This window comes from Coturnix japonica, chromosome Z (assembly GCF_054131305.1).
Source record: "Coturnix japonica strain WE chromosome Z, WE-NBRP24, whole genome shotgun sequence".
NCBI lineage: Eukaryota > Metazoa > Chordata > Aves > Galliformes > Phasianidae > Coturnix > Coturnix japonica.
Window position 1 is genome coordinate 54,782,585 of NC_140702.1, and position 278,676 is coordinate 55,061,260.

The window sequence follows — 278,676 nt, forward strand, 5'->3', positions numbered from 1 at the left end:
ACTTTTTGCAGTGAAGGAAACTTTTTACAGCAAGGTGGCCAAGAAAAGGTCATCCATGTTTTGTAAAACTCTCTCACATAGTCATAGTAAAGCTGTATATACCATCCTTTCAAGATAAATTCAGAGCAGGCAATTAGCTGCACAGAGCTCTGTTAATTCTGTCATCATCTCTCAACCTCCAGGACTAGAACAGGTGTGAACTTGGCATGCCTGTACAGATCATCCAATACCAAACGCTGAGGTTGTATTAAAACATTTCCTGATTTTGTCCAGCATGGAGCCTCCTTAAACAGCCTAATCTACAAAAAGTGCTGTTGTCATGTGTGGGAGAGTCAGTCCATGGTCAGTGCTATAGAAGGAACCTACACTCACAGTTCAAAACTTTGTTATTCTTTGCTCTCCTATTTCTCTTAATGCAGTACTGTTCATAGTAAATGTGGTCCTCTTACAACTAGAATGCAAACTTTGGGTATAATTCAAATCATATTTTCTTCCTATACTATTTTTGCTGGATCCACTGAAAAATAAGTGATCTAGAAACTGAAGCTAAACGCAGCTATCAGGTGTCAGGAGATGCAATTGGATTGTCTTGAGATGCAATTGGATTGTCTTGAGATGCAATTGGATTGTCTTCTGCACACAAAAGAGGCTGGAAGGTAGGGATGAGATGGGGGCAGACATCTAGACAGGGAGAGCCGCCTCATTCTTAATAAAAAATCTTGTGAAATTAAGTCACACTAACAATTCCTCATTGCATGAAGTAAGTTTGGTGAAATCAGAATTCTAATTTCTGAAGTACATGCTCATAATTATCAAATAAAACACCTCAATTCTGAAGAATTTTCAGAGATATCTAGCAGGCAACTGTGAGAATTCACAGAGCTACAGTCTTCCTTAACACTTTTCTTTTGCTCACCATGCACTTCCAAATGTAGGGTAAGGGGCTCTAAATCCTTTGCTTTGTGCAAACAAATTGAGGAATTATGGCAAAGTCACAGGAAGATATATTTATAAAAACAAAACTACATTTCATTAAAATTCTTCTTTGATACATTTGAGATTATAGTGTCTAATTTTATCCACAAGAATTCTGAAACTGAACATCTACCTGTTAGTATTAATGATAGCAAAATGTCTTATTTTCTCTTAGAGCCTATTAAGGAGAATTACACTGCTACAACTTAAGCAAACAGATTTGAGAGCCTCTTGTTTTCTCCTTGGACAATACAAATAAAACTTGAGCTACTCATCCGAAAAATGTACCAGACATGCATACATGATTTCTCAATCTCAAACATACTCTGAGACTGATTTAAGGTCTGATTGGAAATGATATTGCAGAGATTGGCTGTTCATCCTCATAATTAATTTCATGGCTTGAAATACATATATATTAAGGCATCAGTATCTTTAAATTTATGAATCAAAATACTCAGACATCTACTCACAGGTATGTACAGAGTCACATAGGTAAAACCCATATTGCCTTTGCAGAGCCCAGAAAAATACTACATATCTTAATAGTTATAGGTGTAATTTTGGTATTGATAATCTATTTTAAAACTTTAGTGTGAATTTCAGCCTATCAGTAATGAAGAAGGCATAAAATAGAAGCATCTATTCTTTCAAGTGACAGGGGAATTCTGAGTCCCCATGCACACAAACTCAGAAACCTACAAACTCACTGCAAAGTACTTCCAAAATTATTTCCTCTTAACAAGTGAGTACAAGCCTTTGACTTGATCATCTCAGAAATCCATATGTGCTAATGGAGAAAAAAAGACTGGGATTTAACTAGGGAAGTGAGAGAGATAGCCAAGAAAGCACAGCTGTATGAAATATGCAATAAGGAGTCCTGGCCTCTTCTGGAAACCACAGAATCAGTGCTTGTTTCTTTCTGCTTTCAGACCAGTCATCTGGGAGAGCTGCCCAAACGGTAAACAGTAGGATAACAGTAAAGCCGATTGGAAAGGAGGAAGACAGTTAAGTAAAAAGGATTTCTGTCTGTGAAGCATGGAACGTGCTGGAATATTCATTAAAAGAATTTTGGGGAACCAACAGCACCTCTCCTTCCAGATGGAAGCAGGGGAAAGGATCTCATTTCCTCCTCAATAAACAATGACCAGAATTGTTGATTTTCAGGGCTCTGTCCTGGAACAAGGATTTGGAAAAAAAATAAAAAATAAAAAAAAAAAAATCAGAGAGGAAAAGCTTGGGATGTGTTTGGAATGAAGAGGTAAACCTCTGCACTGAAAAGGAGGTCATGGAGACTGGCTGTTGATGATTCAGTGCTCAAAGAGACAGTAGCTCCAAAGACAGACAGGACAAAATCTAAATTAACTACCATAAGACAAGTGATTATTTTCAGAAGAATGGAGAGAGTCAGGACTCAGCAGGATGAAGGGCTAATTGCCCCAAGCAAATCAAATAAGATACAAAAATTAAGACTAGTGAAACTTGCTAAAAGATTCCCACAGCATCTACAGTATTTCTCTTCCCAAACATGAGAGTGGGAAGGAACTTACTACAATTCCACACTAAGCAGTGTTATCTGCACTCTGTTCAGGAATCAGCATTTGGCCAAAAACTGAACAGTGAAGTAACAACAGAAAATAAGTGCTGTTAAGCAGTCATACTGTTATGTCGTTAAGGACATTATTAGATTCTAGAAGGCAATTTAGAACACATGCAGAATGTTAACTTATTTTTTATGTTTTCCACGCATAGAGGGAGAACATCTTTTTATTCATAATTTTATTTAATTCCATGCTACGAAGCCGAGAGCTGAATCACTGTTCTTTGACAAATTTTGCAGCATTGTAAGACTGGATCTACAAACTCTATTCCAGACGTACTCAGTATATATATATATTTTTTATTTTCCTCTGAAACAAAAACGACATTTTATGCTTCATTTACAAAAGTTATATATAAATAAATTCTACCAGGCAGTATGTTTAAAAAAATAAATAAATAAAATTGATTATTTTCACTAATAATTTTAAAATAATCACACCTTACATGAATAAAAAATAATTTCAATTTCAAATAAATAGAATATTCAATGAAATGAATAGCTATTCATTGCTAATAGCTATTTTTAATAAAATAAAAATTCAGAGCCAAATTCAAACTCAGATATTTGTCCTGCAATTTGGATGTCTCTGGGCAGCACATGGTGATGCAGGTAGTAGTACCATAATGACAACAGCAAACAAAGCTGAACTACCTGCATAGAGACAGAAGAGCAGTGTGGAATGGACGTACAGGTGACCTTGAAGACAGAGGCTGTGGTCAGCCAAGCACTTCTAACTACCACTCTTTAATAAGAAACTTCTCTAAAAGCACAAGACTCTCTGTTTTTAGTGTTTGTCAGCAGAAAGTCTGAACATGTTTTTAGCTTCTGCACTGGCTACATTCTTCATTTTAAAGTTTTACTTTACCTTAAAACTAAAAACTTAGTTTCAACAATCCAATATTACACTAATTTCATGTCTCATTTATTTCCAAATGTATAATAACCAGCAGTGCTCTTATCTTTACTTAATTAGCTTCAATTTCTAATGTTAAATTCCTCAGATTAAAAAGGCCATGTTAAGCCACATGCTGTCTGTAAATAAGAAGTGTCTGTTGTGAAAGGTTCATATTCAAATGCACACTGCTGATGACTAGGAAAGCTACGGGTAATCAAGGCTGTAAATCTGTCACTATGACATATAAGTAGTGCTTAGCACCCCAGATAGTATAAGGGCAAATCTGAAGATGAGTAATGTGAAGAAAACAACAAATAACTTCAAATATTAGTTAAAGAGCTATTGTTAGTTTAGGAGTATTAAACTCTGTACCTAGATTACAATCTTATATTCACTACAGATGCTGAAAAAATAAATTATTCTGTAATCAACCATTTCTCTGCCGAGAATTACTGTCAAAATTGATACTACTAGATAATTATCTCATCAGAATGAGCAAGCATCTCAGTCAGACAGGTTGGACAGATACTGAAAGCTATCTTGTATCTGAAAATCTTTGCAAATGAAAGGAGAAAATTTGATATGATGACATTCATAAGTCTTTTTTTACTTTTGACATGCACACCTGGGCTGGAAGCATTTTGTTCTTTTCTCTATTTTCGTGTTTGAGATAAGTGCGATCTTGTTCTGCCAATGTTGCAAGTTTTTAAAGATCTGGATAAGTAAGCATGTCCCAGATTGCTCAACAGACTGGTGTGACTTCTAAGAGTTTCTGTACTATAGAGTGGAGTTAACCGCTAAAGCCAGCCCAGGCCACGTATATTCCACATAAACACAATTATACATTTATAATTTGAAGTTGTGTTCAGTGGCTGAATGAATCACACAGTGTATTCTCCATTAAAGAAAACTTCTACAAAGTAAAAATCTGTTGTTCTCTAGCATGCTGCTGTATTTTATTACATGCCTTCCACAGGAGAGATTATGATTCTATACAGTATTACAGCAGTGAAAATCCTAATAATACCCACTGAACCAAGCAGTTAAAGCTGAAGTGTTATGATACCACAAGGAAAAATGCAGCAAGGTAAACTGCTGAGAAAGGAAGAATTACTGGGACATAATAAAAGCTTAAAGTCAACACACCTCTGAATACCACGTCCTTATAGGGGTATTCTCCAGTCTTAATTTACTTTCCAGTATTTTTCTGTAGTTACTTCTCAAATTCCCAGTGAGTTATTTTCTACCCATCCAGATGCATTGCAGAGTGTCGAATCAAGATAATGTAAAGTGTCACCAAAATAATGAGCAAAAAAATTAATTAGAAGAAAAAAAAAATTCTACTTATCACAGATTTATAAAAAGGAATGATCATTGAGTAAATGCTGAAATGGCCAAGACGATGAATGCATCTCTATCAAATGTATAGATCTCAGTGTGATGGTATCATTACCTGCCTTTTTTTTCTTTTGTTTTCTCATATACTCAGCTTTACTGCTAACTTGGCTGACAGTCTTCTCATACTGTTCTTTGTTCCAAATCTGTGTTCCCTTCATAACTCTGTGGGCAAAAGAGAAGGAAACTATGACTCATTCTGCATTTGCACTTCTGTAGACTGAAAATAGAGATGTCCACCAAGCCTTCTTTATCTAGCTTTGATTTACTCAAGAAAAGACATGGAAATGTCTGGGCTTTTTACAAAAAATGCCAACATATTTTGAAGACTACAAGCCACCCATACAATTCTCTAAAGTTGTAGCATTGATATTCACATTGAGAGTGCACAGGAAGATTTGCCATTGGAGTATTGTAAAGAAGTATTTCTGCAGTGACTCACTTTTGACAGTCTCTGGTGATTCGATATGTTAATAAACACGGAGAGAACATCAAATAGGTCAAAGTCAAAGCAGGTCTCTTCTCAGAACAGATTTTAAAAAGTGAATTAAAAAAGCATGAATTTCTTCATACCTAGTGAGTCCATGAAATTTCCACTTCATGATCAAATAAGCTAATGAAATTATAATTCTTCTGCCTATTTCTAAAGACTGTGGTATTGTAGTTGGAGTTCTTGAGAAGTTCATACTGAAATTAATCTCTTAACTGAATTCTTAATCAAAGTCTTCCTGTCTTTGCAAACTGGTTTCAGTAAGGTGCTTTATTATCACCAAATGTTATCTTGGGCAGTCCTGAGATTCTGTTTGTACTTAAGTGATACTGGTGTTTACAATGTAGTTGCATCCCTAAGACAGCTGCAAGCGAGTGACATGACAGATCAAAGCTCTGTGGAAGTTCTTCAGGTAATGTTTCTAATCACAGCCTATTAAAAGAAACAAAATCCTGTCTGACTCATGGAGCAAGTGACCTGTAAATGATGCTGCCTCATGAACTCTATGGACAGTTCCCTGTTTGCCACACACCTTTTTGCTTCAGAAAATTTAGGTCAAATAGCTTTTCAATTTTTTTTTCTAGCAGATTAAATTGGGTCATGTTCCCAGAGAAGTGGGTCATTTTTCCCTATAAATAAACAGTTTCATGCCTGCACATCTTTAGTTCAAAGGCTCTATTGTTTGTACTCAAAACTGCACAATTCTTTTGCTTAGCCAAGAGGCAGTGATTTTATTTTCTTTTCCAAAGGGCAGTCTTTAGCCTGACCCAGTAAGACACACAATGTTTTTCAGTACATGACAGTGAAGTGTCCCTTTTCTGTCTTCCCATCAAAACACTGACTGGCGACAAAACCCTTAGCCAGTATTGATTGATTTGCTCCACTGCCTTCAGCTGAGCTGTTCTGACTTGTATCGTGTGGGAATCCATGCTAAAAAACATCAGTGTCCAGTGCATAAACATAGAAAAGTTTGTGCCAATTTTCTAACACAGTATAAAAGATTTTTCCCACATCTATTCAAGTGAAAATAAGGACCTCCAGGAGGAGAATGAGATGCAAGTCTCTCGCTAGGCATTTTACTTGTAAAAATTCAATCCAAAATAATTCTTCACCAGGCAACATTGACCTTGATCTGTAAAGGATGATTCAGTTAATTGCTCAGATAAAACAAAATTGGAAAATAATACAATACTTTTTCCAGGTTTTCTGCTCAATATTTAAATTATCAACATCATTATTATTTACATTGCCATGTATGAATGTTGCCATGAAGTCTCATATAATTTGTTCCAGAACTGTACATTTGTCTGATGCCCACAGATACAGCCAGACTTTTCGTATTCATATTTGTGAATATTAAGGGAAGTCATTCTTATGTTAATGTTCCCCATTTTTTTTGTCTTTTTCTTTTCCTTCTTGTGTTTGTAACTTTCTTATGAAGTCTACAATTATTATTTTTTTTCTCTTTGTTAATATTCACACAGTAAAACCAAAAACTTAAACATTATTTTTAGATTTATAATAAACCCCAGAAATCTACTGCCTTTTCAATTTAAGTTCCTCTTCAATATTATTTCTTCATTATTCAAAAAGGAATGACTTCACGTTAAGTAGAAGTAAATCCAAGTTCCTTATAAACTCAATTTGTTTTTTTAATCAAAGAAATAATGCTCGTTATTTTTTATCTTGTGGAAGAAATAGTCCAACAGCGTTCCTAATGTAATTTATTTCTTTATCTTCTGTACTACTTTACATGCTTCAGGAAAGACTGCATGATATATTTTCAGTGTAATAGAATCAGATGTAAATGTTATTCTTACTGTACAGTCATAAATTTTGTCTAAATTTTATTTTAATGTTGGATGCAATTTCTTCACTCATTGTAGTGCCACATACAAGTGATATTGTCAGATCCTATATTCTGTTGTTATTTTGGAAGCAAAATTTTCAGAAAAGAACTACTAACACCTGTTGATTTGGAAAAAATAAAAATTAATGCATTCTAGAACTTCCTAGTTTCAGAGACATAAATAAATACCTTGGTGGTTTTGGACAGAGGAAAAAGATAAAACCTCTACTATTGGCAATAATTTCTAAATTAATTTGAAAAAAACTTCCAGCTATTACACTTTGTTTCTTGACTGATTTTCTTCCTAAAGCTCTTTCTTAGCTACTATAACTGAAAAGAATTACTAATATCAGTGAACATCTGCCTCTGACGTGCTTCTGGAGATAAACAAAACCAAAGTAAGTTTTATTTTATGTCAAAAGAAGACTGGAGAGTAAAAATAATATCTGGTTTAACTTTAAATGATTAAGTAATTCCTTTTCAGATTCATTTTATTATACTGATAATTTATTCTAGTGGGTTTTATTCCATTTATTTATGTCAAAGAAGAATTTATCTCAGGTTTTATTTATTTTATTATTTGTTATTATTTATTATTATTATTATTATTATTATTTTATTACTTTTTATTTATTTTATTTTAAATCCGGCAACATTTATTCAGAAATGTACTTTGTATGGATTAGATTCAAGGGGAATCATTCTTTAGGAGAAGCACAACAGATATTCTGCACATACTGGCATGGTGAGGATTCACATGGTCATCCACAAATGCAGACTGCAGCTGATGAAGTACTTGACAAGTGTTTTCCCTATCATATTTACCACTTTATATTTTGAAAACATCATTCTGTATTGCTGTAGAATGAACTTATTTCCTAATATCATTGGACATTCTCATACTGTCATTAGATTACATGGTAGATTTGGTATAAACTAAACCAACCAAAGAAACTAGAGTTCATTCCAAAAGTGAATTTCTATTTTTATCTTAAAAATTCTGTATATTATATGAGTCTGTTGGAAATAAATATAGCAATAAATATATGGTCAGTGCTATTACCAGAAAAATATAGAAAAATATGTGCACAAAAGCAATGGAAAAGGAAGATGCATAGTCCTAAAAGCTAGAAGTAGGTGACTTTCCAAAATCAGCATTTACATTCTTGTGTTCTCATAACCAAAATCTAACAGCTTAAAAGGGTACTGATATGAAGATACCAGTGGATGCAGTGAAAAAGAATGTAAATAACAGAAGAAGATACAAAGTATTGAGAATCAAGAAAAAAATCATACAGTGATTTATCAGAAAGAGGAAAATAAGTGCAGACCATCATTCTATGATTCCAGGTCACATAATTTATTATTCATTCTATGATCTATGTGAATGATCTATAAATCTATGATCTACTCTAAGATTCTAGAATCATAATATGATTCTATGAAATGCAGATTCTTGGCAAAAGAGAAGTAGCTGTAAACAAAAACAAAACAAAACAAACAAACAAACAAAAAACAAACAAAAAAAAACCAAACAGTATAGTAGTGAAAGAGTAAAAAGCTAAAATGAAGGAACACACCTGACAAATATATAAAACTTTACAGAGAAGGTCTACGGATTGTTGTGAATTGCAAGCAATGTGTATGGGATTACATATGCAAAAGGCAAATCATGACTTTCTTTTCCCTTGTTCTTTTGAAACTAGAACAAGAAAGATAATACGCAGTGTACTATTAAGGTAAGACAAAAGTAAAAGGACTGAAAAATTAGAAATTTTTATAAAAAGAACAAAAAGCAATAAGAAACAGAGATATCAAAAGAGGAGACTGGGACGAACACCTGACTGTGAAACAAAAATTTCAAAAATTATTTTTTTAAGACAAGGAAACTGACAAGAAATTGAAGAGAAGTTGTAGGAGTAATTTGAGAACTATGTGACTAGAAAGTGCTCTAGACCTATTCACCAGTCCTGTAAGTATCTGTGGGGCTTGTTCCCTCATCAAAATTATACTGACCAGAGTTGACCAAGGTTGCTAATAACAAAAATTGTTATGAAAATAATACTAAATCTCTATTTAACGTCCTGTCATAAAATTCATTTTAACAGTAGTTTTAGTCAACAGTCTTATCATGCTTTTACCAGCAGTGTGATCAATATAAGCATTATATCTAGCTTACAATTTCACCCACCACTTCAAAAGCTTCATAAATCATCAACTTTTATAACTTCTTGATTACCTCCTAATGTTCATACAAAACAAAGATAAAAACAAAAATCACCCTCTGATGAAAGCATGCTGAGCACTTGAAAAACTTTTATTAAATGATATACAGTTAGCAACACCCTGTTGGGCCATCACTGTGTAGTGATGATTATGGAGTGCTCTTTCGCATAAACTGAATAAATCTCATAAATTGTTGATGGAGGTGCTTTAAAATATTAGCTATTGACCAACTTTACCCCAGCAACAGAAGAGAATTGATTTAGTTTGCCTCTCTTCTAAGAAATTTTATCCCTAGCCTGAGGCTTGGGGATTTTACAGCAAACAGATCAATCCCACGTACTTTTAAGGGCTGGAAAAAACTGTTCACTCCACATCCAGGTTTCCTGAAAGGTCTGCATCTCTCTGCTTGATTTAGTGATGCTTGCCCACAATTTGACAGGATAGAGAAATAAAAGGAACCCATCTTCAATATCAAGGAAAGTTCAGATAAGGATCATTAAAACTAAAATTGTCAGGCCAGTTTTTATGACGAGGTTTGACTCTGTATTACTCTGAATGAAATCCAGTGCCACTCTAGCCCCGAGTATATCTCTTCCTTCCTTCTCTATCTAGGCTTTTCCAGGGACCATGCTCAGATGACAGTCCATGCTGCACCTGACACAGATGTCAAATCCCTATGCATAACATTTTCCTGGGCGGTGCACTAAGAGTAAACTCTTTGAAAGGGCTGACAATAGCAGGACTAGAGGAAATGGATCCGAGTTGAAGGAGGGAAGATTTAGGTTGGATGTTAGGAGGAAGTTCTTTACTAGGAGAGTGGTTAGGCCCTAGAACAGGCTGCCCATGGAGGTTGTGGATGCCCCATCCTTGGAGGTGTTCAAGTCCAGGTTGGACAGGGCCCTGGGCAACCTGATCTAGTAAATGTGTATGTTTGGTGGCCCTGCTAGGCAGGGGGGTTGGAACTACATGATCCTTGAGGTCCCTTCCAACCCGTGTCATTCTGTGATTCTGTGATTCTGTGTGCACTACAGCCAGGTTGCAAAGTCCAGACAGTCGAAACAAAAGAAAAAGCATTGCAAAGGAAATGTTTAGATCATAAATGCACTGGATTGCTGTTCCACCTCTACAAGATTAGCTCTATGAATTTGTTCCACAACACTTTTGGAGCTTGCACGAGGTATGGGAATTATTTTTGTTTTCTCAAAGCCCTCAGTGAATTAAATATGTTAAAGGTATTTTATACCAGTATACTGCAGTTCCTGAAAGGTCTCTGAGGAAAATTATTTTTCCACATTTAGATCACTGTTGCATATGAGAAACTGAAATGCCTCTGGAAATTTTATTGTAATATTTTCTCTTTTTCACCCATATGTGACACTGCTTTGTTAATATATTCTGTCACTGTTCCGAAAAGAAATCCACAGACAAATGCTGAAATTCAAATAAAGCAACTAAATAAGAGTAGATAAACTCAACTGCTAGAGGGATTTGTACAATTCTTCAAAGTAATCTCTAAAAAACAACTTTCACCTGAATAAGGTCTAAGGAAAGAGCACAGAAAAGCATTCCAGACACGAGTTTTAAAAGTACAAAAGCTGCTTCAAAAATAACGTTCATGATTTTATTGTGTTGGCCCAAAGGGTCAGGGTGGATGTTGTTGGCATGGCAGCTGGTTCCTGCCAGCCTTCCACTAGGTTTTGGTGCACTGTATCAGATAGCGGCAGAGGGGCAGCCTGACAGAATGGTGTCTGACTTGACAGTGTGTTCACTGAAAAGGTGAGCCACTGAACTCCTCCACACAGAAAACATGGCCCCGACTGCTTCCTGAACATTTGTGATAACAAAGCACTGGATGTGAACACAGTGAAGTGGTGGGTGGTGCATTTCAGCACTGGCAAGAACAGCTGTGGGTCATCTCAGCTAGTGCAAACTGTTACAAGTACAGTATACAGGTTCTTGTTCATCACTGGTGAAAACACACAGCTAATGGTATTGACTATGTTGAAAAATGATGCTTTGTAGCTGAGAATTTGCTCTATTAAATAGTGTTCTTATGCTTTTGATGTCTACTGTAGTTCCATGGAAATAAATAGGAGGAGGCACCTAAGTACACGCGACAAGAGCCATTGATTTGCTTGGGGCCTAGCCATGAAGCTAAATCGCTTCATGAGTGTCCCTCTGAGGAGGATGATTATGGACCTCTAAAAAATGCTTGTTCAGAATTGTTTCCCTTCTAATACAATCCACAAAAGCAAACTTATCCAGTATAATATCTCCTACAAGAGAGTGGGAAACACCTAAATAGATCTTCAAATGACTGAGATGTGCACTGGAGCTTCTCATGGCTGTTTATTGATCCAGACATTGGCGTGCATTGAGACTTGGGATTCTTCCCTTTTCATCCAGCTTGTGACTGTCTTTTAGCTCTCATGTTATCACTGAGGATGATAATAGACTTCAGGTCAGCATTTCAGGGCATACACAAGCGTGATTTTCATGATTACCTTCAGATTCACTATAGGTGAAGATCCTTAAAACCACTCAGACTGTCACAGAAGTAACAGAGTCTGATATTACAAAGTGGTTCTTTCAATCAGGTAACATTAAAAAGGCAAAAAATATTGCATTTCTTGATTAATTATTTCCACAATTGCAACAAAGGAATTCCCATTTTATGAAAACAGTTTAACAGTGGCAAAGTTCATTGGCTGCCCTCCTATCAGCTTAACATTCAGAAAAATATGTCAGGAAAGAAAAACAAACCAACTCTAATTTTCATCAGGAGTTCCCTCCCATGGGAAGTAACCCGTAATACAATTAGTTTAAAACTGTCTGCACTCTTCGAGCTACATATGCCTCCCACTGGGGAGTTAATCCTTATTCTCCTCATAAAAATAGATAGATAGATGATAGATAGATGCACGGATAGATAGACAGACAGATGATGGATGATAGATGGAAGGAAGGAAGGAAGGAAGGAAGGAAGGAAGGAAGGAAGGAAGGAAGGAAGGAAGGAAGGAAGGAAGGAAGGAAGGAAGGAAGGAAGGAAGGAAGGAAGGAAGGAAGGAAGGAAGGAAGGAAGGAAGGAAGGAAGGAAGGAAGGAAGGAAGGAAGGAAGGAAGGAAGGAAGGAAGGAAGGAAGGAAGGAAGGAAGGAAGGAAGGAAGGAAGGAAGGAAGGAAGGAAGGAAGGAAGGAAGGAAGGAAGGAAGGAAGGAAGGAAGGAAGGAAGGAAGGAAGGAAGGAAGGAAGGAAGGAAGGAAGGAAGGAAGGAAGGAAGGAAGGAAGGAAGGAAGGAAGGAAGGAAGGAAGGAAGGAAGGAAGGAAGGAAGGAAGGAAGGAAGGAAGGAAGGAAGGAAGGAAGGAAGGAAGGAAGGAAGGAAGGAAGGAAGGAAGGAAGGAAGGAAGGAAGGAAGGAAGGAAGGAAGGAAGGAAGGAAGGAAGGAAGGAAGGAAGGAATGCAGCAGGTGGCTTAGGAGGGCCTTAAGAAGGCGTGAAAGGCCATACTGCATAATAGCTGCAGTGTTACATTCAGGAGGCTCTGAGTACTCTCTCAGGAAACTAATTGTCTCTGGGCTCTTCCATCAAAAACTACCTTAAAGAGGTGCATGAAGCTCTAAAGGATTAAATACTCTGCAAGTAAAATGTTCTGAATGGACACTGAGATAAAAATTCTTATGTAGCTGTATAATTATACTGTTAACAGAAAAAGAAAACCAAACAAACTGTTTTGCTGACTGTAAGAGCTGATCATGAACATACTGAAAAAATAAGGACATGGTACAAAAAGAAATCAGCCATTTCTCATCTTCAATCTGCACTTAGGGAGAAAACAAAAAGGTAGTGAACAGAAGCAGAAAGTATCTTTTTTCCAGGCTTATTTCTGCCAAACGAATAGCAAGATATTTTCCATGAGAATTCTTCATTTTCTGTTAGTGAGATTTCTGTTTGTTCCTGTAAACGTAGCACTTTACCAAAGGCCATATTTCCTTAGCCATTTTTATGCATCTATGACTAGTCTCTTTACCCTTGGAGAGGACATAGCATCAAATTCCTAGCAAAGACCACAGTAAGAGGAGAAAATGTTTCAGGTTCAACGGGAGATGTGAGCACATAGGGAGAGCACAAATATATTTCCAGCAGCTTTATTACTGTTTGCCCCAAGACAACCCAGCCTTTCTCTTCTGGAAGGAAAAAAACTTTCCTTTTCAGCAGGTCTGAGACAGACAAGCAAGAAGACTCAGGTTTTTATTTCATTCAAAAGCAGCCAAAATTTGGCTAAACTATTACAACTAGCTATAGTTAATAAGCCTGGAAAAAATGGGAAAATGAAAAATGCAATGGCTAATCCTTTTTTTTTTTTTTTTTTTTTTTTCCTACTACATCTACCTTCAATAAGTTATTTAAACATAGGAATAGTTTTAAGAGCTTGTCACGGAAAGAACAAAATAGAACAAATTTTTAGCATTTTAAATTAAAACAAACAAACAAAAAAAAACCAACAGTGAACATTGTAGTTCAACTTAAAGTTTCTCAATGGCAAGTACTCGAGCTCTGAAAGAATGTGCTTTTTTCCTTCTTTTTTCTTCCTCCCTATCAAAGAGGAGACAAATGCTATGAAAAATGTACTAGAATACTACCTATCAAAAGCATTAATCAACTCCTGCTTATAAAATTAATCTCATGAGTCAAGTTATAAATTACATGTTACCTGAGTAGTCTTGCTTTAATACTTGCATACAGTGCATAAAAGTTCAGTTGTTCCCTCTCTTCTTTGAATAAACTGAACAAACAACAAGGGCAGTTTAGGTGATGCTGTGTTTCAGACATAAGGGTGTTATAATTCACATAGCTTGTAGGACTATAAAGGTCTCCCTAAAGTTATAAATGCTTTGACCACAGGTCAAAGAGGTTCTTATACAAACTTCATTAGTGTTGAGAAATTTTCGGATTGCTAGTTTGGGAGTGGTCCATTTTCTTCTCATGCCTACACAGGCAACATTTCACTATGCATCACATGACAAATAGGACAAGATCTCGCCTTTCAGAAATCATTCAGAAGTGGAAAGAGTTGCTTTCCAGTTCCCCATGTAGTAAAATTTACAGATAAATCAGTTTATTAACACCTCCTAAATATGAGTCCTCGTTTCAAAAATTACTCAGAGTTGGTCATTTTTTAGCAAGAAAGCTGTTCTAAATCAAAGGGATGAGGGTGCTAAGGGCAAACCATTATCTCAGAATGTGTCAGGTCAGTGCAGAACAGAAAAAGAACTGCTCTGGAGCTTTGTATCAGAGAAATGTGATGCTTAGTCATAAGAAATTCTTTTAATGTTAGCATGACATTTGCCCCTTGGATTCATATTGTGATAGAGGCTGACTAACATTTTCCAGAAACTCATTTAATTCATTGCACAGAACTTGTTCAGAAGGGAACAAAACATTTTCTTCAAGTCTTTCTGTGGCACGGAACAAGGGAAAAAAATGGAAAAGAAAAAAAAAAAAGAAAAAGAAAGAAAGAAAGAAAGAAAGAAAGAAAGAAAGAAAGAAAGAAAGAAAGAAAGAAAGAAAGAAAGAAAGAAAGAAAGAAAGAAAGAAAGAAAGAAAGAAAGAAAGAAAGAAAGAAAGAAAGAAAGAAAGAAAGAAAGAAAGAAAGAAAGAAAGAAAGAAAGAAAGAAAGAAAGAAAGAAAGAAAGAAAGAAAGAAGAAAAAAAAAGGAAAAAAAAAATAGAAGAACCTCAAAGGTCAATACTCCCATCTTGTGGCTGATGTAGAAAATGCACATAGATAAGTAAGATTTTTTTATGTAGATGAATTCTAAGCGAAAACTGACACAGATGTAATTTTTCTTCTATATCATAATTAAACTTCGATCTCATAGCTCCCAAGGTTTTAGAGAAGGAAACAGGTTTTTTTCATGCCACAAGACAAAGAGTTTCTGTAGCAATTTCCTAATGGCAGAAAGGTGGATGTCAAAATTGAATTCAGTGACTACTGGATGAAGGAAGAAATACACTGAAAGTCCAAAGACCAGTTGGCAATAGCTCATGCTGGGAGTAGATGGTAGAGAACAAAATAGAATTTCATACACTGCATCTGGATATAACTGCCATAAGTCTGATTTCTACTATTCTACAAACCTCAGAAGCAGGGGGGGGAAAGATCTATTTTTCTACGTCTTCCAAATGGATTATTGTATAAATATTTTTAGATATCTTCATAAGGCTGAAATGGTGAGGATGTGGTTTATGTTCCTCATTAAAAGATCCATCCCATAAGGTACCAAGAATCCTAATCATTTACAAAAATAATTGCTGAATAAACTTATTTCCTCCATCATTTCAGGAGCTGATCCTAACACAGAATGTATCTTGATCCTAGATTATCAGTACCAAATAAAAACAACAATAATAATGAAGCCACTACCAATGCATGAGTGTTCCTGTCCCTCAGAACTGATAGCTGCTTGGAATACAGTGGCACTGTCATTCAGAATGGTTTCAGTAACAGCTATTTGCCTTAATTTTTGGACATAGTCAATTCCCAGGAAATGCCAAGCATATAATTTCAGAAGTGGAAGCACAGCTGGAAGCATGGTTATAAGGTTAGAGTGGATGATAACATGATTATAGAGATGATGAATCAGGCACTATCATCTTAATGAGAAGAATCAAATATGGAAAGAAAAAACCTTCTAAAGGAATCTTGGGTGTCATTTAAATATGCTAGGACACAGTATACAAGGAAATTGGAATATTTAAGAAAGAACCTACATGCACCATGTTTTTTTCTCACCTAAATTCCCATGTGATTGAAAAGAGACCAAGGCCCAATCTACTAACTTCAGACTGGGACTACTTGAAAATATATTAAACAAGCTCAGAGGTCAACAGACATGGTAGATCATAAAATCATAGAACTTCAGAATTAGAAAATTGTAGGGGCTATAAGGGACATCTGAAGACCGTCTAGTCTACTATAGCAGGTTCTTCCATTCAGATGTTCCTGTGTTCCAGCTTGTGCCCATTGCTCCTCATTCTGTCACTGGGCACTACCAAAATAATCCTGACCCCATTCACTTAACACTTCTCCTTTAGATATTTATAAGCACTGATAAGATCCACCCTGAGTCTTCTCCAGGTTGAAATGTCCCAAGACTCTCAGCCTTTTCTCATAAGAGAGGGAGTTACTTGAGGCCCCTGATTGTCTTTGCAGTCCTTTTCTGGACTCTCCCCAGTACTTCTCAATCTTTCTTGAACAGAGGAGCTCAGACCTGGACACATTACTCCCGATGTGGCCTCACCAAGACAGATTAGAGGGGTGAGTATAACCCCCCTCAGCTTGCTGGCCACACTCCTTTTAACGCATTCCAGGATACTACTGGCCTTCCTGGCCACCAGGGCACACTGCTGGCTCATGGTCAACATGTAGTCCATCAGGACACCTATTTCCTTCTCCCCAGAGCTTCCTTCCAGTGAGTCACCCCTTAGCCTGTTGTGATTCATGAGTTTACTACTCCTCAGGTGCAGGAATCTAGACTTCCCCTTGTTGAACCCCACCAGATTCTTCTCCATTAAGCTCTTCAATCTGTCCAGGTTTAACAAGAGGGTAGGAAAGGTGTGCTATCTACTCCTCCCAGCTTTGTGTCCTCAGCACATTTGCTGAGGTTGCACTCTATTCATGCAGGTCACTGGTGAATGTAGACAACACTAGATGCAGTAGCAGAAACCTCTGGAGTGTGGCACTAGCAGCAGGCCTCCAGTACTGTTGATCACAACCATCTGAGCTCTGCCAGAGCTCAGAGCTTCAAAGCAGAAGATTCATTAAGTGTGTTTTCAAAGACAGCCAATATCATTCAGAAGGGGTTTGACAGTTCCCTAACAAGTCTGCTGGAAAAAATGTTTCAACAGAAATGTTCCTCTAAGACTCTTAACCCAAGAATTATAATTAGTCACGAGAATGGAGCTTTCTATCTGCAGTTTTGCTTATAAACCAGACCCCCAAAGTAGTGTAAAGTTATGAGAGAATTGAAGAATAAGGCTAGGGCATGCCAGTATCTGATGAATGAAATGTAGCATTCATTGACTGTAAAAGGGGAGGTAGATACAAGAACATCAGCAATAATAACAATGTCTTCAACTCTTGTACACTACTTTGCAAACACATGGGTCAAAATATCCTGAAGAGATTAACAACTTCTGTGTTTCAGTTGGTGGGTATATTTTAGATTAAGTAGACAAAAGGGGGTTTAACTTTGAGGTATAAATTCTTTACTTTATGAAAACTGGGTTCAATAACAAACTCAGCATGAGGAATGTTGGGGGTTGGACTCGATGATCTCTGGAGGTCCCTTCCAACCCCTACAATTCTGTGATTCTGTGAATGTTTGCCATTTTCAAACAAATGAGGAGTGTATCCTTGCAGTATGAGGATAGGACATTTGCTGGCCTCTATCGTTCCCTCTGAGCGGAAAATGGAGGCACAAATAATGCAAAATCCCCTGGGGTATGTAGCTTCTGGGACAATACCAGGAACTGGCAATACATGATGTTATGATGTGGAATACCTATAACCAAAAATCATAATACCGTGACAACCTCCCTCAAAACATACTGAAAAGAACAAGACACTGTGTCTCAGTCTTTGTCATCTATCATATCTTTGGTGATAACCCTATTCCAGAATGATATATGGCACAAGTAAACTGAGATTTATTTGCTAACTACAACACTAAGAATAGTAACTTAACAATTCAAAAGCTGTTTTTGTAGTCAGTGGAACTTGGGAAGTATTATTTCAAAAGAATATGCATTCTTTGCTCTCTCATATCATTCAGTAAACATCCTTCATATCCTCAGTAAGTGGAATATGCGGCTGGTCTGAAGGACCTAGCTGGCAGCCATCTGCTGCTAAACTAAATTTGTTGCAGCTGAGTTTTGTCTCCTCTTTTCTGGGGACACAGTGATCTATGTTCCATTCAGCATCTGGGATCCAGCTGTTGTAAAACTTACTGAGACAGAGTTATTGCTGAGACTTCTTTCCTCCTTTAAAAGTGATTGAAACTAGCTAGTAATTTCAAATCCTGAGTGTAGAACCAAACAGTTGACAGCACAAGCTTTGTTTTCATGGAATCACAGAATCACGAAGGCTGGAAAAGAGCTCCAAGATCATCCAGTCCAAACTGCCCACCTACCACCAATATTTTCCCATGAAAGTGTGCTCCCTGAAATCACATTAAGCATTCCTTGAACACCTCAAGGGATGGTGACTCAACCACCTCTCTGGGTATTCCATTCAAGCACCTGAACATTCTTTTGGAGAAGAAATTTTCCTAAAGTCCAACCTGAACCTGGTGCAATTTGACTCCCAGGCCTATTATTAATTATGAGGGAGAAGAGGCCAACTCTCACTTTGCCATAACCTCCTTTTGGGTAGTTGTGGAGAGCAATAAAGTCTTCCCTGAGCCTCCTCTTCTCCAGATTACACAATCCCATTTCCTTCAGCTGCTTCTCTTAAGACTTGTGTTCCAGACCCCTCATCAGCTTTATTGCCTTTCTCTGGACACTCTCCATGGCCTCAATGTTTTTTTCTATAGTTTCAATATGAATATTATATTGATCTTAATTCTAGCATTTGTAAAAGAACAGGTAAAAGACAGCTTGTTAGTAATCCTGACCATTAACTTTTTACTATCAGAAATCAAAACACAAAACCATTATGCTATGAAACAGAAAATTTCCAACTGTTTCTCTGGGTCAGGCAAGCTGTATTTGTAGCCTGAGATATATTTCAACTAACAAGTAATTAGAACTGATGAACATTTCCCTTTCACATAGTTAAGAAACGTTGAAAGAAGACCAGGAAAAGCCAGAATGTTGTTATTATCTCCTCGCATTTTTTAAAGTTTTTGTCAGATAAATGTAGAAAACACAAGTTTTGTGATACTTTCAAAAGAAAGACTTTCCATCAGAAAAATATTGTCCAGCTGTACTATGTAGCAGATTAATAGATCTTTTAGGATGTAACTGTTATTTTTAGGGTTAGTAAGTTTTCTGTTATCTGTAACAATGCAATGGTCTTCAGCCCCAAGGAGCTCATGAGGTCATATCTTCAAAATTTATGTACAAGTATTTCTATTCTTTCTCTTGTTAAAATATAGATGCCAAGTGGGAGTGTAAATAAACAGTGAATTAAGACACAATGCCATCCTACAAGTACAGAAAACCAAAAGGCTTTCAGTTTGCTGAGTTATGCTATTAAAGTGTTATACTGTGAAAGAAATATAATTTAATTGCTAAGTAAATCCAACAAATTTCAAATATGTGAGAGCAACATAAACTCTGCAGTGCTAAAAAGGATTGCTGAGACTGATATTTTAGTTTTTTGTTGTTTTTTTTTTCTTGCTGATTCATGAATAATAAAAGTATCTTTTCATCTTTGTGGCATTATATTTTATATAACAAGTGTGACTAATGTCATCTAACTTCAGAATTCTATAATATAGATCTTACATTTGAGCCCGTCCTTCTAAGCTACAAATATAGTTGATGGGGAGCATCAGCCACTTATAAGAAATTATTCACCTGACCATTTGTAGACATCTAGCTTAGAACAATATTAACCACCACATTCTTCTGTGGTCATTTCACAGAGCATAGAGTAGCTTGGATGCAAATATCTATCATCTGTTCCCAGATGAACCCTTCACATTGTGGAAACTTTAGTTAATAATTTCCATTGTCCAAGTGAATGTCATATTAATCTTGTACTAAGTAATTTTGTATTATGCAATGTGGCAATTGTGCTATAATTATTAAATACTAAAAGTTTGCTTCTCTTCCTGCCTGAGCCTTTCAACTGAAAAAATGACAGTATGCACTGTCCTAATCTTGTGTGATGTGTGAACAATCATATTAAGTTCTGCATGATTATTAATTCTATTTACAGCAATAGGAAAAAGAGGAGGACAATCCGTACATCACCTCCACACAAACATTGCAAGTGAAAAACTGGAAACAAATCAATCAATAAATAAAAGCTATATTCACTATAACACTGCACACTCCGTATGTACTTCTCAGTTTGGTGGTTAGATACAGAAAGGATAACCTAAACAAAGAAAGGTGAAATTACATTAAACAATTGAGAAGAGAAAAAAGGTATGAAGGAACTGGATTGTGTAGCTGATCTCCTTAATGCAAAAATTCAGAACTAGTTAGAACTCTAGAAAACATTGATAAGACCTGTTCAGGTCTGTTTAACCTATGATTGCAACTGCTTTGCCAGCTTCAGTCTCTAGTTAGCTCCTGCTTCCTGCTTCTTTCCCACCTCTTATCTGAGAGCATTGTCTGGGTTCTAATTTACAAAAGATTTCCAGGATTATCTAGAAAAACCAGTCCCTTGAGCGTGAGATATTCCAAACCGGTGGTCTTCATTTCATATTCTTTGTCCCAGACTCAGTTATTCCAGCTGTCGCTTGGACATATTACTTTCAGAGTGCATTACATAATGACCAAGACTCTAATATTAGTGACAGTCCTACATCCAACAGAAATATATATATATATATATATGTTATCTGGCTGAAAAGAAATTGGTCTGTTTTTGATAAATGATGGTACCAGGGCAAAGGAAGAAATCCCCATCCTGCTTAATGAGAGCAAAAAAAAATTTACTTTTTAATGAGCAAAATAATAATTCAACTCGTTATAATGACACTGCATGAATATGAATGAATGAGAAAAATATGTATGAATGAGAATAATATGCATTATTCTCACAGAAATTAGATGCTTATATATAAAAAAACTATATAAAATAAAAGTTTGCATCTATAATGGTCACAGAATTTTGCACTACCACAGACTTCTAAGAAATCCCTCCAGTTATTACATTTTTTCCATTGCCTATCCTCTATAGGCAAAGAAACAGAACTCAGTAACATTTTTCATGAAAGTAAGCCCTTCTGAAGAACATGGGAGTTTTCAGTAGCAGTTGTGTTTTTCCCCTGCTGAGGAATGAGAGTTAATTTGATAAGAAAATCATGATCTATATAAAAGAGAGTTACAGGTCTGAACGCACTTGTTCAGTTATTTAAAACAAGATGCATATGAAAATCTGAATGAGATTTTCTTTGTCTCCCATTTTAGTGGCTTATGTATCAAAACAGAGAAGTCTGAGCTGCCATTCAGTGAGATCTGGACAGGCTGGAGTGCTGGGCAGAGAGGAACCCTGTGAGGTTCAAGAAGGACAAGTGTACAGTTATAGAATCACAGAATCGTAGAATGATTAAGTTTGGAAATAACCTCTAAAGTCATTAACCCCAACCATCAGCCCATCACCACTATGCCTCCTAAGCCATATCCCTAAGCACTACATCCACCCTTTTCTTGAAAATCTCCAGGACTGCTTCCCTGCACAGACTGTTCCAGTACCTTATCATTCTTTCTGAGAAGAAATTTCTCTAATAACCAGTCTAGACATCCCCTAACACAACTTTTAAAGCCATAAGCTCTCATCCTTTCACTACTCAGAAAAAGAGGCTGACTCTCATCTTGCCACAACTCACTTTCAAGTAGTTGAAGAGAGCAATAAGGTCTCCTCTGAGCCTCCTCTTTTCCAGACAAAACAAGACCCATTCCCTCAGCTGCTCCTCATAAGACTTGTGCTCCCCAGCCTTTACCAGCTTTGTTGCCTTTCTCTGGACACAGTCTAGTACATTCATGTCTTTTTTGCTACTGAGCAGCCCAAAACTGAACACAACACTAGAGGTGCAACCTTATCAGTGCTGAACACAGAGCTACAATCATTTCCTTAATTTTGCTGACTATGTGTCACAGGTTAAGAGAAAATTTACCTGTGCCCATGACAGGGGTGTAGCTGGCCTGCAGGGCCGCTAGCCAAAAAGGAAAGGGAAAAAAGGAAATTAGCAAAGAAAACAGCGGCAACAATCTAAGGAGGCACACTTATTTACTAAATACTATATCGAAATACAGGATAACACAATATAATACAATATAATTGAAATTAAGGCTAACGAATCAAGCAAAATAAGAGAGTGAGTCCCAAAACCAAGAGGCCTACTGTAGCTCTAGGCAAAATGGATGGAAGGCTCCCACACGCTCCCCCCTGGCTGCTAGGATTCAAGAGAGATCAGTCCAGCCTGGGAGTGAGATTATATAGTGTCCTGGTCCCATGACTTATCCCTGACCGTGATGTTCTTTGGGATATGTAGTCTTCTTTTGTGAGCTGCACATTCAGTAAAATTATCCATGCTTTACATGATGTTATGATGTGAAATACTGATAGCAAAATTACAAAACCATGACACTATGGTATTTCTGATACAAGCCAAGATGTAAGTGGTCTTCATGACCACCCGGGTACACTGGTGGCTCATGTTCAGCCACTTACTGATTAACATCGCCAGATTCTTTTTCATTGTTCATCTTCCCAGCCATTCCGCCCAATGCCTGTAGTACTGTATGGGGATGTTGTGACAAAAGTGCAGGACCCAGCTCTTGACCTTGCCAAAGCTTAATTGGCAAATTAATTGGCCTCAGCCAAAAAAATCCAGCCTGTCTAAATCCCTCTGTAGGGTCTTCCCATGCTCAGACAGATCAACACTTCCACACAACTTGATGTCATCTGCAAACTTACCAAGTGTACACTCAATGACCTCATCCAGATTACCAGTAAACATTGAACAGGACATACCCCAGTTCTGACCTCTGGGGAACACCACTCATGGCTTGTCACCAGCTGGATTTAACTCCACTCATGACCATTCTCAGGGTCCCGACATCCAGTCAATTTTTTACCCAGTCAAAAATTCACTGGTCAAAGCCACACACTGCCAGCTCATCCAGAAGAATACTGTCACAGACATAGTCCAAGGCTTTACTGAGGTCCATGTAGTCTACAGCCCTTCTTTTATCCACTGCGTGATTCACCTTGTCACATGTGGAGACTAGGTCAGTCAAGCAGGATCTATCTTTCATAAAGCCATGATATCTTAGATGACCCCCACACACTACGTGATTACATAAAAAAAATCTCCTCCATGATCTTCCTAAATACCAAAGTCAGGCTGACAGACCTTTAGCTGTCTTAATTCTTCTTCAGACCCTTCTCACAGATAGGCATCATTATGATAATTCCCACACCTGGGAAGGAACAACTGCATGCATGCATGCCCAGAGCATCTTAATTGTGTGGAAAGGCTGAGATACCTGTCACTTGAGAGGTGGGTCCATGCAAACCTCATGAAATTGAACAAGGTCAAGTATATACAACAAATTGGGAACTTTACAAATGTTAAACATTTTTGAAGTCACTAATCAATTAAATTCTAAAAATACGTGTAAAAATTGATTGTATTTCAGAGTTCCCCAAACCGGAATTCAGTAAAATCACCACCTGCACTTCAAGAACACCACAATGTCCCGCTATCCAATAATTTGCTCAAGGCCAAGCAAAGAATTTCCCACACTGGAAACGATTTTTGATATTGTGAAATTTCATTCAGTGGGAAATAATTATACATAGGTTATTTCACAGAGCAATTTAGTGATTTTTTTCTAGCTACTGTCAAGAATGCTGTTCACAGTCTATGACACAACTTTGTCACAATTAGGGCAGTTTTGAAAAACCAAAATAGTCTATGTACTCTCATTCAGGTCTCCACAAAGGACTACAAGAAGGTAAGGGGCTATAAAACCCTACCTGGACAAGCTGTGGTGATGGCTGAAATATAATGGGGTGAAAAAAGTACCAAGTAGCATCCTGGAACACTACACAACAGCTCTCAGCACAAGTCAGCATAGGAGGAGCAAAGCAGTGTAATGTGAAGAACATAGAGCCCTGTACATAACAGGGCAGGTGCTATGAAGGAGAAAACTATGTATAATGTGTGTAGTAAGACTGTTGCTCCTGAAACATAAATTGACAGTGACATACGCTGTCTCCATTGGAAGCTTCTCCAGACACTTCAGAAAACAAATTTCTTTCTGTGCTAGATGTGCTTCTGTCTACAGTCAGTGGTACTTTTTCCTTCTGTTTTAAAAGGAAACAGTTATTCGGTGCTTGAAGTTCAACATAGTGAAACAATGAAATTAGTATCTGGGGCTCCAGTGGTATTTTGAATTGATAACTCACTAATAAAGGTGTTTTTATTTCTCTGATATGAATCCAAGAACTTCTAAAGCTCTCTTTTTATCTAGCAAAACACCTGATATCTGTTAATACAAGAAAAACATTTTCAGAAAAAAATACTGTTGAGAAGTTTAGTTAATGTGCTTTTATAAAAAATAATAATGAAGCCAGTTCACTCAGAAAATCTGATTTAGTTTAACACAGTTAAAGGTTGTGAAGAAATGGCCTCTCTGTGTAGTTGACATAGTAATTCATTATAATTAATTATGGCCACCATACAAACTAATTATTGCTCTAGAATATGACCTGAAAGTTGATGTTATTAAGAAGATATTCTGACACTATGTATACCATTTTGAGCCATTCAAGAAAAACGGGAAGAGATTAAAAAATGGGTATCCAATGTGGTAAATCTAATGCTAGCTAATACTAATGTAGATAAGATTGTTACCCTGAAGACATGAAGTTTCTGAGTATTCTGAGCACCAATGATGTCATTTTTTATTTATTTTTTTTTTCAGTTTTCTGGATTCTATCCAACATCCTTCATTGTCCATGGACCACTATCACAAATGTATACCATTTTATCAGGCATGTGAACAGCAGCAGGGCAGATTTTTCTTCCATGTTCTGTTTCTATGATTTTAAAGCAAGACAGAAGCAGGATGAGGGTAAAGGAGGAATTCATCATCTCTGCAGCCTAATCCCTGTAACACTGAGTTCTCCCTTCCACTGGGAAGAGGTCTAAAACTAAACACAGTATCCTAGATGCAACTTTACATGTACCAAGTAGAATAAATAACATGATAAATAATAGACAGTTTATAAATTAAACCAGTAAGGAGATGGTATTTCAAGCTACAGCCACAAGGTAGCAGAGTAACTTTAATTTGAACCATGTACACAGTGTAACACATCTGCAAAAAGACAAGAAAAGCATACATACATTTATATAAAGATAGTTGCCTCCCTTCAGTCTTAACAAACTGCCCCCAGACATTCCTTAATGACGTAAATGGTAACATTCAGCTATGCCTGGGAGTTCAATGATGGGAAAATCTGAATAGTGTGCAACACAATCTCATTAAGGGAAAGGACTTACAATTTATATTTCACAGCCTGTGAACTACGTTTCCTTATCTTTCTTCAGACTCCTAAGAGGAACTGAGAAACATTATAATTATCAATATAATCAAGTTCTAAAGAATATTAACTGCCTTACTACTTATACTGCACAGTGAAAAAGACATTTTTTCTTTTTTATCTTGTATTTTATTTCACATCACTGAACTTAAAGGAACTTAACTGCCAAAATAAATTAAGGCCCAATATAACTAGGTTCTAAGATGAGAGGATTTATCTTACACAGGTATTGAGATGGATTTCAGACTCCACACAAAACAATTTAAAATTCTTCACTTTCATTGGCCAAATACAGTTCAGCAACAGATCCATTAAGATTATAACAACTGATTGTGAGCTTTACTTGTAAATTTGTTCATTTACTTTCCATACTTCAATAACTGCTTGGAATCTTCCTTCATTCCCATGATCTGGAAATGAATAAGCAATTAGCTTCAGTATGGTATAAATCTGCATAAGGGCACATGAGTCACCTGTAGGAGGTAAAAGTTGCTGGGATTTTTTGCTGATTGTTTATGATCTGCAACTTCTGGCTATAGCTGATATTTTCCATGAAGATATTTTATATTTATTGTATACAACATAGAAATCTATTTTGGCATTATGGCAAACAAAGACAAGGTATGAAAATAAGGGTGACAGAATTTTTTAATGAATCTTACATGGATAATAGATCAAATAATGTAAAAGAATTCTTTTTCTAGTACTATAGAAACTTGCCGGCATATTTTCATGAAAGAGATCACTTAAAAATACACTTGTTTTAATACAACTTATGTCAGATGCCTGATAAAAGATAGGTACAAACCAACAAAATGTCATTTTCACATTGTGATTGCCTACAATGAAGGCCAGTGATTTTGCAGCTATGAGCCTTACATGGCTAAAGAGGATTCTTCTCTTGGAAAAAAAAAAAAAAAAAAAAAAAGTTTAAAATTTCTTTCAACTTTATACAATTAAATAATTGTTTCTGGATGTGCTTTGTCTTGGTTATAAAAATCACTTCTGATTAACAGTTTACATGGAATAGTTAATTAAGTTTCTTTTTAGGGGAGAGGGAAATTCTTTAATGCAAACTTATGAACCCGGGTATAGGGAACAATGCCTCTAATGTGCAAGAAAACAAACAAAAAGAAAACAAAGAAAAACAAATTTTTTCTTTACATCTCTACCTATAGTAAGCTGAAGTTATATGTAATTACGCTGAGATTTTAACTCCATTCTCTGCTGCTGAGAGACTCCTGCTAATGTAGACTTTCAGTGCAAAACATTCAGAAGAGCCTTGACAATATTTATCTAGTCATACATTTTCCACAAGTTAGCACTTATTTACTTACAAAAATCAGATATTTAAGTTTTATCAAGGCTAGCCAAAACAAGAGGAGAAAGTTAGAAATCTTTCTTTTATTGCCTGGTTGGCAGGGAAGAGAGATGAAGTGGTGAAGTGTTACAATAAGCAGTCTAGGAAATGGGGAAATAACTTCTGATTAAATGCAGATGCTGAACTAAAAGTGGCTGCTAATCACACCCTCTGGATCCTGCTGTAAAGAGGAAAAGAGTAAAGATATGACCTCCTTCCACTCATCATTTACTTTATTGCCACATAATTCTTCATGCAAAAATACTACAGTGAAATAACTTCAGTCTTCTACAAATGTTTCTACACTTGAGCATGGTATTACAAGGATTAAAAAAAAAAAAAAAAAAAAAAAAAAAAAAAAGAATAACTATTTGTAAGAAAAGAATAAATCATAAATAGAGGAATTAGGGTCATGAAGGAGGAGAGCCCTAATAGAAATTAGAAATGAATATCTGAAAAGAGAATCAAAAAGAATCCATTTTAACATGCAAAATAAACAGTAAGATAAAATACAGTTTAAAAGAGATCAACATAATCTGATTGTACAGCATTGAATATGAGGTTTTGTGATAATATAACCTCTTTATTTTATGGTGACAAAAAGGCTAATACAGAACCAATACAAATCAAATTAAGCTTTCTATTGATTTAAAGGAATTGTGGACCACAATTCAGTACTAATAAACATATTCTGTTTATTTTCCCTGATGTTTAAAATAATAAAATTATATTTTGTAATGTGACAGAATAAAATAATAATTATTATTATAATTATATAATATATTATATAGTAGAATATTTTAATATATAATATTATAATAATATATATTATTATATATATAATCGTTATATTATTAATATTATTATATATTATAATAATATAATATTATATCATATTATAATATTATATTAAATAATATAATTATTATAGTATGATATATAATAATAATAATAAACAATTGAGCTTTCCTAGAATCTCTTCTTGCATATGCCAAATGAATATGTATACTCTGCTGCTCTGAAATGCTTATAAATCAAGGAGTTCTCACCCCATAATGTGTGGCACTGTTTAACATATCAAGGCAGACTGCTAACAGGGTTATGGGATGCTATCAAAAAGGCATCCAAAATGATGAATTGCTGAACACATGTTTTGTGTTTGGAAAGCGTTCAGATGGAGGTGGAGGGATTTCATTTGTTCATATTTAGAATCCAGTCCCATTTCTAAAGACCTTCAATCTAAATTTTCCTGCTAATTAAACTATGGTTGCCAGGAAGATTAGCAAGGTATATTGAGGTTGTTATTCTTTACCTTCTCTCCTTCCTTCCATCATTCCTTTTGCATCCATAGTTGACAGAATTATCAAAACTGAATTGGTAATAGCATAACTGCAGCACAGGATCTTACTATACATGTCAGCTAAGTTTTAAATGGCCTCTTCTCTAAGAGACCAAGATAGAAACCAAGATAGATAAACTTTATGCCAATGTAAATATATGAACATTGCAATTGTTCCTAAAACTGGCTTTTTTTTAAATCCACGAGTACACAATAACCTATAAAGAATACGGTGAAGAAATTATGTATCCCTTTTGTCAGGAAAACTTCTGATTCCCTCTCCAAATATATATACATATTAAAATTAATAAATAAATAAATAAAAATGCTATTTCTGAGTACATAATACATTATACAAAAGCTCAACAATACTGTGGATTATCTTACTCCTCCACCTCAGTCATTCACAGGAACAGCACCGTACAAAACAGAAGCTGGAAAGTCATTAATTAATGTTAGTGTTGCCTCCTGTGGTCTAGTGGGAAAATCTCCAAATCAAAAACTCTAGTTTGATATACTGCTTGCTGCAGAGGCTGGAGACTTCAAACACTACCACACTGAGTCAATGTGTGCCAGCCAGATATCTATGACCATTTTATTTCTTTGTTTCCCCATAAATTTATGTTGCTGTTTGCAAGAATTTTACAGAATTGCTGCACAACAAATACTTGCATCAGGGCAATTTCAGCTTCATAATATGTTGGCTATATATCATAGTATTATAGTCTCGTGCGGGTTGCAAGGGACCTTAGAGATCATCGAGTCCAACCCCCCGGGATTTGAGCCTCCTGTGCAGCAGAGCGGCACTTCTACCACTTGTGCCACAGGGGGGATTCGAACCCAGGGCCTCCGGTGTTGCAACGCAGCATTCCTAATACTTGTGCCACTGGGGCACAATATAATTTTCCTTGTGTTCAGAAATATGCTCCACTGTTTTGAAGGCCAGAAAATGAAGGCATTTTTTATTCCAGAAAACAGCATGAGGGTTCATGTGGGAAAAGAACAGAATTATAAAGAAGAACTGAGGTGGAAGGCACAGGAAGGAAGCAGCTTTTAACACCTCATCAGTGAAACCATCTTCACTGTTTGATCATAATAAAAGTCTCCACCTAGAATATGAAAAAACAATATTTAAGTCTGTGGAAGTGATTTGGATTAGAGCAAGACTGAGGATACTTTCCTTTTGCATAGATACTATTCAATTCAGGGCACTTGAACCTTACTAATTGTCATGGTTTTGGTGCTGTTGCTGTCAATATTCTACATCATAACATCACATGCAATATGAATCATTAATTGAGGGTATAAATAGTGGAATCATATGGAAAAGATGTTGATTGCAATACTTAACTTCTTTTAGAAGCAAATGCTGGGATTCTCCAAAGTGCATGAAATTATGATAGACCATTCCTCATTAATGGGAGATTTCCATTCTTCCTAAGAAGTAACATCAAGTTGTAAATAATGTACTAGCAGCAATTAGAATTAATTGCAATAAATAACAATATCTCAACTTCTATATGGATAAACTGATGCATGAATGATTTTCCAGTACATAACAATAACTTCTTGTTATAACCCTAAGATAAATTAACACCAAGTGTGCTATTAATCTTGGTCAGTGCTGCCTTCCAGCTGTACAACCTGCTGACTTAATTTCAGAGGTTGGCTGTCATCTTAATCTTCACTGAATACCTTCTAAAATATTAAGTAAAACTAGTGGTTTGTTCCCCGTCTCTTTCACAATGTCTTTTTCCTATTATGTATCTGCTAAAACATTTCTTATCTCTCTTGCAGATTTCTTGGGAGTTCTGGAATGGATCTGTCTGTCCTGACATTTGCACAGGCTTCAGACATTCTAATTTTTTTATCAGCTCCATTGGCAAGTTCTTATTATTCTTCAGTATCCCATATTCTTCCCTTGGGAAATGGCTGTTTTTACTGTCTGTCCCCATATTCTTTCAGGAGTCAAGAGTTAATTCATTTGATAAGTCTAGTTAGGTATACCTCTTTCTATCAGTAAATTGCATCCTAGGTTCTGTTATCTCTTTTAACTAATCACTGTTCCTAGTGCCATTATGAGTTTTCCACAACTTTTTTTCCACAACTCTTTGGGCAACCTGTTCCAGTGCATCACCACCCTCTGAGTGAAAAACTTCCTCCTAATATCTAAGCCAAACATCCTCCATCTCAGTTTAAAATCATTCCCCCTTGTCCTATCACTGTCCACCCTCATAAATAGCTGTTCCCCCTCCTGTTCGTATTCTCCCTTCAAATACCAAAAGACCTCAATGAGGCCCCACTGGAGCCTTCTCTTTTCTAAGCCAAACAATCACAGTTCCCTCAACTTTTCTTCATAGGAGAGGTGCTCCATCCCTCTGATCATCTTAGTGGCCCTCCTCTGGACCCACTGCAAAAGCTCCATGTTCTTCCTGGGCTGAAGACCTCAGACCTGGGTGCAGTACTCCAGGTCACAAGAGCTGAGCAGACGGGGACAAAGTTAAATTATCTGAAAACTGTCTACTCAGTGATTGGTTGTGGCACAACATAAAATTATAAATAAATAAATAAAATCTACAACCTAATGAAACAGAAACACAATTAGGAAAGTAACTGAGAATAAAGGAGCATTACTATGCCAGTAAAATAATCCATATCATTACACCCATATAGAGAAATTATTACTCTTTACTTGTTCTACACTTCTTGAACTGAATGGATTTATGGCTGAACAGAGAGTGCTAGGCAGAATATCAACACTGTTTTTTTATCATCCTCCTTCTTTTATATCAATATCCTTTCACAGAAATGCTAGATCAAATCTCAATTACATTCTTTCAAAGGAGGGTGCTTGAATATTGTGTATTAATGCATGTGTTCCATGAAATCAAATATGGTACTGAAAGACATTTCTCTGAGTAACACATTTCATACTTGTTCAATGTGCTTCAGATACCATCAATATTTTTTGTTTTGTACAACTTTTACATTTAGCAATAAAGAACTAAACGTTTTTAAAGTTTTTCTCCTTTTCTTTATTTGCAATCCCCTTTGTCTTTCTTTTTTAATAATATCTTGTTATCCTGATTTTTTTTTTCCTTTAATTGATTACCAGTGTACTCCATGTCCAATTCATTCAATGTCAGTGTTTTCTATTGAAAGACAGACATCTTAAGCATTTTTAAAGATTGACTTTATTTGCTGCCTAACAGGCTGTACTTCCTGATTTTGTTTCCTACATAGCTCCTCTCTTTCCTTTTTTGTTTTCAGAGAGCTGTCTTTTTCATTACTTAATACAACTTCCTTTCTGTCAAACATTTGCATACTTTAGACAGTTTTCCTTTCCTCTGTACATACCTTGTTTATAATACACCTTTTTATCTTCATTTCCTTTCTCACTCATTAATTAGTAACTGAATTGATTCCAGCTATCATTCTAATAATTACAATAAACACAGTTTCCATTTAGCTTTTTCTCTCAAAATAATGCAAGCAATTCCTAAACAGCATGTCTGTGATGTGAATTTGGCTATAAAAGCTTTCAGCACAGCTACTTTAATATACCCACATCAGTCATACCATTCATTTTATTTAAGGAAAGAATAAAGAAAATATTGGGGAAAATATTTACTGTCTTCTCAATTAAATGTCTAGTCATCCAACAACAGTAGTTCTGCCACATGCAGTATTTTGTTCTCATGTGGAGCTGCTGCTGTTTGCTAGAGCTCCAAAGAGCCCTGACTATGGGGCCAAAATTCTTCAGCTCTACAACACAGACAAACAGAAGAAAATTATGATCCTACCTGGAAAAGCCTTGTAGTCTACAAGAATCAACTTATAACCTTTTCTTTTTGAAGAATATATTCCATTTCCCTAAATGTCTAAAAGTCATTCAATTTCATCCTGCTTGATACACATCAAATCATGATTGGTTATGAACATTATGAGTACCATTCCTTTTCAGTAAATAAACAGTGAAATATCTTCAGTGCACAGGCATCATGTGAATCTGAAGTTGTAACAGGTCTTCAGAATCCACACAATTCTCCAGGTCTTAAGATTAAAGATCCAGAAACTGAATTTTGTCTTGGTGTATAACAGTTATTTTGCTAAAATGTATGCCTGCAATGCTAAAGCTGCTCTATTTATAGTGAAACATTACTATAATAAAATATATGCTTTCTTGATGAAGTAATACAATTTGTTAAGTTTAGCAGTGTCATACAATCTAACCTCACTAATCATCTTCCTTTGCCAGGTGCAGTTTGGAAAGAATCTTCTCATGGAAATGAAAGCTGCTTTCACTGGTATCCTGATTATTAAGATGTGCCTGCAGTTTCCTCCAGTAACATGAAGTATGCGCAGCACAGTGACATCTCTACTGAGAAAATAGTTGAGCCAGTTGGAGGCATGTCCTCACTTGCAAAGGTCAGCCAATGTGAAGTGTAACAGCTATTATTTTGGGCTTTCAAAGACTGGGAAGCCTGTACACTGTTTTTTCCCTTCTCTCCCTGGAGAAAGGATAAATACCAAATGGCCCAGCTGAGATTTGTAAACTTAACAGCTAGAGATGGGGAATAAACTATGTCAGATCAGCAGTCACAACAGATTTTTGCTTGAAGACTAATTTCAGGGCATATCTTCATATGGGCTTTTATTTCCCACTTTCTCCTCAGGAATAATTGTGTGAATAAATTTGTCCTCTTGCATTTAATATCCTCTTCCTTTCAGTATTCTTATATATATATATCAGGGAAGCAGGTTTAAATTCCTTTTGTGCCTCAACTGAAGCCTTTCTTGTATAGATTTTCTAGCTGAAACACTGACATAACACTTCTCTCACCCTATTCAACCTGAAAACCTAGTCTCAGTCATAATCTGTGATAGCTATGGCTGCTCTCAAGCTCTACCTTGTATGCACTTCAGGACATAAGATGTGTCTTCTATTCACACTTTAATTAATCCCCAGATCCTCTGAGCCTTCAAAAGCTCCTCTCATTATACAATTCTTAAAGCGTGTAGTTGAGGCTGAGCTTCTGTCTGCTTGCCTTTTAAGTAGAATGCTACAGTGAATGGTCTTGAGTCATCATTATGGCATGCTTTGATGCCGATACTCTCATAATGCTTGCAGCTGTAGTTTAGTATGGAGACATTATTTTATCTGTATATTTGCTTGTAAATTCAGTTAAATGACTGTTATGTTGAATCCAATTTGCAGGCTGAGTGGAGAGTTTCTGTGTTGAATTGAGTGTGCAGTCCAAACACAGAGCACTATTTTTAAGGCATTATTTTATTTTGACACACCTTTCAATGAACTGAGTAAGGATTTAAAATATAACACTGTGAACTATAGCTCCTAGGTCCAACAAAATACTGGGCAGAAATATTCATATTATTACATGTATGTACTCATTACATATTTATTCTGAGAGAATTAACACATTACAGTGTTTAGGCTGCACCCAGTATTGCTATTCAGCTGCTTCCATGTGTTTACAAATTGGAGACTGACATGCAGCACGACTTTGATTTATTCAGTATTTTTGTAAGTATTGAAATAAAGGATATTCTTAAGGGATGAACTTCCAGTTTTCTCTGTCCCACTAATGAGATGGATCCAAGAAAAATATGTTTCAGGGAAATATTTCGACAAGAAAGAGAAAACTCATTTTTCAGATTACAGAGGAATGGATGTTACTTATTCATTAGTTTCAAAGTATGATTTTTATTCTACCCTTCAGCATTCTGCCTGTACTGTGCCACATACTTGAGACTCCCAAACAGAAAAGTATTGTATGATGGGAAGAGTATTGTTGACAAAGGAGAATTAACATTAATCCTATGAGCCAGTGCTATGTTGGATGGTGACCATAATCTCTTAGCTCCTGAAGAGGACCTTTCAAACAGAAGAACACAATGATAGAGGTAAGCTGGAGTTGAACATATCACACTGGTATCTTATTCCATGTCTTCAGGCCACTCAGTGACTCTTTTCTATGAAGCCATTGCATAAAATATATTTCTTCTGGGAATGTCATCATATGAAGGAAGAAGAGGTTATTGCTCTCAGTAGTGATATCTTACAAAGGAACAAGAAAAGACAGCTGTGATTTCCAGATCGATCACATCTGTCCCTGTAACTGTTTGACATGTTGAGAGAAATGGCATGCACTTTTCAAAAGAACAGTTAGTCTTGTACTGGAGAAGCAGAAAATTTCTCTCTCTACCTAAAGTACATAAGTAGTCATTATTAAGCTAAATACTCAAAATAGCTTCATAAAATAATTACACTACGTTATTGCTACCAAGTGAGTTCAAGGATTTCAACAAAGAAAAATGAAAAACCTCACTCAGATGCAAGCTCAATCATTTTTTTATTACAAAAAGCACCCTCAGGAAGAACGCAATTTATATTCATACGTATTTTTTACTTGTCATTCCTTTGGCTTGATGGGTGTCAGAGCATGACATTTTTAGTAGACTTGCAATTTCTCAAGAATTTAAATACACCCTGTGATTATATGCTGCAGGACCAACAACTGAAATGCCAAATAGCCATTGCAATGCTCCTGGCAAAACTGTTCTCCCTTTGTGGAAAAAATTCAGGTGCTTGTCTGCAGCTGCAATTATTGTCTGATGTTTGGAATAGGCTTTGGCTGCTCTCTTTCCCTCCTCTCTCCTTCTTTCTCTCTCTTCTAAGGCTTATTCATGCAGTCAGAACACTGCATAAATTATCATTTCAGCCAGGATAGAAAGCAGGTTTACTACTATATCATTTGATGCTACGTAATTGCTGATCCATTTTCTGTTAGAAAAGTGCATGACAAAGTTTCTAAAGTAATAATCTTCTAAAGATAAAGCTAATAATAAAGTACTGTCAATGAGTACGCAAAATAGTGAAATTAATATTCAGTTCACTAGCAGAGCACCATTATATTTATATCAGTAATCGTATAAAATAAAATTTTTCAGAATTTTATAGACCAGATTGGATATATATTATAGACCAAGTAAAAATGGCAACTTTTGTAAATTATCACATAGAAAAAGCATAGAATAATAATTAATGAATAAATAATGAATTTGTTCATAAGTAACAAGAGAACCAGTGAGTGACAAAATGATTTGTACTGTCTATGTACTTCTTTTTGGAAATATTATACGGATACTTGTATCTAAATAAACCATCTTCATTTGATTTTCAGCTTCATTGAGTGACCAGAAATATCAACTTCAGTTTTGCGATGTAGAGATATACATACCAAGTACTTGTATGTGAACTCATAGGCTGTTCAAACAGATGCCATCTGGATAGATCCCCTCAATGACCCCTGGGGGACACCATTCGTCACTGATCTACATTCAAATGCTAAGTCGTTGACTATCACTCTCTCAGTAGTATAGCTTTGGACATAAAGCAAAGACTAGTGAAGTTAACACTGAAGGAGTTTTGAGGTCCAGGCATATACTAATAGTCAAGAAGATGTGTACAGTCTTCATCAGCAGTCTTCTGGAGTTTTTATTACTCTGAACTAGGTGGTTACAGATGTTAGTATCATGGTTTAAGTGAAGCACTGGTCTGATGGAGCGTGATGGTTCCCACAAATTTATTTTATTTTATATTTTATTTTATTTTATTTTATTTTATTTTATTTTATTTTATTTTATTTTATTTTATTTTATTTTATTTTATTTTATTTTATTTTATTTTATTTATTCTATTTTATTTTGTTTTGTTTTGTTTTGTTTTGTTCTGTTTTATTTTGTTTTATTTATGTATTGGCTTACGGGAAGGCCAAGAGTAAAAATACGTAGAAGCTTCCAAGGATTCTATGTAAAAATAGACACAATGACATATAACAAGACAAATCAGGAATGCTTATAATATTTACAAAATATTTTTATTAGTATCATTTTTCCCACATAATGTGATTCATGTATAGAATACAGGAATTAAATGGAATCTATGAAAAATTGGAATTCTTTCTGAGAAATGAAAAACAAAACAAAAACCATAAAAAAGAGTAACAACAGAGGTCTAACATTGGCACTGAATCTTCAAGGGATGGTTCCGGTTAAATTCTAAAATCTTCATCCAAACAAATCCTTGTTTAAACTCATGCCAGTGTGGAAAAGGACTACTTCAAGGTCCTTAGTTCTGCTATATTAAGCCTTTTAGATATACACTGTACTTTAGTATGAAACCTAGACATATTCAGTAGTTGTCCTAAGTATTTTCATAGTCAAGATTTTTTTTAGTCTGTTCCCTATTCAAAGTAGACAGCTAGCAGCTAGACAACCATGCAAAGCTGAAAGACCAATGAGTAATTGAGACACATCTGTCATTTCCTGGGTTGATATTTCCAGGAAGGAATGATGAGTATGATCACTGTGAACAAATATATATATATATATATATATATATATATATAATTTTAAATATATATATATATATATATAATATATTATTTAAAGGGAAAATAACAAACAAACAAATAAAACCACTTTAACAGTAAGTAAAAATTCTCTATCAATCTGATTTATGAACTTTCCAGTCTGAAAACCTGCTGTTCCTTACAGTTCGCATCAACACCTTGGTGTGTAACAACAGGTACAGGAAGTAGGAAAGGGAAATATCTGTGCCACATGGTTGTAGGGAAACACAAAACACTCACAGCCAGTGAGGATCTCCTTATACTACTGAACATATATCAATATAAAGGCATTTAAATATGAGAGGAGAATCTTTCTGATTTCTAGGTAGTGTGTAGATAGATAATAGAATCTCTCTCTTTCATATCTCTATGAAAATAGAGATATTTTCATAGTCTCAGGAAATGAAACTTGAATTCATTTCTAAGTACTTGACTTGCAAATTGAGTACTGAATTTATTTGAAAACAAGGGCAGAATACTAAGATAGCAGGTCTGATATGTACAGACTTAAATATACACACAGTTTTAGTTTTGGGAGAGACCCCAGTTTCCTTAGTGCCATTCCAGGGTGATGCAACACCACTGAAGTGTTATTCTGCTGTCTGATTTTATTTGGTTTTGTTTTTAAATCTATAACCCTGAAGATCTCCTGCAACAGGTAGAGAAGAGGAAGCACAAACTATTCTAGCTGCAACCAGTTTCTGTGCTATAAAGCATGGAAAAAAAGCAGATTAAAATTAGTGTACTCCTGAATATTCTTTTCTACTATTGATTGTAGGGGAACTGGCATGAAAAGTACTAACTGGGTCTGACTATTTATAAAATCATTAAGATTGGAAAAGATAACTAAGATCATCAGTTCCAACTCATCTCCCCAGTGCCCACTCACTATGTTCCCCAGCACCATATCTACACATTTCTTGTATGCCTCCAGGGATGGTGACTCAATGCAGTCTAAACGCCCCACTATTCAGGAGGAAACAGTCAGAGACCCACTACTCCAACTGGACTGACACAAGTCCATGGGGCTGGATGAGATTCACCTGAGAGTGCTGAGGGAACTGGTGGAGGTGATAGCCGAGCCACTTTCCATCATCTATCATCTCTCCTTGTTGACTGGTGAGATCCCAGAAGACTGGAGGCTTGCCTGTATGACTCCTATATACACAAAGGGTTTTAAGGATGACCCAGGGAACTACATGCCTATTAGCCTTACATTGGTGCCAGGGAAAATTATGGAGCAGATGATCTTGAGAAAAATCATGCAGCATGTGTGGGACAACCAGGGCATCGGGCCCAGCCAGCACTGGTTCATGAAAGGCAGGTCTGCTTGACCAACCTGATCTCCATCTATGATCTAGTGATCCGTCTGGTGGACAAGGGAAAGGCTGTTGATGTAATCTACCTAGACTTCAGCAAAGCCTTTGTCACTATCTCCTACTGAGCCCTGGGGTACACCACTCTTGACCATCCACCAACTGGATTTAATTCCATTGACCACAATTCTTTTGGCCCAGCCATCCAGCCAGTGTTTCACCCAGCAGAGCATACACACATCCAAACCATGGCCATCCAGCTTCTCCATGAGGATGTTGTGGGGGACAGTGTCAAAGGCCTTACTGAAGTCCAGGTAGACCACATCAACAGCCTTACTTTCATCCACTAAACAGGTCACCCTGTCATAGAATGATATCAGGTTTGTCAAACAAGGTCTACCATTCGTGACCCATGCTGACTGTGCCTGAAGGCTTGGTTGACATTTAACTGGTCCATGATGGCCCCTGAGTATCTGTTTCATAACCTTCCCCAGCACCAAGGTGAGACTGATAGGTCTGTAGCTACCAGGATTATCCTTCTCTCCCTTTTTGAAGATGGGCATCACACATGGCCAGTCTCTAGTCTGCTGGGACATACATCACCAGTTAGCCAGGACTGCCAAGGGATGATGGAGAGTGGCTTGGCAACCACATTTGCCAACTCCCTCAGCACTCTAGGGTGCAGTCCATCTGGCCCCATGGACTTGTGAGCATCCAGCATGTCCAAAACCATCTCATCATGGATCATGCAGGGTTTATTCTGTTTCCCATCCCTGTCTACCAGCACAGGAGGCTGTGTTCCCAGGAAGTAACAGATCCTAGTATTAAAGACTAAGGCAAAGAAGGCATTAAGTACCTCAGCCTTATTCAAGTAGCCCTCAGCATCCAACAAGGGATAAATTCTTCCTAGCCCTTCTCTTGCTGTCAATGTATTTATAGAAATATTTATTGTTGCCCTTTACCTTAGTGGCCAAGTTCAGTTCTACCTGGGCTTTGGCTTTTCTAATTTTCTCCCTGTACAGCTCCACTGTGTAACTGTAATCATCATAAGTAGCTTGCCCACCTTTCCAGAGACCATAAACTTTCCTTTTGTTCTTTAGTTCCAGCCAAAGGTCTTTGTTCAGCCTCTGAGCATAGTCTCTAATTTCTAATTTGTGAGCAAGAAACACCGAGTTACTGTCTGTAGCTAACTTTTCTGTCTTTATGTCATAATTCTTTAATATTCATAAAAAGTAGTAGAGGCTATTTGAACTAAATGTCTGTTTTTTCTATACTAATGATTCATGAGGCAAGGTCTATATATTATATTATAGCATAGTATAGTATAGTTTAGCATATTATATTATATGCCTCCCTGTAAGAAAAGTATTTTATTTTAGGAGTTGGAGATTTATTTATTTATTTACTTACTTACTTATTTATAGTGGTAGATCTAAACTGTGGGGTTTGTTTATTTTCCTGTTTGTTTTTGTTTAAAGTACTGTCAGAGAATTACCTGCAATATAATTTGTATCATTAAAAAAACGTCAAGAAAAGTCACTATGACACATGCCATGTTGCTGACCAAACTGAAGAAAAAATGTTAGAGGCCATTAATCTAATTTTTTGTTGAATAGGAACAAAGATTATAGCCTCAATATCAACTTGAAAAAAGGAAATTTCAAAAAGGCTAGTGCTAGTAAGATTTGTTGTCAGCCCTTTTCAACTACCTTTGGATCCTCTGCAATAGCATACAATAATACTTTCCCAGATTATGATACAGCCAGATATGACAGGGTGAGATTTGGCCATGAGGAATAAGATAGTAAAGAAGAAACATACTGAAGGGCTCTCTCCTTTCCCATTTGTCACTCACTTTGTATTTCACAGAATCACAGAATCACAGAATTATGAAGTTTGGAAAAGACCTAGAAGATCATCTAGTCCAACCATTACCAATACTTCCCAGCTAAATCATATTCCTCAACACAACATCCAAACGTTTCTTAACACTCCCATGTTTGGTGCTTTGTCTCCTTCAGTGTTTTGTTCTAACACACCTAATTCAAATGACATTTGTGCACTCCCAGTCAAGTGTACCAAGTACAGTTGTGTCCCATCCCTGCATTACGTTTCTAAGATATTCAGACAAAAGATATGAGACCAAATTTGAGCTGTTTCTGCTGCATAAGAAGAATCAAACACGCAGTTTCCTTTTTCTGAAGAATGCTCTCTTGCTGAATCCTTTAATGATCTGATAGCTTGTTGGTTGTAGGAAGGGTTGCCCCACAGAATCCATTTTAAAATGATCTCATTTTTTTTCTGGAAGAAACTGTGGAGAATGTTTTCTTTCTTGAAGATAACATTCTTTCTAACTTACATAAAAGCACTGAAAGCTACATGCTGCTTTTTGTACAAACAAACTCAAAATACAAAGTCAGCAATTCTAAGGGAGCTACTAACTGTTTCTTAAAGAAGGAAGATGGTTTGCAGTTGGCAAGTGCAGGTTAAAAGGGTAAAGGCTTAGTTGACAGCAGTAAGGGACAGTTTCAAGCAGCTTGAGAGATATTCCTAAGAGTAACAATAAACATTGCTTTGAACCTTCTTCCAGATTCTTCTTAATCGTCAGTGTTGTATATTTAAGAGAAAACAAATAATCTGTTGAAAACAGTATCTGAAACACAAGTTAACGTGGGATAAGAATATAAAAACAACCTTTTTTCATTAACTCGAGTGATTTGAACAGTCTGTTCATTCTTTACCTTCACTTTGAATGGCAGTTGGAAAATTGTCCAACTGTGAGATAAACAGGTTAATGCTATGCTGGATGATGAAGTGTCTTAATAATAAACCTGTAATTGTATCAGTGTAGGGCTACACCTGTGATATATCATCAGGAAAGCTATATTAGAAAATAGACAGAAAAACTCTTCTATTCACATCACACACTAAGACATTTAGATATGGAGTAAGGACATCAGTGGACAAGAGGGATTTACATAGATCGGAGCATTAGAATATCACTCATGTTGGCATAAAGTTCAACCAAAAAAAAAAAAATAAAAAAATGCTGTGTGCTGCACTGGGACAGAATAATGATGATGATGACAGGGATGAAAATCAGGTGCTGTGAGAAGAGGCTAAGGAAACTTGAGTGTCCCAGTCCAGAGAAGAAGAGGCTGAGACGTGATCTCTCATTACTCTCTGCAGCTCTCTGAGAAGGGGAAACAGAGGGAGCTGACAGGTTCTACTTCTGAGAAGTTATGGTAGGATGGGAAAAGCATAATGCTGCCAGGGGAGGTTTACATCAGGCACTGGGGAATATTTATTTACAGTGCGAATGGTCTAACACTGGAACAGGCTTCCTGGAGAGGTAGTTGATGCCCCATGCCCATCAGGGTTCAAGAGGCTTTTCGATAATGTTCTCAGTAATATGCTTTAACTTCTGGTTGTCCCTGAAGTGATACAGAGATAGAATCGAGAAAGCAAAGGCACAGAACAAACTGAATCATCATCATGATGCATCAGAAACAGTGTTGCCAGAAGGAGCAGAGATGTGATTTGTCCCACTGTACTCAGCACTGGTGAAGCCACGCTTTGAGTACTGTGTCCAGTTTTGGGCCCCTCGCTGCAAGAAAGACATCAGGGCCATGGAATGTGTTCAAAGAAGAGCAGCAAAGCTGGTGAGGGGTCTGGAGCACAGGCCTTATGAGGAGATGCTGAAGAAGGAACTGGGAATCAAAGAATCTCAGAATTGTAGGGGTTGGAAGGGAGCTGCAGAGATCATCGAGTCCAACCCCCCTGCCAAAGCAGGCTCCCTACACCAAGTCGCACAGCTCAGCGTCCAGGCAGGTCTTAAATATCTCCAGAGAAGGAGACTCCACCACCTCCCTGGGCAGCCTGTTCCAGTGCTCCATCACCCTCACTGTAAAGAAGTTCTTCCGCACATTTGTGCGGAACTTCTTATGCTGTACTTTCATCCCATTACCCCTAGTCCTGTCCCCACACACTACTGAAAAGAGACCAGCCTCACCACTATGGCTCCCACACCTCAGGTATTTATAAACCTGGATCAAGTCCCCTCTCAGCCTTCTTTTTTCAAGGCTAAACAGACCCAGTTCCCTGAGTCTCTCGTCACAGGGGAGATGCTCCAGGCCCTTCACCATCTTAGTGGCCCTCCACTGGACTCTTTCCAAGAGATCCCTGTCATTTTTGTACTGGGGAACCCAGAACTGGACACAATATTCCAGATGAGGCCTCACCAGGGCAGAGCAGAGGGGGAGGATCACCTCCTTCGACCTGCTGGACACGCTCTTTTTAATGCACCCTAGTATGCCATTGGCTTTTTGGGCTACAAGGGCACACTGCTGGCTCATGGCCAACCTGTCATCCACCAGGACGCCCAGGTCCCTCTCAGCAGAGCTCCTCTCCAGCAGGTCTTCCCCCAGCCTGTACTGGTGTATGCAATTATTTCTACCCAGGTGCAAGACTCTACACTTGCTTTTGTTAAACCTCATCTGGTTTCTTACTGCCCAGCTCTCCAGCCTGTCCAGGTCTCGCTGAATGGCAGCACAGCCTTCAGGCGTGTCAACCAATCCTCCCATGTTCAGCCTGGAGAAGAGGAGGCTCAGTGGGGACCATATTGCTCTCTATAACTTCCTGAAGGGAGACTAGTGAACTGGGGTACAGCCTCTTCTCTTGTGTCATTAGTGATAGGACTAGAGGGAATGGTTTCAAGCTGTGGCAGGGGAGATTCAGGCTGGACATTTGGAAAAATTACTTCTCAGAAAAGGTGGTCTGGCACTGGAATGGGCTGCCCAGGGAGGTGTTGCAGACAATGACACTGGGAGTGTTCAGAGAATGACTGGATGTTCTGTTGAGGAACATGGTTTAGTGAGAGCTATTGGTAATGGGTGAACAGTTGAACTGGATGATCTTTTAGGTCTTTTCCAAGCTTGGGGATTCTATGATTTTATGATTCTATGATTCTATGAATTTGTCAAGAGATGTGAAAAATAACAAGAAGGAATTCTACAGCTGATTGGAAGAGAAAGGCAAAGGAGAGTGTTACTCCTTAATGAGAGAACTGGCAACAACAGACATGAAGAAGGATGAGGTACTCAACAAGTTTTTTAGCTCAGTCTTCATTAGGAGTTAGGCTTCCCAAGTTTCTCATGTTCCTTAAACTCTAGGAAGGAGTTGGGGAACAAAATTCCTCCCACTGCAAGAGAAAAGTAAGTTTGAGAACACCCGATGTCATCCTCTGCTCTGCCCTTGTAAGGCCCAATCAGTAAGTACTGCATCCAAGACTGGGGCCCTCAGCATAAGAAGGACGTGGAACAGTTGGAGTGGTTCAGAAGATGGCCATGAAGATTATCAAAGGGCTTGAATATCTCTCTTATGTAGAGAGATATCCCAGCTGTGGGATCTGGAAATGATTACCTTGTAGAAGAGAAGGTCCACCCTGGGGAGATTTCACTGTGGCTTTATATAACTGTCTTGTCAGTTCACAGTAAACATACACAGTGAAGTTCTTCTTCATATTTCTGCTTCAAAACATCAGGTAGAAACTCATGTCACTTTTTAAGCTGTGACAATACTCTAGGCTAAAGGACAAAGGAAAAAATCACATATCTGATCTGTAGAAAAGTCAGAGGGAGGACACAGACTTCCAAACATCTCTAATTGGAAGTACAGCTTTAGTTCTTCTCATGAAACCAAAGGCAGGGAACTTGGCTTCCTCCACTGCTGGCACAATGTGACTTCTCAGGCTTGGAACCTGCATTGTTTCTTATGGGAGAGAAAATACTCTCTACTCCATTCAGAGTGGTATTTTCTTGACATATTCTCAGTCATATCTGTCAAAGGACAGAGACAGAATAGCTTTACATTATTATTTTATTTTAAATCTAGTTAAATTAGAACCAGCCTGTTTGTTCTTTAGTTCTCAGTGTGCTTCCTTGGAAACTAAATCCTAGATTTATGACATCTTCTGATTAAAACAGACCTCAATTTTTCAATGGCAATATTTAACTTTTTTTTGAGTTTTACAGTGCTGTGAGAAATGGACTAGGGAAGACAGGAAGTAATATTTCAAATTTATGCACAGCATTAATGAATGAATACTACACTTTTTTGTTTGTTTGTTACACCTTTTTTTTTCCAATATGATTCTGTCTGTCCTTGCAGTTCACTTCAGAATCATTTTAATTAAATACTCCACCATTCCAGCTGATGCTGTGTTATTTCTGCCAGTGTCTACCCAGAAATAAAATTGCATGTAAAAGTAACAAATATCAATACCAATGAAGCAAACTACTCTCTGTCTCTCTCTCTCAAGAACACACACACACATACACACACAAACTCTCAGAATAAAGACTGCACAGCTAGCAAAAGCAATCAGTTGGATTGCTTAGAGGAGTTGCCATTCCTGCTGCTGTCCTGCTGACTCCTTGTTGACAGTGCCTGCAGAAAGCAGCAGAGTTGGAAGTTCAGCACTGAACAGATCCCAAAGAAAATATTCATTTCCATTACTTCAGCCCTGACTGCCTAACTTTGCAGTGTATCTACATCAGGAGTACATCACTGCTTAGTTTTTGCACCTACAAGCACACCAATGGCATGGTCTTGGTGAAACTGGTGGCTATTCTTATTCCATGCTTCTACACTGCTTCTGGACCACCCGTGTCTAACATAGGATTTTCTATAGGTCTTATCTGCTCTTTCATGACTTCTTCAGGTTCTAGGATAGTGGAAGCAGATATAACATTTTGGAAGTCTATGTATGCAGAGAGTCTGGAAAGAGGATGACAAGTCTGACCATCCTCAAGGTTCTGTCTACCCTTCATATGCTCATTGTTTCCCATAGCAGTAATTGCTAAACCTAAAAGCAAACCTAAACAGAGAGTAGAGGCTACAGAAGGAAAGAGCACAATAGAAGGAAAAACTGGGAGAGAGAAGTCCCTAAACTGCCTCCATGAAGGGGCATGAAATCAATAAATCATTCTGTCAATGAACATTACAAGCACATTCTACCCCCTCACTCCTACCCTCCCCCCAAACAAAAAAACAAAACAAAACAAAAATGTCAAGAAAAAGCAGCAAAAAGAACCAGTTAAATAAAGAAATAAGAAGAAAAGGGGGAAGGGAATAACATGTCTATAGCAGTGTTTTTATGTTTTGTGATATTCAGATTACTGAATGGATTTCAGGCAACACTTCTTTAGAGAAAGTTCTTCTGTCTCTTCCCAAGATCTCACGCATTCTGACACTTTTCCTACAGACTTCTCATCCTACTTTTCATCAGTTCTCTCAGCAAAATGAAACTAGTCTCAGACCAAGATCATCCTACTTCTTCTGCACAGAAGCTCTAGTCAATTGTGTTCTCTTTCCCTAGTGTATACGATTGTTATGACAGAAGGTTTCACTTTTGACTCTAGGATACTTTTTTATTGCCTTTAGTTTTCTTCCCAGTGCAGTGTCTGTATTGATTCATATCTCTAACTACACAATTCATGTTAGAACAAAAAATAACAGACTTCTCAAGTTGCTTTTCCATCCAGGCACTTCTCTCCATACTAAATTATATTTCGTAGTTCCCCCTAAATCCAGCTAAGATCATTACAGGCATTTGGGGAATACAGTTTCCTACCATGCACTGCCACAGAACTCAGACTTCAAACAAGGAACAAATTACCTCTGTCACCACTGTTGATGTTTTAATGGGTTCGAGGTGGAGAATAGCAAGAATCAAAGTTAAAGAAAGTCCATCCATATGCACATCCTGACAAAGAAGTACAATAAAAGTAGTCCAAACAGAAGTGGTGGTTTGAGGTAATATATTAAATAAACTGTGACAAGGTGAGGATAAGTCCAGCTTTCATATGCATTCAAGTCAGATATGAGTCTGAGAAAAAAACTATAACACTCTAAAAAGAGATTCATCACAGTATTTGGTTAAAGCTTTGCTACTTCTTCCTCCATAAGCTTCTCTGTTGAAATCACAATCAATGAAATTAATCTCTGTGATAATAGCTAAGCACCATACAAATCTAAATTTCACCCAGGGCAGGAAAATTTCACTGTAGCCTATGTAGCCACCTAAATAAAGAATTAAGATTTATCATGTTGCATTAATATTGCCCTCTGCCTTAAATATGGACATAACCTCATGAAGTTAATGGGAATCAAGTTAAATTGTAAATTGTTTCATTTCTTTTGGATGAAAATGATGGTACAGGAAAGCCTTTGTAGTAAGCATACAAAATATCAAAATAAAAAAGGAAAAAAATTGTTTTAAATTTCAGAAATTTTAAAATGTTGTGTTGCTTCAATAATTGTAAGCAAATGCTTGTTTTATATCTTGTATAGACCCAAAATAAGAAATAAAGTATTGTAAATTTTAAGAACAGGTTTGTAGTCTTTGATTACTGAAACAAATTGAATTCATGTGAATAAATCCAGTTAGTCTGAAAGAACTGCTTGTATAGGTTAGAAGTAATTATTCCAAGTATATGTGCTCTGAAAAGAAACAAATAAAATAATTAGACAGTAAGCATGCTTGAAATGCAAATGGTCTTTTTTCACACTAGCGTTGCAAAAATTTGTTATGAACTTTTCATCTAAAGGGAAACTAGAGGTCATTACTTGAGTCAGCAGAAAGGATTATTATGCTGGAGTCAGCAAAACCGTTTCATTTAAAGCCCATATACAATTTCATATTATTATTCTTGCAGAATCTATTTATTTTCAGTGTTGTAGAAAACAATTCGTGGTCCAATTAGTTAAGGTTCAGATCAGCAGTGATACTGGCAGGAATGGCAAAATGAATTCTTGAAGTGCATTTGCAGTTGTTATCTTTTTGTTTGTTTGATTGATTGTTGTTGTTTGTTTGATTGACTTCCCACCAAACTGAATGTATTTGTCCTTGAGAAAATTCTATTCCACCGCAGACAATCAAAAAGTAAATATTTCCAATATTTAGTATGGCAGCGGTCCTTACAACCATTGGAATTTCCTATCAAGTCCCAGAATAAATCACCAGGTAACCGTCATTCAAAATGTAGCAAATTCATATGCTTTTCACCCTACTTTTATAAGGTATTCCACCTGAAACTGTGACAGCCAATATGGGCTACTGAAGTAAAGCACAAAGGATGATCTTATCTGAAGTAATACCACTATAGACACAGACACAACTTGGTTGTTAGAGTGGAAGCAAATTGTAAATTTAAAAAAGTTACCTGTTATTCCAGTCTTAAAGCCCTACTTCAGAACAGAATGGAATGGAACAGAACAGAATAGAATAGTTCAATTGCAAGGGATGTTCAAAGATCATCTAGTCTGACTGCCTGACAACAACAGAAGATAAAGCTTATTAATGAAGGCATTATCCAAATGTCTCTAGAACACTTACAGGCATGGAGAATCAACCACCTCCTCAGGAAGTCTGTTCCACTGTTTGAACATCCTCATGATAAAGGCATTTTTCCAAATGTCCAGTCTGGACCTCCTCTATCACAGCTCAGTGCCATTCCTACCCTACTATTCTGAGTGTAGTGCCTGCCAGTTTCCCCTCCTTAGAGAGCTGAATAGAGCAATGAGGTTGCCTCTGACTTCTCCAGACTGAACAACCCAGGTCTCCTCAGCCTCTCCTCAAAGGACATGCCTTCCAGCCCCGTCATCATCTTTGTTACCCTCTTCTGGATGCTTTCAAGCACTTAAACATCCTTTCTGTGTTGTGAAGCCTAGAACTGCATGTAGTATTCAGGTAAGACCATACCAATGTTACATTTTTGCTGTCTGATTCTGCTATTTTAACACTATTTTAACACCTCAAAATGCAGTTTGCCCCTTGGTTGCCCAGGCACACTGCTCTGCTGGGTCATACTGGACCTGCTGTCCTGCGCTGCTCCCAGTCCCTAGGCTTCCAGCATTGCTCTGTCCCAGAAGATGGAAAATCCCATCTAGAATTTGAATATTTTTCTTTGAAGATGGAAGTATTCAGGAACCATTGTTTTCTCCTCTATTGCATGAGAACACTCACAGATAGGTATTACATCTCTGAAATTTGCCTTTTGTGTAGTCATGCGCAATGATTTCAGAAGATGTGGCAGAGACAGGAATGGCCTGAATGGTAGCCATGAATCTTCAGAGTCCAGACTGATGTGATAATCATGTTCTACACACACTTCAGAGAGAGAGCTTTTATAGGGGCACTCATAACATGGATTTTAAGATGGGAGGAATCAGTTCCTGAATAAACTTCCTCCTTAATAAGCATAAATAATCAGTTTTCATCTCATTCTCAGATGTCAAAAATTGGATGTCATTAATCCATATTTATAGCAAAATGCAGATGAAATCCTGGAGTCAATTTGAGGATGAACAAACTTCAGGTTGAAGGAATGTAGTATTTTACCATATCAATATCAGATGTTGACGGACATCAAAAACAGACACTGTTTTTGCAATATTTTACAATACTGTAATTTTTTTACATTTAAATGAGGAGATTCTTCTAATTCCACTAAGGGTCTCTAGTGCAGCTGCTTGAAAATCTCTTTGTCTTTTCTACAGTACATTATTTTAGGGCATTCCAACTTCTAAACAACCAATTACAGTTGCAGTCAAAACTTCAGTACATATACTGCATATTTCATTTTATCTTCACTCTGTTTGCCTGGGAAGAAGAAATATGACAGTAAATACAAGCTCTGCTTTCATTTTATAAATTACTGCTGCTCTCCTGCTGGAAGACAAGAAATTGAATGTATTTTTGCATCACAGTGTTGAAGCACCTGGGAAAAGGTGTGAACATTTTCATGCTGAATGAATAGGCGTGCAGTTACTCACACAGGGCTTTTTCAAAGGTTAAGGGAATGTGTTATATCATTTCAGTAAGTTGTTATATTGTTTATTTTGGATACAGTGTTCACTCTATGTTAAAATTATGTGAGTTTATTCAAGGTCATGTATTGTTTTCTTATTTTCACTTCCAATTTAATTATCTTGCAAAGAAAAACACACCCAAAATTATGAACAATTTCCGAGAAAACATTAATCAAGATTTGAAATTGAACAAAGGATTTGAATAGCAGAAGAAAGGTATTCCAGAGCTACAGATTTAGAAGAAGAGGAAACAGGAAATAAACAATAATGCCTATATATATCAAATTATGATCTAGTTGATACTAGCAGATATTTTCCTAATAATAACAGACAATATTTCCGTATTATATATTGACCAATTAAAATTGCACTTTACTTCCCCTAACTTTAATAACTGAACATTACACTCAAAGATGGCAAGTATGCTCCTTCTAGAGTTGATGGAGAAAAGAAAGTAAAAGAGAACTCTATAGTTGTTATGAGAAGATAGAGTCATTCTGGCTATGGGGAACTTTCTTCATTTAACTGACAGTAAAACAAGTCCTGATGAATGGCTTTGGTTAGACAGACACAATTTAATTTCATAAGGCATATCTTACCACAAAACATAGTCAGGTAACTTACTAAGGAATTCACTTTAATATTGAACTTCAGAGTCAGAAATATAGAAAATTTACAAAAATTATTACCAAAAACATCCTATTTAGAATTAGTTGATACATCAGTTTTTATCCAAGCCTCTCTTGCATCTGTCTTTCAGTTTTTATGCCGCTTTTCCAGCCTTCAAAAGATAATTTTTTATTTCATCTTGTTATGTATGCCAGTTCTATTTTTTGTCAAAGAATTTCACCTTGTCAAATAAAAAAATAATCCAGACTAGTCTTGATAACAATCAAACTGTGCACAGTTTGTAGATAATATATTCCTAAAAGGTAAAAATTTGTTTAACCTTTTAAAAGAATGTTAAAATATCATTTTGGGGAAGTATGACTTAAAAAATGTTATCTGACTAAGTAAAAAAATAAAAAACAAAGCCAAGGAAATTTCAGTTCACTGATTCTATTTCTCATGAGAGATATTGTATGAACTTAATTTAAGAAACTGGTGGTTTTTTACTTTAGTCAGGGTGTAAACTTGAACTACATGAGGAGCATGCAATGTTAAAATGATTGCTCAGTGATTTGTTTAAGAAAACAAATACCACCAAACTTCAATAAGCTCTCTGTAATTGTCTAATCATGTTTTTTAAAATCAACCCATCTTTCAAATAAATCTCCTCAGCAATTTTTGTATATTTAAAAAAAGACTAAACCTTGACCCTCCATTTGTTTAAGATAACTCCTTCTAAGTGTTAGACCTGGGATAAAGAAGTTTAGATACCATACAATGCATTGTCAGGAAAAGGCGTGGATAGCCTGCATACGACATTTCCTGCAGGCTATGTTTACAGGGAATTTGCTTTGTTATAGTTCTTAAATCCATTCTGTTTATTACTAAACACAGTTCTTTCAGGAATATTCATTGACCAATGTTTCTGCTTCCTAAAAGCTATAGTATACAGTTTTCCCACAGATGTTTCTGTTCTAGATTCAACTTATTTTTGTATAAAAATCTGCTCTGCCTTTCATAGAACATCATCCATTAATTATTATAGCATCTGTTTTTATACTGACCTCTGTAGCAGGAAATAGACCACAAATGATCCAATAAGGCTGGTGATAAAAAGTATAAATAACATCTTTGCTTTCTTGCTATTGTGTAGACTTTTCTTCAGTCCTGGTCAGTATGTGAGAGAGATTTAGTAGCACATTATACCCCTAAGGAGATATCTGGTGTTTATTGGCAAACCTTTCTCAAATAGAAAATGCAATTATTTCAAAATAAAAATCACGTTGTTTAAAACTTTATTTATTTATTCTTTATTTCCACATTCTCTCTGGTAGTGTATTAATTCTGTTTCACAAGGAAAAAAATATATAGTTATGGCTGAATGAGCTTGTTAATAGCATGAAATCTGGTGATCTTGTCTGTGTATTACTTGCAGTAATCTTATGCAAATAGAAGCTGCATATGAAGAGGAATGCATCATTCCCAGTTGTATCTTTGAGCATAGATTTTCTCTCATAAATTCTGATGCTGTTCTTCTGAAGAGTTAAAAAAAAAAAAAAAAAAAAAAAAAAAAAAAAAAAGCAAGCTTAGACTTTATGATAATCTTAGATAAATGCTGCTGGTAATGTTCACCACAAGGATTTGGCAAACAGGTATAAATGATTTTTCAAGCCTATTTGAAAATTCTCAGCTATTCTGGAGAAGACAACAGGCAGTGTGTTGAATAAATCTATAAATAAAAGAAATGAAATTTGTCTATTAAACAGGCATTATTTTATTTTCTCTAGTACTACAGAAATGCATTTTTATTTACAAAAACAGTATATTAAAACAAAATTATGTGTTCCTGTAGGTCAGACCAAACAAACATAACAATTCCCTTGGCCTTCAAATCTGTTTAGCCTGAAAAAAACTTTGGCCAACTTGACAGGTTTTCTTAAGCATTCTGCAGGCCTAACATTTTGAAGACATTCAATATAATGTCTTGAAACACATGCAATAAATTTACTTATGTAACATAAATTAACAGCATCTCACAACCGCAAAGACAAGTGGCATGTGAAATATCAGCTTAAACTGATTGAAAATTATAAGTATTATTTGGTTTTGATACCTTAAGAAAAGCACAAAAATGATCATTTGTCTGAATTATAACCTTCTTTTCCATCAAAAATAGTCTCTAAGGACCAAGTAGAACTTAAAGTGTAAGAGAGTAACAAAAATAATGTACTATGAAGACTTAAATCAAATATATGATTCTATGATTCTAAATTATATTCAATCAGTTTTATAATATAATGTTATCATCGTAGTAATTGTATCACTAAATAACATATTATTTTAGTACTTATTTTAACTTCTCTGAATGAATGAATTTACGATCAGTCTAGCTCATGAAACAATACTTAACAATTTCCCCAACATTATGCAGATAAATTTTGGAAAAGTTGGTAACAGTAAAAAAAAACCAAACATAAGCAAGTACAGAATGTTCTTGATGTTCATTCCCATTGTTTTATTGGTTCACTGACCATGTGCAATGAGAAAATTATGTTTCAGTAATTAGAAAGTTCTTAATTTCTTAATTAATTGTTTATTTAGAAGATCTTACACAGTACCTATGCTGCTACTATGTGCCTAACTGCCCAATTTTTTTGATGCTGTCCATGTGGCTATATGGCTAATAACAGCATAAAAAAATTGGTCTCTAATTACAGTTTACCTTTCAGTTTGGATTAATTGATCTTTATGATTAACAAGTCTGTGAATTTTCAAGGCTCTCTTCTCTGCAGCTTTGCTCTTTCCCATATAAAGCACACAACGCTGATTCAGCATCGTAATCACCACTATGAATCTTGTTGCCATACCTACAGCTAAGCTGGCTGGCTTACTTTAAACTAAGTATTATGTCTATAAGGTACAGCACTTTTAAACTTCTCTTTCTTCAGCCCTTCATTGTTCTACTGAGCAGAATCTACATGCTGCTCTAAGTAACTAGCTGGCTATATGGCACGAACAAACCAGTGTAGCTATATACAACTAATAAAACAATGAAAACATGAGGTATGGGAATGGCTATAGCACAGTGTTTGCTCAGATTGACTGCTCAGTTTTTATCCTCCTTTACAAAACAAGGCAGTCTATTTACACAAACAAGCTCATCTCACAATACTCTGACAGACTTGACTTCAGAATCATAGAATGATAGAACATCCTAGCAGGCTACTATGAATCTGTACACATCACTATCCATGTCACATAAAAAATGGTAAACATGGAAGCTGGGATTATTATCTCTCTCTATCCCTGAATCTACAAATAGCATCTCCTTGAGCTTTTTAATGCAAATGTCAGGTGGACAAGCTGGTGAGATTTTAGCTTTGGATCATCCCTGGAAGAAGTAACACTTCAATATCATTTTGAAATTGCAGCAGAGATCTACCAGAAACATTTTTCTTCTGAGCTATTTTTCAATCAGCTTTACTGCACTCCAAATGGTTTAGCTGAAAATTGAGGCAATAGCTTCCTAGAAGAAATGGAGTTATCATATCTGTGTGATATGTACTCCTCACTGGCTAGGTAAAATATTTTCAGAAAAGGTCATAAGCCTCTGAATAGGAATGGGAATGTGAACAAATGTAATGGGTAAAATCACCCTATTTTAACACTGGCATTTGTGAAAATAAACTTGCTTTTCTTCTAGCAGACACAATTAAACTGTGTCCTGGAGACACAAGACCTTACATGAGAGTCTGGAAGGTTTCAAAAAAAAAGCTGAAGATTTCAGGCAGAGAATTGCCTGTTAGGTGCACAAATATTTGATAATGGTGCCAGACTGAGTTAATGAAGAAGCTGCAACCTGTTCTGGACAAGGTCAAAAAGGTTGCAGAGCGCAGGGGGCAATGTTCTCCTGAATTGCTCCACGAGAATTTACTAGGATTGCTGAGACAGCTTTAAAGGTTCTGCAACTGCAAAGGGTGCTGACCTGAACCAGAATCTTGGCTTTGAGCCCATCGCCATTCAAGAAACAAGAGTGCTATAGAAGTAAGCACAAATTAATCCAGGCATAACACTCATATCTACTGACTTACCAATGAACACACTCTTATTAATGAAATTAATTCTGGTTCTAGCACACATACTAATTATTTTAACCCTATTGTTGTCACTCAGCTCTTTGACTCAGCTTTATTTTAATAAACCATCTTTGAGGAAGGTGACACAAGTTATTCCTAAAGAACATGATATTGTCTAGAGAAACAGACATGATTGTCCATGCTTACTATACTGGGGAATATCTTGAGAATGAAAGGAAATAATTGACTTCAGCCTGACAAATGTGTAGAAAATACCTCTTTTAACTTTCACGTATTTACAAAAAAGGAGACTTTGGAACTTCTTCTATTAATGGTGTATCACCTGAGTCAGTATTACCCTGTAATAGAACAAGCATGCATCTGTCCATAAAGTTACTGCTTCTTGACAGTAGTAACCACCAGTTTGGAGAACTTCCTTCTCCTTGCTTCTTAAGTTTCAAATAAGCTCTGGTCACTAAAACCTGTAAGAATTTCCTGCTAGCTGAAGGAAGTACTTGCTCTCTTCTCTTTTTTTAAGATTGTACTTTTAAAAACAATCAAAAAATACTTAAAGAAATCACACATATGTAGCATAACTTCTGTTAATTTCTAGCTCTGTGGCTGGTAAACTGGAAAGGAGAATAATGCAGTAGGTTCAACCTTACTTTGTTTCTCAGGGGATGAGTTTAGAGACTAATGAACAGCTACTGATCTCAATCTCCTATTGTCAGAGCAGAACTTCCTCTTTCATTGTGACTATATACTTTAAACAATTTCTAGGAAGTACTGAAGTTACATTTGCTACACCCAAGGCTTATTTTACAGTAATGAAACACAGCTGCTTACTTTTTGCATCAGGAAAGATTGCTGCTATAAAATTAAAATACTGTGAGAAATTTATCTTGTTAAGACAGAAGCTCTGTTTGCCCAATAATCTAGACCACGGGTGTCCAACCTTTCAGCTTGCCTGGGCTGCACTGACTGAAGAGAAATTGCCTCGGGGTGCATATAAAATATATAATAAATTTAATGTATACAGGAAACAATAATTATGAAATAATAATAAAAAAAATTGCATTAAAACATAAAAAGGAGAGCAACACAGATGTAAAACTAGCAGGATATTTGACCTTGTTTTTGTGAAATAATGCATCAGTCTGGTTTGATGGAAGCAATGGCAGTTCCTAGAGATTTGTCAAAGTGTTCATCACAGGTTTCTTATCTAATTTTACTCTTCCTTTCTTCTCAGAAAGAGTGGTGATGAATTAGGCTGTTCAGGAAAGTGGAGGAGTCACCATCCCTGGAGGTTTTCAATAAAAGGGCACTGAGGGATGTGGTTTAGTGGACATGGTGGTGACTGGTTGATGGCTGGAATAGATTACCTTCTTGGTCTTTTCCAACTTCAATAATTCTATGATTCATGATGTGCAGTGCACTTAGGTTACCCCAAAAGTAATGCCTCCTAGCTATTGCAATGGAAACTACAGGAGATACAAAGAGCACAATAGAACTATTTAATAGAGCGAAGTCCTAGCTACAAAACATGATTTTTCAATAGTTGCAAACACCACCTATGCATTTTCACCAGCCACAAACAAAAACCTGCATGTAGCACTTGAATAAAACTGCACCAGTAAAGGTGTCCATCACCACTCTCACTGTTGCCACAGCTATAAAGCACCACACGCTGCCTCACTGTGCTCACATCCACTGTTTGGACCCCAAAAACGTTAGGCAAATATCAATGAATGTCAGTGGTTACCACTTCTTCTGCATGGAGGAATTCAATGACACACCTTTGCTTTATATGCACTTCCATGTCAGATGCCAGTTTGTTAGACTGCTTCTCTGCTGCCATCTGTCATACAGCAACAACTGTAGTATTGGTGGGAAGGTTCAGTCTCTACTGCCATATCAATCAACCTGCACCTCTGGCACTGTAGACAAACATCACAGAATCACAGAATTGTAGGGGCTGGAAGGGACCTCAAGAGATCATGGAGTCTAAACCCTTGCTAAAGCAGGTAACATACAATAGGTTGCACAGGTAGGCATCCAAATGGGTCTTGAACATCTCCATGGAAAGGGACTATACAGCCTCTCTGGTCAACATATTCCAGTGCTCCATCACTCTTACTGTAAAGAATTTCTTCTGCATGTCTGTTTGGAACTTCCCATGTTCAAGTTTTAAACCTCTTCTCTTTGTCCTATTGCTATACACCACCAAGAGGAGCCTGGCCTTACCCATTTGCCTCCCACCTTCCTTTAGATATTTATGAAAATTAATCAAATCCCCCCTGTCTTCTTTTCCCCAGGCTGAACAGACCCAGGTTACTCAGCCTTTCCTCATGAGGGAGATGCTCCATCTTTGTGGCCCTCTGCTGGACTCTTTCTAGGAGACCCCTTTATTTTTTGAACTGGGGAGCTCAGAACTGGACACAGTGTCCTAAATGTGGCCTCACCAGGGCAAAGTAGAGGGGGAGGATTGCCCCTCTCGGCTCACTGGCCATACCCTTTTTAATGCATTCCAGGATACCGCTGGTCTTGGCCATAAGGGCACACTGCTGGCTCATGGCCAACATTTGTTCTACTTGAACACCTAGGTTCCTCTTCTTCTCTAATAAAATAGGAGGCATTACTTCCTTACAGTTTGTAGTTAAGACTAGATGATCTTTGAAGATCCCTGCCAGTTGAACATCTGTTTTATACTCTTATTCTAAACCTTTCTGGCCTGAAGAAGTCATAATCCTTAAGTACAATCATTAGTTTCAACAGAATCCTGAAGAAATCCTGGTATAAGCCTGCCAGTTTTGATGTAACTCTGGAGACTGGAGATGTGGTTTAAAAAATCTTTCTACCTGAAAAAGAACACCAAGTTATAACTCTAAATTTGAAAGTGGGTGTCTCATTAATTTCTAACAAAATAATGTATATTATCTTCTCTGTCAACAGCCCACTGTTTCTACATAATTCATGTTCATAAGGTTTCAGACACTGGCCTGAAGGTAGCTAGAGATGCCTATCTATCTATGTCATGCACTAAAATACATAGGTTTCAAAAATAAGTGAGATTTCAGACTTGCCCATGTGTTTGATATTGCCTTACTTCTGTAAAACCCAACAATGGACAGTAAAACTCAGTACAGTCCTCTTTATGAATGCCAGGACTATGCCTTACCAGAGTGACCCAACCATGAAGATAAAACCATCACAGGGTTTCAGACCACAAAAACAAATTATTCACATGAAAGTGCAAGTGGAGTGCTGTGATTTAGATTATGGGCCTCAGTAGTACTTTTGAAACAAAGAGTTACAGTTATCTACAGAAAACGGAATCCCTGCAGGCATCTGGTTTGCAACATCCATTAAAAAGCTAGCAATGTGTTGCTCGTTAGAGAGGATTGCTGAAAACTCATAATTTGTCTTAAAATCACACAGTTAAAAAATAAAAAAGCAGTAATTACAAGAGTTGAAGTTCCTGCACTACTGAAATATTTTTCTCATTGGTCGTTTGTTTGTTTTTTAACTCTGTGCAATAAAGCATACAATGGCATCATGACCAGGCTCACATTCCCATAAAAGCAAATTTCTTTTCCAGATCATGAAGATTAAATGAAAACCTGGACAGTGTTCTGTATTTAAATGTTGTTTTTGAACTAACTTAACAAAATAAAAGAAATGTAAGTGGAGTGTGTGTATGCATCATGAAAAGAGGGGAGAAACAAAAATTTATGGTAAAGTACATAATTTGTTACAGAGCTCAAAGATACGTTGTTGGCATAATAAGTAAGTAAATAAGCAAGCAGAAAATCAAAATCACATTGCAAGAGAAAACTCAGAATCAGGATTTAAATGTATTTTCTTTGTAGGAAGCTGAATCAAAGGAAGTTGAAGTAGCACAGGAAGTGATGGAAAAAGGAGAGGTTAATGGAAAATAAATAAATAAAGTGAAACATACCAGATAAATTTACTTTTTCTTGTTCTAAAATCTTCACATGTGCAAACTATTCGCATTTGAGATGCCTGTATTACTATGATGCAGCAGCTTTGATGAAGACAATCTCTACAAACTTAGGATGAATATTGGAAAAAAAAAATGCCCTGAGAAAATGCAGAAAAGAAAAGCAGTGTGACTGAGGATATCAGATACTTTAAATCTGCTAAGTAGGAAAAGAAGATTATTTTGATAAGAATATAGATCGCGTACTAATTTTGTTCGAGGATGTTGACAGATACTGCAAGATAAATTAAGAAAACGTAAAATGTTCTGGAGAGAAGAAATTTAGAACAGAACATAAAAGGCTTTTTCCACAGTGTTTCCTACCAACATTAATTAAACTAGCACAAGCTGCAAAACAAAAATTTTATGAAGATCCTTTTGTACAGTAGAAAAGGATTCCTGGCACATTTGTTACCTTTAGTTAATACAGATGGAGCAGAAACATGGGCATTCTCCAAGAATATCAAGTATCTGCTAAAAGCTGAGCTGTAAAACATGAAAAGATTTATGCACAGAGTATTGCTGGAACGATACCAAATCCTACAACATCTTAGTTCTGGTACTTGAAAAAGGAGCCCTTGAATATATCAGACATAATAAAAACAAGACTATAGTCCCAGAAGTTTTGCCAAGTAAATTCTGACATGGTCGTAGAATCAGATTGGAAAAAATGGAGACTATGAAAATGAACAACAGAGTAATCAAGGTGAAAGACATCTTGGAAACTGTGAATAAGCAAGTGTAAGAAAAAAGTTTAAATGTAAATATCACTAATCCACAGTACAGTGTATACTATCACAGATGATAATAAGAGCTTTCAATGATAAATCTTCACTTATGAGTTATATGCACAAGCTCTGCACCATTTTCCAAGCAGTGCATAATATCCTGTAAAAACAACAGTGAACACTGCAGAAACACATTACATCTCTCTTACATTCACCGATTCTGTCATACTATTCCTTTAATGGAAGTTAAGCATACTTTTGGCTATATGAAGTCAAAAGTCATTGCTCTCTTGTGCTACAGATTACTGTCTTTCACCTAAAAATCAAAACAAAGGAAAATGGTGGAACAGTTTCAACAGAAAATCAATTCTGTGTATATTAGAGTTGCATCACTTAGAGAAGAGTCTACCACTAAAACCATTTCTAAAGCTTTGGTTCCCATTCCTTCATCTCTCACCTTTGGAACAGAAAGCATTTTTACTGTTTTTCACAGAAATGACACCCCTTAGAAGTATGTCTTCCTGACTTTTTTTCCCCCCCTGTTTTTTCATAGTCAAATTCTTCAAAGCCTTTAAATTAATCTTAATCTATTAATTAAATTAAATATTTCTGTCAAATTCAATGGAACTGCTACTGCACTCAGTTATGCATTAACATATTTATCAGTGACATAGGCAGCGTGACCAAGCGCACCTTCATCAGCTTTACAGACAACACCAAGCTAAGTGGCGCAGCTGATTTAATAGAAGGAAGGGGTGATATCCACAGGGACCTGTACAGGCTCACATAATGAGATTCAGTAAAGCCAAGTGCAAGTTGGAGCCATCCCAGATGAGTGTACAGACTGGAAGAAGAACCTGAGAGCAGTACTGCCAGAGAAGGACTTGGCAGTCCAGGTGAATAAAGGTTGGATATGAGCCAGCAGTGTGCATTTGCAGCCTGGAAGGTCAACAGTATCCCAAGCTATATCAAGAGGGGTGGCTAGCAGGGCAAGGAAAGTGGTTGCCCCCTCTACTCTGTCCCTCTAAGGCCATATCTGGAGTATGGCGTCCAGGCCTGAGGTCCCCAGCACAAGATGGAAGTGGAGCTGTTGGAGTGGGTCCAAAGGACCACGGAGAGGCTAGAGAACCTCTTCTATGAAAACAGGTTGTGAAAAGCCGAGCTTGTTCAGTCTGGAGGAGAGTTCAGGGTAGACTTCATTACAGTCTCCCAGTACTTAAAGGAAGCTTATAATCAGGAAGGATACCAACATTGTGCAAGGTCTGACAAGGGGAAATGGTTTTAAACTAAAAGAGGGGAAAATCATATTGGATTTTACACAGAAAATTTTCACTCAAAAGTGTGGTGAGGCACTGGAACAGGCTGCCTAGAAGAGCAACCCTTTTATAAAACTTAGAACTCAGAGTATCTACAAAATGCACTCAACAAATGCACTCAAGTAAAAAAATATATAATCTGAACAGTGGCAGTAGCTATTTTACAAGCAATAAGAGTTTGTTTCATTCTGAATTAGTTGGTATTGAAAAATATAATGACCTATAATGAAATTTACTTTTCTGAATATGTTCCAGGTAGTAAGAAATTCTACCTCACTCCAACAGTTCATCTCTTCTATTGCCTTCCTTTTTGACATTGTCTAATGCAAGATGTATATGAGAAAATGAAATACAAAAACTGAAAAAGAATTTAGAAGGATTTACATGCATTCTAACATCAGGAATGTTTGCTTTTAATCTCAAGAAGTCTTACCCTCCACCATTCTTTATATATGTACATTCCCTACATATGTACCAACTGTCATTTACAGGTAGTTCAAACAGGATTGAACTGAATATTTTAATCCATGGTGCAAGCACTTAGGATCCCTGTTTGTCCACTGGAGTAGCTGACAGCATTGCTGGCAGAAATCCTTCACAGTAATTTGAAGCAAGCTCAACTTCTCCACATGCATTTAGTTGACGTATAGTGATACAGAGGGAATACAAATATTTGTTTTTAAAATTACAATGCAATATATTACTTCTTGAAACTAGTCTAAAACTAGAAGTAGTAATATAACTCAATTTTTTTAAAAAATTGAAATTACAGGTTTTTTTCCATTTTGTTTGAATTCCACTTTGGTTTCCTTTTGTTTTAGGCCTAAAAACTTCAACTAGAAAAACATGTTTACTTCCTTAAATTGAGGCCAACAGATATAACGTCTTCATTCAGCAAAAGTTACACAGGTGCTTAATTTCATTGACTCTGAGTAGTCCCACTGTGGAAACTAGATATATGATTTGTAAAGGCAAGCATATGCATAAATTGTTCCAGAACTGAGACCCTAGCTCTTAAATCCAGCTTTGAAACTGTGCAGTTTTTTCTAAAATCTGCATTTCCACAGACTACAAACAAAAGTGCACTCAGTGTGTTCTCATAAAACGTAAGACAGAAGTTGGAAGACATATTTAACTATTGTAATGATTATGAACAGCTGTAGTTTATGAGTCTCAGAGGAACTTAGAAAAATTCCGCAACCTTCCACTTATTCACCAAACTCTTTGTTCTCTGATATTTCTAGTAGCATCAAGCTCCCCAGGTCCTCAGAGTATTTTGACTTCTCTTTCACTTGATTGAGGGACCTTGGCTCCTCTTGTTCTATGAGCAATTAAGTCAATTTTGAGTAGGTCCAATGTAAGAACTCACACAGCGAATAAGGGATGTCAATTCAACTGAGCATAATTTGGTAAATATGAAAATAAAGTTCTACTAAATACCTACTAAAAGTTGTATTTTACTGAGTGATTATTGAACCCTGAAAACTCACAGGCTGAAACCTGGCTGATTATGATCTTTATAATTTTTTAGTGAAGTCATTCAAGTAGCAGAGAAGGGAGGAGAATTGGACACAGCACTCTAAGTGAGTTCCCACGAGAACAGAGGATATAGAAGGGCAGAATCACCTCCCTCAATCTGCTGATCATATTTCTCCTGATACAACCCAGGATATGGTTGGCCTTCTGAGCTACAAACACACACTGCTGGCTCATGTTTAGTCTTCCACCTGCCAACACTCCCAAATTCTTCTCCTCAGAGCTGCTCTCAAGCCACTCTCTGTCCAGCATGTATCTATGTTTGGCATTGCCCCAACTTAGGTGCAGGACCTTGCACTTGGCCTTGTTTCAACTTTATGAGGTTGATATGGGCCCACATCTCAAGCCTGTCCAGCTTAGCTTAGTGTCATCTATGAACTTGCTGAGGGTGCACTCAATTCCACATTCCATGTCACCTACAAAGATGACAAATAACACCACTTTAAACTCTGATCTTTGAGGTACGCCACTTGTCACCAGTCTCCATTTGGACACTGAGCCGCTGACAACAACTCTCTGAGTGACACCATCCAGCCAATTCCTTATCCAGTGAGTGGTACATTCCTCAAATCCATTTTTCTCCAGTTTGGAGACAAGGATGTTATGTAGGGCAGTGTCAAATGTTTTGCATGAGCCCATGTAGAAAACATCACTTGCTGTTCCATTACCCACTGATGACGTAACTCCATCAAAAAGGGTCACCAGCTTTCTCAATCATGACTTGACCTTGGTGAAGCCATGCTGGATATCACCAATCATCTCATCTTTATTTTCCATGTACCTTAGCATGGCCTTCAGGAGGATCTGCTCCATGATCTCATCAGGCACAGAGATGAGGCTGACTGGCCTGTAGTTCCCTGGATTTTCTTTTTTTCTTCTTGAAAATGGGGGTTATGTTTCCTCTCTTCCAATCAGTTAGAACTTCACCAGAGTGTCACGACTCTCCAAATGTGGATTGCGGCTTGGCAACTTCAGCTGCCAGTTTCCTCAGAACCTGTGGATGGACCTTTTTGGGTCCCATGGACTTGTGCACCTTCAGATTCTTTAAATGGTCTCAAACCTGATCTTTACATAGAGTGGGTAGATATTCCTTCACATTCTTAACATTGCTTTCTGCAACTTGGGTGATGTGGCTAGAGTCTTTACTACTGAAGTCTGATGCAATGCAATGCCATTCAAAAGTCCAGTAGACAAGGGCAAAGGCAGCTGCCTGGTATTTCCCTGCTGCATAGTATAGAGAGGAATAAAGATTTGGGAAAACAGTCCTCGGAAGAGTTATTGCATATCCAGAGCTGTAGAGAATGGGGAGGGGGTGGTTGGCTTCCTCTTGTACTCAAAAAGCCAAACCTAAGGGGCATTTTTAAGGAGGGCTGTAAGAAAAATTAAACTTGACCAGTTGAACACAACCTGTACATCAACAGTGCTTTTCTTCTGCTGAGCAGGGGTAGAGAGGTGACAGTGAAGCACGCCCAGGTCTCTCCTGCCCTACTGAGAGTGGGTTGGCTATTGGGAGGCATTATTAATTAATTACAAGCTGGCAGATGCCCCTTTAAGGTCTGCTCTGCTCTCCAGCGGCTGTAGCTGGAGGCTTAGAAGGGATAGGGTTGGCTTTATTTGTACATCTTAGCGCTGGGTTAAGCGAAGGGGGGTGGTTTCCAACGCCCAGAGGTCTTTGGTGGCTTAGGTGGGAGGAAAGTTGTGCGTAGCGCTGGTGGGGGGAGAAGTAAAATTCCTCTTGATGTGAAGGAAAAAAAAAAAACAAAAACTTAAAGACTGAATAACAAACAGGAAATGCCTAACTCGGCTGCGAGGCGGACGGGAGGCGCAGAGCGCTGAACTCCACTCGCAGCACAGCCACTGCCGGGCGTGCCGGTTGCAAGATCGCTCCCGTCGATCGCTCCTACCACGGCCCCGGGCTCCCGGCCCCAGGCTCGCAGGAGCCCAGGCATGGCTGCCTCCTACTGGATGCTGACAGGTGAGAAAAGCCCCTCTATTACTTTGAAAACCCTGGTCCGGACAGTAGTCCTCCTTTCTTCGGGAGGGGGAAGAAAATATGGGGTTTTGGCACTCCAGAGATCGAGCTCCCCCTGCTCCCCGTCCTTCGGTTTTTCCCTGCCTTCCTACCCCGGGAATGCTCTGCTTCATCCAGCCCTCCTGCAGGACTTCGTGAGGTACTACTTCGGGCTTTTTCTCTGGGAACTTTGATTCCTAAAACAATCATGCAGACATGTGGGGAAAAGTGCTGCTAGATGAAGATGAATGGGTGTGAAGAAATAGTGTAATTGGCACTGCCTTGGTAAAAGAAATGCACCCTGAAACTTGTTCTATTTTATTTTATTTTGTTATTTTTTTGAGTAGCTTTTCTGTTTTCCTCCGATTAAATTCAAAGATATCATGTGTGGTAAAGGGGAAGGAGAGGAAACAGTTAACTGTCCAGTTAACTTGAGGAAAAATGAGTTCATCCGGAACTGAAATATGTAATATCGCCTTTTAGGGTTTCATTTATTGTTAAGGATTTACTTTCTTTTTTAGTAAAACAAGTATGACAAGAAAGGATTCTTCCCCTCCTCCCCACCCCCCAGTAATTATGTCTGTAGTAATGCTTTGGAACTGAAATCAGGGAAATCAAAGGAGTGGGAAACAGTCTAAGGCAATACTGGGACTCATGTGCATACAAACTTTGACACAGAACTCCCCAGCAGCTCTTGAGCTAGCAACTAGAACACAGTGAACCTGAGTCAGTACAGAGGAAGAAATCCATTTCATAAGAATAATCAAAATGCAGGCAGCAGCAAGTGGGGAAAAGGCAAGACAAGGTTTTTTTCCTCTTTACTGTGCTTATTGTGCAAGAAATAACTGGTATGTGAACATGTGGGAAACTGAATGTCGTTCTGCACTGTGCGATATTTAGCTCTCGTTCATAGATGTCATTACTAGTACTACAAAACAATATTCACCAAAGTATGTTTGTCATTCTTTAAAGAGGTCTGCTTTATTCACTAGCAACAATTTAGTGTGCCACTTCTTTTTCAGATTTTCAAAGTTGCCTCTGGTAGTACCAATAGATAATTTACAAGTAAAGATTAAAAAAAAAAGAGGTGCATTGTCAGATGGGAGTTCAACTCAAGGATGGGTCCTGTCCAAAGCTGTTAGAAGCTGTTGTGAAAGGGAATACACTTATAAAAAAGGAGAAGGCATTACAGGTATGAGGAACAGGATTCAAAGTGTCTCAGGTAAATAAGAGAGAACATCATATATAAATGAAACAATGTCAGAGAAATGTGGACAAGGAGATTATAGTAGAATAATAAGAAATACAAATTAATTACATGTTATTTCTTAGAAGGGGAAAAATAAAGCAAATGATATCATAGAATCATTGAATGATCTGACTTGGAAGGAACATTTAAGATTACCTAGTACCAACTGCCTGCTATAGGCAGGGACACCTCCCACTACACCAGGTTGCTCAAAGCCCCATCCAGCCTGGCCTTGAATGCTTTCAGGGAGGGGGCATCCACAGCCTTGCCTGTTTCTGTGTCTCACCACCTTCACAATAAAGAATTTCTTCCTAATATCTACCCTCTTACAGTTTAAAGCCATTTTTCCGTCCTGTTACTACCTACCCTTTTAAATGGCCCTCCCCAGCTTTCCTGTGGGCCCTTTCCTGGTACTTGAAAGCCACTATAAGGTCTCCTTGGAGCCTTCTCTTTTCTAGGCTGAAGAGTCCAGCTCTCTAAGCCTGTCCTCACAGGGGAGGTGCGCCAGGCTGCTGATCATCATTCCTATGGTCTTCCTATGGACCTGTTCCAATAACTTGAGGTCTTGCTTGTGCTGGGGGCTCCAGAGCTGGACACAGCGCTCTAAGTGAGGTCCCACGAGAACAGAGGATATAGAAGGGCAGAATCACCTCCCTCAATCTGCTGATCATATTTCTCCTGATACAATCCAGGGTATGGTTGGCTTTCTGAGTTACAAGCACACACTGCTGGCTTATGTTTAGTCTTTCATCAGCCAACACCCCAAATCCTTCTCCTCAGAGCTGCTCTCAAGCCATTCTCTGTCCAACCTGTACCTGTGTTTGGCATTGCCCCAACTTAGGTGCAGGACCTTGCACTTGGCCTTGTTTCAGCTTCATGAGTTTGGTATGGGCCCACATCTAAAGCCTGTCGAGATCCCTCTGGATGGCACTCTTTCCCTCATGTGTGTGAACTGCACCACTCAGCTCGGTGTTGTCTACAAACTTGTTGAGGGTGCACCCAATTCCACTGTCCATGTCACCTACAAAGATGACAAATAACACAACTTTGAACTTCGATCCTTGAGGTACGTCACTCGTCACAGGTCTCCACTTGGGCACTAAGCCATTGACAACAATTCACTGAAAGCCAACATCCAAGCCAATTCCTTTTGCATCCACTAGTAGCCAAAACCATGCTAGAATAAAGGAAAAGTATAAAAGTGTATGTTTGTGTATTCATACTGACTTTGTTGTTAGTTAACTCAGTATTGCCCAGTGCTCTAAAAAACCAGAGGAAAAGGAAGTCAGAGAAATGAAAATAAACAGGCACAAGCCTGACCTGGATGAGAAGAAAGACAGAAACCTCAGCAAGTATGATGATGATGTGGAGCTAGGAGGAGTGGCTAACACACCAGAAGGTTATGTTGCCATTCAGCAAGAGCTGGACAGGCTAGAAAGTTGGGTGGAGATGAACTTTACAAGGTTCAACAAGGGGAAGTTCTCTACCTGGGGTGGCATAATGGTGCGTATCTGAACAAGTTTCAGGACAACCTGCTGGAAAGGAACTCTATAGAGAAGGACTTGGGAATCCTGGTAGACAACAGCTTGACCATGAGCTAGCAATGCGTCCTTGTGGCCAATAAGGCCAATGGCATCCCTAGGGTATTTAAAAGAGCATGGTCAGCATGGTGAGGTAGTTTTCCACCCCGTCCCACCTCCCCCTACTCTGCCCTTATGATGCTACATGTGGAATACTGTGTCTAGATCTGAGCTTCAAAAAAGACAAAAAACTTACAGAAAGAGTCAAATGAAGGGCCGCAAAAATGATCAGGGGCCTGGAGTAACTCCACCCTTACATGGATAGGATGTGAAACCTGGGACTGTTGAGAGTGGAAAAGACTGATGGGAAATGTGATTAATCCTTATAGAGTAGAGAGTGAGTGTCAAGCAGGTAGTGCCAGGCTCTTTCCAGTGGTGCTCAGTGGCAGGACCTGGGGCAGTGGGCACAAACTGGAACACAGGAAGTTCCATACAAACATGAGGAAAAACTTGTTTATTTTGGTCATTATACTTGGTCATTAAAACACTGGAACCGGCTGCCCAGAGAGACTGTGACATCTCTTTCTCTGAAGATATTCAAAACCCACCTGGGCTCTTTCCTACGTACAGAATCTGCTTTAGCATGGAACTGGAGTAAGTGATCACCAGAGGTCCCTTCCAGTCCCTATAGTTCTGTGATAAGAATTGAGGAAATGCAATCAATGAAGAAAGACTGAACAAATTAGGCTCATTTATGCAGGAGAGAGAAAAGGACAAGCTGCTGAGTGTTTCAAATCTATGTTTTTTGTAGAGTACTACTATATAAGAATATTTTTCCAAATGTCAGTGTTTCTTTTCTTTTGTGAGAGCAGTCACTCTATAAACCAACATATCCAATATATAAAAACTAATATAAAGCTTTTATGCAGTTGGTTTTCTATGTCCAACATACAACAAGGTAACCTATTGGGTTAAAAAACCAATTAATTAATTTATTAAAAAATAAATAAATAAGGGAACATTCAGAAGAATTTTAGCACTCATCAGGTATTGACAGAATTGCTAAAGTAGGCTACTTAAAAAACACCTCCATAATCTCCTTCACTGCAAGTACTGTTGAAGTTGGACTAACACTTGTCAGGGTTGATTAAGGTTTTTTTCACCGGGCTTCAGTGTATGTGGTTTCAGTAGGGAACTGCTGCAATTTCCATGAGCTCTGATCAAAAGAAGATGAAGGAAGAAGCCTAGCCAAAGGAGTTCCATTACTTTTGATACTTCTTCAGTTATGCTTATCTTGCTATCTGCTCACTGGTGATAATCATGTTGTTGGTATTAAGTAAGAGGACTATGCTTGCCTTTCTTATTCAAAAGACCAGTACACAACTGTAGAACTTCATTTCCACAGAAAAGGAAGGAGTCCTAAAACTGCATAAGCAGGACATTGTATGAGGGAAAAGAACGAAAACTGATTTTTACCAGTTTTACTCTCTACATTCATCTTCATTTGCTCTTACAGTAGCATCCATAAATCCCTCAGCAGAGTTTCCCCTGAACTGGATAACCTTTGTCACTTTTTCTTTTTGTCCTTTTGACTTTAATGTTTTTGCATGATTCTGCCTATAATGAAAAGTGGTGGGGGCAGGTGGTAAATTGGGCTGGGTGGCATAGGAACATTGTGTGTCATTGACTAAAATACTTCTTCATAAGGTAGATGATCAAAACTTGAAGATACAGGACTGTGTGTCTCAAATGTTTTCAGTGCCTTATAATACCTGTAAAAGTATTTGCTTGCCACCATTCTTGTTTCGCATTGCACTCAGAAAGGCAGTTAAAATGGATGACAAATTGCTGCAATTACTAGTATGCGTTATTGCTTTTTTAAAGTGATAAACAGAAAGAACTCGGACATGACATCAAGACTTAGCTTTTTACCAAGACTGGAAAAACACCATAAAATTTAAAACTTGACTCCAGGGAGGTTAACTTCATAGCTCTCTGTAATATGAACAAGATTAGTATGCACTTTAAAACCTAGTTATATGTTATTAAACTTTTGGAGATGTTGTTTTTCTTCTGCTGCTTTTTCTCTAGTACTCAAACAAATAACAGTATTCAGTAATTACTTTTCACCAGAGTAGGCAAAGCATATTCATTTAATAAATGTTTTCCTTTCTGAGTGACAATGGGCTTGCTCATTTTGGAGAGCACCATTTAAGTTTATAGTTGCTACTAAATACTTGTGGAACATTGTTTCCAACTGTATAAAATCACATCATTTGTTTGAGAAGGTAGTTCAGCTCATCTCAAAATGCCTCTACAGCAAAAAATCAATATGCTGAGAGGTAACTTTATTGTCTGTTTATTGGTTTGGTTGTTACTTTTATGCAGCATTTGTGCTTGACAATAAGTCACCTGCTACCATGATCTGAACACTTACTTTTTATAGGTACTAAGTTCCAACTTACAAACTCTGAAATGTGTGGCATTTCTAAGGATGTAAGGATGCTAGAGAAAATTAAATGAGAACCAACAAGTGGAAAAAAGTTTGTAAAAACAAGGCGGCAAAGGAAGAAAAATAAATACCAATGTGGAATGCTAGTATACATTATAGATATTTTTACTGAAAGAATTGCATGAGGTCTACCCTTGCTTTTTCCTAACTACAAAGAATGTAAATAAAACTCACCATAAGTATAGCATTTACAGAGACAAATGAAATGAATTCCTGAGGAGAAGCTAAATGCAGTCTCCACCTAAGCCACAAAATGTTAATACAAATTATGTGTATGCACAAGCCCAAATTAAACAAATAGTTATGTGTGTGCTTATGTTTTATTCCCTTGGGTGGTCCAGTTTCCTTCTGTGAAAGTACTCATGCTAACAGTTCGGCATGTGTACTCATAGGAAGAGAGTCTGAGGTCTCATAAATAAATCCTGTTATGTAATATCTGATAAAGTTGTTTTTACATCAGCATCAAGATTAGAAACACTGAATACATGTCACCGGGCCAGATATGAGTTCAGTGTCCTGTTCTAATTAGTGACCAGTGCCAGACACTTTAGGGAAATTCATATTATTCACATGAATTTCACCACAATAGGAGATATCACTTGCTAACACAAATCTTGTATTTCATTAAATCCTTCAGTCAAATTATTTTCCTTGTTAGAAACATTTTCTTAAGAAACTACAGGAAACCATAAAGTTCTTCTTAACCAAGGGGAAGGCAGCAAGTTTAAAACTGTCAAGAGGATATTTCTTGCTTTTCAGTTATGGCTGAGGTATATCAAAACTCACTTTATTTGCTCCAGTTGCCCTGATAAACTTAGAAAGCAAAGTAACTTCTCTCTTTTATGAAGTATTTTCACTTTCCAATCTCTTTGTCATACAAACACATCCTTTTAGTCTCCATCCTTCTCAGTTTCCCCTCATTTTTAACAAATCTGCAACATTCCTTCTGAAAACAGCATTCAGCATCACGACACTATTTCAAAATTGTCAGAATTCCAAAATTGTCAGAATTTGCACGACTGTATCACCAGTTTTTATATTATTTCTGGTTTGTTAAATTCATCCAAGATGCAAACTGAGTTGTCAACATCAGAACACGGAGCTTTTTATACTGCATGTCTGATGGTTCTCAGAGCTGTCTCATTCTGACCACAAACAGGAGATTCAGGAAGGAGCTCAAGTTTTTGGGTGTGTTTGAGTACAACTGAAGGTAGGCTGTATTAAAAAAATATTAGTAACAGTTTAACCAAAACCTTTAAGCTGTTTTTAAGAGTAAAGTCAAACTAACAGTCACGGCTTAGTGTTACTTTGGACTCGTTTTCATTGTGGTCTGTAAATACCATCTCTCTAGTCACCTCTTTCATGCCCTAGCACGTTAGATATCATAGCCTGTTCGATGTGATTCTGAAGTATCACAGAATTCACTTATCTCAGCAAGGAAATCTGCTATTTAGCTGTACTTTTCTCATCTCCTTTATCTGTATCCATGACTTTCCATACCTACATGCGTGTGGAACTTAGTGCAACTACCCCCACTCTCGCTTCAGCTTTTCCACCACAGAACAGAGGCTCCGCCGTACGCATGCGCCAGCTCCTAATGGCTGAGTTGGCGGCGTGTGGAGGGCGTTGCGCATGCGTGCCGTGCGGAAGGGCTGCCGGCCGCTGCTGGCTCCCCGTCGGACGGGTTCGGTGCATGCGCCTGGGGAGGAGGCTGTGAGGCGGAGGGGCGGCTGAGCGGCCTACAGGAGCCTACAGGAGCCTACAGGAGTCGGGTTCCCGGAGCTCTGGTTTCGCGGCCGGGCCGCGTCTCGTCCGCGGTCGGGGATCGGCCCCTGGCTGATCGGCCGGCAGTACGTTCCGCTTGGCCCCGCCGCCACCAGGGCTCACGGGGTGAGTAGACAGGCTGGGCCGCTGCTGAAGAGAAGGTGGGGACGGCGCCGGCAGGATGAAGCTGGTCAGGAAGGACCTGGAGAAGGATAATGCGGGACAGGTGACGCTGATCCCCGAGGAGCCCGAGGACATGTGGCACACCTACAACCTGCTGCAGGTGGGTGACAGCCTGCGGGCCTCCACCATTCGCAAAGTGCAGACCGAGTCGTCCACGGGCAGCGTGGGCAGCAACCGCATCCGCACCACCCTTACCCTCTGCGTGGAGGCCATCGATTTCGACACGCAGGCCTGCCAGCTGCGGGTCAAAGGCACCAACATCCAGGAGAATGAGTACGTCAAGATGGGGGCCTACCACACCATCGAGCTGGAGCCCAACCGGCAGTTCACGCTGGCAAAGAAACAGTGGGACAGTGTGGTGCTGGAGCGCATCGAGCAAGCCTGTGACCCGGCATGGAGCGCTGATGTGGCAGCCGTGGTCATGCAGGAGGGGTTGGCTCATGTCTGCCTGGTTACCCCCAGCATGACACTCACTCGTGCCAAGGTGGAAGTGAATATCCCTCGCAAACGGAAAGGAAACTGCAGCCAGCATGACCGGGCCCTAGAGAGGTTTTATGAACAGGTGGTGCAGGCCATACAGCGGCACATCAACTTTGAGGTGGTGAAGTGTGTACTGGTGGCCAGCCCAGGCTTTGTTCGAGAGCAGTTCTGTGATTACATGTTCCAGCAGGCAGTTAAAACTGACAACAAGCTTTTACTGGAGAACAGATCCAAGTTTTTACAGGTAAGGGGATACATTGTTTTTTACAAAGTTTAAAAAGTGGATTAAGAGGTGCCTTCCATGTTAATAGAAAAGAAATACAAGGAGGATGGGGAAATAATACCATTACTGGAGAAATTAACTTTCTACTACAGCTTCATAGGGGATGCTGTAATAGAAAGGCATATTCTCATGCCTCTCAAGTTATAAAGTAGTTAGGCAACACTCGGGGATTTTTCTTTCCTTGGATAATTTGGCATGAAGTAGAGAAAATATTGGCTTTAAATAACTATTTAATGTACTATTAAAAGTGAAATATTAATTGAAAAGCAGTTCAATTGTAGTGTTAAACAGCCATGCTATATAATATGTACGTTTAGTAGCAGCTTTCTGAAGGTTTTAATAGAGGAAGGGAAGTGGTATAGTTTAGTTAATGTTGCTGCTAGTTATAGATTGTGTAGACCATAACAGTTCTTCTTATTCTTGATTCTAATAATTGGTTGGGGTTTTTTATTGTTTATGTTTGTCTGTTCATTTTTGCCTTCCATTGAAATAGGCAAAGACAAATTGAAAAGTAAGTTTTCCTTTTCATAAGGATGCTTTTGTCACTTTAGAATTGTTGCAGGCCTAATCTGTGCTTTCAGAATGGAGACGGTCCAATTCTTAGTGGTCATAAAATTTGGTAGTCTTAAATTACACTAAGAAGCCTGCTCTTGCATATACAGGAAAATGATAATGTGTGAAAGCAAGCATAGAAATATGCAGTTAGACTAGACTTAATGCTTTTGTGCTGTATGACTTCAATCATAAAGGGTCATATTCTTCTTGTATGTTGTAAAATAAAGAGGGTTAAGTTTTCTTAAGTTTTCTTAGTAGCTTGAGATGCTTCTGCCTTTGGTGCTGTTAATAACAGCTTGTTTTTTTAGGGTTGTTTCTAAAGAAAATAATTTTTTTAATAAGCTTAAAATATAGTTTGTAGATTTAGGTTGAGGTTTGTATTGTAGGAGAAGTTAAGGAGGAAGAGTTAAGAAAAGACTTGAAGGAAGAGATAAATTGATTATTATCAAGGTAAATATGTATTGTGGAAGCTATTTGTGATTGGCTAATCAAGACAATTGTACTTTGTATTAAAGAAGGAATCTCTGATTTTGTTTACTCCAGGTACATTCATCATCAGGACATAAGTACGCACTGAAGGAGGCACTTTGTGACCCAGCTGTAACTAGCCGTCTCTCTGACACTAAGGCTGCTGGTGAGGTCAAAGCCTTAGATGACTTCTACAAAATGTTGCAGCATGAGCCTGACCGAGCTTTTTATGGCCTAAAACATGTGGAAAAGGCCAATGAAGCCATGGCCATTGATACTTTGTTGATCAGTGATGAGCTTTTCCGGCACCAAGATGTGGCTACACGTGCCCGATACGTTAAATTGGTAGATAGTGTACGGGAGAACATGGGCACAGTGCGCATTTTCTCCAGCCTTCATGTATCTGGTGAGCAGCTTGGCCAGCTGACAGGGGTAGCAGCCATCCTGCGCTTCCCTGTTGCTGAGCTCTCCGACCAGGAGGATGAATCTAGCTCTGAAGAAGATTGACAACAGTGGCTTCATTTCACAGTATCCCTTCCAAGTGACATCAAAATGACATGAATGGAATGCTGAGATTTAGAGCTGACTGGTTTTGCAAGTTACACCCTGGACCTCCAGCAGTACCAGAAACAGTTCTCAGTCCCTGAAGCTGCTTATTCTTTATGCTTATTCTATATGCTAAGGCAGATTGTCAGCTTAATGTTCTGTAATGTGTACAAAAAGCTAATAAAATAAGCAGAAAACTATGTCAGACTCTTTATTTTTGCTCAAATGTTTGAAAACAGTATTACAGATAGAAAATCCTCCATGCAAGACAGCCAAACTATACTTGGTCTTCTTAGGTACTCATTTACTATGCCTTAAAAAGAAGGGTTGAGAAATGGGGTCATCTATTAGAGGCTTTCTGTGAAATGTTTGAAACAATCTTTCAGAAACTTGACTCCTTAGAGTAACAGTTTTCTCTCTAATGTGACAGTAGATGCCTGACAGATTGTGAAGCTTAGTGCGTCTGTTTCAGTTGTCTTTCCAAATGCTCTTTGGGAAATTGTGGATTTGGGGGGTGGGGGAAAGAAGATGGGATGGGTGACAAGGTATGTGTCTTGCCAATGACTGTTCTGATGAATTAGCATGGAAACTATTTCAGTTCTTAGGAGCCATATGAATATATGAGTAAGGTTTATAAAACAAAGTGCCTAGTTTTCATTTGAATTTTTTTGACAACAAACAATAGAAGTGATTCAATAATCTGGTGTCTGTTACCTGTTTAAGAACATGCATTACAATATGGAGATAAAAGTTACAGACATAAATAGAATTTTAAGACAGTGACCACAGTAAAAGTAAAACCACTTCTCCCATTATTTGATTTGTTCAATGAAAGCCACGTTTTTATTTTTTCACATGAACAATGGGATATTGGGCTATTTTTAGCTACTGCTATCCATGTTATTAACTTTCTAAAAGACTTAGTTGTCCAAAGTATGGAAGGGTGGGATTTCTTGTTTTATAAGCATTTTTATAGTAAAATAAATATACATGCACTCTGTAGACAACTGCATCCTGTTTCAGGAAACAGTCTAATGGCTTAGTTTTGAAAGTAGGCTATATTCAGTAGTGCAGATGCTTAACCTGGCACAGTTCCAGAGATGTTAGTATCTTTTAAAATTAAAAGTATTTTAAATAGCTGGAAGGTCTATATTGACAAAGATTTTTGTTTAACAAACACTTTAAGGTCTGCGTCTAGATAACACTTAGTAGATGCATGTTATCTGCAGATATTATTTTCCTGCTCTTTTAGCACTTACTCAAGTCTTTTCTTTTGAACTAAATATGCACGAAAACCAGCCCACAATGTGTAAATTATTGTTGTTTTTTAACACCGTAATTTATTAATTTCAGCACTATCCCAGGTTGATTTTATATTGTGTTGAGACATAAATTTTTGAGCTAGTAGCTTGCTTTATCTTCCAGTTTTTTGATTTTCAAAATAGGTGATTACACATTGCAGAACTTTTAATACTGTGTTTGCTGGTAAGAAGACTTTAAAGTATATCATGAAATTGTCTTGATAATGAACATATTTATTTACTTCATAGAGTATTTTTTAGAAACTAGCTGGGATCAGGCCCCAATTTATTAATTTTGTAACCTTTGGCATTTTTGTCCAGTTATACCAATTTTGGGCATTGCTTGTTGGATAAAGTCTGTTAGTCCTAGTTATTAAGTTAAATAAAAGATAAATGTTTTTAAAAATTACACCCCACTTAATAGTATTTGGCCCAGGGAGCTCTCATGCATTCACCACTGCACACTCTTTGAGCTGAGAACTGGATACACATGAGCTTGTGACTATTTTCTTATTGTCCTAATCATAACAGCCAGGTAGTGCTTCAGCTCAATATGTGATGTAACTTCATTAAAGCTTTAATGTACATGTAATAATCTGAGGTAACTTTCATCATTTTATATTATTTTTGCAAATATTAAGTACCCCCGAATGTAAAAAAACTTTCCCTTTCAAAATTTCTTAATTTATCTTCTCAGCTGCGGACACTTCTTTGCATTTATCTATGAAAGTGTATTATAGCCACTTTCTCTGACTTATGTATAAGTTAAGCTTCTTTAATTGATGTATGGGTGCTGTGTCATCCATCCAGAAAATGTGCTGTTTTATAAAGATAAGGTGGGATCGTGGTGGAATTTTGTGTGTTTGATTTTTTTTTATAGGGTTTTGGTTGTTTTTGTTTTGTCTTGGCAGATCACATTTCTTATTTTACAGAACAAAAGATGTTCCGAAGATGTTCACTGTTGTTCTATCTGAAGCCATATCTGTCCAATGTGTGGTCTATTTCTTCTACAGATCATCAAAGAAAGCAGTTTTAGTGACATGAAACAACAATTAGAGGGTCAGCAAATAGGAATCTTTGTTATAACTCAGAATTTGATTTCCTTCATGTTGTATCATAAAGAAAGGAAGGAATTTCTTCAGAAATCTACTTTCTTTTTAAATACAGCAAAACTTCAGACTTGATATTTTTTCTTGATCTCTGATGTTTTTATGTTTCCCTTTTTCAAGATACAGTTAAAATTTTTATTTTGGAATGGCGGTATTAATGCTGAGCTAGGTGCTGTTGAGGTGGCTCGGATGGATGACTATTAACATTTCTTCTGCCATAAATTGTGCTAATGTGGAGAATGGCAGAGCTGTGGGTGTTCTGTTCCATCTCAGTTCCTGTAAAATGCCTGCAAGTTATTAAAAAGCTAAATGTTAGGATAAGTGCTTCAGTGCTGTTGGGATTTAGGATTTTTCTGTTTGCTTTAAGATGATAGGTATAAAAGAGAAATGAAGTTGTTGCAGTAGTTGATTATGCTGTGTCTTTGGTATTCTTTTAACAGCCACATTTAGAGGATTTAGAAACCACTGTGTTAAAGTTTATTCTAGGAGAATATTTTACAAGCTTATTATACTCCTAGTTTAGAGTTAAGAAAATGCCTACCCTTTTAGATCTTGTGGTTTTTGTTACAGTTCTTAATTCAGACTCTGACATGGGTCAAGCCTGGGCTTTTTCAGCAGAGGAAAGAGTAAACATTGGCTGTGTAGCTTCTTGTGACAGTTGCCCTAAGAATTGCTTAATAAGCATAATACTTAGTCTTACCGCATTTTTTATACTTGACTAATGCAGGGCATTGACTTTGATTTGTGAATAACTGCTGTGATCCAGAATACAAAGTTTAGAGTATATTCTCTGTAAGCTTATGAACTTGGAATTAGAAATGCAGAATAGTTTTTGTCAAAAGTTGTCATGTTTTAACCAAAAATGGAGCGTGAGGAAAAGTTCTCTGAAACGATACTTGATTGTTTTCTGAAAATAATCAGTGTCTTCTGGGAAATGCAACATGAAGCAGGACTTTTAAATGCTGCCAGCTTTTGTCAGGCTTTGCTGCAGCAGTCTCTAATTTATTGCCTTCTGTTTGTGAAATGCTGTATTCATAGCTAATGTAATTACTTTCATATTGCTTTATTAGTTACTCAGAGTCAAATTAGAGATGAACAGGAATTCTCTGGCAAAGTAGCTTTTCCATTAGAGAATATTAATTGTTTGAAGCCAGTCCTTTTTTTCAGGAATGAGCATACCAGACTTTATGGAAGCTTTTTTTCCCCTGGTCCTAAATGCAATTCCTAATCAAAGACAAGCCTAGAATAGTGAGGAAAGAGTCTAAGGGTTAAGGAGTAATACAGAACCGAAGGTATGAACTTAAGATTCTTTTCTGATAAGTTGTTGGTCTAGGCTAAAAGTGCTTCCTCTTTTGTAAACATCTCTGGGAAGCTCTGTTCCATATGTTGAAGCAGTGTTACACACTTACTCAGGTGCTGAATCTCTTGGCATGTAGGGGATGATAGGAAGGAAAACTGATTTAAAGCTGGGACTGTAGCTGCATAACATGCTACAACCAGAGTCTCTGTGATTCAGAAAATAGTCCTGAATAAAGTTTGTTTTTCCAATAAAAGAAAAAAAAATAAATAAAAAAAATTTAGCTATCTCACGGCAGTCAAACAAATCTTGCTTTTGAAGACAATTCCTCATAAAGCTTTGTAACAAATCCTTAGTTTTCTAAGCACAAGTGATTGAAGTTGTCTTTTTACTTATAAGACTTCAAAAGAAGGATTGAAACACTGGCAGTGTATGAAGGCAGGTAGCTGTATGTGTGAAAATGTGGTATCCTCAAAGAATGTACTATCTTGATGATCTTTGAGGTCCCTTCCAACCCAAGCCATTCTGTGAGTCTATCTCCATGACAAAGATAATGTCTTAGCTTATAGTTGTGTTTTGTAGCTAATACTGACTTAACCACAAAGGCTTGAACCTTATCTTCAGATCTCAAAATTACAGTTACAGTTGCTAGGTAACAAGTGCTGCATTTAAGATGTCTGATGGTTGTTTATCAACTGCTCACAAACTTTTCCTTTACAATCTTCTGAAGTTCTGAAACTTGCAACAGGTTCTGCTGAAGATAATTACCTTTTTTGTTGACCTGAGCATTCAGCCTGGTGACTTCAAGTATTTAATGCTGGTATAAGTGTTCAGATTTGTGTGTATGAAAAATTGATTATTGTTTGTCATTTGTCTTACTCAAATAGCTGCTGTGAAACCACTTCTGTCCCTTCTGTAAAGATGAGTATTTTATCCATGTATAATTTTTTCCTCTCCTGAATCAAAATTGCTGTACTGCTATGGGGTAGGTAAGAGGCGAAGAGCTTATGCAGATATATATCTATTTACTGTTACTAGGAGAACAACTGCTATCTGACAGAAATGCCAGACCTGGGGGCAGCAGCAGCTGTCTTTGCTCTCAGCTGGTACTTCAGGGCAGTGGTAGTAAAAGGCAGAAAAGGAGCAGCTGCATGATGAGGGAGTATTCCCAAATACCAGCGCAGTGAGAAGAATGAAAAGTTACAGTATAACAGAAGTGTGAGATGCTGTGTTGGGTAAGGTTCTTCATCCTTGAGAACAGCAGCAGTGGATGTTAGAAACATCTGTATTTTCTTCCAACTGAATTATTCTATTCTAAGACTAAGTTAATATGGTCAATCTTGTATCCAAGGGAGAAGAGCCTTGAGCCTGGGACTAGGAATTGTGATACTGAGAGCTCAAGAGAACTTGTTCATCCTTTCATTATCTACTCAGTACAATTTCTGATGGGATGGCTGGAGAAATGTCACATATGGAGTGACAAGTACAAAAGCAGTATTTCTTGTTTTGTGAAAGACAAAGGCATTCAGCATGGTCTGTAGTCAAAAGTCAGAAAAGTTACTATATTGAAAGGTGTTTTTATTGAGTATTTCTACTTATGCTTCAATGGAAACATTGTGTTTTATTAACCAGACCATTACATTATGTCGACTAAATTGCAAGACTTTGTGCTTTTTCACTTATATCTCAGACATTAGTTATTACAAATATAATAATATGCAATCACTTATTTGCCTAGTCAAGTGTAAAAACCTCTCGATTAAGAGATTTATGGTTGCTTAAGCAATTGCAAGCTGTCTACATGTTTCATGCAAATCTATTTGCGTGATCCTGTATTATTTCTATTTTGACACAAAAATCCCATTAAGAGTTCAGAAATGACAAAATAAATGTTGATTAGTGTATACTGGCAACTATAAGTCCAACCTTTCCTAACTGTAAAGATATGCTGTAGACCAAATAGGTTGTAAAGAAAGCTCTCTCTTACTGCGATTTTTAGCTGCAGTTCGTTCTACTCCCGCTAGGGTCTAGCTTTAATGTTTTTTTGAAGGGACACAAACCTTCCTCTTAAAATCTCTGAATGGCTAATTCCAAATTTTCTTGATTTATTTCTTGACCAGTAAAAAAAGAACATTTGCAGTAAAAAGAGCTAGCATTAATTCTGTGACGCTTTCAGCTGGCTTGCTAATGAAATCCCTACACCAGTAACACAGCAAAATGTACTGCATTCTACAGACTGTATTAATCTTTAAAAATAGCAGAAATTATTTATGAGACACTTATTATGCATCAAGTATTCACAATGTTGATACTCAATTTTATAAATCCATGGCAGTTTTTGTGGCCATTTCTTCACTGGAAAGTAATTTATGATCATGGGTGGTTGGACTTAAGTACTACTGTGGGTCATTTGCTTGGATTTCTCAGTTAAAATTAAAAATCTATGGTAACATTGGTTTATATTCTTAAAACTACTCAGTGCAAGGGAAGATTTCTTACTTAGCTAGGATAAGTAAACATACTGGCTTTGGTTTATCTTCCCTTTCACCAATGAGCAGTAGTAAGGTTTGAACCAAAAAAATCTTGACTAGGATATTTAACTTAGTAAAAGTGTTTTCTTCATTGGGCTGTCATAGCATCAACCTGTGCAGGTTGAATGGAGTTTAGAGTTATAAAAATTGTCTTGTTTTTCATTTTGCTACTGCAACTCATAGTTAGCTGCCCTTGATACAGCAACATTGTCTGAAAAAAATGATGTGAAAGTCCTTTTGCTAAGGACTCTTAAGAGTTTTCAGTTCTCTGCTGAAGTAAATATTTTGAACAGGGTAAAATGGAATTATTATCTTTAAGCAGTCATAATATAGGAAACTGGAGCAACATAGTAGTTCCCTCTGCTAGAAAATGATGCAAGTGAAGAAAATGAGTGTGCTAGGTATTCCAGTGAAAATTATCACAGGTGGCTTATTATCAGAAATATAAGAAAGGTGTTCTCTACCACTTCACAGTAGTTTGCAAGTACTTTTCTTTTAATAGTACACATCTGAAATTTACTCTGAAGTATTTCCCCACCTGGATGGTGGATTCATAAGAAACTTATAAATACAGATAATTACATTTGTCATTTACATTTGAATACTAACAGTTAGTAATTTACTCCAACTTTATGTTGTTGACCAGTAAATCATACTCACTGCTTTGTCTTTCCTTGATCCTATAGTAAACTGTATATTAGTATGATGAATTATGAAAGATAATGAGCATGTTGCAGTTAAGTCATCACTCTATCAAAATGAACCATTTTTGGGTGGAGAATAGACATAATGCTAGCAGTTGAACACACATGAACATCTCTGCCTCAGAATTTCTGGTATGTATCTAAGGTCTTTCATGTGAGCTTCAGCTCTGATGTGTTGTAAAGCAATTCTCTGGTTCAAAAATGTATGCTGATAATTGACCATAACCATAACCATTTCTTGAAGCAGTTGTTGTACAGTCTGGCTATATCTTCAGATTGAGTCATAAGTACAATGTTGTAAGCATAATCTGTTACTTGAAGTGATTTTTGTGATATCATAAGTTATAAAAGATATTGGAGCTCCTTGTTTGAGTTGAAAAATTGAGTTTGCTTCCTCCTGCCAAACATGTTATAAATGTTAATATTGTTAGAAATCTGGAAAGAATATTTAGAAATATTTAGAAAATATTTAGCATGATAATAGTAATAAGGCTCTGGGTACTCAAAAGCTCTATACTTGTATGAAAGAAAGTGAAATATTCTTACTGAATCTACTTGGGTTTTTAATTAGCATAACAGAAAAAAAAAGAAGTCTGGAAATAAGCCTATTAGAAGTTCAGTTAACAATATGAAGACAGGTGAAAAATCACTCAGGATTTTACTTTTGCTAAAGATTTTAGCATGTGTTTCCTGGATCAACAGCTGTACCTGACTTCTCGTGCTGGTCTCTGTAAGGCTACACAGCTTTCTTATACGAAGCAGGACATCAGCTGGCAAAACTAAGGTCTAGCATAAATAGATATATAGGAAAGTCAAAGAAAATCAATTGAAACATCACATTTGATCCTTCCTATCAATCTAGAGAAATTTTGCACTGAAGAAAATGTGCAGATTCTGAGTAGTTTTAGAGAGTGTTGTGCAGAACATGTTCTTGTGTTTTTTTGGTTGGTTTTTTTTTTTTAGTATAAGAAATCCTTGTTTATTCAGTTATATTTTTTGCACAAAATTAATATTTTGCTTGTGTTTAAACTTCTGATTTTCATTCCAGAAAATAACATGCATGACCTTTTAACCGTGCTTTTGTCTGAAATTTGAACTGCTTGCAAATGACTATAAATAGCATTAATCTTAAAAGTTCAGTAGATAGGTAGTTGGAAGTTAAGAAGCAGATGTGGTGGGAAGAAATGGTCTTTGACAACAAAAAAGAATGTGGCTAGAGGCAGACACACGAACTTTAGTTTCTTGAACACTGTTAAGTATTATTGGAAGATGAATATCCAAAAGCCTGTATACTAGTAGCTGACCTCACATTTTTTTTGTAAGTGACTGCATATTTCTAAGACTTTTTCTCCCTTCTGTGAGAAACTGTAAAATGCTAAGAAATGTTCCAGTGAGAGGCATGATTTTAAAGGTTCCACGCTTTGGACAAAATGGTTTTATTCTGATGGCTGCTGAGCGGAGCAGATATTCTTGGTTTCTACTGTTGTATGCACTCAAGTTTTAACTGTTGCATTGAGTTACTCATCTGGGATCACGTTACAAAGCTTCGATTCATTACATTTTCAGGCTTGACACCACAATTTAAAGCTATTTTCCAGTACAAGTTATTCGGTATGAAAGCTGGCAGAGGAAGCTTTATTTAATGAGTTTGAAATTTGGCTTTGAAAAGCTCATGGCTACTGAACCTGGAACCATTTATGAACATGCATTTCTTTGTCTTTTCTTTTTTTTTTTATATTTATCTACATTTAATGATAAGTCCTTTTTTAATAATATGGGCTTACTCCAGAAAGTAAGTCCTTTGCTTTTCAAAGGTTAAAGATTAAAGAAAAGGCCGGAGGCAAAATTAAACAAAGGTTTCTTTGTAGCCTTGAAAAATAAAAAGCTCTGTTTAAGCTCCACTGAAAAATTTCCAGAAGTTAAACTTTTCTCCATTCTATTCTTCTTAATCTACAGCTTTATTTGAAATACAATGATAGTTAGTCAGCCAGAACTGAATGCAGTACAGGCTTCTGCCACAGCCTCTGTAGCCTTCAGCATTAAGGCCAAAGCACTTTGGCCTTCCAGATCACAGATGATGATTGTACCACATAGACTTTTATTCCACTTGGGATGTCAGTGACTGAATCCCTATTTCATAAGTTGTATATAGTGCTGCAGTGACATTATTACACATAAAGTAAAATGTAAAATGTGAGGATTCTCCTCCAGTGCACCTGCATATAATCTGCTTTTGTATACTAGAGCCATCATATTGCAAACGTGTGTGTATATTTATTTATTTATTTATATTTGCTAACAAATGCATGTTTAATCCTCTCTTTCTAACAGTCAGGAGTAGTCTAATTGTGAAGAATTATATTATTTTCAATTGTTTTCATATTACGTTTTCATGGGAGGCCAAGGCAATTCCCAGTCCTGCTTCCCTGGCTAATTGGCATGCATCCCAGCAACTTCCATCTAGGCTGCTCTCTCCATATGCTTTATCAGAGTACTGTAGAGACAGGTAGACTTGTGAACTATTAGCATAAAATACTGTAATGGGGCAGTCAGTTGTTGCCTTATAAGTTTGGTCATCCTTCCTATTGTCACCTAGGTTTCATAACAGTTTTATCAAACATATTGCTCCACATTGCAGTCTTATATTGCTTGTAGATCTTTAAAATACCATTCTGATATCATTACAAGACACCAAAGCAGTATTTTCCTTTTTTCTGCTGTTGTTGTTGTTGTTGTATGTTTTTGTAAGAGAAGTCCATAAGATATTTCAGTGTTATTTTAATTTTCGTCTTAAACTTCTCATTTATTGAAGGGTGGATGCAGACTGCTCCTCTCTTACAGACTTTCCTTTTTTGGACTTTCCCACTATCTTCCAGTTGTGCATCTTTCCCATGATATTTCTACTTTTTCTTCCATGGCTGCATTCAGACTTGCTTTATTTAAAGCTCTCCTAGAAAATTACAGAGGAATGAACAAGGGCATTTGAAATGCTATAGCAGGAAATGCTTGACTACCTGAGTGACTCTGGCCACATTCTGATGTAGAGAAGTGGTGTGCAACCAACATGGTAAGCCCTGTTGACTGTAGTGTACAAGCTTGTCCTTTCCAAGAAAAACCTCTGATTATAGATGGTGCAATTTTTATTAGCTGCAGACAATACAAAGTCAAAATGCCCAAACTGAAGCTGGTCTCTTCTCTTGGGTTGGTTAGTTTCCATGGCGTCATCTAGTGTGGATGATTTGTGGTAATGTGTTTTTTTTAGCAGTCAAGAGCCAGGTGTTAAGGTTTGCACTGCCATTCTGGTTATGTTTACTTTCATCTATTCTGAGAAAATATGGGTGCCTATTCTGCAGTCGTCTGCAGATGTTAGAGGTCCAGGCAGTAGACAAACAGACGAGTGCCGGGAAAATCTATTTTAAGCATTTTTGTCTAGTTTAACAGAACAACCAGGCAGACAGCATGAAAGTCTGGTTAAAACTTCTGTTAAGTAAAACAGAAGGAAGGAAAAAACTTATTAGTGGCTACTGGACAAGTATGAGCTACTACTCTAGGTTTGCAGTACTTTATTACAATAATATTTGGCTTGTTGTCTTGGTGACTGTGTGTTAACCTTTCGTGCATAGGTACAGACTGTACTCAACTATGAATACCATGTGCTCTAGCAAGTGTACGTACTCTGTTCAAATTAGCAGTGAGATGGTCCCTGTCTCGGTTCTTCTGCAGTGCCTCATTTGTTATAAAATGAGAACATAAAGCTTAAACTTCAGTTTTATCCTTTGATAAACATTTATGTTGCGCGTTTGTGGTCTGTACTTTGACCTGCCATTTAGTCATTCTATTAACACGTCACAGAATCGTTCAGAATCTTAATTTGCGTACACTGATTATGACTATGTATGTAGCCAAGTACGATATGTCTCAAAAACATGCAGGTTTGGTTTTGTTGTTTTGTTTGGTTTTTTTTTCTCCTTCCATGTAGCTTTCAAGACTCTCTCCAACTTCACTGTAGTTTTGTTTTTCCACTGCTTCTGCCAGTACTCTTTTCACTTTTACAACACCAATTTTCTTGAATCAGGTGAGAGTGCATAAAACCTAGAGGGAAATTACAAACCTGGAAGAATACACGCTAAATATTGTTATATGAGTATTTGCATTATGTAATACTTATAAAGCATCATTTTCACAGTCTCAATTTCAGTTTTGTAGAGCTGTGAATTGCCAGTTTCTTACAACATTATACTAAAAAATGAAAAAAACCTTGAAAACCATTGAAATGAAGTTGTTCTTAGTTGGCAGTGTAACACCGATCACTTCAAACTCTACCCTTCAGTTTGCCATCTGTGCACTTTCACTATTATTCAATACACTCGTGATATATTATGATGAACATGAAAGCCACAGGAGGTTGCGTAGTGTGTTTGTATAGGAAGATAGCCCACACAATACATGCACAAAATCAAACTTCAGAACATCTGATTTCTAGCTAAACTGAAGTTGGAAGTTGAGGAAAATGGTAGCCTTACTGGGTCAAATCAGGTCTTTAGGGTAGCATTTTATCTTCAAGTGTAAATGCAAGTTGATACACAGAAAGAAAAGATAGCTGTTCCTCCTTTGTGTTCTTCCAGCCTTTTAATATTTCTACAGTTTTTGAACCAGATGCACTTCCTATATGGTTTGTGAATTATAGTTTGATCTTCCATTAACCTAGTTATCCACTGAATATATACCGTTTAGCATACAAAACACAGTTTGTCATTGAGGTCTACAGGCCGGTTCCCTACTCATTGGAGTTTTCTCCTTTTTATTTCTGACCAGTCTGACCCCTCCTAGCTACTTTTAATTTTTCTAACTCTACATCTTATATATTCTACATATTATTAGTATTTCTAGTTCTCAATTGACCTCTCTGAGAATTAGGAGACTTTGGGGAATGAGTAGCAAATAGTTGACGTTTTCTTCTTGTCTTCTACTTTGTTTAGCATTTCACATTTTCAGTCCTTGTTATATTGGAATATAGAAAAAGGAATATATGCTCTTTAAAATTAAAAATGTTGAGCGGACCACATCTCAGACTCAGAAAACTTCAGGGACCGTATGTATATCGAATACATTGCAAAAGTCACGGTAGTTTTCTGAGTTGTATAGTTGTGAAGAAACTCCTCTGTCAGCAGAATGAAGGGAAGGTATGTGAAGGGATAAAAAGTGATTCTATTTATTCTCAAAACACTATTAAAAATATTTAATAATTCACTATTTTTTAAAGGGATATTTTATTGATTTAGTTACATTTTGATTACCAAGAGAGAGGGAGGAAAATTTCCCTTGCACATAAGGAGAAACAGCAGCATTTTTTTAACTATACTTTAATGGTTAGAGAAGACAGAAGATGTGTGAGTTACTTTTCTTGCAATTTTTTTTTCCCATTAGACTGTCAGCCATTAATTTTTTTCTTAATGCTTATAATTAATCTTTTCATAAGAATAAAAGTAAGATTTGTTTTAGTGTGTTCCCTGTTTTGTATTTCCTGGCTCTAAGTGAAGGAAATAAAACTGAAATAACACAGAATAAACTTTTCCTTTTTTTGCTGTCCAGTGAAACCGGAAATACCTACTAAGTGATAAATAGTCTTTTGTGATATTTTACTGCATTAAGCAGGAAATAAAATGCTGAGAGAGACAGATTAGTATTCACCATTTGGGAACTTAATTATAGTAACAAGCATTCTGTGAGAACATCATCATCTCAGTAATGAGTAACAGAAGTATTTCAGTAACTGGACATTATTAGGATGGTTTGACATGCAGAAAGCATTATGGAGTTTGATATTTTTAATTAACTATTAAATTTCAGCAGATGATTGTGACATGCCTATTTCAGATGAAATCTCTGTATAACTGTGTTCAACTAATCTTAATGCTCTATAAATCTAAGTTTTGATTCTTCTGTAATAAAGGCGTCACTGCAGATGAATTAATGATTTGAAATTGACTTCAGCATAACAAGGATGGAAGAAATCACTGCTAGAATTTAAGAATATAGAAAAGTGAAAAAGCCTTATTTTTATGTACATGTGGGAATGTTGACTAGTAATTCAGTAATTTTGACTTTCCAAAATAATATATAGGTTTTGGCTGCAGAAGTCTGTCTCTAAATATATATCTCTGTATGTATGTGTGAGAAAGTACATTCTAAGTCTCTTAGTAGCTATGGTAAACATGCTTAAAATGCCATTTTCAACCCTCAGTAACCAAACCCTGTTATCTTAAAGTCTTGGTTTTCATGCATATAGCTACTTTTATTTTATTTTATTTTATTTTTTTTTCCCTTAAGCTCTCTTTCACCTCATCAGCGCATCCAATGTTGATGTGAAAAATGCAATGACCTTCAGTGGGTCTCTTGAAGACATGTTTGGATACACTGTTCAACAGTATGAAAATGAGGAAGGAAAATGGTAAGCTGCTTTTCTTAAGTTTAAACCTCAAATTATCAGATATTGAGTGACTCAAGTTTTATAGTCTGGTTTCTCGTTAAGCCCAGTATTTAATCAGGATCTCTTTCTGTCAGTCTTAGATTTCTTAATGTGATGAACCATCATAAAGAAGCATTCAGAGTTTCTGATAGGACTGGAGAGAAAGCTTATCTGTCAAAATGTTTAGCTATACAATTCTTAGCTTCTCTTGGGATGCCTAATTGTGTCTCTCAGTTGGTAATATATTGTCATTTGGGACATCTTCACCTACCATTTCCTTATCATAACTCTCCCAAATTATAAATTTGATTTTGGTGTGCTTATTGTTATTATTACTTGTCAGTCTTTTGATAAGCAGCTTATGCTCTTCCCTCATAAGAACTAACATTACAAGAAAATCATGGGATTGGAGGACTGAAATAGCAATTGAATGGTGAAAGGTTTGGGAACCCTGAGGTCTGCATTGTTGTTAGCTGATATCTCTGTTTTTCCACAAGCTTTGCCAGCAATCTGACATTCTTGATAAACCCCAGGGACTCCTGCTGGCAGCTTGGGACGAAGGACATGTGGCTGTTTGACAGCCAGGCCACTCTGATCCACAGTGCCTCTGTGGTTCCTTTCTTCAGGCATCAGGCCTGCTTGGTTCTTAGAGTCTGCCCAGCATGGGAAGTGCTCACTAAAACGGAATCACAAAGCCTACTTTTGAAAGTGCTAGTTCTGCACTGTCTTTGTTGCAGAATGTTTAAATACCCATCTGTATTCAGAAAATGAAATATAAATAGCAACCTTTTTTTGAGCTAATTTAGACCTTTAGGAAATGGTGTTCATTCTGGGAGCAGGTATTTTATGCAGTAAGTAATATTGCTATAGACTGTCCTGAAACCCTGTACATGCAAAAGCTATGTGAACCAGAAGTTACTACTATCCCCTTGGCTGAAGGAGGACCACAGTATAAGCCAGTGAGTGTCCGCACCTCTGAAAATTAAACTCCCAAGTTGTTGCTAAATTTTCAAGCTTTCAGCTTCCTGCTGTGTAACAACATGCTAAGCAAGAAAGCTGCAGGCTGGTATTTTAAATATACAAAGCTTTTGTGGTGCATTGTCAACTGCTGTAACACTACCTAGATACCACAGGTAGAATTTTTCAACAGAAACAGATGTTCTTAAAACCTGATTGCACTTGTTTCTCAAAGAAAAAGTAGAGTCCACTGGGCCAACAGATAAAGTGGCTTTTCAAACCACTTACCTCAGTTCACAGGGCTCCTCTTTGTTTTCTGAAAAAAACACTATGTGTGGGCATAGTTCTACTGAGATTGATCACCTCTTGTGCAATGTCAAGAACACTCAGCTTTTCTGCAGTTAAATGGAAGTCAAAGGTGCACAAGAGATTGTTGTGCATGCTTCTAAGTTTTGGCGTATGCTGTAATGTGCTTTTTACTGCTTTAAAGATCAGTCAGATATTGTATGTGCTCAGACCATTTAATTTGCTTTTCAATATTAAGAGATATTGCTGGATCACAATGAGATGTTTCAGTACATTTGGAAGCTGGATTGTGTACTGGGTTTAAATTCTCCTTTCAGCTTCTTTTTAAAATCCTTTGATGACATCTCACCTGTATTTGGAAATTGGTTCAGATATCTTCTGCCTGAAATCATTAATTTATGTTTAAGGGCAAAACTAGTTCTGACAGTAGTTATTCATAATCACCTAAGTGTCCAGGAACAAATCTTACGTAATTGTTACTCTTAATGTCATGGTTTCTGTTTCCATCATGTGCTATGAATTCCATTTTAACTTGACATCTTCCTTTTACTTAATGGAGTTAGACATTCACTGGGTAGTGTGGCTGATAAAGATGTGAGAATAAAAACAGTGTCCATCTATAAAAAGTATTTCCTGTTGAAAAAATGAAGTGAACGTTAACTTTTAGTGCCTACAAAATACTATAAAAGAGATTTTTGATCGTATAATCTTTTTTTTTTCAATTACATAAAAAGCCATCTGCGATATATTTTGAGCTGCTGACTCACATTCTGCTTGGTGCTTGTGAGCCTCTCTTTTTGAATTTGATCCCTGCTCAGTAATGAATTTTTACTCTAAAATACATTAACAATCAAGAATGAGACAAATAAAACATATCTTCCCTTCCATACTGTTCACAAGGTGTTTTGTCCACCCACTGATACTATTTATTTATGCATTTGGTATGTAAGAATATTTCCTTTCCATGTCCCTTTGTACAGAGGAGACAGAATAGTGTCTGAATGAGGAATATTAGTTACTTCTCTTATTTTCAATCCTATACTCTTTGTGAAGAGCTTGCTGCAGGTGTGTTATGTACATACATTTTATTTAACAATTTTCTTGCTTTTAGTGGAAGATGAAATTTCATATAACATATTTCATTTGCAGGGTACTTATTGGTTCTCCATTAGTTGGCCAACCTGAGAAAAGAACAGGAGATGTCTACAAATGCCCTGTAGGAAGGGACAGCCAATCCCCCTGCATAAAGCTGAACTTACCAGGTATGAAAGCAAATGAAGCTGATATGTGGAGGTTCAAATCTTAAAAGATTTTTATTTAAGAAGTAAATGTAATTTTTATAGAGAAAATTTACTTTTGACTCCAGAAGTAAATGCAAAGGAAGTTCTGTTTGCAACATCAAAAACATTTTTATTTTAAAGCTTCTTGTTGGCCTTTGGAAAACATACAGATACTTTTAAAATGGGAACCGGCTGTGTTATCCAAATATTGTTATGGCTGGCACTGATTGACTGTGGTTTCGCAGTTCTGGCAGAAAGACTGAGGAGCATTGATTCGTGGGCCACCCTTTCCAAAGCTCTCTGGAGCCAATGAGAGCCTTCCTATTGCCTAGTCAGTAGGATTTTGATAATCACGTTAACTAGCAAGAGCCATACTGAAGTACATAAACAAGGTGAAGAAATATTCATCTGTTTCTTTGTCTTGTGTCATGAGATACTCATTGCAGATTGAAAGAGATTTCCCCTTGGTAAGAATTCTCCTAAATATGCCTGTCACCTTGGGTTTTTGTTTTTTGTTTTTTTTTTTAATTCTTTTCCATTGAAAATTTTGATGTCAGTAATAAAAAAAAATAATTAAAAAAAGAATTAAAACGTTGCAAACATAAAAGCTATAATTCATTTATAGCAAGACAACATTAAAAAAAAATGTTTGTGTTCTATTTGACAAAACTGTGTGAACAATAATATTTTGCTTTCATAGCGTTGTTATTTTTACTTTATTATTTTTGTAGTTAAAGAAAACTATTTGAGACAGTAACACAGACAAATTTTCTGGGATAAAGGCCAGTCTCAGAATTTTTTTCTTGTTCATTGCAACTGAAAAAGGAGGATGAAGGGGTGCTAAAATGCTTCATGGAATCAGTGTCAGTCTGTTTTATTTTAGAAGCTGGAAGCCCTATGGTAGCAGATATATACTTTAACATTTTGTTTTCACATTCTCAAATACTTAACATTTTAATCTATTTATAGACTCTACTTCAGTGCCTAACGTCATGGAAGTAAAAGAAAACATGACTCTTGGAACAACCTTAGTCACTAACCCGAAAGGAGGCTTTCTGGTAAGAAAGAACTTTTTGCCAATTTCAAAAGAAGTCTGTGTTTTTCTTAGGTACTGTACCAAATATTTCACTTTTTTTCATCTTTTAAAGGCATGTGGACCGCTCTATGCTTATAAATGTGGGCGTTTGCATTACACAACTGGAGTCTGCTCCAATGTCAGCTCCACTTTTGAAACTGTGAGAGCAATTGCTCCATCTGTACAAGGTATGCATGCCACAGGAATTCTCTTGTGTGTCTGAAAATACAAAGTGCCAAACAAGATGAATGTATACACACTGGCATACCACAAACTCCTTTCCTTAGCTAGTAGCATTACCAAGTTAAGTAAATGTTTTCACTGTCAGTATATAACCTAAATTCTTGCTAATTTTGGAGTTTATCTTCGTATAAACAATTATTAAAGGGCTACGTAACATCCAAACACAATTACTAAAAATAGTTGCTTGTGTTTTTTACTTAAGGCCAAAAAACTCTTGTTAAACAATGACAGCATGTTGTTAAGACTTAATACAATCCCAGTTTAGTAATATAAAAATCTTAAAGGCCTGGTCCCTTGACATATCAGAAAGGAAATGGCATTTAATAAGGAAGGCTCACCAGTAAATATTCCAGTTATGTGATCTTCTGATCCCATTCCTAAACATCAGTTTGCAAGACAGTGCTTTGCTATTCAAAGGAATACCAAACCACATGAACTACCATGGAAAAGTTGTTGAGTTACAGCTTGCATCAAGCATGTCAGACTGACTATAGAGGGATATATGTTTATTAGTATACCATAAAAATAATTATAGCTGCAATTATATATTTTCACCTTATTTAAGTCAATTGTTATGTGGCTATCTGTGTTGCAGAATGTAAAACCCAGTTGGACATAGTCATAGTCCTTGATGGGTCCAATAGCATTTATCCATGGGAGAGTGTCACAGCCTTCCTTAACAGTCTCCTGAGAAACATGGATATAGGACCTCAGCAAACACAGGTAAAATAATAGGCATTTTATTGTTATTTAACTTGCAGGACAAAGTAAAGAATTCACAGGAAATAAGAGCATCGTCTATGGAATCCTCTGTAATTATAACACCATACTCTAATGAAGTGCAAGAAGAAAGCAGCTGAAAAGAGCAACTAAGTCTGTCTCTGCTGCTAAGTAGTGATGTCAGGGAGGCTATCTCTTCCTTCACTATTTTCAGGCTGCCTCAGTTTTCTAATTGAGTGACAAGAAGTTACATGTTTTAAGTGAGGCAGTTTGAGATTTGTCCTTTCCTACTTCCTTCCTTTTCACAGTCACTTCTTTATAGCACAAAGGACATTTCTGCTTCTCTAAGACAGGCCTTCTTAGTTCAGACCGTTGGTTGTAAGATTTCTGGAGCAGTGTTCAAAATTTTGTGCTATGGAGCACCAAGAGTATACGTTTGAAATCCACATAACAGATGGCTTTAAAGCTGCGTGTTATTAATGGCAGAAGTTTCATCACTTCCTAAACAGACCCTAATTCCCTGCTGCAGTAAATCAGAACATTTTCATCAGAATTCATGAAGCTAAAACCAATACCACAGTTGAGGACATGATGTGTTTCACAGTCTTTTCAACAGCGTATGCAAACAGCAGTTTGACCATACCACAAGGAAGGGGCAAACATATTTTAACACAGAAAGTTTGATTGACAAGAATCTCCTGTCACTTGACACACTCCCTCCTCCCAGTGTGAAGGAGTTTTTAGTATCCTTTATGGTATTTGACATGCTGTAGAACAAAAATCAGACTTTTTACTACTTCTGATCAGCTCCTGCAGATGTCAAGGATACAACTGTCCATAGAGAGTATCTCTGTCATTTTCCAAGTTAACAGGATTAACATCCAGGTTCCCCGTTGGCTGGGCTGAATGCTAGCTGGTAAATTGTTGTGTATAAACTGTCACCTTTACATTTGTGTCCTGTTATCTTATATGTGCTATTTTCCCAGATAGTGTGAGGAAGAGGGAAAAACACTTTTAGATTTAACAGAAGGGGAAAAAAAATGTTCGTGGTCCTTAAAGTGGTGATTACTCAAGCACACATAGTGTCTTGGGAGAATACTTAAAGCTAGACTTCCCTTTGATGATCAAAAGCTGTATGGAAATCATTACTACCTTGTGTCCAAAGGGCTTCATGGGAAAAATACATAGGGCAATCAATGATACTGCACCCTCGCCCTGTTCCTCACCCTGAGATACTTAATTTTTTGCCACACCTATTCTACTTCATTTTTGATTCCTGCTTTGTCCTGCACAAAATTTCCCCTTGCTGATCTCCTGCTCATGTTCCAGCAGCCAGCTGTCTCCACCTGCAAAATCCATTCTTTCCAAGTTTTGGCATAGCTACCCTTTCTTCTCACACGTATGCTTATTCACTCAAGAATGTCAGCTTTGGCATCTGATTACTAAAGAGCTGAAACATTTGAGAGGCAGATAAGAAGAGGAAAAGGGAGAGAAAGATTGGGGGGGGGGGGGGTGAAAGGAAATGGAAGGAATTTGGGGAGAACCTGTTACATTTCCCCTCCCTTCCTCCTTATAATTTTATCCTAGGTAGCCCTGTTCTTTCCTCCCTGCTTCCTACCTAAGACCTCACTCATAACCACAGGCAGTAGGAGGCTTATTCTGCTTCTTCCACCCATGCTGTCTCTTTTCTCAGAAGCTGCATTTAAACTAGTGTTGACTAAGGAGGAGAAACAGCAGAGCGGGCTGGTTTGTTTTACTTCATCTAGGAACACAAAATAGAAATAAATGAGCAGTTGTTTACTTTCTGTTTTAACCATTTTTTCCCATGTTCATTTTCTCAGGATTTTTGAGCTCGTTGAAATCCGGTGTACTTTCACTGACTTCAGATTGTTTTCTTCTCATTCAGGAAAGGAATGAAGTGATTACAGAATAACTTCTTAGCTTGGGTGTGACTTGTTCAAAACTATGTTTTGATTACCAACTTAGAAGAATTATTTTCCACTCTCGTTTACCCCATGCATGAACAATAGCCATTAGGATTGTGGCAAGTCAGAACAGAAATTCCTCAGTATCCCATTTGGCATATTTGAAAGTGAAAGCTAAAAGATTCAGATAAAAAAGACTAAATTTACTATAATATTTTTCAGAAATACTTCTTTCCTCTTTCCCTTCTCTAAAAAATAATGCCTTACTGATATTTAAGCTACATATCCCAAGCTTAGGGATAGAGGCTGTAAAGAAAAAATGACAGCAGAGAAGAGGAAATGGAATATGGATTAAATGTGAAAAATAGCATGAAGACAGAAGTATTTCTCTCTGCCTTATACCATATCTTAATGCTACTGCAGAGAAATACTTTTTTCTCCTTTAAATTCTATGGAGACAACATTTATTTATTTTTTTAATATATATATGAGAATATGTGTTTTGGTTTTTTTTTCAATCCTTTTTATATGAGCAGCCTTCTCATAGAAGAAATTAAAAACAAAACAAAACAACTTTGATATGCTCAGTTTCAAATTCATAGCACTATTGTGATGGCTTTCAGAAATTTTAAAACATGCTTTTTCTCTCTATTAATACATGAGATAGACAACCATAGGTATTTGGCCTGAATCTTATTATATCCACAGGGGCTGTATCAGTGGACTAGTAAATCATGTTGTGTCATATCTTAACATCCACAAGAACAGAAGTGTTTTAAAGAAACATTAAAAAAAAAAAAAAAAGAATAATACTGTAGAAAGAAACCTTCAGTGGCTTAAAAAGTAATTTGTGTCTGACTCCTTATGAGTATTTTAGACCAAACAAATTGTAGCTGGATTTGGCTGCACTTCCCACATCCCGCTGATGTGAATCCCATCACATAATTTCTATGTACTACATGGTTTAATAATTGATTAGGAAAGCCAGAATATTCTCTCCAAAAGAGAGTCTGCATTCACTAACAGAGAGAACAACAGTAAGTTATTGTCATTTAGAACATTTTGTCCCAAAGTAGAAGAGTCTTTTACTTGCCTGTTCTCTCTTGCAGCACCTTTTTCATAGGAACTGGGGACAACTAAAGAATTATTCCCTTGTATAGCATAAAATTTGTAGTATGCTAGGGTAGAAAACTTAGGAATTAAAAAGATTTTCAGTAGATTATGGGCAATAATGCTGGGAAAAATGCAGGCTTTTCTGGAGTGGAGCAGAATTAATATTCATCAGCATAACACTATTGTATTTTCTGAAGTTGTACAGTTTAAAGATGTTTATTATCACATAACGATGGTGTTTCTTCAGTGGTTTTCTGTTAGATTCAAACCTTCATTACCATCTCATGAAATAAAATTCTAATTTTAAAAATTGAACTATAATTTAAGGTCCTGCAGGAGACCAGGTCATGCAGCCTAAAACTGTGTGTGGATTCTGAGAAGTCAGGTTACATTTTGTGAGGTGCGGCTCATTACTGGTGCTATGAAATGCGTAAAACTTGATGACTGGTTTTTTCAATGTTACCGCTAAGGAAGGGTCTCACAGAACAATTGTATCCCACAAGATAACCACATGCCCCTTTTCCTTCCTGATTTTCAAGCTACGCAACACAGTGCAGTTCTCCAGACTCAGATGTTCTTCCTATTCACTTCCTGAGAAGGAAATGCTCAAAATGTTTATTTGCTGTGATCATGGACAGTGCTTCCTCTCAAGTAGGAAATGAGACAAGCCAGTGTCTTTTTTTAGGAAAAAGACAACATTAGCATGGATCTTTAGAACAGTGAAAGATAGGCAGATCCTTATTACCCTGATCTTGGCAGAAGTCAGTGGTCAGTTTAACCCTTAATGTCAATAAAATCCTCAGTGCAGAAGTCTAAATCTACAGAAGCAGTCTCACTGGCAAACAGAAGTCTCTGGCTGCGTTTCTTGTGCATGGTCCTAAAATAACTGAGGCATTCCTCCTGATCCAAAAGGCCAAACATAATGAAAAGCGGTTGTTTTTCATCAGTCAATAGTAATCTTAAAATCGTAATTTTAAATGATCAGCAGCATCCCTTTGAGATTAGGTTATATGAAGGAGACAACTTGCTAATAATCATTAGCAAAATAAAATAATTATTAGAAAGAGTTTATTGGCTGCTTACACATACACACACATGCACAAATAAATAAAAGGAGGAGAAGAAAGAAAACTCACTCATGAACGTAGTATTATCTACAGAACAGAAACAATTACAGCATTTTCTCATTGTCACTCTCACAGATAGATGCTGCAAAGCATCTTAGAGAGAAAAGCACCTTAGAGAAAAAAGGTTAAAATGTTTGTATTTAGCATCAGATATGTAAGATTCTGCATCTGGAGCCATAAGATTGCTTTTAGCTGTAATACATTGTATGCCCAACCAACTGTGGAAGCCCTCTGCAGAATTAATGCCCTGCTGCCCAGGAGAAGCTGCAGGGTAGATATGTAGATAATGTTTCATAATGTTTGTGATATCTATGTCTAGTACCAAATATTTGACAAAATCTCCTTTTTATTTAGATATGAGCAACGAATGCCAGCAATCAAACACAGTCAGAGAGGCTATGAAAGTACCTCAGAAAACACTTTCAAAGCAATTGCAAAGGACATACTAAGCCACCTCTAAAATAATGGTGCTTAGTATCTACATGCTAGAGTGCTTTTAAAAATAGATGAGTGAGACATAAATGTGCCATGTAATACTGCATTATCCTAAATAATACCTATAAATAGCCATATGTAACATAAAATTGAAATATGCTAATGGAACATTGTGTGGGTTCTTCCCAGTAAAAGCTGTCAAGTACCTGCCAAAACATTAAAAGTGACAGAAATGAATGAGGGAAATTAATTAGTATTTAAGGATATTGCTTATCTTTTCATTTTACATTTTGTTTTTGCAGCAGGTTCCCTCGAGCATTTGTGTTTGATTTCAGTGAAAGGTTGTTGGATTTATTTTATTTTTTTTTTGAGTCTTTGCATCATTCCACCATTTCAGGAGCCACCATTTTGTATTCTTTCCTCTGGCACTTGTCAAGGTTATTACTTTGGCTTACTTCCTCTTGTAATAATGCTTATGCACTTTTGTCTTCATAAAGATACAGGTACTTAGGTCTTCCTTTCTGCCCCAAAGGCCTAAATATCAGTAGAGTGTTGTTTCTAGGCTGCGTGAAGAGTAAATAGTCTATTGATTTATCATCATCATCATAGTATCATAGTCTCATGCAGGTTGGAAGGCACCTTAGAGATCATCGAGTCCAACCCCCTGGGATTCGAGCCTCCTGTGTAGCAGAGCGGCACTTCTACCACTTACGTCACAGGGGGGATTCGAACCCAGGCCACCAGTGTTGCAACGTGGCATTCCTACCACTGCGCAACTGGGAGCTATTTATGGAGCTTTATGTTTTGATAGAATTAGTAGTTGTACATGAAATTCAGCCTCATGTTCTTTAAGGAAATCTCTATGAAAACTTATGACTGCTTCCTAGGGCACTGGGTGCCTTGTCCTAGAAGTGAGCAGGTCTGCATCTCAGACGACTCTGTGTCAGGAAGAAAAAAGAGCTGAGCATGCATTTTACTTTGTTCATGTTTTTAATAAAGAAACAACTTAGAAACTTGAAAAAAAATAATAAAATTGACATTAACTGTTTTCCACTTTGTCTTGCTTAAATGCTTATAGCTGATTCATATTTGGGGTAAAGACATGGAGTTTAGGTTTTGTTTTGTTTTGTTTTTCCTGACTTCAACTATGGATGAGCATTTACCTCACTGCAAGAGATGCAGCTACTTTCTTTAATGGTGGTTGATTTTTAGTATGAATGGTGTATTTCAGGTTGGAATTGTTCAGTATGGGCAAACTGTAGTCCATGAATTTTACCTGAATTCCTACTCAACAACAGAAGAAGTGATGGCTGCAGCCCTAAGAATACGTCAGAGGGGTGGCACACAAACTATGACAGCCCTTGGAATAGATACAGCAAGGTAAGTTCACAAAATATTTTCCTAGACATGACTGGAACAAGTTTAACAACTATCAAAAATAAGATGTGGCTGACTTAATTTTAGCTTTTTAAATGAGATTTAAGGAGAGGATGGATAAAAAGGCCTCAATGACAGTTACTTGTGGCAGTAACTATTTATTGAATGGAGGAAATGAGAAAAAGAAAATACATGGAATAAGTTTGTAGTCCTAAGCAAAGGCAACTTTGCTTAGCTTGGATGTCCACATTAGGTTAGGTAGGAACTGTGTATGCAGAGGGATAGATGAAATCAAGTTTTTCAGGGGAAATGATGGAATTTTTAGTATTAATTTCTTTCTTCTGAGTTTAAGATTATTGTGGGATTAAAGTCCACATTTGTCAGCAAGTCTAGAAATTTTAGGTCAGAAGTCTTTATATGTTCTAGAGCACTGGGAAATTAAAAATTCAGTGAAGCTTAGAATGATTTGGGGTCTTTAAAGACTATCTAATTCCAACATCCTTGCCTTGGTCAGGGGTGCCTTTCTCTAGATCATGTTGTCCAAAGCTAAATTCAGCCTGGCCTTCAATACTTCTAGTGGTGAGGCATCAAAGCTTCTCTGGGCAGCCTGTTCCATCCAGCAGTTCACCACTCACAGTGAAGAATTACTTCCAAACATTTAATCAAAATTTGTCCTTTTTTGGTTTAAAACCGTTCTACCCTGTCCTACTACTATACTCTCTGATAAATAAAATAAAATAAAATAAAATAAAATAAAATAAAATAAAATAAAATAAAATAAAATAAAATAATATCCCTCTGGAGCCTTCTGCTCTCAAGACTGAAGAATTCCAACTGCTTCAGCCTGTCTTCTCAGGAGGGGTATTCCATCCTTGTGATCCTCCTCTGGTCCTGCTTTAATCCCCTAGGTGGGTCACCTGGTCATAGAAAGAGACTGAGTCGGCCAAGCAGGACCAACTTTGTATGATTCCATGCTGACTAGGCCTGACACCCTGGTTGTCCCGCACATGCCGTGTGATCAGACTCTGAGATGGCTCTTCTGATTTAAATCTGCAACATCTTCCTGATTAACTATTTATCTCATTGTTGATACTATGTCTTAAACTCAACAACATTGTTACTTTTTCAGGAGTAATATTAGAGAAATACTCAGTTGCAAGTACGGAATGAATGGAACCCAAGAAAGTTCATGCAGTATCAATTAGCAAATATTGAGAAACTGTGGTTTATAAAGTCCCTGTGTACCAGAAACAATTGCAGGCTTGTTTATACAGGAAGTATCAACAACTTTCCTCAGCTCTTACGGTCCCTCCTAACTTACATTTTTGGTTGTCATCCAAGATGAATCTTAGCCTTTATTCTTGTGGACAGTCTTTAAATTTGATGATATTTTCCTAAAAAGAGGAAGCCTTGCTTCCTTCCATCCTCTCTAGAAACCTCATCCACCCCTTACTTTTATGGTTACATGCAGAACCATGTCATGCCCAGCCTGCATGAACACCTCTTGAAACCTCAGTGTCCCTTTCCCCATCTGTGGTATTCATTGAGTCACCCATGCCTGCCATCACTCACTGGTAGCCTACTTCTGCAAAACATCTAAAAAAATCTACAACATCCTGTCTTGCTGTGGATGTATGCTGGCAACTGAAGAAATACTTCTGGCCACTCAAAGTGCGCTTGTAGTGTGGAAACAGATTTTTTCAGTTGTAGGTTTTGGGGGAAGAATGTTGATTGATGTTATGTTTTTTGTTGTTGTTGTTTGGTTGGTTTTTTGTGCTGCCAAAACTGCTTTAAGGTGACAGTTTAATCAGTTAGGAAATTAATTATTCACCAACCAACACTGTGCTTTTCTTCTGGCACAGTTGAAAGAATCCTTGTGAAACTCTGACTGCAAACTGTCATCTAAATTCCAATTGGTCTTGTTTGTATTTATTCCTGGTTAATTTTTATTTCTTTTTTTTTTTTTTCCACTGTTCTAGTTAATGTAAAGTATTTTATATCAGAGTTGACTAAACAAAAATGGTGCATGTGCTAAATGTTGATTTCACCTTTTTCCAAACCCTCTAGGGAAGAGGCATTTACTGAGGCTCACGGTGCACGAAGAGGAGTACAAAAAGTAATGGTTATTGTGACTGATGGGGAATCACATGACAACTATAGATTACAAGAAGTGATTGATAAGTGTGAAGATGAAAACATTCAGAGATTTGCAATTGCTGTAAGTGGGAAAAAAAAAAAGTAGGAGTCTGAAAAACGTTCAGACATTTCAAACATCTGTCTAAAAAGTTCATGTCACAGAATCTTGATGGAAATATTATTATTTCAGAGATTTAAAAAATAAAAATTAAAAAAAGAAAGAAAGAAGAAGCTAAAATAACATTTTACATTTGTTTTCTGATTTTAAAGCATGTAGGGAAAAAAAAAAACAAAAACTATGTGACAGGGTTTGGTTTGGTTGTTTCTTTTTTTAATGTTGTTTTGGCTTGGGTTTTCTGTGAAGATAAAAGAGAGAGTTTGAGGGGCAGTATAAAATATAATCTTTCTTCTTAAAAGTGAACAGAGTGGATTAGTTCCAGTCTCAGAACAGTTTGTGTAGACACGCTATCCACTTAGAAACAAAAACCAAGAGCAAAGGTGTGTTATGGCTGCACTGTGTTCTGGGGTACTAAAGTTATCATTTTCACATTGAGCAATCTCAGTAGCTGGATGAGAGAATGAATATGATAGAAGCTACCTCATGAAGGGTGGTGCAGAAAAATTAATGATAAATTTGGTGTAACCTCTGCTATAGTGTGTATTCTATACTGGAATCATCTGTTTTTTCTTATTAACTTTTAAGATACTTTGAGTTGTCTCTGTCCCTGACTCTCATTTATTTTTATTTTCTTAGTAAGAACAACCTTTCTTATAATACTTTCTGGTTCTGAGTACTGACTAAATGATCTGAAATATTGAAAACTGATGAAGTGCAGATTTTTCATTTCTCCTTCATATCTTAAAGAATGACCAGTAGATGCATTGGTACCGTATGACAAAAAGCATTTATAAAGCTAGAGAGCACTGAAGAAAAATGTCCTTGCTGATTATGCAGTAATTTTCAGCTAAAATCCCTGTCTAAAACCAAATTTGAATGTCTTCGATGTCCAGGAATGCTAGAACATTGAAATGTGTTTGGGGTTACCCTCTCAAAGCTAGAAAGTGTACAGATATATATATATATGCGTATATATATATTTCTCCCATGAAAAATAAGCACTGGTCAGGGAATTGGAAAAATGAGCCCTTTTTTTCTGAGGCATCCTAAGTTTTTACAGCAGCAGTACTGAAACTATTAGCCAAATCTGAAGTCTTGTACCATTATACTGAAAGCAACTAGTCATGACGTACTTACAGGACAAAGTTATATGTGACAAAAAAAAAACAACTATCCTGTGCCTAAATAAGTATCTCCTTAATTGCTTGTATATGTGTTGGGGCACAAACTGGTGGTACATATTTAGAAATCAGTTCAATTATATATTCTGCCTGAGACAGGGTGTTTGTTTGTTTTCTAAATCAAGGTCTAGTTTGACAAATTCTAATAATTTTGTGAAGAAAGTATGAAAGCAGCAGTTGAGGATAATAAATATTACAGCATACAGTTGCTTTGCTTACTATTATGATGCTTGCATATAAAAAGAAAAAAAGTGGGCTCTCATACAGTTCTGTTCAAAATAATGGCTTTTAATCAATGAAGGCTATAAATCTGAGGGAGGTTTTAATAGAACAATGAGGGTTAGATATGATTTTCCAATACTTTCTGACAACCTTCATCAAAGGTGCCTTTTAAAAATAGGATTTAAAACATAACCTTGACTCTTTTTTGTTATTGTTGTTGTTGTTTTAATTCTCTTTAGATTCTTGGCAGCTACAGCAGAGGGAATTTAAGTACTGAGAAATTTGTAGAGGAAATAAAATCAATTGCCAGTAAGCCTACTGAAAAGCATTTCTTCAATGTCTCAGATGAATTGGCTCTTGTAACTATTGTTGAAGCACTTGGAGAGAGAATATTTGCCCTTGAAGGTAGGACATTATTTAAAATTTTACTTTATGCCTGCATTTCTGCTGAAGCAAACATAAGACCACTTGCTTTTATCGTCCTTTGCAGTGTACTATGCTGCATAAAATACATTATGCAACTGTTTTTTTAGCTGATCATAAAGATATTTTACAGTACACATCAAAAACATAGATAATAGTTTGAATTATGTTCAGATGGATAAGAGCAGATGGAGACAGTAGCCTAAAAGGGTAAGAAGGGTCACTATAGTTACCATTACCATTTTACCCCTGGCTGAACTTGAACTTGCTTTCCCTTATGTAAAAGTGTTGCAAGAGCATGTCCTAGACTGCCCCAAGATCATGTGTTTGTCTGCCTTTGCCTTTAAATTCTCTTTATGGTTAGTTATTAACTACAGTGTATTAGTTTGCTGTACAAGTTAATGTGAATTTGGTGTATAAAGTTGGCAAGATATATTTTTTTCCTTTTGATATGTTTGTGATTGTCAGATTTTAGCAGAGAAAATTCACCTCCTAATGTCTCCTCACGTTCTCCATCCAAATTAGGCAACACCAGCCAACTATGTTTCAAGTACAGTTATTTATTAGTTATAAATTTATTTGATATAAACTACAGTGACCAACTCGGAAGGGCTTAGTGTCATGCAAAAACAACATCCATCTGTTTGGGCTTATTTTTTTCAACATTCCGGTTTTCAAGTAGCTAGAATTTGTGTAGTTTATAGCTGGAACAAAAGATAATATTGAGTTGAATGTCAAGAAAAAAATACAAATATGAGAGATTATTTTAAAGCTCTTTGAGCTAATGTTTCTTAGACATTTAAGTATTTTTTTAGTGTATTGTTTAGTGTGAGTTAAGCATTTCTTTCTTCAGTTGATTGCTACTAAATATTTTTTTTTCCATTTTGTATATTCCTATCTTTTCACTTTCTGAAGGATTTTATTTCCTCACTTATAAAACCCATTTACTTGAGGCAAATTTAATCTCTTTGAAGATGTAAGTTTAGCTTACTGAAATTTACTAAGTACTTTAAAGTTCAGGGAATAGGAGCTCTTTTGTTAAGTTTACGTTTGATAGGAAGAATACACTTTCAGTTACAAAACAGATTTTCAAAGGGAAGCTGAAAACTTCTCCATGAGTTTTTGAGACATGAGAAAAAACAATGTATCTAATTATTAGAATGAAATCTGTTAATCACCCCTATCATATATGATGAAGTTTTAATGAAAAATGTAATAAACTGCTTTTATTAGCCCATGGCAGGATGAAGGATATAAGATGCAAGAACACACGAAGTACTGGACATCAGTACATTTGGAGTACTAAGATTCAAGGATTCACAGTATAATACAACCCTCTGAACAACCAGATGTAACCAGAAGAGACAGTGTCATTTTGTTGTGCTCCACCTAGTCCTGTTCAGCAGTCAGTAGCCATTAGGTAGTGCCTGGCTACCACACAGAACCCCAGACAATGCAAAGAGCAGAATTAACTGTGCTGGCCTCAACTTTCTGCTGATGAGAGAACGCTTTCTTTATCAGGCTCTAGCCCCTCCACTGGCATTAGTAATTAAATTAGTAATTCATTTATAATAATTATATTTAATAAATTGTAAAATATTTATATTTTTATATTAAAAAAAATTTTTAAAAATTATATTTTTATATGTTTATATGGTAAATAGATCTTCTTTGGTAACGTGACAATTTCAGCATATTACACCTCTTCTAGGTATCAGCAAGTTCTGCAGTACTCCTTGAATTCAGTTTTAATCTTCTGCAAAATATGCAGAGGCAAATATCTGTTTCTTGAATATTACAACATTGTATTCAGGATAAACTTACAAACTATTAGTATTCTTGTGTTTTGATATATTTTTACATTATTTTCAAATTTTGTTTCAGATGGACTTGGCTGTATCCAAAAAAAAAAAAAAAAAAAAAGGTTGAAAAAATTATTTCTTATTTCTTTCAACCTGTAAGAGTTCTAGATAACTTCACCACACCCAAAGTACTCCTTGAATTCCAAATCTTCACTATGACTTCAGTCTGTTCCAAGATTTCCATATAAGGCCCCAGTGAAATGAAACTTCCTCTACCTGTGGAACATTCAAAAATTGCTTCCACTGTCTTCAAGGCAAATTAGGGTGAAAACTGAAATGAGATAATAGCTTTATACAAAAATGTGATGGAGAGTCAGTCATTAAGAGTTTCTATGAGTTAGTAAGACTAAGGCATGTTGATAGTTTAGGCATGGTTTCTCACTTTGTAGAGTATTGCAGGAACTATTCTGGATTTGCAAATCTGTCTATGGATTCATTGTGGTGGAAGGGAAGAAAAGCAGATTAATTCTTTCCCTCACAACAGATTAATTCTTTCCCTCACAGCTTCCTTGGGACAATGTAGTTCACTGGGTGTGTGCATTATGGAAGTTGAATTAACCCTATACAGTGTAGCTGAATTTATTTTTGTACATAATGTGGAGGTTAGAGGAAACTTGATTCATGAAATTCTGTATCTGAAAGTGCTGAAAGTCTTAATCTAAACAGCCTTCAACTGATGTAGAAGTACATTTGATATTTTTCCTCTTGTAGATTTCTTATTTTCATTTTGTTTTCTTTGTCTTTAAAAATACTGCAGAGGAAAATTTGGAAAGAGTTGTGTAAGGAAATCCAACAAAAACTCACACTTGACAGCCAGTGGACTTTTACACATAATCTTTTTCATATGCCTCTGTGTCTCATGGCATGTACTTCTCATTTTAACAGCATTTTTATGTTTTATCCAATCTGTAGGCAGGCACAAATGTTTTTTCACAAAACATCCTTTATTAGATGCTTGGCAGTTTGAAACACAGTGGAAAGTTAGAGTGGGGGCCATTATCTAAGCAAAATTCAGAAGTGCACTTACTGACAGTACTGGTATTGTCTTCTGCCTGAAGCTATGAGTCCTGTCTTTCTCAGCCCATTAATGAGCATCCTTTGTTGCATGATTAATGCTGTCACTTGAAAATATTTTTTATCAAAAAGAACCAAATTATTCTCAGACTTAGCAAAGCAGCTACATCTTGTGAAACATGCTGGCCCATGTTTGTATGCTGAACATTTTGTGTTTGAGATCACGTCTGCTTACTGTGGCTAGTCATAAATCCCAGCAATTAGCAAAGACATACACAAGTGAGCAGTCTTTGTGGTTTAGCTGCTGAGTAGCAGAAGTTCAGTATTATTTAGTAGTCCTGATGCCTGAAATTTGTGCAGCCATAGCTAGCTATGTCTCAGTCTCATTCACTCTGTTTGAGGTTTGCCTCAGTGCTCAGCTGGTAGCAAATTATCAGTTCTTCCTGGACAAGCCTCAAAACACAGATCATAGTTCCTTTCTGATGCCTGTAGCCATGTCATGCTCTCAAGGAGGAATCAATATGCAGAATATAGTTAACTTACTTGTGATGCTTATGTACCTGAGCATATAGCACCCTGCTGAAGGCCCACCAGTTTAGTACGTAGCATGTGATTACCTGAAAAGATGTTGACAGTACTACTAAATCACGAGAGCTTTTTTACTCGGTCACTGAAGAGAAATAGAAACATTTTCATTTGAATTTCTGGGAAGGATTATTGTTCCCAAGCCTTTCCCTAACACTTATGAATCTTGGATGGTTGAGATTTTCCTATGTTGTTTTTAACAAAGGTTCATACAAACATCAAATGTTTTTCATTTAAAGTTCCACCAGCTGCCTACAATTTTTTAGTTGCTTGGATATGGAGCTGAGGTTACATGGATATGTTTTATTGTTCACTTAGCTCAAGTGGAAAATGGCTTAAGCATATTAATCAAACATTCCAAACATATTTAACATCAACTTGAGGTCAAATCTCAGTTTTAGACCAGAAGTCTTAGTTGGACAAGATCTGAAACATGATCTTAAAATAGAAGTGGTTTCTTTCACTTAATGGTAGCATTTAATGCAAATCTTAATTTCTGTATTTATTGTAAAAATCTGTTGCAAACTATATTTACAAAATAGTCTTGTTAATTATGTTATCCTTTGCTATCATGCAAGCATCTGCATTACACGTCTTTTTTTGTTTGTTTGTTTGTTTGTTTAATAGCAACAACAGATCAGCAAGCAGCCTCATTTGAAATGGAAATGTCACAGGCTGGTTTCAGTGCTCATTACTCGCAGGTAAACAAGCTGTCTGGAAAGAGAAGTTAGTTTACAAAGTAGATTTTTGTTGGTAATGTCACAAATTTTGAATGAGCTTCCAGAATTCTTTCTGCAGCCCTGTTACTTGTTGGGTGTCAGATATTTCCACATTTCCTATAATCGAGTATTTTGTAAAATGTACATGAAGAAGGACTTTAAACAGTGGGGGAAAATAAGTGTCTTATTCACACTAATTCTAAATGTAATGCTCCCATAGTATTTTTTCTACCAGGGAAATATTCTATTATATGTTAAATGTAAAACTGTTCTCTATAAATATTAATATGCAAATTGTTATTGTATGGTACTGATGAAATTTAGACCGAAGATACATATGTAATGAATATTTCTGTAACTGACATGGTCTGAATAATTAATAACATAACACATCATTAGCTCACTAATATTTTGAATACCTCAATTCTCAAGGGGTAAATATTTATGAAATGGAATGTCAAAATCTGTGGGAATATTTATTAGTAGAAGAAATCACTTCCTTCATATGTTATTTATTTTTTAAAATCAGAAAATACCCATGCTTGATGTACACAAATTAAATGGAAGTTTAACATGAGATCAAAGGAACTGGAAAGAGTTGCACTTTAAAGATGTGAAAAAGTAGTGATAGTTGAAAAGTACACAAAATGAAAGAGATTTAACTGAGCAGATTTTGAGTGACCCAAGACAAACTGACCTACATAGGAAAACCTTCTATACAGCTCCGTTTACAACCCAGGTATCACTTGTAAAACAAAGAATATCAGACCTTCATCAGGATTTAACATAAATACTTCATTGCAGAAATACTCTGTGTTCATTTTCATTCTGTGTGCTATGTAATTGTACATTATCCTTCAAATGCTGTAGTTCACCTTACATGCAGGTGTTATCCTTATAGAGAGCCTAGGGAAGATTTATAAGGTTGTCTATTTGGTAGACCGTATGATCGAAGTTACCATAAAACTGAACTGCTGTCATCAGAGCCTTACTTCAGTAATGGGTCCTCAGTTCTTGTTGTGTTGACAGACTCAGTGCATCTGATGTCTCTTTTATGAAGAAGATGGCATTCATACCTTCAGGCAAAGCATTTGTCCTTGACAAAAGGAGCTTTTTAAATGCAAGTTCAGCAGAGAACATTTCAACTTTCTGAAAGTTCATCTGTGGACTGCATTTAGCTGTACTTTCTGACTAGTCTTGCTAAATTTCTTTCATCTTTCTATCTTGTGTATCATGACGGGCTAAACTTGTAGGAGCTATATTTCAATCTGTTACTTTTCTTGAATGATCAATGTGTTTTTAATTGCCTGTATTTTTATCAAGAAGTGTGAGATGTCCTCTAATTTGGAGGCCAGAGTATTTTAAGAAAAGCAGGGCTAAATCTGATGCACATACAGAAAGCATTTCTCAGCTAAGCACTGTGATGAATGATAGTCTATAAAAGATTCACATGGAGAATGGGCTTTTTGTTTTTCTCTACACAAGGACTGGGTTATGCTTGGAGCGGTTGGAGCATATGACTGGAATGGCACAGTGGTCATGGTGAAGGACAGTGATATTTCAATACCAAGTAATGACACTTTTCGTGACAGACATTCAGAAAAAATTGAACCTCTGGCGGCCTATCTAGGTAAGAAAATTAGCCCATATTGTAACATTTTTAATAAACACTCTCACAAGTCTCATTTACAAATATTCTCTATTATCTTACATTCTAAGAGTCTGTGAAATTGTATAATTTATAGACATGTCAATTCTATGATTTTTTTTGTTTGTTTTTGTTTTTTGTTTTTTGTTTTTTTTAAAGCAATCAACCAAAAAGTTAGTCTGAATCCTTGTAGCCCTAATTGTATCTGGACTTTTCTCTAATAGAGATCTCTAACATGTTCAGAGATCTCAAAGATTCCCTTTGCACTCTTCTCAAGCTTTTCTCTGCCTTCATAAAAAGCTTTGTATAATTTCCATCTGAATTTTTGCTTAAAATTAAGCTGTTTTCCTTCACATGGTGGACAATATCAAGAGCTTACCACCATCCTCCTTATAATAATGTATTGTATATTGACAAGCTATTGTTTTTCCTTCAGACATTTCTACCAAAAGGTATCTCCATTGCCTTGTTCACTCCTCTGGGTTCTTCTTTCTGCACCTCCTGTTTCTTCTTGCTCTCTTGCCTTCTTTCATTTCATCTAAAACTTCAGTAATGAAAAGTCACCAAAAGAATCATTTGATCTTTTCTCCTAAACATATTTTTTCCTTATTTGCAGATTTCCATTATTTTTTTATTATTATTTTTTTTTAATAATTCCAATTCAGGCCTATTCGCCAGAATACTTGCAGTTTTACTACAATTTTTATTTATCCAAAAATTTTATTAGTCTTCACTCAAGTTGTTAAACTGTCATGAATACTAAACAGAGGTAGGTTCAAAATGGTTTCAAAATCAGACCAGGACACTATCATTTTGACAGCCAGTGATTACTGTTCTTTTCAACCAGCTATTGTGATCAGTGGTTTTATGCCTGGGTGGAGGCCTGTCACAAGTGGTGTCCCTCAGTGGTCAGTGTTCAACATCTTTATCAGTGACATTGACTATGGCATTGAATGCACTCTCAGCAAGTTTGGAGATGACACTAAGCAGAGTGGTGTAGTTTATACACTGGAGGGACAGGAAGCCATCCAGAGGGACCTGGACAGGCTGGGGAAGTGGGCCCATGAAAACCTTATGAGATTCAACAAGGCCAAATGCAAGGTGCTGCACTTGGGCTGGGGCAATCTCAGGTATTAATACAGACTGGGGGAAGATCTTCTTGAGAGCAGCCCTGGAGAAAAGGACTTGGGGGTCCTGGTGTATAAGAAGCTGGACATGAGCCAGCAGTGTGTGCTTGCAGCCCAGAAGGCTAACAGTATCCTGGGCTGCATTAAAAAAGGAGTGGCCAGCAGAAAAAGGGAGGTGATTGTCGACCTCTACTCAGCTGTTGTGAAGCCTCATCTTTTTTTGCTAGAAAGATGGACTAGATCCCCATCCAGGCCTGGGGTCCCTAGCACAAGAAGATACAGAGCTCTTGGAATGGGTCCAAAGAAGGGCCACTGAGATTATCAGAGTGCTGGAGCACCTCTGGTGCTGGGTAGATAGCTATAAGACAAGGGGGAATGGTTTTAAACTATGATCGATCTGGGAAATTTATGTTAGATATTTGGCGGAAGTTTTTCACACAGAGTGTGGTGACGCACTGGTACAGGCTGCCCAGGGAAGTTGTGGATGCCCCATCCCTGGACGCATTCGAGGCCAGGCTGGATGAGGCTCTGGGCAGCCTGGGCTGGTGGTCAGTGACCCTAAACATAGCAGGGGTGTTGAAACTAGATGTTCTCTGTGGTCCTTTTCAACACAGGCCATACTATGATTCTATTATAATAATTCAATTTGCAGGTTATTTCCCTTGTACCATCATCTTCTTATACTACCTGAGGATAGCAAACCACATTATAAAAATTCTGCGGAATTTAGACTACCAGCCTGTGAACAAGTTTGATGACACGCTGGTGCTCATGACTCTGAGCCTGTAGACAAATTCACCTTCAGCCCTTTGATTTGACTCTGGTGTTGTTCTTTAGTATAATTAAGAGGAAACATCTGCTTGTAGAGCTAGGTCTTTGAAAACCTCTGAATCACAGCAAGTATTTCTGATGCATTCTGTGTCTATTGCATCATGAATTCCTTTCTGCTTTGTAGGCTATACTGTAAATTCAGCATTGACACCTGGAGGTGTGCTGTACATAGCAGGGCAGCCACGATACAATCATACTGGTCAAGTCATCATTTATAAAATGGAAGGAAGAGAGGTGCAAGTACTTCAGAGGTTAAAAGGAGAACAAGTAAGTATGCATTCGTGATTAATATATGAGATGAAGATAGCAGGACAAAAGGGAATAATGATTTCAGATGAGAAAACTCGGTTGCAGAAGAACCAAATAGAACTGTAAGTTATAATCAGAAAGATTACAAGATCAGAAACAGAAGTTAGGTAAATGCTTCAATCTATTGTGTAGCAGACCCTTCAAAATCTACTGTATATGGGATAAACCTTTGCTGATGTAAAAGTAATTATAGCTATCTCTGGACTGCCGATTTTTTATCCACTTCCTGGAAAAGATGTTATTGTCAAGAAACAGATGTGATAAGCAATATTCTGTGAGGGAGATTCAGTTGGTATAGCACAGAATATATCATAGTTTATCATTATATTGAGTAGCAGCTCTTCCTCCAGGAAAAAAAATAACATGTAAGTATGTAATTAGAGAAGGTAGCATGCTTAAACAAGTTGAAAGACCTGCTGACTCTAGTCTCTCTAGGCTACAGTACAATTTTTGATCAGGACAAATCAGGTTATTTGATTTTCATCTTCTGCAGCTGGCATCTGCATCTCAGCTAATCAGTCTTGGAGACTTTTAAAGTCAATGAAGAACAGCAGGTATTTTTAAGGTTTGAGTGATATGGCCCATCTGAGGCCAATATCTACAGGGTGTCTAGCTTAGCTATAATGTTAGATTCATCCCACAACTTGTGCCTGGTCTTCATAGTTGGAAGTGACACATTCATACATATCACTTTGGAAATAGGTAGAAGGGAGGAGAATGGTTTTAAAGTAGAGAGGAGATTAAATTAGATATTGGGAGGAGCTTTTTGACTCAGAAGGTGATGAGGCACTGAAATAAGCTGCATTCAGGAGACAAAGACAATTTGGATGGTTTCCTCGGCAATCTGATCTCATGGGTGGCACTCCTGCTCACAGCTGGAGGTTGGAACTGTGTGATCTTTAAGGTCCTCTGCAATCCAAATCATTCTGTGATCCCACTTTTTTCCCTTGTCAAGCCTAAGACCATCAGTTTCCCTCTTTCTATTTACTACTGTTGTGACTAGCTTCCCCAGGACAGTTTTATTCAAACTCGCTCTCTGAAAGCTGCCAGTCTTCTTAGCAAATAAGAGGCTCCATCTGTCCATTTCAAGCCCAGCAGTTTGGGGTGAATAATAAAAAATCTAACAAGGAACATTAAAGCAGAAAATAAGCTTCTCAGGCAAACTGACCAAAAGGGTCTTCTAGATAGTAAAGAAAATGTCTTCATAATGGTGACGTATAGCTTTGTTGTAAACAGCTGTATAATAGGTTTTGGAATTGGAGTTGTTGCAGGATGCTGCTTACTGTAACTCTCATTTATAACTTTATGTTCCTGCAGATTGGCTCATACTTTGGTGGTGTTATTACCACAATTGATATTAACAGAGACTCATTTACAGACCTTCTCCTTGTTGGAGCTCCTACATATATGGGAACTGAAAAAGAGGAACAAGGGAAAGTGTATGTGTATGCTCTGAACAAGGTAAGGATTATATTTGTTGACCAGGAATAGACTGTGTTCCTTTCTGTTTTCATTTTCTAGCTAAAGAAATATGTTAACTTGAACTGGGAAGAACAGTGTGTTGAAAAACAGAGAAACACGCTGATAACAGAGAGTGTACTACTGTTTTTAAATACCTTCTTCTTAAACTTTTGTTTTTCACTTTTGCTCTAGTAGAGTATTTTGTATAGATAAACAGTATCCTCTAAACTGCAACAAGACATAGATAGAAATTTATGAGGTTAATTTTCCCTTCATATTTTCTTTCTTCTGTCACACATTAGGGAGAAGTAGAGCTTATCCATCCTAAAAGTGTCTGTACCGATGCTTTTGTGACTCCTCAACCTACATCTAATTCTCACACTTGCAAGAGATTCTTAATGCATCACAACTAGATTAAGGAGTACCTCAGATACACTTAATTTTATTCAATTGATTAATCCCTCCTTCCCAGTTTCTATGTATAACTGGGATGTTTAGTCCAACATTACTGCATATTGTTATAAAAGATACCACAATAGGTCCTAGAAATAATGATCTCCTAAAATGCCATGGCAGGAAAGGGGCCTGAATAGACTGGATCTATTTTAATGAATAGCTCTTCCAGTTTCTACGTGTACTGCCAACAAAACATTGATGGTGAATAACATTGGCTAGAAAACAAGAATTCAGTGTCCTCTAATTGTGAGTGTTAGAAATTTGTTTTTCCCGTTGTTACTTTTATCCATCTTCAGACAAAGGAGGTGCAGCAACAGTTTGTTTTTAGTCATCATTAAGCTCTTAAAGCTAATCTCTTGAGAAGACTGGATACATATCATGCTGTATGTGTGGTTTTGGTCTAGGATTCATGCACACGGGGCCCCGTTGGCCAGAAATGTACATGTGTGAGGGCACGGAGTTTGTGTGTGCTGGGGACAGAATTCAATCTATGTTGGAGAAATGCATTATTTTGTTTTGGAATAATAGTATTGCCATCTGTGATTCCTCTGAAACTTGGCTTATTTCTCAAATTAAGAGACTGACTTGGAAAGAAATCTTTCTGCTATGTTGAGAATCAAGTTGAATACTTACAGTAACATCCAAACACTGCTATGAAGCTGTGTTTTCCTGAAAATCTGTAATTAAGGCATAAGCATAAGTTTAGTGGAAGCAGATGCAGAAATGAGGGAGTGCGATTTTCTTTCACATGCCCTGTTTAAAGACAAAGTTATAGTTACAGAATCAGTTTCTACATTGCACTTAATTATTATAAATGGTATATTAATGTTTCATTTAACTCACCAGTTTATCTTACGTACAGGAGCGGTCTAAAACCTGCATCACTAAAATGTTTGTGGAAATCCACTAACTCTAAATCTGTCCATTCACAGACAAAGTTTGAGTATCAGATGAGTCTTGAACCTATAAAACAAACATGCTGCTCACCATTAAAACATGACACCTGCAAAGTTCTTAAGAATGAACCTTGTGGAGCACGCTTTGGGACTGCAATTGCTGCAGTGAAGGACCTCAACCTTGATGGATATAATGACATTGTAATAGGATCTCCCTTAGAGGATGATCATCGGGGAGCTGTTTATATTTATCATGGCCGTGGCAACACAATCAGTAAAAAATATACACAGGTATGAGATAAAACTTCACCGGTTGGCACCTTCTGTAAGTCTGTGTAGGACAATTCTCATTTCTGCAAGACTTCCAACACAGAATCAAATTATGACTTCACCTGTCACAGTAATTTCTTTTTTAAAATGTTCGGTACTTTTAAACTTAGTCTGATTTAACCAAATTTGACTCTAATATTGTTAGAAGATATATTTGCATATTTTTATTTGAAAACTCCTGGTATATTCTATACAGCCAGAAAAGTAGATATTTGTAATTTTGAATATTTATAGCAGATTTGTCACCATGGTAACCTTTTTAGGAGTATTGTAAAGAAAATTTAATAGATTTAAAGGGTTTAAAAGCCATCTAACTGCCAACAAATGTGTGTTGCATGTTCCTAAGAAATCCATTAATCTGCACTATATAAATCTCTTAATGCTTTTCACAGCGTATTGCATCCGGTGGAGATGGGGAGAAAGTGAAATTTTTTGGTCAGTCTGTGCATGGAGAAATGGATTTAAATGATGACGGTCTGATTGATGTCACTATTGGAGGCCTTGGTGGGGCTGCCCTCTTCTGGTACGGATATTCACAGCAGCTTCTCCGGCTAGAAAATAGACATTTGTCTTGCAATACCTACATAACTTGGTTGCACTACAGTTTGTACTGTTTTGAGAATATTGATTTTGTACTGGTTTTATCTCATACTTTACACTGGATGTGACTCTTCATATTTTCATGTGTCTCTGGAAGTATTATAAAGCATTCTAGATAATAGTAATGGATATAAGAATGTTCTAGGGTCTTCACATTTGGTGATTGCTATCCTCATGGATCATATTCATAATAGAAACAGATTCCCCTTGTGGAAGAAAGTAAATAAGGGGGATGGGAGAAAGCATTTTCTTTTACACTGTATATTGTTTTATTAGCAATTTGAAGGATAGGTTCAGATGTAGGGGAATTGCTAAGATGGTGCAAGTCGGTTGACCTCATACTAATTAAACTCCAGTTTGACTCCCTACAAACGAAACTTAAATAATAAAAAAAAAATTAAAAAAAAAAAATTAAAAGAAAAGAAAACCTATCAGGTGAATAATGAACTTGTTTCTTTGATGAAAGATCACAATTCCAACAGAATAATGAGCAATGTATATTGAAGAAAGAAGATAAAATGCCAGTGATATAAATAAATGAGATAATATTTAAAGCTATTTTACAATTTTCTCTCTGGCAAGGGAATTCCTAGGCCAGCTCCCTGTCCTGTTGCCATTCTGATGTACCATCTGGTTTGTCAGATCTTGCTTACCATCCTCAAACTGCCAGATTTCCTCGCATTCATCTGCTGACTTGTCTTTATAAAAGCTCCATGTGTCACTAGGCTGCACCTTTGCTGGCTTTCTTGGCTATTTCTTCTAGCAAAACTGTGTTAAACATTGGAGTGTAACACAAATCACTTGAAAGCTATAGATTTTCTGAGAATTTATTTCATTTTGCAGCTTACAGAAGGCTCCCTCGCAAAGTCATTTTTCTGCTTCTGTTTTCCTGACTTCTAACTTTTGCAACCTAACACAGGAGAATATCACAGAAGCTTTTAATCCTCTTTAAACACATTCAGTTATACTATTCCTCCTCTGACTTTTTCCATGTTGTATTGTCTTCCCTCAGTGTTCTTCAAAGTTAATAGGACAACATTCAGTACAGAAAAGAGTGCATCAAAATCTTTGTAGTATCAGGATTCTATTACTAGTATTAATATAGCTTACGACTTTAGGAGTTATGATTTGCCTTACCCCACAAAGAACAAAATAAGAAGTTATACTTAATATCATAGCATTTCATGATTAATATTTTCTGTTTTCAATTTTGGTGACATTTTCCAGCTTTTATCTAGGATAATGTCTGCTAAGTTCTTTGTTCTTATAAAAGCTGGAATCTTCCATAACCAGTGTTTTCTACAGTAGAACACAGAATACCCAGTATTCACATTATGACAGTAAAGATTTGTCCCAGGGAGAACTGCTATGTTCTGTAAGTTTGTCACCATTTTGTTGCAACACATAATCTAATCTATTTTAGGTCTTGATAGTATCAAAAGAATCTTTCTGTCTTCCAGTTCAGTCTTCAATGCTTACAGAAGCTTTTGTTTATTTATATTAGTGTAATTTATTGTTCTGTCAGCTCTGGATTCAATTCAGCAGTTTATGTGTGGGAGCATCAAAAGACTGTTTTCCAAAGGTTCCTTGAAATGTGTTTTTGATGAACAGGGATGCCACATAAATTCCACTTATTCTCTGTGAGTTGTATAGTCTAGGGTGATAAATGCTCCGTGGACAGGTCAGCAGTGCTAAGCCAGTTCTTATAATCATCATAAGTGTGAGTTAAACTAAAATTTTTCTTAAAACTCTTTCATGTAAATTTCAATTAATACTGTTGCTAGATATGAGAGTATGCATGGGAGGCTACTAGCATACTTCTTCATATGGAAGAGTTTGGCTTTCTCTTTGGGCTGGAGTAGCACTGGCTCAGCAGTCCCACTGCTCACGGCTCTCCTCCCAGATGTTTGTGCAGCCGTGCAGTGAACTAGCCCAGGATCTCATCCAACTGGAACAAAACTCACCCGGTCCCCTCTCACCCTTTATTTTCCTAGTTCATTTTTTAACTTTGACCTGCTTCTCAGTCTGGTCACCATGCAGCTGCATCAAAGCTTTTGTTGTTTTAAGTGACCCAGGGTGCATGCAGGATGGGGAAGAGGAAAGGCAGAGCTTGTCTAGCAAGGGAAGACCATGAGGAGGAAGTAAGAGCAAGAGCTGCCCACGCTGCTCTTCCCAGGACCTGCGACCTGCAGGCTGGTGGCCATACCTCCTACCCTTTTCCTTCCTGCCATCTAACCCTTTCGTATAACTCTTGTCATCCCTATATTTTCTGGGCATGGGGTTCACCTGCTTCTTCACTGTCATGTCAAATCACAAATCTGGGGAAGGAAAAAAAAAAAAGCTATTCTGCCATTTTCTCCTGATTTACTGTACCGGCGTATTCCATCTTGAGGCCAAGAATGAACAGATAAAGAGCAAAGGTAGAAGCATTGCAAGGGAGTGGGGCAAGAGGGTCTTAAAAGTGGGGGAAAAAAATGGTAGTAAACCCCAGCCTATTTATCTATTCACAAATTGAAAAATGACAAGGCTACCCTCTTGTTTTTGTATAATAATTTGTTTGCCTGAGTTTGCCCTTAAGAATCTGTTTGGGTCTTCAGTCTCTTTTGAAGTGCAGTCAGCTCTTTAGAGTTGCTTAAATGTTTGGGTTTTTTTTGAGATGTTTCTTTTCATCTGGTATCCAGTCTGAAACAAGTACAGGCAACACTATGGAGAAACCCTGTGACTATTTTTTCTTTAATATGTTGCTTATTGTCAATATGTAGTAAGAGAATAGTTACAAATCTCATATGTTCATTCTAAACAATTATAAAAAATAATGTTGCTGATATTATCTTCAAGGCGTTTCTCTAACATTTTTTTGTTGTTGTTTTATTTTTCTTAAGGTCTCGTGATGTGGCTGAAGTAAATGTTTCTATGCAGTTTATGCCCAAAAGTATCAATATCCAACAGCAAAACTGTCAGATAAACAAAAGAAAAACAATATGCATAAACGCCACCATTTGTTTCAAGACCAGACTAAAGTCAAAGGAAGATATATTTGAATCCAGTAAGTAGGAAAGCTCTGAGATATGTTACAAAAATGTTAAAAAACACATTAGTTCATTTCTGGAAAAAAAAAAAATTGAATGCAACTCTCTTTTTTTTTAAAAAAAGAGAGTGTAAAAAAAGGATGTCTGAAGGTCAAATCATAGAGAGTATTAATCTCTAATTCCTTTGCAGGTCTACAGTACTGGATTACTCTTGATGCCCAAAGACAAATATCTCGAAGCTTGTTCACAGAAACTCATGAGAGGAAAATGCAAAAAAATATAACTATCAAAGGGTCAGAATGTATTAAACATAACTTCTACATGTTGGCAAGTAAATCATTTAAAGTGGCTATGTTTTTCTCTAGTTGATACTGTAGTAAACCTGATGTATTACATTAGTTGTAAACTGGACCAAAATTAACCCTAAAACTGTGCAAGAAGTGCATTTACTGTTTAGATATCTGTATATGCACGTAGATGCAAACTATTTACTTTTTAAATGCTCTGTTTGCATTTGTCTCTGGTGTGGCTCTGTCTTAGAAAAGAGCATGACACATTTAAGTTGAAACAGGCAACTGTTGTAGTTTTGGCACATTCAAAACTGTAGGAGCACGTGGGCTGCAAGTTTAATTTGATTACTGGTGCAATTTCTTCTAATAAAACTGTAATCAAAAACTCCCAAATTAGGTTTGGGAATAGAGAATACTAATTGACTGTAAAAGCCAAAATGTAATTAGCGACTATGAGAATGAAATTGACCAGATTATAACTAATGTGCAGAGTGAACTGAGTGTTTATTGCAAGCTCCCCACATTTTAAATGTTTAGCAACTTCACAGCTGTAGCATAATTCAAAACTAATGATAAATAGCTGCTAATATTTGCTTGAGTATGCAGTATGTTTCTTAGCAGCAACCTCACTTTGACTTCAGCGAAGATGATACCAGTGTTGTTTGTCTCACCAATCCTTTACACAACTGAAATGGAAAGTCTACCAGCTTATGTTTCTGAGATATCCTTTTCCTTTTAGGACAATGACATACACAGAAGTATTAGTTGTTATTTAGAAGGATTGACTAGCATATTAAATGCATTATTGTCAATTGCAAGCATTCAAATATTTCTCTAGCAAGGATGGTGACAGTGTAACTGAAAAATATTACCTCAGCCTTCTTTTTTTACTTTTATTTCTTCTTAACTAGCTCAGGTGTCAAAGTGAGTGTCTGTCATGGTTTCATGATTTTTGGTTACTGGTATTACACATCATAACATCATGTAGTGCACTGAGAGTTAAAGTGTTAATGCTCCGTAAACGGTTGACAATGTCCATAACAGCAGTTTAATTTTCTTTATCTTGTAGGACAAGCCTGATTTTCAGGACTCTGTAAAGGTTTTGCTGGAGTTCAATTTCTCTGATCCAGAGAGTGGGCCTGTTCTTGACAGTAACCTGCCAAATTCAATATCTGAATATGTAAGTCAGCAAGATTCTGTATTAATAAGCAAAATATTTGAGGTAAAACTCATATCCCACACAAGACATGAAAGAGAAATTGTTTAAGCCCATCCAGTAGTTGTGTCCTTTAAATAAGTTTAAATGTGGAGAACTCAGTTCAGTGTGTTTGGGAACCAATCTAGGAATCCCTAGCTTTAAAGCTGTTGAGAGGTAAATGAAGATAGAGAATAATTGTAATGTCTTTTTTGTTTTCTTTTCTTTTGTTTTTTCTTTGGCAGGGAAATACTAGTTTTATATCTTAGTGGTTCTTGGCATCATTTGTGCTTTTCCTTTTGCTTATTTTTCTAACTTAGATGAATCACCTAGATTTCCTCATCATGCCCTTATATGTTTCACCCAACACTTCAAAGACAGATCACAGATTCAAAGAATGGCTTGGGTTGGAGGAAATCTTTAAGATCATCTAGATCCAATCCCCCTGCTCAAAGCAGAGCTGCCCCCACCAACTAAGGCCGCCTAGGGCCCCATCCAGCCTGGCCTTGAGCACCACCAGGGATGGGGCACCCACAGCTTCTCTCAGCAGCCTGTTCCAGTGCTTCACCTGCTCACAGTGAAGAATTTCTTCCTAACATATAAAATAGATTTACTTCTTTTAGTTTAAAGCCATTTCCCCTGGTCTTATCACTATCAGATCACCTTAAAAGTCCTGTTTATTAGCTCCCTTCATGTACTGGAATGCTGCAATGAAGTCTCCCCAGAGCCTTCTCTTCTCCAAGCATGTTAAACTGTTCAATATTAGGGAATACTTTTTTGAATGTCTGACAGGAGATCTTATATAAAATTAGATGAAGATTTAAAATGCAAGTATTTGATTTTAATAATCATTATAATAAAATTGAGAATAAAAATACTATTGTTGCAGATTCCTTTCACAAAAGATTGTGGAGCCAAAAATAAATGCATTTCAGATCTTGTTCTGAATGTAAAAGCAAGCATAGCTGGAGACAGGTAACTACACTGGGTTTATTGTATTATTTGATAACTGTACAAAATTTGAATGTATAATATAAAATCTTTAGTATGATAAGTTAATGCTGTGCCATGATTTCCGGAACAGAAACAATATATAGTAAAAAATATTTCTTTTTATTCTTTAGAATATTCAAAAGTTTAGATGTCCAACAATCATACTTTATTTTACAGCTCTTCTCCATTCATTGTCAAGTCACGCAATGACAGGTTCACCATCCAACTCTCTATCAAGAACAAAAAAGACAGTGCCTATAATACCAGAGCTTTGGTTCAGTATTCTCCAAATATTATTTTTGCTGGCATTGAGGTAGGAATTTTTCACGTTTATCTTATTTATCATAACTTATATTGCTACAGAGATCTAAAGAAGCCTTTGTATTAAGACTTAATTTCACTGCTCTAACATCATCTTGATTGATTGGAAAAGATTCACTGGAAATACTACCCTTGCTTATACTTCTGTAGGGATGTATTTATTTTGGTTTTAACTGGCTTTGCTTTACCATCTGCAATTGGCTGACAGGTTTCACAGTACCAATTTGATAGTAAGCAGACACATCCCAGATAAATGCCAGAACCATCAATCACCACATCATATCTATCTGAATACGTAGGTAATATATGTATAATATATACCTATCTATGCAGAAATGCCTCATTATTTGTCAGAATGTCTCCTGTCACTCCAGTATACTCCTTTGGCTTAGAAGCACTCTCTTTGTAGTTTAGCAGATTAGTGCCTTCCTTAATACAGCCTCAGATAGCATCTCCAAAGCAGATGTGTTTCTGCATGCCCCTCTGCTGCCATTTGTCACACAGCAACAAAATGCAATGGAATATTGGCAGGAAAGTTCAAACTCTACTTCCATCCCACCCACGCACTATGGGCCAACATAATAAAATAAGAACCTTTAATTTTGGAGCAGCCCTTGAAAACATATGCTTAGTCAGAATTTAAAGAGTTTGTGCATGATAATGATTTCACTTTCTCCTTTATTTAGGATATACAGAAAGATAGTTGTGAGTCTAATCACAACATCACCTGTAAAGTGGGATACCCATTTTTAAAACCTGAAGAAGAGGTAAATATACTGATAGAAAGTACACTGATGTCATAGAATCATCATAGAATGGTTTGGGTTGGAAGGGATTTTTCAGATCATCTAGTTCCAATCCCCCCGCTCTAAGCAGAGCTGCCCCCCACCAGTTCAGGCTGCCTTGGGCCCCATCCAGCCTGGCCTCGAGCACCTCCAGGGATGGGACACCCGCAGCTTCTCTTGGCAACCTGCTCCATTGCCTCACCAACTCACTGTGAAGAATTTCTTCCTAGTATACAACCTAGTTTTACCTATTTTAGTTTAAAGCAATTCCTCCTGGTCCTATCACTATCAGATGATGTAAAAGTAGGTCCCCCTCCTATATATAGGCACATTTCAAGTACTGGAAGGCCACACTGAGGTCTCCCCAGAGCTTTCTCCTTTCCAAGTTAAACAATCCCAGCTCCCCCAACCTTTCTTCATTGGTGAGATGCTCCATCCCTCTGGTCATCTTCGTGGCCCTCCACTGGACCTGCTCCAACAGCTCTACATCCTTATTGTGCTTGTGGTGCCAGACCTAGGCACCATACTCCAGACGAGTCCTTACAAGGACAGAATAGAGGGAAACAGTCACCTCCCTCTCCCTACTGGCCACCTCTCTTCTGATGCAGCCCAGGATACTGTTGGCATTCCAGTCTGCAAGCACGCTCTGCTGGCTTACATCCAGCTTTTTGTCCACCACAGCCCCCAAGTCTTTCTCTGCAGGGGTGCTCTCAATGAGTTACTCTCCCAGTCTGTACTCATACCTGGGATGACCCCTACTCAAGTCCAGCACCTTACCCTTGGCCTTGTTGGACATTATTCTGTTCACATACACCCACTTTTCAAGACTGTCCAGGTCTCTTACTCTGAGAAAGGTTTCCTTAAAGAACTGCCAGCTCTGTTCTGTTCCTTGGTCCCTAAGGACACTTTCACAGAGGATATCATCCAGTAATTCCCTAGGAAGACAGAAGTTCACTATTCTGAAGTTTCTATGTTTTTCTAATACACTAAGGGATAAGATGGACTGAGGCTTCTTGGCTCTGAAAATTTTGAGGCTATTGTTTATTAAGTGATAACTTTTAGATTTCTCTCTGTTTTGGAGGAAAATTTAAAAAAAAAATAAATTAAATCCTTCTTAGAAAAAGGTTAAGGTATGAATAAAGATCCCATTTCTAAAAGCAACATAATTTTACTCATTTTTCTTCAGCCCAAACATTATTAGTGTGCTCTTCTTTCCTTTCCTTTTCTTTTTTTTTTTTTTTCTTTAAATATGCACACTGTATTTCTCCAAACAGATCTCCTTCAAAATATCATTCCAATTCAATGCATCATATCTCCTGGAAAATGCCACTGTTGACGTATATGCTACAAGGTTAGTTGCAATCTTTGCTTGTTTACAGTGTGATTTTTTTCAGAATGCTCTACAACTGTTTTCATGGAAAAACTACTTGTGAGCCACACAAGTAGTTTTACTTTCAGAAAAGGTTTATTCTCTTACAAACTTACCATATGTGTTATCATAAATTGCAGTTAATAAAAGATGTCTTGTCCTCAAGGAGCAAGGAAACTGAGGATGCCCTCAGTGTTTGCTCTCCCTGCAAAATACAGAGATGATGTGAAAATAATGGTCCTTGCTTGTTCAATTTCCATCCAGTCAACAATTTGTAATTTCAACATAGATGCATCTCTGAGCTGTGTCTAGTTCGGGATTTAACTTTATTTACTCGAAATAGTCTTCTGAACTTTATTTAGAAGACAGTAATTGACTAGAAATGGTTGGTAGGTTTTTGTAACAAGAACTGTGTGTATTTCAGTTTCTTGGTACTCCTTGCCCCATAGTAGCCCTCTTACATGTGCAGGCGATATCAGATTCTGACATGAGTGACATATGTTTTATTTTAGTGACAGCGAAGAACCACCTGAGACCTTGAGAGACAACAGAGGACAAGTTACAATTCCCGTAAAATATGAAGTAGGATTAATATTTGTGAGGTATTCATGCTTCATTATGCTTCTGTTTATTAGTATAGTAAATAACAGGTGTTCACACAGAATATAACATTGTTTTGTTTTTGAGCTGTGCTCTGTATCTTCAAATAGCAACTACCAGAAAATGAAGCACAGGCTTCACTGAAAGGAGCAGTCATGTGAAGTGATAAGTGACAGTAACTACTACATGTTGCTGTATCTTCTCAATTTAAATTTGATTTGCAGTTTGCAAGTACAGCTGCAGCTTTTGGTGATTCTTGTTCTTGCCCTATTCGTTCAAAGGCATTTCAGATACAAAAGAAAGGAAACAAGGACAGACACATATCATATTACTGTAATATTGTGAGGTGCAGTGTTTGATTTCCAGCTTCAAAAATTAGCTTTAATTTTATATTTACAGGGATTTGTTTTTCTCACTTCTAAGATAATCTTTAATGCAGATTTTATACTGTACTTTTACAAACAGATGTAATTCAATTAAATTCCATCCCTGAAAAACATCATCAGTATTTTCAGTAGAATACAGGGCCTGGTGAACTTGTGAAAACAATTAAATTATTCATTTGTTGTGCATTTCAAGTGTTCAAATCCATCCTTCTATAGACAAATTTAAACAATGTTTTGTTATCTCATTTTTAAATAAATGCTGCCTGTTTCACGTGGCAGTACTCCTTCACAATAAGGAATTGTACAGCTAATATTTGTTCACTTCATTGCTTTTACTGAGCACAACATTTGGTATGTATATGGCAACAAAAGAGCACTACTCAGAAAAGGAAGAGTTGTTTTCTGTGGAGGCAGCATTACTCTCTTATTTGCAAGACTAGCCCTGTAGGATTCACAAATTAATGACAATACCTACATGATTATCTCACTTAGAGTTTTTATGAAGTTTTTGTTATTCCTGTTTGTCTGTTTTTGCTTTCTAATCTGCAGTGTTTTCAAAGAGCACCATGTTATAATTGCTGCAAATGAAACTATTCCTACTGCTATTAACACAACAGAGCAGATCGGGGATGAAGTTACTTTGCATTATAGGGTAAGAAAAATGAAACTGTAAATTTTTTGTTTTTCATTTAATTTGTGTCATTTAAAGTGATAGCTTTAAGTTATGTGGTATGTGAAACTTTTGACAATGTTTAAAACTTGTTTTCTTGCCTGCTTTGGAATAAGTTGAATCAGAAGTTTTCAGAATGGTCCATTTTCTGTGGAGTAATTCAAGTGCATTCTACTTGCATGTGCAAGTAAATGAGCACTTGGCTTTTGGCCATTACAGTTCAGAACAGATATTTCCAAAATCCAACCAACTTTGAGAAAAGACAAATGCTGTGATCTAAGAACACTGTCTTCTTAATGGAATGCATACTGCAAATCAAAATCACTCAGAAAAAAATATATATAGGAGTAGAAACCCTGCCACAAGTTGCAGTAGTGCTGAATTTAGATATCATGGGAGCATACTTGTTTCCCAGAATCAAATACATAGCTGGAAAAGGATTCTGCGCATAGTCATGATAAAAGTCTCTGAATCAACTTTATCTATAAAAACAAGTGATGGCAGCAGTTGCAAACGTTTTATGTTTTTTAAACCACCTACAATTACTTCTCTTATTCTTCACATTTAAATCCAGTAACCCTGTGCTTTTGTGGATGCTTTTTTAGACATCATTCATCTCATATCAAAATCCTTGCTTTTGAAATGTAAAAGAGCTGATGGGCTGCAGAGCATACCATTTGTTGTCTCATAAACATAAATCATCTCTGCAAGCAGCTTATTACCAAATGGAGAAAAAGTTAAAAATAATAATAATAATAATAAATTAAAAATTCAATAAAATACCAATAAAATAAGAAGGTACTAATCAAAATATTTTTTTTCATTTTTATAGATTGAAAAAGGTGAACATTTTCCAATGCCAAACCTCACACTGCAAATCCTGTACCCTGATGTAACAACAGCCAAAAACACCCTTCTCTACCTTACAGCATTGTCACATTCCCAAGTAAGAAAGCAGTTTTTATTTTTCCTATTAGTTTTACATTTAAGTTTGAAACTTTTTTTCATGTAAGGAAGTGGCAAACATTTGGGGTTATGTTTTGCTTCATGGCATATATTGCTTTAGTCTAAATGATAAGATGCTGTTGTTTTAATAATATGTGAAGATGTTCATAGGAAGACAGAAAAGAATTATTAGAAGGAAATGAATAAGTTTAAAATGGCTTTGAACAATAATTGTAATGTAAAATGTTGATTTGATATATTGCCAACTGCTGAGAAGTTCAGATTGAGACACGGGGGACAGAACTTTCTTAGTTCTGGCTACTGAGCCTGATTATCTCCATTATTAATAGTGCTTCTTGTGAATACTATAGCCCTGCATTTAAATTTAGAGCTTGATATCCTCTTCAATACTCTTCATTCTGAAACTAGCATTCCTGCATGTCTGTTCTCTGGCACTGGCAATCCTCTGGATTCTTCCTTGTCTGGGGCACTGTGACTTTCTGAAGGAGTAATAGGTCATGTCTTCACTTCAGTCCTCATTTAAGGATGATCAGTTTTTCCATTTCACTCCTCCAGAGTTGCTGGATGAGATCACAATTCCAGCAAGTCCCATGACTCAAGATTTGCAAATATTAAACTAGGTCTACTTTACTAATTGAATAGCTCAACAAATATCACCAAGTGGTGACATGAACCTTTTTTTTCATTCATCTTTTCTACAGAAACTCACCAATTCCCACATAGTTCAATTAGTTGGAATGTGATGCACCATTGAAAAACTGAATAAATGGTTGAAATGCAATTTCAAGGTTCATTTTAAAACAAACAGTATATCAGAAAGTTTCATGTTTAGTGCACAAAAAATTATGACTGTTCTTTAATTCCTTCTCCTATTATTGTAATTCCTAACCAATGACCACATTTGATCCACCTAGGCTTACACATACATTCACAAATCTGAATGCAGCACAGGAAATTTGCAATGTATCTTCGCTATGATAAGCTTAAAGTGAATATCTTTGATCTAAAGAAAAAGCAAAATAAATAAAGAAATAATATTTAAAAGAAGGGGAAAAAAAAAGGGGGGGGGGGGAGGGGGAGGAAAAAGCCCTCCACTCTTCCTCTAAAATAAAGATATCAAAGGTGGCCTTGAAGGAATCACAAAGGTTCAGCAGTGATCCAGCACCCTTTCATCCTCCCTGGGCTCCTGAATTCTTCAGTTCACCTACTAGTCTTTTGCTAAGGCAGAAAGCTGTGCAATCCCATTTAAAAGCTATTTAGCTCTCTCTTAGTAGTCAGTTCTTGCTGATTCGTGTGGCAGTATTCTTCAAGGAAGATCTTGTTTGCTTCTACAGATGCTTAAGTAACTGGATAAAATTCAAGTCAAATTATCTCACAAAAAACTTGTTTGTTTACATAGTGATATTTAAATGTTCGTGCTATCTGAATTTGCTTTTCTGCACTCTTGCAATATCTGTTTTTATTATTGCATTTAGTTGCTTACTACTAATACAATTAGCAAGTATTTATGTTATTAAATATAAAATATTATTAATTTTGTCTTGTTCCCAAGACCTTCTAATGGTAACAGGTTGGGTATTCAAGCAATAAGTATATTTTTTTGTATTTCTTCTAACAGAATGCTATCTGCAAATCTAGTTACCCTGTAGATCACCTAAGGATTGGTTCTGGAAAATCATTTGTGCTACCAAAAATAAAAGAACCTACAAAGGATACAATTATGGTAAGCCTCCCTATGGTGTATACTTTCAACCTAGATTTACATTTGTTTACATTTTCATGAGCATTTCTGAAGTGTATATATAAAAACTTTTGTCAAACTACATCCTCTGAAAAATCACTTTGTATAATAGCCTTAAAAGGTATCCTTATGTAGGACTAGCTGTACATTTTTATTATTTCTGGACACAAAACTGTATGTAGAACTGAAATTGAGGCTTGTTTATTTGTTGATGACTTTTGTTTGTTTTGGTCTTTGGTTTTTAATTCAACAAATGTGTAAATAATGGCAGCACTTTGGACAAATAAAACTCACGTTCTACTTCCCCACCATATTTGTCAAATAATATTGACAGCTCACCTTTCCCTTGCAACTTTTAAATTTGCAATTAAAAATATTTTCAGATACAACTGGTGGAAATGTAGTTGCTGGAGCAATTTGGGAAGGTTTAGCCTCACATTTAGACAGAAGAGCTGCTGAGTATAATTTTGCTAACGCAGTTATGTTGTCATATTAAGTGGAAAGATGTCATACTACCTACTCAGCAGAGAGATGCAAGAGGTACAAGCTCAGTTTCTGGTATGAATGAAACTGTGTCAGGAGATGAGTGTTTTGCTATGGTTAACATATATCCTTCATAGAGGTGGTAACAATCCGAGTTAGCACGTTTCCAGATTATCAGACATGTCTGCTGTACTCCCAGCAGGTAAGTAAAGACACATGAATTCTCCAACCTCAATTCAGATATCCCATGGTTTTCAACATTTAAGCCATAGCTGTGCTGGCAGAAAACTATATCTTGCAATTGCAGGCTATGCCTCTGTCAGAGAATGCTGCTGCACAGCTACAGTAACTGAGGTTCCTGCAGGCTAAGGGTTTGCGTAAGGGGCTGTTCCACCACATAATGAGTATCTCAACTCATTTTACATACTGTGGTGTAATTTTTACATTTAAAAAACACATTAATATCCTTTTAGAATTGATATCACAAGACAGTGATCTATAGGTATAGTATGTTTACATGATTTTATTCTAATAATGTGAAAAACCTACTGCTGTTAGTTTATGTTGCTGCCTTTTAAACAGGAATGTGATACATTCAGCTGTGCATCTATTAATTGTGCCCTGGCCCCATCTGACATATCTCAAGTGAATGTTTCTTTAAGAGTATGGAAACCTACCATCATAAAAGTAAGTAAATCCCATCTTCAGGTTTGGAAAAAATAAGCCAGTATTTGTAATGTTTCTTGAAATTATATCTTTAATTTTCTTGTCTGCATATTCATCAAGTTTTGAAAAATGTTTCCATATGTTTTATTAACCTGTGAGTATTCAGAACTGAACATGTTAGAAGGACAACTGCTACTTTTTTCTGTACTTATGTTTTGTTTTTTTTAAACTAGTTGGTTACCCATCCACAAATTCTAATTCAGCATATGTATGGAGGGACATATTGAAGCATATTATTTTTAAGTAAATTTTAATCTGGAAAGACTTTTTGGATCTATAAGGGATTTTTTTTTCAATTTTCAGTTTTCATTATATCTCCCAGAACTTGAGCATTAAGTTTTGCTTCCAAACTTCTCGTTTCTGCAAAGCTTTCTGTTTCAAAATACCTACTATAAAGCATTGGCATTTCTTACCTTTTCCAGGCAAGTATTCACAGCTTAACCCTTGTTGTGAAAGCATTACTTCGGAGTGAAAATTCATCACTGATTTTAAGAAATGACCATCAAAAACTAGAGGTAATATGATAGTTCATGGCTTTACTCTTCATAGGATATCTTCTGCTGAATCATTTATTGTCATTCATTGCTAGCAAGTTGATTGCTATCTGTCATAATAACCTACTCTAAGTACAAGTAAAGGAATTCATGTTTCAGCCAAATGTCAGAATTAACCAACCCATGTGCCTGGGATGTGTCTGAAGTATTTCTGAGTGGGACATGTCTGAAGTATTTCTGCCTGTTGCAGTGTAAATGCTTACTGTAACTGTGTTAATTAAAAGCATAATTAAAATGATATTTTTAATTGGTAGTATTTTCAAAGCCATCCTGAGTTACTTAAAAGTGACACTGTATTTTCTTTACAATTCCTACTATTAATTCTTTTTACTCCGTTACCCAAGAAATAAGTCTGAAATTGAATCTTTTCTTTTACAGAAGTATTTTGATCATTTTCTTATACACTACATTAGAAACAACATTTTCATAATGAGGTCCTATTAAAAACTAGAGTTGTTTATTCATGAGCTGTTAAGAGGAACTTGTATCTGACTTCCTAGCAGATAAATCAGGTATAATGAGGAATGTGTTTTATTTTGTTAGTTACATTGTTTTCACTGTCATAGGTTTTATTCCAAGAGGTTTATAGTGGCTAATGCATTGCTTTTCTGTGAAAACTTATATATACAGGAGCTTATTTACTACAATGTATTTTTTTAAGCACAAGACTTATTATGAGTTATTGCTCTTAATGCCCCCAAATTCTGAGCCTTTCAATGTGCAAAATATTTTTGGAATGCAAATCTCACAAGTCAGATATTAACTGATCCAGTATTGAGGCAAGTCTTCTAAGCAATAGGTTGAAATTCATTCAATCCAGGAGTGAAAACACGGGTGACATCTTTGTAGATAAAGACAGCTGCTTTTACAATGCATACAATTTCAAGAATAGTGGTTTAAATATGTAATTTCAAGCTGAAAGGTTGAGTTCAGTTATTTGATATCTTTTGAAGTATAAAACTGTCTCTTTAATAAATTCTTAAGCTAAAATAATTCAAACTATGTCATCAGTTTCACTCAAACATGACTGTTCCTTATCTGTTTGGTTTACACTGGAGAAGTTTAGTGTAAAAGTAAGTTAATACTCATATGGCTTTTTACTCTAAGTCTGCTAGTCACTGCCATCTTTCAGAGAGGAAAGGAGTGATTGATAACACACTGAAGAAACTCCCTAGCATATGCTTCAACTACCCACATTCTTTATTCTGAGTGCTTTATACAAACAGTTGTTAACTGATAGCAGGTCCGTTCCTCATGGAACAAACATGCTTGCAAGGTACAAGGTATTATGTAAATATAAGGTGTTTGAGGGTTTTTGTTGTAATTTTTTAATTCCTTCTTGCAAATTCTTGTACTCAGAATGAAATAGTACTTTGGAAACTCAGGGTGTATTGATACCAGTCATGCTGCTCTGATGATATTTTAAAGGAACAGTTTATTTATTGCTTACATTCTGAATACTTTGCAGACCATGATTAAGATTTCCAAAGAACTCCCTCCGGGTTCAGTCCCCTTATGGGTTATCCTCCTGAGTATCTTCGCTGGACTCTTGATTCTTGCACTGCTCATATTTGCTTTGTGGAAGGTAAGCTGCACACCCTTGTCTTCATGAAAATAAATTAGATAGGTAGGTAGGTAGGTAGGTAGGTAGGTAGGTAGATAGATAGATAGATAGATAGATAGATAGATAGATAGATAGATAGATAGATAGATAGATAGGTAGGTAGATAAATAGATAGATAAATAGATAGATAGAAAGGTATGCTTAATTTATGTATCCTGTCCTTCTCATAATTAGAACCTGGACACGAAAATTATCCAGTAGGTAAATTGGAATGGGTCTTGAAGAAATGACAAAATAATTAGTAGCAGTACATTTTTCTGAGGTGAAACATGCAATGCTTAATGGTTGAAGCTCATACTGATATATACACAACAGTACATTATGGAAAAAAAAATAAAAATAAAAAGAGATTTTAGCACTGTAGGGTTATTTTGTTCTGTCTATGTATGGTGAAGTTTTCTTTGTGCAAGAAATGCTAAGCCTGTGGTAATTATTGCCCACAAGTGGGCACTCTTCTCCAAGCTAAATATTCAGTTTATATTAAAGTTTAAAGGCTGTGGTGTTCTTTTAATTACAACCTGCATAATCTCTTGAAAAAATCCTCAAAAACACTAAGAATGCTTTGTTTATTTGACTGCCAGCTATTACTAAGCATTTTAATCACTGACACCATGTGCACATAAAAATGATTCAGCAATCATTTTTTGTCTGCTTCTGTGACACGTCTCTCTAGTTTTTTCCATTCCAAGAAAAGCAGACTTGTACTTCACTGATAAAAAATTAAATGACTATTTACTATTCTGCAAGTACGAAAGTAGTTGTAAGAACTTAGTATGTAAGTGCAATATGGACTGTTAGCTTTAAGTAGTTCTTTATTCAGTTCATTTCTCTTCTGCAGGCTGGATTTTTCAAGAGGCCGCTTAAGAAGAAAATGGAGAAATGAAGAATTAAAAAAACACAAAACCAAAAAAAAAAAAAAAAAGATTTTTTTCCTCAGGTCTGCCTCAAAAATGTGACTGTACAATTAAAAACTTAGATATACATGCAACGCTCACAATATTTTATAAACTCCAGTGCCTTAAAAAAAAATATAGAAAAAGAGAAGAAAAAAAAGAGCAGAACATCGAGCAAACAAACGCGCATCTGAATGAATCGAAGGAAGAACAAATAGCCTTATGTCACTTTGTGATACTCAAGGACATACTTTCAAGTATTACTCATTTTTGGAGAGTAACTGAGTTCGAAGATCCTAACATTTTTTAGTGTGAAAAATGCCAAATCATATTATTTTATGCCTATATATATGTGGAACCTCTTTTAATCCCGAATTATGCAACAACTCGTCTGTGTGTTGCAATCCCAGTTTTTTTATCACTCTATGATTGTCAAGGAGAAAATATTGTATTCAAAATTTTCTCCTTTTGATGGACTGTCAGCTACAGAAAATTCAAACTTTGAAGATGAACCAAATTTTACATGGCAACTGAGGTAATGGCAATTCAAAAGACTGAAGCACCTGCAGAACTTTGCATGAAAATCACTGAAATTCATTGAACTTCTCTTTCAACTTATTTTACTGGGTCCAGCTGATACGCCAAGAAATGTTTATTGTCAAGTGGATCACTGGGGATATATCCATTAATTCATGTAACTGTTTGAACTTGAAGGGGATTTTTGGCAGACCTGGAAATGTATGCACAAAATATTCAAGCCCAACTAATTGCACGCTTTACTCAAATAAGCAGAGGAACAGTTGTGTCTGCAGATTGATATATTTGTATTTATGCAGAAAATGTTTAGAGGTACCCTGAAAGTTTGACTTGCTGTATATCTTGGAGTAGCCAAGGGGGTGCTTCGTAAACTTTCACTGTAAATTTGTTGTGTAGCTATTTAATCCAATGAGTTTAAAGTGTACAAATTGATAATTAACAAAAGAGCACAGAAATTTAGCACTGGCAAGCTTCTTCTAGTAGTTTCTCACCTCATCTTTCTTACTTAGGACTTTAAAGTGATAAATTTGCATACTAAATAAGCACTTAACAAATTACATTTATTTTGTGTCAAAGATTAAAAGTTTTTAAGTTTATATAAGAATACACTGAAATGTAGATAGCAAAGGATTTCTCTTGAGCTATTTAGAGTGTTCGGCTTAGCACGAAATGTCTTTCTCCCTTTTTCTTTCACATACTTGTTTTCCTTCCACAACAATCCCTCCTTGTGGCTCTTGGCTATCTATATGTTGACCTTCAAAGCTTCCTACATTACTTGCAGTCACAAAAAGTTAACAAGGAAATGGAGGCCTGCAGGCTAACTGTAATGTTGCATCAGCATGGTAAAATTTAGTATTGATTCCCAGTAGATCAGAAAATGATGAGGAGTGCTTCTGTAAGATGTACTCATTTGCAGAAATACCTTTGCCTTGTCAAGGAAATCAGGCAAATTCTTCAGCTTGATACAAATTTCACTGAAACAAGCAAACAAAATCATTACAACTTTCAAAAGCTTTGTCTTATGAGACAGGTTCCACTGACTTTATAAAAAGCAATAGGATATTTTATAAAGACATTTTTCTTCATGAAGAGACCGCAGATTGAGTTGAATATGCCAGCAACTACAACTCCAGCAGTGCACTGAAAGGTGCTTTGCTATTTAAAAGATGCTGTCTCTCCTCAGTGCCTTCTATATAGTTTCTTAACTAGAGAGTAGTTCGTGGGAAAAGCTGAGGTTTGTGTCAATGCAGCAAGTAGGATTAAGTTTGAAAGAGTTTGTGCCTGCCTGTGGGAAAGTTGGTGATTTCATAACAATGCTCTGCTGATGGTAGCATGACTCAGAGGAGAGGGCAAAGCCCTCTGCAGGAGCACCGTGGGCTGCAGTGCACTGTGTGGGAGATCCACAGCGACGGTGGGCTTGTTCACCAGGCTCATCTGCATGTCTGAAAGTGTGCCTGACCCCAGGGGCTGGGTACAGGATGTGCTGCCCTGGTCCTAAGTGCCGAGTGAAAACTAGAGTGGAAGCTGTAAGCAAGGCAGAAGAGTTGTGGGTAGGATTCCTACTTCATTCATCACGCAAGCTAAACAGTCCTCAAAGGAAGGCAAAAATCTAAACTAACATTTGCAAAGATGTTTTAATGACAGCCTGAGTTGAAAGTTTGGTTTTTAACAAAACAAAATTTTTCCAGTTTGTTTGAAAGAGTTGTATGGCACTTGTCACCACAGCATCTGAATGCCTCAGAATCACCACTTTTTCTTCCTTGAAATAACTCTGTAAAGGCACAACAGTGTTATATCCCAATATGGTCTTGTGAAGGAAAAACTATGAAGAAGTTGTGACTCGTCTTTGCACATATATAAAGTCTATGATAATAAAGGAAATACTTGTGTTTATTATTATTCACCCAGTTTGTTAACCATTAGCTCATTTTTCCTAGCTACATAAAATTAATCACTCCAAGTTATGCAATTCACACGTCATTTTTATGCAACACACTTTTTGTTTCACTCTTTAGATATGGTAATCTTTTAACAAAAACATTTACTTTTTCTGATGACTTTACATGTCAAATTTTAGAGCATCAGCCTGATTTAAAATAGCCAATAGGACAGTCTGTTTCCCTGAAGTATGCGCAAAAATACATATTTTATCAATGCAAAGTATGTTTGAGATCAATGTTCCATTCTTTTTAGCCTCACTTTGCTCTGAAGAGCAGTAGGAAACTTCATGGAACCACACTGCTATTCTATTTATTCTAATACTTTCTCTGTTTTCACATTTGTCCTGTTATCAAATGTTCAACTATAGCATCTATTTAAAATTCAAGTATGTAAAGGGAATACCACTGTACCACATTTCACTTGCATGGGCTAGATTATAGTTAAATCAGTATTTTTATTCACAGAATCTTTCCACGCAGCACTGCGAAAGCAGTATTTTTACTGCTTTTCAGAATATACAGCAAAAAAACCTACTGAAATCAATACTGTAAATGTCAGAAACATCTCACTGGAATTTGGCAGGTCAAGAAAAATCAGTAAAACATGTAATCTGTTCTATCCCTATAAAAAGACACATTAGTCTTGTATTATGATTCCAACTTCTAGCACCGTTTTTTAATTCAACTAACAGCCCATGAAAAACTGTAATAAATTAGATGTATGACCAGAGTTTAAGTTATCAAAGGAATCTGGCCCATGTCAATTCCTAACATCAGCACTGAACTATCTAATGTTGGAAAGAATGGACAAGCTATGTGTTTATAGCATTGCACTTTGCTGGAAAAAGGAGAGAGAGCATTAAGCAATCGCTCCTGCTTCAATCTGAGGCTGTTGCATAAGTTGTCAGTCTATTATATGAAGAGATGTCAAACAGCATCTATATTAGAGTAGTCCCCTTGCCTTCTGCTTATGTTCCTGTCACTCTCAGACACAACCCACCTATCCTGAGCCCTTACCTGAGCCCTACAGTGCAGCTCCTCTGCTGAACTGTTTTGAGCACAATATCCTCCTTCTGCAGAGCCTGAGTCAAGGGAGCAGGCCTTCAACAGCAGCAAGTAGGGTTTGCATATTTCTTGTAGTAAAGATAGGCTGGAGTTAGGGTCACACTCATCTAATGACTTTCACACTGTGCCTTTGCTTTAATACATTGGATTAACTGTTGTATAGATGCAATACAATTCCAGAAGGAAAAAGAAAGCAAAGTAAGAGATTCATAATGTACCCTCATTAATTATACCACTAAGCATGACTAAGATGGATATTTTTAAGAAAGAAATCACAGCATTCTGCACAGCATTCTGTTTTTCCTGTAAAATTATTCCATATGTTTTATTGATTAAAAATTTTTAAATCTAATACATGTCTTTTGTAGTTTGTTTGCTTGTCAGTGATATAAGATGCATATGAAGGAATCCCAGTTCCTAAATCCAATCTGTCTACCTCTTAATAGGTATTAGAATTAAGCCCAGCATAGCAATGAAGAAATCTTGGATGCTATGATGATTTCAGAAAGATGTTGCCATTAAGTGTATGGATTCTGTGCTTGTAGTCAAATTGGAAAGCTTCAAAGGAGAAGAATTCCTAAAGTAGATTTTTTTTCCATGACATAATACACATAAATCTGAAGGTTGTTTCTTCATCCAATGGTTCTTCCCATCCAATAACTTTTCTATGCAACTTAACTACATACAGTCTACAGCCTACCATTTGTATCCAAGCTTTCTAGATGATAAATATCACACTTAACTTCTTATATCACAGTTAACCCAAAAAAAAAAAAAAAAAAAGCTGTAATGACTTTACTGTTATCAGAGATTACTTTTGTGGTGAATCACAATCCTGTAACACCAACATCCTGTCCAGTCACAGAGGCGTGTTTACCAAATGTAAGATCTATGTATGATCTATGCATGATCTACAGTTTGCTGGAAATAGAAGTCTTTTGTTGACCACTTTTTTTTACTTTTTTTTTTTTTTTTAAGATTAATTTTCAATGCAATTAAAAAAAAAAAAAAAAAGAAGAAGAAGAAGAAGAAGAAGGCTAAAATCTATTTTGATGGCAAGGAGTATAGCAGTATTACATTGTTTGCACAAAACTAGATTGTAATTAGTAGCATTTAGCAGAAGCAGCCATGATGCTTCAGATTTTGAAAGCAATAGTAGTTCATCGAGCATGTGTGGTTTGAGCACTGGTAAAAGATGTGTTATAAGAGTCTGATAAGAGGCACGAACAGATTTTTCAGTTGAAATATGATTGCAACTCTATATTCCATTTGAAATTTGCAGGCCATGTGTTTATGTCAACCAAAAATGAAGTCACAAACATGTATAAAGTTGATTATTTTTCTCAGCAATCTTGAAACCTGTTCTCCAATTCCTTTGTCAAAACAAAAAGCAAGGCTGAATGTTTTTTACTGTTCACTGGACTGTGTTTAGCCAACGTATAAAATTGCATAACACTATTTGGCATAACAAGCATTGGCACTGCACTGTGCCCTGCCCATGCCCTGGTTTCAGCCCAGACAGTGTCAATCGCACACCAGTTTTTGGCTGTTACTGAGTAAAGGGTGTGCACCTAAGGCCAGGCTGGGCTGCTTGACAGAGAAGGGCTACTGCCATGACACATAGAGGCAAGGGGCAGTTGTAGGACAGGCTTTGCCTCGCCATGGGTTGGACTTGCCTGATGTGGTCCAACCATCCACCCATCATCAGCATTCCCACTATAGCATGTCACTCGGTACCATATCTTTTCTTGAATGACTTAGGGACAGTGACTCCAGCCCTTCTCTCTGCAGACTGTTCCAGTACCTCAGCATGTTGTGAAAATAAGTTTTTGCTAGTATTCAACATGATCTCCCCTGATGGAACATAGAGCTCATGTTCAGCCAGCCATCATCCTACTCCCCAAGATCCTTTTCCTCTGTACACTCTTACTGCCACTCTGCCCTAAGCCTGTAACATTACCGGGGGGTTGCTTTGACCAAAGTGCAGGACCCAGCACTTGGTCTTGTTGAACTTCATACAACTGGCATCAGCCCTTCAAACCAGCCTATACTGGTTTCTCTGTAGGGCCATCCTGTCCTCAGGCTGCTTGACATCTCCCAGATTGGTAGCATTTGAAAATTAATAAATTGTGCACTCAGTCCTACTTCACTTATCTGGCTTAGTATTATTAGAAGATTTTTTTGTCATCCCAAAACACTTCATGCAGTGCTCCATGTTAAATTGGTTTTGATGGTAAATTTCTGGAATAATTTACTGTCTGTGAATGAATTAGGTAGCTAACAATTTATTATAAAAGATCCAGTGTCATTTACTGTATTTGTCTATGAGACTGTATATGGGAATGTGTCTCTTTATTTAATTAACAATATTGACCCAGCAGTTTCAGCATGTAAAGCTCTAGCTTTTTTATAGAACACAGTAGGAATTTTTCCTTGAAAAGGTGGTGGCAAAATAACCTTTTTTCTGCTTGTCAATTACAGCAACTTCATTTTTGCAACACAAGTGTTTTGTACTGGTTTATGAATTTTACAATGATGTGTGAGTTGTGGTGTTGAAACTTGACACGGTTTTGAATGGCTGAACACTGCACTGAGTGGTGTACACCACAAGAAACAGAGCTTCAGGCAGACAGTCACCAAACAGCCTGCCAAGATTTTGATAAAGATGCTGAATCCTGAATGCCAGGTCCTACACTTTAGCCAGAACCACCTCAGGCAATGCTACAGACTTGAGGCAGTGTCTGGAAGACTGTATGGAAGAAATCAAGTTGGGGGTGTTAGTCAGTTAGCTCAGCTAAACATGAGTCAGAGGGTCAGTGACACCCTGGCTTGTATCAGAAATAGTACTGCCAGCAGGAGCAGGAAGGTGATCCTCAGGAGACTGCCATGGCTGAACTGTGACCTGCTAGTCAAACTGAGGAACTAGAAGAAAGTGCACAAACTGTGGAAACAGGGGCAGGTACCATGGAAAAAGTGTAAGGACACTGCTAGGCTGTGCAGGGATGGGATTAGGAAAGCCAAGGCCCAGACTGAACTAAACTTGCCAAGGGGTGTAAAGGTGAACAAGAAAGGCTTCTACATGTACCTCAGTCAGAAAAGGAAACTCCTAGAGAGTGTACTCAGACTAATGAGTGACACAGAAATCTGGTAACAATAGACAAGGAGAAAACTGAGGTACTCAGCAATTTTTTGCCTCCATCTTCTCTGATAGCTGCTCATCACACCTCCCACAAATTATTGGTTCAGAAGGAGAGGACTGGGGGAGCAATGCCTCTCCCACTGAGGAAGACCTCAGCATAGATCAGGTTCATGACTCCCTGAGGAACTTGAACATCCACAAGCCCCAGGTCCTGATGAAATATATCCCAGAGTCCTGAGGCTGAGCACAGTCAAGAAAACACTCTCAATGATATTTGAAAAGTCATGGCAGTCAGGTGAAGTCCCTGGTGACTGTAAAAAAGGCAACATGAAGAGAAAACTGGAAGACCCAGGGAACTACCAGACCATCAGTGTCAGCCTTGTGCAAGGAAAGATCATGGAGCTTTTCCTCCTGGAAAATATGCTTAGGCACATGGAAGGCAAGGAACTGGTGCAGGTGAACAAGCATAGCTTCATCAAGAGAGAATCCTGCTTGAGCAACCTAGTGGCCTTCTATGATGGTGTAACTGCATCAGTGGACAAGGCAAAAGCCATTGATGCCATCTATCTATCTGAACTTCAGTAGACCTTTTACATGGTACCCCATATATCATATCCTTCTCTCCAAATTGGAAAGACATAGATTTGATGGGTGGACTGTTCAATGGACAAAGAACTGGCTGCAGGATCAAATTTAGAGAGTGGTGGTCAGTGGCTGAATATCTAGATGGAGATCAGTGACAAATGGTGACCCCAGGGGTCAGTGCTGTGATCAATTCTCTTTAATGTCTTCATCAGTTACACTGACAGTGGAGTTGAGTGCACTCCCAGAAAGTCTGTAGTGCTGTGGAGAGTGGCTGACATGCCCAAGAGGGGAGATGCCACGCAGAGGGATCTAGATAGGCTTGAGCAGCATGCCCAGGTGAAACTCGTGAGGTTTAACAAATCCAAGTGCAAGGTCTTATACATGGGTCAACGCAGCCCCCACTATCAATAAGGTTGGCGGATGAAAGGATTGAGTACAGCCCTGTCAAAAAGGACTTTGGGGTAGTGGTGGATGATGAGCGGGTTATGAGTTAGCAGTATACCCTCAGTGCCCAGAAAACTGACTGCATACTGGGCTACATCAGAAGAAGCAGGGCCAATACAGCAAGAGAAGTGATCCTGCCCCTCTACTCTGCACTGGTGAGGCCTCACTTGGAGTACTGCGTCCAGATATAGAATCCTCAGTACTGGAGATATAGACCTACTGGAGTCTGTCCAGAGGAAGGCCACAAAAATGACCCAGGGGATGGAATACTTCCCTTTGAGGGCAGACTGAAAGAGCTGGAGCTGTTCTGGTTGGAGAAGAGAATGTTCTGAGCATCCTTTCAGTATCTAAAGGGGAGTTACGGGAAAGAAGGGACCAGACATTTCCATTGTAAAAGGACAAGGAGAAATCTTTTCAAACTTCAAGAGGTTAGCTTTAGGTTGGGTGTAAGGAAAAAGTTTTTTACAGTGAGGGTGGTGAGGCACCAGAACAGGTTGCCCAGAGGTGTGGTGCATGCCCAGTCCCTGGAGACTCTCAAGGCCAGGCTGAACCAGGTTCTGAGTGACCTGTTCTAGCTGAGAATGTTGCACTTCGTTGCAGAGGAGCTGGACTAGATAACCTTTAAAAATCCGTTCCAATTCTAAGGATTCTATGATTCGAAGATCACCTCCTGTACTCAGCGCTAGTGGCACCAAACCTCATGCACTGTGTTCAGTTTTGGGCCCCTCACTACAAAAAAGACATCAAGTCACTGGAACATGTCCAGAAAAGGACAACAAAGCTGGTGAGAGGACTAGAGCACAAGTCTTATGAGGAGCATCTGAGGGAACTGGGTTTGTTTTATCTGGAGAGGACACAGAAGGGAGACCTTATAGCTCTCTATAACCACCTGAAAGGAGGCTATGGCAAGGTGGATGTCAGCCCCTTCTCCCACATATTTAGCAATAGGACTAGAGATAATGGCTTTAAGTTTCAACAGGAGAGGCCCTGGAATGGGCTGCCCAGGGGTATGATTGGCTCACCATCCCTGGAGGTAGGTATTCAGTAACCATTTAGATGTTGTACTAAGGGACGTGGCTTATTGGGGAAATACTAGTGGTAGATGGACAGTTAGTCTGGATGATCTTGGTGGTCCTTTCAAATCTTGATGATTCTATGATTCCATGATCATAGAAGAGAAATCTCTTCCAGAAACACAATAAAAGACAGTAGCTTCTCAACTGTTCATTTTTTTTAGTGTCTTATAACGTAAGAGTACAAAAGTCTTGTATCACATTCTTGTCCCTAAACAGAAGAGATATTGATTTGAAAGGTGAACAGTTTAATGGATAAGGAATCGCAGAATCATGAGTTGGAATGGACGTCAAGAGATCACTGAGTCCAACTCCCCTGCTAAAGCAGGTACCCTACAACAGGTCACACAGGTAGGTGCCTAGATGGGTGTTAAATGTCTCCATAGAAGTATACTCTGTATGGGAAATGTTCCAAGCCTTTAATCATCTTTGTGGCTCTCCACTGGACTCCTTATAGATATCCCCAACTTTTTTTAACTGAGGGGTCCAGAAAAGGTAGGAAAATCATGGTTAGCAAGTTGTGGTAAATGGTTCTATATCCAGGTGGAGGCTGGTGATAAGCGGTGTCCCCCAGCACCCATCATGGGGCATATGCTCTTCAACATCTTTATTAATGACATAGATTATGAGATTGAGGAAATCTCATTTTTGAGATTTTTGAGAAAAAAAAGGGACAGTCAATTTGCCCTAAAAATTCAAGTAAAAGTTTGCATCTGTGAGAGCCAACATTATCAGTGAGATACAATTCATATGGGGGAATTATATACAGGAACATTTCTTGTTGATTGTTCTCAATCTTGGACCCATATTTATGGCCACTGATGTGCAGACTGCTGTTTCCCTGCTCATAAAACACCAGTGTCGAGAGATTAACAATCTTATTACATTTTACACTATGCCACAACAGATGCCTGTATACATCAAAATCCTCAGGTTCAGCTTAAAATTTCTCACAGCCCCATTTGTCAGAAAAAAAGAAAAAGCTCTGATTATGCTAGTGTTATGGTATGGGGACTCTCAGGAACATCAGATACTAAGGAGTTGGGTTCTTGCTGTTTATCTGAGGGATATGTTTTTTGAGGATCTTAGGTTAGAAAATTCATTCAAATCCTCTGGCCTTCTTTGCAACATAGTTTTTGAATACTGAAAACATGCCTATAGATATCAACACACAAGTACCAACAAATGTAATTAGAAAGCAATGCTAGTATTCTGAGACACTGCTGCAACGCAGTTTTTCATACCCAGTACCTTGAGGTTTCAATCATCATTGGCTTGCCAGCTTGTCATCTAGAATTTTTTCTTGTTTTTCTTTTGCAATCTGATCAGGAATGCTTTGTGCATCTGATCAACTAGATGACACTTAATCCCTCTACCAGGTTTATTCCTCACAGCCTAGTCTGATAATTCCTCTTTAACTAAAGGTTCAGCAGCAAATGGAAAATAATTGAGCAAAAGTACTGTTGACAGTAGCTCCAATTTAGCAGTTATGAATGTAATGAAAACTATTTTCTTGGAGAATAGGCATTATTTTTTTTTACAATCTGCAAACAATACAAGAAAAAAAGCAAACCAAAACTATGTATTAAGACTGAAATCCATCTCACCTCATCCATTTACAATTCATATGGGATTAAGCAGGATTTCTTAAGGGAGCCAGGTCTGAGTAAGAAAAGTCTAGTGAATTACTGAGTAATACTTTGTGACAGAAAAATAAAAAGCAAGAACCAGTGAGTTTTAATTCCTCAAACCAGATAACAATTACTACACTTTTTAGGCAAAATTCTCAAGATTTCGAGTTAAGGGCATATTTTTTAGCAGACAGAGTTTCTCATCTTCTTGTCACATGCCTGTAACTCCTGTCTGATAAATACCTGGGAGAAGGGACCTACTGCTGTTAGGAGTGGTTATTGGAGTTGTATCAATATTCATGCTCCAGGAAATGGGCTGGAGCTCACTGGCTGTTTAGAAGGCATAAAATTTTGTAAATTAACAGTCTTTCATATCAGACATCTATTTAGAGGATCATGGATGAGTGGCAACATGTCTTCCCCATCTACCTTATACCCCATGAGCAAAATTTCCAGAGAGCAGGCACAAATTTTTCTCATCTGGACAGAGAATCACTTAAAGTACTTATGTACTCTATGCTAATTAGAACATAGCTCAGTCTCAACAGTAGGTAATATGTATATGCTAAGATATATCGACAGGAGCAGGACTGAAGAGTGCTAAAGCTTCTGCTGAAGACACAATGCACTCTACCTTTTGAAAGTTTTCCTTTGATCTCTGACTTGATTTCATATATATATATATATTTATTTTCAAAAGACAGTCTGGTTTTAAAGGATGTGAATATTGTTCCTGCAGATCTGCTCTTCACATAAAAAATCTATACTTCTCTCTGCCAGCTCCTGTGTTTTTCCTTTGAAATCCTTCACTTTTCAGTCCCTTTCAGTTCCTCTGAGGTTCATATTACACAGCTAAGAAAGCAAGTGTATACTGACCTAGTTGGACTTCCAAACATTTTGCCAATATCTATTGTGAGACTTTGTTATCCCTATTAGTCCTTTTCTGTTCGTCACTAACAAGTTTAGCGGAAAACAGATCACTGGGTTTAAAATGTTTACCCTTTGTTGGACTGTATAACAAGATCTGTTATACAGATCTGACCATGTAAGAAAATCCCCTTCCCAAAGTGGATTTGGATGATTCTCAGAGGATCCGAGATGGATGGGGAGATGAAGGAGGCAACTCCACATGTTTTAAACTGATATGTAATTTGCTAGGATTAACCCATCTGTCAGGATTAACCATGGCAATCATGTAAATGTTAGTTCACAACTTTCTAACAGAGAACAGTAAAGTCAGGAACAGGCTCTAAATGTAATATTCATTTTGCTTTCTTGTGGGTGTGATGTGTGTGTGTGCCAGGGGAGAAGGGCTCACTTTACTACTTTCTCTGGGTAAAGAACTGGCTGGATAGCCAGGCCCAGACAGTGGTGGTGAATGGAGTCACATACAAATGGTAATCAGTCACAAATGGTGTTTGCCAGGGGTTGGCATTGGGGCCTGTCTAGTTCAATATCTTTCTTGATGACACCAAGTTGGTAGGAAGAGCTGATCTCCCTGAGGGTAGAAAGGTCCTGCAGAGCAATCTGGATAGGCTGGATAGATGGGCAGAGACAAGTGGGATGAAGTTCAACAAAACCAAATGCTGGGTCCCGCACTTTGGCCACAACAACCTCAGGCAACACAACAGGCAGAGTGGCTGGAAGACTGTGTAGAGGAAAGGAACCTGGGGGCACTGATTGATGCTTGGCTTAACGTGAGCCAGCAGTGTGCCCAGGTGGCCAAGAAGGCCAAGGGAATCTTGGCTTGGATCAGAAACAGTGTTGCCAGCAGAAGCAAGGTAGGGATCATCCCTCTGTACTCAGCTCTGGTGTTCAGTTCTGGGCCCCTCACTACGAGAAAGACACTAAAGCCCTGGAGTGTGTTCAGAGGAGAGTAAATGAAGCTGGTGAGGGGACTGGAGCACAAGTCTTATGAGGAGTGGCTGAGGAAGCCGTGATTGATTGGAGAAGAGGAGGCTCGGGGGAGGTCTTATTGCTCTCTACAACTACCTGAAAGGTTGTTGTGGTTCTTCTGTGAAATTAGAAATAGGACTAGAGGGAATGACCTCAAGCTGTACCAGGGGGGATTCAGATTGGGCATTAGGAATACTTGTTCTCTGAAAGAGAGGTCAGGACCTGGGACAGGCTGCCCAGGGAGGTGGTGGAATCACTAACCCTGGAGGTGTTCAATAAATGTTTAGCTGTTGTTCTGAATGACATGGTTTAGTGGGCAATATCGGTGGTATATGGACCATTAGACTGGATGATCTTAAAAGGTCTATTCTAACCTTAGGGATTCTGTGATTATATAATTCTAGGATTCTCTTCATACGCTACTTTACATGCTACTTCACTGCTTTACGTGTCTGACACAACTGTCCTACTGAATTAAATAACTGCTTTTTCCTCTAACTCAACAGTGTAGGCATCACTGAGATCAGCTGACTACTCTTTATACGATAAACCTTTCAAAGGTGATCGAGACCATAGGGTACTTCCATCTGTGACTAATCTTACCCCTTCTGTACAGATTTCCAAAAGGGATAGACAATATCTCTTCCTGAAAGTGCTTACATCATTAATAAAGAAATATTAAGAGCACAAAAATATTAAATGCAGAAATATTAAAATCAAAACAGCTATAATAATCTCAACGATGGCATAAAATTAAATCATAAAATGAGCTACACACTAAAAATAATCAGTTCTGTTTGGTAAACCAAAAACCATAGGGTAGTCCAATAGCAAATGCACATGAAAGGGCTAATATGGGCTCATAATAAACATCCACGTAGTGTCAAGTCATGTTCTTTGATGATAAAAGTAAATACCCATGGAAAAAAAAAAAAAGACCAAGTCAAGACTGTGTTCCCACAAAAACTCTTGGCTCCATGACTTTTGCAGTGCAAGGTCTACACAGGCTGGGGAGATTTCAATATGTTTAGTAATCCTTGGCATATTTTTCTTCCACAGTCACGAATGGGAACTCAGGTTAGCTTTAAACTTCTAGTAATTCTTGGCACTGAGGTCTGTGCCTGAGTGCACACAGACTGAAAATCCATCCTCTTTTGCCTGTGCCCATCCTGATATGTGATAGCTTCACCAGACCACCCTAATTCACCAATTGTAGAAGACAACTTTTGATTGACTCCATCACTCTCATTCATGCCTTTTCTAATACTATACATATACTATTTCCTTTTAAGACATCCCTTTTCTGGAGATAAATGTCTTTGTTGTTGTTCAGCCCAGCAGCAGCTCAGCACCACACACCCATTCACTGTCTTCCCCCACTAGGATGGGAGAGAGAAGCAGGGAGAAAACAAAAACAAAAACAAAACAACAACAACAGGAAACAAAGCAGAACCTGTGAGTTGAAATAAAATCTATTACTAATACAGAAGAGGGGGAGAAAAAAAAATATTAATAGTAATGATAATTGTATAATATATCTGTATGTATATGTATATATATGTAGATGTATGTACATAAATATATCCGCCCATGAACAGATGCCCAGCCAGCCCCATGCAGTGAATATCTCCCTGCCCAACTCCTTACAGTTTTCAAGTTATTTCACTTGATGTCTTAGGGTTTGGAATACCCTTTTGGCCAGTTTAGATCATCTGTCCTGGTTCTGTCCCCTCCCAGCTTTTTGTGTCCCCTAGCCTCTTGCTAGAAGGAAAGTGGAAGAAGCTGAAACGTCCTTGGTACTGTGCAGCACTACTCAGAAACAGCTAAAACGTCATTGTAATATCTACAGAGTTTTTCTCCCAAAGACAAAATATAGCATCATATCAGACACTGAGTGAAATAATAACTCAGTCCCCACTAAAACTAAGTCACCTAACTTGCTTAGTTAGCCTTTGTCTTCTAGCTCTACTGTGTCACTTTGAGATCAATGAAACAACATTTCTCAGCATTAAAACTATGTGTTTTGGGCAGGAATATGGTGAATTGCTGGTTTATGCTCTACTAATTGCTTAAGCAATTGCTAACCTTTCAGCTGGGAGGGCAGTAATCGACCTTTTCCAACTTATCACAAAAACTGAATTATTACTGATGTTTAAACTATATCCTGATAGCTATTTTTAACATTTCTTTTTGTTTTGTTTTGTTTTGATTTGATTTGATTTTATCTTTTTAAGTTTTTGCTCCAAGCATGTGTCTGCCAAAAATAAGAACTGCTTGGTGGCCCTTTCCTCTGACATCTTCAGAAACATCAAAGGAGTGACCTGGAGCCATACACCTTGGCCTCACTGCTGCAAATTACATCACCTTGGTGAGAGCCCCTCCCAGAATTACATTATCAGATAACTCCAGTGTTAAGCACTGCACAGAAACTCTCAGTCTGTGGGCACCCCTCACAGATGACAAAGAATGGAAATACCCGAATGTTTGTCTGAAAAGGTTGGCATTATTTCTTCTATGTCATCACATTGAAATTACTATATACTAGTTGTAAAATCCCACAATAAAACTTACTATTATGCAGTCAACAGATATCTTTTAAAATCAAATATTTGCATGGTTTCTTTCCTCTTGAGTTCTTCATTCCTCTTGAAAATACAAAAATTACAGTGATCTTTTTCTGTAGTGGAACTGACCAAGCCACTTGCTTCCCTTACAACCCCCACCCCTCCAAAAAATAAATAAAATAAAATAATGGTCAGCTAAGGATCACATGGCATTTCCAAATGAAATAGATTCTTCCCATGTGCAACAAGTCTTTATTTATGCACAACCAGGCCTGAAACTCCACAAACATGCTCAGGCAGATAGAGCATTTTTGGCAAGTGTCCCTGTGACAGCAGACAAAACAGGGTGCTACAAAGCACACGAGTAAACAGCCGAGTCATGGAGAGCACAGGGTGCTTATCAGTCCCCCCTTTACATACAAGAACAAAACAAAACAGAACAAAGCAAACAACAACAACAAACACAAGCACAAACTGAGCCATTCTGCAGATAAATTTTTTGTTATTGTAGACATAATAAACTAAAGAATAATTGCCTTGTTTTTCCTTCATTCCTTCTTTCCTTAATTTCATGTGGTGCATGTATAATATGTATAAAATAGATGGGAAAAGTCAGAAAGGTGAAACACTGCACAATTCAGAAAGCCCAGCTTTCTGTAATACACAATAGGTAGTTCAGGATTATATAGCAGGGTAACTAACAAATGCTTTTTGATCTATTTGAAACATAACCATTCAACTAAAGGTTAAAGGATGCAGTAATTCACACAGTATGTATTCTCCTTTGACCTATTATTTGCAGATACAGACAAATGTCAGTCTGGGAACAGCCCTAGACTATGTGAAACTATTTTTCAACATTGTGTCTGGATGAGGAAGAAAGTTTCGTATCCTGAGGGTGTGTTCATAATAAGGATGATGTAACTGAATCAAAGGCACTGTTTCTTAGGAAATCGACATGTTGATCTTCAAAGGTTATTTATAGGTGGGATAGAGGGTGATTCCAGGTGTATGTATTTATTAAGAAATACTTATTTTTTCCCTGTGTTGTGAATTTTGTCCATTATTTTCCTTTCATCGGCATCTATTAGTTGGTGATTCTTTTTTCTGCCTTGTGGATGTATAGATTTCCCTCCTTCTCCCAGTGCTGCAAGCCTACTGATACACACAGCCCAGGGAGAGAAAGCCCAGAGCTGCTCCAACACCTGCTGCTGTTCCTGCTGTAGGTAGCTGCCCCTTAAAGCTCATTCTTGCAGGACTGTTAAGACACAAAGAAGAAACTGCACGTGAGTCATTCTAGGTAAATCATTGACTTGAAGGGAATGGTCGGAAATAAGGATGTCCTGTGAAGTCAGTCACTGTGCAAGCACATGGGTTAGGCTGAGCAGCATGACTTCATGAAAGAGTAAATACGTGGAAGGGACCAGTGTGAATTGTTTACTGCTGAATGTCTGTTATACTTCCATCAGGGATCTGAATGTTCTGACAGTTTCCAAAGAGCCGCTGTCTGAACCAAAAAATACCTGCTGGACAATCCCACTTGTCAACAGCCTCTGCTTTAACTTAAAATTCACATTCGAAGTGTTTGAGAGGAATACAGTAGTGAGACAACACATGTATTCTTACAGTGCTCCTGAAATAAAAGCTGAGTTCTGTGTCACACCACAAGGACATGACACAGATGATGAGCAGGGGGAGGAAGGAAGCATTTCTATTTCAAGTTTCCAGACAAACTGCCTTTTTCACTCCACTGTATTCATGCCAGGATGGTCCAATTTGTTCACCAAAACCATTGTTGCAAAATAGAGTGTCATCCAGTATTCAGTAGGTCTCAATATACACCAGAGTGCTGGGAGAGAGAAAAGGAAGGTATTTCAAATACCTGGAATATGAAAGATTCAAACAGTGTTAATAGGGCTACTCAGGCTGAAAACTACACAGAACAGAGATAATCCTGCACTTCACGCTGCTTTCTAACTTCTTTGCAAGTAGAACCCCTTACTGTCATATCGTTTGTGGTTTTCACTCACGTTCTGCCTCTGGTTGTTGGCTGGTCACCTAGGGCAATATTTTGTATGAGCAATATATTGTTGCTGTCATGGCCAGCGCTGGGTCGGTGGAGTGGCAAGGCTCCCACATCCTGTTGCACTTCTCATAGCTGAGGGCATAGTCTGCAGGAGTTTCACTTAAAGGAGAAGATGCGGGTTTAAGGCAATAGAGAAGAAAATATCGTTATACTCGAGGAAGACAGCCATTCCGTGCTTCTGGAGAAACACAGAAATTAACCATGATTTTCAGCAGTTTCAGCTGACTCCAGAACTCGGAATTCAGAAGCCGGACGTCAGCACGTCCTATCGGCAGCGGGCACTCACCGGCGGGTTTTCACCCATCTGCCCCTCCCGAAAGCAAAACGGGGGAGGGACGGAGCTCCCGGCACGCTGCGGGGACCCCACGGAACGCTGTGGGCGGGCAGGAGGAGGAGGAAGAGAAGGAGGAGGGGTATTTCGTGGCGGCGAGGAGCAGGTGGCGCTCAGTGCCTCGCTGCCGGCTCAGGAGCGGCACCGCACCGCGCTCCCTGCTCCGCACCGCTCCGCACCATGGCCTCTGCGAGTGCGGCGCTGCTGCTGGCGCTGGGTAAGGCTCCGCGCCGGGCAAGGCTCCGCGCCGGGCGTAGCGGGGCGATGCCGCCGAGCATCGGCGGGGACGGGGCAAAGAGAGGAGCGGGGCGGGGGTCTGGGCCGGCGCGAGCGGAGAGCGTGTGTTGCTACGGCAGGTTCGAGCCCTGGGCTGGCATCACGTTGGGAATTTAGAAAAATGGTGGTGGTGGTGGTGGTAGTTCTGGAGGCCAGGGGTGCGGATGCCCTTTGTTGCTCATTTGCGGTTCTGTGGGGATCGTGACGGCCGAAAAGGTGATGCTCTTTGCTGGGAATGCTGCTCCTGATTTCAGGAATCCTTTAGGTCCTATCCCACCCTGTTCAGCAGATGTCTCTGCTTGGAAAAGGACAGGGAAACTTGAACCATCTCCTCCTTCTCTTGGCTTACTTAATTACCATTACATATATTTTCCTGGGAAATGTATGCCATCATATTCACTTGCCATAAGCAAATTCCCAAGAACTTTCAGAGTGGTAATAATACTGTATGCTCACTTAAAACCTTAATTAGTAAGTCACTGAAGAAGAGGCATAAGAATGAGTTTTCCCCTGTGAGCTGTTCTGACTTGTTCTTTCAGTAGCTGTAGCAAACACTACAGTGGAATGTGCGGCTGCAGGGTATGAAGCAGAATGTGAAAATATTAACCTGTGATGAGATATATGGTATACTAACTGTCTGATGTTGTTTTTTTGTTTTTTTTTTTAAGAAATGAGAATTCTTAAAAGCATCATTGGGCAAAACATCCACTCTGCACTTTTGTTTAATCCATCCCTTATGCTCCTGTTACGGTTTGCTGTGCACCAGGAACTCTATAAGTCCCAGGGTAGAAGTCCTAAGACTCAAGGAAATTTGTCAAGCAGTGCAGAAACCAGAAGATAAGGACTGGTTAAGAGAGCAGGATTCTCCTGGCAGTGAGATGGGCAGAAGTGGGATAGGCCTGCTTTGTTCAGGCACTATCCATGATTCATCTTCATTTATACAGCTGAAAGAAGACATGCTTCTGATTTTAAATGTGTCATGAAATTTGATGTTAGTAGGTGTAATTGCTGAGTTAATACTTTAAAGCCTTTTTTGATCTTGTAGAACTAGAAGGAAGGCAGTTTTCTCTAAGCGATTTAGAGTCCCACTGTGGTGACAGAATTCTGATGAGCTCTTCAACCTTCAAAGGCTTATTGAGTGTAATAAGCCTTTGATACTACAATAACTGATACTTACAATAACTACAATAGCTGAGTTAGGCAGTCTGGCAAGAAAATATCCCAAATACAAAATAAATTTGATCTTATATAAATATGTTCATTTCCAAATGATCAGCTATATTAGGTAGACCCCATAAGGTCATTGTCATGTATCTGGACTCAACTAAAAGTAATGAAACAGTTAGTAAAGATGTGTATTATTTACTTTTATTGTGTATTTTTATGTTTGGAAATCCATTCACACTTCACTATTGCTGAAGAAATAAAAATATAATAGAACTAAAATTTTGATATTACAACCTTGCTAGCATAGAAGTCTTGTTACTTATTGGCCAAAAAAGTATAGTACTACAGAAGTAGACTATGTTGTGGGGATAACAGTAACTGGAGGACTTGATAGTGCAACCTGTACAGCAAAGCATGATGCTTTCTCTTGCAACACGTTGACTGTTTTGAGCAGTTCTCAGGTACTTGTAATTCTTCAGATCTTTAAATCTTTCAGTTCTTTATATTAGAGGTTAATTTCATTCTTTAAATCTGCATTTGTGACATCCTGATTCTTTCTTAGCCTGTTCTTAGAGGGAAAAAAAAAAAAAATGTCAGAGCCAAATACCCTTGCTCTTCCCGAGAGTGAAGCCAGTGGAAAATACAGTGCCTTTCCTGGGCTCAATTGGTAACATTTTCTTTGGAATGCTGCTGTGCCCTCATGCTTCAGAGCAGATATTTGAAATTTGGCAGGAAGATGTTATTTGCATCGTCTTGAAAATCTACCCAATTTGGCCAAGTAAAAAAAACCTTGGAAATTTTCATTCCTCTGGAAAGAAATTTATTTTTATCTGCTTGATTTTAACATAAATCCTGTCTATCTTTGGTAAGGAGCTCAGATAGACTTTGTTATTACAGTGGCAGTGGGCTGCACATTTCTGTAAGAGGTCTACATCTGCAAATCTGTCTCCCTTGTGTTCTTGTGCTATTTCTTAAAATCCCCACTATGTCAAGCACATGTCCCTTACACCATTCTGCTCTGAACTGAAATATCCTGCCTAAACAAGGGTTAAGTTTTTCAGGACACAGGTGTACCACTTCAAGACACCAACCATTCAACCCTCTCAATCCAGCCAGACTGGAGGAGGAATCAGTCTTATACAAAACTAGGAAAGGGGGTATTTTCTCTTAAACTTCACGTGGGCTCTAGATTTTCCAAGCGTAATCCTTTTTCTGTTGTTCAGTTCATATCTCACCCTTGCTGACGCAAAGCATCACATCGTCCCAGGAAGCAGCAGAGTCCTACAGCCTTGTTGGCAATGGGCTGGAGAGCTGTGCAGCAGTACAGGGGAAAACACCACTAACGTTAATCTTTTTCTTCTGATTAGTTATGTTTATGTCCCAGTGAATATGAACAGTGATTAAACAACAACTGAGTCAAACATGAAACAGTTAGGAGGTGCCTAAGTTAGCAGCCTTCAAGAACAGGTTGGATGGGGCCCTTGGCAGCCTGATCCAACTCCATGGCAGGGGAGGAAACCAGATGATCCCTAAGGTCCCTCATAAACAAAGCCATTCTGTGATTCTGAATTTTTCCCCATTATAGCCTGTGCATCATACAACGTTTTGAACTCAGGTCTGCAGCTTTGCAGTGGCTGCTTGCAGACAGGTAGATGTAGTGTGATTAGAAAAGGGGTTGGGAATTCTACCTCCTCTACTGATGAAATTAGAAGATGCCCTAGGAATGGTGAAGAAGGGTAGGATGGAGAGAAATGATACTTTATGTTCTTTGCAGAATAGGGCTCTTTCACTGCCTTTTTATTTATTTATTTATTTATTTAGTCACAAAAGCCCAGTGCAATTTCAGGCGAGTCATTTAAATTAAATCTTTGACACGTGGTTGGAGCCTTTGTGTTCCTCTCTTTCTCTTTGCTCAGCCAGGGGTTCTCAAAACTGTTGCTGCATTTTCACAATCTGGTTAAGCTGACCTGAATGTGGGCTGCTGCTGCTGCAAGGACGTTTCATCCACTCCTGACTGCGTATTCCCACCACTGTTCTGTGGTGCCAGTGGGGCTTAGTTTGGGGAACAGTAATATTTTCCCTTCTGGGGGTGGGGAGGTGGGGGGGAAGGGGAGCAGGTTAGTTTTGGAGATCAGCTAACCTGATCCTTCCTGTTCACTTGAGCAGTAAATATTTAAGTGTCAGTGCTGGCTCAAGGGACGGTCAGAACTTATGGCCAGAGGTGGGAGGGAAGTTGGAAGAGTTTATTTCACTGGTAGCCAGCACTTCCACTGGCTTGAGCTAGTTGTGAAAGTGCATCTTGACATGCAAGGCTGCTGTGTATTCACAGCTGTGAATGAAGTCAATGGAAATTTTATTTTGAATGTGCAATGCCTTCTGAAAAAATAAGTTTTTAGCTGAATCATTAGATATCCAAAAGTGGTGGTGCTTTTGACCTCAATCTCTTTTTTTTTTTTTTTTCCTTTTCTTTTCTTTCTTTCTTTTTTTTCTTTTTTTTTCTTTTTTTTTTTTTTTTTTTTTTTTTTTAATGAGACTGAGGATCTCTCATTTCTGGAACTACTTTCAGAGAGCTTGTCAGGTAGCAGGATCATTATTATATATTATTCTTGGAACTTTGCCTTTCATTCATGCTGTGTTACAGGACTTGTATTTTGTACAAATGATGTTTATCTTAGACAGCATACAGGGTATTACCATCACACTCCTAAACACATTAACAGCTAATGTTTATTTGTGCATAATTTGCACAAAGTAAGCATGAGATCTTACCAAGAAGTTATAGCTATGTGCTCTCTGACGCTGGGACAATTTTTTAATTGAACTTTATTTTTTAATTTATTTTTTTTAATTCAGTTGCACAGAATTTTCACTTAAGAGATCAAAGAAACAAGTAAAAGGACTGACAATTCTTGGTTTCATTGTGCTTTTTAGTTACCACACAGATGTTATTCATTGTGGTCTTTCTTCACTGTTGTTAATTTTGAATGAACGAAAGTAGTTTTTTCATGTACTTTGTGTAATGTATTTTCATGAGAGCTAATAACTGGAACTACCAATCTAATGGATTAATGTACAAACAGCTAAATGGGAATAAAATTCTTTCCCTTAGGGTTAGTGCAGGTAAAAGGGAGTTTATCCATCTTCAGAGCAGTCATTTTTCCCCCTCAAAAATCTTGGCTGGTCTCTCACCACTGTTGCTATTTTCATTTCAAGGTTTCCTTTGTTAGGCTCTGTGCAGGCTGGTTCCCATTTCCATGGTTACCATGCTGAAACGCAGACAGGACACAGGCTGGCTTCTCCTCGGCATAGCCATGCACTTGCATACCAACACATGTTATCTGCTTGTTTTAGGACATTTCCATTAGAAATGTTCGTGTTTAGGACTTCTTCACAAAGTGAACCCTGGCCTAGTGATGCAGAGCTTAGGATTTCAGACCCTGTAAAGTGAGAGGAAGAGAATCAATAAGCTTTTCTTTTTGCATGTATTTAAATAAACTTGTTGTACTATTCTTTCTCAGACTAGTCAAGGATATCAGAGAACAGTCTCGGCCTAAGTTTTCATTTCTGTTAAAAAGGATAACAAAGCAATTTTAAGTTTAAAAAGAAAACAAAACAAAAACAAACAAAAGAAAAACATTTAAATAAAAGACTAACATGAGCTTGTGCTAAATAGTTGTATGAACACACCCCTTTTTCGTGGCACTCATAAAAGGGTGATAAAAATAAATGGATATGAATACACTGGATGTGTTATCCCTTCTGTCTATATTAACTGAGTGTGAGTGTGTAAGCCTATTAAGCAATAGCAGATAATGTGCTTCCTGCTCATGCTGTACTTCTTTTTTGGAGGTGGGGGATACTAAAAGCATCTAGAGGAGCTGATATAAGCTGTTTGAGCATTTGCATCAATTCCACATCAGGATGATATCTCCCATTTAGCAAGTAAATTCAATATTCTGAATGTCAGCAACTGTTACTTTGAATTAATCCTTTGAGGATACTGAAATGCTATTTAAGGACTAAGTTAGTTTTATTTTCTCCCGGAGATGCATATTATTCAGAAATCTATAAGACTTGCATGCTACTCAGGACCTAAAAGAGGAACTGTACAGGCAAAGAAGTGAGGTAAACACCAACGCTTTGAATACCATATGAGCAAAGACATTTTCTGAATAACTGAATGGCATCTGCATGGCTGAATGTCACACGTGATAAATGTCACAGATTCTTTTGTCCCTGTCAAATCACTGACAGACAAGGATGAAGGACTTGCAAGTTATACATAGTGCTGATGGAAATCTCCTGGCTTATTCCTGATTTATTTTACCCTTTTAATCCTGCACCCAAGTCTGTCATTCTTCCTTTACTTCATTAAGGATATTTTTATGAATAACATAAAACTCCTTGTCTGATATGGTTGTTTGTTTCTGAGAAATAGGAAAATTACTGTTCACAAGAAACATCTGGGAGGGAGCATATTTGCACAGTGAAGGGACCATTTGTAAATGAGGAGACCTACTTACAGAAGTAGTGGAATTTAATGATAAGTCTGTGGTGGAGAAAGGTTGAATTAAGTTTTTACTTTTTGTCTATGTACATCACATTTGTGACCCTTCAACAAGAAGTCTGATAACAGTTGATGTTACAAATAAGTTAAGGCTGTAACACAAAACTGCATGGAATCAGAAGAGGCAAGACCACAGGTGCCTGGGTAATTGTCTCTCTGGATTAGCTGGTTAGGAATGATCTCAGCCACCTGCAAGATGATTTCTTATTTGATTGAGGAATAACCAGCGTGTACTTGGTTTATGAGAACTTACTACTGGAATGGGTTCCGCTTCTCAGAGTATTGTGCTGTGCTCTATGTTGGCTACAGTTAAGTCAGGTGGAGTTGCTAATGAGGTGTCTACCTTTTCCAAATATGCAGGAGTCACCTCTAACTTCTCAGTGTTGCGACTGTTGTGGTAGCCGAAAAGTAGTGCGGTTCTCCTTTCAACTATGAAAGTGTGCTAAGAAATTCAACTGAATTGCATAATTGCCTGAAATACATGGAAGTCAAACTTAGAACTGTAGAGATGACTTGACAATGAAATAACTCCCTTATTAAGATGGGGAAAAACAATAAATAGAAAGAGAAAAAAAAATAAAATAAAAAATCAGTAGCACTGCTTGAATAGTAGTCCATTAGTAATTCTGGTAATTATAGTGATTTACCTGACTAGCCAAATCCCCTTTGATATCACCATGTCTGTTCAATCCCTTTCTTGTTATTTTGGTTTGTTTTGGTTTCTTTTCCAAACTGCCCAGAGACGATTCATCATATTGAAATAATACTCTGTGAGTCTCTGGATTTCTCTTTTGTAGTTGATTACAACTTTGGCAATAGACTTTCCTTCTCTGAAAACAACCATTCTGCTTTAGTGGAAGTGAGTGTTATCTCTAGAAAACTCTTCCTAAATGTGCATAGATGCCACTCTCTGTCCACACAATGGAGCATGTCTGTGCTTCATGAATAAAGAACTTCCTGAACTCATATCAAAGATAGCATCACCCACCTGACCACAATCATCTAGATTTCCCAGTCTCCGGTGTATGAGGTGAAGGCTGGGGCAGTGCATGTTACTGCCTCACAGCACCCAAAATCCACCTACCCCACCCCTGCTGCTGTGGATCAGAGTGGCAGAGTTAATGGAAACTTTTAGGCACTTTTAACTGGAAAGAAAATATTTGAATGCAGAGTAGGAGGGTTCCTCCAAGTCAAGCAGTGGGCTGAGAAGAAGTGGTTGGACTCCACTCTTCTCAGAAACCTGCATTAGGTGTCTCCTTCCTCTTTGGAGCAGGAATTGAGTTGATGAGCTCTTTCGCAGGAAGGTGTAGGTATCTGATAAATGATGATAATACTTGGCTCTTACTTAATTCTCTCCCTTGAGACTTAGTAGAATGTGGACTCTCTCATCTTTCTAGAAGCATCTTTTCTACCAGGCAGCAAAGCAGTTAGAGAAGCCCTCTGAACCTCTGCTTTTGAAACCTGGTTCCCAGCATGCATATTTTTGTTTGCAGGCAGACAAGCAAGGACTCATCTTGCCTTTGGCCTAGTGGCTGGAGCACTGAGCTGTGAGGGGTTCTGGGCTGGCCCTTTTGAGCTGTTCATGCAATTTGGTAAATAGGTAGTTCCTTAAAATAAATTACTTGCCTTAGCTTTTATTAAATTATATAATTTATTATTATTATTATTATTATTATTTATTAAATTATTAAATTCAATTATTTAGGGCAGAAGTTGCTAATCTGGGAATCTGCCATCTGGCCATGACAGCAGAGTGGATTTCAGGTGGAGAACCTTGCTGTTAGTTGTGTTTCTGCATCTGTATCATATTCTGAAATTGTATGTGACTTCGTACTACAAAAACTAGGTGACAGATAATTTTTAGTTCAGTCTGGGTTAGGCAGCTGCTGAGGTCTGGGATTCTTGGACTGTTTTCCTGACATTATTAAGACCACATTCTGCCTGGTGCCAAAACTGGTGTTTTCAATGTGCATTATGGTGAATTTCAAGTCCATGGCTGGGACCACCTACCATTCACTTTGCTGGGCTGTGAGCTCCCATTCCAACCAGTGAAGACAAATAGTCATTATGTCTACTATAGGAAAACAAAAGATCTGATAATTATAGCTCTTCCAACTATTGTATTATATATCCTGTGGTGCTTTGGGGTTTTTCTTGTTGCAGGAAGCTAGTGTACCAAATAGCTGATTCAGTTCTTGTGTGTAGCCAAGAAAGCTGAGCTCCTGACTAGCTCCTGAGAAGCTGAGATGGAGAAACAGGGTCCTAAATGTGTCAACAGAATAGCTCTCAAGACACTGCAGTCCTCACTCTGCAGGCTGTGACGCTAGAATTGTTGTGTGGCAAGTTCCTCAGGCTTTTTGTAATTCAGCATTTTCAGGTGCCATTTAATAGTGATATAGCATAAAATAATGTGGTATTCTTACATTATATCATACACTGAAATTTTCAGGTAGCCTATGGTCTGTTGTGCACAGGAGAATACAGGTCTCCTTGGTGTCTGTGTACAAATATTCATCATATTCATGTTCATCAGTGTATTAGTATATCTCTATAGCAGCTGAAAAGAGTGAATAGGGCGCAGAGATAACAGTCTTGGTTTCTGTGTAATGACACGTATTTCCTGTCTTACAGTCCTTAAGCAGCTCTTGCTGCTCTGGCTGTATTTGGAAATAGGAAATATTGATGGCTTGAACAAAACTGATAATGTGAGTGTGAGGAAAAAGCATATGCTGAAGAGTTGTTTTTTTTTTTATCATGGAGAAGCACATTAAGTATTTTTTCATAATCGGTGCTCTTGAAGCAAGTGGCATAAATCCATATATAGCATCTGTGTGTGTACAACTTGTTAGCCATGTATCCTTTTAATCTCTTTGTGGTATTACTAAGAACAAATTGTGACAGTGTAATCCTGCCTGTTGTACCAAGATCAAGGAAGAAAAGAAAAAAAACTGCAAGTCATTTTGGAAAGATGCAATTCCTGTGAGTTCTCTGCAGTAGAAAGTTATTCCCACTGGATTTAAGGATGGAAGTAAGGCAGGATAATAATTCTGTGTCCAAGTACTTGCTGTCTTTATTAGAAGCACATAGGAAGTTGTCAGTCCAGCAGGAGCTTCTACTGAACATGACTTTGGAATCAGTCCTTCTGTGTACAGGAGGTTGTTGAGGTTTCCTAGCTCCAAATGAGGAGGAGTGCATTGATCTATTCTGGGAATGGAGAGCAATGTGTAGGCAAGAAACAGGAAACTGTCAAGACAGACTTTCCAACAGTAATTAATGCAGTCGTGGGTAGATTTAGGTAGATCTCGTGCAACTCTGTAGTAGTGCCAAGGCAGTTAAAGACACAGCAGATAGCAGCATTGTCCCAGGCTCTTCTGCCTTTCATTCATAACGTGAATTATATCCTGCCTGTGTTAGGTACTATAATAGCAGGTTACTGGTAACCCTTTGGTGCAGTTTCTTTATAAACAGTTGTGATTCGAAGGCAGTGAATCATACTTTCACACACTCGGAAGCTTTCAGGCTCAGAGCTGACCTACTTCCGGGATGACACAGTTGGACGATGAAGCCAAGGAAACTTTTCAGAGGGAGGAAGAGGAGGGGGAAGAATAGGCATGGGAGGGAGGATTTGTAGCGAAATGAATCATTGTTTAACCTTTTTTCTTTTAGTTGTGGCTTCTAATTTATTTCTACTCTAGCCTGTCTCAGTTAATTATTAAATTGTTTTAGATATTGTAGCTAATGAGAAGAGTAATTAAGGCTCAAGATAAAAATAAATAATCAAATAGAAGAAATGCTAAAGTAATCAAGTTTTACCTTTTAAGACTTAAACATGATGAAATATCAACAAAGTAATTAAAGTGAGGATTGGCTTTTAATACAAAAAATACAGTGTCTTGCCAGTTGCATTCTTTTCTCATTTCGATTTCCTCTCTAAGGTTTGTGCATTTGTTTTTTTTAAGGTGATTTTTCTCAATGAGAGATATGCCCAATTTAAAATAAAACTGAACAACTGTGATGATAAAAGCGGTGTTTCAGTGCATGAATTGAACATTTCTAAATGTTGCTTTAAATGAGGTTGTGCACACTGGAGAAAATACAAATACAAGTACAAATAATAGCAGCAAAACTCTAATGAGAAATTATTTTTCAGTTATCCTGACCTTTGCAGGTAAACATCAGTAAAACTTCTGTCTGAGTACGGTAAAAATATACAAAAAATGTGTTTCATATTTACATTCAGAAGTGCCAAATCCACTACAGGATGACTTGTTTCACATGAAAATAACTTGGTTTGATGACATTACATGTGCATATATACAGTGCACGTAGCAACGCAGTAATGCAGACCAAGCTGACAGCTAATTCGTTATCAGAAGTGGGGGAAAACAAACAAAAAAGTGGTTCATTTTTGGCCAGATTTGCTCCCTGCAGAAGCTTATTGCAGAGATAATTAATTGGTGGCTTCCGGAAGGCACAGTGAAGAATATCTGTGATACAGTTCAACAGAATCAAGTAATTTTATGATGTTTCTCTAAGTTCTGTTCTCTAAGGGTTCACAGTCTTGTCAGTAAAACCTTAAAAAACATAATGTAAGAGCTGTTCAAATGATGGCTTCTTTCTGCAACAGAAGTTGACTTTCAGTTGGATTACTGCTGTGACAGCACGAGTTCTGAATAGTAAGGGAATAACTTTATTTTCATACCAAAATGCTTTTTAAGAAAAAGTAATAAAATAACACTGAATGTATTTAATGAAGCAAATACTTCCTGACTGCACTCTTTCATAACTTAATTACCTTCTCTTCCTGCCTTCATTCCACCTTTCTGTTCAGTATTTCAAGTACAGGAGGTGATTATAGTGTGAGGAGTATCTATAGGTGCCTGTACTCCCTTGCTAATTTTGGAAGCCAAATTCAGCTAATCTTTGCAGAGGAATGAAAACAATAACCAGCTGGCATTGGGATGAGGCAAAAATGCCTTTACCAGTTTTCTAACAAGTAAAGAGATCCAATATAAGCTTGCACAATACAAAATGCCAGACTGTGAACCCCCAAAAGAGCCCCTAGCTTCAGACATACAGAAAGATTGCAGTATAGAAAATCCACTAAAATGTGTAGTTCAGGAAAGGTAAAACCAGAAGAAACAGGAGTTACCACATTCTCTCCTGCTTCACACCTCTTTCTTTTTCTCTGCCCCCGTTGGGAACCAGCAAGTTTCAGGGCACTGCTGGTGAGAATTCTTAGGAAGGAGAAATCCTTGAGAACAAAGGGAAAAAAATTCTTGGTAGAATTTTCTTCAGTGTGGAGATTCTCCTGGAGAAGATCAATGTGAAAGGGCTATCAAACTTGTCTTCTGGAAAAACGAGCCACTTTAAAAAGTGCTAGACTAAGCAATTGAGGCAATGTAGGTTATCCACATATTACTGGCTGCCAATCTATGAAACTGCTGCAGGAAGCAGATTATCACCCAGAGGGACTTTTTTAAATATTATTTTCCAAAGCAGTTCATGGACTTAAAAGATCATACAGGAATGTGTGTGATACTATCATGCTTTTACTATAATGCTATACTGCGACCTTTATCTTCTTGAATGACTACGAGCATAGTCGTTCCCTTCCTGAACTCTTAATGCCTTTTTTATTTATTTTATTACTAGTTTATTTATTTATTTATTTTTGCTTGTGTGTGCATGTTTTCCTAAATGCAGTAATACTATTTTGTATCCATTATGCTAGACAGAGCTAACCAAGTTAACCCTTGTTCCAGTTTTTGGGGTTTTTTTTGTTTGTTTTTTCAATTCATCATCATTACAGTTTGGTGACAGACCTGGCAGAGGTCTGCTGTTGACATTGCATATGTGTTTGCCAGGTTCTGCTGCCCTGAACTGAGAGGGCTTCTGAAGCTGTGATGCTGCACAAGGCAGAGGGGGACTTTGCATAGGAGCCAACTCTGTTTGCTCTCCTGACACTATTCATGGAATGAAGGCTCATGTACAAAGGCTACCCATAGCTTTAGCTGGATTATGCAATTAACTTTTTCAGTTGTGGGTTTATGTGTTTTGGCTTTTTGTTGTTTCAGTTTTTTGAACAAATTACCATGTAATTGAGGAAAAAAGATTATGAAATTCCCTTCACTTGAGTATTTTCTGCTGGCAAGGCTAATACTGGATAAATTTAATACTAAGCATGAAGTGGATCTTTATAGATTCAATAATCAAGTTCCCCAAAGTCTTCTCTTTTCTTTATACTGTGAGTGCAAGACTTATTTAATATAAGCTAAACAATAGCAAATGCTTTTAATGTACTATATATCTGAGCTGAGACTTAATTAAAATTATACTATGTGATTATGGAATCCTATCGTGTATTATCACTATTTCAAACAGGAGCATCACCTTTTCAGTGTAGTACTGATGATCGAAAAGTCAGTTTCAGTATTTAGACTTAAAAGAAAATGACATGTTTATTATGACATTATGAAACAAAATGCAGACCAGTAAAGTTCTTACTATATTTTAAAAAACTATTACAAATTTAATTGGCAAATCAAGTTATCAAGTTATTGTACACACAGTGTCATGCTTCTTTTTTTTTTATTTAATTTATTCTTTTTTTATTTTTTGTTTCATTATTTAAACTTTATTTTTGTTTTGCTGCTTAATCAAAAGAAGGAGTTACAGCCATTATTGTTAAAATCACAATTTAAAACACTGAGTAATCAATCATTTAATACTTGCTCACTTTAATCTCTGTATTTTGCTTACAAAAGCAAAACAGTTACAAACTGAGGGTATCTTATATAAGCTATTGCTTCAAGAAACTTGCTTCAGCTTGTACTTCAACAGTAGCAAAGACGTTATAGCCATTATTAGATATGTACTTTATAGTTACAGAAGAATTCCCACATGTTCGGGCTTAAAGGTGCTCAGTCAGGACTTGTATTATTTTTCATCCTACTAGAAGCAAGAAAACAGAGGTACGGATGTATAAAAGCAGCAGCACTCCTATATATCATCTCTTGTTGTATGCAGTGGAATATAGTCATTGAAACATGGGAATTCCAAGAAGAAATACAATGCAGACTGGTTCTAGAGTTTTGTTAGATATCTTGCAGTCTCTTTTATTCCATTAAGTATTATTTTCTAACTGCTGTTTTCTCTAAAATGTTGTTGGGAGCCACACTGCCTGATGAAGAAGTTCCCTATCTAGCCTTCAAAGAGGAAAAAAAAACCCGAAAAACAGAAAAACACACATTGAAGTTTTCAGAGGCCCCTTAAGAAACTTTGGGCTTGTATCTGTCTTCGTTTGTTCCATGCAGTCTGTTTATTTGACTGTAATTATGTTGTCATTTACAGGCAGAAGTTGTGAACAGCATTTTTCCTCGCCCAACTAATTTCTCATCGCAGTTGTTAGGTCACAAAGTAATATTCTGTCACCAAGGGCTATTGAAACCCAGATAGTGAATTAGTTTTCTTTATTCTGAGATCCCCAGATTATCAAAGTTCATTGCCTGAAGGCAGAAACAGATACTGAATCTTTCCAGTCTAGTATATACAGTACTTTGAACTCAGATTCTTCCCATTAATGCATAAGAGACCCTCTTATTCTGGAACAGTCTTAAAATAGGTTTGCAGCAAACATAGCGCTTTCCTTTTTTTTTTTTTTTTTTTTTCTTTTTTCCTTTTTTTTGCTACAGATGCTTGAATTTCTCATTCTAAATACTGTATATAGATAGATGTACAAGATGGATGAAATATGTCTTTATACTGTAGGCACAATTACAAACTGGAAAAAAAGCAGGAAAATGCCTTCTGTATTATTCTTCTCTGGACACTGCCACAGCTATAAGATACTTGTGGCTTTTCACTCCAAAGCCAAGGTTTATTTCCATGTACACTATGTGACGTGTGTGACATAGATTTTAAAGAAAAAAATCTACTGAAAATTATCAAAATATGAAGCTTAAAATAGCTGTTGCTGAGATATGTTTATACTATAGTTCCCTTGATAATGTCAGGAGTGAACCAGATGTATTTGCCCACTTTTTTACTTTGATTTTGCAAGTAGTCATGTAGTAAGTAGTAGTAAGAAGAAAAACTGATACACAAGAACATTTCAGATGACACGGCCTCCCCAGACCGTTTCTGGTTTCTTTTATAACACCATTTTATTTTTTTTAAATGTGGTTGGACTGAAGAGAATTGCAGTGCTCACAGGAAGGCAAGGGGTGAGATGGACCGGCAATGTGCAACTCAGCCAGCATTTTCTTAGACCCTATCTAATTTTACACCATGCCCTATATGAAATTCAGTCAACATGGGAGTTTCTCTTCAGGTTGTTAGTTGTGGCATCTGGTGGTTGCAGTTTTATGAGGTTCTGGCAATTTTTGCCCTCACTCTTGCATTTAGTAAAACCGTAGTCTTGGACACACAAGGAGGGTTCTCCAATGCATTTGCACCTAAGTTGGCCAATGCACTTCAAATATATTTAGCCAAGTAACAGTTCAGATAGCAGGCTAGATATAGCATATATCTTTGAAACACAGGAGCATTAAAGTGTGATGGCACTCCCTTTTACCCAGTGACAACTGGGCAGCGGCAGCAGTATTAAGATGTATTCACTCAAGTCATACAAATGGAAGGGTTTTTTTTGGTACCACATTCCTAGGCAGCAAGTACCGTCTGGGATGGCTACAGTCTTGGTAGGTGACAACAAGAAGATCTTTCTTTTAAGATAAAATCCTGTTATTTTCTGTTAGATGAGTAGGGCTCTCGCTTGTTCTCCATGCCCAACTCCATCAAGGTAAGGCATAGCCACATGTTGCGTTGCTTCCTAACAGTGCATGTACAGCAACTGAGGATGGCAGTAACTCAGTGCAAGGATGCAGAGGTGAGCGCACAGGCTTGGAAAGCCATACGGCATGTTTCTAAGCAACATATGGAGCTAGAAAGCAATATTAAATTTTAGGTTTACAATTGGTATGTGATTTGCTATTAACTGTGAACCGGAGTCCACACAGTCAGGTATTTCTCTAGATGCATTTGGGGTCAGATTTTGAACATTTTCCATTGTAGGATAATTTTGTCTCTTCATTCCAAATCCAAGCTTTATTTACATGTATATCACCTGAGCTGTAGAGTTATTCTTTCCCTGAATTTGCATGCAGGAAGATAAAATATTCAAAGGCATTATGGTAGAGCCAGTCATGGCCTCTGAGAATGAGTCACTGCTAAATGATACTTGATTTGGACCAGAAGACTCCCAGAGCTCCCTTCCCACCTCAACCCTTCTGTGATTTCTCACCAAATATAATATAACTTAAAAACAATAGACTGCAAAATAAACCTAGGATGGGACACAAGCAAAATATTTTGATAAAATGCAAATGTGTTTGATCACCAAAGAATTAGTAGCAAAGTTTCCACAGTAATCTTAATTTACTTATAGACAAAATGTCTCTCTCTCCTTTTCTGTAATCCCCTAAACTTGGATTTGAGCTGCAACTTTGAGCAGTTACAATTACTATCAAAAGTATTGCAAAACACAGAGTGGCGTGTTTGTACACACTCTTTTCCAGTCTTAAAGAACATGGCTGAGAAAATATTTCTCTCTAACAGTGTTTCTCAAGGAACCGTATTTCTAGCAAAATGCAATTGTTTGGTTTCCAAAGGCCAGCTGTAGATAGTTCTTGTTTGAAATAACTAATGTATGATTTCCTGTTTTGAGTTTGTGGTCAAAAAGTAGTAAGTGTGTGAGCTGCATTTAGTCTTTTGCATAACCTCTGTGCTTTCTATTCCATGGCTATGATATGAAAGTCATTGAAATTTTTTACATGTAGTGAACTTTGCTTGCAAACATGCAGTTATGATTTTGATGTTATCGCTATGATGTTATTGTTGTTACTCTTACAGCTAAACTGCCGTGGTGGGTTGTTGTATGCTAATTTAATTTTGGTGGAACCCTCTACTGAAGCTGTTTCTTTGATCTGGAAGAGTGTAAAACCAACAATTAGCAGTCCACACATCAAAGCTAGAGAAATACAATTTAAGACCAGATTTTTAAGATGTAAAAGATCAGTATGTATCTCCTTAAAAAATCTGTTATAACTACTCTGCTACTGAATGACTCGTGCTGAAAAACTGTGATGAGACATATTTTGTGTGTAGAGTAGATAAAACACTTCCTGTCTGGATAGACAGGAAGGGAGGGAAAACATGAGGGATGTTGTTTAACCGGTGTGCAACTCTGTGAGTGAATCTCACCTGGGAACCTCAGCAGTGCAAACAGAGGTCACCATTTCTTCCTTTGCTGTCATTGTCAAAGGCTTTTCTGGGCCACTAAGGTGTCCCTGAATTGGGCTGTAGTTTCTTGGGATCCCATCATCGTCTCCATTATTCTGCCTGGAGGGGGGAATAATCTTCTCATTGCAGTTAGTGGTTTCTAATAACATATAGTGTACAATAATAAGCAAAATTCCTGCAACTTCTGTAGTAGACATTCTTCTTAACATCCACTTACAAGCCTTCATCAGAAAGAACTCAGATCCATTATGAATGAGGAGTGGATCCCTGCACTTCCCAACACAAAGTAATTAATATCACAGTCACAGCAAAGTGATGTTTCAATATTAATTTCCATTAGTTTATTAATGCTGTGATAACTTCCATGTTTTTATTTTTAAGTTTTCTGTCTGGATAACAGTTCTGACTGTTTGGACATAAAACAAACATGCTGTGGTAATAAAATGACTCAAAACCATAGGTTACCTGAAACAGTAGCTAATTTGATTTTGTTCCAGCAGTTCAAATATTAAGTTGCAGAGAGACATTTGAATACAAACAGTATCAATTATGTCTGTGAACTTTTGTTTCAGTATACCTCAGCAGGTTGCTGATGTGTTTGGGTGTGCCATATGCTTATGTCTTAATGCAAAGAACCTCTGAATCATATTTCCTGATTCGCTTCAGCTAAAACGCTCTCATTAGTAATGCCACAAGATTTGCCGAGCAAAACAGTGAATGAATCATTAATCTACAATATTATAACACCTGTGCAGCATACTAGATAGGCAGTACACATGGTGGGGCAGATGGGTGCCATAGGCTGGCTTTTATTGCATGTGTCGAAGGCTATGTTTTTTTTCCTTCTGTTGTGGCAGCTGGCACGGATGAAAAAGCATTTCCAACAGTATCTAAATTCTTCTTTAATTACTTCTGTGGTAATAATAATCTTTTTGTTAACAGGTTTTCTTCATAACTACTGTGAAGCCTACAATGTTGGACTCCTTAAAGCAAAAATATTTTCTGGTCCATCAAGAGAGCAGTTTGGATACACAGTTCAACAGTTTATAAATGAACAAGGCAAATGGTAAGTGGTTTGAATGCCTTGAAAATGTCCATGTAAACGAGTAACAAAAAATACTGTGACTTATTTTTGTTTTATGATTCTAGATTTCATTTGAATGACTCCCAATTAGTTCTTTCTTATATTAATCTTTTTATTAGTAAATACTGACTTTATTAAAACAAAAGCAAAAATGTTCTGAAGATGCATTCATGAGAATGCTAGGATTTTTTTTTCCTTTACACAATGTAATCTGAAATCCTTATCTCTTTTAATCTTTTACTTTACCTTCCAATACATGACTTTCCTCAGGCTCACAATTACTTGTAGCATTTTAAATCTGATCTCAGTTACTCTTGTAGCCATAATATACCTATTACACACTATATACGTTAAGGATATTTTCTACTTTAATGTTAGCAAAGTTAACACTAATCAAAAGAGCTAAAGAGTTCTAGTTATTAAAATAAACAGAACTTAAATTTTGTACATCTTCATCTGATATAATATTAATTGTTTGCTTCTTAAGGGCAACATATTTGGATGTGTACCATAACATAATCCTAGAAAAGGATGTCTGGTGCATTTCCTCAAGCATAAAATTTCATGTGAAGTTTGCTGTTGCCACAACATTCAGCTTAATGAGTAATTAGTAAAATATTTTTTCTGGTAATGTTCCAAAAAGAACTTTAAAATATTAAACCATTTACATTTGAACGCATTGTACTTTTTCCTTCTGCAGTCTCAGCAACCACAAAGCTTAAGACATCTTTTATGGCAGGGACCAATGGAAAGTTATACAAGCTATACATATTATCATAAGCTGAGATAATATTTTAGATGCGTCATTCTCCATAGATTGAAGTGATATCAGAACCAAAGAAGCAACAAACTGGTATGTTTAATTGCTGATGGACAGATAGTAAGTAAAATTTTTTTCAGTGGAAAGAAAGATGTCAAAGTCTGAAATCTATGGAAACGTATACAAAGATCTCAACATTTGGAAAAGCCCAGATTAAACTGTAAAGGAAGTAGAGATACTTCACTGTGCAGAGTCACGGTGCAAGGCCCAGTTTGTTGTACATGGAAAAATGTAAAATTCCCTTGGACCCACTGCTTCTCTGGCATTACCTTGTTTACCACTGATGACCAGGAGACAAAGCAAGAGACCACAGCTGTATCCCGAGTAGAAGCGCACTGTTTCCTCTCACTCCTTTGGGCATGAACTTACTCTGCTCCTTGCCGCCCTGCAGCAGTGGTTTCTTGCTGTGTTTCTGCCTGCCTTAATTATCTGTTTAGTCACCCATAGTTCTGAGCACTCTTTCTTCTGTGTGAAACTATTGAAGGAGAACAAGAATGTTTGTCCAAAGTGAATTAAGTACTTCGGTATTTTCTGAAAAAATTGTTATGTATTTTATCCTTTTAATTTCTCTATAAGCTTACAATACAAACACCAGGTGCAGGACTCAACTAACGCTTTTTTTTTCTTCTTCTATTGCCTGTTTTATAATTAGTTCCAATATAATAACTAACTCCTTCACTACAAATTTATTGGCCGGTATGCTGAAGTTTGGGAAAGAAAGTAAATTTGGACTTACTTTCCCTATCTTTTCTCCCATCTACATGAGTATTAGGAATTTGGGGCCATATTCTGCAAATAGGCACTTCTTCATCATTTATTTGTTCACTGCACAATGTTTGACCGTGATTCCAAAACTTAGAAGAATATTATTAGCAGTTTTTTTAGTAACCATGGCTTGTTAGAGACTCATAGTGAAGAAAAGCTCTTTTCAGTCTTCCTCTCAAGTAATCTTTAGACATGCAGGGAAAAACAAACAAACAAACAAACAAAAAACCATCACTCACAGTTTACTGTCCTGTTCTCTTCTTATCTAGGCTATTTTCTGTTTTACTGGGGCAATAGCACTTTTGCTTGTGCATGTTATTTAAAAGCATTCAAGCTGTTCTTTAGGGTTGATTTTTTCCAATAGGTGATGTGCTGACTGCAGACCATTTGCAGAGCATTGCCTGACATGACTGAGCTAGGAGGGAGGTAGACAAATTGAGACGGTGGGATACTCCCCTTGAAAGGAACATTAATCACTCTATGCTTTTACAACAAGACCGTCATTGTGCAGCAAGTGCATGATGCACTTGTAAAATCTGTTTGGGCGCAGTGGAGTTTCTCTCCACGTCAAACACCACAGGTGGCAGCTTTCTCCAATGGAGAGATTATCCAGAATCTGAGATTCACAAGGATTTCATCACTTGCTAGACCTTGCTTTTGAGTATGGTGTGGGATACTGCATGTAGGGAAGCTGTGACACAAACCAGCCAGGGAGCCCTTTTTGTATCGAGTCAGAAGATCCAGGATAATTGGACACTGATCTGCTGTGAATTGATGGCATGTGATGCTTGTAAATAAGGACAGATTGCAAGCCATGCAAAGCTCGAGCTTTTCATAATGCCCGGTGGGAATTTTCGGACAGGAACTCTTTAATGAGGTCAAGTAAAATTGTGAACACTGAAGAAACTTGCCAAATAGAAAAAATAGAGGCAGATCACCATGCAAGTAATAAGTGATGACAGAAACATCAATGAGTTTATAATGTGGTTCTTGTCATGAGATTATTCACACTTAAGCCTTAAATTGAGAATAAATCCTCTGTTATTTCATTAACATTTTGTGAGATACATTCACAATATTGCTAATGGACTAAAATCTTAGTGAGATTTTTGATATCAAGTTGCAGCCACTCTACTCCATTCTACTGGGATATGGGATTTTTTAATTCTGTTTTGCATCTTACAGTATGGATTTTGCATTTTTAAAATATTTTTGTTACATTTAATATCATGTCAGTTATGAAATAACTTGACATGTACAACCATTTCTGGAGTATTGCTTAATCCTGAACAGTGATAAAAAATGATTGCAAAGTACTGATTACTGATCGAAATACAACAGCCTCTCTCCTGGGAAGGTCTGTTGAACTGTTGACTTGTTCAACCAAAAAGACATTTTGACAAAACCACACATTTTCGGGTGCTGGCACCTTTGGTTGAAATTGATACATTTACAATAAGGGAATTAATTTTGTCCAATTTTATTTTATTTTTAACAAAATGCTGCCATTATTACAGCTGTTGCTTTTAAGTGTCAGCAGGAACTGCTAACATTGGATTCATAGCCTTTAGCTTTATCAACCGTGTGACCTAGTTTGCCTTTTCCCAACTTAGAGAAGCAGCTCCAGCTTCTGTCTTCATGGCCTTCTAAGTCTATCAGTCGGAATTCTTGCTGTAACTCACAGTTTTTGAGATTTTGGGTATTCTGTTCAAAGAGCAGGAAATTTTAATGGTAATCAGGGCTTTTGGACGTGTAGAGAAGCAGCTAGGAGAGTGAAGATATTTCTGGTCTTCATATCTATTCATCACTTCCCGCCATTGAAGAGAAAAGAACCAGATGATTTAAGAGGTCCTTTTTACATTTATACTGCAATTTGTTGCTAGCCTCCTCTGTTTAGAAATTGCACTAAAGAGCAAATGCATTAAAAAAGTCAACAAAGCAACGTTAAATAAAAAACCCGCTTTGACAACAGCTGGGAATGTAGCCTTTCACCCTGAATTCTGATTTTTTTTTTTTTTTTTTTTTTGCAACATCACACTTTGCCAGTTACTCACTTTGCCATGGTGTAATTTCACGGAAATAATTCCCATTACACTTTGATCTGCCTCTCCTTCAGCCTGTGTGGTATGGCATTCCTGCTGAACTTTATTTGACTCCATGTAGTTCTCTTGCTTTGTGTATAGTGTTGGAGACTGATTAAAAAGCTGACTAATAAAATCTGTGCCAATACTACACAGTGATCACTATGGTATTATGTAAAGCTACTAAACAAGGATACAAAATGAAGTTTTGTTAAAATAAATATTTAACCCATGCCTAAGAAAGGCTCGTAATGCATATACTGTACATGATACAATTTATTTTAAAACAAGTATTTTCAAGTATTTTAGTATCATTTTTTGCATTCTTTCCTGATACATTCTGTTTCGATCTGTTTCATCTACATCCTGTTTAATCAGAGTAAATAAATGTTTTTGTCACTAGCAGGATGCTAGTCAGATACTCTCTCCCTTTCATAATTTCTGGGTTTTTTTTGAAAGATACACATTTTCCCAGAACATTGTTGTGTAACTCCGTACTGTAATTGTTGCTTTTACCTCTGCTTTTCAAATACAATGAGGTTTGACTGATATAAAATGAAAACCAGTATTAAAGTCACATTAAGACTCAGGATACAAAAGAAGTCATAAGTAATTTATCTCCTAGGGCCTTTATTTAGACATCCCTCCCTCCTCCCCTCCCCCCCCAAAAAAGTTGTTGTAGGCTAGGAATGGCAGAAATCGTTTAACAATTTTTTCTCAATAAAATACTGATGAAAATTTAGTTAAGTTGAATAAGAAAAGATGTTTAATAATTAATTTCTGAAAACCAGAGTGTCAGTAATAACGAGTTCTAAGTGTTAAATTCTGTGTATAGATGCATTTTTTTGCTCATGGCATAATTGTGCATTGAGAGTTGTGGGTCTTACAGATCTGTATTGAAGACTAATTACAGCAAAAGGGAAGGTACTAAAATAACATCCAGAACACTACCAGGAATGTAAACTAAATAAAAGCTATAGTTACATTTGCTTTAGACACAATTGGCATAGATACTGTTTTGAGCACAGAATTAGAGGAGCTTACTTTGTTAGCTTAGTTTTTCTTTGTTTGATCCTCACAACAAAATGATTGCTGTCCTTCTGCAAGATAATTGAGAAGTGGACCGGTACTTCTAAAATATCCCTACACAATTACAACTGAGCCAATAAAAGAGAAGAATGTCATTTGTGCAACTAAGCTTACATTTGGCTGATGTTAAATAAACTAAGAAATACAGATAGCAGTCTTTGCTTTAAGAAATCTGAATTATGGAATCATAGAATTTCCTGAATTAGAAGGGACCTATAAGGATCATCCATTCCAACCCCTGGCTTCAGAGACCACCATACGGGACCACCCAAAAATCAGAATGTATGCCTGAGAGTCTTATGGAGATTCGAAGGACCCAAACTTTAGTTCCTGTATATAAAACCATGTGTTTTCATCAAGGCCATTTTACTCAAACTAGTTATAAAATTGGAGCAATAAAATCAAGTATTCCTCCAAAAGTTGGTAACATATCATTCAAGGAAACGGCTTTGAAGCATAGTTATTTCATAAAATAATTTATTTTAGAATGCACAGTATTTGCATCACCTACCCATGAAATTTTAGGGAATGGCAGTTTACACGCTAGCAACATATTGGTGAACTGAAAAATGATAGTTTCGTATTAAACTTTGTATTCTGTACTGTTTGTCCTTTATTGCTACTCTCTAATCATCTATCTGTTGCTGGTTTCTGTGTGTGTGTTTGTAGAGATCATGTTCCTATGGCTGTATTTTGCCTTGCCCTCATTGTGTGGCACATTAAACTATGTAAATAATTGTCTTCCCCCAGAGTTCCACTACCCTGTGCTACCTGCTGGTCTCACTCTCTCAGAGAGTAGTGCTGGAAGGCAGGTATTCTTTAGCAGCATTTCCACAGGTTGAATTTGTTTGTTTTGTGAAGGCTTTCAGACAAAATGTGAGAGGTGTTTCGAGGAATAGGCCCTGGAGAGGGAATGTTAACAGCAAATGAAGAAGTGAGTTGGCAAGAATGAATCATTTCATGCTACTTCCATGAGTTACCAAAGTCCTAAGTTTCCTGTTCACAATTAAATACTTCACACAGCAGTCTGTTATCACCTGCAGTATTATCTTTCTTACTCAGTGTTGTCAAGGTGTGGTAGCTTTCAAGTTCAGACATTAGAATTGTACTGTTGTCGAACTGATCCTGTAGGAAGTGCTTCTTATCAGTTGAAAGAATAACTTCAAAGGAAGCAGTTAACTGTTACCTGACGGGAGAATAAAATTCTTTGTCTCTTCTACCACAATGCATTTATTTCTAAATTTGTGTGCACTGGTGTATATTAACATCTGTGCTTTACTTCTTCTGACGTGGTGGCACAGTGTCACAAGTGCAGCAAAACAAGTTGCAGGTCCAACCTTGGTCCCATGGGCTCCATGTGGCCCACCAAAGCTCCTAGGGAAGCTGCCTGACCTGGGCTCAAAATTGTTATTTAGCACCATTGTAACATCATTGCTCTATTAGCCCTTTCGGTGCTGAAATCAGGAAAGGGGACACAGCGCAGCGCCAGCTCAAGCTGCCATAGAAGAAGACTGATGTAGTAGTTTCACAAAAACCGGGTCAAATAGCCCACCAATTTTATGATTTTGCTGTTTTCAAATTTTGTTGCTGTTGTTGTTGTTACTTATAGGCATTGATTATAATATATATTTTATGAGGCCTGCCCTGAAAGCCTCCTATTTTAGGATGTTATCCCACAACATCAGAGGTGGGTGTTGGTGTTATACCATTAGAAATTAAACCTTCCCACCACTGTCCATTACATTGTGTTGCTGTGTGACAGATAGCAGCAGAGGGGCAGTCTGACAAAATTGTGTCTGATACGGAAGTGAGTATGAAGTAAGGATGTGTAATGGAATTTCTTCATATGAAAAAAACAGCTCCCACTGACATTCTTTAACACTTGATGAATACTGATGGAGCCTAAAACGTGAATGTGAACAGTGAGGCAGTGTTAGGTGCTATACCTGGTGGAAGTCTCCTTAGCTCATCCCCTCAACTGGCCCTTTTGGTATGGTAAAAATATAATGACATTCCTGTTGTTTCAGGTTATTGGTCGGCTCACCCTGGAGTGGCTATCCCGCAAACAGAACTGGAGATATCTATGCATGTCCTGTTGGTACACCTAAAACCACATGTAAAAAACTGAACTTGCAAGGTAAGTTATAGTGAATAGTGCCTCATTACAATTATTCAGGCTTTCCTCATTTTTGTACCTGGCCAATCTATCTAATGAAATAACAGTTGGAAGCTAGCAAGGCCAGCTGCAAAAGCACGTAACAGCAATGTAAGCATGAATGTTGTTTATGAGGAATTCAGAGGAATTTCATTTTCAATGACAAGAACAGCATTCACTGGTCTCAGACTCCTTGAAGAATAAAAATATTTTTCTCTTGTCTTTTTCTCTTAACTGTTTCAGACTTCTAAAATTAACTATTGGTGAATGTATACACATATTTTTTACAACTCACCTTATGATACTGACATGAGCTTTATTTTTACACTTCTGTCATTTATTTCAAGTATTCTTAATTAGTAATCATAGAGTCAAAGAATGGCCTGGGTTGAAAAGGACTATAATTAAATGATCATAAAGTTTCAACCCCCCCATGGTCTGTGCAGGGTCACCAACCACCCAACCAGGCTGCCCAGAGCCACATCCAGCCTGGCCTGGAATGCCTCCAGGGATGGGGCATCCACAACCTCCCTGGGCAACCTGTTTCAGTGCATCACCACTCTCTGCGTGAAAAACTTCCTCCTAATATCTAATCTAAACCTCACCTGTCTCAGTTTACAATCATTCACCCTTGTCCTATCACTATCCACCCTTGTAAACAGTTTATATCCTGTTTATATGCTTCTTAATAAAATAACAATAACAATAATGAAAAAAGATAGTAATATGGCTACTATTATTATTAGTGTTTTCTATATCCTTTCTGGAACACTTTTTGTTCTGCCTTTAAAAACACTTATATTCTTAGTCATTTGTAGCAGCCTTATTAACAGTGTCAGCAGTATTAATATTTATAAGACATTTACTTAACACTTGCAGATTCTTGTTACATTCTCATTTCTCATTTGATCTATATATATATATGTATATCTATATCTATATATTATATGAAGCCTTTTCTGTTTTGTGTATTTATAAACTAAGTATAATAAGAGATTCCCTTTTGGATACGGTGAAAATAAAGCACAATTGAATAGCTTAAATGTGTACTTCATATTTAATTGTGGTGACGTATCTATTTTCCGCTGTTCCTTTCACATTTTGTCTGAAGTGTGATACTGGATAAGGGCAGCCCTAGTACCCTGAGGAATGTAACAGGAGCTGTTCAGCTGCATCTACAAAGCCAGCCAAAAATGCTTAATTGGAAGGAAGACAATTTGTTCCTCTCTTGTGCCTTCAGCTCTCTTGGGAGCAGGTGGTTTAAATGGCCCTACTTAATTAAAGTCTATTACTAGCTAGCAAATTTATGGTAATGATTGGTTTTCATTTCTTTTGTCTTAAAGTATTATGCAGGTGTTTGGAAGAAGCATGTTAGATTCTGAGACAGAAAGGAATTCTAACACTCAATTGCTTCTGTTCCTCAGCTAATATTTTGCCACTTCTTTTTTTTTTTTTTTTTCTTTTTATTTCAGCTTTAATAAATATTCCAAATGTAACTGAGATAAAGGAAGGCATGAACCTTGGCTTGACGCTGATCCAGAACTCAAAAACAGGAGGATTTTTGGTATGTATTGAGGATGACTGTACCATGCTCAGGACTTCCCACTTGAGCACATGCTTTATCCTCCCATGGCTGCTTCTCTCCCAGGCTCCAGACTCTTGTGTCCATGTCTGCTCCCTCTTGAGAGCTCTTTCCAGGCTCTTCAGCTCCTGGCATGTCTGTGTTGCAGCTTCAGGGCTCTGTGTGTTCAGCTTTTTGATGTCACGTGATTTGCACAAGCTTGTGACATAAGAATGCCTAGTCCTGCTGGAACAGTGTTTAAGAGTGTCACTCCTCTGACGGCTAACAAATTTTTATTTATTTTAACTTTCTGTCAGTGTTCCTAGCATTTTGTTCTTGGGACGCTGCTGTTCTCTAATTTGAAGGAGCTGCCACCCACCCCTGGGATATAAAATCCTGCTTCTATATTTAACACAGCATTCTCTTTCATCATTTTCTTTGCTAGACAAACAGATTTTTGGCCAAAATGAGATTTTTAAAATACACCTGTCCTGAATATTACATACAAGATGTATGCTGAACTCCACATGAATATTTCCAGGACCTAGCGCTGTGTATTTAGAACTTACCTGTCTCAGCTGCAAGTGCTTCTTGTAACACACCATCAGACCATGTGTACCACATTTGCCTTGAATGCATACTTAGTGTCACCTTGTAATCAGCCAATCCATCTACTTAGAATCAGTTCTGAGGGCAAACCTGTGCCTCTTTCTGACATTCTGCTTTTCAAGTTCTTAGTTCATATTACCTTATCTACCACTTTTCCCCTGCACTAATGGTGCATCTTGCTTTTTTGACTGTAACTATGCTAGAACGCTTGAACTTATCTATAGATACAGTTAATTTCTTTTGTCTAGAAATGCTACCATCTTATGAAATGTATTAGAAAATTTTGATGCCATCTACCTCTGGTAATCCTGTTTGACATTTATGTCATTTTTTGTTAATTTCTGCCTTTAATTACTTTTCTTTCTTTTCAGTATTCTTGTCAAAAGCATAGTGCTGCTTTTGCTCTCCCTTCTCTTCTGACATGGAGATGGTGCATTTTCTGTTTTCCAGACTTTTGTGACTTTGACAGAATTGATAGGTGAACCAGAACTTTAGGGGTTGGAAGGGACCCCCAGAGATCATTGAGTCCAATCTCCCTCCAAAGCAGGCTTCCTACAGCAGGCTGCACAGGTAGGCCTCCAGGCAGGTCTTGAATATCTCTGGTGAAGGAGACTCCACAGCCTCCCTGGGCAGCCTGTTCAAGTGCTCCGTCACCCTCAGAAGTTCTTAGGCACATCTGTGTGGAACTTCCTTTGCTTCAGTTTGTGGCCATTTCCCCTTGTCCTATTGCCATGCGCTACTGAAAAGTCTGGCTTTGTCCCTTTTCCTGCTGTACCTTAGGTTTTTATAGATACTGATCACATCCCCACTGAGACTGCTTTTCTCAAGGCTGAACAGACACAGGTCACTCACCCTTTCCTCACAGGAAAGATGCTCCAGGCCCTTTATCATCTTTGTGACTGCTGGACTGTCTCCAGGAGATCCCCTTCTTTTTTGTAGTGGGGAGCCCAGAACTGGACACAGTTTCTTTCAGAACTGCTGGACAGAGATCATACGTTCTCTCCCTGTATTCCTAATATAATTTTCTTTCTATAAGAACCTCCCAAATATCCTGATGATGAAATTCTGTCTCTGTATTTGTCTTTTCATCTAGTTACTTTTGTAAAAGTCCTTCTAAGATCAGAGTTCTCACTTTTATGCAGTCAGCTGAAAAAAAAAAATAAAATTATTATGTAGGGAACATTTTAGGCAAAGCAAGCTTACTTTTGAGGAAGACAGGGGTCAAACTCATCTTTTTATCAGTAGCCTCCAGCTAAGTCAGACTGTATACACTGCTGAGATCATGAAGGAGTTCAACTCTCAAAGTTCATTTCCCTTGGGAACAAGTCTCCTCAAATTAATAAATCCATGTGCAGATGCAGCAATCACAAGGCTTGTCAGTTCTGTCACTGTGTGTGCTAATAGAGCTTGCTGTCTTGAGCTATGAAGATGCTCATGGATATAATGCCACCTCCTGGTTTAATAGATGAACTTCTCCACATGGATAAAAGCAACATGCAAAATCCACTGTAATTTTAAGCCAATAGTTTATAAAGCAGGTGGACTTAATCAGCACAGGTTCCTGACGTGTTATGTCACACTCCTAGTTTTATAGTTGTGAATGCTCTGTAGGAAGGAACTTGCATTAAAATGGCCACAAGTAGAGAGTCCTTTTTATGAGAATGTGCATGAAGAGAGTTGTCTGATATTGTTGTGGTGACAGCATGAGACTTGCCTGGTAATTCATGGGGGCTCATCTTATCCCATCTACCTTTCATCCAGCTTATTGTGCATTTGGTATGTGGATACAGTGAGACCAGTACTTGTTATTTTATAATTTCTTTTTGTTATTGCTTCTAAAGACTTGTGGTCCCTTGTGGGCACAGCAGTGTGGAAGCCAACACTATGCAACAGGAGTCTGTTCTGAAATCAGCCCAAGTTTCCAGATTCTAAGAAGCTTTTCTCCTGCTGTTCAAAGTAAGACAACATTTGTAAAACAGATTCAGTATAAAAACTGGACCAAGCAAAATTAAGATATATTGTGTTGGGGACACTTTGAGTTTTTTAAAAACATGTGTATGGAACCTTAAAAAGAGCCTTTCTGACACAAGTGAAGATTGATGGATACTGATCTAATTCTGGTAAAATCTGGATTCAGTCCTCTGAATTCAGAGAAACTGCATTGGAGCAGTGCAAATTGATAACGGGCTCAAAATTTGCATGTGATATTATTGAGTCTTCATTCAGACTCTTCATTCAGACTTCATTCAAGGAAACCTTTCTTATCTGAAGTCCTGCCTGTGTGAGACCTAGATATGCTTCTCTCAATTTCACCAAAGACTTGTAAGTAAATTGAAAGTGATTTCCATTATTTTTTTTCTTTCTTTTTTTAGAGTGTTCTTCTGTCATAGATATTGTGGTGGTTTGTGATGAGTCAAACAGCATTTATCCCTGGGATGCTGTGCGGGCATTTCTGAAGAAATTTGTCCAAGGATTAGATATAGGCATCAACAAAACCCAGGTAAGTAAAATGCAACATTGGAAGAAAGGTCATGGGAAGGAAGCAGTGGATTTTATTAGCAAATTCTAGCAGTTTTAAAGGAAACTTTAAACTTTAAGTTTTTAATCACTTGTCATTTGAGTCAAAATGCTGACCAACTTAAATAGAAGTCTAACAGACACAGATCTGTTTTAAATATATAAGATAATGTGGTAGAAAAAAATAATTAAAATGCAGTTTTTGGAAATGTGGTATAAGCAAAAACAGATTTGTCTGGGTGTATTTGTTGGATTTTTGGTTGTTGTTGTTTAGTGGGAGGTTTTCATATGGCTTTTACTTTCCAACTACTGTATCTTTAAAATAGGAGTTTTTCCCCACTTGATTACTGTCTGATCTTTGAGTTCTTTTCTCATTTAAATTTGATGATGATAAGGAAAATTTTGTTTCCTGTTTTTCAAACATTTTCTGTCTTTGCAGCTGTCCATTTTCCATAAACAATTCTGGGAACAAAGTCTGGGCACTGGAAATCTCTCTCCCAAAGGCTGCCTTCTTCATTGGGCTACTTTGGAAGCGAGGTGCTTAAAAGTCAGGCTTCCTGCTCAGCGTCATGAGTCCTTTCTGAACCTTACTTTTACCATCTTTCCTTCTTTATTTCTTTAATGCTACATGTACATCTTAACATATTTCCATAGTATTCGCCTGTACTGAAAGTAAGTAAGGTTTGCAGTGCTGTCGGGGAACTAACACTTAGGACTTCCCTAAGAAGATCAAAATGAGGTGCTGTCAGCTGATAGAATTCTTGCTGTTATCTGATTTTTCCCATAGCTCACTGTGTTACTGCTGTCCCTAAGCACTTCTAGAAATAACCCTACAAACATTTAAATGCCTACTATTTCAGGTTCTGTACATTAACATATTGTAGTCCATAATAAATAAGATTCATGAGTATTTAGACTTTTTTGCTTTCCAAATTAGCTATTATTAATTGATTTTATATGATCAAAGAAAACGGTATGCATCTGCAGATCTTCTGCTCCTGCTTGACAAATAGATATACATCATGATACCATGTAAGTGATTGTAATACACAATAATTTAATGTATTTTTTTCATTTTATAGGTGGGTTTAATTCAGTACGCTAATAATCCCCGTGTAGTATTCAAGCTGAATGAGTACCAAACAAAGGATGATGTTGTTAATGCAACAGAGAAGACATTTCAACAGGGAGGAGATCTGACTAATACTTTCAAAGCCATTGACTATGCAAGGTAAAATATGTTGATGATTACTGTAGTATGATTTCTACCATAACTTACCTCACAATGCAAGGAGCACGTCCTGAATTTTGGTCCTTCTGAGAGCATAAGTCCTTAGAGTCTTCAAGGAGGTTCATTTATATATGGGTACATGCAAATAAATGTACATCAGGTACACATGTAACATCTCCTGCAGTGCACGGCAGGGACATGTAAATTCAACTTGCTGAAATCAAGTCCTTAATCTTTGTGTTAAACTCTACACAAAATTAGCAGATGGCATCAAGCTGAGGGCAGATGACACCAAGAGGCTGTGGATGCCTCCACCCTGGGCCAGGCTGGATGGAGCTGCAAGAAACCTGGGAGGTATCCTAGGTATCCTAGTTGGAGGTGTCCCTGCCTATAGCAGGGGGTTGAAACTAGGTGATGTTAAACATCCAATCCAATCCATACCATTCTATGACTTTGTGATTCTAAGTATTAGTGGTACCCAACAGATACATCTCACATCAAACACCACTGAAAAAGTTCTGGGAGAGATATAAAATCACTGCAAGTAGTAAAAAAATTTCAGAGATTTAGTGGAATTGGTAATGTGAATTTTAAGGTCATGTTTGTTAAATATAGAGAAAAAGAAGTCTCTTCTCTGGTGTCAGTTTGTCACTTCATCACTAGTAGCATGAAAAAAATGAAAAATATTTAAATGATATCCCATGAATTCTGGACACACATAGAACCTAGGTGCATTTCTCAATAGGCAGGTGCTATTTAGTGATTGGATCAAGGACAGGACTATAGGCCTAAGTGGCTGGAAATCTAAATGGTCTTGAAAACCTTATTTAGAGAAAGAATCAACCTTCACTGGATTTCAAATTTGCATACTCTTAATATTCATCCCTTTTTATTTGAAATTAGTGGAAGCAGTTCCTAGCTATTCTGGTAGTGCAAAATATTGATGCTTCTTTTTTTCTAAGTCAGCAATAGATGTGTTCACTGAAGAATATATATATGTATATATATAGAATGGTGAATTTCAATCTGGTAAACCCACTGTTTTATAACAGACAGCATGCCTTCTCCGCTGAGTCAGGGGGCCGGCCTACAGCCACCAAAGTAATGGTTGTTGTGACAGATGGTGAATCGCATGATGGCTCCAACTTGAAAACTGTGATAGGTAGATGCAATGAAGATAATATAACAAGATTTGGCATTGCTGTAAGTAATCCTATAATTACTTATATTGTGACAGATTTGGAAAGATCATATTATAGTGTGTGCATGGAAGTGCATGTTTGATGTATAATAAATATATAATAATTGTATAATATAATGACACAGTAACCTAAATTTGGTTAAATGTGTCTTCAAGAGTTAGTGAAACATAGGTCCTCTTTAACTGGCTAAAAAAGCAAACCTATTTTAATTCAATCAATAGTTTTCTCCTTTGTCTTGGTTTATGTATTTTTCCAGTCTGAGTAGTCCATTGTAAAGGTATAGTAATATTAGGAATTCTTTAATATAAATGAAATTAGTTTTATTTTTCCTGTTATGTATGGAATGCTTACTCAAGTGGTACACAAGGAGATGGAGTAAAAACATGATACCCCTTTCTTTTCTATTTTGTTTTTTTCCCCCAAGGTTTTGGGATACTTAATCAGGAATGAACTTGATACTAAAAACTTAATTAAAGAAATCAAAGGAATTGCTAGTCATCCAACAGACAAATATTTCTTTAATGTGTCATCTGAGGCTGCACTGCTGGAAGAAGCGGGAACACTTGGAGAGCGCATTTTTAGCATAGAAGGTAAAATACTCAGTGTCTCTGGAATATTGGATGAGATTCTCCCAGCTAAGGAGTGAGAGTTTTGTTTATCTTCACCTTGGTGTCAAAAGGAGGAGCAGCTGGAGCTGCAGGCTGCTTGCTGCTCCCCAGGAGGGCTGTGGTTTGCACAAGCTACTAAAGCCCTAATAAGCCTGAGCTTCACTTTTCTGCAGATGAGTGGGAATTGTTCCTCAGTTTCTAAAAATTTTGCTTGAGTCTTCAGTTTCAGGAATCAGCCAAAGGTTTGTCCATGTGCATCCAAATCTTTTTTACATTTACTATCACTGGACAAGTTAAGGTATCTCGCTGCTTGTGTTTCTCTGTTAGTGCTAAGCAAGCATAGAGATAAAAAGCAAGTCAGAAGATTGAGTTACTTTTTTCAAAGCTGAAAAGCTACAGTAATGCAATCTGCGTGATTTCTGCTGGGCCCCGTTCCTGGCACCAACCATGTCTTTGTGTTTTGGATGAGGGTATGCCAGTGGTGGCCCAGAGGCACTTCAGCCCCCTGATACCCTGCTTTTTAAAGTCAAATTTACACCTTACTCAGGAGACTTGTGACCTGGACTCAGCTCAACCTACAGAACTTTTTGTAGCTTTAGTGTTACTATATTCAAGTGAATAAATGAATCTAGAAAGTGATCATGTTTGACAGCTGTCAAACATTTAATTGGAAAGTTGTGAATACCCACTTACTAAAGCTGTTAAATGCAGGGTACTTCTAGTGCTTCCTGTAGAACATAAAAACTTATTAGCTACAAGGTCAGTACCATGCAGGCTGATCAAGGCCTTCCTTATCATCTGCCTGTTTGGAGAAGTCTTATAACATAGCTATGTGCAAGAGTGTTAGCCATCTGATAGTAAAATATGAAAATAATGTTTATCTGATTTCATTTGTTTGCAAATGTTTTAACAGAAATGGTGGATTGGAGAAAAGATGGAATTACGTAGGGTCTCTGTAAAGTTACCCTTACAGGCAGCAGGATTGGATCTCTCTTTGTGCTTCTGTAGGGTTAACTGTATGTGAATATTTATTTCACTAGGTACAGATCAGGGTGATACATTCCAAATGGAAATGTCCCAGGTGGGCTTCAGTGCGCATTTCTCGCAAAAAAAGGTATATGGATTTAATTATTCAATGATATAAGTAGGTATAATGTCATAGGCATAAATGCATAGAAACACAACAGTGTAAAATTTTAAGTTGATTTTTTTTTAAGATTATTATAAGCAGAAGAATGTAAAATTATCCTCTGTTGTTTTTGTTGGGGATTTTTTTTTTGTTTATTTGGTTTTTACCAGAAAAATTAAAAAAAAATAAAATAAAATAAATTGACTTCTAATATATGGTGTGTTCTCCAAAAAAGACGAAATATGTTCATAAGTGAAGCTAAGTGACAGCCACATGTATTCATACCACTTCAATGCAGTGATTCTGAGAAAGTTAATCTAACGTTTCCATCATTTTTTGAGTTCAATGATCATGAGAAATTCAGTCATTGAAGTTGACATTCTGCAGCTGAATAACTCAGAAGAATTGGAACAATACTGTAATGACAGTGTACTTCTGGGCACTGACCTCTTGACCAAGATGACTGGGTCATCTTGACCTCTGTATAAATAAAGTCAGAAAATAATTTATAAAGGCAGTGAGACTTAAATAATATTTCATTTAGAAGTTAGTATGATAAATCAGATCTATTCTACATGCTAAACAATTTTAAGATTATCTTGATTAAATCAATTTTGACTTCTTCCTCTTCTAAGGATCATGATTTTGTAAAAGTGTACACTTAGCAAGACCAGCTCTAGAGAAGCCAGGCATAGGAAACTTGGGCTGCAGTGTCCAGGAACTAAAGCTGTCACTTATCCTCTTGCAATAGAAGAGTGGAAATCCTTTTTAATAGGGTAGTAAGGTGCAGCATGCAAATGAAAACTAAGCAACTCACATCAACTGCCTGCAGTCATTAGACTACACGTCACTACCTCAAAACACAGTAATGTTTTATGTAATTACATATGGTAACTTCAGCTTTCTGATGCTGTTTGTTTTTGTTGTTGTTTAGTTTACAGTTTTTCTGAAATAAGTAGTTCTAAAGTGTTGATGTTTACTTTTTAAAGGATGTTCTGCTGCTGGGTGCTGTTGGGGCTTATGACTGGAGTGGAACAGTAATTCAGGAGTCTTCAAAGAGGGTCACTAATTTTCCCAGCAATGTGTTCGAGAAAATTCTACAGGACAGAAATCATAGTTCATATCTAGGTAAGGGACTAACAGGCAAATCTGGAAATGCATCAAGCTTCTGTTGAATAACTTGGAAAATCTGTCTCTCATTCCTATTAAGAAGTGATCTGCAAAGAAAATAATTTTGCATCCAAAAATATTTCGTTTACTGGAACACTGAATGAAGTCTTTTATCATGTTTTTAAAATTCTATTCTCTTTTAATATTAATATGTACTTTCTGAGTTGTGCATGGCAGATGATTGGCTTGCTGTAGTTTCATCTGTGCTTGCTCATTTCTTGGCCTTTTCCACTCCATTTTATAGTTTTAGTCATAATACAACAGTTTAACAGAGATCTTATTTAGAATTCCCATTTATGCTCTGACACGAGCATCTGTGGCCCAGTAAAGCTACGCAGTTTGTCTTCTCAATTCATTGAAATGTTTTCTATAAAGCTACAATATGCAAGCTAGTAATTTCTTCCTGAATAACAGCACTGTGTTTATCATTGATGGCTTTCTAATGAGTGAAGTTATTAAAGAAGTTCTATTTTTCCCACTGATATTTACACTTATCCTTATGGGTTAACAGTACTTATATCCAACACAATGAACTCATTGAAAGTAGTTTAAAAAGCAGTAGCTTTTTTATGTCTGATAGCTTCAGATTTTCTCTTTTTTTAGAACAATTCTCAAAAGTTTAGGTCATTTCTGTGCAGCACTTCTCCACTAGATGTTGTATAGAGCATTGTCCTTACTCTTTTTGGAGCAAACAATGTAGCAATCTTTTCTTTCTTCTCTTCTGGCACTACTGCTGTACTCTCCCTTCCTTTCCCTCTTTCTGACCCCACTGAAAGCCCAGTACCAGTGAGTAGCCCATGCTGAAGGGTTTGCTAGCTCACTACTAGCTTGGCCCCCACTCTGCATTGCACCCTCTCAGTTCAAGTGGCTGTGTGCTGTTTGAATTAGGAACTTGTGGCCTTAGGCTGTGGAATAAAATCTTGTTTTGAAATTTTAGCCTCCAATGATGTTCTCTTCCTGGAAAAGCAGTCACATATTAACTGCACACAAACCTGAACAAGACTGATATATGCAGTGACCAAGGCATAATCCTTTTGGATTGTGCTCCTTGCTTTGTACTACAGCTTGCTAAAGACCTGCATGTTCTGCCCAATCACTGGGATTTTGTTACTCTGTTTAGCTACAGACTTTAGAAAGAGTGATTTTGTTTTCTTGTGTTAAAATAAATCTGGTGTAGTTAAATCAGAGAAATGTAAAATGTGTAGTGATACTACCTTCACAGTGCTAATACATGTGTAAGATATTTGTGGGCATTAAAAGATGTTTCCTGAAAGCAAATAAATGTTAGAATAATGTGAATGGGGATTAAAATGTTGAAAGAAGTTCAGCCAACTAAGCCCTTCAGCTGACAAGCTATTATAATCTGCTATGTTCAGCCAAAGCACTGGGCTGTGGTTTTGTGAGCAGTGAGAAAATGCATTGAGGGTTTTTCCAAAGCTAGGTGTTTCTCCCTGTTTGGAGCACTGGCTCAAATGTTTATCTGAAGTTTCTGTTAATTTCTTCATTCCCGGGGTACTCTTTGTGCAATTTTTCCTATCTCTTTCATAAAACTGACATTTTAATGGTCTGTGTTTAGGCAAGGCTATTGTCCATTCTAGTTTGCAAACATGCTTTGACTTGATCTCTGTGCCTCAGTTTTTCTCCAGAAGAGGTTTGATGCACATGGGACAGCTTCAGTTCCCATCTGCAGGCATCATCCTTTGCCACTAATGCACCAGACTGAGTCATCTGTGCCATTATGGATAACCAGCAGACAACATGTGGTTCACAGTCTCTCATGTGTTGTATGCTGTCTTCTTCCCACAGGATATGCAGTTGCTGTTCTCTCAACTCAGAGTTCCATTTATTTTGTTGCTGGTGCACCAAGATCTAACTACACTGGCAGAGTTGTTGTTTATGATGTTGACAGCCAAGGTAATATCTCAATTGTGCAGTCCCAGAGAGGCGAACAGGCAAGTATATTTTGTTTAGAACTGCATATTTTGAAGGCATCTATTCTTATTGATAGAGGAGTAGATTGCAGTACTTGAAAAATTCCTTTCTCCAGTGCACTTAGAATCCCACTTGCATGTCTCTCTACTACTGGACTGTTTCAGTGAAGTTAACTGTAACTCCTAAAGCATATTTTATGAGGTCATTCTACTAGTGGTACAAGATAATATACAAAGGTACATAATGTGTAATTCTGTCAGTGCTTCTAACTGGGAGAGACTTGGTGAGCTTCACTCTGCCTGAGAAGCTGTGGTGTAGATGACATCACAGGAGAAATTTGGAAGTTCATTCTTTTTCTCAATTAGAGATAGAATGGAAAGCTTAGATAGCTTCAGTTTGTTTTGTTTTACTTTGTAAGACAAAGATAGAGGTGTATAATGAGCACAGTTTAATATAAAAAGCACACCTTCCCTTGCTTGTTCTCCGATTTCATTATTGTTGTTTAGTGGTAAAGCCATGGTAGCAACTGCTAGGCAGACACAGTGAATTCTTAGTAAGTTTCTGATTCACAGAATGCTATTGTCTGCTCTATAATAGCTTCAAGCCAATGTGCAGTATCATTAGTAACTTTTTCAGTTACTATCTTTTTCAGATTTTAGAGTTTTCTGGTTCAAATGTTAAAGCATTATGCCTTGCAAAATCCACATACAAACTCAAGTTTCTTACTGGTTTTCAGATTGGCTCCTACTTTGGCAGTGTGGTGTGTTCAGTGGATGTTAACAAGGACTCTGTGACAGACGTGCTGCTTGTAGGTGCACCAATGTTTATGAATGACCTGAAGAAAGAGGAAGGGAGAGTATATATGTTTTCCATCACAAAGGTAAGAATGGACATGTAGCAAACCCAGAACTGGCTTCTTGCATATCCTTCCATAAGTGCTGGCATTTTCATTTTCAGCTGGAATTTACTTTTTTTCCCTGGATTAGAGTTTTATCAGGGCAGTCCAATCAGAAGTACTTGGTGACAACATCTGTTCAGTTAAATCAGAGAGTGATCAGAGGAGTGATCCCTGGCCCCGGGGCTAGTGTTGCTTAGCACTACCTTCTTGCAGAGTCTGGACACAGATATGCAAAAAATCCCTTGGCCTCAAACTTTTTCTGGGCCCTTAAGTTTATTTTGTTTATCTACCTTTTTCAGACCATTAGAAATGCTGAGAGTGGTGTTTTTATTAAGAGACGCATGTGCATTGCCTGAGGTGTAGTGTAAGGGCAGGGGTAAGTGATATCTGGTCAGAGGATGCAGAGGGAGCCCTTCCCAGGGCAATCTTTCCTGTACTGCTTTTAAGAAGCAGCTGCAAACTCTCCCCAGAACCAATCGTGGACGTAATCTGGTAACAAGCCAGCTGGAGCAGTCTGAAAGAGAGCCACGAGGCAAGTTAATAGCTAAGCAGTATTAGTGAATAAAGGCTGGCTGCTGCACATTGCTCCTCCTTGAGCCTGCTTTTAGGGACTGTGCTGGGCACAGTGTATGAATGCGGTGCAAGGTTGACTGTTTCTCTGTAAAGTTTAGCTTGTGTCTTCTGTTAATTTTCTGTGATTTAATTTTAGAAAATCTGTTCAACACCTAACAGAATTCCTAAAACAGTTCTCGTAAATACAGTTCTGCCAATGTGTTGTTTCATAGACCTTACAGTAGGTGGTTGCTATTACTAATGTTGTCTCCTTTGTCAGGATAGCGATGCTATTTGTGTGATGGTTAACCGAGTGCTTCTTATTCAGATCTGTGGCAGGTGTTTTCAGAATGTCTGTATTAACCCTCCTGAAAACTCTGGTAGTTCTGATCAGTCTCACAAACAATCATGGATACCTCAATATGCAAAGTAAATTTTTCCTGTTAATGGCAGCTAGTAGAGAGCATGTCACTGTACCACGTAAATTACAGTCAGATAAACAGAGATGAAGTACCATCCTCCTCAGAACTACTCAAAGTCCAGTCACCCTAGAGCAAGATGAATCTGTACCCTGGGGCAATTTTAAGGTCGATGAAGTACTGGAAGCGGTACTGTTGGCAGCTGACATTAGTCAATGTGACTGAAATGACACGAAAAATATAGAAGAAAAGGATGGTTTTTTTGTTTTGTTTTTTGTTGTTTTTGTTGTTTTGTTGTTTTGTTTGTTTGTGGTTTTTTGTTTGTTTGTTTGTTTGTTTTGTTTTTTTCAGCTTTAGAAAATGAATATGTTGAAAGACTATCCTTACAAATTTTGATCTTTGGCAGATATTGGATTTAAAATTATTTAAAAGTTAAATGTAGTGTAAGAGTGTTTTAAGAACAAAAAACAAAACCTGAATTTGTGAAATTGTGTTTATGTTGCATAAGTTACACATTTTTAGTCATTTTGAACAAATAACTTGGCTGGTATTTATAAAATTTGAGTGCAGTGTGATAAGTTAGGTTAGAGATGAGAATTATACTTGCCAAAGATCTAGATTTACGGTAATATAAATATGATTATTTAACTCTAAAGATCTCCAGCCTTTCTTTCCTCATTGGCACTGGAGAGGTCAGGAGTTTACCATTTGGACACATGTTTTTTGCATTAGTATAGTTAGGAAATTCCATTTCTATTTCAAAGAATTATGTCCAGTTACATAATTTCCATTCCCTCTGCATAAAAACTGGTAATCCAAAACTGGAAACTGCATTTTTCAATGTATTGTGAAACTTTCAGAACAGTCAGATGAGGACAGTGAGAGCACTTAAGCTTTATACATATGGTTATATTTGCTGTTAGTACTCTGCATAGCATGCTTTAATTTTGCTGTGTAATGCTTGCCAAGACTCTGAGACATAATGCAAACTGAATGGGCAATACAATGGGGAAGGAATTTGGGGTTGAGCAGTCCAAGGGGGAATGTACTGTTGGGGGGGGGGGGGGGGAAGCAAAAAACAATGCACATAGATAATTCTACGTCTAATCTGGTGTCATGATAGTTATGTTTTGGCTTTTCCATCTTTTTCCTTTTATAAAGGGAATTTTGGATCAACAAGAGCTCTTGGAAGGCCCACAAGGTTCAGAAAATGCTCGCTTTGGATCAGCAATTGCAGCACTTACAGACATTGATTTGGATGGTTTTAATGATGTTGTAATAGGTGCACCACTAGAAAATCAAAACTCTGGAGCAATTTATATTTACAATGGCTTTCAAAGGACTATACGTACCAAATATTCTCAGGTAAATAACTGTGCTGTGCAATGTTCTACTCAGATGTGCTGGATTTTCAATCCTTTTATTGCCCATGGTTTCATCCTCATTGTATTGTTATTTTTATGGTTTATTTCAAGTTTTGTCCCCCCTCCTTACTTCAGCTGTCAGCACGACCTGAATGATATTGTTATGGTGCTTACAGTTGAAGCATGCAGAGGAAAAGTGCTTGCAGGATGCTCTGTTTGAGACTCTCATAATTTTTGGTGCATGCATTAATGAAATCAACACACTTCCTTTATCTTTTTTCACACTTGCAATTCCAGTTTTTAAAGTTATTGTGCAGCACCAAAGATTAGATAAATCTCCACTCTGTAAATTTGAAATAAAGAAATTAAAAATATGCATTTAACGAAAAGTAATTCAGAGAAATCCACGTACTCCATATGCTCATATAATAGTAATAATTCTAATGTCACTTTCCATGCAGGCCTTCTGGTTGCAGAAATTATTTGTTAGAAGTCCTGTTATGCTTCCTATTCTTTGAGTTGCTCAATGTAAGATGGAAAAAGTTTCCAGTAAGTGCTGGCTGGCATAAAGCAGTCAGATAGTCGATTTACTACCAAGACAGAAGATTCTAGTCCATTGTCCGCTCCAACAGGGGAGGAAAAAGTACTTAACATCATTTGAAAACATTCATACAAGTTTTTTGTTTAAACAATATGTTACATATACTGAGAGTATCTGCAAAAAATCCATTGTTTGGGCTGGTATATGCTTAAAGCACTGCTGTGGCATCTTACTAACCAAACTTTCTTTCCCAGAAAATATTAGGATCGGATTCTGCTTTTGGAAAACGGCTCAAATTCTTTGGAAGATCAGTAGATGGCCATAGAGACTTAGATGACAATGACATTACTGATGTATCAGTTGGTGCTGATGGAAACGTGGTTTTGCTTTGGTCAGTAACCTCTTTTGGAAAAGCAGTACTTAATGAATCAGATGCAAGTTGAGCATTTAGTTAATTAAACTACAAAAATAAATAAATAAATAAATAATTGTAAAGCTCTTTCATTCTATGTGTTCAGAGAGCTAACACACTTAATACTTCATCACTAATATGCACCTCTGTTACTGAGAGAGACAAAGCTACTTCCTTCACAACCTGCAGGACCACTGTGAGCTGACAGGCTTATATGATGGAAGAGTGATCCTGCTGGCTGTGGACTGAAAGCAGTGCCATTGAGTTGGCATCTACTTCTGACCAGAAACCCATAGGCTCTAGCATGTAGCCTTTACTGGCACAATCTAAGTACTTGTACAAAATAAAGAAGAAAGGCTTCAAGAGCCCAAATCTAGTACCTTCGTAAATACTGTGTATTTTTCACTGCTTCTATGAGGAGCAAAGTTGAAATGTAGCTTGCTGTCCAATCTGTCACCCTTCCTCTTGCCTGAGGGCCCCCATTGTAACAAGAAAAACATCACTGAATTGCTATTTATTTCATAATAAAGCAAGATTTTACAAAATGAATGGTCAGTTTGGACCCTTGACCTACAATAGAACTCCAGCTGGTGCTGATGGGGATTGCGTTCAAGAAAATTATACTTCTTGGAGTACCAGCATTTATTTCTATGTGATTAATGAAGATGTTCATTTTTCTTTCACTCTGGAATTTGGCCTGATTAATGAATTTCACTTTTGATTAAAGTGTTTGCTTTTACAAGCGGGGCTCCTTTGAAACTGTTCTTCAAAATCTTGACTAATTACATGGAAGATGTTTTTCTGAAAAATAAAGACATAATTAAAGAGAAGAATTACCTTTCTTTACCTTCGCAGAGGAGCTCAATGAGTTCCCAAAAGGAGCAGAAGAAGGTTTCATGCTGGGAGAACAGGGCAAGGGCTTCATTTTCTGTTATCTTAAGGGACTGATTAGTGCATTAGGACGAAGACATTGATTATCAGTTAATTTGACATGATATGTTATTTATTTATTTATATTTCTCAAAGCTACTGTATTAATAGACTCGGTTATATGCAAGTAAAAATAATTTTGCCAGTGCTATTAATATTGTTTCCATTGAGAACCCAAAATGTCTATGTTACATTTACAAATAGTTGCAGAGAACAGAGTCTGAGTTACCCAGTGCTGTTGAAAATCACGTATAACTCTTTAAAAATGTTTTTCAGGTCACAGAGCATTGCAAATGTGTCCATAATTGCCTCGTTTATACCTGAGAAAATCAGTCTGCTGAATAAGAACACTGAAATAACTGTCAAAATATGTTTTCAGGCTACATTTAGACCTGCTAAGAGAGATAATCAAGTGGGTAAGAGTATTTCAATGGCTTGTTTTATATTAATTTCTTCAGAAATCCATTATTCAAATGTGTAGTGGGAATTTTAAAGAAATATTGCATTAGATGTCAAGAAAGGTGAAATCACTATCAAATTTAAGTGCTCAAGGAAGTGTTTTTAAAACCTACTGTCACCACTGGCTCCATAATCTTGTAAAAGTGCAGAATTAACAATATAAAGAAAATTGATATGACAAAACCCAGAAAATGTTCTTACTGAGAAGCTTTTCATTTTGCTTTATGTTTTAAGCCTTTGCTCACCCATTCTATATTTTTTTCCTTTAGCTGATGTCACTCACATAAGGCAACACACTTTAATAAGGGTGAATGGGTAACTGTGGAGGATGCGTGTTTGGGGACAGAGGCTTTGTGAGCTGCTATTTTCAGACCTGCAGACTCTTCTCTCTTCAGCACAAAAATAATTTCCATAAGTTCAGTGTAAAAGTCCATGGTGAGAACCCTTTCTTTTCAGAGAAAACAGGAGAGAGCAGAATATTTCTGAGATCAGCAGTGGTCCCTCATAAAGCCACTTAGTCCAACACCAGTTGGACTATGTCAGTCCTACACACAGTGCCTTTTAGAACTTGTGATTGTTAACTATAAAATAAAGGTGAACTTTCAAGGTGTATTAGTCATCCTATGGAGAGAAGAAGATAGAAATTATGATGTGATTGAAGAGAAGATGCAGATTTTTTGTAGTCATCTCCAAATTTGGGGATATGATTGCATTGCCTCTTTATCTGCTGTAATCCTGGCCCTGCTGACTGGCTTCTTGCCTGAGACGCAGGCTCAGCCATCTGAAGTGGAGACTGGATTGATTGCCATTTAATGTGCTCTCTGTGGATGAGAACTTACTTCAGGATTTAAAACTGTTTGACTGCTTTGAAAAGCACAGGAGAAAAATCTATCATTTTGAGAATGCTCTGTGATTACTATGAAAAAAGTAAAATATTTATTGTGGTTTGGAAAGTCTGGTCATTCTGCAGTGTTGAGCATAGTAATGAGATCACAGGCAGTATGGCTCAGTAAAAAATAAAAATAAAAAAAAATTTACGGTTATTTTTCTTGTAGCTATAAAGTGCAATGCAACACTGGATGCAGATCTCCAGTCCTCCCGAGTGATTTCTAGAGGGCTGTTCAAAGAAAATAATGAAAGGTACATACAGAAGGATGTTGTGGTGACTCATTCTGTGAACTGTGTTCAGGACATCTTCAACGTACAGGTAAGTACAATTGTAAGGAGCCTTGTGACAAAAATGATCCTAACAAGATGTTGATGAATTTTATGACTGTAAGCTTCCATCACAGAATTGCAGGGGCTGGAAAGGGCCTCTGGAGATCATTGAGTCTAACCCCTCTGCCAAAGCAGGTTCCCTATAGTAGGTTGCACAGGAAAGTGGCCATGTGGGGCTCAAATACCTCCAGAGAAAGAGACTCCACAACCTCATTGGGTAGCTTGTCCCAGTATTCTATCACACTCACAGTGACAAATTTTTTCTTTGTGTTTGTACAGAACTTCCTATGTTCCTACTTGAGTACATTGCCTCATGTAGGATTTAAATTTCTTAAATCCTGCAATATCAAAAAACATAAGATGCCAGTTCCAAAGAAACTAATAACAACTGTCTTATTTATGAAAGCTTTTTAAGGCAGAAGAGTCCATTGTTAACCATGTATTTTATCTCTGGAAAAAAAACAAAAAACAAAAACAAAACAAAACAAAAAAAACAAATAAAAAATAAAACAGAATCCACAGTCCATAGTTTCCGTGGATGTCAGTTTCCCCTTGGTTTCAATAGATTTTAAATTCTTGATCAGTAGTAGTACATACAAATGTCTTATTTCAGAGTAACACTTTAGGTGGACTTCTCTACCTCATGCATGCTAACCCTAAGTATATATGAGCTATATTTGGGATGAAGTGTCCATCTTTCTCTAGAATCAAGACCAGACACAGTACTTAAAACCAGCAGGCTTAGATCTGAATAGTAAATAGGAATGTTTTCATATCCCTCCTTCTGATTCTTCCTTCTTTTATTTGTTGTACAACCAAATTCAGTGAGGGAAAATATTTTTGACTTGTCGATCACATTTATTGTCACTGTGGAGTCATGAGCTAGAAGGGGATCCACCCAGAACAAAGAAACTGAAGACATACAAGGCCTATAGTGTTTTATTGCTGCCCAAGCAGAGTGCAACGGGAATTTGATTTCTGCAGCAGTTTGAGAAGGAAAGTCAACTGCTGTTGGCTTTTGATAGTTAGCTTCTGCAGATGCAAAGTTGACGTGTGTACATGATGAATAGAGTCTTTTGGAATATTGGAAAAGAAGTTTTATCACAGAAAATATCATTTTACTATGCATTATAGATTTACAACAGAATTACCATTTTTATGTTATTTGCTGTGCTGACAGCTATCATCTATGTTTTACAGGAACCTTCTGATGCAGTTAATTCCCTTAATGTGCGCGTTGACATTGGCCTAGCAAATCCTGGCACCAGCCCTGTACTTGATACATCTTCTCCTGCATCTGTGGCCTACAGTGTAAGTACACAGCCTGACTGTTGGACATTGCATTGCTATACTCCTGTGTATAACATGACCTACAGAATCACTTAGGAGTTACAAACAGGTAAAAACTCATATTCTAGTTAAGTCATTGGACTGAAAGCAGGCACCTGCACATATTCTCCCTGTTGCTTTATACCCTGATAACGCAATCTTTGCTTACCCACAAGCACACAGAAGACATCATGAAATAACTAGCATCTTGGTTGAGCCAAGTCACTGTTCATGTGAATTTCTATTGCATTGCAGCATGAAGTAATTCAAGTCAGTTTAGCCTACAGTAAAGGCGTAACTAGGAAATGCGGATTCCTTCAGAGTACATCAGATTTGCTGTAGGCTAGCAATACCCTGCCTGCACCGTTCCTACAGATCAGCTGATGTGTAGGAACATGTTTCTCAGCGCTAGCTTTTCCATGTGTTAGAATTCTTAATATCCTTTGAAAGGATGTTCTTTCCCTTTAAGGTATTTAAGACTCTACTGTCCCTAGACAATTTTAAAGTAAATCACTGTCATTCAGGTTTTATTTCTTTGTTTGTTTTGGTAGATTCCTTTTATTAAAGATTGTGGTGAAGATGAGCTTTGTATCTCTGATCTTGTTCTGAATGTCCAGCAGAAGGGAGATGATGGGTAAGTCTTCAGTAAGTGGAATTTGGTGGGGACTGGTATTTTGCTAGTTTTCATGGACTGGCTTATCTGTAGGCTCTGAGTGGTATTCTGAGATGCCACTATTTAGATCTATTTAGAAATAGGAGAGGTGGAAAAAAAAAAAAGAAGGAAAAAAAAATAGAAGAAGAAGAAAAGAATAGCATTTCTGTCTAAAGGAAAAAGGGGTGTGATATTCTTTGCAGAGATACAGAAGCAGGATTCCTACCAGTGTAAACAAAACAAATTTTTTGGTACCATATGAATGAGTAAACAGTGAAAACTCAGAGCAGCAGTGTCTGTTTGGCTGTGTCAGAAGTGCTGTAGGAGAACAGCTGCAGCAGCAGTTTCAGACCCTCCTACAAGGAACAGAGAGGTTCCTGCATCAGGCTATGCCACTGGGGAGCAGAGATCAGCGTATGAGCACGTACTCTAAATCCATATGCAGACACACACGTACACTTACAGTATGCAGACAGACAAAACTGCCTTCTCCTGAAGCTGCCGTCTGACTCAGCTGCCCATTTTCTGCTCACCTTTCCCACCATGGTGGAAACTTCGAAAGTTCAGCAAAGTGACTTTGACTGTACATGATCAGAGTTCAGCATTTAACAATGATGTTAATTCCAATTGGTTCTGAAAAGCATCATCACAGAGTTTCTCATGTCACAGGATTTAGAAAGCGGAAGATTTATGTGAATAGAAAATAGGAAATGTCTTGCTGTGATTGTTATTCTTTCTTGGCTAGAGGCAACACAGTACGATACAGTTTCATGATCCACAGCTGTTCTATTACCTCTGTTTACAACATTGAACTTCATTTTCCAACAGAAAACAGCAGTTCATTGTCAGCAGCAAAAACAAAAGACTAACATTCAACGTGAAATTGAGAAATAAAAAAGAAAATGCATATAACACCAGAATCCAGGCTACGTTTTCAGACAACTTGTTTTTCGCTTCTTCCTCCTTACCGGTATGTGGTACCCATCTTCTCTGTTTCTGTTACTGCTGCTGATTTTCCAGCTACTCAAAAAGAGCATATTTTTCTATCTATTAATGTCTGTCCCAAGAAAGGAGAATGTGTGCGCAAACCTTTCTCAGTTTATTTTCTTGGCTACCAGAATTATTCCCTTCAGCATATCAGTTTTATATAGGTCAAGGAAAGACACTGCCAACTCAGCATAAAAGTTGGCAACTTGTTGAGTTTGACCTCACATCAGTATTTCAAGTCATCTTTTCCTCACTTCAGGCTTTGGCAGTCATATCTCATGCTTGACTCCCAACAACATGCCTGAATGCAGTTGCTGGGAATTCATATTTGATAAAGCATTCAGCACAGATGCAACTTTAAAGCAGTCTTTGGATCCAGAAGTGGTTTCACTGCCAACACCACGTATTCCAGCTATAGACAGTTAATCAGAATGAAATGATTGCTATAACAGAAGCTCTTCTAACAGATTTTGTTTTAGATGGGAAAATAAAGGAATTTACAGACTATTTTAGGGAATACAGTAGATATTTAATCTGAGCTGTTTCTCTGAAACAATTCATGTAGGATGAAATCCAGACTTCAGTGCTTGGCCTATGCTGTTAGCCTGCTACTGGGTAGATGCGTGATAATAGAAGGGGTGAAGTCCAGAGCAGTAATGAAGGGATAGGAGCATTCATCACTGTCAAAGAGCCGCATTTTCTGGAACAATGAACTGGCATAAGGACTCCATGCTGTGCTGAGGGTGCCCCTCTACCTCCCCATCCTGTTACACAGCAAAATTACTCACTCCATTCACACCAAAGGACCACACTGGAGCTAGGCTTTTCTTCCACTTTAAAAGTCCATTTGCTTAGAAGTATTCCAGCCTGCAAGTGAAGTTTTTTCCCTCAAAAAAACATGCCTCTTTCAAAGCTGAAATATTATAAGCTATTTATTCAAAGCTTATATTCTTTTCAGAATATAAATCATGAATGTTAAGTATCTGGTAGGGATGTGTTTTACAAAAAAAAAACCAAAAAAAACAACAGTACATTTTAATGAATTATTTTCAGCATGATGATAACTGGCTACAGTCTATGAATTTGTCTTTCATGCTAATTTTTCCGCAGAGTAATAAATAAACTCTTGTGTACTGTAGACTTTTCTACAAAAAGTATGATTTCTCTTCCACACACCAACTTCTACAGTGAGAGTACTTAACCAGCTCTCAGGCCATGCAGATATTACTGTAGAAGTTCTCCAGTAATGTTCTAAAAAGCACCGCATGTGTTAATGAAGTAGGTGGCCTATACTCTATGGTCATTATTCTTTCTTTCAAGCCCAGCATGAAGCTTTTGTAAGATCATTGGAGCCCAGAGAAATTACATAGGATCAATTTTTATTCCACCATTCTCCTGCCTCACTCCTAGCCCTACCTATATTTCCCATTCATCTCATCTCTAGGAATTATTGCGATAACACCGACTTGTACTGCTTCTTACTGTAAAATAGCTCATGTTGAAGAGGCAGGCTGGGAATTCCCTGTCTTTGATGAGAAACTGGTATTAAGATAACTTTTCTATTTCCTTTTGCAGAGTGATGGGACTGAAGTCTCATGTCAGACAGGAACATCTCAAACCACAGTAATCTGCCAGATAAGCTATCCTGTTTTCCGAACAGGACAAAAGGTACAGCTAGCACATTTGAATAACCTCAAGTGACTTACCAAAGCATTTTTGTTGTTTTCCCCTAAATCTGCAAATACTGTTGTTGGAAGATTTTAGGTCTAGCAAAAGGTATCTTACGTTTGGGTTTCAGAGGCACTGAAAGAAGCAACTCAGAGCCTGACATGTTATGAACAGTGTACAAGATTAAAGGAACAAAAATGCTCTGAAGCACACTTCTCTCTGCCTCTACAACCCAGATGCTTCTTTAGCTTTGTAACCCTTGAAGAACAAGGGCTGGGGAGAGGACCAGAGCTGAGCAACCAGGTGCCACTCGCAGCCTGCTGCGGGCTCTGTGCAGTATGTCAAACCCTCACTGCTAAGCAAACTGGGGCAGCTGGTCCATCTCAGCTCTGCAAGGAAGTGGTGATGAGGAGAGGGAGAGGGGAGAGAGAGAGGAGAGAAGTGCCTAAGGGTAGATCATGTATCCTTTTTCTCATTTATGCCATAAATCTCAGGATATCCCTGGTATTATGGAACTTAATCTCTTATTCCTCTGAGGCAGAACAGAAACAGGCTTCCAGCCTTTAGCATAGTCAGTTGGAGAAATAAGAGACTTTCCAGAGGTAATATAAACATGACATCCTACGAAGCCAAATAAGTCTTATTAGATATATAAAATTAGGGATTTTTAATTGTTAATTGCATTGGTCAAAGCAATGTTGGAATGACTGGAAGTGAAACTGAAAAGGCTGTGTCAGTGCTGGTGTTTAAACATGTAGAAACATGCAATTGAAGCAATCTAAAGATCTGTTGTTGCAGCCTAAAGCAAGTTACACATCTTTTAAAAATACAGATAGCTAACCTTTACATAACAATGTTGACTTGTGCACGAAAGAGAGGAAAATGCAATTCTGAAGTATTAAGAGATTGCCAAAATATTACACAGAAACAGGAGAAATCAGTACAGAGGGTGATGTTTGCACATATGAATAATTATTTTGCAACCTTAAAGTTCTATTGGTTCTGTATCATCAAAACATTTACTCTGTATTCCTTGTTTCTCCCATAGGTGTCTTTTGATATTAGTTTTGATTTTAACTTGAAGAATCTTCAGAATATGGCAGTTCTAAGTTTTCATGCATTGAGGTAAAGTATTTTATAAAGCAAATTATGCATTAGCAGAACAATTGTGCAAAATAATATGAAAAGACCTGATCAAAATATGTTTTGATGAACAGTGAAAGTAAAGAAGAGCATGAACTGGACAACCAGATCAGCTTCTCAATTCCTTTGCGATACGATGCAGAAATTCACTTCACAAGGTATGCTAAATAATGGAAGGAGTCGTTGTCATTTTTTCAAAGGCATTAAAACATAGAAACAGTCTTGAAAGACCACTCAAAGTATACTGAAATTTTGTTCTGTTCTCATTTTGGAAGTCATGAGAAATTCCCATGGCTTTCCTTTCCACTCCCACCCTACCTACTGTGGCAGCAGAAGCAGCACACCCTGCTCTCCCACACGCCCAGGGCTGGGATCATCAGCTTGTTCCTCCCCTTGGGAGAAAGCTGAGGCTGCTGCGTGTGGGATGCTGTATCCTGAGAAAGGCAGTTTGTGAGTAGAGCCAGTTAGCCAGGGGGAGAGAGATAGAGAAAAGTCTCCATCAGGCTCATCCTGACTTCAAGCCTTTGAAACCTCTATTTCCAGCCCTGGGAACATTCTGTGATTTGGGATGCACTGAAATAGTAGTTAGTCTGAAAGCATTGCATACAATAATAATTCCAGTTAGAGGTTAACTGAAATTAAAAATGAAATGAAAATACACTAGTTCAATTCTCAGTTTAAGATACGCTATTTTACTTCCCATCAAAGGGAGGTTATCTTTGCCAGTTGCTGAATTTTCAGATAAAATTTTCAGATAAAATTTATGGAGATATACTTGATGCACACAGTCACCAACGATTGGTGGAGAAAAAAAGAAGAAAAAAAAAAAAAAAAAGCTTTTGCATCCCAAAGCATTCCAAAATCAATAAACATAAAGTGGTATAAAACAAATGGCAGTTATTCAAAAAGTAACAGAAATGTGAAAATGAGAAAGCTGTTTAAAAATGCACAGCAATGGTGAATTTAGGAAATGAATATTTCAAGGCCACTGTGGCCCATAACACAAGGAATTCATGCAGTGACCTGACCTGGAATCGGGATCATAGCACGGAAGCTTATTTTAATAACCTGCATTGCAATTGCAGTTTCAGCATTCTGATGCCCCGGGCTCACCACACTTGGGTCCACCAGTTCTAGAGTCTGGCAGCATTTTTCTAGTTTTTGTAGTTTCTGAAAAGCGTGCATTTAGGCCAGCAATGCACCTTCTTTCAACTCCCTGGGAAAGTCACAGGAGACTTCAGTAGAAGAAGAATGCTTGTTATTCAAGTTGGCAGGAGCACAAAGACTACAGAAAGATTTGAGTAGGTGGCAATCACACCAAATTAAGGAGTAGCTCAGTAGGAATTTCAGATGGTGCAAAGTTGATTCAGCAAATTTATTTTAGCTGGCAAATAAGTACAGAAAAACAAAAAACAAACAAACAAAAAACAACAGACAGAGAGCTTATAGAAAAGTTGCTTCAAGGAAAAATAGAGTTTCAAATTCACCTGCATCCCCTGTAGTATCAGAAAATGTAATTTCCTATGCAAGTTAAGGCATGAAGGAATCTCTACAGTCAGAAAAGTTTTTTTGTTATTCTTGGAGATGAACCAGCTTAAAAGAACTGAAGGAAGTACACATTAAGGCAATGCTTCTCTTGGATTTAGTAACTCTTAGCAAATATCAGTATGGAAATAGTTCCCTCCTCTGACAGGTATTTTAGTGAGTAACACTTTTAAAGCAAGAACAGAGAGAAAAAAGTCATCTCACTGAAGGGAGGCCTTTCTAGCAAAAAAAAATCTGCTGATTTGGGTTTTCAGAGGTGGGAATCAGTTTTATCAGTTACAACAGCAAGGACGGGAAGCTTTGCAAACTAGAAGAACTGGAGATTCAAGCAATAAGAAAGAGAAAGAGCCCTGCGGGGAAAGGCCTCATGGGAAAAAGCATGGAGGATCACAGAGGGTACTTGGCACAGTTGGAAGAGCACCTCAGGAAGTGCCTCAGGAAGCACCTCTGTGAGACTGCAAATTAATTTGGCATTGTATTCACAGATGTTACCCAGATTAAATAGATAGAGCAGCACTGCTAAACAGAAGGGATCTGTAGTCTGTGCAAGACAGAGCTGCTAGAAGGAGTCATGATAGCCTCTGCTCCTTGATAACTCACTTCCCATATTCTACTTTTTTAACTTCTTGAGTAAACCCTCTCTAGGATGAAGACTATAAAATTCTGAGATGTTTCAGCAGAGATGTTGCTCACAAGGAGCACACAGAAGCAATTATTTACAGAGGGATGCTTTGTTTTTTTGTCTTTGAATGTGGTCCCACCTGGTTGAACACCTGAAACACACACAGGCCCTCCCACCATGTTGTTCTGTCACATACCTCACTGTGCTGCTGGCTCCACATGCTTGCTTGGGTTTGGGCTTCAGTATAGTTCTTCTTTTCTTAACCAAATTTGTAAAATTCAAAGACCAGTACAAGTGACTGATTTTTCTTCTCATTATGCTTTTGACCCAGTTCACAAACTTAAAACAAACCAAAGCAGATCCAGTTGCATATGTTTTCAAAGTAGCTGCCAACTGAAATGTATTGTTTTGTGGTTGTTAACTAGGGCTGCCAGCATCAACTTCTATGAAGTATACTCTGGTTATAACATTCCTTCCACTGTGAATAATTTTGAAGATATTGGCCCCACATTCAACTTCTCAGTGAAGGTTAGTAAATGTTTCTGGTTCTGGTTTGTGAAACCACTTTACCACCTCCTGTAACTGGGACACAAAACACAGTTGAAAAAACAGTTCTGTTTCACTGTCTGATTTTGATGCTTTTGAACCAGTCAAATAGAAAAAAGAAAAGAAAAAAAAAAAAAAAAAGGCAAATAGCTGGGGGATAAATGCTTACAGTCTTATGAGGTCAAGAATGAAATTTGCACTTAATGCATGAGTAGGCTAGGGAGGGATTGGTCCTGCATTGTTTATGCATTTGGAAGATGGTTAATGCTTAACTTCAGTCCAATTTATACCATTTGTTCACAGAGCATATTTGTCTTCTGTTCACTTGACAAAGGAAAATAAGTCTTTGCAGGCTTGGACTTTGAAATTTAAGTTTGGCGAGGGTTAAGTGCTCAAACCAGATGCAAGAACTACCCAGATCACAACATTTATTAAATACCTTAAAAAACAAAACAAAACAAAACAACAACAACAAAAAAAACCTACATCCAAATATGAAATGTGGAAGAAGCTTAAATTATATACTTGCATTTACATTCCTGTAACTTGTGCTGTAAAGGCTTATTGGCTGTGGTAGAATATTTGCTCTTCAAAAAAAAATCTCACTCAGTTAATAAGAGGTTTGCTAAGGAAACAGACTGGTACCTAAAGCTATACTGCATATTAGGTACTCCTGAAGGTGTACAGGATAGTACACTTTCCATTAGGGTATACTATCATTATTTACCCTATTAAATGTATTAAAATAAAAGTATTGATGCAAAAATAATCCTGTTCTTTCTTAATCCTTATTTTGGTTTTCTTGTGCTATACCAACTGATATATGTGTATGTAAGTATCACTATAAGTTATTTGTTTTGCAGGTAACAACAGGAAGTATTCCGGTGAAGATGGCATCTGTGAAGATCCATCTTCCAGAATTAACCAGCAAAGACAACCCACTGATGTACACAACTGCAGTTGACACAGATCAGGTGAAGAACTGAGCCATATAAGCTGCCATGTTTTGAGAGTTAGCCATTAGTATGTACATCAGCCTTCAGTGTGGCTGAGATTTCTTTTTGTCTCGTAGTCACAGATGGGAAAGGCTGGGGGAGGACCAGACCACCACCATTACACTAGTCTAGTCCTTGGCAGATGCCAGCTATCTGTGCAGTGCACAATCAAGTTTTCATATTACCCTGGAACTCTTCAACTAGATTCTTCTCCAAGCTCCTCAGAGGAATATAATAAAAATGGAATTTTTTTATCAGCACAGAACTTTCAGTATGATCTAGGAGGAAAAAAATTACTGAAAGAGCAGACTATGAAATATATTGTCTATTAGTGTCTAAATTATCCAATATTATATAATTCACAACCTGTAACTTCACAGTCGCCATGCCATCATGAATGTATGGTATTATGATGACTGTAAACTTCAGGGTATGACAACCAGTTTTAATTCTGCGGTTTCTTTCCTAGGCCAGAGGTGTTACTTGTGAAGTTCAGATAAATCCCCTGCAGATAGGAAAAAGACCTTACTCTGCATCTTTCAAGAAAGAAAACCTCAGAGCTGTGAAAGAGCTGGTAAGTAAGACGTGGGTACAGGGTTGACATTTGCTGCTACACCTGTGGCAATGTTTGTGATGGCCATGGTATTACTCACCTGGTGTGCAGGAGTGATGTTCTCATGCATACTGCATCTGCATGAGAGAGAAGAAGCACTGTGTGTTCTTCACAGTGTGCACACAGTTAACATGTGGGCATGGGGCAGTAAAACTTTTACCTACATGTTAAAGAACCATTACTAAAAGTGTAATTTGAAATGCATACCATTGTCTCTCCTTGCTGTTTCCCCTGGAAGAACTGTAAGAATGCAAAGTGCAGTACCATCACATGCAAACTGGAAGACCTCGTGCTGAAGGGAGAGTATTTTGTGAACGTGTCCACCAGAATCTGGAATGGTACCTTTGCTGCTGTGAGTACCACTAGTGTATTCATGAAGGAATCAATACCCAAGTATTTTCAAGTTCCTGATGCTTTACAAAGCTCATTAAAGAGAACTTTCCAGTCTAAAAATATTATGTTATCATGTTTGTATGGATTGAGAACTTAAACCAAGAAGTAAGGAGTAAAGCTAGATAATGGAGCTAGTAACCTTCATTCCAGCAAAAAAATCTAGGAAAATGCAGCAATAATGTAGACCATCACAGCTGTAGGAAACATTTTCTGCATCTGTTAAATTAATTTAAGGGGAACAGCTCCACAAAATTCAGCATAAGAGAGCAAAGTAAAGTGTAGTCATAGCCTGGAAAACAATATTGCTTTTAGCTTTTGAACATCATAGGCTACATAGCGATCATTTTAAGTCACATCAAAATAGGAAAAGCCTATTAGCTCTGCCAGTTAGTTTGTTAGAGAAGGCGTCTAAAACTTTTAATTGACTTTTTGTTTTTATTAGAGTTGGTGTCAAGGAAACTGTCCTTGCTTAAAGAGCTACAGGATGCTTAAAAATATCCATCAGTAATACCTTGACTTTCCCATTTTATATCATCATGTGTCCTCCAGGACATTAGTCATCTTGAATTACCAGACTTTTGAATAGAGACCATGTTGGCTTCTCAGCTAGGCACCTAACCAAGCTATCTTAGAGACCGAGGTTTGCACAGAGCATCAAGAACATGACGCAGTCTCATTACCCTGTCTGGCAAGTCTGATGCAGGTATTGACATTTAACAGCAGGGTTGCTGTCAGCTTCAGCATTCAACTCTTAAAAGGAAAAGGTCAGGCTGATAATGTAACGTACTTATGCAAGTATTTGAAGAAAAGCATCTGCCTGTGTTTAAAGATGGTGTTTTTCAAATTGGCTGGGTCAAGAGCATTTGTTAGTGCTGACAGACGTGCAGAAGGTGGAGACCCAGATAAAAGGCTGTCACTTGCACAAGACAGTGCCTAGAAACAAATTGTTTACCACTCACAGATGAGAAGGGAAGATGGAAAATGACAGTTTTCCTTTCATCTCCCATTTTGTTGTTTTCTATTTGACTGTCAACATTCAGTGCTAACAGCCAAAAATACAAGTCGTCAGCCTTGTCCAGGATGAGAACAGATTTCCTGGTATGCTCCTGCTAAACAAAGGAAAGAAAGATGTGTTTAGGAATTGGGAAGGTGTTTTGAAACATGGTTGGGCAGATTTCCAGATATCCAGGTTTGCAGGACAGCCAGCCATGGTACAGGCACGCTATATGCTGCAGATGGGCCATTCAGTGCACACTGATGGCTGCAGGATCACAGTATCTCACACTTCCTGTGGTCAGACCTACCATACCTGTACCTGCAATGGTGGTAGGGTTTTCAGAACCAGAGAAATGGTTGAGGAGGCAAAAGGAGAAAATGCTCACTGCATCTGAGATGGCTGGCAAGTAGTCTTACAAACCAGAAGCTGCCTTCAGTGACACCGCAGGATTTGGGACCAGCATGCTAGCAGGACATGGGAGGTGGCATGGGGATAAGAGCAATGCTGAGCTGGATACTTTTGCAGAGGAAGTGGTATCTGGCACATGGTCCCTTTTCAAATGGGAACTGGCCTGGATTTTTGTCTTCTTTGTTTAAGCTGAGGACATGATGTCAGAATTTAAGCAGTGGAGAGGAACAGACAGTGGTAGGAAAAATATAAAGGGGGAAAAAGAGAGAAGAATTGGGTAGAGGTCATGGGAAAAGAAAAAAAAAAAAAAAAAAAAAAAGGGAAAGAACATCCAGTTTCCATTCCTTTCAAAAGCCAGAGAGATTTCTCCCTTTTTCACTGTCATATTTTTCTCATCACTTCCTAGCTATCAGCAGTGACAGCTTTGAAATAACTGTAAAAATAATTGAATTCTTCTATTTCAGTTGATCTGTTAAAGAAGGTGAAAGGGGGAGAGTTCTGTAGTTTTACTGTTAATAAATAAAAATAGCAAAATTAAGAAGTTAAGTTGGGATTACATAATTCCTTTCATAAATGAATTATCTTGGGAGAAATAAAAAGGAAGATCATTTTGATTTTCTTAATACAGTGAATTTCTTATGAATTGGGAAGATTTAAAACAAGATTTTAGGATGTCTGTTTTCTAACTGAGTTGTCCTGTAATAGAGCTTTACAATTTTTGTTAATCATCTTCTCTTTCAGTCCACTTTCCAAACACTGCAACTCTTTGCTGAGGCAGAAATCAATGTGCATAACACTGATTTGTTTATAATTGGAGAAAATGCCCTAACTGTAAGTGATGAATAATTAAATACATATATTTTTTATTTCTCTTACTGAATTAAACTGATTATATTAATTTCCAGTGTCATTTGGAAGTACATAGCAAATTTCAACCTCTTATGATGTATAACTATGTTGAACAAATGTATCCTTTTGGCTACATACAAACTTCCATATGTTACAAATATGTTTTAATTTCATCTGACTACTTCTTAAACCAGAGTTAAAATCTTCAGATTTTGAAAGGATCGTAGAAGTATCAGCAAAACTCAGTTAAAGACTTAGGAATCTGCATGAAGAGATCAAGCTTTGAACTTCTTTCTCTGACAGAATTAACTGTTGTAGATAAGTAAGCTCTGAGAAACATTTTAGCAAATCTGGTTTTTAATCTTTCTTCTATAACTGTACTTGGTTTGAAGCTGGCAGACAGATCTTTGAAGAACAAAGTGTAAGTTAGTACGGGAGTCAAATATCTGCAAGAATATGTAGTATAGTCCTTTCACAGGCAATGGAATATTTAGTTAAGTATGTACCAAGACAGTAAATGATTGATCTATCTCAAAGTGCTCATGAGATCATGTTTCGGTACTATTTTTGTCATTATTATATCATGGATAATTCTGTTTTTGCAAATAACCTCTAAAAAGATCCCTTAGTATCCAAGGAAACCTCTAATCCCAGAAGAAGGGAAAAATATATGTAGGTCTGTAAGTAATGCCATGATTTTGCAGAAAAATTACATTATTTGTATTTGAAGTGTGCTGAGTGTCTCTGTTTTGTGACATAGTATTTCTGCCAGAAGATGAAACTCGTTAACATAAAATACAAATATTCCACTTAATTGCACAGACTTTTTAGCTAGCTCATAGACTACTCTTGAGTGTGTATTCTTGTACAGCTGGAACATGATACTACCAAATTTGTATTTCCTGCACTGCTGTTGGTGATTTCAGAATTTAACTATTTCAGTGACAGGTTTTTTTTCTTTAAGTCGGTTGACAAACAAATGGTAGTTTTTCAGCCAACCTCTGAATTATCTGCAACTGAGACAGTGGATGAACAGACCATGAAAGTTATCCACATTATGTTCTGGAGATGTTTAGTCCCATCCTAACTTAACAGAATCCTGCCCTGTGAGAAGATTTGGCAAATGTGCCAGCTGGTAAAAGGGCGGTGTACCATACACTCTCCTAGGGCAAACAGTTCCCTTTGCCACCTCAGTCTTGGAGACAGCATCCAGAACTGAACACATAGCTTGGCAGGCCAGAAATTATGGCCACTCTCTGTTCCTTCACACTTCCTTTGGAATGGGACCATGCAGTGGCAATCTGAGTTTGTTTCCAACTTACACTGCTATTTTAGAAAAGCAGCTAGAGTTTTAGGATTCGTCCAACTTAGTATCTACATTAGATACAGTAATGTATCCATACAGTAGTTAGCACTCCTATAAACTCTTAGCAGCAGAAAGAATAGGTATATTTGAGGTGCAGTTAATCACATCACATAGGTGATTGCTAAAAATAGGTAAGGTGAATTATGCCCTAAAATAAGGTCTGTCTTTTTCCATTGGAAGCCAAGGGCCATGTTATAGATATAGCATTAGATGAGGTGAATTCCAACCAGGCAAACTCCACATAGATACGATACTGGCTTTTTAAAATCAGGATGGGTTGGATTGCCATGTAGTCAAATTAATTAATATTACCTTGTGATGTTATGTGGAGAAACTGCTTGATACTTTTGCGTAAAAGCTTTTAGATTCTTTCCACATTGGGAAGGACTGCCAACTGGAGGACAGAATGTTAACCTGCTATAATCATCATTAAAGCTGCTCTGTTAGAGAATACATAAAGCCAGCCTGCCTCAGTGAAATGAATACATAAAGCCACACCTAACACAGCAGTAGAGCTTTCCAGCAGAAATGACTTAAATCACTGAGATGTCAGCTCAGTGCAAGTTTCCCAGAAAGCTTAAGATTAAATTACACCAGACAAATGCACTGAGCGAGCAACCCTGAGAAAGTAAACTGACATGACTTCTTTTATCATGTTTCAGGAAGGAAAAAAAAAATAAAAATCTTCATGCTAAACACATGTCGTTCCAAAGATTTGACAGTTCATAAATACTACAGCAGTATCTCCCTGTGCCACTACATTATGTGAAACTAGATAGCTGGTCATACGGAATCCAACTAGATGGGGTATCACCTGAAAATGAACTTCCAGACACTGTATGCCGTTCTGTGAGCTCTCTGGTATTTCTTGGGACGCACAGATGTCCTAGAGGCACTCCTGTTTGACCCCTGTGTCTTATTGCAAATTCCTGAAGCTAACTCGGGAGAACTCAGATTAACACTAGAAGATCTAACGATTGTTTCTTATGGCTGCCTACTACAGAGAATGGAGTCTAAAAACACTCGGTTGAAAGTAGTCCTTCTCTAGCTGATGCAGCTGAAGTCTGTTTTGAGTAGATGCACCTGTAAGCGCAGCTATTCCCAGCCTGCATGTCAGTATCTCTGGTTTACCTAGTAGCAGGGTGTCCACACTCTGGGAGATAATTCTGAAAGTACTCCTGTTACTGGAAAGGCAGAAAGCTGACATGAAGAGATTGTTTCTGTGCCTGTTGTATATGGCCAAGAGCGATGGAGGGTCTCTAATATTTAAATGTTCAGTGCTACTGTGGTGCAAGCAAGTGCCTGTGGACCCCAGTGAAAAGGTTGCCATTGTCTGGTGTGTTCCATTCACTGATCTTGGCATACATCTGTTACAGTTATCCTTAATAAGTACTTGGTTTACAAATCTTGCTTTTCATGCTGTTAGTGATGTTAACCCCTACCACATCTCTCTGCTTTCAGATCCCAGTTACAATAATAAAGCCAGATGAGAAAGCTGAGATACCAATTGGTGTTGTGATTGGCAGTATATTGGCTGGACTCCTCTTGCTGTTAGCATTGGTTGCTGTTTTATGGAAAGTAAGTAGGTGTTTATATTCTTAAAAAGAAAAGCAGAAAGGGATAAGCGCATGTGGGCTGTTTTCTTTGGAACCTCTCTTCATTGGAACTGAACAAAACTGCATACGCAGTTTAGTAGTAAGAATAATACTGGATTGGCTTTCCAATCTTGATGGGAGCTTTTAAAATCAAAATTTGAAGTGAATCACCATAGATACGGGCAACATGAAAATGATAAATGTGCTGCCAGTGCCTTAAAATGAGGGCAACATCATTTTTGTCTCTTCCCCTGCCTCCTCCCACAGCTCACCAACTGTATTTTCAGTGGACAAGTCTGGGGAATAGAAGCAAGGAGACAATATATGCCAGACAGGCAAAAAGAACAGAGAAGGGTGACATCAAGTGATTTACAAAGGATACCTTGATAAGAGGGAAGGAAAAGCTTTTGTACATGCCAGAGCATTGGTTCTTGGGAGACCCTGGCACACCAAGACAGCCTAGATATCCCTGTGTCTTAGCAGGGAGACTGGCTGCTCAGTGCCACTATTTTAACATTTGTTGCCCCAGTCAGGAAATTAAGGCCCAGCTTCTTTCACTCTACAGTTAGGAATCATCTACAAATCAAACACTGCATGTGCGTGCATGCACACATAATGCATTTCTTCCATCATAGTATTTAGCCTAACCTAGAGATGTAAGTACTGATGACTGATTGTAACATGGTGTTATTTCCATACTCTTCACAGCTTGGCTTTTTCAAGAGACAGTATGAAAAAATGACACAGGATATAGAAGATATTGATGAAATTACAGAACTCACGAAAGACAAAGACTGAAGATGTATTATGTGGATAAAGAGAGATCTGAGCCACCAATAGAAATTGTGATCCAATCAGTTCTTCAGCTGGAGTGCCTTAAAGCTTAATAGCATTTAAACATTTTTAATTAAAGTGTTGGGTTTTTTTAATAGATGAAAATATTTTACAGATTCTGCTCTATTATAAGAGTAACTGCAGGACAGTTTGTTGGTTTTGTTTTTACAGAAGTGATTTATAGTGCTTTTTCTTGTATATTTTTGCCTTTCAAACAAACTTAGCCCTTAGAACTGGCAGGTCCGGAGTTTACAGTAATGTATTGTGCCAGCAACACTTCTCCTGATCCACTGCAGAGTGAAACAGAACAATTTATTTCAGATTATTGTGGAACAGCATCAGTTCGTAATTCAGTTGACAAGTACCATATGTGTAAAGGACACTTTCTATTAAGTTGATGATGAATGTGCGGTGAATACTGCTATACTGCTTCCAGACTGGGAGAAGAAAACTCATTTTTTCATTGACTAGCTCCATCCTTATTGTTTTACAGAAATTTGTACAAGCAAACCTTTGTCTTAACTAGTCTATGAAGTGGGAACTATGTAAGAAGACATCTATCTGCGTGCTACAGGGCAACTGGATGAGCATACTGTTCCAAAAGGCCACCATTTCCTCACACTAACATCACAAATTATCAAAGTACATGTAACTGCCTTCTGAATACTGTCTATGAGAAGAAAATAAGATTTTCATAACCACTTACAACATGTTCTCTGTCATGTTACGACTGGCTTTCAATTTCATCTGGAGAAGAACAATTGATACTGTTACGCAGGGCTTTATGTGCGTAGGCCACCTGACATCAGTTTAGCTTTTGACATAAATAGAGAACAGAGTCAAAATCTTGCCCTTAATTCTGTACTGGAAGATTTTGCAATAGTGAGAGCAGGAGGTGAGCTAAAGGGGATATGACTGAGGTGGTATGCACATGCTAGGACAGAAGACGGAGAAGATCCTGCAGGTCTTTTCCAACCTTGGTGATTCTATGATTCGAAGATAAACTGCACACTGCACTTGTTTCTCTAGCATCTCAGTGCCCTCCCAGAGACCAAAGTTCAGTGTGACCTACTTGTCGTTTTTTTATTTGGTTCTTTGTCTTCATGTCTTGAAGAAGTTAGCTTGTATTTTGCATAGTAAAGTACCGTAAAGCTCTGCAGGAACTCTGAACACAAGTTGGGTGTTTGCGTAAGTTACACAGCTCAAATTTACCACGTGCTGCCCAGTTTTAATGATAGATCAGTCAGAAGGCCCTGTAAGACTGGTAACAGTCAGGGGATTTGGCCTTCTGTCTGCCTTTCACTCTCATAGCTGGTGGTTACTTAAGTGCAGTTGTGACAGAAGACACATGTGTTGTCTTTATGGATGCTGCCACGTAACTAAAATTGCTTCCGACTTGATGTGATTTACTTGAAGAGTAAAACATTTAAATATGCCTGACACGGAACCTGAAGTTACATTTTCTCTCCCCAGAAACTAGTTTGTAAATACAGTTAGGCACTTTTGGAATTATTTTCCAAGGGACATTTAAAAAACTACATTTGAGCATGTTTGGAAGTTTTATTCAGTCTTCTTTTTGAATCACTAAAGATTAATCAGTCATGAGCCAATCATCTCTTTGGCAAATAACAGCTTCATCTGCAGTGACAGCTGGATTGTTCTCAGTATAATTGTATGTGTTTTGGATTTATTTTGTATCTGTTGGAGGTTACACATTTGTTCAGTGTTTTTTCTTCAGCGTTCTGAGAAACAGTCTGGATTCTGATCTCCACTGTCAGACAAGATTGTTGCCATTAGCTGAGTTTGTGACCAAAACAATTATTTTAAAATTTAAAAAAAAAAAAAAAAAAAAAAAAAAAGCCATTGTTCAAACCTAAAGAATGTGGTCCTGACTTATAGTTATGAACCCTACAAGAAAATGCTCCAAAAGTAAAGATAAAAATTTGTCTCAATTACTGTATGAAGTCATAAGGAAGAAAACAAAATCCTACACCTACATGTGTGAGAAATTTCTACATAACCAGGATCATAAAATAGGCCATAGGAGGAATTTCACAACAAAGCAGACTAGTATATATCATCTCTCATGCTGCTGTACTAGAAATGGTGTAGGCAGTGAGCCAGACTTTCTTCTTCAACCACAGGTATGAAATACAGGTCAATATCTGATACCCAACATCTTGCTTATTTAACAGTTCATTAATAGGACAGTGGTCATTCAGTTCACCAGTCTACATTGGGTTTTATTTTGTCCTCTCAGTCCTGGGAATAATACTTGCCCTGAAATAAAGGGAAGGCATAGCAATGTGTAAGGTTTTCTATCCTAATCACTTCAAGTTACTAGTTTTATTTTTTCTTTCATGATTAGTACTTAAATGGCTAGTTCAGTTTTTGTTATGGGTGACTTTACTGCACTTTTAAGTTAAGTTGGCACAGCCACAAATAATGCTGGAAATATAATGTATATTTTGTATTGTGGATTTTTTTAGTTTTACTTTTTTAAAAAACAAAAAAAAAGCATGTTGCAAATGAAATAATACTCAAAATGTTGGACTTCGGCATGTACTTCTGTTTGTGCTTGCAGCAGAGAAGTCAGGAACTCACTCAACAATCTCAAGTTGTATCTGATCTTAGTCTTGAATCTAGCTGCTGACTTCTTGAAGTATTAGAATCAAGTCTAAACTCAGAGTTTCACATGAGACTACATGTAGATTTGGGATGGAAAAGAGAGTTTATAAGCAAACAGACTTCTGAAAACTAGTGTGTAAGCTCTCTGGGAGCAGGGACTGTATCTCTGTGGTGCCTACCTGAAGGCCTAGTAGCATTATTATAATAAAAACAAGAATACTGCTGGACACAGACTCATTTTTTTTATACAACAACTTAAAGAAAGAGATGCTACCGAAAAAGCACTGTATAAAATGGGCTCAAGTATATCATTATTCCAGTAGCACACAGCAAAGAACCCTAAGATGATGACTCTGTGCGGTACACAAAGAAGCTGCACTGAAAATCTTGTAGATTATAGGTACGAGAATTAGACAACCAGTACACTATTTTGTACTACCAATCAGTTCACATTAGCACAATACATCTATATTTTGATAGCTCTGAGTGCTGCTACATTACCAGGGCCAGGCCTTCCCATATGCATGTGATTATTTTCTATGGCATCTAAAATTACACTGTATTCTGCCAGCGCTGTGTCTTGTGCCTATATGCTTTATGGCTACAAGCCTTAAAATTCCCATAAAACAGAATCAAATGTTTCTAATCTTAAAGCACAACATTTTGTCACTCACCATATTTTGGTGTTTAGTATAATTGAAAACCAGCTCCCTTTTCTACTAACTTGCATGTATGATCTTTTATATACAAAACTGGCTCATAACAGAACCTTGCACATTAAATAAATGGTACAAATATGAAATCTATAGTTAACTACATCAACTTTTTGTTACCTTAACAGGTAATAAAGTGTACATAATTCCCACAACCTCAGGAAAGCCAACTCCTATCTTTTCAATCAACCTTCGTGCCTTCAATTATTCATTTTTCATAGGCAATCTCAGGCCTTGATGTGCTAGTTTTAAAAACTATTTACCTCTTTCCCTCAAAGAAGCAGGAATCAAACTTTTAAAACAGAATTGCTACCAAAATCTATAAGGATGCTAATTTTTGTAATGTGATTCATATTATAAGACTGTGGTTTGTTGGTTGGTTTTCTGGACCAAGAAAATCACAGTCCTAAGATATTAAAAGAAACACTTCTCATTTGTAGTCATCCACCTGTTTTTAACTCTTCATGTACCTCTGCAAGACAGCACTTAATGGAAAAGCTCAAAACTGAATTTTCAGAGCTTACAGCAGAGCTACTTTCATTATACTTCATTAACAGTTTAAGTAGTACTCGAAGAGCTTACAAACAGAAGGAAGACTGACTTTTTACATGGATAGTGATAGGACAAAGGGAAATAGCTTTAAACTAAACGGGATGATTTAATCAGATGTTAGGCAAAAATTCTTCCCTCAGAGCATGGCGAGGCACTGGCACAGGCAAGTTAACTGATGCCCCATTTCTGGAGATGCTCAAGGCCCCAAGTTGGACACAGTCCTGGGCAACCTGATTTGGTGGGTGGGAATCCTGCCCATGGCAGGGGAGTTGAATTAGAGGGTCTCTAAGGACCCTTGCAACCTAAATCCTCCTATGATTCTATGATTAGATAGTCTGGGAAGAAGAAATTCCCTGAACAGCTACAGGCAAAGCAAGCTGTAAGAAACGACAGTTTAAACTAAACTTGAGTATCTTAAAGACCACATTACTGAGTACAACAGCAGTAGTTTCATGGATTACAGAGGTGAGCACCTGTATTTTGCAGCAGATGGAGCCCAGCACAGTGTGGCTGTGCTCCCAGGCGGCTGCCCGCACACACATCTGTCCCTCTGCTGCCATCTCCTGGGTAGGTGCCTCTTCCATCAGTTACATTTTCACATTGCGTTTTCACAATATCTATCATTCTGAGCTTCTCTTGTGATCAGAACGAAATGAAAGGTTTTGATGGAGGAAACTTAAACTTATGCAATGCTGATGTACAGACAAAGGGAATAGTCTATTTAAATATTGCCAGTCAAATCCAAGACTTTTCAGAAGCCGAGCTGTCATTCTGAAGACACGTTCTTTACTCCTCTGCATACACTTTGACATGCAGGTCACTACACAAGTCACAGATTTACCCTCTGGTTTACAGTGTCTGTTGCCAGGAACATCCATCTCTCCCAACAGCCCCATTTCTACAGCACTCTGTGACACAGCTGGAAGAGCAGCAGTGAAGTAGGATTACCTTCACTTATAGCCAAATCAGAAAAAAAGCTGCACTCATCCCAGAAAACAAGGTTTGCACTGGCACTGCTCCATTGACCAACTCACAGTCATCAGAACACTAGGTAGTTTTCACCCAGCAGCCTACTTCTGTGAAACAAGGACATGTGCAGCCACATCTTTCCCTCACATGCAGTCAAACAGCTGAAGTTCATCCCCAGGCCTGGAAATTTGGAAGCAGTTCTGGGTTGCTCTAGACATAGCCTCAGGCAACTATCTTAGAGTAAGAGTAATTTGCCATCTTAAAATAATTTCTTCCTAGCAGAGAATGTAGCACTACAGAAGGAGCCTTAACGAAGAGCTCAGGGTATGTATTTACATTTAAGTGAGATACATTTTACCTCTATGCACATCATCTCTCCTAGAGGCTTTTCCACTTTGCTTTCAGATGCCAGCAGAAGAACCCAAAGTTACACAATACTGATGCATCATTGTTCCAGAACAAAGCAGTACTTGCCTCATGCACAGCTAGGGACACAAAATGACATTTCATTGTTTTGACCATGGCAGCATACACACATTGTAGCACTCAGCTGTGACTCAGTACAGCATCTCTTCCATTCATTGTTCCTGGTCACTGCAGGGAAGTACACCATTATTCTTTCTCTTCTTTTCTGCACCCTACTTCCCAGCTGCATTGCTGAAGGAGAAGGTGCACTTAAGGTCACCCTGGACAAATCCTCAAAGAGATTGAAGCACCAGAGAAGTACTAAGGCAACAGCGTGATTACACAGGAATTGCCCTCAATCACTGGACTTGATGATCTTGAATATTTTCTACAACCTAGATCATCCTAAGGTTTTCTGAATCCAAGCACATTTTAACTCTTCTACATATCAGTCTTCTGCATCAAAGCACAGCTTGAGCACGTAAGAACTGTACAGGCTTTACTTCTTTCATGAACCTTACATCACAAGGCAAGCTAGCCATTTGCTTGAAATTAACCACTTGGATGGTAACACCAAACAAATTAAAGTGCAAAAACACATACAAACACACATACAAAACCCAAAAAACACTGGAAATTGTTTGTGTATTTGATTGTTTTTTATTGATTTGGGGTTTAATTTTTTCTTTTGTGTGTGTTTTTTCAAGGTTTTTTGTTTGTTTGTTTTGTTAAGAACAAAAATAATCACTTGTCTGAAGAAGTGATCTGTAGTCAGGATTCCATACAATTCCCAGCAAAAATTATACCCAAATTAACAGAGGGCTTCTCTCCAACATCCATGCAACCTTTAACTTGTTCAGCCCTGCCTAGCTAATAGAGCCCACATGGTTTGGAAGCTGTGTACATACATGCATACAAGGAGCAGCTGCTGCCCTGCAGAGGAAGAACTCACTTCCATTGAGAGAAAGTGCAGCACTACGCTATAAAACTTAAACCAGTTTAACCACTCCTTTACCTGAAGTTGTGTGTTTTTTCTGGGGTTTAGGTTACCTAGTACAGTAACCATCACTAAACATTAAAAATGACTGACATCACTGGGGAAGAAAATCACTGCCTATTTTTCCAGTTTCATTTTGTGCTGCTAGCAACTGCGAAAGTTTCTACTGCAAACATAATGAAACAGATTTATAAAGCTGAGGCTTAAGTATTATGTTATGAAATGATATATAAGCTTCAGCAAATGGTTTTACTTAATTTCATTCCCCTTTTCTTAGAATACCTATCTTTTCTACCTCAATAACAATTAGCTAAATCTGCCGTTTGTCATCAGTAAAAATACCATACATGACAGCACCTTGAACTTTTAGCATCTACCATGTTTTATGGTACAGAATGGTAATATAAAGAAACCTGACCTAATCAGATAAGCAGCCTATTGCCTACAGTGAAAGAACAGGCATATTATGTCTGTCCTTTTCTCTTACACTGTAAAACATAAGAAAAGCTATTAAAAATGTAAATATGAATTTAAAGGCATACATAAAGCTATGAACTCTTTGCAACTTGCGTATACAACAGATTTAACTTTTCTTTGAACAACTAATCCATTCTGATGACTTTGCATCCTAACTTGTCTAAAGTCAAACTATTAAAGCTATTTAAACTTATGGATTTTTTTTTTCTGCAGACCCACAAAATTACGCAGTCAAAAAAAGTCCTTCAAAATCAATCATGTCTAGACATCGTTAGTTAAGTACAGGTTTATGTGCTATTGCTAATGCAAGCTTGTTGCCAAGAGAGTATTAAATCTAATTTTGAATCAAGGTCAGTTCATACATCTTTAATGCAAAGGACTTGTAATACCAGCTGCATGTTTCTGTGAGACACAGCTACTGGAAAGCAACCACTACCAAGAAGTTAACTACACCGTGGCAAAGTTTATATTTTCTTCTTTGTCTGCACAGAGAAGAAAAAACTGTTAACCTACTTCAAGATGCTTTCATGTTGCAAGAATGTCAAAATAGCATAAAGTGTGCAAACTGACTCATTCATATAAAATTAAAATCAGGATTATTTTTTAAGACTTAAAAAAAAAATTCCAATTGTCTTGTTGTAACCTCCCATTAAAACAGCAAACAAAGACTACAAACACAGAAGCACTAAAACAGTATATATCACTGAGGACTAAATGTCTTGCAACCATGAATCTTAGGAAAGATAGTTTTAATAACTGACTCCATGTTAAAAACTACAGAAAGATTATTTCAAAGGACTTGAAAATCCCAGCTATTGCTCATTAATGTCATACAGTCCTAAATATATTATTGAGACTGAAATGCCCATTACAACTACTTAAAATCATATAGATTTTATGTAAGAACAACTCAAAGCTAAAGCAGAATGCTCATTAGGTGCAATAACACTTTATTTATAAGAGTACAGTCATTTTTCTGAATTTGTCCAAAAGCATTCCTTGTTTTCTTTCCAAGAATACTCATCTTCATAAATCTCCTGTGAATACAAACAAAGAAAGGGAAATATTGTAGGAGTCTGCTTCATACAGTCACAAGCCAGGACAACACCTCAACAGTCATCTTGCTATTATTTGCTGACCATGTCAGGACTACACTGCACTTAGCTGGCAACCAGAAAAGGGGGGTCATCTTTAGAAAACACTGACTTACATGTAGGCAGATGCTGAACCTGGAGCTGAACACATTACATTTAGAAGGCCTCATCTATGCTGAAGTCACTTAAGGAAACAAATCTAGAAGAAAGGATGCAGAAGCTGTATAGTACATAGCACTTGTGTTCTAAACACTACCATCATTTTTAGGAATTAGAGTATTTAAATGTTTAGAAAATGTCAGGTTTTTTTTTTTGTTTGTTTGTTTGTTTTTAAAAAAAAGTGACAGCAATAGTAAAAATACAGTATCACATCTTTAGGACAGACTGGACTACACAATAGCAGCCCAGTCCCAAGTAGCAAATTCAGCAAGATTGTGAGTCCAATTATTCTTTCTGGAATCATAAAACTTCATTCTCCTCAAGGAAATGTCAGAAAAGCAATGATGCTTAAGACAGTGCTCTACACTGAGCAACAAGTCAGAGAACTACTGTTACTACATGTCAAGTTTGGTCTGCAAGAGAAGACAGAGGTAACGTTCATTAATTGCAGGCATTGCTGTGGTTATGCAACATGGCTCCTTCTAGACTTAGGCTGCACTTTTACACACATTGTATCTCCATATAAGCTTTGGGACCACTGAATAGTCCTTCACTGTGTGCTGTTACCGTGTGTATGCGTACTGCTGCATAATGCTTTGTGCTTATGAACAGCCATAAAGATGAGAGAAAAATAGAAAGAAATACTGCTTTTACAAACTGCAATGGCATCCAAGAGACACATTCTAAGTTCTTCCACTAATCTATGCTGAACTGAACGTTGCCACTCAGAAGAGATGAGCTCAAGAATCCTCCACTCTGACCCCAGGAAGGTGTTGAGAGGAAGTGCAGCTGGAAGGCATAAGCAAGGGAGGGTCTTCCCAGTGCCTGAATGCCATATACAGGCCTGGTTGCATTAAAGTAAATTCAATGGTGCTAGCAGAAATTATCTCTTTAGAAGCAACTGCTGCTCATAACAGTACAGCTCCTTCCCTAAGAGCCAGCAGCAGCCTCCAGTCCAGCTATCTAAGATCCTTGTACAGGCTAGAACCAAATTTGTCCCAGACATACCTTTTTCCATATTGGGACAAACGCTTTTAAAGTGTTGATGCAGTATGTTACAGCTTCAAGGGATTCTGCTCTGTGTGGCGATGAGACTGCAATCATTACACTTGCCTCTGTTACTGGAACCACTCTAGAGAGAGAGGAACAACAGAAGCTTTAGCTAATGCTTAACATCTAGAGTGCCCAAAAGTTGTAGCCATGGCACACTATTATTCTGGCCACATGCTCTCCTGACTCATTCACACTGAGTAAGTGTCAAGCCATGTCCAAAAGCTTATGCACATTTAAACAGAAAGAAAACCACAACCAAAATCAGCATCAGATGTAGGAATTCCATGTTTTAAAATAAATAAAACCACCAGTCATAGGCTTTTTTTTTTTTTTTTTCCCTACTCCTTCTTCTTTTTTAAAAAATAAGTCTATGGAATTAGAAGATGAAAATTACTATCTTGCAACAAAGGAAGCTCTCTGGAAACTGTGCTCAATAATGAACAATAACTGGTCTGGAACAGGAAGCTAACCAAAAATCCCAGAGATTCTTATGCAAACTGAGACGATATGTGAAAAAAAGATATTATGCATCTCAAAGTAAACAGATTTTGCAACAAAATTTTAGTTTTATCAAATGTTGACTACAAAGCAAGTTTCTTTTCCTATTTGGTGGGTCATTCTTACCAAGCCAAGCTAACAGATGTTGCACAAAGTTTTATACTACCCCTCACAAGGTCACTATTTCCAAAAGCTGCCTCCCAACCCTTCCTACATAGTAAGACTCCATTAGCAAACAGCTCAGAAAAAATCTAAGCTTCAGTACTCTGAGTTGCTATTCAAAGAGAATTAATTTCTCTCTCTGTTGACTATAGAAGAAATCCAAAGAAACTACCCCTCAGAGTTAATATTAACCTTTGTGATCACGTTCAAAGTTCTTCCTGTTGGGCAAGGGGGTGGGAAAGAAACAAATATTTGCAACACACAACACAAATCCTGCAAATTTCAGCCAGAAATCTGATGAACATTGAGGGCTTAGGACTATGTTAAACCATTCACTGGTTTACATCCAATAAAAAAATGTGTATCCAATGCAAGGAATAAGAGATATTCTTACAAGCATGACTGGCAATTACCATGCCTCTCTTTCAACTTCATATTCTAACATCTTAAGTTCCATTACTTAGATCTGACAGAAAAAAAGAAGCGACATTTTGCAGAAGTGGAAGAGAACTTCACAAACATAATGGCCTTTTCCTGCAAGGAAATCTTGATCTCTTTTCCCCACTCTTAAACCATTACAATAGGACAGAGGTTCCTGATGACTTAATGTAGATTCCAGCAAATACTACTAAATAAATATTTTGAAAAATAAGACTTTATTTCTGAAACATAGTTCCTTACTGACAGCATGATACAGTAGCAAGCTTTGATGCACTACAGTTTTCATAGACTCCTGCATAACCTTCAAGTACGTAAGCATCACACAAGGATTAATATACCATTTGAAGAATAATGTGGTCTATTTATACATACCCAAGTCTGTGATGCATCGCAATATGTCTGACTGATGGCCACTTCTGTCTAACATCTCTGCAGATTTTCTTTATTTCCATCTCTGCCATTGAAGTATATGCTTCATACTCTAAGCGAACCACTTTTTTCCCTTCAAAATTATTTCTCGTAGTACCTAAACACAAATAAGTTATAAAAAGAAAGCAAGAGTGAAAAGAGTAAAACTCAGGACCTCCCTCTGAGGCCAAGGATAGTACTCGAAACACAAATGACTTCCTCTAGTTAAGGCTATGTAAGGAGATTCTTCAAACAAGAGAAATCTTTAATATACGAGGAATAATTCAGCGTAGAGATTACAAAAATACACTGTCTGTAATGCTCAAAGCTGGAACATCTTTTATGTTAATTTAAGTGCTTAGTACTCAGAAGCCCACAGGTACTCAAGTTTGAGCAAAGAAAGGGTTTGAAGATTCATACCATGTATTTTAAACTCACGTTGGAGCCAGCAGACTCAACCTGCACCAGCCCATTGGTAGAACAAGACTTTTTCTTCAACCAATTTCTGAATTGCAGAAGTTTTCACACAGGTGAGTACTTGTGTTTTATTGCAGAACCTCTACTTTCCACCTTGAATAAACTCTGACCAGGGGAACAGTAGAGTAACTTACAAGCAGGACTGTCTTCCAGCACTACTGTTCCGTTCAGTCCTAGCACAGCCACACCAGCAGGGAAGCTTCTCACCACTCAGTTGCAATGCAACTGTTTAAGAGTTGCCGTGGTCTTGTTCTAAATAATTCCGAATGAGTCTTCTAAATGTCCTGGGCTCAGTCCAGAAATTTATTTATTTGAGAAGCACGAGTTTGGGGTGTGGGACAAGCTGGGTTCCATTTATTAGACTATTAACACATCCAGAGATCCAGCTCTGAAACATTAAACTCACCAATGAACAGAGACACTGCCCCACAGCATGGTGAAATGACCAGTTCTGACACTTCATCTACAGACAGCTTTTCAGACTTGAGCTTGATAAAATCTTTTGGCACATCCTCTCTTTCATCCATGGCTCCCTAGAAGGGCTAAAACCAAACAGATTCTGTAGTTGTTTTTGGCAGTACTAACATTTGCCAACTGCCTTTTATCCCATACTGATGCCCCAAATTATTCAGAAAACATGTACAATCTTCTTACTCATCCCAAGAGACCAGTCCTCATGGCAAATTCACTTCTCAGCAGACTTGCTGAGAGAATATTAAGTGCAAATACCATGGGAAGATCTCTTTCTAATGCAGATGGGCTCCTGCCTTGCAGGAAAGTCTGGTGCATTAGGACAAAACAAAAACTAGTTCAAGGTTCAGCTCAACAGCACAATCTACAAGCACAAACCACTTGTTAGCAAATTTGTGGTAACCCTGTCAGCCTATTCTTTCAGTCTTATCCTATAATCAATCACAGTTTAAACTAGAGATTTTTGCAATTAATTCAAAGTTTAATATGCTCTCCAGGACATCCAAGTTTTCATCCTATCAGCCTGTTTCAATGGCACTAGTGCCACTTCTAAATGTTTTGTGTAGACATCAGTTACCAGTTCATCTATAGAATGAAGAGGAATATAAGTGGACTGAGAAGCAACAGTAGAATAAGCTACACTGGAAAGCACGAATCTGTGCTAGGGACACTTGACCACTTGACAGCAAAAAAGAAAAAAGAAAAAAATGAATTTTTGTTGTTGTTGTTGTTTTAAATCATCAATTAATTCTTCTTCTGTATCATCCTATCTGTTAAAAAGTGGCAGGACATTTTTCATTATCTTCTTACTTACGCAAGCTGGATATCTACTGACAGCCAGAAAGAAACTACCAAAGCATAATAAAACCTAAAAAAAAAAAAAAAACAATGCCTGACCTCATTGTCAATTTGATTCCATTTACTTATGTGCGCTAATCGTTTATTCAAGCAACAGCTTATAATTTCTGGTCAGCACAACAATTCTCTCCAGCAGGAAACACAACTTATGCTCTCTCCAAAGAGTACCAGATGTAGACGGGGATAACTGCACACCAGATCTCAGGATCTAAACAGAAAAATATTATAGGAAGACTGTACAGAATCCATCAGATAATTTAACATAGGATGATCCTCCACAGGATGTGAAGCAAGAAGTGATACCTACCTAACAGAGCTTGCACAGGTTCAGCCTCCACTAATTGGCGGGATGATGGCAACTTCGTCTCCTGTCTGCAGGACCAGAAGCTGATCTCCAAGAAGCACGTACTCCTGCTGAACAGCAAAAACCACTTGATCCCGGATGACAGCAAGCCTGAGGGGATTGGAGAGAACACAGACAGGTTTCTAAATAGTGTTTACATTCAACCATGAGACTTCATTAAACAACAAACTGATACACACACTAGGGCAGCTGAGGTAAATGCTGCTGAGATTTAGGTAACTCTCTTCTAATTCTAAAAATCATAGGATCATAGAATATCCTGAGTTAGATTGGATCGATAAGAATCATCAAGTCCAACTCCTAGCTCCAAGTAAGATCACCCAAAAATCAGACCATGTGACTGAGTGCATTGTCCAGATGCTTCTCAAACTACAGCAAGCTCAGTGCTACAATGACCTCACTGGGTATCCTGCTCCAGTACCCAACCACCCTCTCCAGGAAGAAGCTTTTCCCAATACGAACATCCTCTGTCACAGTTTCATGCCAGTTCTCTCAGGTCCTGTCACTGCCTCCAGAGAAAAAACACCATATATTATAAGCACCCACCTCCTGCTCATTAATTTTTTTCTTGGAGCTATGGAGAAATTGATTAAGTATAATTTTCAAAAGTCAGGGTTTGTCACTGGATTTTGTCAAGAATCAACCAACATAAGCTGGACTCACTTCAGAAGCTTCTAATTAACTAGGTAACTCAAGAGCATACAAACTATCTGATATAGGATTAAAAGAAAATGTTCCCCCAGTTCTGTGTGGCTGCACTGCACAGCAATTTTGTCAAAAAGACCATCCCTCAACACTTTTTGTTTTTTAAGATCTCATGAAGACTCAGTGTTTCTCTTGTAGTTTAACCTCAAAAAAGCTTTTGGTCTTTTGTACTTACAGATCTGAAGTCTGCTACAAACAAGGGTGACAACATTGCTAAGAAGGCAGACAGGATCTGTTTTTCTGCAGATTCTGTGTATATCTGTTGGCCTTCACATCTGTGAGATGTTGGTGTGAGAGTCTACAGCTCTGGATACCATGGAATAAGGGTTTGCTTTCACAACAAAGCACAGTCACACAGAGAGTATGAGGACAGCACCATTGAGACACCAGAAAATCATGCCAACATTTTACTTCAGCAGATGAAGCATAATAACTGTATTGTTTGAGAGTACAGAATCTGGCACAGACAGTGGAGAGCTGCATTGCCTAGAAACAAGCAGGCATGCCAAAAGCATACATGTAAAATTCAACTTATTTCCTACCAGCCTGCTAGACAAAAGTAGGCAAGGCACTGTCTGAGCAACAATCAGTAGCACTGACTTGGAGGAAACACTGAAGGGAGGGACTGTACGAAAGTAAGGCAAGTCACTAAACAACAGACTACAACTACGGAACTGAAGTGTCCATTAAAGGGATGGGTTCTAATTAATGTCACTTGCAAGTTAATTCATTGGGGAAAACGGGTGGAACAGAAGAGCATTGTCAAGCATGCTCAAGTTGCAGTTTGAATATCCATTAGCAATGTGAATAGAAATCTGTGGTCAGTGTCCTACAATTATGTTGAGTTTTTCCAGAAAAGCCAGGAACAGAAGCATTTTCCAAGAAGGCCACTGTGAAGTGCATGTGCACATACAAAATGTAGTCCTCTTTCACAACAGGGTGAAGCTGATGAACTATGGTAAACCATCAAAGGTGCTACTGCTTCTGATACCTAAAGAATAATATGTTGCAATGTAAAATACACCCATTCCTTACTGCTTCCTCCAATAAAACTCAGTTAGAGCTTCTACTTCAGAAACAGTTGGTATTGCTAAATTTTCTTTTTTTTTTTTTTTCTCTCATAACCTTTGAGCTTGAGCACAGAAGTGCTGAGCATAAAGGAAGACTTTGGAACAGCTAAAACTATGGAAATCCTGATGCATTCAGCACTAAATCCTAACCTCTGTTATGCCTTATATTTTTACTCTTTTTGACCAAATGATGCTACAGCTTTATGCATCTGATTTATTGTTAGCAGGCCCCAGCACACTCCTCAAACTTAACCAATGAGAGCACTCCTGCTGCCACCCCCAAAAAACAGGACAAGACTCCCTGTGAAATGCAATCAAGAGTGCCCTTTTTTCCCCAACCAAAAGGGGAAAACAGCTGAGCCTATTTCTTGTGTAAAGGTTGTTGGGTAGGAAGCTTGGGCAAGGGCCTCAGTTCCCTTCTTCACCAGCCTTCCAGAGACTGCCATTAACTCCTATTACAGCCCAGAGTACAGTTAGAGGTAACTAATTGTAGTTAGTTCATTAACACCTGCTTACGATCAGAACTTATTTTACTGCTGTGGTTGGGCCAGATCCCTTCCTGGGACACCTGGCCTTCCCTGCAGACATTCCGACAGATGACGCTTTCTTTCTTTAGGCAGAATGACTCCACAGAGGCTCTCTTGGACAACAGGATGCAAGTCTTAGACCTCTCTGAAACCCAGCTGTGGGGTAAGTTTACTGGATTTAGCCTTTTTAGTGTAGACGTAAAGCCACAGTATTTGCAACTGGCTCACAGCCAAAACGCTCACTGGAGTTTACAGCATGAAGATAAGCTCACTGCTGTTATTATACCAAACTGCTGCTGCGCCTTGTAGCTCGAGCCACTTTGCTTCTCAAAGTAAAATAAAATAAAGATCCACCACCCCAAGAACGTTAGGCTGTATGCACCGCCTGTATGCAGCGCCTTCCCCGATACCTGGGATGAATCTTAACAATCTCTTCCCAGAGCTGCAGGGAGGTGATCCGCTGCGGCACGCAGACACTCTCGGAGCGCAGCCCCGCCAGCTCCGCGCTCCTGGCAAAGTACAGCACGGTGACCTGGGGACGACAGGGGGAAGGGACGTTTCTATAGGCGAGCGTGGACCCGCGCCTACTGCAGGCGGCTCCGCGAGACGCTGCTACCGCGGGGACAGAGAAGGCCCCGGCTGGAGACCAGTCGGGTGCCCGAGGCCCTGTCGCCCCGCACCCCGCAGCACTCACCTGGCTGCTCATGGAGCCGCCGTCCCCAGCCGGGCACCCTCGGCCTCCCGGCGGCCTCCGCGCCCGGACCTGGCCCGCCCCTTGCGGCCTGCGGCTGCGGCGCGGCCCCGGTGCCGGCCCCAGGCGTTGGGCAGGGCTGGGCCTTACCGGCTGTGGGCTCTGCGTAGCGGTGTTAGGCAGGGCTGCGTTTAGGGGAGCCCGGTTTGGGAAGGCCTGTAGCTCTCGGAACAGATCTTTAAAAAGCAGATTTTGAGATGGGTGCAGCCTTTGCAAAGCAAGACTGTTTTCTACAAGTGGTTGCAGATGTTCAGTGCATGGAACTTGTCATACGTCACACATGTGTCATAGGTATACCTAATATTACAAAGCCCAAAATCTATTAAAACATTGTTAAAACCTTTCAGGAGTACAAAGGTTTCAGTGAATTTTGGAAAGGGTCCAGAGTAGGGCCACGAAGATGATCAGGGAGCTGGAGCACCTCCCCTATGAGGACAGGCTGAGGGAGTTGGGTTTGTTAAGCCTGGAGAAGGTTGCGGGGTGACCTCATTGCAGCCTTTCAGTACCTGAAGGGAACTTACTCCCAGGAGGGGAGTAAACTCTTCGAAAGGGCTGACAATAGCAGGACTAGGGGAAATGGTTTTAAGTTAAATGAGGGAAGATTTAGGTTGGATGTTAGGGGGAAGTTCTTTACTAGGAGAGTGGTTAGGCCCTGGAACAGGCTGCCCAGGGAGGTTGTGGATGCCCCGTTCTTGGAGATGTTCAAGACCAGGTTGGACGGGGCCCTGGGCAACCTGATATAGTAAAGGTGTATGTTTGGTGGCCCTGCCAGGCAGGGGGGTTGGAACTACATGATCCTTGAGGTCCCTTCCAACCCGGGTCATTCTGTGATTCTGTGATTCAGTGGCACAGTATCACCTGTCTCCCCATATCACCTGCTTCTCTGTGGACAGCTGTGGGCCTTCAGCCATTGCTCTTCTGGGAGGAATGTGAGCTGGTGATGAGCAGTTGGGGAGCAGAGGACAGCACAGCAGGATACATGACAGGGAGACCTTGGCAGTGGTTCTAGTAGTGCAGCTGTGCCCCCAGTTCCTGCAGTCAGTGTTATTTCTGTACTTATCAGACCACACTTGTAACCCACTGGCTGGCAAGCAACTTCTTATCCCATCACACCAAACAGGGAAATCTGTAACTGCTGGTGATGACATGGAGCTTGCTGTGTGCCAACAGGTATCTGCAGTCTGGGCAGGTGGTGACATCCTGGCTAGCTACAAAGAAAAAAAAAAAAAATAATAATAATAATAATAATAATAATAAAATAAATAGTGTCCTATCATTCAAGATCACAGAGAATGGGAACAGACCTTCCTATATATAATTCTTGGCACCAGCTTATAAAGAGAGAGCAGTAGCGCAGTTTCCTACTGTGCAATGAAAGTTACTGTGATAACAAAGCTTTTCAAAAAGATGTGCAGCAGAAACACAACTGAACCCACAGAGTATGCATCTTGTACTTCTTAAACAGTACACCATGTCTTAATTCTCTGCGGTAAGGAACAAATGTGTTATTTTTTAAAGCTCTATTCTTTTGCTTGTGAGTGATTAACTACTGTTACAAACTGAACTCTGCATGTGTCAAGTAAATAAAAGGCTTGCTTTTTTATCTGGGCTGCGTAATATTGGATCTTTACATCTTAAACAAAACAGATAATTCTGACAAGGTGTGCACAACCTAGCCAATGGTTAGCAAGTGTCTGGCACATTTTTCCAGTGCAAAAGAAGTGTCATGGATGTCCTGTCCTCATAGTCAAGCAGATGAGTAGATGGGCTCAGCTGGAGCAAATTAGCATCTCAGTTCACAAAACAGTAAGCTCTGAATGATTTATTCTTAGAGCTGGAGATGGATTTGGAGTAAGGTCCACTATGGAATAAGGACAGAGCAGTTAGTTACAGATTGCATGTTTCTGGATTTTCCTTGTGTTCCAGCTAATGAATTGCCAAAGCCACTTTTTGAGCTTGCTTGAAAGAATGGCTCAGTCCTTAGCTCTGTGTTGCGTGACTCAAAGGCAGAATTTGGCCTAGGCTGCACAGGAGTACAAAAGGACATGTTGCATTCACTGTATTCTAGGACCAACAAAAGAAGTTAACAGGTTTTAAGAAAAACTGAGGTGTATCATCATTGTCCAACAAAAACTGTCCATAAATACCTCTTAGTTCTGGAGGTTTTTTTTCTTCCAAGAACATTAGACTTAAAAACAGTTTATTGGATTTGAAAAGTGACATTTATTGAGATTGCTACTTTTTTGTTTGACTTTTTTAGTTCTTCTTCTTGTTTTTTTGCGACTATGGGTAACTATGTAAAACAAAATTAGAGATCTTTCTAAAGACCTAGATTAAACACATTAGCTCTGTAAATGCTGGGATTTTGAAAACCGTCCTTTCTTTATGACTCCTATAATCTGTCCACATCATTTTTCCCCTAACATATTGTCTATTTTGGATCCTTGTTTCAGGTGCCATTTTCTTCCTGAGACACTGCAGAATGTAATGGTTACTTCTAAGTGTCATTTATTGACGCTAATATTTTAAATTAAATCTTGTCCTGAGATGTGGTTTTTGCTTTTGTGAACAGGTGTGTGTGCATCCTCCCACATCCACATGTATATTAGCATCTTAGATGATACTTCAAAGTGATATTTTAAAGGCTGTGATAAGGACCTCCAAAGCAGATATTTCCTATTCCATTTTCCAACCTTTCTTTATTTAGTACCTTTTAATACTGAAAAAGTGCAAATCTTCCTGTACAGAATTCCCTTACACCACTGCAGTAGAAACTGTCTTTCAAATTCAAACAATATCAAGGAGGGGCAAATGCTGTGGAACTGCTGTTCCTGTTAATTTATTCTTTTCCTGCCTTACTTTGAAACTTATTCAGGCACTAGGCTTACAGTTTAAGGTGCTGATTTTGTACTGAGCTGTTGAATTGAGACAAACACAGCAGAGTGAATGAAACTGAAATAGGAACACCAGTATGCAAGTCCTAAGCTATTTTTGTAACAATTCATTACAGAATTTGCAATAGAACCTGCCTGGGCATGTTGAGAAACCCTAGGAGGAATGAACTGTTGACATACTGTTAATTTTATTAATTTCTTTTTACCAGTGATTTACTTAGTGTCACTGCAACAAAAGTGACTGTACAGAACTGTGATTGTCTAACATATGGTCTATCTTCTGTTTCATTTTGTTTTCATTTTAGACCGTTTTGCAGGGCTATTTGTATAGATTGTGAGTTACCGCTGCTAAGTTCAAATCTATACTTAGGAAGTGTTGAGAGAACTTCTCTTATTCCTATTTTACTGTTGTGATGTATTTAGCTATACGTGAGTGCATCTGTGGTATATACCAGAGATTTAGTTATTGATGCATAACGCTGTAGCTTAAAAAAATGGACACAACTGCTCTACTTCACGCTTCCTGAAATAACCAGGGAGAATTATCATGATCTGGAATAACCCTTCATTACTTGTTGTACCCTTCATCTATCTTGGGCCCCCAGCCAGATTTAGTCAGTTTATCATTAACCTCCTGCTACTGAGTTCATTTAAAACAAAACAAAGCTGTTTGGAATAACCTACAAGGACCCCAAAAAGAGGCAGGTATAAGAGATATGTCACCATGAATTCCAGTCATTCCACTGAATTTAGGTCTGAATTTGGCTTCAGATGTGTCAACACTGCTAATAATCTGGAAAACATTTCCTTCCTATTTGTGGAGGAAAGAGAGCTGTTCCTTCAGTTTACATGTTGGAAGAATGGGGAGGGGTGGGGAAGTGAAAATATGAATCTTTCTGAGGCGCCGTGACCTCTAGAATTCCTGTGTGTGAGGTATATGTGGCCATTTGACCAATGTCTTTAACATCCCCCTTGGCACTCTTTGAAATTGTCTATTACAAAACAGATGGTGCAGTAGTTACTTTCTGAAGGGCTAGAGTAGCATGACCACATCTGGAATCAATCTTTAGCTCCCTAAACCAATAGATCACCCAGTTTTAAGAGGGCCTTCCAATATAAATGCATTGCATAAGTAGAGAAAAATACACAGCTTTAAGGCAGAGTATAAGCAGTCTGGAACTGCTTCATAGTTCATAGACACACAAGTCTTTCTGTTCAACTGTCTCATTTAAGGCAATTTTTTTTTTTCTATATGAAATTCTTTTTTATTTTCATTGAGTAACAGCACTAAGTAAAATATGTAACTTCTTTAATGAGATTTTAAAAATCCATAGTCTTTAAGGTTTTGTATAAAATCTTTTCTGTTGATGGCTTTAGTATTCCTAAAGAGATAAATTTTTTAATTTTCAAACTCTCCTTTGCCCAAAGGGTAGTGCAAGTTTATATTAAACCAGCGTGCACACAGCATCATTCAAATCAAGCTAGCTGTGAAGTTTTGTGTGTCTATTAAGTGGTATAGTAACTGTTCTAAACAACTCTTTAGACAGTCTTTAATCCCAGTGCAAAACACAAGTTTTATCCCTGAGAACCTCATTTTTCAAAGTGCCTGGTACAGAATTGCACCACTGCATTCTCTGATCTGGAGTATCTGGAATAGCTCTTCTGTCCTTTTGCACATGAGCCAGCACAGAATGATGTTGAAGATGGGAACACCTGCAGGTTATTTATACTGTGTTAGTTTATATTCCAAGATTAAATTATTGGCCATCTAGTTACTAGAATGTGTAAGAATCTGAAACATGGAACAAGAAAAAGTGCATTTCATAATACAGATTGCTAAAGCCAATGGAGTTCCACTGGAGTTGCCCCGATCCATTGCTGACTTGTGAAAATAAAATCAGCATCTTTACACAACCGTAACATGAGTTCTGAGGTAGACACTTGTCATATCAAATTACTGATTGCAGCTACTCTACCAATGAATTCTTTATAAACACGGTAGATTCTTTGCTTGAAAACTGAAACTTCATTGAACTTTATCCAACATTTAACATTACTTCCTTTACTTACCTCTGGAAGTGCCCACAGTGCAATCATGACAGGGTATTCTGCAAATACCAGTCTAGCTGAGCTTCTGCACCTAATGATTAATTCTTTCAATATCCTTTAAGTGTTCCAGTTTTTTTGCCTTTAAGCTTTTCTTTACACTTTCTCTGTAAAGGTTATATAGCTGATGATGTAAAGCACTAGGCTCATGTCTTGATTAACTTAAGTTTGAGAGTTTTTATGTAGTAGAGTCAAAAGTGCAAACAATTTTATGAACTCTCTAAAGATACACTGGTAGCAGATGTTCTTCATGGACAATACCTATCTCATGTGATTAGACACACTAGGTGTGGATCTGCCCTTACTCTAGAAGGTTGTCTTCAGTGTGGAAAGTGCCGTGTTCCCACATCTGCCTTTTTACTGCCTACATAGGAGCCTTTCTGATGATCTGTAGATGCTGATCATCATGCAAACAGTACAGAAAACTGGATCAGTATTCTTGTATATCTGTGTTGGTCAACATATGGAATGCTTTCTATGTTGATCAGAAGTGTATTTTTTTCAGAAAATATAATATTCAGTTGAAATTTTTCCTAAACATGGAAAAATGTTGTGATTAGTTCTGAAAGCCAGACATTGATCACTTTCACATTTTAATATGAAGCACTAGTTTTTGAGAGGGATATTGTAACGATGCAGTTAAGAATGAGTTGAATTTTGAATTTTATGCTATATCCTGACTTGCAGGTAGGAAGTTCTGCTTACAGTTAATATGGGATTGCCTGAAGTTCAAAAAAATGGTGAAACCTATCCGAAGGGTGTCCAAATTCTATGTGCAAAACAAAGCCACTAAAGTTTCTATTCATCTGTTTTGTCTTAAAAGTTTTTTTCTTCCATATATGAAAGCACAGACATCCACATGAGGGCACCAGCAGACATCTTATTCTCAGACCATTGTGTAATCTGGTTCTGAAATGTTCATGTCAATCAATGATCACTCTATACTTACAAAGGTAGAGAGAAGATTGAAGTCTTAAACATTACAGTTCCTAGATATTGTTTGATGCTTTCTTATTTCAGGACAAAAAATATTTTTGTATTTCCCTGCATCCTACATTCAACAGATACATTAAAGTAAAACTTGTAATCACATAGAGATGGGAAGATGTTAAGGTTTTTAATGAAATAAAATTAAAATCCCATTTTAACCTGGCTACGTAATGACACAGAAATAAACTCTCTTTAGAATTAGTAACCTTTCTTAGCTTTAAAATGAGAATAAAGGTCCCAAATTTTATCCTCATTTTTATTAAATCCACAGAAATATGCAGGCAACACCCATTCCATTCAGAGAAGTTCTACAATCTTGTATATATATATATATGCAAAAAACAATTATTGTTGCTCAATTCTGGGTTAGGTGAATTCAGAACCAAGTTTGCTGCCTTCCTTTCCCTGCTGAACTCCAAGAACATCCACCAACATAAACACAGAACTTGAACTATCACATTTCCTCTCCAACTCCCAATGTGCCAGGCAATTAAAACTACTAAGGCATGATACTTTATTCAGTGGGCCAGCACAGTCTGCTTACTCAGGCTTCTGGAAGCCCCTGAATCTGTTCAACATTTTATCAATGATATTCTAACAAAAATAATGAGAAAGCAAGGAAGTAGAGGAGCAGTCTAGATGCTTAGTTATACATGTGCAAACATATAATAGATACACCGAAGACACAACAAGGGTCACTATATAGGAAAATGCTGACTCTTTAATATGGTTACAGTTGTAACTAGAAAATTCAAATTTCCCTCTGCAGTTCTCTCTTTCTATAGATATTCAGTGAGAAGTTGGATCTTGCATGCATTGAGTTTCTCTTACCACTTCAAATCACAAATGGAGTAAATTGTTTGAAACTGACTATTTCAGAAACTGAATCCAAATGTGTTAACACAAAATTTGTGTGATACAAGTCCTAAAGTTTTCTGAAAGGTTTCTACTTTTCCAGGGCTGTATTTGGAGCAATGCTATTCAAAAAGAAAAATAATAATTAAGTAAAAACACACACAAAACAAAACAAATCACTTCCATGAGCAGAAGTATTAAAATATTGTATGTGGTTTAACTCAGATGACTCACCAGATATTGCAACCATGGAGATCAAATAGTGATATATTTGATAAAGATATTAGGGCAAACAGCAGCAATGGCACATGTTTTCCAGATGTCATGTAAAGCAGAATTATAGTGTGACTTTTTTAATTCAGGGCATCTATTGGTTATTTTTCTCTCCTTACATTCCATCCTCAGGGCATGTTTCTGTTCTTCCCTTCCATGCTCTGTTCAGTTTTCACTATTATATGCACTACAAGGGAACCACAGTCACTTTTCACAGGTAGCAGCGGGACACTTGCATTCTTGTTCCCATGCTTGAAGTTTGGTCTGAAGGAAAGACAGCAGCAACCCTTTCCTCACCACCCTTGCAATGACTGAAGAGAACCATACTCCGTGCTGGTACACACATTATAATATTCTGAGGATAGTGAACCTGGGTCTTTTTTAAAGAGCTGATGTCCTTCCATCATTTTGTGCAGTACTGATACAAATGGAAAGTGCTGATTAAAGTCATTAAGTATTGATTAAAATGTATCTTTACTTTTAAACATGACACTTGAGTTAAGCCACTACTGAAATTCAGGTTTTCCTGACTGGTCAGAATCTGTAGGTGATCCCACTTTAAGTAGCCTTGTGTCTTCTTCTTAAGCCTATCTGCCTAAACAATGAGAGGTAAAAATGACTGGACTTTGTAGCACTCCCTGTCTGCTTCATACTGGGAGTGTGGTATCTGTAGGCTTGAGTTTTGCAGAGTTATGTGTGTTTTCTGTCTTGAGGACATTTACAATCTTTTCAAAAGAATTTGCACGTCTTGTCAAAATTCATAATGCTTTTCAAGTACTGTGGGTAACTGCTTAGCACTAACCTTTTTGTTTTAACAAGGAGATACAGTCCAATCAACTTGATGCACAATTAGTGAGCTTGTATTAAAAGGCTCGTGAAAGCATTTGCTACTGTAATTTGTGCACACATAGCGTTTCTCATCCTGTAAGCACTTTCAGCTAGCTTTGCCAGCCTCACCATCAAATGTGGTAGCTGCTGAAAACCCTCCAGCCCCAGCCAAAAAAAGCTTAGCAAAGAGTATCAGTTCACCATGCAGCTGCATGGATGTTGATGCCAACTCAGCAGACAAGGTATGGGTGGGAACAAGTAGAGGGAAGGTGGGATCATTTGTTTCAGCAGTCTGGGGTTTGTGCCAAAATAAACTGCTCATGGGACTGCTGACTGAGGGTTGCCAATATTACACTGATATGGAAATAGAAATTCCTGCTGATAAAGTCTTTTGTTAGTAATTCATAAATTTAAGAACATAAATGTGAACCTGGGTTTCAGAACTTTAGTTTTCCAATATCAGGATGAAATTGTCCTCTCAATACTGAATCAAAAAAGTTTGAAAATTTGTGCCTAAAGATAGTGTGCTGATGTCAAACAAATGAAGGTGTGAGTTAATGAAATTGAATGTATGTCGTCTTCTCCATGCTCCTCATCAGCTGAGCTGATGAGTCAAGGTGCTTGTACCCTAGACACAGACTGTCACTGTGGGAAGATCAAGGTGTGGTGTCTTTGAGGTAACGTTGTCCTTTTCTATAAGTGTCAACTCCCCTTCCCTTCCCTTCCCTTCCCTTCCCTTCCCTTCCCTTCCCTTCCCTTCCCTTCCCTTCCCTTCCCTTCCCTTCCCTTCCCTTCCCTTCCCTTCCCTTCCCTTCCCTTCCCTTCCCTTCCCTTCCCTTCCCTTCCCTTCCCTTCCCTTCCCTTCCCTTCCCTTCCCTTCCTTCCCTTCCCTTTTCTTTTACCTTTTCCTTTCCTTCCTTTCCCTTTTCTTTTACCTTTTCCTTTCCTTCCTTTCCCTTCCTTTCCTCTCCTTCCCTTTCCTTTTTTCTTTTCAAATTAAAAACTCAAAAGTGACCTTTTTAAGCTAAAGAAATTATATTTGAAGTTATTAGGAGAAATCTCTGGAATATCCAGTAACCTCTTACCATTAACTGAGGGGCTGTGGATTATTCAACTAATCTGGAATAAAGCTTTCACTGTAAAGTTAACTCTCCAAAGTAGAAATTGATATGGAATTTCCTTTGGGCTCAGGACTCAGATCTCTGACCTGGGAAATGAATGTGATCTGTAACAAATCTAATATGGGCTCAAAAGCTACACAGCCTCCTCCACTGACCCCAAGGTAATCATTCTTTTCTTCAGTGCTTCTGTTGCTACTACTCCTTTGCTAAAACCATCTTGGGAAGATTTCTCGGAACTGAGGGAAAATGCTTCTTTTTAGTCCTCTGCTCCCGAATTCCCAGGAGTTTCTCAGTTTCATATAGCTCTGGCATCAGTCCAATTTAAAACTGGTCATTTCCAGTTTTACCCTCTTTATAACTAACTTGGAATAATACACACACTCATCCACGTATGGATTAACATGGTTAGTGGAAGCCTGTAGCTAATAATGTCAGTAAATTTGAGATTTGGATTTGGATTTTTCACTTGAAATGGAACAGAAAGAGGATGGAGCAATCTGTGATTTCTTTTTTTTTTTTAAGTTGTCGCTTAATATAGTAATGCTTTTTTCTCTCCAAAAAGGATAAGAGTTCACCTATTCAACTATCTTCAACACAGTGACATTGTTAGTTTTACAGTACAGCTTATGTGGGTGAATAGGTAGTGTAAAGTGAGGAAATGTGGATTGGGTCTGGTCTATTTTTCACTCTCTGGATACATGGCAATCCTGTTTTTGTAAACTCCTCAGTATCTGTTTCAGCTTTACAACTTTTTTAGTTTTTTCATCTGCAAAATCCACTCCCTGTGATCAGGTGGTAATGGATAAAATGTGAAGTTTGATGCAATTTGTATTTGCTGCAAATCACAGTATCACTTTATCTATACATAGAAACTATAAAGAATTGTGACCTTGAGATTGTATGTCTTTTTTTCTCTTTCAAGTAGAGATTCTTCTCCATGGTTTATTTGGAAGGCTAGGGTAGTGCAGCTCTGAAATAAAATTCATATTCTTGCATTCAAAGACCAGTATTTGAAAGAACTGGAAGCCATGTTGTAATAGCACATGAATAAGATACACCAACATATCCAAAATGTAGGACCTGAGGTGGAAAGCAGAATATATTTCTTTCAAAGATTGCAGTATTGCTGTTTCTACATCTGTACTCCTACATAATACTACTATATTGACACTGTCAAGCATGTTTTACTGTTAGAGAGGCTTACTAAATGTGGAGGAATGTATCTTACCTTTAACGTTCAGAATATTAAAAAAAAAAAAAAAAGTAGTGTTAATTGTCAGAAGCAGATTTTACTTCAGTCTGTAGGAACTGCATTCTGTTCAAAAGCAGTAACTTTTATATATATCAAAAAGAATAACAGTCTTTTAAACGACGTATTTCCAAGCATGTGAGATTTTTGTATAATATTGCTAAGAGAAAGAATGACATACAATAAAACTGTATAAAATAATGCTAGTAAGTATCCTTTCTAAGACCAGTTTGTATAATTACACTTTCATACTTTCATACAGACCAAAATGCAATAGATCACAGTGTCCTTGAACATTATATCACATCAAGCTAGAAAGAGGGACTGAGACCACAGGAATACCAACCAACAAAGCCTTCTGTTAGCATTAGAATCATAGAATGATAGGATAGCCCAAGTTGGAAAGAACCCACAAATATCAGTGAGTCCAACTCCTGGAATCAGACTGGACTACCCAAAATCCAAACCCCATATATCTGAGAGCAGTGCCCCAACCTTTCTTGAACTCCAGCAGCTCAGAGCTGTGACCTCTGCCCTGGGAAGCCTGTTCCAGTACCTGACCACTCTCTCAGTGAAGAGCGTTACCAAAGAGTAACTTACCAAACGTGCTGTAAGAAAAAAACAAAACAAAACAAACAAATCTGATGTATTTGGCTGCAGCATTAAGTAAAGCATGTATATTTCCATAGAGAAAACACAAACATGACACCATTCTGTCTGCAGATGAGAAATTGGGACAGAGAGTCACCAAGTATGCTCAACACCAGTGCTGCAGAACTCTCTCGGAGCTCACAAACATCATCCACAAATACCCTTGAGAATTCTCTTGCACTCCCTGGAGCTGAGCATGATCATGAGGCATCCTAGCAGCATTTCACTGAGCAATCCCAGGTGACCAGAGTCCCTCTGATGGGACAGAGACATTTGTTGACAGGAACATAGTAGGAATTTATAAATATTATGCAACACCTTTTGCAACTATTTCAAGTTCAGTACCTTTCATTGGCAAAATTTGTGGCTGGATAAGTCTTGCCTTTAACAGTGCTGGTCATTATGTCAATATAACATTTAAACACAGGAAAAGAATAGAGTAGTTGTAAACACTTTCAGTTTCCTGATTCAGTGGCAGAATTGATTTAAACTAATCCTGACAATGAAGTGGTCTCATCCCAAGTTGGAGTGGCAGGTGTTGATCTTTACTCCTGCTGGCAATGAAGGAACCTGAGGGAACAGCATGGAGCTGCATCAGGGAAGGGTCAAGTTGGGGTTTAGGAAAGGTTTCTTTGCCAGAAGGTGGTCAGAACCTGGAACAGGCTGCCCAGGGCAGTAGTCACTGCCCCAAGCTGCCAGAGTTCAAGTAGCATTTGGACAACACTCTCAGACATGGTGTTTGAATTTTGGGTGTTCCTCTGCAGAGCCAGGGGTTGGACTCACTGATCATTGTGGTTCCCTTCCAACTTGGGACATCTTATGATTACATGGTTCTGAGTCTTTGCAGCCAAGACCTGTTAAAATAATCATTTATTTTCCTTGTTGTTTTTGAGACATGGAAACTTTTGTCAACCTTGAAACAGAATGAACTGCCAGCAGTGTAGTTGTTTTGAGTAAATATTCCCAGAATTTCAACACACCATGGATGGCAATGACGTCTCTTTTAATGTTTGTTGTCCTAATTCCAATACACAATACTGAGCATAAAATACAAGAATGCAGGTTATGCTGCAAGAGATTTATGCAGATAAAACAGACCTTAGTATCTCTTCTTCCTTCCCCTCTTATTTTAATTTTGCTGTATCATCTCCATAATTTCTAGTTATACCAATTTCTGAAGGGGCTACTCTTCCAAAAGCAACTTTTCCAAAAAGTAATTTGGAGAAGAATAATTCCATTATGGGCATTTCTTAAGTTTCTATTTTAAAAGTCTTGTTTTATCCTCTCTTTTAAGAAAGGTCTAGGCTGGACTTCGTTTTACTTTTATTTGGGTAGGGCCTCTGAAGCAAAAAGGCTTGTCTTAGTTCAAGGTAATTGTATGGTGGAGCAATACCCATTCTTCTCCTAAAAAAAAAAAAAAAAACAAAAAAAAAACATAACAAAACAAACAAACAAACCTGGGCTGGAACTGGTTGCCCAGAATGGATATGGAGTCCCCATCCTTGGAAGGATTTAAAACTTGACTGAGGAAAGCACTTAGCAGCCTGTTCTGAAGGTAGTTCTGTTCCCAGATTTCTCCGACTAGATGATGGGAAAAGAAGTAAGAGCCTCAAGTAGCTCTAGGAACAGCTTAGACTGCATATCAGGAAGGACTTCACCACAGAAAAGCTGGTTAGGCATTGGAGTGATCTGCTCAGGGAGGTGGTGTAGTTGTCACCCTAGAAGCATTTATGAGGCTGTAAATGCCCCTATGGGACACAGGCTAACAATGATAGACATGTTAGTGTTAGGTGGACAGTTGGACTTTTCCAACCTAAATGATTCTATGATTATATATCCAAAGGTCCCCTGCAATGTAGATTCTCCAAAGAATATATTATTCTGAGGACCTCCACAGAAAGTGCCATTTCTTCTCATCTTACACTTTAGTTCCCTGTGGATCCCCATCCTCAGAACCACGTTTATTAATTCCTCAAAGTTGGCAGCCCCTACCCAGACCTTTATTAATCAGTAAAATAAAATAGCTGACTGTGGAGGAGAAAATGAGAGAGCCTGAGGATTATTACAAATTGAGGAATATGATTTAGCTGAGAAGTATCGGTAATGGTTGGACTAGATGATCTTCTAGGTCTTTTCCAACCTTGATAATTCTGTGTGTGATTCTGTGTGTGAAATTAAATGGATATTTAAAAAGTGGGACACCATTCTCAGGAACTAGGTAAGAACAGAATAGTCTTGGTCACCAATAATAGAAGGTAGACTTCTTTTCACAAAAACCACCTTTATTGCTACCTAGCATTATTGTCGTTAAGGAGGTTAACACTGATCTATGCTTTCTTGAGTTCAAAATGAGGTCATCATTTCTTTAGTGAAGCAATGGAACAAGTTGCCCAAAGAGTTGGTGGGTAACCCATCCGTGGAGACAGTCAAGGTCAGGATGGATGGGCTCTGGGCAATGTGATCTGGCTGTTAGTGTCCCTGCTCATTGCAGGGGAGTTGGACTTGATGACCTTTCACAATCCCTTCCAACTCATACTATTTTTCTGTTCTATTCTTAATAGTTTGAATTCCAAAATATTTCTGTGTGCTGGCTTTTCTGACTGCAGTTTCACGTGGCAAGTATTATTAAATATTTGCCATCAGCCCTGAGACAAGGAAAAGAGCAAGTTCACATTTTTCTTCCATTGAGGCAGGGTCTAGATTTTTGCATTTTGTCCAGGTATTGGGCTTAGACCACAAAATGCTGATCCACATCTGGAACTATCCCAATGTTCAGGATTTTTTTTCTCAGCCCATTACATTGCAAACTATTCAAAGGCAGAAAATACCCTTATTTTTACATCTTCCTCAGAGAGTAGGGTAGGAGACCTGGTTCCACTATTTGACCCATTTCTGTGGGTTTCTCACAGACCTCTCAAGATTTATTTCTTGCTGGCTGAGTCCCTGGGGATATAAGAAACAAAGACTAGCACGTTTTTTGCCTGTAGTACTGTGGCGTCTCTGGTTACCATATGTCCTAACATGCAAATGCATGGTGCCAGCTCATGCAACTGCATGCACTATGCTACTGACTGAAAAAAAAGTATCACATAGGATTCAGCTGCATCACTTTCTTGCCTCAGTTTTACTCATGCCAAGTTTAGGTTTGAGGGACATAAGCTGAAGGCAAAGGCCTGATGTACCAAGTTTGCCAGAAGGACTTCAGATAGCAGCGCATTTAGCCATGCTACCTTAATAGTCTGTTCAAAGAATGAGAGACATTTTCAGTGGGGGATTTAGGAGGGAGCTGAATAACACTCTGGAAACTTTTTCCCTTTCCTCTTCTGGGAGGGAGCTGACAGTGAATACATTCCTAATTAAGATACCTGGCCAGTTGCCTAGAGTTAGGTGATATGAAGCCTGCCACAACATAAAATCTAACAGGGCCAACCTTAGTCCTAAACAGTCCATGCAACAACTTCATTTTCATAGCAGCCCCTCAGAACTGTCCTGTTTAGCCTTTCTTCTGTTTTTAAACTCTCACGTGCCAACAGCATTGTACTTCCTAGTAATGTGCAAGCCATCGTTTTCATATAGGTGGAACAAACAACAAGGTACCTGAAGTGCCCCAGGAGTCTATGCCAGCAAATAGCTGTACTACACAATGCCTGTTACTCCAGCCCCTTCACTCTGCTAGAGTCCAGCATTTCTACAGAAATTATTCATAAGATTCACATCCTGATTAGGATTTGACCCCACCACCCCCATGACTTTAAGAGAAACTAGCATAGAGTTTCAGAAAGAGTAAAGCATGAAGAAGCTACAAAGAAGGAAGAAATGCAAAACAGACTGAAAATGAAAGAAAAACTGCAGCAGATGTGTTCTTCTGGATTCTGTAGGAATTTCTTTTTCCTCTCTTGGTTTAGTACCTCAGTATCATGCATCTGGCTGTCATTTTGCCAGTACTTAATAATTGTCTACTGGTAAATATCAGGTGCATCTCGAGAAAAGACTGCAAAGCATGTTCTGCAGTGCTTTGAGACTCTGCCTGTCTCACTGAAGTCTTCGTGCATGTTCAGTGGATCTGATGCATTCCTTTTAACTGCTTAGAACAAATTCAGGGACACCATGTCTCTCTTTAGAGACACGAAAACATCTTTTGGCTTTTTAAATTTTGTTGTTTTCTGGAAAATGTGTTTCTTCATCTACAAAATATAATGAAATAAATGCCATTACATTATATGCCAGAATAGCTAGTAGAAGAGGAAGCAAATCCATCAGTAGTATGAAGTATTTTTTTTTGTCTTAGATGCTTCCTAGTTTGACTCTGACTGTCTATTTTTGTCCATAATTATTCCGCCATTAACCCTGCTCTGATACTGAATTAATTTTATAAATATGCAACCACAGGTGAGCCCAGTCCAGTTTGAACTAGTGTATATGTTTTTGTGTTCATTGTTTCATCTGTTTCAGAGTCTTATTTCCAAAGAATCCAAACCTGGATCCAAATTCAGAGTCCTCAAATAGTCCCTATCACTGCAGAAAGCTGAACCAAAGCAGCCAAGCACAACTTTGATAACAGCTTCATTCTCAATCCTAATCCAAATACTTGAATTCCTCTCTTTCTCCCATCCCTTTAATCTAGATTAGAGATAAGATTCTAGGAGTGCAGGAAATAGAGAATATCAACAGAGAATATTAATTGCCCTCTGTCAATCCCTAAGGAGCTCTCAAAATATTTAGACTGTATGATGTGAGAAACAACATTAATAAAGTAAAAGAAAAAATTCTGGTAATTACAGAAAAGTTTAAACATCACATCCATCACATCACATGTAACAAAGACCTCTGAATATAACAGGAGGGGAAAAAAAAAAAAAAAAAAAAAGCAAGCAAAACAGAAAGCATAGTAAAGGAAAAAAAAAAAAAAATCAAAATCAAAGCATTGTCCTCCATGACATAGGGGTCACCAAATGAAATATCTCTAATGTCCTTCCAAAAAGAAAACATCATTAAAAGCCTGGAAGAACTGAGTTCTGAATTAATTCTCCATCAACATTCAAAACATTTCCCTCTCGCTTCCATCCCAGCATTTTTCCTAAGGCATCTTTCCTGACTCATGAAAAGCATGTAATTGTCATAAACAAAAAGTAAACTCTGACCATTAATTGAAGCTTAAAACTATGTAAGTAACACATTGGATTAAAGAAATTTTAATCCAAAAGTATAAACAAGTTTGGATAGAGGATCGATAAAAGTTAACATATGTATTTTATTGATTTTATTATTACTTATATAAGTTGTGTTTGCTAGTCAATTATACTTATTAAATTTCAGTAACTAGCAGGTTTCTTTTGTTTACAACTAAAATAATTGTTAATTTTTCATGGCAGTTCTGCAAATATTAGAACACAAATTTTTACCTAACAAATGCCAATTAATGCAATATGCAAAAGTTTTCAGTAGATTAGCTTAACCCAACATTATTGGAAATTAATGTGGTTCATATGTGATACTTCTTTTACTGAGCATAAATGGATAGCTGTCTTAAAATCAGACTTACTGCCAGCATACAAGACATTGGTGCAGATGACTGTTCAGCAGCCTCTGCTCAGAGCTTCCTTTTCCCTCTTGCTGGGGCCTCCTCACTTTCTTCCTCATTGCTTTACATCTGCTGATTTTCTTGTCTTTCATCGGACATTTAAAACTCTAAAAACACTGCTGTTTCGTATACTCCACTCTAGGGTAGCAAGTCTATTTTTTTTCTCCATTTTTGCTTATTTTCTTATAGGATACGTTTTGATGCAGCTCTACAATATTTTCATTAAGATGGACCACTGGTGGCATTTTCACTGAGATGAAGGATGTGTCACAATTTTAAGATGGTTTGTAATGTGGTTCTTCAGTGACATATATTTTATTTTATTTTATTTTTGCTGTAAAAGAAAAACACAACAAAAGGAATTGGCCTGGGGAAAATGCCACTGAGATACTGTTAAGAAGTCTGACTTAAAGCCAAGTAGCATATGCAGAGTGAATGCTCAGTCCACCCATTGTGCTTGCAGCCACAGGGGGCTGAGAATAATACCCTATGTGATTTTAACAGAAGCGTGGTAAAAATATTTTGGTCTAGCTGCTTCAGTTGCTGAAAACAGAGACCTTATTTTGTAATTAAATATATACGTTATTTTAGCATAGGTTTTTATTTCTGTGTTAACAGTATGTAATTATGCATTCAAAGAAGAACTGTTAAGTGCAACCTGCCACTTAGGACACAGCAGTATTAACAAATTTAACCAAAGCACCACTTTTAACCATGTAATGGTGATGAACTGATAAGGAGTCAGCTATCACAGAGGTTGGCTGCAGTGCATTTACTAGCTACTTCTATGCCCATGAAGAATCCTATAAAGAACTACTTGAGTCTCATGTAATTTTGAGCAGTCTGGGGATGGTTTTAAGCTGGACTAAGAAAAATATAGCTTTCAAACATAGGCCAGAACTATAAAGGTGAAAGACAGATTACCTTTGTTCTGTTTTAACTCCCCTGTGTCGAAAACAGCACGATTTAACTAAGAACCTGATCCATCTTGGACAGCATTCCTTTCAGTTAAAAGAAGGATAATAATTTAGGGCCACCTGATAGCTTGGAAACTGTAGACATGCAAAGCAAAAAGGAAACTGGCTGTGTTGGCCAGAGTCCTAGGAAACACACACTTAGGAGGCAGAGACCTGGTGAAACCACTGCCTCCTCAGATCACTGTGGTGGCCAAAGCAGAAGGTGGCTCTTAAGACAAGAAACAGAGTCCTGGTCTCTTCTGCTAGTGCCTCTTGCTTAGGGCTTGGAAAAAATCCATGTCTCAGCCTTAAGGAAAGGAAACTTTCTTAGCTAGAGTATTAACTACAACCTTCAAAACAAAACTTGTTATTATTTTGTCATAGAAGTCCTGTAGATTTATGAGGCTTTGGGAATGCAATCAATTAATCACAGCAGTACTTTTTTCTTTGTGTGAAGATTTGCAAAACAAATAATAAAGTGTTGATGTGATTTATTTATTTTTTTATTTCAAAATCTACTTAATCTTGTTCAATTGAATCTACATAGGTTGCTCTGAAAGTAATGCCGCCTATTAATTTCCATGGGAACAACAACTCATACAAAGAGCAAAGTAAGACTACTCAGTAAAGCAAATTCTCAGCTACAAAACACTATTTTTCAACATAGTCGCCACCATTAGTCATACATTCTTGGCAGTGACAAACAAGAACTTGAATGTCACTCTCATAGAGGTCTGCAACAGCAAAGGTTGCTGTCACCATTGCTGAAACACAGCACCCACCTATTCATTGTATTCATTTCCACTGTTTGGTCTCCACCAATATTCAGCAAGTATCAATGAATGTCAGTGGGTGCTGTTTTTCCTCATGGAGGAATTCAGTGACACATCTTTGTTTCATACGCACTTCCTTCTCAGATGTCATTCTGCCAGACTGCTCTGCTGCAACAGAATGTAATGAAATATTGGTGGGAAGGTTCAGCCTCTACTGCCATACCACCAGCACCCACCCCTGATGTCCTGGGCAAAAGTCAGAAAATAGGAGGCATTACTTTCAGAGCAGCCCTCATAGTTTCCTCCTTTAAAATGAGCTGTCTTGCAATAGATGTAGAAAACCAGCAGATCTGACAGAATTTGACTGGGATTTCAGGAGTCACTGTTAAAAGTCTGACAAAAAAAACATTCAGACCCTAACTTCAATTGTCATTGCATCTGAAACAGTCCCCTATAAATTTTACAAAAACTAGATGGTACATTGTAGCATTAAAAAGAACTAGCTAGAAAAAAAAGAAAAAAAGAAAATATAAATTAAAAAAAAAAAAAAAAAAGGATTAGTAAAGCTAATAAGCACTGACTTTCCAGCAAAATAAGTGGAAATAACAAATGGATTTATTTTATCTCTTATAGTAATGAGTAATTGAATAGAAGCTTTCCGTTTAAGAAGACTCAGATGTTTTTCATTAAGACCGCTAAAACGCTTAACAAACTGTTTCAGAATTTGCCAAATTACATCCATCTGCATAAACTAATAAAATATAAATGATCATTTCCAGTAGTTCTGAAGAGATATTAACTCAAAAGTTGATATATTAAGCATATTTCACAATCTAATTCATTTCTTATTCTTCATCCCACAGTACATTAAAAAATACAGTTTTACACATAGTGCATACTGACATCGCAGATGTCCCACCACACTACAGCCATGCCAGGCTGAATTCCCAGGGACTTCCATGCTATCTACATGCTACATTGCCTCTTGAAAGAGTCTGTTTTCTCAATTGATGATGTTGCACTCCTTTTGTTTTTGGCAAGGGTTTTTCAGTGGAGTGACATGATATGAAATAGAATAACCTGATGAAATATAATAAGTTAACAATAGCGTTGTACACAGAGTACATTTCATCATGATATATCCCAAAGAGTTTTACAGGCTACATATAAAAATCATTCTTTACCCACCACTGAAATACAGTTACTGATGGAGAGGAATAGGGTAAACCATACCATGCCAGGAATAACAGATTTTTTTATTTATTTATTTTTTTTTTTTGGAAGAAAGGAAGTCAAGAAAAATGGCTTCACAAGAAACAATAATGGGAATGTTTAGGAAGACCGGATCCAATTACTAGCATTTGCATTTGGTCAATGTGTTTAAAGGATTTCTTGTAAATACATGAATCAGTAATAGGGATATAAGTATTTCATTTCTCAAGACTTCATTTCGCCTTTTCTCAGAAACAATACCGTCAGCAGCAGGGGAAAAGAAAAGAAGAAACAAAGTTAGATATTGAAGGACTGATTCAAAACTTAATCTGAGGAGAAAATGCTGGTAATTCACTAAAACCTTTCTTCAAAACCTTCATTTTCTCCCAAGCACTAAACAATCCCAGTTCTTCTAACTGGTCTAATTTATTAAAAACGCACTTTGTATATATCCATGTGGAATCTTATCACATCTGAATCTGAGTCAAGGTGTCATTCAGTGAAATACAAAAGCTGTCAGTTGTAAAACTGTTTTTTTATTTGCTCTCTGTGGTGTGTAATACATGTTCACATATTGATAGTGAAATGGGAAAAGCAATGGAACTGTGAGCTATGTGCATTTACAGTATAGGTTCAACACTCTTGATTTCAAAAATACAGTTAAGTTGTTATAAGTCATCTGAGCCATGGTAATTGACTGTGTCTACTGGCCTTTACTAGTAGCAAACTCATTAAAAAGAACTTAAATCTCTTCCTTTATGGATTGACAGTGACCCCCATGAGAAGGGTCATTTGATGCACTGGACTCTTTGCAGCCTGATCAAATGCTCTTGCTGCAAAGAATTACTGAAAAATAAGTCATGTGAGAGTAGTAAAGGAGAGGTTCATCCTCTGTTTATGGATAATTAGTGAAGCACCTAAGTCCGTAAGACTACCTTGTTTATAGGGTAGGTCTAGCTAGATACAAGAAAATAACTTGTTCGTAGCTTCTTGAAAACTTGGCAAATTAACACACATTGACTTGGCAGTGCACATGAGCAGATCATTCACTACCTGAAGAGTTATAAACAGAAAGTAACAGTTAATGGCAGTAGGTCAAGCTGCTGGTAAATTATTCATGCACTGTCACAGGGATGAGTCATGTCAATATTGATTCGCTGGAAGAAGATAGTAAAACTACAGCAATTAAGTTTGCAAATGATAGAACACAGGGAAGTGAAGCAAACATGCCAGAGGATGGAAGTGATTATAAAGTCCACACACTATGAGGTAAGGAAGATGGGTGTTCAGACTGAAGGAAATAATAAATAAATAAATAAATAAATTAAAAAAAAAAAACAAACTAGTATAACTAGAGAGTCAAGAATTTCTGGAAATTAGCAAAAATGGGAAACAGAAAAAATGGACAACTGATTTGAGATGCATACTGTAACCTAGCGCTTAAATTAAGATATGTTTCAGGGCTAAATACTCAGATACCCAGAGAACAAAAGGTTGAAAGAGGCAACATGGTCAGAATTAAAAGAATGTCTTGAAAATTATCTGAAGTGCTGACAAGGAGAGCTGAGTGTGCTAGGTATTAGCCGCCCAGTGTGCTTGAATTTGATATGATCTGCAAAATGAAAGGCACCACTCCTGTGGATTTTTTGACCAGTGCTACAGGGCAAGTCTCCTGTCCATTCCCTCCTTGAGGTTTCTCTTGAATTTCTACCTTCCTGATACTACAAAAGATACTTCCATAGTGCAGCTGTAATATGTAATCATATTCCCTGGACCTCAGATCTCACTCTCCAGCTCCTTCCATTCTGAGATAACGTTCTACAGATTATTATTTTTCATAATTTATTTTTAATTTTCTTTTTCTTTTTTTTTCTTTTTTCTTTTTTTTTTTTTTTTCTAGTTTTACAGAACACATCATCTTGAAAAAACTATAATGAAGGGAAGATAGGGAGAAATGAAATAACTAAGGATTTAGCCTGTGATCAGGAAGGCTTTGATCTGCTCAAGCACAGATCACTTACTTGATCCCAGTGCTGTTCTGGCTCTTATTCTTCACTCCAAAAACAGATTTAATACCCTCTCTTTACATCACAGAGGTCTCGGGAGAATAAATATACTACAGATGGTAAAGTACTCAGACATTAGCATCCTGAGGGCCAAAGGAAATCAAAAGTTATATCCGTATATGCATCTTTGGAATCATTTGTAATTGAATGGACAAAACTTCCAGAGAACTTGCTAGAAACAATTGCTTAACTTACAGCTCATATTTTATTCAATGAATTTAATTTCCATTATGTTTGTGAATTGTCCATGAGTGGTTTAGGAGCACAAGAATTCCCACCCCACCATGAGGACAGTTTAATGGAAGGCAGGCACTGTGGCACTGCAGCCAGAGAGCAGAGCAGTGCGCAGCTTCCCCCATTTCCAGTCTCCCATCCTCTCCCTAGCACGCAAAAGTCTAACATGTATCACTGTTGTCTTTGCACATGCATTAGTTCAGCAGATTACATATGAATATTGCACTCCAAAATGTAATTTTGTGCAATGTATGTATTTTTTGCATTATTTACTTGTAGACGTCTCCAGTTATGCCATGGGACTTACTAGCAAATTGAAGATCCCAGTGGGGACGATGAGAATTTTTCTCAGAATAGAAACCAAAATGAGCCCATTACCATCAAGTGGTTGTAAACGTGGATGGAATTTAATGACTGTATCATCCCACAATGAGAAGCATCTCAGCATTAACCAGCCTACCTTAAGCATTTTAGCAGTGATTCCTTGTGTGTGGCAATGCCTGTATGAATGTTATCTAGAACATTTAAACTTGACCTATTTTCTGAGACTACACAGGATCTGTGTTTGAGTAGATTTTAGGCTTGGTGCAAATATTTACAAATATTTACAAACACAGTTCTGCTTTTTACCAGAGAACCCTAGATCTGCATTTTTTAAGCTAAAGGTTTCTTTTTCAGTAATAGACTTCCTATCTTTTCAACACTCTGGTTTGACCAAAAGGCATTATTTTTCTTGTTTAAAGACGTTTTCTTTAAACCAGCTTTTCATCAGGAAAAGACTCATTCAAGTTCAAAATCACTTTCTTCTTGTAAAATCTGCAATTTGACCTTATCCACGCTCTTATTGTCATTAACTTATTAATTCTTACAACAAAGATCATCATCCATTTACTTAGCAGCTAGGATGTGGAAGCAAAGGCAGACAGAATATGCATATCCAGGGCATATCCAAAGAAATCATCGTAAGAAGACAGATTAAAGTCCCGATTGCTTGTGCAGTATTTAGATGATGCCTTTCCTTTGATAACTCATTGTCCTGTTGCTCAGTGTGCCAATAAAATGCAGCATTTCTCAAAGCAGTTGCATTTTGAACCAGAGTTGTAGAAGGACCTAACGATTATATTAACAGTTCCTAAGACCTCCTAGGTTTTGTGAAGTACTGAGAGCAAAAGCACAGGCCAGGGAAAAGTGGATATGTTTCTGTGTAAGGTGCAGTTGTCCATACAGACCACTAGGCAGTAGCTAACATAGGTTTTTCAGCTAACTGGAAATAGAATACCACAGAGCAGTTCATTAGGAAGTGAGTCTAACTACCTGACTACTTTGGGGCTAACCAAAAGTTATAGCACATCACTGAGTGCATTGCCCAAATGCCTCTGGAACACAGTCCAGAATGGGACATCAACCACCTCTCCAGGAAGCCTCTTCCAGAGTTTGACCACTCTCATGGAAACCATCACAGTTGTTTCAAAACCACTATAAGTCAACTTTGTTTTACAGAAATAATCCTATAAGTAGATATCTTCTACATATAAATATCCACAAAACTCTACAATGTTGTACATAATCCTTTTTTTCAGTTTCTCTCTCTCTCTCTCTCTCTCTCAAAAAAAAAAAAAAAAAAAAAAAAAAAGAAGAAGAAAGAAAAAAAAGAAACATCTTACACATTAGAAAAACTTTTAGGTCTTGGCTACTTTTTCCTATTAAATATATCTTGGCACTTGCTTAGATTATGGAGTAATCTCTTGCACAATATCATCCTTTAAATAGGTCAGCCAAAACTCTATATCCAAATACACTCTAAGCATTGCTCAGATCTCACTTAGAATTTTACAGTTGGGTTCTGTCTCTCTAATGGTCTGAATCAAATGTGTGGATACATCCAGATACCCTGAAGCAAGGCTATTACAAATGCAGATCCAGTCTGTCTGGCACAAGTCTTTCATTTTCTGCTAAGGGTTCTTTTTCTCTTTTCCTTTTATTTTTTCCTCTTTTTTCCTCCTTCAGCTAAAGCAAAATCACTTTGTGATTTCACAAAATCTATAAGTGGTTATTTTCCAGGAGGAGTTATATGCATTTTTGAAAAATGAGAAAGTGATTAACTTGCAATGTGTCTTGAGTGAAACCGATTGAGAAGAGTAAAAACATGGAAATTCAGCACATATGTTTTGTAAAGAAAACCTATTGTCCTCTCTGGGAGGCTTTATTTCCTCAACTTTTTAGGCAATGCTTCTTTGGCCCATAAATCAATATGGAAGAGGTCCTGGTGCTCAAGACAATGTTATTAGCTACAGTTGCAGAAGGTTTATGTTAATAGCAGGATGGGTACCAAAGGTCCATAAAAGATAGGACATTACAGTAGTTATGACTATTTGAGGTAAAGAAATTATATGCAATGCTTATTGTTTTATTGTGACTGATACTTGGCTTTCTGTCTTAGTTCAGAGATTCGGAACTCTACTTAATTCTGAAAAATCACAGTCATAAATTTTCCAGAGGATATGTGAACTAATTTTTCCATAGTTTCATAAAGTCTCCCATTTACTTGATTTTTTTTTTTTAAACTGTTTTTTTGCCACAGACAAGCATAGGATAAAACCTCAGTATTAGTTACGTCTTGTCCCCCAGGATATAATTTTTCATAACTATCTTTAATTAAAAGGAATTAACTTTCCTTTATAAGCCTACAAAATGCAAGGTGTGCTCAGATGCCTAAATGCATGCATTAACATTTATGTTAACTGAAGTCTAGTTTTGTGACTGAACTGACTGAAACAGCATACCAGAGCTTGGTTTTGGCACACTAGAACCCATCTTCTGGCCTCGGGTATTTATACTGCAGAATTTCCTTTCATGAAAACAAAATTAACCTCATATTTATAAATTATTCTGTGCATAGTAAGGATAAAAGCAATTTATACTTACATTTTTCTTCTTTTGCTGCCATTTAATCATCTTCTGAGCACCTACATATACTGCTACTGCACTGTTACTCTGTATTTTTTAGTGACATACATATGGTGCCCCGTTCAGCGCAGAAGTACAATTCTTCCCTTTGCCTCAGATGTCTTTTATATCTTTTTCTCCACTGTCTCTTCTTCCTTCTTTACCATTGTCACCCCAAGTTGGCATATATGGACTACAAAGACAGCTTTATTCTACGAAAAGTAGTGTCAGAAAATAAGAAAGCAATATACCAAACCATTTCTGTGTAACTCATAGTTGACACAGGGCTTTATCTTGCACTTTGTCTACTCTCCCTTTACCATTTGTAAATGGTCAGCATTTTAGTCCATGCATGTGTCTTGAGTGAAGCACAGTTTTTCCTACTCATTATTTGGGTGTCTGAACCACTGTAGGTATGTCTGTAGTGGGGAAATGCCTGGAAGTTACTTACAGCTCCTGTGCACCATTTACAATACATAAGTAATACACAAGAGTTGTGCGCACCTCAAAGAAGTTAGTCGTTTTTACTATGTGTTTTTTAACTTAGATCAAGTACCAAAATTAGGACAGTCTGTGCATGAGACCATGAGAAAAGAGATGGACTTCTTACATTCCCATGCTACAAATGCCAAAATCTGACCATAAGATTTGCTGCTTTTTTTTTTTTTTTTTTTTTTAAAGTCCTATTTATTATTGGCATGATTCATTTTTTGTTTTGTAATAGCACCCAGATGTCTAACACTGGGTCCTGCTGTGCACCATACGAACTTGTAAGAAGACACAAACTTTATTATGCAGATCTTAAAATGTAATTTCAGAGACAGAATATGGAATCATCATAGAATCACAAGGTTGGAAAGGACCTACAGGATCATCTAGTCCAACTTTCCTCCCTTCACCATACCTACAGAAAGCCACTAAACCATATCTCCTAGCTTCCTATCCAGACACCCCTTGAACACTGCCAGGGATGGCGACTCCACCACCTCCATGGGCAGGCCATTCCAGTGCCTAAATATATAGCAAACAAGCACGAGGATATAAAACAGGTGACACAGGCTTCTGTGTGACTGGTTGCTGTGAACTGGCAATGATGACAAAAATAAAAATAAAATAAAATAAACCAGCACTAAATCATGCACAGGGTAATTGGAAGGTGTCTGTCAGTGGCCCAGTTTGGCCCTGTCATCTGCTATTAACCAGCATCCAACCCCAACAGGCTTCATACATACAGCAAGGCCTGTGTGTCAGCACTTGAATTTGATAAGAAGTATTTCGTAAACAAAGCGTTGTAAACTGAAGGGGATGTCCAAGGTTAGTTTGGGGTTGTTTTGTTTTGTTTTGATTTGATTTTCCCCTTCTTTTCCCTAATGAAGGGACTAGAAACCCCTGGCAAGGTTCCCCAATAAGCTTGGGGAACAAAAGCTCTGGAAAAGCATAAAGGCAAAGAGGGCTCCTTCATGCAGCAATGAAGTGTGGAATGGAAGGACAGAAGATATTCCAGGGTCACTGAGTGAACAGTGTAGTAAGCATTAGAACAAAAAGAATGCAGGAGAGAATGAAGGGGATTCAAAATGTTAGACTTATTTTCTTTTCTCTCTTTTTTTTTTTTAATCTAGTAATAATTCCACTTTTTTCATCAGACTCAGCTAATTTCCTACTTCATACTCCTGAAGTACCAAGTGGAGTACCAAATTTATTAATTTATTAATTAAAACATATTTTTCAAATAAACTGTTTCTGGGAATACTGGTTGCATTGTCTAGTCTAGGGAGAAGGTGGTGCTTTTCATTTAACAGACCATGTGGTGGCAGTACACATTAGCAGCAGTCACTCAGTTTTGCAAAGATATAATGGTATTCAATAAAGTACTATCTCAACATTGTTCCTCTTGAGTGTATTAAATGCAGATGCCAAATCTTGGTATAACATGTTCACTCCTAAAGGTTGAAGGCCTACTTTTAAAGCACCTATAATACAAACAAGTAAATAGAACCTTCATACGGCAGGAATGTGTGTGGTGATCAGTTCACATACTTTCCATAGTACTGCTTTAATCCATAAAGAAAACAGTTTGCTTTTTTCCCCAACAATTTCTTCTTCTAAGGGCCTGTGACATATTTTCATAGGAACTATGCTTATCATGAATTGTCAACAGTTTGCAAGTACTACCTTACTCTTTACATGCAAAAATACAATGAAGGCAAATTAAATAAAATTAACCTTAATAGCAAGCATACAAAGAAGAAATCCCACCTATATGAAACACCCATAGAAAGGTTTTCTCAAGAAATGCTCTTCTATCTGTGGTGACAGGCGTGTGTTACCACCCTCCTGCAAAGCAAAATCCTCTGCATTTGGAGGGTACAGTTTTATCTGGTACAGTTTAGAGAGAGACACAATATCCTGTTTTAATGCAACACAAGTGTTGGCAGATTGAGTTACCAAGTCTCATTAAAATGTATACGTATATTTATGTATATATACACATAGCCATGAAATAAAATTTCTTTTTGTATTTGTGTACGCAGTCAAATTGGGAAGTGAAAAGGAGCCAGTTACGGTGTACATAGGAGTTGATATTTGCTAATCTCTTTTTTGATCCAAGTAATATTTCATTTGACTGTTTATTTTCATTAAGATACATTTTGATTTGAACTTATTTATTGAGCTATGATACTTCTTGGGAAGTGTTTCTGGCTGTTGACAAATACCATCTGCAGTAAAATAAACTTGTGTATAAAAAAGCTCATTAGGACAAACTAAAACAAGAAAAGGATTCTAGAAAGGGCCCAGAAAGGGAACCTACAAGGGTAATGGCAGGGTAGAAACACAGAAGGACATAAAGTTTCAGGACCTGTACAAGAGTCCAGTTTCCAACTCAACCACACATACTCAGCTTGCAAAAATGTTACTGTTAGCTCTGAAACCGGATTCAGCCACTCACAAATCATTCCTGGAAGCAAAAGACTGCTTAATACAGACACAGGGGAGCAGAACTGTAAATCACATATATACACAAATTATGTCGTATATATGTGATGCACACAAATCTATACACATGCACACAAATCTATATGAACGTATTTTCACAGAACTATACATTAAGAAAGAAAACATAAGCTCTGAACTTTCAAGTTAGTTTGTATGAATTTACAAAACGTACTACTATATACAAACACCCACATTAATAGCCTCAGCCTCATACAGGTCCCTCCATTTTCACCAAGAGCACAGGTGCACACTTGTCTCCAGTAGCTGTTAGCATAACTAAATGCTTGAATGGAGAACAAGCTGTTTAGTTTGATTGTCCCTCGTTTGACAGTCTGGCTTCCTATATTTTATGGTGTTTGCATTTTCTCAGCACAGAATGTCTACAAAAACTCACAACACCTCTCAGCAATAGACAAACATTGCTACTTATCTTCAGGTTCTGGAAGTGAAACAAGCATTAAAAATATCGCAGTGCAGCGCAAGGGACAGAAATACAGAAATAAACATAACATTGAGATGGGAGTCTGCTGTCTGAGTCATGTCATCAATACCCTTCTTGCTTTTGCATCCAGCTCAGTTATTGTACTGGAAACACCACTGATTCAGTTCAGAATTCAGCTTAAGACTTACCTTTTTCAGTAACAACCTAGTTTTAATTAAAGGTGCTGTGTATTCTTGAAATTTAGTCAGTATTTTCTTAAGAGATTTAGACATACTTACCATTTATGAACAGTACTTGCAGTCTCAGATTATCTGAAAGTGCTTACTTCTACCAGAGAGAATGCTGTAAGTCGGAGAAGGCTGGGAATTTTCACTGAAAATCTCTGCATTAGAAGAGAAGGATTTTCCACATTCTGGAGTTGCACTGTCTGCTAAAATTAGAGAATTTTACTAGCTGAGAAAAGTTTATTACAGATTTCAGTTTTGACAGTCAAAAGGAAGGTAAGAAGTATAGCAGGCACTGTTTAAATAAGTTATTGTTTGTAACTGATGGTGTCTGATTTCTTAATAAGCAAGTACTGCTCTCAAAGGACAGTTTTGTGGTGTATAAACTGTATGTAGAGGAATGAACCTGTAAGATAAATAGACATTTGATGTTGCTGTTTTGGACTGATTAAGAAAGAGGTATGTTCTCTGAGTTCATCTCCACCAGGACTTTGTCACATGAGATCACTGACACAGAGCCATGCACCAGTTTGGCCACTCCATAGTCATTCCTCAGCCACCACGCTCTTTAGTACAAATTAGCTTACGCCTGCTCTTGCTAAAGAGAAGAGTGGAAATAAGACAATTATTACAAATAGCTAATCTACATAGTACCCACACCAATCTTGCAATGACTAGCTCATGTTCCAAGAACGAAAGACTAAAGAACAAATGTAAGGTAAACTATTGCTGAAGAAAACCCAGCTTCTGTTTCCAGTGTGAGGTGGCTTACTCACAGCCCTAGATTTTCCTGTTTTCTACATAACCGACCTATATGTGTGAAAACTCCAGGTCTGTGCAACCTCATTTTAATCACTCTGTTCAGTTTTTGGCACCACAATGAAAGAAGGAAATGAGAGCATCCAAAGGAGAGCTGCGAAGATGATGAAGGATCTGAAGGAGAAGATGTCTGAGGAGCAGCTGAAGGTATTTGTTTTCCTCTGCACAGAACAGAGGAGCTGTGGGGAGGCCTCATGGCAGCTGCAGCTCCTCAGAGGGAGCGGAGGGTAGCGCTGAGCTCTGCTCTGTGTGACAGCAACAGGGCCTGAGGGAACAGCATGGAGCTGTATAAGGGGGTGAGCTGGGGGTGAGAGAAAGTGTCTGCAGCAGAAGGTGGTGGGCATGGAACGGACTGCACAGGGCAGTGGGCATGGCCCCAAGTGCCAGAGTTCAAGGAATGCATGGACAGTGCTCCCAGACATGGGGGTTGAATGTTGGATGTTCCTGTGTGGAGCTGGGAGCTGGACTCAATGATTCCCTTCTACAATGGGGCGTTTATTGATTCTATGATAATTATAAACTGCTGTGTCTAAGATCTTGTATTGCGGTAGTCATAGCATTTCTGTTAAGGACAAATTAATTTTTGTAATTGAGAAGCATTTTTAATCTATTTTCCCCGTTTGCAGTGGTGTAAGACTGCAAAGACGATAAACGCAATTTTTTATCTTCTTCATACCAATGAAACAGTGTAAGTGATAAAGGCTTTTTTCTTGTTGTTGTTGATGGTGGTGTTTTGTTTGTTTGTTTGTTTGTTTGTTGTAAAGGCAGGTCCATCTCCCTGATTTTCAAAACAGCAAAACTCTTTATGAGAATAGGAATACCAGCATGTATCTACTGTTTGCTGAGCTGGGGCATAAGTATCTTTGGTGAAGAAATTCTTGGCTAAGTAATAGAGAAATCACAGACTTTTTCATTGGAGGAATGCTTCAAAAATAAGCAAAATTATATTTTCATGAAATCCAGGTCTTCTCACCTTCATTGGAGCCATTTGGGCTCACATTGCTTCTTCACTGCCCTTCCTTATTGAAGATTCCTTGAGATCAACACTGTAAAGATTAATTTCTTGTCACTGTCCCAGCACTGAAGCTTTGTGTTTGCTACTGCTATTTCTGCTTCAAACAACTCCCATCACAATGCTTTTACACGTGGTTACATTTCTGTGATGAAATAAATGTTCTGATCCATTATCTGTGGCTTTTACCCTTACTCGCCACCTACTTCTTCCTCACAATACAGAGTCAGCAGCATGTTTCATAAGCATAGTGTATCCCAGATGGCTACCAAGGAACAGGCAATACGAGCACCTTCTGATTCAGTAGACGTGTAAGATTAGACAGCATATGAAGAGCTCAAAATGCAAAAACCAGTACTCTGGGACACCGTATTTTGCAACTTCAAATCCTTTTGTGTCCAAAAAACAACAGATTGATTATATTCATTCCTCTGTTTTATTTTCATCCTTGAACAATACAGCATGTCTGTGGCACAGCATGTCCATCATAAGATGGTCAACCTCTACATGCACAAGATCCTTCTGTGCATAATAAATAAATAAATAGATAAATATAAAAACCTTTCAAACCTTGTACTGTCCTCCCTTTTGACTATAAAGCTCCATGTCTTTTCATACTCTCTACAAACAACATAAATGACCGCAGCAACAGAATGAAGGCAGGTTATATATCAACAGACAGCAGCATGGTCCTGTGAGCTGTCCATAAAAGTACCTACCAAAAAGAGAAAGAGCAGGAAGTACAAAGAGACAAGAGTTCCAGACGTGGTATTAAAATCGAGAGTTATATCTCTGGAAATCCACAGCTGTGACAAAAGCATTCCTACTGTACTGAAAACCTGCTGACATCTCACCAAAACAGAAAAGAGCCTAAAATACTAACTGGCACAGAGAGCATGGCCTCCATCAGTTCCTTCCAAGCTCAAACATTCTGTGATAATTCCACTGGACAAGAGCAGCGTACAGGCAGTGGCACGGGATTAAGTTCTGATGTTCCTTCCTTGGAGAGGGAACCACTGTCCTTGCTTGTAGCAGAAGAGAGAAAGAGCACTGTGTGCCCCATTTTTAGCCTAAGCAAGCAGTTACACCCAGTCACATGTGGAAGTATCGTAGTGCCAGCCGATTTATTTCTGTAGGAGAAAAGAAGCCCAGATACTATGATCTTCACTTCTGCTATTGGCTTGGATTTTTGTCAAGTACGATACTGAGCCTCAGTTCAGGGATGATACCATGGAGTAAAGCCAGAAAGTGCTCAGTATGGCCCCATTTTATAATTAATAATTAGTCATGATGCTCTTACTGGAATTTTGCTTGGCTAATAATGGCTTGATGCTGAACAGAAAAGGGGGAAGTTGTGTAATCTAATCTCTCATGTGCACGCATGTTTTAACCACTTTTATTTCCGTACAGGACACTGAATCCATCTGCCTATTTACCTCTTCATTTTGTAAAAGTGAATATATGTCCTTTATTCAGTCACTCATAAGCCAGATGATTGCCAGTCTCATAACAATGCATACAAATCTCAGGAAAGGATCTGAAATAGGATGAAGTTATTTCCAGTCAAGATCCATGCACTTCCTTGATGAAGAAAAAATCAGAATGTCATCTGTTATTTAGAAGATTTTGATAGGTCCTCTGCAGACAAAATGGTCATGCGAGCACAGGTATTTCGTCTGCAGAGGAGATGGAAAATTCATCTTTGCATGAACTTGTAATGCCACTAAAAGTCGGATACTGAAAGAGGCAAGGTTACTGACCATGAGAGGCCTATACATGCTTCCTCCTGGTGACATCATTGTGGATCCATTGTGTTTTAATTAATGTGGCAGGTAAACCTAAAAGAGGAGAAGAGGCAAAGGAGTTGTGCTCTGGTGACAGAGCCTCCACTGCCCTCCCTGGGAGGAAATGATGAAGTGGAGAGATAGGAAAAAAATGAAGGGGAAAAGGAATGGGGCAGAAACCAAGGCACTCATTGTGGAGCCAAAGCCTTGTCTACACTCTCCATTCCGCTGGTGCACAGCAGTATAAGGGGAGGAAAAGCTGGAGATATGGAGAAACTTCAGTATGCCCATACTCATGGTTGGATACATTTTAAATATCCAATCTGGATTTTCAAAACCTTTCCAACTTCAGAATCCCTAATAGATTGCTAATAAATTGTCCATGAAAATTTAAGAATCTTTGAGCTGCAATAAAATCTGTGAACTTTCTAACCAGGTGCTACCTTATGACAGTCAATATAGAGGTGCCAGAAGTCAGCCAAAAAAATGAGACACTAAGATTCTTGTGTGTCTTAGATCTCACCCTTTACTCGAGGCTGCAAGAAATTTATTTTATGTGCCTTCTATGTAGAGGCAGGATCCTCACTGGAAGGTATACGTCTGAAGTGAACTAGTCAGATTTAATTTGTTTCTTTTAAAACATAGCCAGAACCTGTGTACAGCAAGTAGTGAAAGTGCTCAGGGGATACAAACTTAATTCTTTCCTCACCTCAGAATAGTTTAATCTTTCTTATCCCACTTTCCAGAAGGTGGATCACTAAGAGGTTACCTAATCCAAATACACTGGTGTGAGAGGTACAAAAGCACTCCTCTCACTCCTTTGGGAAATCTGCTGCTGTGCAGAAAATGCTAAAGACAGAATGAGAGGCAGAGCATGACTGTATAGTCTAGTGGCTAGACTGACAGTGAGGAAGCACAGTTCTGATGCCTGTTTCCATGACCACTCCTGTATTTTACCTATTTTATATAAAGTGCAGACTTTGTCTTGGGAACAAAAAGCAGAACTCATAGAATCATAGAATCATATCTTTTTTTTTTTCTTTCTTTTTTTTTTTTTTTAATGGAGTTGAGACACTTAACCACTAAACTCCTGAGTCATTAAAAAAAAATCTCCAAGGCTTTTCAGTATGGTGGTATAGTGGTAGACTGCACTTCTACCCAGAACATCTGTAGCCTGATGTCAGAACATTTCACTCTAAGGAAAGAGATAAAGCTCTGAGTATTATCACGAAGAGGGAACCTGATTGTCCATGTCAAGCTGTGTCAGTTTAGATACACAAACTGAGCAGTTTAGCAGTTTGAGATGAAGAGTTAAAAAGAAAAAAGTCAAACACCAAATTACTCTAGGTGCCTTCAGGGTTAGGCACATATTTCCACTGTTGGGTTTTGAACTTAAGTTCCTGAATTCCAACTAGATCTCATATAAAGTGCTTAAGTCCTCTTTTGGAGTGGGCCCAAAGTCACAATTAGATCTGAAAACCAAATTTACATTTAATCTCACTAGTTTCTCACCTTGGTTTTGAGTGCAAAGTTCACTGAGTTCATGAACATAAGCCAGCAGTCAAGAAAGTTTGGCAAATACAAGATGAGGTGGTTCAGAGACCTGGGAATCTGGCAGACCTACAATGCTAGATTTCTACTGCTCGTACCTCCTCAAAGCAAGAGAGATTATATTTGCCACCCAAAACACCAGCCTGAGCAGTGCTTAGTGCAGAAAGCTGGATGGAAAGTGAAAGATGGAGCCCAAAGTCTGAACTAGTCATAGTGTGCATGTGAATACTGTGATATTCAAAGTGCTAGCCCTACCTGCACTGCTGTTTGCACAGGGGCTGCACTTCAGCAACCTGCGAGTGGTCTGTGATCATAGTATGCAATTTCCTGACACTTAGACTGATGTTTTGAGATGGTAGAGTCCCCAACAAGCATTTTGAGAGCACCTTTCCTGAGACTTGTACCTTATTAGCCACTAAGGCTCACTGTGCAAACAGGTGACAAGTGCACCTGCAGCTCTTACTGACATGTCTCTGTTCATTTAGAAGGGAGCTGCAAGGGAGAGTGACAGAAAAGGTGCTTGGAAAGGCTCTCTGGAGATTATCCAGCCTTGCTTCCCACCTGGAGCTTCAAATTGTGGGATTCTTTTCAGTGCCTCACTCTGAATATCCTCCCATGCACCTTCCTTGCTGACAGACTCAAAGATGTGGAATACTGCTTAGCTTTAAAATAAAAGAGAAAGAAAAGAGAAGCCAGGAGAGAGAGTCTTTGATTTCCGAAAGCATTATTGAGCTTCCCAGGTAGTCTTAAAGAGACACAGATATGTGGGGCTTTTGTCAGTTAACCTCAAGATGAATTACTTGTTTTAATGACAGTAAAAATGCCATGTTGTGCAGGTGTCTACATGTGTGGGTAGATTTCTCAGGAGGACTTCAGTGACTGTGCAGCTGTGCTCCCAGGAAGCAGCTGCAGTCTTGCACAGCCCTTTCCTCAGGTCCTCTTCCCCATCACTACCCATTCACCTCCAGACCTGTCTACATGAAACTGAAGGTTATTAAACAAAATGCCATCTGAACAGAGCAAGGACTAACAAATGAGCAATAGGCATGTATGAACACCAGAGGGCAATTAGAAAAGGAGCTGAAATGGGAATCATTAGATAACATAATTCTAAATGAATGGTGACTCATACTTAATCCCGTTGACTGTTTATGATAAATAGAACAAATGGCTTGTCAAAGTACTGTTAGTTCTTCTATGGTTTGATAGATCAAGGTTAGTTACTGTTAGAACCACAACATTATGCTTTGTTTCCAACTGATGAAGGAATAAGATTGATTGGAAACATATGGTAAAAAATATTGCAGTTCGTTGTTTGCATCTGTTATACTTTTACTTGTTAGTAATTGGTTCATGAGTTGCTTTTCTATTTTTGCTGGTTTTTTGTTGTGTGTGTTGTTTTTTTCTTTTAATATATTAAATGAAAACAGAGACTTTTTAGCAGACACAGAAATGAGAGGATAAACATCTCAGAAAGCTTTGAAGCTGTGTTGTTTTTTTCTCCAGTTTGTTTTGTATCTCTTGGACTGCACACAGGATTTTCTGCTGGTAAGCATGAGAATAAAGCCCTTTTACTGGGTCACCTGGACCTGGTGAGAAAAGGGTGTATATCTGACATCCTGTAAAGAGAAATGAGATTTGCAGAGAAACTAAAGTAGTTGAAACCTTTTTTGCAATATATCGAAACTTTAAAAGGGTTGACTCTTGGTGTAGTAGAAAGGTTCTGCAAGGAGAGCCTGAGTGTTAAGCTAGCAAAAGCTAAGGAACTTGCAGATTATTAGTTTTCTAAAATGCCTTCAAACTGTGAGCAACCCAGCACTTAGATTTCATTCTTAAGGATGCAACAAAATGTATTCACAGCATTTTCACATCTTTATACCCTTGTTAGACCATGAAGAACTGCTAATCATAACCCTATGATCTGTGAGTGTATACCAAAACAAGCCTAAAAGCCAGTGGAAATTACAATGTGTGTGCTTCAGTACAATCAATTTTGTTTGTTATTTTAGTGGCATGATCTGTTTACAACAATCAAGCCATCATGTAGCACAAAGTAAATCAATAGGGTGATAATGTAGCTGTTTACTATACTTACAGACTTGTCTGTGACCATGTCTAGGACTCCCTATATCCTACAATGCAATGCTCTTCACTTTTATTTCCTTTTGCATTGAGGTTGACATAACTCACAGGTACTAGGAAATCCCACCGTGCTACAAAATGTAATATTTATAAGAGATACATCTGGTATATATTTAGTAAGGAGAATAAGGACTTGTTTTGATTATACATGTGGATTAGCTCTTTGAAGAAAAAAGTAGGTGTTACCTCATGCCCATATAAATCCAGTGATAAAATGTGCCTAAACCAAAACCCCCTTTACTTGCCTTTACTTGTACACATACATTAACATGTTTCAGGCACGGCTCTGAACAAGATACACAGACATATGTTGCTATGAATCTTTGAGAACGTACTGTGCCTACATTTTTCAAGCTATGCAACAATTCCTGCCACAGATTTATGTTGTGCCAGAAAGGGACAATATAAAGTATCCTGTGGGCACAGAAAAACATATTTTCAATATATATCAAATACATATAAGTAGACAAGCATGTTACTATTGGAAACATTAGGAAGTGAATTTTTAGTGTATCAGCTGGTTGCGGCAGCATCCCATGCCCACACTGGTACCTGCTGCATCTCTCACTGCATCCAAGTCATCCTGTCAGTCTTTCACTGAAATGTGAACAGCATAATCTCTGGTAGAGGACACTGCAGGACAATGCTGTGCCATAGTCCACTATCACAGAGTGAATGCTCTGCTGCAAATTTACTCCAGCTGACCCCGCAGCAGCCAGCTCATTAGAGAAAAAATAACAACAGTTAAAATGGGTCAGCTAATTACTTTTAACAATTTATGCACGTCCATTCCACAGAATGGAAATTACAGACAGGGAGCACACATCCCTTTCTAGGAGGCATGGGAGGTTCAGAGAGGAGCAGAAGGAACCTCTATAGAGAACAATCTCTCCTGATTCATCAAGCAATGTAGTTAAGGATGGCTTTGCTACAGACTCAGATTTTCATTTATTTTCAGGAAAGATATGTGTTGTTACTTCATAAGCCTTGCTTTGCCTTAAATGAAAATAAATAAATAAATAAATAAATAAATAAATAAATAAATAAATAAGAGGAGTAAAATGCAGATTAATAATGCCAAAGTTTCTACTTCCCTTTTCTCTTACTAAGTTGTATTTTGCTCTGTATTGTGCTTGTATTTTGTCTTGAAATGAATTCATAAGGGATGAGATCCTGAAACCTCAGAATTATTTACAGTATGAGGTTTTTGGAAAGTTACTGACTCTGACTATCTCTTCCTAAATCTCTCCAACTTAAGTTATTTCTAGAGCACAGAACCGCTGCCTCCACTGTGTGCCCACTGAAAGAAACCATGGCACTTCATAGTAAAAAAATCTTACATTCCCCAAAGCCTCCAAAGTTTGGTGTTTCTCTCCTTGTATTCCACAGACTTCCAAATCTTCCCTTAAGGGAAACATTCTTTGTCAATTCCCTAAGTAAACTTTCCTTTCTTTCCTGGGGTTTCTGTATCTCTTCCTTAAGTTTTGCTCTGCGTGAATAAATCATAGCCCTGAGACTCTTGGCAGATTATGGTCCATTCCTACATACTCCTGTAGGATCTCCTTTAGAGTCTAGATCATACCAGGTAACAATGTTTACTGTTGGTTGTGTGATAGCTTTTTTATAATATCCTTGCCTAATAAGTTTTTGTGAAAACAGATTTATGTGCTTAATAAAATGAATGAATTTTTAAAGAAGACTTGACATTTTATGGAATTCCATTTATTTGTGTTTCAATTAGCTTTGTTAACAATGGCAAAGTTAGTAATGATGTTTGGCAATCAAAACATGTTGTGAAGTATTCAAACAATACAAGGTTAGTTAAGTTAAAGGAGATGTTGTGCAGAGCATTTCAAATTGAATTTGGATAGTGGCAAGCATCTGTGTGTTTGGAAATCTCTAAGTTTCTGCCTGAAGGGTAAATTGAAGCTTATATAAACAAGAACTTGTGATCTAATGTTTGGGCTTTTACTGACACAGACACAAAGACACACACGGATGCACACACATAAACCTCTATGGGAGGTTACAAAAGATATAGAAAAAAAGAAAGAGAAGGTAGAGGAAGAGATGAGACTTGTTAGCTGTCTATTTAACGTTTTTCACTCATGTAATACAGTCTGGCAAGGCTTTTTCCACAGTTCCACCAAGCCAGACCTGTAAAAGCAATTATCTGTCATCATAACGTGAATCAAGCTTGCAACTGCTGTGATTCTGAAAAGCGTGACAAAGTTAATTGAAATTTAGACACTGAATAGTTTTCACTTCCTGAGATAAGGTGTGTTTTCAGGGGAAGTTTGTTGCTATGTTGGCTTTAGTTAACTATTCTTAAGACTCTTGTTAAAGGATTTGTGTTATTTCTGTGGGTGGATCATAGTCTCATCCAATTACGACTTCAGTAGAGCCAAACTTTGTGTCATATGCTTTACTAGCCCATACTGGTTTGCACATTCCTCTCACTTCACAAGGAAAAAAAAAAAAAAAAAAAAAAAGATAAAAAAAAAAAACCTCTCTCAAGTGATCACAAAAAGTATTTTGGAAGTATTGAATTTTACTAAAAGTTCAGTTCATTCCAAAAATATAATTTTGGTGGCTTAGTGGTGTATTGTTTTAGTAGCTACAATAAAATTGTTTGAAATCACACAAAAAATTAATTCTCAGACCAAAAGCCAAATGTGAAATACACTTATGTTTTCTTGGATAGTTATCTTCTAATAGCATTTACTTTCACCTGGTTTTACACTCTATTTAAAGTGACATCTGCATTAAAATGACTCGATGTTAGAAAATGAAATTATGAAGGCATTCATGTCACTCATATCAGTGCAAATAATAAAAGAATATATGAAGAAAACTGGAACTTTCTGAGTCCCTTGGGCATATTACACGTCTGATTCTCTTTTTAGCCCAGTTTTCTCTTATATCCTTCCATTGACTTGCATTGGAGTGGTTCCAGAGCATGATCTTGTAAGATGTTCAGTATCCAGTATCCTCAACCCTTACTGAAAGAGTACACTCAAAAAAAAAAAAAAAAAAAAAAAAAAAAAAAACCTTCTGTCCATTACCCCTAAATAAATAAAATAAAATAAAATAAAATAAAATAAATAAAATTGGAACTTGGCTGCCATATTAGGAAAAATATCAAAATAACAAAAAGAAAAACATCAACAACAACAAAAACACATTTGATTTTTTTTAAGAATATTTTTTAGACCTAACTATTTCGATCACAGAATGACTCACTGAATTGTTTGGGTTGGAAGAGATCTTAAAGACATTTGATTCTAATTCTTCTGCAGTGGAGAAAGGGCACCTTCTGCTTGATCTGACTGCTTAAAATCCTATCTCCAGTCTGAATAAGTCCAGATCTTTAAACCTTTCTTCTTAGGAGAGGTGTTTCAGCCGTCAGCTTATACTCACGTCCCCTCTCTGGACCTACTCTGACAGATCGCTTTTCTTCTTATGGTGAGATCTTTAGAGCTGAACAGGCTTTCTCTTCATGTTGACCCTCAGTTCTTGCTTGTGGGGTTTTTTTTCAGTCACTTTTCATCACTTTTTTAGTCCCTTTGAGGAGGGGAAAAAATGATCTTAAGAAATGATACAATGTAATTTAAAATATATGTATATATTTTAAAGCATAATTATTATTTCAGTGAATGTTTCCAAGGAAAGATATATCCTTAATAGACATAGAACCTGTGTCTACTGAAAACAATTTCAGATTTAAGCTCTAAATGAGAAAGAAGCCTTAGTTTTCTACTCAGACTCCATATAACATCGAAGTCCAAAATACCATTAGGTAATTGTTGCAGGAATATTTCTCCTCAAAAAGACCAATCTCCTTTACACTAGCCTGATGAAGCTCCCATTTCATCTTCTTCTGACCTCCAGTATTCCTCATCTACAAGGTGAGAGACAACCTAAGAGTGAGGATGCAAGTGACGGTCATGCTGGATGCTAGTCTAGAAACTGGGCAGTTATAAGTCTCCAAGGCTTACAAGACCTGCCATTGCTGTTCAAGGCTTACATTCATTCTAGCTGAAGTCACTAGAATCCAAACTGATGCCCTGGAAGTCAGTCCAGCTTTTACAGACTGCAAAATGATTTAGATTGTACTGAACAGACTTCCATGACCAATTAATTTAACGACATTTACTTTTTTTTCTGGGGAGGGACTTGCACACCCCAGATCTTCTTAGACTTTCTGAATATTTGGAGCTAATGCACACAACTGAGCTTCTCAAAATTGAGGTCAATCTTGGGAAACCTGTGGAGTTACACCTTAGAAAAACTGTAGCCCAACATGTGATCAGGTACCATTGTATAGGATCTGCAAAGGAAGAGCATGTAGCTAAACTCACAACAACAGCATTATTCTTCACCACTGCACTTCTGAATGCAGTTATTTGATTGTAGAGATTATTATTCAGCCCCCCATGATGTAACAGAAATTTCCTAGGACTCATTTCATTGCTAGATGTAGGCTAAACAAAACTTACCGTTCACTGTAAACTAGTTATATTGTCCTCTTTCTTGCTTCTGGTGTACATTTCAATTTTGAATGTGCTTTCCAGTTTTCTCATAATCTCTACCCTATCCATACTGTTGCATTTTTGAACACTGAAGTACATGCATTATTTAAGCATTACATTTCTCTTATCTGGCCTTCAGCCATGCCCCTTAGGCACTGAACTAACTGGATCTCATATACCACAGCAGGGTTAAGCCAGGTCAGTGCCTACTGGAGAGCATCTCCCAGAATCTGGATGCCACAGGAATCATGGTGCAGTTCAGTAGGTGGCACCCTTTCCTTTAGGTTTGCCCTATAACATCACTGACTGGAGCTACCTGGATTCACACTTGCCACTAAAGTTCAAGTTACCTTATTCACTACTATAGACACATGAGTGTCATGAAGAGAGTGGCAAGTGTCCTTTCACTTTCCCACTGACAGTGTCATTGTTATCAAGCACTGCTGAATGCTGGTTCTCCCTTTCCCCACCTCCCAGCAGCCAAGTAAGTTATCTGGAAGGGCAGGGGAGAAGAAATGAAGCTTGTCCATGGACCGGGGAAGTTCATCCAATGGGATATCAGGACTTCATGAGAAGTGACATGTGCAAAGTGAATCTTAAATTTTCCCTAGGTAATAGGATCCATCTACGCACAATCTCCCACAAAAATGTGCAATGTATAAAACTCTGGGCTTCCGGCTTCTCTGAAACACATCTGTGGCTCTGTTCTGCCTGGTGTTGTAAAGGCTAAAAGCTCCGATGCCTATAGACACTGAGAATGTAAGCTAGTGTCCAAAAATCAACCATTAGTTCTTTCCTCCACACAAACAAAATTAATCCTCAACTCAGTGGTTTACCAGCTCTTTTGCTCTGGATACCAATCACATGAGAAGCACAAAAAAATCACGTTTTGATGTACTCAGATTCCTTCACCAAGATCTGCCAAATATGGAGTAGCTCCCAGAATGTTTAATTCCCCATACCAACTGGGAGAGTTCCACAAACCACTGGTGGTCTACAGACCACAGTCTGAACACTTCTGTGTTGGGTGACTGGTTAAATAATAGGAAATTAAACACAGAAAGATGTTAAAATGACATTGCACTTGAGTCATGCCTCCACATTAAGTAATGCTATTATGCAGCACTTGTCTTGTCCTCCTGGAAGAAAGTTTCCCACTTTCTGTCTCTAGTCTCAATCCCTTGGTAATAAATATCATGTTTCATTATTACAGGAGTGAAAGAAATGCTAATGCTTTGTGTGAGAAACAATGAAATGTTAGAAATAGAAATAGAATGAGAGGTGTACAATTGAATACAACTCTCATATTTCTGCTACTGACATGCAGCGAATACTCTAGATTTCCACTGGACCCTGTCTAAGCAAAATTTGCCAAAGAATACTTCTTTTTCACACTCTCACTTTCCGAAGTGCACACTAGTGCAACCAGACTCTGTCTCTTCGTTCATCTAATACTGGGTTGTAACAAGCTCACTTGAGCTCTGCCTGCTAACTGGTGGAGGTATGCAGTGGTAGAGTTTAGCAGCCACAGTCTGGCGCAGTTCCATGTCTGTTTCTTAAGCCATTTTTAATGAGCTAATTTTTATGATTGTAGACTTACTCAGGCTTTTAAAAAGTGGATTTAGACACTAGGAAATGCTGCCATTCAACAATTGTTCATTACATTTGCAGTCTATTATTCACTGTTCATTATCAGATTATAAATATTTTCCCCTCGGTCCTATATATTCCAGCTCTGAAGATGCCCAGCACAGAACACAACCCTACAGGAGACTACAAAAGATGCCAGTTTCCTTGATATCCACTCACTTTCAGATGTCACACATGAAACACCCTCTTAGTTTGCATGGCTGTTGCTGAAAACTCATTCCATATCAGGATGTCTCTGTTCAGTGCCTGCCTGCTGACTTTGAATAATATCTTCTAAGAACAAATAGTTTTGAGATGTGGATCTATCACACTTGGGACCTTCCTCTGGTGCTGTGCGGAAGATCTTTTCAACGTGTGTCTGAAGAGAATGGTCAGAGAAACAATTACCTGCCAATAGGGATGTGAAAAAGAATCATCAAAAATATGGTTTGTGAAGCATACAGGATTACCATTAGCCTTTTGAAGTGGCAAAGACCAAACCTTATTTTTTCAGCTCACTGCCTCCACCCTAAGGCTGTTAGTTACGCTCCCTCAAATATTGCACTGGAGGTGCAAATAGACAAGGGAGAACTGCCAAACCCTTCTGTTGCATGAGGCGCAGGGAGCTTGGCAGGCTGGCAGGCAGCTGGCAGTGCTAGAGCAACAGCAGGGCAATGATCCTTTCCCTTCCTTCCCCAGGGCTGGGATCTTGATGGCAGCCTGCCAACAGAGAGGTAAGATTTCTAATTTCTGTGCTTCCAGGTATCATCACATGTGCTGCTACTTCTGTGTTATTATTTTAGGAAAGCACAACTTGCTTCGTTTCTGTTCTTTAGAAAGGAAAACATGCTTACAAAACATTTCTCACCAACTGAACTATACCTACAATACTCCAGGAAAAAAAATGAAAAGAAACGGAAGAATGATGTAGTGAGAACTCACCAGGTGAGCCCCTGTTAGGAAAGGCTGACTCTTGAGTGTCCCAGCTGGTTTCTGTTGCCCATCTCTTCAGCAAGGGTATCCTGCTGCTCCCAGGCTGGAGATCACCAACACAGCTCCTCCATGGTATGTGCACAAAGGGCTGAAGCTGAGGAATACGAGGGAATTTCCAGGAGTGTGTTGGCCCCCTGTGAGTTTTGATATTTATGTTCTAATCTTGGATGGTATTATGGAATTAGCTGTCAATGAATTAACAGTAATAATAACAGGAATAGCTGGTGGAAATAATAGTAAGAAACAGGACAGGGGTGGTTCTTTTCAACCTAAACCATCCTGAGATTCTGTGATTTTTTTCAACAGGATTCTCAATATTGCTGTCAATTTGCAGATATGGAAAATTTCACTGTGCCTCTAGCAAAGTGAACAGGGTATAAACTAATACAACACTAGTTCCTAACAGTTGTGATTATAACAACTACACATTTTCTTTGGTTACTTTTGGCAGATTTTCTTATTAGTGTGATGCAAATGAAACACCAAATTGCTGTTCACTGCCTGACAATTTACTGTTAACACATGGATTAAAAAGTTCAGAAAGTAATTAATCTTGCACTTCTAATTTGTACTTTGATTAGGCATTTGAGGCATTTTAGTAATGCTAGAGGTGGCAAGCAGTAGGCTGAGAACAAAGCACTGGCAAACCACAAACAGAGCTTCTGGCATAAGGAATGGAATTTATGTTCCTATCAGGTGGGGCAAAGTTAGCACAGAGCCTGATAGAACAGTTTGTTCCCAGGAGCCTGGCTTCTGAATTTGGTTGGCCTCTATAATGGGTCATTGGCATCAAAGCAAGTGAGGAACCTAAGGGAGGGCATCTGTGAGTGACATAGATCCACCTAGAGCTACAGAGAATCCACAGAGCAGCCACATGAAGCAACCAGCACCCAGACTGAGTAAAAGCTGAGGCTGAACTGATATGAAAACCCACAGAGGGAGCCAGGAACCTTGTGCATCTTTTGGTGATCCAGCAACACGTGCAGAGCAAGAGAAAGAGATGCTCCTGTTTGGAATCTGAGATCCTACAATTTTATGTCCATATGAACTTTATGGAATGCCAAAATTTGGTCAATGACCAGAACCTGGGGAAAGCCAAATATCCCAGAACGCCAGGGGTCAAGATCCAGAACAAAAATGTCATGCTAATTGGAGGCATTGTAATATAAACACAAGTACTATTAAACTATTCTGGAGCTTAAGAATAGATTACAAAGTATGTATGGATAAAGCCCATAGCAAAATTAGTCAGTGGGTACTTAGCACTCACTAAGTTAGGACCATTATCTCCCTCATCGGAGTATATGAAAGTTTTTGGCATATGGACGGTCTGGGTTACTATGAGAGCTAAATGAACCGTTAACCACAATAAATATGGAGTGGTGCAGCAACAGGTTGTTTACTTCACAGAAAACAGGGCATGATAATTCTTACAACTTTCTTGCTTTTTTACATGCCTCTGTTCACTCCATGCACCTGGTGCTTTTCGATGATTCATTTTAATGTGTTCAGCACATGCTCATACACAGACTGAGATCATGATAGAGAATCACTGCAGTGCGCATATCCAGGGATCTAAGCCCAATCAATTGTTGACACTGACAGAGTGACAAATGCTGTCAATATTGTATGATGTCCAAAAAAAAAAAAAAAAATCTACCAAAAATTAAAACCTGGAAAACTCTGAAAAACACAGTTTTCTAAAGGTTTGGTGATGTAAGTAAAAGTCCCTCAAGCATATATTTCCCTTGAAGAATGTAGATGGTTTCAGTACTTAAAGTCAAGCATACACATATGCCATGTGGTGATCCAAAGCTGTTACCACTCAGTGTGCATGGCTTTATCTCAATTTCCCTTCCACTGTGATAATTTATGTCAGATTTATGATTTACTGTAAATTTATGACATACACCAGACTGCCATTCTTGACAACTAGATAGCCGAAGTAATCTCCAAAATATTTAATGTCATACCTGGAACATTCACTGACGGTGGAGTAAGTTTTGCTGAAATGCATGCAATTCCTTGTATGCGCGTGTAGTACTCATATTGATGAGGGATTCAGTGATGGAAAATAAAGTCTCCTGTTACTCCAAAGTACTACAGGCTGGTTTTAGAGTCATTTTCACTCTTTTTTCTTTACCTTTGGAAGCACACATTACTTTTATTATATAGGCAGACAGACAGACAGACAGATAGATAGTTATGGCTAGAAGTACCACAACAGAAAAACAATGGTTTCCATTTAAATTGTTTTGCTTTTCAGTCAGCTTGTCTTACTCAAAAGCAACAGAAGACCCTTGACTTCATTTATATTTCAAAGCCTAGTCACTCTTTGACATCTGTTTTGGTGGAAGTTTAAACTACTTTGCTGACTTTGTTACTTTATATAAATGTTTAAAGACAATTCAATAAAGTGCAATTTCTTTGAGACAGGTACTATCATGTCAGTTTGAGGTAATCATGGCCATGCCTTCTTACATGTTTCTAATGCCATTTGATAGGTGTCATTGACTTTTATGAAAATCTTTGAGGCACTTCCTTATAGACTGTGTTTGGAATTACTGTACATATCTCTTTCCTGGCCTCTGGCTGAATCTTACAATGTAAATAGGTTCATATGGCTGGCACACAGAGGGATAAGGTGTGTATTACTAGAGCCAGTACTTCAAAGGGGTACGCATGGTTTCAAGCAAAATTAAGAACAGGAGAGCCCTGTGTAGACACTTCTTTTTCTTTCTTTCGGTTTTTCCCTAGTTCCTTCCTTAAATGAAGAATGTCTGGGTCAAACTTTCTGAAGAATTATTCTGAATAATTTAAGTAAATTGGACTTGGACTTTTTGTTTTGTTTTGAAATTGTTGCCATTGAGACATAATAGCTTAGCAAACAAATTACTGATGTCAAAACCTCTCAAATATATCCATTATTGAATTATCAGCAGTTTGAACCATTAAAAAATACATAGTTGTTACGGACAATGAAATAAACTGCCTGACAAATACAACCATGAGAAAAAAAATATCATCTAAATGGAGTCTTTATAAATTAAAATTATTTCTGAAAACAATACAAAACACTGAAAAGCTGAGTACAGTTAAATGTCAAAGCTGCCACATGTAAAAATGTTACGGGAGTAACATATATTCATTAATATCTTCTTCCCTTTGAGAGGTACGAACTACCTTTGGGTTCATGATGTGAAGAAGTGCTTATAATGAGATTTTAAACACTCTTAATGTTGCTAGCAGAGTGAAAAGATGTATTCTGTTATTTCATTTCAGACAGGGACTGAAAACCATGAAACGGTAAATATTTTCTTTAAATGCTTCCATTGCAGAAATACAACTGTTTCAAAAGGACTGCACTTAATAACACTGAATTTGAACTGTAAGCACCGGTATAATGGATGTGCCCCAAATGCTCTTATGGTTATATTGTTTTGCCATCATAAATAGTTTTGTTTGTTTCTTTGTTTGCTTGCTTGCTTGGGCAAGACCCAATTCATAGTTTAGAGTGGCTAAATTCACAGCTTAGACCAGGCTAAAGGAAAGAACCTTTCTGCAATATAGAAATGACTAAAAAAAAAAAAAAAATGTTTTCAACTTTCTTCTAAAGTTCACACCAGTATATTTTATGCCAAATGTATACGTGACAGGATTTTGGCCACAGCTATCCATTTAATAGCTTTACCCTTCTCTTACCTTTTTCCAGTTTACAATTTGGGTACCAGCCCTAGGCTTATGGGGTCACTGTCACAAAAATCAGTTTACACTTTTAATGAAAAAGTAGAAAGCTTTTAGTTCTGAAGCCCCTGTGTTTGCAAGGGAAAAGAAAACAACCATACATAACCGGTTCATGAGTTATCTGTTAAGTTAAATAAAAGAACCCTACAATGGCTTTTATTCTGTTCTATGTGCAGACAGGACATGGATAAACCTAATTCCCCACATGAATGAATACAGCATTTTACAACTAAGTTTCGTAGGGCCACTTAATTTCAGCTACAGTTACACAGAGACGAAGAATATGCACTGACTTCCAGACAGCAATACCTCTCAACTAAAAGGAATTTATTGGACAAAAACATTGCAATGATATTTTTATCTTATAGCTGATACATACTCTCGTTCCTACTCTATGTAAACAAAACAACACAACAACAAAACTGCATTTTTTTTCTGTTATAGAAAACATGAAACAAAGTAAATAATTTCAAAGTAGATCTTTGAACTGTTAGAAATTGATTTAAAAATAAGCTAAGAATCTGAAGAATCAAAAAAAAAAAAGGGGGGGGGGTGGGGGGGGGCGAGGATGAGGGGCAGGGAGGGAATCTAAAATTTATTCATACTTCTTTTCTACCAGCAATATTAAATCTAAAATACTGCAGATCATTGTTAACATCTGAGAAAACATTAGTGATCCTCACAGTTAGCTGAATTAGTTTTTTTTACAGATACTTATGTGAAAATTTTACTTCCAGAACAAATAACTTCAATAAGAAAGCCCTGAGTGATGAATATTAGTGCGTTTTCTACCTTTTAAAGTTCAAATTTGGCCATAGATTTGTTTAATTATATTTTGACCCTTCTACTGAGTATATCAGATTTTCCACTAGTTGTCAGCTCTCCCAGTGATGATCCTTCATTAAAAAGTTAAGACAGCTTACTGCTTTCTTCAGTTAAACCTTGAATTGTATTTTGAGTTGACTTGGCAATGCTCCTTTCTCCTTCATTTTGTGCCAGGCAGCCAATGATTTTCCTTCTTCAAACAGCCTGATTAATTCTACCTTAACTTATGTCCAGCCACCTGCTCAGATGTAGTATTGCATCTCAGGCAACTTAAGTCTGAAGGGCCTGAATGGCTGAAGTATGTTTTTGATGGGCTTTAACCTTTCCACCTTCATAGTCCTGAAATGAATTTTTTGGTAAGCCGGTTCTGTGAGGAGATCTTTTCCCAAACAGGTCTAAATCCTGCTCAATTTAACACAGAAATACAAGTTCAGTAAGACATGACTGATGTTTAATAATTTCTACCACTTTAGTTACTTTTGTTCAGTTTAATCTCAGTTGGGAACATTACTAACTACTTGTGCTCAAACCAATGGCAAAATCTTGACGAGAATGAAGTGTCCTTATCCATTTCCTGCCTCATCTTCTGGGTAGCCAGGGGAAAGATGAAAATGGACAACTGAAAATTTACCTGAAAATAACAGGAGCAGAAAGGACTCTACAAAGACATGATAAAATATTCCAAACTTCTTAAGTTCAGTATAAGAGAGCAAGAAAACATATAATTCAATATTTAATGTTCACTTCTGGTTGTTTGCTCACTGGGACATAAAACTGATTTTTCTATCACATAGTTTTGTTTTCCTCTACATAACATTCAAGAAGAATGACCTGTTCAGTGACTGTGTAGCTTAATTACCCATTTTCACTTTCATTAATAAATACGATAGTGCAGTCCCTTGCACAGCTCCTTTATATCCTTTCTACAAAAGTGCAGTACAATACTATATTAGTTTGGGTTAGTTTCTTTCCTCCTAATACTTGAAGAAGTGTGTAATAAGAACTATATATAGGAATACTTTTTTGTATGTAGCAAGCTAAAAGTAGCAGAATTCCCACCCTAGTCCAAGCTAGTCAATAATTGCAACATTAGCTTTGGCACAATAAAGAGGACATATAAGAACTTTCCCTAAAATATAATTCCTTGACAAGCATTTCTCTTGGTGAATTTGAAAGTAATTTCCATTATGCTTCTGTGTAACAGATAAAATGGCAGTTGTTTTTTATGTTGAACTGTGTTCGTAGACCCAGGACTTTCAACCTGTGCATTCAGGAATGCAAAGATTTTTTTAATTTTTCAAGTCACTATTTTATGTCACGATTACAGAGGTGCAGGTTGACATACATATTTCAGCTCACTGCCCATAGGGTATTGTTGAGGTCATGAGGAAAAGGCAGGTGTTTTGCACTTTTTCACTGAAACTGCTCTCAGTAGGTTGGTCTAGTTACAAATGTTCTTCAGTGCCTATTCTGTTAATATTTCAGATTCATTACCAAGCATAATTTGTGATGTCTGCACACTCAAGAGAAATCCCAGGCTGCATAATTTAGTTCTCAAGTTTTCTCCAATAATTTTCTTGGCTTATTTCTTTACAAAAATAATTAAACAAGAATTAGCTTGCCTTTGAGCCCTTTCTAGATATCTGTTTTGCAGACATGTTCCTCTTTCTAATTGCCACCTGAGCATACAACTTACTTACAATCTTATTGGAAGGGGTAGAAAAATACGTATAATAATAATAATCCTTGATGCCTTTATATGTGAACAGCAAATAAATACAGAATATCTGCATTATACAGATCTGCTCATGTCTGATTTGAGGAATTCTGTCAATCATTCAGTAAAGAACATATGTCTTGTAGCACTCACTCACAGTACTCATTCAGTTGCATGCTGAAGTCAACATACCTCATCTGGACAAGATGCAACAAAGAGGTCTGTCTACTTCGAAATCACTAGAGATCACTATTTGAAAGAGAATCAAATATTAAGCATTATGCCTATTAGTGCGGTTAGCTTGTAACTGGTGCTTCCAGATGCACACACATATGTGAGCACAGAAAAACATGCACGCTTTTGGATTTCATGTTTAAATATTGCTTCTAAAATGCAGGATACCTTAAAGGTTAAATATTATGGTTACTATAATTAATAAAAAAATTTGATATTCTTCAAAACAAAACAGTTTAAGCAGAAAAAACATGTCCAGTTTTTTGTGGTTGTTGTTGTTGTTTGTTTGGCTGGTTGGTTGGTTGTTTTTTTTCCAGTCATAGAGCTTTGGGGCCTAAGGAGACCATTAGATCATCATCTCCTGTATGTCACAGACAATTAAATTTCATTCAGTTACCCTTGTATTAAGTGCAATAACTTGAGTTTGAGTAAATCACAACTTGAATGTGGCTCCATACAGGCATTTCCCTCTGCATGATGAGACAAGCCCTTTCCTCCATACCTTGTGATCCCTATTTCCTATAGAAGTCTTCCTCCTGCCTACAAATTTCTCTCCACAGTTATTCTCTCCATTGGTTCAGAATAAATTCAGAACTCCTACTAGCTGCCTGGTCCAGAATTTTTATTTGAGTTACTTTCCTTTACATATTCTTATCCTATATTCAGATCTTTAACTTTATTCATAATAGATAGACATGTGCTTAAGGAATAGGCTTTGGATCCCAGTGTGCTTAAAGGTGATTTTACACTGCTCTCTATTCTTCTGACTTCTTTCCTGGTCTATACACTGAGTATTTGTTGTTGTATCTTAGAGAAATATAGGGCAGTGTAGGCACTAGACAACCTTGGACTTTACATCTATGAAAACAAACTTTTGGTAATTAATGGTTTGATACTGAGATAGTAATCCAGTGAAATCTGTATTGCAGGCCTTCACTAGCACTTTGCAGCAGTGTTTGTGTTACTGAACCAATGACTTGCTGCTCACTATAAGACACAGAAAGAGGATGAATGACTGTTGAATGGCATTGTGCTTGCTTCTGCTGTCTATTTCCTGTTACATTACTTCCTTCTTGCAACAAATGCTTATCACTTTGCTACCTCCTGAATATTTTGAAAGGTATTCTCCACAGACATACCAAAGTTAGATGGCCTGGCTTGATCTGTTGTCCTTCTTGATGGCTGCAGCAGGTTGTGTCAAAGAGATACCCAAAATGTGGAGTGTTTCCCCCTCTTTATATATTGGTTAACAAGTTAATGAGATCTACATGTATAAAGAAAGAACCCTGAAGCCACACTGCAAAATCAATACAAAGCAAACACCATTTAGAAAGCTAAATGAAATACTCAGGGTCTGATTTTAGCATTTAAGGGAACAATAGGTCAAATTCAATTATCTGCTGATTTCCATTTTACCAAAAAAGTCTTTATCGGGGCTGGCAAAAGTTCCTGTGTTAGTGGGTGAGGGAATTAAGAGAGAAAAGCAAGAAAGGTATGACCTTATTTTACCTTTTCTGACAAAAGCAGACACTGCTCATTTGGAGAGAGGATCCCACAGGCCACCAAATGTACTTTCCTGAGACGAGCTGCAGCTTTTCTCTTTCCAAACATATCTCACTTCTAATTTTATTATCTTGACAAAGCCCTGAGTGCTCATCATTGCTTCAGAGATGGAAGAGCTTCACATTCACCACAGTACAAAGAATTATCACGAGGTTACTTGCTTCTAAATAAGGAGATATGCTGAAGAGCAGCTGTGAAGACATGCTCCATATTGGTAGTGCTACAACATGTGTAAGGCAGGGAGGAAATCAGACTGGCACAGCAGAGCTTAGTGAAGTCATGTTTTGCCTGCAAAAAAGTGATAGACAACACTAAAATCATGTAGGTTCAAGCTGAATCCTTGGTTATAGCTTAGGTTAAATTGCTGTCCCTCCCATCTGTATGCTTAACTAGTAGATTATAACACCAGCTCATGAATTGCTCACAAAATAAAATATAAAATAATCATTATAGGTTTCAAGTAATTAATACTGGTAGATGCTTGTGGAAAGACAAATTTCTGTGAAAAGATGGGAATGCTAGATATTTTGCTATCTCCAAAGCACAGGGGTTATCTATGAAATTCAGTGTCTGTTAAGGGTACTTGACATCACTGATATTAAGATGCCAGTAACACCTCATAATCTTTGACCCCTCTTTTGGAGACATGGGTGATTTTGAATACTAGACCAAATTTTCATGTCACTAAGATGAAGAAATCCAATATCAAGCATCAGATATCAATACATTAGCTTGATGCTTATGCTAAAGTGGCCATCTGTGAAGCCACAGTCCTCCAATCCCTAATTTGCTGCAGTCTCTAGAAACAAGACTATGGGGAATGGCCTCAAGTTAGACAAGGGAGGTTCAGATCGTGTATTAGGAAAAATTTCTTCTCTGTAAGAGTGGCAAATGCTGGATGGGCTGTCCAGAGAGGTGTTGGGGTCACCACCCCTAAAGGTGTTCAAGAAATGTTTATACTTGGTACTAAGGGAAAACAGTGGGGAAGTATTGGTGGTGGTTAGAGTGGATGATGATAGAGATCTTTTCCAACCCTGGTGATTCTATGATTCTGTATCCTTCATGATTATTTTAGAAGATTTTGCCCTTACTGGAGGGAAGAAATAGTTTGAAATGAATCCACAGCTGATAGAGTTGTAACAATTTAAATATAAGCTACAATTACACTAAAATTTATGGAATTGCTGGAAACATGCTATACTACCTCTTTTAATGTAGAAAAGCATTCATTTATTTTTTATTTCTGACAGCATTATTAGTTCCAATTTAAGAAGCAGTTTTATAGTGTCGTCTTTCTCCAATTATTGCCAAGATTCTTTTACATTCAAAAATATATATGTATGTATGTATGTATGTATGTGTGTATTTTCTCAGTTCATTTTGGCACTTGTGTCTTTGAGTGCCAGCCAGCATCAGTCTCTGGCAGGGTGCTCTCGAACCATTCTCTAAAATAAACACAGCAGATGTCAGTCAGGTGTTTTTCTATCCATGCCCCACCACTCGCCAAGAAATATATTTTTATTTTATACCTATATCTTAATTATCTAAAAAATTCATCATCTAAATTACATACCCTATCTGAAGTGGAGGAATCATGAAATATGCACCCCAGGCATACAAGGTGGCCAGCAGGGAGCGCAGTGACCCAGGACTGCGGTAAACAGGCCGGGCAAACAGGACCTGGCACGTCAGAAGGGCATGGAGCATCACTTTGCACAGGCAGTTCACGCAGGGAAGGCAAGTGTGGGTGTGCTTCTCTTCTCATCCAGGGCTGCAAGGGAAAGAGATCTCCATCAGTACCAACATGGTGACCACCTGGTATGACAGACAGACCAGCAGAAAGGCAGACAGGGAGCCCACATCTCTGGGCTTACGAGCACACCCAGACAGATCTCATAAGGAGTGAGAGCTGCCCAGGCTTTTGGCTGTGGGGACCTTCAGAACCTGGAAGACCCTCTATGACCTGAGGGAGGAGCAGGAGCAGATGAGTGTAATGGGTGCTGGTGTGTCCTGCTCAACAAACTAATTGAGCAGATGGCCAGGCTGCAGGAAAAAATCACCAGGATGAGAGGCAACTGGGAATCAGGGAAGGAGGCAGATGGAAGTAGATCTGAACCGACAGGTGCCAACCGGCAGTTCCCTCCTAAGTCCCTGCTTGGAGTAGAAGCTAAACCAGTTTCCCACCTGGAGGATAAAAGACATGATAACACTCAAAGTGAAGGGGGATGTGGATTCTTATCTGCTCAAGCAAAAGGAGGCATCTTCCACTGAACCCTGCAGTCCCCCTGGGCAATTGATACAAGGCTCTGGGACTGAAAACAGGAGAGGGACAGGATAACAGCCAGAGCCCAGGAAGCTGCAAGCATATTGAGCAAGGCTATCCAAGGGATCGTGTAGCACAACAAAATCATCTAGCACAAACAAAAAAAGGGTGAAGACCCTTAGTTATTGGGAACTCCTTGCTGGGAGGCACTAAGGCCCCCATTTGCCACCCAGATAACCTTTCCAGAGAGGATTGCTTCCTTCAGGGGCAACATATTAGAGGTGTTAAGAAGACTGCCATATTTGATAAAACAAGAAGACTACTACCCATTCACTGTCATTCAGACAAGGTCACAGGAGGCTGCAACAAGGAAATTACAGAATATTAATAGGGACTCTGCATCCCTTGGAAAGACACTGAAGGTGTCAGGAGCACAAGCAGTGTTCTCTTCTGTCATTTCAACCGATGGCTGGGACCTGGAAAGAAGGAAGGAGAATAGGTTGGGTAAATTACTGGCAGAGGGGATGGTGTTAGGATCAAGGTTTTGCGTACTGTGATCTTGGGCAGACCTTAGAGAGTCTGAGTCTGGGTATGTGGGTGTCAGATGGAATGTGACTGAGCAGGTGGGGCAAAAGTGTTCTGAGGAGCAAGCTGGCTGGATTGATTATCCAACTTTAAACTAGATTTGGTAGGGGAAGAGGATGAAGCTCCTCATGACAACAAAAAACCAGGGAATGCTGTCATTTTAGGAAGAACATCTCTGTTGTCCCATAGGTTCTTATGAGGACTCCTCAGAGAAGATAACATTGTCAATAGCCCAGCTGAAATCTTCTTCTATCCCTCTAAGGATACCTGCACCCTCTGCTTCCTGGAAGTACCTGTACATCATTGCACACAGCACAGGAAATAAACAGGAAGAAAAAGAGAGCTGTGTGCAGTCACTCAGCCATGATCTCATTCTGATCATGGAGACATGATGGGACAGCCTACAGGTTGTGGTGGTGTCATGGATGGTCATATCCTCTTTAGGAAAGACAGGCTAGCAAGGTGAGGTGGTAGAATTGCTCTTTATGTAAGAGACAAACTAGAATGTATCCAGCTCCAACGGGGTGAATTATGAATGAGTGTAGAGCCTGTGGGTAAGAATTAAGGGGTAGGCTAACATAGGTGACACTGTTGTGGATGTATCTATACTACAAGCCACCTGATCAGGAGGAGGAAGTTGAGGAGGCCTTCTGCAAACAGCTGAAAGTAGCCCTGCAATCTCAGGTACCAGTTTTCACAGAAGACTTTAATCATCCTGAAATTTGTTGGATAAGCAACATAGCCAGGCATACATCACTGTCCAGGAGGTTTCTGCAGTGTTAGAAATAGCTTTCTGGTGGAGGTAGTGGTGGAGCTGACAAGGACGAGTGTGCTGCTTACACTTAACGAGGAAGAGCTGGTTGGGGATGTGAAGACTGAGGGCAGTTTGTGATACAGATCACAAGATGGCAGAATTTAGAATCTTGTGTGGAAGAAGCTAAGCAATAAGCAGGATTGCTACCACGGACTTCAGGAGAGCATACTTTGCCCTCTTCAAAGACCTACTTGGAGGTATCCCACAGGCTAGAATGTTAGAAGGTGATGAGGCCCATGACAGCTGGTTATCACTTAACCATTCTAAGTTCAAGATTAGTGCATCCCTAAGAGTAGGAAATCAGGAAAAGGTGGCAGGAAGCCTGCATGGATGAGCAAGGAACTTAAGGATAAATTAAAAGGAAATAAGTTGGTTCCTGTAAATTTGGAAAAGGGCCTGACTGTTTAGGAAGAATAAAGGAATGTTGCAAGAGTAGAGTCTTGCATCTGAGGAGGAATACTGCATACATCAGTACAAGTTAGGGGTTAACCTGCTGGAGAGAAGCTTTGCCAAGAAGAACCTGAGTGTCCTGGTGGGCAACAGGTTGGCCATGATCCAGCAGTGTGATCTTGTGTACAAGAAGGCCCATGGTATCCTGGGATGCATTAAAAAGAGTGCATTCAGCAGCTTGAAGTGATCTTCCATCCTTACTCTGCACTGGTGAGGCCACATTTAGGATACTGCATCCAGTTCTGGGCTCCTCGGGTAGGAAAAGACAGAGATCTCCTAGAAGGAGTCCAAAAGAGGACCACAAAGATGATTAAGAGCCTGGAGCATATCCTGTATGAAGAAAAGCTGAGTAACCTGAGTATGCTCAACCTGGGGAAAAGAAGACTGATGAGGGGTTTGATTAATGCTTTAAACTTCTAAAGGGAGGTAGGAGGCAAATGGATGAGGCTAGATTCTTGGTGGTGGTGTGCAGGGATAGGACAAGAAGCAATCTATGGAACATAGGAAGGTCCATACACACATTCAGAATAACTTCCTTATGTTAATGCCAATGGAGCACTGGAACAGGCTGCCCAGAGAGATTGTAGAGTCTTCTCCTATTAGGATATTTAAGACCCATCTGGATGCCTATCTGTGCAGTCTATTACAGGGAATTTGCTTTGGCAGAGGGGTTGTACTCAATGATCTCTTGAGGCCCCCTCCAACCCATGTAATTCTGTGATTCTGTAATATATAATTTGGGAAACTTGACTCGGTATCTGAGTTACTTGCATTCGAGTCAATCCTACCTAGTCCTTACTTTTTTATGTTGAAGTGTTGAGCTCTCTAAATGCTATGGTTATATGCCAGCATCTGCCTTATCAGTCTCATTATCTCTAAAAACACCTACAAATCCCCTGCATGGCATTTCTAGCCTGCCTTTGCAGAGTTCAGAAGGATCTGACACTGCCAGTCTGTGAGATCATACCATCCCCCACCCCAACAGCTGAAGCAGAGCATCCTCCTCCTGAGTTACACTGAAGGTGAGCATAGTGCTTTCTCATAAAGGTCTCTTCAGCTACTGTTCAAAATAGCATGTAAATCTGCTCATGTTGCTGCTTGCTTGAAGTGATCATAAGGTTATTTTATCTATGCATAGACACTAGAGAGGAAAATAAGAGATCCTAATGAATTACAGCTTGTCCTTTGTGGTTCATATATTCACAACACAGTATTTTTGCTTGCTAGTGCTAAGCTATTGTGTATGCAATTGTTCACAGAAATTAGGTTTGATCACTGCAGGTTCAGTTTGCTGCTATCCTAAGTCTCTCACTGTGCAAATGTAGCTGATTCAGCAGTATACAGGAAGACTGACTCCCTAGATTTTTTAACAGATATATGGTAATCAGGTTTTCCCAGACACTATGTGCTTTGCATACTTGTTTATCTTTATGCACTGCCTTGTATACCAACAAACTATTATATGCTAATTTTCCACATTCTCAATTTAGAAGTATACAACAGCACTTGTTATTCAAGATGGTTACACAATATTTCAACATTATGTTCCATAGTTTCATAATA

At 37.7% G+C, this 278,676-nt stretch overlaps 5 protein-coding genes across 10 annotated transcripts; 3 read left to right on the top strand and 2 right to left on the bottom strand.

Moving 5' to 3' along the window:
- Positions 1-62,917: 62,917 nt before the first annotated feature.
- ITGA1 (integrin subunit alpha 1) lies at positions 62,918-133,288 on the top strand. 2 transcript variants are annotated; one of them, XR_014939397.1, is made up of 30 exons: positions 62,918-63,286; positions 86,155-86,275; positions 88,706-88,818; positions 89,806-89,894; positions 89,985-90,099; positions 90,750-90,877; positions 96,706-96,854; positions 98,919-99,069; positions 100,748-100,913; positions 105,020-105,093; positions 106,597-106,741; positions 108,842-108,984; positions 110,344-110,487; positions 111,876-112,130; positions 112,562-112,692; positions 115,652-115,815; positions 115,989-116,129; positions 117,158-117,268; positions 118,173-118,258; positions 118,454-118,589; positions 119,284-119,364; positions 120,657-120,733; positions 121,264-121,353; positions 122,287-122,389; positions 123,240-123,353; positions 124,992-125,096; positions 126,180-126,284; positions 126,746-126,838; positions 128,346-128,462; positions 129,340-129,684. XR_014939397.1 is itself a non-coding variant. In XM_015848696.3 (30 exons), the coding sequence occupies exons 1-30, from the start codon at positions 63,259-63,261 to the stop codon at positions 129,382-129,384; spliced, it is 3,516 nt and encodes a 1,171-aa protein (XP_015704182.1). In that variant the 5' UTR covers positions 62,918-63,258; the 3' UTR covers positions 129,385-133,288. The 2 variants fall into 2 exon arrangements, 1 of the variants encoding a protein (XP_015704182.1); XM_015848696.3 differs by having other exon boundaries at positions 115,989-116,125; positions 129,340-133,288.
- Positions 70,282-73,082, top strand: PELO (pelota mRNA surveillance and ribosome rescue factor). The gene is made up of 2 exons (XM_015848697.3): positions 70,282-71,274; positions 72,412-73,082. The coding sequence occupies exons 1-2, from the start codon at positions 70,549-70,551 to the stop codon at positions 72,841-72,843; spliced, it is 1,158 nt and encodes a 385-aa protein (XP_015704183.1). The 5' UTR covers positions 70,282-70,548; the 3' UTR covers positions 72,844-73,082.
- Positions 133,289-146,685: 13,397 nt separating the features above from the next.
- On the top strand, positions 146,686-209,137 carry ITGA2 (integrin subunit alpha 2). 3 transcript variants are annotated; one of them, XM_015848698.3, is made up of 30 exons: positions 146,686-146,902; positions 163,937-164,060; positions 170,861-170,970; positions 172,461-172,552; positions 175,000-175,114; positions 175,531-175,658; positions 176,758-176,906; positions 177,959-178,109; positions 178,533-178,698; positions 179,757-179,830; positions 180,835-180,973; positions 182,822-182,967; positions 183,684-183,827; positions 185,978-186,181; positions 186,976-187,112; positions 188,340-188,479; positions 189,578-189,729; positions 190,941-191,051; positions 191,621-191,703; positions 192,550-192,691; positions 194,284-194,376; positions 195,425-195,501; positions 195,594-195,677; positions 198,112-198,214; positions 199,096-199,206; positions 199,697-199,801; positions 200,079-200,192; positions 202,380-202,469; positions 205,315-205,431; positions 206,157-209,137. In XM_015848698.3, the coding sequence occupies exons 1-30, from the start codon at positions 146,866-146,868 to the stop codon at positions 206,244-206,246; spliced, it is 3,528 nt and encodes a 1,175-aa protein (XP_015704184.1). In that variant the 5' UTR covers positions 146,686-146,865; the 3' UTR covers positions 206,247-209,137. The 3 variants fall into 3 exon arrangements, 2 of the variants coding, with proteins under 2 accessions (XP_015704184.1, XP_085384932.1); XM_085528806.1 differs by lacking the exons at positions 146,686-146,902; positions 163,937-164,060; positions 170,861-170,970; ... (1 more) ...; positions 175,000-175,114; positions 175,531-175,658 and adding an exon at positions 176,120-176,212; XR_014939369.1 differs by lacking the exons at positions 192,550-192,691; positions 194,284-194,376; positions 195,425-195,501; ... (6 more) ...; positions 205,315-205,431; positions 206,157-209,137 and having other exon boundaries at positions 146,738-146,902; positions 188,340-188,475.
- A 4,819-nt stretch (positions 209,138-213,956) lies between these two features.
- On the bottom strand, positions 213,957-217,857 carry LOC107305979 (molybdopterin synthase catalytic subunit). The gene is made up of 4 exons (XM_015848700.2): positions 217,722-217,857; positions 216,803-216,956; positions 215,285-215,408; positions 213,957-214,060 (listed from the first exon to the last, which is right to left on the bottom strand). Exons 1-4 carry the CDS (start codon positions 217,840-217,842, stop codon positions 213,992-213,994), a joined length of 468 nt encoding a protein of 155 aa, XP_015704186.1. The 5' UTR covers positions 217,843-217,857; the 3' UTR covers positions 213,957-213,991.
- On the bottom strand, positions 217,648-222,060 carry LOC146754084 (molybdopterin synthase sulfur carrier subunit-like). 3 transcript variants are annotated; one of them, XR_014939370.1, is made up of 5 exons: positions 222,005-222,060; positions 221,721-221,842; positions 218,952-219,098; positions 218,601-218,654; positions 217,648-217,857 (listed from the first exon to the last, which is right to left on the bottom strand). XR_014939370.1 is itself a non-coding variant. In XM_085528808.1 (4 exons), exons 1-3 carry the CDS (start codon positions 222,014-222,016, stop codon positions 218,972-218,974), a joined length of 261 nt encoding a protein of 86 aa, XP_085384934.1. In that variant the 5' UTR covers positions 222,017-222,060; the 3' UTR covers positions 217,648-217,857; positions 218,952-218,971. The 3 variants fall into 3 exon arrangements, 2 of the variants coding, with proteins under 2 accessions (XP_085384934.1, XP_085384933.1); XM_085528808.1 differs by lacking the exon at positions 218,601-218,654; XM_085528807.1 differs by lacking the exons at positions 217,648-217,857; positions 218,601-218,654 and adding an exon at positions 218,691-218,852.
- Between the last annotated feature and the right edge of the window lie 56,616 nt (positions 222,061-278,676).

Excerpts from the sequence above, each read along its gene's own strand:
- PELO (XM_015848697.3), top strand. The coding sequence starts at position 70,549 with ATGAAGCTGGTCAGGAAGGACCTGGAGAAGGATAATGCGGGACAGGTG. Across the intron at positions 71,275-72,411 it reads ACAGATCCAAGTTTTTACAG|GTACATTCATCATCAGGACA; the intron begins GTAAGGGGATAC and ends TGTTTACTCCAG.
- ITGA2 (XM_015848698.3), top strand. The coding sequence starts at position 146,866 with ATGGCCTCTGCGAGTGCGGCGCTGCTGCTGGCGCTGG. Across the intron at positions 186,182-186,975 it reads TACGTACCAAATATTCTCAG|AAAATATTAGGATCGGATTC; the intron begins GTAAATAACTGT and ends TTTCTTTCCCAG. Across the intron at positions 192,692-194,283 it reads TCGCTTCTTCCTCCTTACCG|AGTGATGGGACTGAAGTCTC; the intron begins GTATGTGGTACC and ends TTCCTTTTGCAG.
- LOC146754084 (XM_085528808.1), bottom strand. Across the intron at positions 219,099-221,720 it reads ATTGTTAAGATTCATCCCAG|GCTTGCTGTCATCCGGGATC; the intron begins GTATCGGGGAAG and ends CAATCCCCTCAG.
- LOC107305979 (XM_015848700.2), bottom strand. The coding sequence starts at position 217,842 with ATGGATGAAAGAGAGGATGTGCCAAAAGATTTTATCAAGCTCAAGTCT. Across the intron at positions 216,957-217,721 it reads GGCAGTGTCTCTGTTCATTG|GTACTACGAGAAATAATTTT; the intron begins GTGAGTTTAATG and ends ATTTGTGTTTAG. Across the intron at positions 215,409-216,802 it reads GCGATGCATCACAGACTTGG|AGTGGTTCCAGTAACAGAGG; the intron begins GTATGTATAAAT and ends CTCTCTCTCTAG.
- ITGA1 (XM_015848696.3), top strand. The coding sequence starts at position 63,259 with ATGGCTGCCTCCTACTGGATGCTGACAG. Across the intron at positions 121,354-122,286 it reads GTAGGATTAATATTTGTGAG|TGTTTTCAAAGAGCACCATG; the intron begins GTATTCATGCTT and ends TCTAATCTGCAG. Across the intron at positions 128,463-129,339 it reads TCATATTTGCTTTGTGGAAG|GCTGGATTTTTCAAGAGGCC; the intron begins GTAAGCTGCACA and ends TCTCTTCTGCAG.